The sequence below is a fragment of the Malaya genurostris genome, chromosome 3 (assembly GCF_030247185.1).
Source record: "Malaya genurostris strain Urasoe2022 chromosome 3, Malgen_1.1, whole genome shotgun sequence".
Classification (NCBI taxonomy): Eukaryota; Metazoa; Arthropoda; class Insecta; order Diptera; family Culicidae; genus Malaya; species Malaya genurostris.
In genome coordinates, this window is record NC_080572.1 from 48,614,539 (window position 1) to 48,837,149 (window position 222,611).

At 36.8% G+C, this 222,611-nt stretch overlaps 6 protein-coding genes across 19 annotated transcripts; 4 read left to right on the forward strand and 2 right to left on the reverse strand.

Annotated features, from left to right (window-relative positions):
* Positions 1 to 6,275: 6,275 nt before the first annotated feature.
* Positions 6,276 to 15,008, forward strand: LOC131438810 (parkin coregulated gene protein homolog). Its single transcript, XM_058609104.1, has 4 exons — positions 6,276 to 6,908; positions 7,135 to 7,416; positions 7,478 to 7,627; positions 14,319 to 15,008. The coding sequence occupies exons 1-4, from the start codon at positions 6,647 to 6,649 to the stop codon at positions 14,477 to 14,479; spliced, it is 855 nt and encodes a 284-aa protein (XP_058465087.1). The 5' UTR covers positions 6,276 to 6,646; the 3' UTR covers positions 14,480 to 15,008.
* Positions 15,009 to 23,587: 8,579 nt separating this feature from the next.
* LOC131438937 (cytochrome b5 reductase 4) lies at positions 23,588 to 190,469 on the reverse strand. Of its 8 annotated transcripts, none has more exons than XM_058609349.1 (6): positions 190,278 to 190,469; positions 152,639 to 152,784; positions 36,613 to 36,828; positions 35,482 to 36,553; positions 29,515 to 29,604; positions 23,588 to 24,286 (listed from the first exon to the last, which is right to left on the reverse strand). In XM_058609349.1, the coding sequence occupies exons 2-6, from the start codon at positions 152,766 to 152,768 to the stop codon at positions 23,950 to 23,952; spliced, it is 1,845 nt and encodes a 614-aa protein (XP_058465332.1). In that variant the 5' UTR covers positions 152,769 to 152,784; positions 190,278 to 190,469; the 3' UTR covers positions 23,588 to 23,949. The 8 variants fall into 8 exon arrangements, with proteins under 8 accessions (XP_058465332.1, XP_058465327.1, XP_058465326.1 ...); XM_058609344.1 differs by lacking the exons at positions 152,639 to 152,784; positions 190,278 to 190,469 and adding exons at positions 137,914 to 138,529; positions 147,332 to 147,548; XM_058609343.1 differs by lacking the exons at positions 152,639 to 152,784; positions 190,278 to 190,469 and adding exons at positions 137,914 to 138,529; positions 147,200 to 147,548.
* On the forward strand, positions 153,444 to 181,495 carry LOC131438939 (fatty-acid amide hydrolase 2-B-like). Of its 4 annotated transcripts, none has more exons than XM_058609352.1 (6): positions 153,444 to 153,587; positions 166,718 to 167,256; positions 173,573 to 173,792; positions 173,857 to 173,989; positions 180,203 to 180,462; positions 180,529 to 181,495. In XM_058609352.1, exons 2-6 carry the CDS (start codon positions 166,948 to 166,950, stop codon positions 181,314 to 181,316), a joined length of 1,710 nt encoding a protein of 569 aa, XP_058465335.1. In that variant the 5' UTR covers positions 153,444 to 153,587; positions 166,718 to 166,947; the 3' UTR covers positions 181,317 to 181,495. The 4 variants fall into 4 exon arrangements, with proteins under 4 accessions (XP_058465335.1, XP_058465334.1, XP_058465333.1 ...); XM_058609351.1 differs by having other exon boundaries at positions 153,468 to 153,689; XM_058609350.1 differs by having other exon boundaries at positions 153,468 to 153,624.
* LOC131438940 (fatty-acid amide hydrolase 2-like) lies at positions 181,754 to 189,357 on the forward strand. The gene is made up of 5 exons (XM_058609354.1): positions 181,754 to 182,075; positions 187,610 to 187,829; positions 187,881 to 188,013; positions 188,083 to 188,342; positions 188,404 to 189,357. The coding sequence occupies exons 1-5, from the start codon at positions 181,860 to 181,862 to the stop codon at positions 189,183 to 189,185; spliced, it is 1,611 nt and encodes a 536-aa protein (XP_058465337.1). The 5' UTR covers positions 181,754 to 181,859; the 3' UTR covers positions 189,186 to 189,357.
* LOC131433789 (sentrin-specific protease 8) lies at positions 189,449 to 190,096 on the reverse strand. The gene has a single exon (XM_058600386.1). It carries the CDS (start codon positions 190,094 to 190,096, stop codon positions 189,449 to 189,451), a length of 648 nt encoding a protein of 215 aa, XP_058456369.1.
* Positions 190,470 to 193,295: 2,826 nt separating the features above from the next.
* LOC131436224 (uncharacterized) lies at positions 193,296 to 220,501 on the forward strand. 4 transcript variants are annotated; one of them, XM_058604844.1, is made up of 4 exons: positions 193,296 to 193,694; positions 219,862 to 219,999; positions 220,098 to 220,230; positions 220,300 to 220,501. In XM_058604844.1, exons 2-4 carry the CDS (start codon positions 219,873 to 219,875, stop codon positions 220,367 to 220,369), a joined length of 330 nt encoding a protein of 109 aa, XP_058460827.1. In that variant the 5' UTR covers positions 193,296 to 193,694; positions 219,862 to 219,872; the 3' UTR covers positions 220,370 to 220,501. The 4 variants fall into 4 exon arrangements, with proteins under 4 accessions (XP_058460827.1, XP_058460824.1, XP_058460826.1 ...); XM_058604841.1 differs by lacking the exon at positions 193,296 to 193,694 and adding an exon at positions 208,718 to 209,276; XM_058604843.1 differs by lacking the exon at positions 193,296 to 193,694 and adding an exon at positions 209,476 to 209,794.
* Positions 220,502 to 222,611: the final 2,110 nt, after the last annotated feature.

Here is a 222,611-nt window from a genome sequence, read left to right on the forward strand (position 1 = left end):
GGTTGTATCGTGAAACATATATTCGTAGTCCTGTAATTTACAAGCGCCTTTGAATAAATATGTTTAAATGGTTGTACATTGTCTTTGAAATAGTAAGAATATATTCACCCCTATTCTATACGTCGAACGATTCGAAATATTCCGATCGAATGTGCAATTTCTATTCTGCATTCCGTTCGAGTTGGGTATGAACTCGAATATCATTCGTTCGAGTTGTTAATTTTCGAACATTACTCGATCGACTTGCGTACGTATTACTTCTGTTCGGTTTAAAATCGTTCTAATTTATTTATACAAGTGTGACGGTTTCGTTTACTAAGCAATGAATAATATAAATAATAAAGAACGTGTAAGTAGTGTTGACAGCTTTGATGGTTAAGGTTCGAAATTTCAAGTGTTTCCGAACGAGAGTCGATCGAATCATACAAGTCGAACGATATAAGGAATGCAAAATTCGAACTCGAACGAAAGTGTAGATTCGTTCGTATCACAAATCCGTCAGATTGCAGAATCGGGTTGATGTAAAAAACCGACATTCACTTATTATTATTATTACTTTGGAGACCTAACAGAGACGAGATCTTTAGTTACATATTGTGGCTAGAAAAGTTTTCGTGTATACTTCATAACACCGGCCGTAATGATAAATAGAATGTGACGGCTAAACCACGGGCTCGCAAGTTGTAACGCAAATATTTGACAAAGTTTTCTTGCGTGATAATGGATGATGAAACTTTTGTACAGGGAGACTATAAGCAGCTTCCCGGAATACCTTTTTATACTGCTATACCACGAAGCGGCGAAAAGTAGCATTTCAGGACGAAGAAAAATACCGAATTTTTAAAAAATATATTTAGTTTGGCAGGCATTATGCAGCTGTAGTCGAACAATCCAAAGCTTCATCACTAATGGAATATACCGCAGTTGGTGTTGAACATACGTTCGCACCGCACGCGAATAGCTCTTGGCTCCTGGAAAAAAAATCTGGTTACCTAGAGTTTCATTGATTCAAGGCTTCAGTCTTTTTCAAGGCTACCTGAATCATTAACATTATTTTTTATGACTAACATTCCTGCTTTTTTCGATAATTTCTTCAGCGCAGATTCAAATATGATAGCTTTATTTATTATTATCGGTAAATAATTGGAGTGAATGATTTCTAACAGTACCGTAATAATCGAAAGAGAAAGTAAACAAAGAGAATCTCATTGTTACATTCGTCATTTTAAACATTTCTTACAGATATGACCTCGTTTGAAAAGTCGGTTTTTACAGTGATTGCATAGCTTTTCTTAATGAGAAAGGCAACAAGCTAATAATAAACAGGAATAGATAATCGAAGAGAATCGAAGGAAAGAACAACATCGAAACCTGCAACCAATTTGCACTTTTTTTTCATTAAGTATATACATCTCATTATGAATTGGACCGTGACTGTGAATATTTTTCGTTCATTCCTGAACATAACATTTTGACTGCACTGAAAAACCAAGACGTTTCAAAAGGACCTGGACCTGATAGAATGCAACCTATATTCCTAAAATATCTTGCAGAAGAACTTTCACTACCACTTCTACAACTTTTCAATTTATCACTAAAAAATGTATTTTTCCTAAAACATAGAAATCATCTTTTCTTGTACCAATATTGAAATCAGGCTCGCAATCTGATATCCGAAACTACCGTAAAATAGCCATTATTTCAATCATTCCTAGGGGACGAGTATAGTGTGATGGGTAAGTCGATGCCTTTCGCGCAGTCCACCTGGGTTCGATTCCCAACCCCCGCACATAGGGTCAGAAAATTGTTCTGGCCCGAAGAGGTGAATGATATTAAGGTTGAAGCCTCTATAATAGAAACAAAAAATTACAGGGTTGTGTACGAGACACGACCAATCATAATGACAATAAAAATGCGGTTTTTGAAACTCTCATCAACAGTTTGAAATTTGATAAATAGACAAATAATTGTGAAATACTAACGTTACTAATATTTTATCGTCATCTGTGTTCAAGAAGTATTTATAATAGTATTCTTTGTTTTTTTTTGCGAACTTCGGTTTCCGTTCGTAAATAAAGATTTCTGCTCACGACCAGCGCAATCGCAAACTAATCTAATGTTCAGCGAGAAATAATATAATTCCATCTTCAAATTACCTAGTGAGAAGCGTTTAAAATTACGGTAATTCTTAGCTTACTCTATAAGTAAAGCGTTTTCTGCAATCCATAGGGTTACCACTTGCACGGGCCTAGAGCTACTTGCCGGGCTGCTATGCCGCACACATATTTTTAAAACCCATGCAACCATATGCATTATATCATTGCACATTTACAAATTTAGTATAACATAGTTAATGTTGAAGCACATTAATTCAACATGCTTTAAAGCAGCTTGCATTAAATTTGCATTCAAAATATAATGAAGCATCATCTTACAGCAGCTTTTTGTCATGCTATATATTGGCATTTAATGCTATGTTTTATTGCAATCAAACATTATCGAAAACTGTGCATAGCAATTGAATTGCTACATCAAATCAATACATTAGTGTTGAAAAAGTAGAAAAGTTCTTCAATTTAAAGCTGGTCTAAATTGAACTTTGTTTACGAATATAATAGTTGTCGGTAACACAGAAGTAAAATGGATTACCGACATTCACTTACATAGCGCAGATAGCAGAATGTGCACAGATTTATTTACAGAGCAGAGTGTTTAGGCTACCGGACTACAGGGTTCGCCATGAACACAAACGGTTATCCGATTTCAAAATTAATTTTTTCATATTAAAGTACAATCCTTCCGGTTAATTGTGGAATATAATTTCATTCAAATGGCTGCCTCGGCTGGCCTTGCAGTACGCCATAAGGTCGGTCCAGTTTTTTAGTACATTTCGATTGTATGCAGCTTTATTTCAGCTATGGCTGCACGAATGTTGTCCTTCAAGGCTTGAATTGTCTCTGGCTTGTCCACATAACACTTATCTTTGACAGCCCCCCAAAGATAATAGTCTAACAGCGTCAAATCACAGCTCCGAGGCGGCCAAACGACATCCGAATTTCGACTGATCATTCGATCTTCGAAGACTGTGCGCAGAAGATCGATCGTAGCGTTGGCTGTGTGGCACGGAGCGCCGTCTTGTTGGAACCAAATGGTATCCAAGTTTTCCTCTTCAAGTAACGGGAAGAACCAATCGCTAATCATGGCGCGGTAGCGCTCGCCATTCACCGTGGCGGCGGCTCCTGTCTCATTTTCGAAGAAAAATGGCCCAATGATGCCGCCAGACCAAAATCCGCACCAAACCGTCACTCTCTGAAGATGCATCGGCTTCTCCGTGATAACGTGCGGGTTTTCCATCCCCCAGATGCGACAATTTTGCTTATTTACATACCCGCCGAGATGAAAATGTGCCTCATCCGAGAAGATGATTTTTTGGCAAAAATCGGCGTCTTCTTTAAGCTGATTGCAAGCCCAGTTGGCACTATTTTCACGCGTTCCTGCTGTGCGAGAGAAGTTAACATGGTGGCAATCCAATCGCTCACCGATGAAACAAATGCAGTGAACACCCACAAAACGAACACATATTCGGCATACATGCCGCACCGCACGCATATCAAATGTGGCAAATCTATCAACAAATTACCGAGATACAAGCAAGTTCCAAAAATCTATCGCCGAAAGTTCTGAATTGGCCTATTAGTTCCTGTAGAATTAACAGATTCAATATACTTTAGAGAGCACGGTATGTAGCAGATGGAAGAAAATAACATACCACGAAAAGCATGCATCCATTGTTGTTGGCTGGCTGCCGATTAAAGTTAATATTGTATGATGACAAATATTTATTGATTCCGGTCATGCAATGCAGAAGAGAACGATACTTCTTCTTTCATGACGTAAATACTCCATATACCGAACGAAGCAGATCTGCTACTACATAAAATTCTAGGTGCTGGCCAACGATCAAAACCGTCGGCCATGCACGAGATATCAATATTATGACATCATTTTCCCTGCTGTGATTGGTTAGTGAAAACATAGGTCTATTCTAACCAATTTTGCAATAGTATGATGTTGAAATACTGAAACGTCGTTGCCATACACAGCAGCATTTCCTCTGTCATCGCCTGAAGCACGCTGCATGCTTATCAATATACAAACACTTAAAGAACGTCGTAATGTTTCAATGCTTTATTTTATGAACGACATTATTTCTCAACGGGTACAATCATCTTCACTGCCAGGGGAGAAATATGGCAATTAGCGCGCACCTAATCATCACCTTGAAGCATTACAAATAAAATATTATTTTTTTCAAGATCGCAAACACGTCAACGGTAACCTGAAACCTTGTTTTACAATATCCTCAAAAGAACGACTACAATTATTATGTTGCTTGCGAGCATGATAGCCACAAAATGGTCGTGTTTTGTTCCTAATAATGCACAAGGGTAAGATATTAGTGTGCAGTGGTACACAATACTCGAATTTTCGGTAATACTCAGGATGATAACTTCGTTTGGGTCGAAAAACTGTAAAGTATGGACGCAACCAAAAACCGCTGTCATTTTGCAATGGTTCAGAATCTGTCAATTTTTATGGCTGCGTTCTGTTGTCTACACTCTTCTCTAACCACTGGTGCAGTTGTTTATTCGTTTTCATTAGTTTGTTTCGAAATGCGTGGACTTTCAGCAGAACAACGTCGAAAAATTGTGTACAAATGACGCACAGAACGCGGACTGTCACTGAGAAAGATAACAAAAATGGAAGGAGTAAGTGAAAATGCCGTGCGATATGCAATCAGGAAGTTCGGTGAGGATAACACCTTTGAGGATAAACCGAAAACGGGTCGAAAAAAAGGTCCTGCGAACCCTCACTTGGATAAACGTATACTGAAGGCGTACGAGCAAAAGAAGGAGGTTTCAGTTCGGGATGTGGCCAAAAAAGTGGGCATAAGAAGCAGAAATAACCAAAACGTTGTCCGAAACAAGAAGCATCGATCAGGCCGAGGGTTCGAAGGCTGTACAATACGATTCTTGCTGGAAATTTGAACTGCATAATCATGGTCGACGAAACCTACGTGAAACTCGATTACAAATTCTTACCGGGACCACAATATTATACGGTGCGAGAAGGGCAAGTGTTAAACCAGTCCGAGACATCGATTGTAGTCGAAAAATTTGGCAAGAAAGCTATGGTCTGGCAAGCAATTTGTAGCTGCGGTAAGATTTCAAAACACTTCAGCGAAATATACATCAAGAAATGTTTACAAAAACGACTTCTACCCATGATTCGAAACCACAAGGATCCTGTTGTCTTCTGGCCAGATCTTGCTTCTTTCCACTACTCGAAATCAACGGTAGAATGGTATTCTACCAAAAATGTCACTTTCGTCCCAAAAGACATGAATCCACCAAATTGCCCACAACTTCGACCAATTGAGGAATTTTGGGCATTAACGAGGCACATCTTAGGAAACATGTCTCGGCAACCGAAACCATTCAACAGTTCGAAAAAGATTGGAAAAAAAGTGTTAAAACTTGTCGCCAAGATGTCTGTACGGAATTTAATGAGGAACGTTCGCAAGAAGGTGCGCCAGCTAGTCTACAATTGCTAAGTAGCAAATGTTTAGAATAATATTCTGTTGTTGTAGACTAATATTATCAGTATATCGAATAAAATTTGAATATCTAACACTTGTGAATTATTTACAGCGAAATCAAATTGCGTCTATACGTCCTGGGACAGTCTTTAAACCAAGTAGAACATGATTCTATTAGAAATAAATACAAAGCTCATTTTCTAATTATAGATTTTATATTGAATTCTGTCCTATCGGTATAATACTAACAGGGCAGGTGAAATGTAACCGAATGAAATTAATAGGGCCAAATCTCAATGTTTATTGCAAGTGGTAAACATAAACATGAGCTCACAATGAGATGCGGATAATATATACCGCGCACCACCACCCTATCGCAATTAAATCGCCGACAATTACAAGCACGGAAATTATTTTTAGAAAGAAACAATAGAACAAATTACTCAAAAAAAAAACGGCAGTCTATCTAGTCAATCGAATAATGCGTCTTTATGATCAATTTCGTAAACATCTTGACCTTACAATGCCAAAAAATCAAATTAAATCCCAATTTTCTGTAGAAATAGTGCGTAGTATAGGTAAACATTGTAAATTATTTATATGTAGTCTATATTTTCGTGACGTTCATCAGCACGGACGTTAATAAACATCACCCAAGGATCCCGGTCCAGAAACAGCTAAAGAACTTCCAGTGTAAAAAATTTATAACAATTCAATAATGCAAACCACTAACGCTTAATCAGGTGGCCACTTAAACATGTATGAAAAACTGCTGTTTTATGTGCGATTCGTCCCGTTTCCATGGTTCCATGGCCAAACAAAACTGAAGGTATTTTTCCGAAACACCCACTCCGCCCAAATGCTTTTGCTCTAGTGCTCTAGTCTCGGACTGTGATTCGATGTAACAGCATTTTCCTCTGCAAATTGTTTATTTGTTATCGTTACCGAGAACGGATTGAAGGCAGCTGAAAAAAAATTCGTTCATAAATTTTAATTTGATGTGATACAGAGTAAAATTAATTTATTATAAGCGAGAAAAAGAAGTTGATGAACATCAAATTAACAAACGAAGTTTTTTATTCTCGCCTGAGGTTTCCAAGTTTGTTCAATTACACTTTTACATCGATGAATCAAAGGGGAACAAGAATGGCGACCAAATCATCGTCGGCGACGTTCGGAGTTGGTGTTCGGTTCCTTTCGGGTATGAGAGCTGTAAAAAGTGCACCCTGCATTCGACCTGTTCCAGCATTTTCGATCGAGTCCCTCCAGAAGAACACTTTCGTGATGGGTCCTCCTAAAACACAGAAGTGTAAGTTGCCGATAATAATGAGATTCGTATAGTAATGTTCCGATTAGGCTGTACAAACTTTTAAATACAAATTTTACACATATGTCTTAAATTAGTTTTCATAATTGTGAACAATTACTTAAGTACTCTTTTAATTATCTGTTCCTAATCCTAGAAAGCGAAAAAAATCCGATAGAATCCAAAAAATAGTGTGAATTTAACGAGATTCTTGGGATTTATTTTTCAGATAAAGTCATAATCCAGCCGAAGGCAACCTCATTCCGAATGTACTACGACCGAGGAGATTTGCCAATCAAAATGGAGTATCTAACCGGTGGAGACAAAATTGCCTGGACCGTCGATATCGACAAGTTAGATTATAGTTTGTATCTGCCTCTGTTCTTTGATGGTTTATCGGAAACAAGGCATCCATATAAAACCTACGCCCGGCAAGGTGTGCAGGATTTGCTAACACATGGTGGAGATAAAATTTATTCTGTGATACCACAGCTTATTATACCGATCAAAAGTTGGTTACCTTCCTGGATAGCAAGCAAATGCATGTTTAATGTTGCGTCTTTGATTCACAGATGCCCTTAATACACGTAACATCGAGGTCATGTGCGTCACATTGAAAATTATCCAGCAGCTAGTAATGGCATCAGATCTCATCGGGCCGGCCCTGGTACCATTCTACCGACAACTGCTACCAATGTTCAATGCCTATAAGGTGAAAAATAGTGAGTATGAGTATTTGAATTTTCTTCCTTTTCATATCCACTTGGAATATTTGTGTTACACCTTCTGCCCTTTGAGAGTGACGTGGGTAACAGTTAGCGTGCAAACTGAGTATATATCAATCGACGTGCTTGCCTGGAGAAACCAAGGAATGTTTTTGCCATTCGTAAAGTTTGCTTTTAATGACCCTACTGGTTGTTGTTTCAAATGACAGCTTTCACTGAAAGCTCATGCTTTTCCGCCAACAGTTCAAGCTCGAAACATGTTAATTTACTAAATTGAAATCATACTCTAGTTCACACAACTGATAGATAGTATAATCAATGCTTTATTTAAAGATCTAATTACAATATTGATTTTATGTGTGAAATACACAATTTTTTTAACTCGGTCAATGTTGCAGCCCGTTTGTTTCGTCCTGGCATCGAATTGAAAAAACCCTTTGTACAATAATAAGTTTTGCAATCTGGCTGATAAAAAGTTTGGTGTTCTCGCATTTCTAGCATTGTATCTATGCAAGTCACTTCCTCTTTCAATCCGATCACTCAAATATCGAGGCAGCATTTCATTTAAGATTTTGAAAATGAACATCATTGTTAAATAATATACTCTCTGTTTCACTGAAAGCCATTGTAATGCATTCAATAGAAGATTAGAGGAAGTATATCCATTACATTTCAAAATCAATCGCATGAACTTATTTTGCAATCGCTGGAATCTCAACATTTGCGTGTTGTTAGCAAGGAACAAAATCGATGAGCAGAAGTCAATGTGAGGAGAGATTATTGATTTATACAGGAGAATTTTACTACTGGTTGTTAAATCATTTTTTAGGCGGCATAATATACCGTACTTTTTGGCAACCTTTTCGAGGATGTTGTTAACGTGAGATTTGAATGTTAGCTTTTCATCAATTATGACTTCAAGATACTTCAACTCTCTAACGCGATCAATAATCTCTCCATCAATTTCAATGTTGGCTTCATGTCCAGTGCTTAAAGAAGAAATAACCATATATTTAGTTGAATTTTAACCACTGAGCCAGATAATGTAAGTCTTCGTTCAAATGTGCAACCGCTTCATCCAACTCCTTAGCTGTAATGAACAGAACAGTATCGTCAGCAAACAAATTTATTTCACAAAACCGTAAAACTCGCTTCATGTCATTTATGTGTACATAATGAATAAAATCAGACCTAAAACACTACCCTGTGGCACACCAAGTGAATTACCCTGGAAACTAGACACAATATCGTTGAAAACAGTTCTCTGGGTTCTATCAAACAAATAGCTTTCAAACCACTTATATGCCACTCCTTCGATACTAAAGCGTTGTAGTGTTTGTAACAGTATACGTCTAGAAATGATTTCGAAAGCGCGTTTCAGATCCAAGAACACTGCAAAAATAGTCTCTTTAATCTCGATTTTCTCTTTCCATTTAGCTAAAACCAGGTTTAAAGCGGTTTCGCAGGAGTGACTTTTCCGATATCCCGATTGTTCCGATATTAGCAAACTGTTAGAGTTTAAATAGTTAATCAGCTGATCTTTAACAACAAGTTCCAAAATTTTTTCCAACGTGTGCAACATGTTAATGGGACGGTACTCCTCGGTTTTATCCGTTCCAGTAACCTTCACCAACCAAATCAATTCTTTGATTGATCTGCTGTACACTATTTATGAAATAACTGTTTAATTTTTTTGGTATCACTTGCTCTGAGTGCTCTTCTCTTCCATTAAATGTTAAAGTTTTTGCTGAGCTATGTGTAGGTTTTAGTAATTGTTTAGGAATTTTCCATAACTCCTTGCTGTTTTTCTGATGTTGATCGATCTTTCTCTGAACATATTCACATCGAGTCTTATTCAGGGCTCGTGAATAAATGTTTCGTGCATTGGTATAAGCACGCCAGTTACATTCATTATTAGTTCTACAGAACCTCTTGTACTGTTTATCCCTCTCTCGTTTTAATCGTAATAGATCCATTGAGTACCAGCTACTTGAGCTGGTAGATTTGGAAGAAATAGTACTGAACGATCAGCAGTTCATCAGTTTACAACGAATCGTTCGGTAAATATTACGAATCCAATTGTCAGCACGCCATATTAGTTTTTAGTTGAATTTGATCAACGTAAGTGCAATGGAGTGAATTAAAAACAAAATTCAATGTCTAGATGCTTCGAGTTCTTCGAGTTAAGTATGGATTGTAAGTATAAGTTGAGCCCAATAATGATTAAAGTGATTATAATTATGGTGCTTTTCCGCGGGCGCCCTTCTTCGTTCTATAAAAATATGGTAGCACAGGCTCTAGTTTCCAAATATCCGGGTCTTGCATCAGCGACAAGCACTTTGGTTCCATGCAAATGGTTATCTGAAATTTCAAACATTAAACTAAATTAAATTCAAAATTTATTTTGTATTGTACTGAACTGTAGAAATTACAGAACTAATCGGTTTAGAATCTTCCTGGCCTATATAATATTTACCGACGTTCAGCTGTGTAAAAGTCGGTAAAAATATTGCTGAGTTAGGTAAAGGAAATTGACTGTGTGGACTGCTTGAAGCGCTTGCGAATTGCTTGGTGATACTTTGTCAAACAACCGTTAAATTTCGTACTCACATTAAGATCTCCACTTGGATGTCTGTTCTCTGTGGTTTAAGTATCTTTCTGTAGATATTTCTCACTTCGTAGAAGGAAGCGCCATTGTTGGCTTTAAAATGATATCCATTTTCGAAACCTACTTGTAAAACTTGATCGAACAATTTTAAGAACATCTACAAATCGGAAGCTAACAAATTGAATTGAATTTAAAACCTCATTTTCAAAATTTAATCGTTAATCCCGATCCAAAAATTGTAATATTGAAAGAATATTGACAATTCGGGAATCGCCATGGGATTTTAAGAAAACGTAAAGCATCAGATTCGAAATCTTTTCGTCACACCGAAACAACAAAACGGATGCCGTCATCTCAAATTGTATGTAAACTAAATATACATTTTTGACGTTTACTCGTTTTTATTGTAAACTGAATCCATTTACGAATTTTGATTTTGTTTGTATATTGTCGCCACTACATGAATCAAAAATCATTTTGACAGTACAGGGTGCCATCGTAGAAATGTTAAGTGAGACCGGGGCTAAACTGGACAGCTTCAATGTCTTACACATCAGTAATTATTTCGTTCCATGGATCGCCTTTGTATATGCGCTTTCATGTAACTAGCGAACGTCAGTTATCTGGATAACGCTTAGTCAATTCAGTTCATGTCAAAAGTTTTACGTTTCTTACATTAATTTTGTTGTTGAAATCTAGAGATTTGACACTTTACTGTATTCGTTCTTTACTTTTGTGTGAAACCGTATAGTCCGGTTAAGTTCCATAGGGAGTCTGGTTTAGCTCCGCGGTTTTTGAAATACTGAGTTTATTTTTGAAAAATAAGCCACGGCATAGATAACAAGGTAAAAATACGGGTGGGTAATGCCAGAGGCATAACTTGATGAGGTGAATACGAATAAAACTGAACCAGTTTTCCACGCTTCGAAATTTTTTTTTTAGTTTGAGCGAATTCTACACCTATTAATTATAAAAACTACAAGAATCAGCCCCATGGGGTTGTTCGAGCCATTGATGTGGACCAAGGCAACCAACATTTCTAATGATCTACAATCAAACAGTTCAATCAATCGTCACACTTTTGAATCCGCAATTGCACTAGAGTCTGTCTAGATTGATCTTGATTAGGAACCAACACCGAACATTGTTTGTTTTATAGCCGACGAAATTACATCAATATTCCAAATGTATGCAATTACATCTTTGTACATACTTGCGATACGATTTTGATATTAAAGCTTCTCTTCACCAAGCTTGTGTTTTGTATGCAAGCAATTATTTTTATAGCGTTAAGTTTCTCTACCATTCTGCGATTTCGGTTGAAGCGATAAACTTTTTCTCATTATCAATCGAGTTCATCTTATATAAATTAGAAATTAATCTTAGACATTCAAAATTTACCCTGGGGTAGATGTCAATTTCACAGGCGAAACGACATTACATGGAATTTCATCCGAGCTTGCATGACACAAGATCAGAGCATACCAATTAAAGCTTCAAATCGTTTTATGGCACTTTTTGTCTTGCTGTCTAGCAACATCTAGCATGCTACGCGTAGGACTGAAACGTTAGCTATACTTTTGCTTTTATTTATAGATTCGCGTGCTTCCAACATCTTCGCTTTTGCATCGATTGACCAATCAGAGCGATGCTTTCCCTTTGATATATCGTTTACTCCTTCAAAACCGTCGTTTATGGCAGTGAAATCCGGTATGCCGTAGATTTTTAGCAGACAAAATAGGACACTGCTCGCTACTCATCAAAATGTCAATCATATATAATTGAAAATACGTGGCTTGATACATTCAAATCGAAACTTTGAAATATTTCCAATCAAATGATGAAATAATATTAATAATTGATACAAAATAAACTGAGCTGTGAGTGTTTAAAACCTGACCACATTTCTACGTGTATTTTTCCTTGAGTTTTGCACCCCTATATAGAAAATAAAGATGTGTTCCACATCAAAAAGGTAAACAAATACAATAGAAATACATTTATGTCGAATCTTACCAAAAATTTGGAATAATTGCATTTTTCATGATATTGTAAGTATAATGATGGCGACGACCTGTGGTAAATTGTTGTATTTGAAACATCTCAATGTGTGTGTCATATATTAAAAATAAGATGATACAATGGAACAAAATTTCTTATAATTTGCACGGTTTTGGCTGTGTGAATAGCCAAATTTTTGGTACTTGTATTGTCCATGAAACTATCATGTATCTGTGTATTGAAGCGTTTTTTAAGGAATGACATGGATGTATATGTGATCAACCGACCACAAAATTCACACTCAGCATTCACATCTCTCGCTTATGAACCGGATGAACAGTACATAGCTCATGCCAAAGATCTGTAACAAAGAATGGACAATTTCATTATAGGCGAGAAAATCAAAGCACCCAATCACTAAAACTATTCCGTATCTCTGTGTCGATTTTTTACGATACGCTTTGTGCGATGATTCGTTCAATCTTTGTGTCTGAAATTTTGTGCGCCTTATTTTGGCACTGAATTTCACCTTAATGCTTATTCATACCAAACATTTTATAAAACTGTAGCTTTGAGTTATTTTTGGAGATCTCATATTACTAAACATTTTATAACAAATTGCTGAGCATATTTTCGATGGTATGGAGAAGAAAGTATGTTGCTGCATTAAATACAACAAGAGGTATTCACGATTAAGTTCTATCCTTTCTTGTAGAGAGTAAATTAGGAAAAGGCGCCCCATAGTGAAGTAAGTCATATTCACGACAAAAACACGATAACGTCATTTATACTATTATATCTCCAGAAGTAGGAGTATCTGGAATTTGATCTTCGAACTCAATCAATGATTCAATAGCAGCTTTCAAACGAGCCTAGGCTTGTTGAAATCGATTCAACCATCTCCGAAAAAAATGAATGGAGAGAAAAATCAAGTTTTGTCGGTTACGTCACTTATACCATTAAATCTCGGAACCGAAAGTGACATCCAATTGATCTTAGAACTTGATTCACAACCCAAGAGTTACTTTCGAACAAGTCGAAGCTTTGGTCGGTCATGTCATTAGTCCATTATTGTTTTGCCTTTCTCATATAGAAAGGTTATACAATCACTTGACTAGTAAAAATTGGTGTGTGTGTGTGTGTGTGTGTGTGTGTGTGTATGTACGTGCGTGCGTGTGTGTGTATGTGTGTGTATGTGTCAAATAATCTCACTAGGTTTTCTCGGAGATGGCGGAGCCGATTTTGACAAACTTAGATTCAAATGAAAGGTCTTTCGGTCTCATACAGAATTCCTGAATTTCATCTGGATCCGACTTCCGGTTCCTGAGTCATAGTGTGAAGTGTGTTCAATATTGTACACAGTCACTTAAACCGGCGTAACAAAACACGTAAAAAATTTCTAAACTGGACTTAAAACCGTTATTCCCAATCTTAGGATCAAAATCGTCCAAATTGTATAAAAACTAGTAGAGTTTGTACCTCATGTTAGTTGATGGATACTGATGGACATCAATTATACCGGTTCTCGGGTTCCGGTGCTGGAAGTACATATAATAGAGAACCCACTTGGTTTTCAAATGGGTGGCCTAACCGATCAGAGAACTGTTTCATTCTCTATGCTATACTAGTTAATACACAAACAATCCCTTGGTTTCTTTCAAAAATCGAAGAGAAATATTTTGAATAGAATACCACAGTATTATATATGAGAAAGGCATCATTGCACTACTGGGTGGATTACAACAAGTTTTTTTTTATTTTTTTAATATTTTTTTTTGTCACACTGCTTAAACTCCAAGCCGCAGAGGGCATTTTCTAATTTTATTTAACGAATTACTTCAAACTAGGATGTTTCATAAGTATAACTGTAGTAATGATTCATACCATTATATCTCCGGAATTAAATGACACAGACGTACTTGATTCACATTGCGAGAGGAGCTTTCAAAATCAGCTATCTCCGAGAAAATTCGACGGAGAGAAAAATCTCTGAAACAAAATTGAACTAAATTGTTAACCAAAAAAACCGCAATTCCATTGCAAACAATTCACACACATGAAATTGTTTATTTCTTCTAGTAAACTCCGGTGACGCAATTGACTACGCACAAAAAAACAACATGAATGTGGGCGACTTGATCGACGAGACGCTCCAGGTGTTAGAACGTCATGGTGGCGAAGATGCTTTCATCAATATCAAATATATGGTGCCGACGTATGAGTCTTGTTATTTGAACTAAATGCGCTACGTTACTAGTGAGGATCGTTACTCCGGAAAGGAAGAGTTGAATATCCATTGATGTAGCATGAATATCGTAGTAACTTTTAACTGTAGGATTAACTTCATTAATGAGGATAAAGTAATGCTAGTTAGGAAAGTGCCAAAGTAGTTAAGTTTAAAGATGAATTCGAACAGGTAGGTTTTAAATTATAGTGCAATGAACAATTGCAATGTTCTGAATAGCAGAGCATATCCAAATATGCCACAATCATTAGTAATCTAATTATTAGCAGACAAACAGCGTTTAGTCATTCATTATATCGTTATAATGTTTTCATAATATGTTATTTAATTTAGTTACGGTCAGCTTCGATTAGGTAATACTGAAAGTAGTGCAATACAGATCGTATTCCAGTGGATACAATTGTATAACCGTTTTTAAATAGTAGTTACATTTTAGTATCTGGACTTTGTTTGGCGTACATGACTTCTATTTTGTTTTTGTATGTATTGGAATTACGGAATGTTTCTTGATATATGAAACTACGTGAGTGTATTTCTTCCTATTTTTTCAATACACAACATTTATTTATAAATCGTTAATGTACGCATAAATAACATTAAAGTACAATTGCTTATTTCAATGGTTATGATAAATCTTAAAGTAGGTAAATACATTTTGTTTGTGTAGAAATAAAGTTCTTTAAATTCACCAGCATAGTTTGATGAGCTTGATCCCGATGACTGATTCCTTTTTGGTTTCTAGAGATTTCAGAATTACAATAAAGTGTCCCTGACCCATACCCAGGATTTCGTTTTGGGATGATGATGATTGCTTATGTATCTAATTCTAGGTGCGTCTTCAACTCCCTTTTGTTTTTTAAAGCGATAGTGCAGATTTTATAGTACTTAAATAGTACTTAAGAGCAATTCCAGAAATGCTTAGCAGATCATCAGACTCGACCTTCTCCGATTTGGATGAAACTTTGGACATGGCTTCAGTATGGCAATCCATAAGTTTTGAACCGATGGAGAGGTCAATCCGACTCACGACTGATTTTTAGAAAGGGCGTATGAATTTTTGCATTTCACAAAAAATGCCTTTTTCAAATCGTTGTAGCTCGGAAATCGTTAATTGTACAAGCGTGGCGTTCAGGAAGAAGTTGTAGTGATTGGGCACTCTAAAAAAATATACAATACTACAATATGGTTTTCTCAAGGTTTAGTAAACCTTTTCCTGGTTTTGTGTGTTCTGGAAATTTTTTCCAATTAACAGAAATCATAATTAGAAAACTAGAAGCTCAAAAAATGCAGGGTTAAGTTGAATACCACGTTAAGCTTTTGTGATTGCTATCGTAGGCAGGCTTATAAGGAAAGTTATACGTCGGAAACAGAAGGGCAGTCAACAACGGAACCACAACCAGGCGGCGGAATATTCAAGAGCACACAACATTGAACTCTTCAACAAGATCATCGCAGGAATCAACGTGTTTCCGATATCAACGAAGAAAACTTCGAGAAAAATATTTGGATATTTCAAGAGGTATAAACAAGCAAATATTCGGGATTTAGTGATTACTAAAATGATAGACCAGTTTGTTAAGCCTGACTAGGAATGAAAAAGTGCGTTTGTTGTCAGTCTTGCCAAACTCGGGGTCAAAGGAGAAAAAAGCCACCCAATTCAAGGCGAACAAATACATTGTATCGGTGGCAAGAGAATCAACGGACGAAAAAATTATGATTGATGATTCCCAAGTAGCATGTTAAGTTGCTGTCTTGCATTTTTCTACTAATTGTGCAATTTATCAAGTAAGTTTATATTACTATTCTAGTAACTGTTGTGTTATGTAAAAAGCGCAATTTTCTGTTTTGTGCAACAAATCTTTAAGTTCTTCCGTTATTACGAACATTTATTCACAATGATTGTGCAACTGATGCAAAACTCATGCGAGAAATGGAATGACATTTACAAAAACATAACAAACCTAATTTCTAATAAATAAGTTTCACATTTGATTTTCAATACAACTGTACTTAACACAAACATGGATCTTGTAAAATAACCTGCACATGAAAAATGTTAATGCTACATGTTGTAGAATTGATCTTTCGTGTTTTTGTTAATGAAAAATCGACAACGAACGGCTTTTTTATGGTGAAACATGTATTCGTACGCATGAAATTTTCAAGCGCCTTTGAATTAACGCGTTTTGATGATTGTACACCAACTTCTGTGAAAATAACAATCTATTATTTTTAAAGAGAATCATCGGAATGGTGTTTAAAATATGTATATTCAAACATACTTAAAATTTCCAGACGGTTTTGATCAAACTAATGTTTCATTGAACCTGAAAAATCTCGAAATGAATTTTTTTTCAATCTCTTCCAATATGGCATCGGTGGTAACAGTGAGTTGAATAGAAAATGGTTCACGCAGCGTAATGATTTATATTATCTAAATAACGGGATACTTTAACATGTGAATATTTTAGAGAGAAATATTATTCGTTTTGTTTTTATTTTAAACAAACTAGTTGAATTACAATACAGTATAAAGATTCATCTTAACGGGCCCGACATTTGTGATACGCACTGTAGGTATTATTTTGGCAAGCCCATGTATTGGAGTTGTACAAACAAGTTGCACAAACAGTATCATGAGAGTAACTTTGATGAACTTTACTTTTCGTTCATAAGTGATGTCAGATCTGCTCATTTTTTTAGCAAGATGGAAACCAAACACAATTGTTCTAATTGAGTTTTGTTTTCATTGCGTTTGTATGTAATGTATTTCCGCAACATTTATGATAATATTCTCTTCCTTCGTTTTTATTACAAATAGATAAATCTTGCATAACGTTTTTGTAAGTTTTGGATTTCATATCATTGTTTTTCTAAAAATGAAGAAAACTACTCACACTGACCTACAATTTTATGAGGCAGCCAAAACTATGCAGACTTAACAGAAACTGTTATTTCACAGTAAGGTTCTAATTCGGCTTATCAATTTTTATCTTGAGGAGAGCATCATTTTGTTAGTTTTTCTTCCACAAGAGATTAATAATAATTTCGACATATTTTGTGTCCAATACAATTATGACAGCCATTTGGATTTTTTTTATAAGTTGCACAATTGGTGTAGTTACTTCCATTTTACATGACGATGCGAAAATTTTTGCAGAACTTCTACAACTGTTAGTGCAATATGGACAAGTTTGTGATCTGCTGAATAGTTGGTTTAGACGTACTGAAAGTAGTTCTACGGTGATTTTTTCGGCAGTATTGTGAAACTTTACAATGATAAATTGCACAATCAATTTTATTATGTTTAAAAATCTTTTTGAACATAGATAACATAAATAATAATTCTAAAACTATTGTAGAACATTTTTAAATTTCGATAAGTTACATTTGCTACTTGGGTTATGATGATCTGGAGAGAAGCGTTTTAGACAATTTCGAGGAACGTAATTTGACTGAGATAAGATTTGAACAATGGTTTTCTACTGACAGATGTGATCTAGAGAAATTTGTCAAACCAGTAGAAGAATTTGCAGCATATTTTTGCGAAAAATTAAAAAAACTTGTGACTCACGATTTTATTAAAAATCTGCAATCTGATTTTCTTAAAAAGGCAAAATCTAATTTAAAGACAGGAGAAATTGTAATTATTTGTGATTTTTCAGAAAATTTTTTATTTGTGCTTCAGGATGCTGTTCCAAGCCACTATTGGAGCAATGATCAAGCAAACATTCATTCGTTCAATTATTATAGAGAATCAGAAGAGCTTAAACACTTAAGTTTCATTGTGATTTCAGAAGTGCTTAAACACGATACCATCGCGGTTCAAGTGTTTATTTCACACTTAATATCATTTTTGACAAGTTGCAGTACAAACACAGAAATATTTTTGCAAGTCTCTGTAAATTTAAATCAATGTATAGCTTGATACTGAGTGGCATTTTTTTGCAACTTCTCATGGTAAAGGACCATGTGATACCCTGCATTAACGACCATGTCCTTTTGTTACGTGTCACAAGAAGAATATGAACGGGGTGTGACCGAGTGGAATAGTGTTTATAAGGATACCAAAATGATTCCAGGCACACAGAAATACCATTCTTTCGTTCCGATTTCAGAAACCACAATCGTCACAAGACTGTATTCGAATGACGATGCACGTAGTACTCATACAATTTTCAAAAACTTAAAACCTTAAATATAATTAAGAATTATTCGTGTACAAGTAATAATTGCAAGCAAATAAAAAATTCATGGAAATTCAAAAAATGGTGTTATAATTAAATATCCAAGTATCTCAAGAACAGCTACTTTTAGAAGAACGAATATCTTGAACTAATTTATTGCCTTTAACCTGTAGAACAATATTGTACTGTTTAAATGATTATCTTTTAACGAGAACTTGAAATTTCGAATACATCTGTAAATTGTTTTAGCTGTAACTTCTTCATTTTTGAAAAGGCACGGATGGGATAGCCATCAATCTGTAGGTTTTAATAAGAGCTTTAAAATAAAAATTATCAAAAAAAAAAAAATCGAAACCCTGATTTTTTAAATTTAGACATAGACATTTTAAAAATGACGAAAACAAACTTTGATTGCGAATATTTTTGATTAAATCACACATAGATCGATTTCACCTTATAAATATTCAATCCACTCACCTTTTCGATTGATGCTTTTCAATTTATGATACTATAAATAAAGTCATAAAAAACTTTTGTGTTGATTTTTACGAAATCCAAGTCGCAAGATATCTATCCAATTTGTCTCCCAGTCACAAGATATCTATCCAATTTGTAGAATTTGTCTTACCCATTCAATGACATATTAAATGACGCATCTTCACATTCAGTCATCCAGCACCATTATTTGTAGTTTTGAAATCGTTCAACGTAACCGCATCGTACGGTCTTCCACTGCGGGCTTCACCGGCAGTTGAGTTTGATCACTACGATACTCATGAAACCATTATATTTATCAAACCTTTTTTTGTTTTGCCTCCCACGAAAATTATTTTTCAGAGATCACCTTTTCAGAGACCATAATATGTATAATAAATGTATGAGTAAATAGCATGAAAAAAAAAACAATCCATAAAAGTATTTGATTTCGGAAGGGGTTGAAGTCTTTTTTGTTCAACTATTGAGCCGTAACGCCATTCCTATGGTAGAGACTTGGTCGAAAACCGTCGGAATAAGACGCTAACTCTGAAGTCAATTGGCCTGTGAAATTAGTGACAAATTTTTATTGATTTTCTGGACTAAAAAGATGCTTGGGGTTGACTTCTGTTAATCCGGAATGACATCGTATTCAGCGAAGAGTTGTGTGCTTACTATCAATTTCTACAGTAGTAGCGATAAATTAGACAGATATACGATTTCATTATGCTTACACAACAAACAGTGCCCGGCGGGCGGTTCGGAATAGCATCGCGTGCAACAAACATAAGACCAACGAACATTAGAAGGAAGTAAACAGTAATTTTATTTAGTTAATTTTCGCTAGCAGGATCATCTTTCGTATGACGATGTTTTCTGTCATGAAACACTGTGAAGAAGTTTCAATTCAAGTAGATTAATATTTTCTACATCAACATCAGAACGATTGGTACTGTAATCCATTAGAAGAGTTATTCAGCATTATTTGTTGTTCTACGGATATCGTGAACGGCGACATTTGGCTCGTATAATTTGTTGTGTCATCAATACTTCAACTTTAATTACACAGATCCCACGTATATTGCACGCAATTAGTTTTCTTTGTGTTTTTATGCTGCAATATACAATTACATTACAATATACAGCTGTTTTTGATAGAACGTTATAGTTTAAGAAGTTTTATTAGTTCTTGTAGTCTTAGTTCAATACAAGCAATGTCCTACAGCCATGATGAAGTCACATTTGAGTAATAATAAATCACGCATTTTTATGTGATAACGGCACAGGGGACAGGCATACAAGTAGAGTCAATTTTTGTAAGAAATTTAACGGTTGTTTGAAAAAGCAATCATCAAGTAGCAATTCTCCTGTAGAGGCACTTCGATCAGCTGAGTAATTTCTTAAAAAAGTTTAATTTCTTACTTTTTGTGAAATCTTTATAATTCTGTATCAAATTTAGATAATCTGTATAATACAGATAGATCTGTATAAATGGCATTTGTTTAGATTTCCAATAACACGTATTCAAATTATTATTTGAAAAGTAAACAAACCACCGATAGCTCAAAGTTGAATTCGATTCATCGACAGTTTTTTGTGTCGTCATCGAGGTGATGTTAGGTGGAGTTTATTCATCATGAGTTCATGAGTGATGCCATCTTGTAAAACCTAGTACAGGTTCATACGTCTGATCAAGCAAGATACTTTCAAGGATCACATGGAAGGAATACAAGTGTAATAAATATATTGAACGTTGATATCCTCTTATAAATAGAAAGTCTAGGCTCTGTCTTTAGGACAAATTATTAATTTATAAACAAGTTCTCAGACCAACCATGCTTCATGCAGTACCAATTGGGTCAAGTTGTTGTTTCACCAGGAAGAAAAGACTTCAAATGATTCAGAATAAAATCTAAAAAAGAACTGGAAACGCCCTCCCTGCTTTAGTACAAGAAAGTTACACAGACTCATAAATATAGAAGTATTAGATTTAATATCGAATTGCATAATAAGCGAATTCTGATGCAATATTTATTTGAATCGAGTCGCTCTTTGTATTAGTAATTTTATATTTTCCATTCTCCCATTACACATTACAAGTAGATTAACAATTTTCTCTTAAAAATTAAGGAAAAGCCAGTTGTGACTGAACACCCAACTTAAATTTTAAGTTTATTTCATATTACAATAAAAAATATTTAAAAACGTGTTTTAATTCACCTTGTGATGTAATAAAGCCTTTCTCATATTACTCATATTTTCATAAATATCACTAGACCATTCTTCCAAACAAAATTATTTGTAACTTCTATAAATTCTCGAAAGTTTATTTGAGAATGAACTAACTTGAACTTTTTAATTTATAAACAGTTCCAAGCTAAGTTCGTAGAAGGATTCGTAGTGTTAGTAGGATCGTAGCACCAGCCATGTAATGGTTCCGTACACTCTGAATCGGTTGCGAAGTATGTTGAAACAGAAGGTCAAATTCCTCAACAGGAATGTAATATCAAGGCTTTGCTTGGCTTCAGCTAAGTTTAGAAGAGGAGCTGGGGTCCACTAGGAGATTGATAGTATCTATCATTTTTTTCCGGACTGTACCAGCCTAGATGTCGAGTGGAATTCGGCGGAAAAAAATGAGCCAAGAATAGATCCACTGGGTTCCTGCTTCCATGTCGTAAAAGGTGACAATTACAGGAGTTTCTTTTTACTTTCAGTTATCAGATATTTTCAACGTTTGACTTCTGATTACCCTATTTTACTAAATTATCTCTTCATACAACTGATCAATTTGTGGTTAGCTTCGGAGAGATCAACCAATATAACCAATTAATAATTTTCATAAATAATTGAAATAAAGTGGAAATAATAAACAATCAAATCGCGCGTGAAACCTGTTGACCTTTGATTGGCGATTTTTTAAAAACTTGTAGAATATGTAACTACAATGAATCTATTTTGTCTAAATCCTATTCACTCGTTTATTTACTAGAGGCGGTCACAAAATTTTGGCACCCTTGTATATATAAAAGTGGTAAAAAACAACGTGTTTTGTCGGTTACGTCACTTATACCATTATATCTCCGGAACCAAAAGTCAAGGTCTTCAAACTTGATCAATGGTCCGACAGTAGCTTTCAAACGAGCATAAGTTTGTTAAAATCGGTTCAGCCATCTCTGAGAAAATTGAGCTCGTATAAATATCTTCGAAAAGTGCACACACACATACACACATCCTTCGAGGCTCCGTTCGAAAGTCGGGTTTTCCAGCAATTCTAATACCTTTCTATAGAGAAAGGCAAAAATAGGGAGGTTTTTATTCGTTACGCGATAGTATTTAAAATTTTCCTTCAGTTTTCACAAATAAGAGCTATGAATCGACTTCCTGAAACTTCAGTTGTAGTTGGATATTGTTGAAACGTTCACTCGGGAAGTCAGTGAGTTCAGTGGTGCATCCAAGCATCTTGAAACCGGAACATACTAAGTACTGAAATTTTTACTAACAAATATCCTTCTCCCGTGACACTTGTGGAGGGCGCAGTAGTATATACGGCCTCTGGTAACAAGGGTTGGACTAACATTCCTTAGACGATCTACGTTCGGACCTGACCGGCGCGAGTACATTAAAGGACGATTTTCCAGTTCTCTGTGCTTCAACAGAAATTCCCTGTTCAATTTCAGCTAATCCCGATCAGTAACGGAGCAGCAACCAGGGGTGGTCGCTCAAGCTCAAGCTCCAAGCTAAAATTAGAAGAATTTTTCCGTTTTTTTTTTGTTTGAATTTTTAAACCCAGTTCACCTCATACTTCCGGAACTGGAAGTCGTATCCGGATAAAATGCAATAGCAACCTATGGGACTATAAGACCTTTCTATTGAGCCTAAGTTTGTGAAAATCGGTGCAGCCATCGCTGCAAAAAAGTGACATTATTTAACACATACATACATACACTTTGTTCAACATTAACGAACTGAGTCAAATGGTATTACCGTGGCTGGTTTTTGTGCTCAATGTGCTTATCCGGTTTTTGCATTCAAGAATACTGCGTTTTCCAAATTAGGTTACACTTATCCGATTTTTGCATTCAGCTGTTCATATTATCATGTGATTTTGAAAATAATTAACCCACTAGGTTGGGTTTGGAAAATTGAAAACTTTTGCGCGATTGCTGAAACCTCAGTCTATTCCCTATTTATCTTTTTAAGTTTTATCGATTGTATATGAGACAAGAACCAACAATCTATCTGAAAGACAAATGAAATATTGGTAGCAAAAGAATTTATTGATAAAAATATAGAACTGACTCTGTGAGTATCACCAATAATTTCTATTGTTGTAATCAATCGAATCTTGTTACAACTGAAATTACAACAATTTTGAGCAATACAACAAAAAGACAATATATATTCTTTAAACAAATTTATTATCTAAAAATATTAGTATTCACTTCAATAACCACAGTATAAATCAGTTACTTTATTAACAAGTAGTTTTTTCTGCTTTACGAATCCAAAGATTCTTAAAATTTAAGTAGCGGAAACTCAAATCGTAAAACAATAACGAATTTTGGTTTAAAACTATGGCTAACATTTTTTTCAATAGAGTTTGAAATTATAGGAAAAATGCCTAAACATTGAAGATGTGTAAGTAATTTTTAGAACTAATTAATACAAAACAAAAAAATCGGGCATCAGATGCATTTTATTCGTCCCGAAATTTAGGACATTTAGGACGAAATTTACAAACTTTAACTTTTATTTCTCTTCATTCCTCGTGCAAAATCACATCAACGCCGTCCCGTCGGTCTAACTAGCCTTGAAAGCAGTGTAGATGTGTCATGTTGTGACCAGCCTGGTCCAGATAATGACAGCTAAGCTCGTTAAATGGCTTTGGCCCACATAGACAGACGTACGTTGCGTACAGTGGACAGTCCACGTTGGTTAGTTGTTGAGCGATTTCTAGGGATATTCGTCCCGATTCCGGTCTCACCGAGACGTTACTACTGGTAGGTTGGCTAGTGTCATTGGACGATGGTGCAGCAATTGCACCCGAGTGGTCGCTATCGGGGGCGAGGGTGGACGCTGGTGCATCGGGAGATCCATCAGGGCTCGTCAGTGGCGCCGAGAGAAGGTGACGCACCGTTAATCTGTTTTCCAGCAGCGATGGCGATGATTGCGGATCAGCATGATTGACGTCCGGTAGTTGGAGAGCGTGTAAAAGAAAGGAATAAACGTTAGAAATGGTTTTATGGGAAGATGAAAGTCGTGCTTTTGACGGCTGGAAATTGTTTTTCGCAATGAAAGTAGATTGCTTTAGGGTGCAATCTCGGTTTGCTTATATTTTTCGTTACTGGTACTATAATCGATCGATTACGTGTGTAGCAGGTGATACAACTTTGTTAAGGTGAAATTGTGGGATTAAAGGTTGTACTTTTTAACTGTAAATGTTGCGTGACTGCAGTACTTTAACATGTTCTAAAATCGTTTGGCTGAAAAAAGGTAAAAAGCCGATTTTTGGGGTGACCCCACGCAACTTTATTCGCGCATAATTTTTCTTATTTTAGGTCAATTTTTGAACATTATTTTAATTTTTATTGGGAATTTTATTTAGCAAACGTTAACTTTTGCTTTATACCAGCCTTCAGAACAATTTATTTCGTGGTTTTGGTCAAATACTGAACATACTGCCATATATTTTTATTCTAGAAAAAATTTTTTTGAAGAAATCGATATAAAAATAGTGAAAACAGTTTTCAGCCAAAATAAGGGGTGATTTTTTTGCTGGTTTCTTTTTGGCAATACTGTTTTTGACATGCCACGCGTGAACCGTGTCTTGTGTTACTGTCAAACTTGTTCAGTTTGGTCTATTATTATTATTATTATATCGTTTATTTACCCCCGGTTTTAACCTAATAATGGTCGTTCACCGGGTATGTATCAGATTGGGGTAGGGGTTTGGGGGTGGCTGGGAGATATAAGGTGGGGCATTTCGGGGAAAGGGGGGGAGTTTTTACATAAAGTCAGTAATAATACTTACAATTCATGGTATCGGTTCATATGTCTTAGATTGTGAGGGGATAGAGATAGAGAAAGAGAGAAGATAGGGATAAGCTTAAGACTACGTTAAAGACTATTTTTCTGTGCTGGACTGGTATTGATGTTACATCTTCGGGCCGCGGGTAACATCCCCGAGGGCAGCGCCCCCGGCGGATGGCCGCTTAGGTGCTGGGTCTGTGGCGGATTGCTTTCTGGAGGTCGGGACCAGGCTCCTGGTCTCGGTCCTGTATTCGGGTGATGGTTGCAGGTGGAGGTCCGATGGGAGTGGGGTCCAGTGATAGGTGTTCCGGGAGGCCGGCCTCTCGCGGTGGCAGAGTCGTGTCTCGGATAGTAGTGAAACAGTGCTCTGGTGGTCGGTGGTGGTAGAGGTTGGATCTAGGTGGGGTCCGTGTAGTGGTTGAAAGTTGAGGGGGCCTTGGTCGACATAGTGGTTGAAAGTTGAGGGGGCCTTGGTCGACATTCCGCCCCCCCCCCCCGCGGATGGCCCATGGAGCAGTGTAGTTTCTCGACTGGGTGTGCGGCAGCGGCCGGGTGGTCCGGGTGGTCCGGGCAGTGGATGCTGAGTCTTCGCCGAGATTCTGAAAGAGAAGGAGGAGGAGGAGGAGGAGGAGGAGGGATGGGGTAGTTGAGGGGGATTTAGTTGGGAGGGGAAGATACTAAATTTGGTTTAGGAGGCGGGCGTCTTTAAGGAAAAGGATTAGGGTAGTTTCGGAGACGGGATAGTTGGAGAGAGCGTTGCGGATAGAGGAGCTAATGTTGTATTGGGATCTAAGGTTTTGGAATTCGGGACAGTAGGTGAGGATGTGCTCTACCGAGAGCCTGACTCCACAGTGTTGGCAGGAGGGAGGGCTGCCACGAGCGATGCAATGGGCATGTGTAAGGCGGGTGTGGCCCACCCTAAGGCGGGACAAGGCTCTCTGTTCCGTCCGATCTGGTCGATCAGTCCATCGGATCACCTCCCCCTTGATTTTGGGGAGGTATCCTCCAGAAGATCTCCAGTGACTTACAAGATGTTCCTGGAGTCTCTCCCGGAAGTAGGTGATCAGATCTGCGGCTGGGACCTCCGATATATATCGTGGTGACTGTCTGCCCATGGCCGCTAGCTCATCAGCTCTTTCGTTCCCCGGGATCCCGCAATGCAGTTTGGTCTACTACCTCGATCAAAAAGTTCCCGGAATCATTGCCGTGTGGTGCTTTCAGTTACCCGATTAGATTTTTTCGGGTTGCCACATCTGTTTCAGCTTGATACCTGGATATTTGTAAATGTAACGCTGTATTGAGTACATCTGCGATTGTGCGTGTCCTCGATTTTGTATAATTTTCAAAATGGAATTGAATTGTATTTATATTTTTAATTTTCTGAATAAATTCCGGGAACTTTTTGATCAAGGTAGTATAATTGATTGATGAATCGTCGTTTGGTCTATAATTTAATCATGAATGGGCGTTGGTAAAGTTGGAGGAAGATCCACTTCTTTATCGAAAAATTGTGTTCGTTTCGTGGCTACGTGAACAAGTAAAATTGCCGCATCTGGAGTGAGGACCAATGCATCCCAAAAAAGGCACTGTTTGGTGTGGATTATGGACCGGTGGTATTATTCTTGAAATTCCGGCCGATATGTTGGAGAGAAAGTGCCAAAATTCGATCTTCAGAAATCAGAATTAATTGGCTCATGTGACACACAGAATGCAGAACGATTCGCAGTATGTACGGATATGAAATAAAATAAAATATATCGAAAGTATATTTTATAATATTAGAAATATGCATCACATTGGGCCGTATGAATAAAACGTAGCATGCTTGAATTTCGGTAGTAAATGCTACGTGTGGATCACGTTTCTGTCAAAACGTGCTACAAACTGTAGTAAAGGGTGATTTTTTAAGAGCTTGAGAACTTTTTTAAACAATAAAACGCATAAAATTTGCAAAATCTCATCGGTTCTTTATTTTAAACGTTAGATTGGTACATGACATTTACTTTTTGAAGATAATTTCATTTAAATGTTGACCGCGGCTGCGTCTTAGGTGGTCCATTCGGAAAATCCGCTTTTTTATCGACAAATTTTGTTCAGCGATGAGGCTCATTTCTGGTTGAATGGCTACGTAAATAAGCAAAATTGCCGCATTTGGAGTGAAGAGCAACCAGAAGCCGTTCAAGAACTGCCCATGCATCCCGAAAAATGCACTGTTTGGTGTGGTTTGTACGCTGGTGGAATCATTGGACCGTATTTTTTCAAAGATGCTGTTGGACGCAACGTTACAGTGAATGGCGATCGCTATCGTTCGATGCTAACAAACTTTTTGTTGCCAAAAAAGGAAGAACTGAACTTGGTTGACATGTGGTTTCAACAAGATGGCGCTACATGCCACACAGCTCGCGATTCTATGGCCATTTTGAGGGAAAACTTCGGAGAACAATTCATCTCAAGAAATGGACCGGTAAGTTGGCCACCAAGATCATGCGATTTGACGCCTTTAGACTATTTTTTGTGGGGCTACGTCAAGTCTAAAGTCTACAGAAATAAGCCAGTAACTATTCCAGCTTTGGAAGACAACATTTCCGAAGAAATTCGGGCTATTCCGGTCGAAATGCTCGAAAAAGTTGCCCAAAATTGGACTTTCCGAATGGACCACCTAAGACGCAGCCGCGGTCAACATTTAAATGAAATTATCTTCAAAAAGTAAATGTCATGTACCAATCTAACGTTTAAAATAAAGAACCGATGAGATTTTGCAAATTTTATGCGTTTTATTGTTTAAAAAAGTTCTCAAGCTCTTAAAAAATCACCCTTTATTTACTACAAGTTTTTGGTAGGTAGCTCTAGAGGTTGCTACTAGTGTGTTTGCTGATAAAGTGAAGTACAGAAATAAAAAAAGTGGCATTTTACAGATGTAAGTACGATTCTTGCTTTGTGCATGCTTATGCCAGCTTTTCCGGCTCTGTGTCGATACGGTATGCAGTAAACGCTTGAATTCGGAAGTAGCATTAACTATATGTTCGAACTTGTTTTCTATTCATACCAAACCGCGTTATACTCTGTGGACTTTGTTTTTGAGAAGATACTACAAACAACAGACTTTACTACATGTTATTCATACGGCCCAATGTGTTTATCAAAGTCTCAAAATTTTGAAAAAAAAATGGATAAAGATTTTTAGCTGCTATGAGTTCGCGTGATTTTGAAGATCGTGTTTCGAGAAAAAGTGTTTAAAGTTGTCTAAAGATGCATTAAACGTGGCGTGAGGCGCCTTCGCAAACTGTCGTAAACAACCAGATTCGTTTTGATCATAAGACTCTTTTTTCTCATTCTAGAGGGGTTTAGGAAAATTTAAGGCTCACAAAAAACTGAGATTTTTTGAAAATTTCATGGTGGCCTTAACCCTTAATTTGGGTGTTAAAATTAGTGTGTCGTGCATTCGGTGCACCATTGTCTAATCCACACAATATCTTAACTTAGGAGAACGATTTTAGTACTAATTTTATTTAAACTCACGTCATCCAGTTATGTCTCTAATATTACTCACCCACTTTTTCATTGGGAAATACATTCATTTCATTGAAGCAAAAAGCAAAACGTTCCAACACCATACATTTGGAAAGCAATTGTGAGATATAAGTAGCGTCTAAGGATGAAGCCAGAGTGGAAGCGACAAGCGACGCGAAGCGTAACGTAACGCAACTAGAAGCGATGTCCAAAAGCACCAGAGGAAAAAAAAATGACATTTTTATTCGTTGTTAAAGTTTTTTAAAGAATGGATTCGGACGAAGAGTTTTTTATGTCCGAGGGCGTACGCAACTATTTCTTCGGAAATCATAAAAGAGTTAGGAATTCATGACATAAATCGAAATAGTAGAAAATTCGGTGAATATCACCATCTGTATAAAGAATTGCTCGAAGATTCTTTAAAAATTTCATGACTATAGTAAGTATTGACTTAGGACACGTACACATCACAACGTAAAGCGGATTGTTCGCATTTTAAGCTACCATGAAGTTTTAACATAGGTTTATAACGTATTTCAGTATATTAATACTGTAATGGATTTACGGGTGAATGGTGTATTTTTTAATTTTTGTATCCGTTTAATCAGTCGTCTTCTCCCTGCGATTAATATCACTTTATTTACATCTATGATACCATATCTGCCAAACGAAAGAAGATAATTTACCTTCATAACAACTTATTTCACATTAAACTATTCCCCTAACGAAAAACTGTTTGAAGTGCCAACTCAACAAACAAACCCCATGGCCTGGGATTGGCACTTGCCACTCAGAGGGACTTCTACTCCGATGTCACACAACAAATTACCTTTTGTCCTTTGCGCATAAATTATCTAACATCTCTCGACACCAGATATCCGCCTCGGTTTTGTTGAAATACAGCAGGCTGATGGATTCCCTGTGAACGGACATAAGATAGAAAGCAAAACGGATAACCATTCATTAGTAAGATGATGCTACTATGGGACTGGAGCGTATATAGAAGGATGCAAAAAAAAACACTGTTGACCGCCCTAAGTCATAACAATTTCGGCTGATGATGTTTGAAGTTGACAGTGTCTGTTTAGCTGGGTGGAACAGGGAGCCTGGTTTGGATATGATGTGTGGTTGTGACTAAATGGAAAATAGGCCCTGGGGCGGAATGTGCTCTAGTGTGCGATAGGTGATTGTATTTAATTGCAATTGGAAGAGGGATATGACACGAAGTCATGGTGGGGATATCAACAGAACGTAATAAATAAACTGTTTGTTCGAAAACCTTTGCTCTAGTGTTTTGCTATATTATCTTATAAAGAAAAAAATCAAAGAAAATCTTTCTTTGTATTCTACTATTTTCCCTCTGGAAAAAATATGTATTTCGCCGAATACTTCTGTGTCTTCAGTGTTTGAATAATTATTAAACATAACTTTGCCACCCTTTTAAATATGAGTTAGACAGAGCAGATTGGTGTCAGTTTCCCAGTAGCAAGCTTTTTTTTTTGTTCTACACTGAAAAATATTCCTCACGTTCAATCCAAGGTGCGTATTACATTTCAAACTCTAATAGCACTTCATATTTAAGTGCTTTTCTTATGAATCATATGAATCCAATGTTTACGACTCAATTGTTTTGGCATGTAAGAGAATTGAGGGTAAATCAACCACTGTGGATTAACCAACAACCCTGAGTGTTTCACCTGAAAACCTTTTTCCAATTCAATTAATCACACAGATTATTTCTATATTTCGGACTTTCAACACTTCGAACCACATTCGACTCAAATGTTAAGTAAAATTGAGAACAAAAACCAAACAAGCATCGCCAAGGAGGAACGGATGTTATTTTGTCGTGAATACGGCTTACTTTACTATGGGGCGCCTTTTCAAAATTCACCCTGTACCTTTGGGATTAAATTCTAACCATAAATAATTAAAAAACAGTGTTTTCTAAAACTTTTGGAAATAATGAGGAAAATTCATCACGCTTGTTTGCCTTTTTTGCACCCGGACGACGGTTTTTAGGTAGTCAAGCACAAAACAGTTCCGATTATCTACTCGACAAGTATTAAAGATAAACTTTGATTGAATATTGTTCATTTCTTCTAGTGCTCCAGACAGAACTGGATGTCGAGGTGAGGTTCTCCCACCCACATCAGTAAGAACAAACCAAGTATAAAGCGTGAAACGCTCAGGTCGAGCCTGTTTCCCTTCAAAGAAGATCGATCGCAACATTTTGCTGCAATTTTCGTAGTGCAAAATTCGCAACAGTGTTTAATATCGTTTATATTCAAACAGTGTTTAATATCTTAGAGATTTACATAATTTGACCCTTCCGAATGCCAGAAATTAACCCCGTGCTGCCTTTTGATAGTTTCAGAAATATTCAAATCCTAAATTAAATAATCGACATCAAAATCTGTCTGTTGCTATTTAGAACCATAATTGTATACTCAAAGAATTATGCGAAAACTTTCCATCGCTATATTGTATACGGCTCATTTTTCAACCAGTTATAGTTTGCAGTAAAAATTTCTGCTGATTTGCTATATAAAATGCATAGCACCGACTCAGAATATATTCGAACTCAACTCGTCACTCTCGATCACGAACGCTTTTATAAAAGGTTCTTTTCGGAACCACCATTATTTTATCATAAAGAACTATATTGGTTATTTCGTAAAATTTAATTGTATGTCCGAATGTTTAATGTAACTAATCTGTACTTTAGTTTAGGTGTTCAAATTCAAGTAATGAAAAAGGGGAAAGCTTGAGTAAAAGCTAAAAGTAATAATTGGTTCATATTTCAAACTATCTGAAATATTTGCCTACTTTATTTTCCGAGTTAAATTTGAACAATTGTTTTTTGAAACACGTCGGTCGATGAAATAACAAACCATTTTCCCTGCCCTTCATATAAGTTGTTGAAATTTGCCTATTACAAGATTTGGCATGAATGGAATTGTGATTTCAGATTTTGATATTAAAAAATAACTCGAATGCTCAGGGTGACGGGCTTACCCCCGCTTCCCTTACATCACACATTATTCCAGTATCTCTGATTTTCAACACTTCGAAACACATTGAACTCACTATAACAGGGTGGCAAGTGAATTAGCGATTTCAATTTCCCGGTTTATTCCCGGTTTTCCCGGTGCGCGAGACTAAAAATTCCCAGTTTTTTTTCAACATGTCCAAAAAACATCGAGAGTTGAGAAACAAGTATTTTTCGGGTATCTCCTTGGAACTACTCTCATCCACAGTTTGTCCAAACGTTTATCTTCTGAACTAACCATCCAGCCCAATGTATTCCATCTTTATTTTGTCGTTTACTTCGCCAGTAACTTCGATGTAACAATAGGATTAAAACAAGAAACATATCTGGCCAACGGTGATGAAAGTGATCAGTCTTGCATTTCACGAAGGAATGAAGCATAAAAATTCTTGCAATTTTCTTGAAAAATCAACACAATTTATTTAAACTTCTTGCTTTTTCCAATAATGCTCTTAAGCGCAGCTTTTACAGCATATTTGACGATTTTTGGGGGTGTTTTTTATAGTTTTCCAGAAATATCATCAGTTATTTGAAAGCCTAATGATGAAAAATTAAATTTAATGTCTTACAAATAGAATTAAAATAATTATTTTTCGAACTATTCAATCTTTTTCAAGACTACCACTGAATCAGTCATTAAAGGCTATCTGGAAAATCAGTTCTTCTTAAAACTTATGCAAATTAGGAGTGTATTCTAGAAATGGGCAAAACCGTTCATTTCAAAGAACTGTTGAAAACCGGATAGTTGTACCGAAAGAATTAGTTCTATTGAACCGCTCTTTCGTTTTTGTGAAACTTTGTATGTTTTTTCGAAAATAATATGAGAGCTATAAAATATATTTTGTAGTAAACAGATTCAATAATAGTGAAGTCTTTTTGCATCTGTTCTACCAATAATCACGCTCTTTTGTATACATTTTCAAATTTCGCGAACTTTTACCAGATTCCTCAAACCTGCAAACGTTTCGAAAGACTATTCTATTGAGAAGAATAGAGAGCTATCATTCTCAATAAAGAACTCCAGTTCACTCAATCTTCGAGGAGAACTAGTTCTTTTGGACCGTATGCGGACTGACCATTTCTAGTATATTCCAATACTTTTTTAGCCTGGTATAGCATAAGGTCATGATCTAAATTTGATTCTCCTATCATCGACACTGAACAGCAGAGATACCGGATATTTTCATAGAAAATCTTTATTTCTTTGTATAAGAAATCTGTATTAATCTGTATTCATAATAAAATGAAATTCTTACAACAAAATGATGCAAGAATATGTTATTCCAATAGATTGTGGTTGTAGGATGGTAAATTGAATCAGTCATTGCCGCGCTCACAAGAATATTCAACGACGAAATTTCATAGTTTTTTCAATTTTTTAATCCACAACAATTAAATTGTAATTCCATATATTTATCTAGTTTAAAAGTGTTGACTTCATAATTCGACATGGAATTTCAACGCCCAATATGCAACGTCAAGTCGGGTCATACAACTCTCAGTTTGACAGTAATGTTTCATGATGCCATTACTTCCTTGAATTTCAGCTCAAAACAAAGAGAAACTGTCATTTGCATTTGGAATCTTTTCTAATATTGGTTAGATTCAATAGAAATCCAACAGAAGCATTCAAATTATCCTTATTTTTCATTATGAGCATTCATTGTGCTGTTATTGATGACAACTAAGAAAGCTCTTATTGATTTAAAATTTTTCCCGGTAAAACCAAATTCTCGACTTTTTCCCGGTTTTCCCGATTTTCCCGGTCACTTGCCACCCTGCTATAAGCTTTCTAATGTCAAGTTAATACAAAAAATCGCGCACCGCCACGAAAGAACGGAAGTTATTTTTCTGAGACAGATTGAATTAAGGTGTCACGGTCCCAGGGCTTGTTCTTATCCTTTCTCAATAGAGAAGGATGCACACCTATAATGCCATGGGTGTTGTCAGACAAAACGAGAAAACGAGGGAACAATATACATAAGGGGACCAATATATGTGGATATGTTCTTTATTTTGGATATGTCAAACTTGACAGACATTGTCCGTGCTAGAACAAATACTACGCTTTGATCTATAAATCGAATCTTATCTCTTGTGCAGTAATTTGACCTTATGATGATCGAATCATGTCCTCTGTGCGTTTTTGGAAGCGCAAACGGCGTGACTAACATCTTCAAAATCTGCACACCTAGTAATTTCGGTGCATGTTAAATGTAGCTCTCTCTCAGATTGCGTTGTAGAATGCCTGGTACTTTTTCAGGCATCCGAGGCATTCACTATGTTCCAGGTCATGGAGCATTAGGGCATCATGTCATGGAATTTTTACATGGTTTTACATGGAATTATTACATGGTTTTGCACGTAAACTCGCATGAACAGCGATGCTCCTTTTATGTGCATCTTATAAGATGTAAAATTACAAAGTGTGTATATCCGATTTCGAAAAACTGCTCACGCCCAAGTTTTACACAAAGAAGATCCAAATTTTTTTTTCGTCGGAAGAAATATCAACTTTGCGTCTACTTAGCGGTTCATGTTGTTAATTCATTTGCAATGTTTTGATACTTTCTAGACTTTACAAAAATGATGTTGATTTCATTAAAATATTCAAAATGTTCTGTTATAATTTGTTCTATTAGAAGATGATGGTTTTTGTGTCCGTTTGAGAATGACAACTAAGATGTTCAACTCCAAGGGGAATTTCTCCCATTCAAGTTCATATAGATTTCCGATCCAAAGGACATCACAATAATAAATAAATAAATGTTGAACTGCTAGGCATTACAGCTCAACACAAACTATTATGTACTGATGAGTCGACGGAGTTATGCACTGATGTAGAGAAAAATAAATTGAGTCATGTGTGCTTTATACAAAACGGGTTCAAGAAACCAAATCTCCCAAATGACATTTTCCGAATACTTTTCATTGGCTGATTGGGAAGAGAAAATAGGTCACTTAAATCGAAATATTGTTATTTAGTTCTTTTTTTTCATTCAAGAGACTTTCTGCTGCAGGTTGGTTTGTCTCTGAAAGAAATATTACTATCCACACTTGTGATAACAATATTTTACATCGGCACGCACAGATCTATCACAGTACTGACCAAAATTAAATTTTAGTCAATCAAAAAATATACTTATCAAACCAGAATTAAATATCAACATTACAAGTACACCCTGTCTCTGAAATTTGTTATCTTTGTTAAATGAGATCCTGATATTTCCGCAAAACAAAAAAATATATACGTGTTTCATGGCGAGTGCATATTTGCATATGAAAAGGGTTCATTAATTTTTTAAACTGAAAATTCGCATCGGATCCGAGCAGCTCTAATTTGTAATTCAGATTCGATGGGTTGTTAGCTGTTCACGATTTCATACTCCTCCATTTTCGTGTTTGATTTATTATGGGAATCATTTCCCATCAGATTAAATCGAACTGCTTTTGACCACTCTCCTATACTCAGTATTTATTTTATGCACTCACAGTCTGCATATATAGTTGTTCGTTTCTATAAAACTTTTACATTCATGATACGAATAATCGCAATCTTTGATGATGAATTTTTACAAGGCAACCGTATCAATAGTTATCTCAGTTCTTCTATTGATTTTATCTACTTGAAGAAATGGGTCAAAGTGAGATCTTATAGCTAAAATATCGATTGCATAAATGCATTAGTTACGTAGAAAGTTGGGATATTTGCTTCGTTTCGAATTTGTCTGAAATCATACTTACATTCGGTTGCTGCTTCTTTCCAGCAAATAGTTGAGTAAGGCGAGCATTGGTGTTATGCCACTTCCGGCGGCTAGTAAGGCAACGCGGTTGTGATGCTTCAGCTTTCCTAGAATAAAGTTCCCACTTGGTTGCGATAACTGAAGGGACGTAGCCAAGGGCACCGGTTGAGTCAGTAGCTGGGACAATCCTCCCGTTTGGTAGGTCTTCACAAGCAACGGGATACACGTTATCGGACATTCCATAGGGACTGCATTGGCAGGTACAGGTGTGTAATTGCGAGATATAAATTCTCCGTTTACGGTACCGGTAACGGATACATGGTGCCCGATCGGAACTACCTGAATAACCAAGCTGTTTATCGGTCGTAGTAACAAAGCACAGGAATCATGAGCGATTTCGATTCTTGTCGCAACATCGTACTCATACAGCTCTATCTCATAGTTTTCCTTCCGTTCGTACTCCATCTGGCCATAGGTTGTCCAGAGTTCAGGGTCCATCTTGTTGAACATAAGTTCAATCTTTCCTGCTTCTTGTGATTGTCGCACATTGCAAGGCCACTGCAAATTATTCGCCGCTTGAAATTTGTATCGATGCAGTACATTTCCTTCGATAAATATTCGTACGCTGAATTCTAGATTATTCATAAACTCAATCACGACAGCCGAATTGCATAGCGTCTTGGTGTAGAAGACGAACGACACTTCGGCCGTTTTCTGAATCCAGTCGAACCGAGGCACTACAGGAAGCAATTTGCTGTTGCTTTCATCACTTGAACCACTGACTATCGAGATGGTAGAGGTTGCTTTCGGGACATCAAGGGGAGTCACTGCGTTATCGCCGGTTGTTGGCGATACGGGACTTATTGGTGTCAATGGTTTCAGGAAAGATGCATTCGGTGGTGGAAGTGAATTATTCGCTTTAGACAAATCTGAACCTAAATGGACTGTTGCGGTACTGCGTAGCGGACCAACGAAGCATTTTGCCAGAAGTGATTCGTAGTTTACCCAAGCGTGGACTTCGTCAAATAGTTTGGTAGCATCCTTGCCGACACCTCGCATCAGTTCGTCGACTCCTTTGGAATGTAATGTTATATTGAATCAGAATGTACTATCATGTGCTGCTTTCACTTACCGCCGGGATGGAACTTAAGATAACGTGTCACATTGTAAACTTTCCCTCGAATCGCTAGCCAGGCATCGTCTTGGGTGGAATGTTGAGCCAGTTCGGCATGACTTACGGGTTTCACTTTGCCACCTGATCCTGCCAGGTCGACACCGGAATTTCCAAGTCGAATCCAGTCCATCAACGAGTGGCCCGGCAATAGGGCGGTTTTATTCCTTGGATTTCCTGTAAAGCAGAAAAACAAAAAAAAATCGTAGCATATTAAAACTGTTGTAGAAACGTGTGCATTTGTAATGTTTTTATCGACGAATGATAAAATAGAAATTAAATCCATCTTTTGGTATGGGTTGTCAGGCTTGTTCGCGACAAAGTCTGGACAGATTATTTTTGGAATAAAACAAATTTACTGTTAGTTCAATCCAAGAGGCATTTTTATTCATTTGACTGTGGATTTCTAGTCATCTTGAAACTAATTACAATTACTTAATTAGGTTGCATGAAGACACTACGTAATTTTGAGCTATTAGGATCTGTGAAGAAATCTCTGCAAACGATTTAGCAGCTTTCGAAATTTTTCTATAGTTGTAGCGTGTTGTTTATATTGTGAGGGTTCTCTCTTTGTGAGAGTTCAATACCGCTCGACAGGTCGCAATTCCAGGCATGCCTCTTTCGGTACATAATGGACTCCATTCGTTTTTTACCATTCCAAAACATCTTTAACGTAGTGACAAGATGCCAAATCCTCAACGCCGTTGTGTATTGAAAGATTTAAGAACGCTATGGACAGTGGTTGCAGGAAAACGAAGCTTTTTTGCAAATTTTCTTACTAGCAGTTTCAGGTTTTCATTGCGACTGCACACAATTTAAGGAAACACGTATTCACCGGGTGACGCCATTCGAGCCCACACATTTTCTTACTGAACAGGCTGTTTTGATGTTGGGTTTAGTGTTTATATGACCAACTAGGAATCTTTCCAAATGAAATGCAACTTTGAAAATGAAGAACGAATTAGCTAGTCTAAGCAGGATATGGATTCTCTGGTGTGTCGAGTAGGGAACTGAAATAAATCACATTTATTTTTCAATTATTAAATGATGATTTCGCTTGAGAGAACTTATAGAGAGATAGAGAAAAATGTAAGACATTTTCACGCAGTTTCATACTTCGTACTACCACAACTGCAGGAGTTTCTTTATTTCCAATTTCGGTTACCAGATTTTAACAAATATTTTTACAAATGTTCTTAATTTTTCAAGAACTTTTTTTTTGTTTCGATTATAGAGTTTTTAATCTCGTCTCTTCGGGCCAGAAAAATTTTCTTAACGCGGACTTTTTCCAATAAATCATCTTTTCTGTTAGTTTTTCATTCATTTGGCTTCTCCAATATATGTTTGCGCTCAGTCATTGCAAAACTGAGCTAAGAATAGTTCTATCTAAGTTCGATGAACTTATTTGAAAACATTGGTTTGAGAGCAGGTTTCGAAACAGTTTTTCATCGCGCTTTATATTCATTGTTTGTTCTATAATAGTTCAATCGGTCTATATATTGTGAATTAATTATTTATCGTAATGACAAAAGTGGAAAAATTGACAAACGAATGATGTGCCAGATCTCCTGATACCCGGTTGTCTGTAGTTTTACGAATTCTGAAAGTTTATCGCTCGCACGCCGTATTTTCTATTGAGACCGTATTGTTCACCAAGAGATATCCCAGATCTTCTCCCATCTCTACTGATACATCTCCTAGACGGTCCTCGGTCTCTACACGGATAAAAATCCATTACCGGCACCATGATTAAAAATCAAGAAATCATGATTTCATTAGCAAAACAATTTTTTTTTTTTTCTTCAGATCGTTTATTTGATATGGCACATAGCTTTAGCTCAGAGGTGCCAAAGTCTGTATTGTATTTTTTCGTACAATATAATTACAATTATTATTTAACATATATACATACACATACAAGGTTGGTGGGAGAGATAAAGAGTGGGGAATACATTTATGGTTAAACTATAGAAAATTTAAGGTTAGTGTTGAAAAAGGGAGCCGAATTACTGGCGGTTACTCCAGGTTAGTATGGAAAAAACAAATAGTTACATACACACTCAAACAATATACAACAACAAAAAACAGATAATAATAATGTAATAACTTCAAAGTCTTCGTGTAATCTTCGTTTCATTTTGGCTCAAAATTTCCGATGTGTGATTACCAAAAACCAATCAGTACGTCACCATATGGCATTTTGGGGAAAGGTGAACTGTAAAGGATGTAAATAAAGAAAAGCAGTAACTAGATTGATAAACCAATATTTTTCAGAAAGATGTAAATCGAGTACATATAAGTGCAATCGCGGCTTGCTAGTACATCTCGCACCGGCACATTTGGTGGCCTACCTCGGGCCCAAAGGGAGTCTCTTAACTGTAATCTTGCGAAACGATTCAGGGCACATGACCACACAATATGCTCGATGTCGTGGTAACCATTGCCACAAGCGCAGATACCATTTTCAGCGAGGCCAATTCGCCAGAGATGCGTACCCAACTCGGAGTGATTAGACATAAGTCGGGACATCACACGAATGAAATCGCGACCCACTTTCATCCCCTCAAACCAAGGCTTCGTCGATACCTTTGGAATTATAGAGTATAGCCAACGTCCTAGGTCTCCATTGCTCCATGAAGCTTGCCAACTTTCGAGTGTCTTCTGACGAGAAATGCTGAAAAATTCGTTGAAGCAGATTGGTCTTTCGTAAATATCACCTTCTAATGCGCCCACCTTAGCCAATGAGTCTGCCTTTTCATTGCCCGGAATAGAGCAATGCGAAGGGACCCAGACTAACGATATTAAATAAGACCGCTCAGATAAAGCTCTTAAATGTTCCCTTATTTTCCCCAGGAAATATGGGGGATACTTTCCTGGTTTCATCGCCCGGAGAGCTTCTATTGAGCTTAGACTGTCCGTGACGATGAAGTAATGGTCTTTGGGCAAGGTTTCAATGATCTCGAGGGTGTACTGAATAGCAGCTAATTCTGCGACGTAAACTGAAGCCGGATCACTGAGTTTGTAAGAAGCGGTGATGTTCTGATTGAAGATTCCAAAGCCAGTGGACCTGTTGATGTTTGATCCGTCAGTGTAAAACATCTTTTCACAGTTGACTGTTCTGAATTTGTTATTAAAAATATTTGGGGCCACTTGAGGGCGTACGTGATCCGGGATTCCACGAATTTCTTCTTTCATGGATGTATCGAAAAACACAGTAGAATTAGAAGTATCCAAGAAATGAGCACGGTTTGGAATATATGAAGAAGGATTGATATTTTGAGCCATGAAATTAAAGTACAAGGACATGAAACGGGTCTGAGAATTGAGCTCGATAAGCCTTTCGAAGTTTTCAATCACCATCGGATTCAAGATGTCGCATCGGATTAGCAATCGATATGAGAGATCCCAGAATCGATTTTTCAACGGTAAGACGCCCGCGAGCACTTCGAGACTCATCGTGTGAGTCGACTGCATGCAACCTAAGGCAATACGCAAACAACGATACTGAATTCTTTCCAGTTTAATGAAATGGGTGTTCGCGGCGGATCGGAAGCAGAAGCATCCATATTCCATTACAGACAGTACCGTTGTTTTGTACAGCCTTATTAAGTCTCCTGGGTGAGCTCCCCACCAAGTTCCAGTTATTGTACGAAGAAAATTTATTCTCTGCTGGCATTTTTGTTTCAGATACCTAATGTGACATCCCCAGGTTCCCTTGGAGTCGAACCAGACCCCGAGATATTTAAATGTGAAGACCTGAGCTATGGTTTCACCCCTTAGTTGAAGCTGTAATTGTGCTGGTTCTCGCTTCCTTGAAAATACAACCAACTCAGTTTTCTCCGTAGAGAACTCGATACCCATCTGAAGAGCCCATGATGACAAGTTGTCGAGAGTATCTTGTAATGGTCCTTGAAGATCGGCAGCTTTGGGTCCTATAATAGACACAACGCTGTCGTCGGCAAGTTGTCTTAGCGTGCAAGATGTATTGATACATTCATCAATGTTGTTCACGTAAAAATTGTATAAAAGGGGGCTTAAGCATGAGCCCTGAGGAAGACCCATGTAACTGAATCGTATTGTCGACAAATCACCATGCGCGAAATACATGTGTTTCTCGGACAATAGATTATACAAAAAGTTATTCAAAACTGGCGAAAGACCATGCTGATGCAACTTCTCAGACAGGATATTTATAGAAACTGAGTCGAAAGCCCCCTTGATATCTAGGAAAACTGATGCCATTTGTTCTTTACGAGTAAATGCCATTTGAATTTCTGTTGAGAGCAACGCAAGACAATCGTTCGTTCCTTTCCCCTTGCGGAAGCCAAATTGTGTATCTGAAAGCAAACCATTAGTCTCGGCCCAATTGTCTAGGCGAAATAGAATCATTTTTTCGAACAATTTTCGGATACAGGAAAGCATAGCAATCGGCCTATACGAATTGTGATCGGAGGCTGGTTTCCCTGGTTTTTGAATGGCGATCACTCTCACTTGTCTCCAGTCGTGTGGTACAATATTACCCTCTATGAACTCGTTGAATAAATTCAGCAAGCGTCTTTTGGCGGTGTCAGGCAGATTCTTCAACAAGTTGAATTTGATTCTGTCTAGCCCCGGAGCTTTATTGTTACATGATAGGAGCGCAAGTGAGAACTCTACCATTGAAAACGATGTGTCGTTCCTGTTTGATGACGTGACGTGGGTGATCTTCAGCTCCGGAACAGAGTCAGGACATACTTTTTTAGCGAAATCGAATATCCAGCGGTGAGAATATTCCTCATTTTCGTTCGTGGTATTATGGTTGCGCATTCGTCGGGCCGTATTCCAAAGAGTGCTCATTGATGTTTCTCTCGACAATCCCTCTACGAACCGACGCCAATAACCGCGTTTCTTAGCTTTAATTATGCTTTTCATTTTAAAATCTAACGACGCGTATTTTCGATAGTTATCTGGTGTTCCATTTTTTCTAAACGCGATGAAAGCTGAAGTTTTTTCTACTTTCAGCTCTGAGCACTCTTTGTCCCACCACGGGTTGGGAGGATGGATGTAAGTTTTCGCGCCGGGTACACGTTTGGTCTGAGATTGAATCGCGGTATCGAGAATCAAGTCAGCCAGAAATGTGTACTCTTCCTCCGGAGGAAGTTCTTGTGTTGTAGCTAGTTTCTCAGATATCGAATTTGCGTAGTATTTCCAATCAATATTTCGTGTGAGGTCATACGAAACATTGATTGTCTCCAATGATCTCAATCCGCTAGTGATTGAAATTACGATCGGCAAATGATCGCTACCGTGGGGATCAGGGATTACCTTTCACTTGCAATCCAACCTTAGCGATGTCGAACAAATGGAAAGATCCAGTGCACTTGGTCTCGCTGGTGGTGCAGGAATCCGTGTCATTTCTCCCGTATTCAAAATGGTCATATTGAAGTTATCGCAAAGATCATAGATCAAAGTTGATCTGTTATCATCATGAAGACAGCCCCATCCCGTACCATGAGAGTTAAAGTCTCCTAAAACTAACGTTGGTGCAGGAAGGAGAGTTATGAGATCGCAAAACCGTCGGTGCCCAATCGAGGCTCTTGGGGGAATGTAGACGGAAGCAATGCAAAGGTCTTTGCCTTTCATTGTGACTTGACATGCGACAACTTCAATATCTGGTATCGAGGGGAGGTTAATACGATGGAAGGAATAGCACTTTTTGATCCCTAAAAGTACTCCTCCGTACGGGGTTTCTCGATCCCAGCGAATAATGTTAAAATCGTGGAAGTTGAGGGGTATTTCAGAAGTTAACCATGATTCACATAAAGCAAATGCGTCACATTGTAAGTTGTTTATTAAGAATTTAAAAGAATCTATTTTAGGAATGATACTTCTGCAATTCCACTGTAGAACAGTGATCAAATCCTTAATCTCTTTCAATGATTTAGCCATTGAAGGATATGATCGCTGAAAGGAGGGGCCATTTTGCAGTCAACTGCTTCAAAAATGATTCAACTGTGGGTATAATAGCTATCACAAAGCTTTTAAATGGATCAGGCATGTTGAAAGTAGATAGGATCCACTCCACGATGTCGGAAAATTTTATAAACCCAGCACTGGTCTGATTCTCTGACTGATCTCGTGGAACACTGAGGGGTTTTGATGTTCCAGGAAGTGCTGGATACTCCTTGTCGGATCTAAGATTTCCTAGACCTGGAGCAATTTGCTTTGATTTTTTTGGAGCACTAAGTTTAGATGTTGTATTTGATGGTCCCTGAGAAGATATCTTCGGGCCTTTACAAGGAAGTTTGTTGGACGAAATATTTTTTCGCTTCCTAAAACTTCTAGGCACAGTAGAAGATGTACCTTCTTGGGGATCGTCAGACTCACATTCGTCAGGTGACAAGCAAGTAAAGAGATTAGTATTGGTCGGTGGTGTAGCTTTCTCTAGCATTTCAGCATATGAACGCTTGGAACGCTCTTTAAGAGACTTTTTCAGTTTATCTGCGCGTGATTTATATGTTGGACATGAAGAGATATCATGAGGAGTATTCCCACAGTAGACACATTTTTCAGAATTTCTACTGCACGATTCGTCCTCATGATTTTCTCCACATTTACCACACCTATCTTTATTACCACAGTGAGAAGCGGTGTGACCTAATTGTTTGCATTTTATGCAGTTCATAACACGTGGCACAAATAGACGAACAGGAAGACGAACCCTGTCCAAGAGGACGAAGTTAGGTAAAGCGGACCCGGCGAAAGTTACTCGAAACGACGCTGACGGGAGATAAGACTTGGTTCCGTCTTCAGTGATTGATACTGAGCTCAATTGCTTGCAATCGAGTATCTTCACTTTCTGAAGTAAAGAATCTCTGAAGCCACCAGTTCCATAATTCAACAAATCCTCGCATGTCAGCGTCGAATCCGTAACCACCCCGTCTATTTCCACTTCATGAGCGGGCACGTATACGCGGTACAGTGGAACAAACAGCTCGCATCTAACAATATCGTTTGCCTGTTGTACATTGGAAACAACGACTTTCAATTTATCTGGTCTGATTTTTTCAATTTTGGTCACGGCCGAAAATCGTTTCGTAAGATCTTGTGAAATTTTCAAAATGTTCAATGGTTTTCCTTTGGTCCGGAAATACACCACCCATGGTCCGGTTGATATAGAGGGATAAATTTTAAGTCTAGGTTTTTTGATAGTATCCATCGGTTCCATTGAATCTAAATCCATTATAATGATTTCAGCATGGATTTAGATGGATTCACGTAAAAAAAAAAAAAAAATGAAAGTAATTCACGTGAAATTAATAAAATGAAAGTAAAGAACAAATACTAAACTTAAAGATAACACAAAAATAAGGAAACAAAGAATACTTAATTAAAGATACACTAAATTGAATTTGATACGTCTTCCAGTCACGGTGAGTTAGCTTTGTTAACTCTCATCCAAATGATCAGGAACGATAACAGCAATGTTCCGAAGAGGTAACGATCCAATCGAATCCGGAAAAATCAACGCTAGACGTCTCTGCTCTGCTTGCTGCTTCAGCAACACGTTCAAGTTGATACTGTCCCGATATCCAAACACAGGCTGTTCCACGGTTCTTGATTTTTTTTTTCTGTCGTGAAATTTCACAGAAAAACTTGACAGAACAATTTTTATCGCGTCCAGTTTTGGCGAGGCCTACTGAGAATGATGAGCAAAACAATTGATATTATAAGGAAAATAATTCATCTCTCATGAAAATTTTCATGATAACAATCATTTTGCTCATGAAAATTCATAAGAAGGCATGTTTCATGATTTCATGATTTTAATCATCGTACCGGCAATGGATTTTCATCCGTGTAGAAATAACGAGTATCGGACTAACATTCCTTTATTATTTTATTTGAACTTATTAGAGTCCTCAATACAAGGATGGCTTTTATCGTATCAAAGAACGCTCACTGGCAACTTTTCACACGATTGAATCAGTGCCATCAAAGAGAGACGGATATCATCGCAACAACAAAAACCCGGCATGGCTCATTTAACATAGAATCGACACCAGTGCGAGAGCGAATTTCTCTCGATGACATTTCGACGTGAACATTTCAAAAGGGCCTTAAAACAATTGACAGATTCTCTTTGTTTACTTTCTCTTTCGATTATATCGGCGTTATTACGCAATTGTTCGTTACATGTATGATACTATTACAAAGCTGGAGATATTTTCTTTCATTCTATATGCAAATTTGGTAAGTGAACGTGAAAATTAAGGTGTTATTAACAGAAGACAAGGTAAACAAAGAGAATCTCTTATTGGTTTATGTGCCCTTATGAAATGTTCACGTCGATTTCTGAGAATCAAAGGTTAGCACGCTGCTGTGGGGATCCTCTCTGAAGCAACAAACGGTCGCTTATTCTCGTTTCGCAATCCGATTCTGCATGGGCAGTGGATAATTTCAATAGATTCATTTTACCATTGCCGCTTATTCTAACTATGTACATATAACCTTTGTATAAGTTGTGTCTATGAAAATGTCTGTGAATGCTCCACACAAGGGTTTTGAAATAGTATGAGAATCATCAAGTTCAATCACCGATTCGATTTTCTGCGATAATTGTCAACTTGCGATTCTCTCTTGGTAAATTCCACACAGCAACGATCATTATCAGACTGTAAAATTTTTTAAGGGCGTGAAATACTCAGAGCATGAAGTGGAGCGAAGAAATGTAGCCAAATTCTCTCACGGTTCATGCATTGAGAGGCTCGAGTTCTTGTAGCATCTTCTACCGGATTGAAAATGTTGTATACAATATAACAGATCGGCTGAAAAGTTCGTATCGTTTCTATGAGAGAGCGCCACTAGAATTAAATCCATACTATTTTCAGTTAGTACCAACCTTCAAAAGATACGTGTATAAATTTGACAGCTGTCTGATTATTAGTTTGTGAGATACTGCATTTTGAGTGAAGCTACTTTTGTTATTGCGAAAAAAATGAAAAAAAAAGGAATTTCGTGTGTTGATGAAACACTACTTTATGATGAAAAGAAGTGCCGCCGATACCAAAAAATGGTTTGATGAGTGTTATCCAGACTCTGCACCGGGCGACAATTCGTAAGTGGTTTGCAAAATTTCGTACTGGTCATATGAGCACCGAAGACGATGAACGCAGTGGACGTCCAAAAGAGGCTGTTACCGATGAAAACGTGAAAAAAATCCACAAAATGATTTCAATGACCGTAAAGTGAAGTTGATCGAGATAGCTGACACCCTAAAAATATCGAAAGAACGTGTTGGACATATTATTCACGAATATTTGGATATGAGAAAGCTTTGTGCAAAATGGGTGCCGCGTGAGCTCACAATCGATCAAAAACAACAACGAAAAACCATGCTGAAATTGAACGAATTGGGCTTCGAATTGCTCCCTCATCCACCGTATTCTCCAGATTTGGCCCCCAGTGACTTTTTCCTGTTCTCAGACCTCAAGAGAATGCTCGCTGGTAAAAAAATTAGAAGCAATGAAGAGGTAATCGCTGAAACTGAGGCCTATTTTGAGGCAAAGGACAAATCGTACTACAAAAATGGTATCGAAAAGTTGGAAGATCGCTATAATCGCTGTATCGCCTCTGATGGCAATTATGTTGAATAATAAAAACGAATTTTGGCAAAAAAATGTGTGTTACTATTAAACGATACGAACTTTTCAGCCGAACTGTTAGATAGCAATATAGCAGCTTCTGTCAAATTTTCGGCAATCATCAACACTGCCTCAATTCAATAAATATACAAAAATGGTTGATATGACAATTTTTTTTAAATTTTCATCAGTATCTAACAAGACAAACTGATGACTGACGAATCAAACAGTAGGAAAAGAATTTGCAAAAAAAATACTGCAGAGATGGGAAACTTTTCCTATCCGATGAAATTATTTTTCAAACTAAACTGCTCTGCATGTGTATTTTTAGAGGAAAAGAAAGACCAACAAAGATTCTTACAATCAGAATCGGACACAAACAGTGGGTGAATTTGACTGGTAATGCGATGTGTGGTGTGTTCTCTTGCAGGAAGGACGCAGTACGGGTGTGACTAATAATGTAACTTCTTGGGGCCTGAGCATGGTTTATGACGTTGGTTTCTTCTGTTCAGTTGAGCTGTTTGTGTGTGTGTGTGTTTCATACGTAAAATAGATTATTCGACAAAACGAAGTCCTCGAATAGAAAAAGTGACGGGTTCGCGTCCCGTCTTTGCGGTAACATTTTTTTTGCAAATGCAACCGAAATGAAAGGTTGTTTCTTTCGTCAATCATTACGTCTTAACAACTTTCTGTTTCAGTTTAATCTTTTGCAGGATATTGATAAATTATTGGCGGAACACAACAATAGCCGATCTGCGTACGAACTGCTCACAAGCCAGAAGGCGAATACAAAGGGCCGCGATGACGCCGAAAGAGAAGAACGAAAGTCAGCGCACTAAGCGGCAAGAGCTGCACTCAACAATGCAACCAGGCTGAGCAAAAAAGCCTTCCTGGATGAACTCTATCGAAACGCTAACGTGAACCCTTGGGGAGACGCCTACAGAGTTGCTATGTCAAAAATAAAAGGTCCTGCTACTCCACCCGAAAGGTTCCCGGAAAAGCTGAAAGTCATCATTGAAGGGCTGTTCCCGTAACATGAAAGTACGATATGGACACCAACACCGTACGACGAGTCAGTTGAGTACGAAGAAGAGACTCGAGTTGAGGAGTTGATCGCGGCGGCGAAATCCATGAACGCGAGAAAAGCTCTAGGACCAGACAGAATCCCAAACATCGTTCTTAAAACAGTGATTCAAGTGTATCCGGATATGTTCCGGTCCACGTTTGAAAAATGCCTCGATGACGGAAGTTTTCCCGACATCTGGAAAATGCAGAAACTGGTGCTGTTGCTGAAACCTAGCAAGCCTCCCGGAGATCCCTCAGCATACAGACCGATATGCTTGTTGGAAACTGTAGGCAAACTGCTAAAGAGGGTGATACTAAATAGATTGTTGAAATATACAGAGAGCGAGGATGGCCTGTCGAACACGCAGTTTGACTTCCGGAAAGGTAAGTCAACAGTAGATGCCACTCGGATTGTCATTCAAATCATGGAGGCAGCGCAGAAGCAACAAAGAAGAGGGAATGCGATGTATGATGAAGTACTGAAGCTGAGGCTTCCCAGGGGCGTGAAGATTGCTCGATTCGCGGATGAAGTTGTGCTCACAGTAACTGGAGAATCCCGGGAAGAAATCGAAGCTCTTGCCACGGAGGTGATAGACAGAGTGGGAAACTGGATGTCATAAGACTGAGGTGCTGGTAATTAGTAACTGCAAGGCGGTACAGCAGGTAGAAATCGCAGTTGGGGAGTGCATCATCTCCTCAAAACGCGAAGTGATCGAAGATCATCGATTATAACACTTGGCTGTGATAATCGATGATCGGCTCAACTTTAACAGCCACATCGATTATGCATGTGGAAAGGCAGCAAAGAAGGTCTCAGCTCTAACCAGGATCATGCCAAACAACTCGACGATAAGCAGCAGCAAAAAGAGACTGCTAGCAAGTGTTGCCACATCAGTTCTCAGATACGGGAGCCCTGTCTGGGTCTCCGGAATGAAAACGAAACGAAATCAGGCACTTCAGAACAGCACGCACAGGCTAATGAGCATGAGAGTCGCGAGTGCATATCGGGCCATATCGTTGGAAGCGGTGGGTGCAATCGCTGGAATCAGAATCCTATTGGAGGAGTATTAAGAGTGTTATATTCGTAGAGATACAAGAGGTATCCGCTAAACCTCGAGGAATGAGTCGCTAAGAAAGTGGCAAACAGAATAGGCTACAGCTGCGTCTGGGAGGTGGCCTTATCGGTTAAATCCGAACGTGATCACGTGGATTGAAAGAAAGCATGGAGAAGTCAACTTCCATCTGACCCAATTTCTATCAGGGCAGGGATGCTTCCGAAAGTACTTGAACAGGCTTGGTCACGCAAACTCCCCATTCTGCTCGGAGTGCATAGACACTGATGAAACACCGGAGCACGTACTTTTCGTCCGTCCTAGACTCACCGATATTCGAAACGGGATGCTTGCTATCAATGGGTACGACACAAACCCAGATAATGTTATCCAGAGGATGTGCTGCGACGAGGACATCTGGATCGCAGTCAACAGTGCTATAATTCAAATAGGGTCAACACTACAGCGCACATGGCGGGAGGACCAAAGAGCAGCCGGATAGATGCACTAGTAACGAGCGATTGAGAAGAGGTGCTTCAGCACAGCCCCCTGCCGAAGTAATACCTTATGGTAGTCTCGGCAGGGAAATGGGAACGAAGCTTAAGGGGTGTTTTAGTTCGGGTTCGACTCCCACATACCAAGTTCACTTCGACGGGGATTAGATGAGTAGATTACGACGCAGCTATGGTATGGATCGTCGGGGCACCAGTGAAACGGAAGTCATCCTCCAACCGGAATCACTGGACCGACCCAGGCACCCTACCGTTCGAACCGTTCACGGGTTTCGGGAACTTCGGTCCGAGGAAACTTTCATCGTCGGGGAACTTTTCCGTCGGTGTAGGCTAGATCCATCATCGGGGATTAGCCGAGTAGTTAGCGACGTAGACCAGTCCTGTATAGTCGAGGTGCCAGCGAACCGAGAGAGGTGGTGCTTCAGCACAGCTCCCCTGCCGAAGTTCACTTATGTGCAGGTAGCTTGATGAGCCAGCGATTTCACCTCCTATAAAAAAAAACGCACACACACTCACGCATACACACGCATTCATCTCCAGTATCTATTAAATCACAATTCTTTTATTATTCGATATACTGTGAAGTTAAAAAGCAGTCATAGATAAAAGTCATAATAAAAGGTGTTAAAAGTCATAAGTTTCCGGTGACCCAGTGAATCACCTTACGTGATTCCAATATCGTGGAAGTGATTAGTCACCCGATGACAATAACCTAACGTGATTCTCAAGAGATAGTAGTAGTGCTTGGCGCAGATTTAACACACATACTACAGAGCCTAGCTAGCCAGCACAAGGATTTGCAAGTTACATGAATCGTAAGTTTGCTCAGGCTTTTCCAAACTTATTTTTTTTTTTTTTTTTAAATAACTATTTATTGGAATATGAGTTAAAATTAAATTATTAAGATTTAAATTGGGTGTTCAGCCACAAGTGGTGACTTTTCAGCCCTGTTATATATATATATATATATGATTTGGTTATTACCATGAAGACATCATTTGCTTCCGCAATTCTGAGATTTTTGTGTAGGGAAAATTCTAAACCTACTTGTATTGTGTAATGGGGAAAAGGAACTTATATACTAACTTACTAACTAATACAGAGAGCGAATCGATTCAATTGAAGATTGCATCGATTTTTGTCGGAATTTGCTTATAATATTATGTGACATTACATCTAATGGTTCTATATTTGTGAGTCTGTGTAACTCATTTGTACTAAACCAGGGAGGACGCTTCAGAATCATTTTCAGAATTTTATTCTGAATCCTTTGAAGCGTTTTCTTCCTGGTGGAACAACAGCTTGACCAAATTGGTACCGCATAAAGCATGGCTGGTCTGAAAATTTGTTTATAAATTAACAATTTGTTTTTTAGACAGAGCTTAGAATTTCTGTTTATAAGAGGATATAAACATTTAATATATTTATTACACTTTGCCTGGATTCCTTCAATGTGATCCTTGAAAGTGAGCTTTTTGTCATACGTTAAACCTAAGTATTTAGCTTGATCAGACCATGTCAATTCCAAGCCATTCAATTTGAGAATGTGATTATTGTTTGGTTTAAGAAAAGAAGCTCTTGGCTTGTGAGGAAAGATAATTAATTGCGTTTTTGCTGCATTTGGTTTAATTTTCCATTTTGACAGATAATCACTGAAAATATTTAAACTTCTTTGTAGGCGACTGCAGATCACTCTTAGATTTCTACCTGTGGCTAACAGACTTGTGTCGTCACAGAATAGCGATTTCTGACAACCAACGGGTAGATTTGGAAGATCAGAAGTGAAAATATTATACAAGATTGGAGCTACACTCGAACCCTGCGGAACACCGGCTCGTACGGGTAGCAATTCAGATTTACAATTCTGATAGCTAACCTGAAGAGTACGATCAGTTAAATAATTTTGAATCATTTTGATCAAATAAATAGGAAACTGGAAATCAGACATTTTTGCTATTAAACCTTTGTGCCAAACACTGTCGAATGCTTTTTCTATGTCTAGAAGAGCAACTCCAGTGGATAACCCAGAAGATTTATTTGATTTTATCATGTTCGTTACTCTGACAAGTTGATGAGTAGTTGAATGTTCATGACGAAATCCAAACTGCTCTGGTAAAAAAATTGAATTCTCATTTATATGAGTCATCATTCTTAACAAGATAATTTTTTCAAAAAGTTTACTGATAGAAGAAAGTAAGCTAATTGGGCGATAACTTGATGTTTCTGCTGGGTTTTTATCAGGTTTTAGGATAGGAATTACTTTAGCGTTTTTCCATCTTTTTGGGAAGTAAGCTAATGAAAAACACTTGTTGAAAATTTTAACCAGGAGTCTCAAGGCAACATCGGGAAGATTTTTAATAAGAATATTAAAAATTCCATCATTACCAGGAGCCTTAATGTTTTTGAGTTTCCTAATAATTGATTTAATTTCATCAAAATTCGTCTCAATAATGTCATCGTGTGATAACACTTGGGTTGAAATATGATCATACTTCAGTGAGACTTCATTTTCAATAGGACTCACAACGTTTAAATTAAAATTGTGGACACTCTCGAACTGCTGAGCTAGCTTTTGAGCTTTTTCACCATTTGTAAGAAGTATTTGATTTCCTTCCTTGAGAGCAGGAATTGGTTTCTGAGGTTTCTTAAGAACCTTAGAAAGTTTCCAGAAAGGTTTAGAATATGGTTTAATTTGTTCAACTTCTTTAGCGAAATTTTCATTTCGCAAAAGAGTAAATCTATGTTTAATTTCTTTTTGTAAATCCTTAACTATGTTTTTCATAGCAGGATCACGAGAACGTTGATATTGTCGTCGACGAACATTCTTCAACCGAATGAGCAGTTGAAGATTGTCATCGATGATAGGAGAATTTAATTTAGTTTGAGCTTTGGGAACTGAAAGATTTCTAGCTTCGATAATATAATGATTCAAATTATCAATTGCTGTGTCGATGTCCGCAGAATTTTCTAAAATAGTTTCATGATCCACATGATTTTCAATGTGAGATCTGTAATCCAACCAATTAGCTCTATGATAGTTGAAAATAGAACTAATTGGATTAATTATAGCTTCGTTGGAAAGTCTGAATGTTACCGGAAGATGATCTGAGTCAAAATCAGCATGAGTAATCGGTTCACTACAAATGTGACTTTGATCTGTTAGAACCAGATCAATTGTAGACGGGTTTTTCACGGAAGAGAAACAAGTAGGATTACTGGGATGAAGAACTGTAAAGTAACCAGCTGAGAGTTGATTATGAAGTATTTTACCATTACTGTTATTTTGCCTACAATTCCACTGGACATGCTTAGCATTTAAGTCCCCTATTACGAAAAATTTCGATCGATATCTTGTAAGTTTTTGCAAATCGCCTTTAAAGAAATTTAATTGTTCGCCGGTGCATTGGAATGGCAAATATGCTCCAGCGATGAAATAAATTCCATGAATGGTTTCAACTTCGATTCCCAAGCTTTCAATAACTTTAGTATTGAAAGAAGGTAAAATTCGATGTTTAATTTGCCGTTGGACAAAAATGGCAACTCCACCACCAATTCCAGTAAACCTGTCAAATCGATGAACCACATAATGTGGATTACTTTTCAATTTTACATTTGGTTTAAGAAAAGTTTCTGTCACAATGGCAATATGAATTTTGTGAACTTTGAGAAAATTATAAAATTCATCTTCACTCGATTTCAAAGATCGAGCATTCCAATTTAAAATATTCAAATAATTATTTAACATCACTGTTAAATTTTAAATTCATTATAATATTATTTGCAAATTTCCATCCGATTTGAAATGCTTCAAAAAGTGATGAAGTCGAATTCATTTGGATGATCATTTGAAAAAGTTGATCTTGTAGGTAGATCATTTTATTTTCAGTTATATCGCCTAAATCGACTTCATTTAAAGAAGCGAATGGCATTGAAGTAATATTTGTAGGTAGACTGCCATTAGAAGAAGATGATTTGGCCGGTCTACCTATTAATAAATTGTTTTCGTTAGAAGAAGAACTGCAAGGCGGTCCTGTGTTTTGATTATTTACATTAGAAGAAATAGGAGATAGATTTCTACCTAATATACCAGCATAACTGACATTAGAAGAAGATGATGACGAGGTCGATCTACCTGTCAATAAATTGTTTTCGTTAGAAGACGAATTGGCAGGTGCCTTAGAAGAATTTTCAGGTATGTTCTGTAAATTTAAGGTCGTTGATTTGACTTGTTGTCTAAGCGAACGAGCGTTTAAAATTTTTTCCCTGACAGGACATTTCAAATAATTGGATTTATGATTTCCATTGCAATTTGAACATGAAAATTTATCAGTGGTTTCATTCATTGGACAAACGTCTTTCGAATGCGATTTACCACAATTCAAACACCGTATATCCATATGACAATTTTTGGTTCCATGGCCGAAGCCTTGGCAACGACGACATTGCGTTAAGTTTGCAATACGATTATGCCGTTTATAATGTTCCCAATGAATTTTAATGTGGGAAATGAAACGTACTTTTTCTAAAGTTTTCAAATTGTTTACATCACTTCGATTGAAGTGTATTAGGTAAAGTTCATGGGAAATTCCAGAGCGTGGTTTAGAAGTACCATTCGCTCTTTTTTTCATAAGTATTACTTGGGAAGGGGCAAAACCAAGCAATTCTTTTATTTCATTTTTAATTTCATCAATACTTTGATCATTTGATAATCCTTTCAAGACAGCCTTGAAGGGTCTGTCTGATTTTATATCATATGAATAAAATTTATGAAGTTTTTCGGACAAATATCGAATAAGACGTTCGTAATCTTCCAATCCATCCACCAAGACTCGACATTCTCCTCTTCGTCCGATTTGAAATGAGACTTTTACTTCCGGGAGAAAAGTAGAAAGCTCAGTACGGAATGCTTTGAAGTCGGAAATCATCACCGTCACTGGTGGCATAGATTGATGTTTCTTCCCAGAACGACAAGCGTCCATTTTGGGAATTTTTGAAGAATTTTCTTCTATGTCGCTACAATCGGATTCAGGAAGAATCTCGTAAATATTGTTAGACGGCATAGGATCAACGGAAGGGAAATCCGTCCGTTGTCTTTTATTTTTACATTCAGATTCTATAAGATCGTGAATGTTATTAGAAAAATGTTGAATAACGGATTGTGATTTATTCCGTATTGAATTATTTTTAGCCTTAGGCTTGTTGCCTTTCCGGTTGGACGCAGGCATTTTTGAAATTAATGAAATTTTAAATTAAATTAACTAGGCTAAATTAGTCTTCGATTAGACTCCTAGCTAGCCTTAAAAAAGGCTGATTAATTTCTTAGTCACTCTAATATCACTCTTTGTATCACTTAGTCACTCTAATATCACTCTTTGTATCACTTAGTCACTTAGTTAGTGATTCAGGTAGCCTTGAAAAAGACTGAAGCCTTGAATCAATGAAACTCTAGGTAGCCAGAAAAAAATTCCAGGAGCCAAGAGCTATACGCGTGCGGTGCGAACGACTGTTCAACACCGACTGATTTTCCAAACTTATCATATTCTACAATACATTGTCTTTAATCCAATAGCACCTTTGTAACATTGAAAACCGCCGATGGAAAAAAAACATTAAAAGGCACAATAAAATCTAAATTGAATTCTTTCAGTTGACCATAAATACGTTATGATGATAATTTGAATTAATTTTATTGTTCCCAGCGATGAATTCGAAAAATTATAATTTAATTTTCATAAAAATTTCATCTGTCACCATCCAGGGCTGTCCTGTTTGGTTGTAATTTAAATAACACCTCCTCCCCGGGAGCTATTCGAACCAGTGCTGGTAGTCAGAAAATTGTTGCAGTAAATTTAATTAATTTGTGTGCGAATGCCGGGTAAGTCTATGGTACGCTAGAATTTAGTGGCTTTCCATCGTTAGATATTACCATGGTAAAATAAAGCTACGGAACGTTGCATTCAAACTTTTTCTATTGTGCTGTTGGCTGACAGACTGACCTGTTGTCGTGTAGCGATATTTTCGTGTGGTGAACTGAAAATTGATTTTTCTGGTTGAACGAAATTTTGTAATTGAGTCTAATAGGTAATTTTGTTACAGATGGTATGATGTCCGCAGTGTCGGTTTTCGTCATAGACATATAGAGCACCGCCGTGTTCAGGTTTCAGATTATCGTCAACCAACAGAGGTTTACGGAGTTCTACAAGTGGAAGGGTTTATTACGGTGGGACCAACTGGGTGCTGCAACCGAGTTAAAGGATCACGAGGGAGGTTCACCGGTGACAATTAATGCTGTTGAGCTGAGCATTGCAAGAAAAACAGCCACAATATAGCGATGAACACGACAAAAAAATTTTGCCACATGACAATGCTCACCCACATGTTGCACAGCCTGTAAATCATGCTTAGAAATGATCAAACGGGAAGTCGTATAGCACAGTCTTTGCTCCTTCCGATTGCTATTCGTTCCGGTCGATGCAGTCATGATGAAGTCAAAAAATGAATCGATTCGTGGAATCCGGTAGGGTAATTGCCAGAAATATGGAATAAAGTAGTGGCTAGCGATTGAAAATGCTTTGAATATTGAATTTGTAACCATGTTTTGTCTATACATTTATTTTTATTGACAACTTTTTTAGAGGCTCAGAAACACCAAGCCCATGATGAGAAAACGTGAGATTGCCGGAATGCAGGGGTTATCGAAATCATTTGTGTACAATGCTATTCATGTCTATAGCCAAGGAAGATATTCACATAAAACGGATTTCATCCGTTCAAATCGAAAACGAAGATCTTGCATGATTTGAGGTACCCCTTTGTCAGTTCAGAGACGCCTTGCCAAAGAATGATTCTGGTGCTCACCCAGAAGCTATTCCGGCTTGGTGAAGCACATTTGCAAAGAATCTTCTGAGCTGGGCTAGCCCTCTGAGCCCCGAAAATGAAAAGAATTGGCTAGACATTCTGTGGTCAAACGAAACAAAAGTAAATTTAATCGGATCTGAAATCAGGAATCAAAACAAATTTGTTCAAGTGGCACAAAAGTAAATTTAATCGGATCTGACACAAAACATTGCTTTCGAACTGTGCATTCCAACCTCATTATATGACGAAAACATCCTAGCACGGTAGAGGAAATTTTATGATTAAATGTGCCAATATGCTCTACGTGGAGATTATGAGATCTGTTATGCTGCCTCTATGCGGGAAATAAAATGACGTTTAAATGGCAGTTCATGCTAAATAATTCCCGTGCTGTTAAAAATGATTTGCGACCAACAACTCAGATCGAAAAGTTTTGGTCAATCGTCAACAAGTCGGCCAAATTCCGGAGATCCGAAAACAAGAAGAAAAAAACAGAATGGGTTTTATTGTCGCATTTTTTTAGACAAAATGATCTTAGAAGGGTAGAATTGTTTTGAAAACGTTTCTACAATTGTCGAAGTGTTTTGTTTTTATTGAGTACGATTATAAACTATGTTGAGATTGTGAACATTGATTAGTTTTGATGATTATTACAACTAAATCAATTTTCGATAGACTCACACCGCGGAGAAAATCTATTTCACCGTACGATACATGATCTCTACTGAACAGAGTTTTTAACGAGTGCGTTGGACTCATTTATCGTCCCGTACTACCCATCCATTGCCTTAGCACCAGTAATAGAACTTTAATTAAAGCTACGAAGCACCGGTTGGGTTGTAACAAACGGTGTCTATTCGTTTCCGTTCGATGTTTATCGTCCTTCCGGACTCGCAGCGGTTACCAGAACACGGGGGGAAGGCTAACCATATTTCATTTTCAATTTCCTAATTGCGTACTCGCTTTTCTTGCTGGTTTATGTACAGGAGTTCCAAAGAGGGCACCAAGCTTAGGAGACGGTAAACTTGTTGAGCACTGATGCATATTGCATGAAACGAAAATAAAAGTGCGAGCTATAGTGACGTAATTAAGCCCACGGTCTTTCCTGCACAAACTTTCGTGCGTTACCATGCCAAACCAAAAGCATCGAGTTGGTGTCCTAAACGTTATACTTATACTTTTCCTGAGTTCAGGAAAATGAGCCCCGTTCACTGTCCCACGACGCAATGATTTCATTTTGCCATAGGTAATACAAAACTTCAGTGCTAGAATGATTCAGCTGAGCAGCTTCACCGGCAATGACGGGCATTCTTTTGACGTGAGACTACGTTTCCATTTTTTGTAAAGGGGATGCGAATCTAAAATACGGACACCAAAACTGTACAAACAGTGATCAGGCTTCGAACATCTACAGACCGGTAGATATTCTTGTTTTGTGAAAGGGCTTTTCTTAAATTCAAACACACGTATAGAAGCAAAACAGAAATAGTTTGCCTAGATACAAACAAGTTTATATGAAACACATAAAAACTGCTGCCAAAATATCCAAACAAATTTTAGCAGTAATTTTAACAATAGTTGTGTACGTCAACCGTTCTAACAACTCCAAAGTTTTTAAATTTATTTTTGTATATATTTGTTTGGTTAAAACTTTGCATAAAACCTTTTCTTTTTTGTCTCATTTTTCTAAAAAAATACTTTTGATGGATTACAAACGATGAGATTTTAAAATAAAGTTTTCTGACAATCTCGAACCATCGGTCGTTTTTGAATGTTTTTTGAGTAATGTTAACCTAGCAGCAAATTTCCATGAAAGAGAAACATTTTACTTTAACACTAATCATACCAACACTCACTATATACCGATTTGTACCTTGCCCGGTCGAAGGACTTCGTGTTTCCTTATTAAATGTATGAATAATGTATGTTAGAAGCAAAATAATAATAAAAATTTAAGTTATTATTTAAAAAAACAGCATATTTTAAGTTTGAATCCACCTAGTAGTGTGATAATGTCTTTGTCATGTCATTCAAATAATACCATATTTTTTTATCGAGCTAATATTTGACACAAAGGGTGTAGCAGGGTTTGCATATAAAAGCCACACAAACAGGAAATAGTTGATATACGCTGTTTGAAAGACTTTGTATTGGAGATGATTTTCCAAAAATGTTGACCCTTGTACTACCATATTGTTGGAGTTAAGGTGGTTCTTCTGATTTTCATTTTATTTGAATTTTTCAAAAACCTCTTGAGCAAAGAAATTGAAAAAAAATTATATTTTAGGAATAGTGAAAAACCTATCTGATTTTTTCAGAATTTGTCAAAATGTATTTCATGTAAAAAAAAAATGTCCAAAATTTTCGAATTTTTTTTAATCGCACTTACAATTTTGGTTCCACTCTAGATTTTACATTACAAATAAATCATTTATGAGTATATTACGCTGTATTTTTTCAGATTTTAAAAAAATGTGGACGGTTATAATATCAGACTTAAAAAATAAATCTTTCGGAAAACCATGCGTCTCCATCAAATTGTCATCATCCGATGAAGACGCATGGTATTTAGTTCTAAAATCATATAGCGCAAAATCATGGAAAAAAAATAAAATATAACACCTTCCTACTCAAATAATTGCGCGTGGTGACGATATCGTGGTGGTTGATGAAGTCGTGTATTTATTCATTTATGACCGCGGATAGGGAAACAAGAAAACTAATAGGTCACCACAAGTAATTAACCAAAGGCGTATAAACCACGGCGTACGATCGGCTGGGCATGTCATCAGGATAACGGACGGCAAACATTTGAATATGGTTCTTGAATGTAATTCGGAAGGCTCAAGAAAAAAAAGAAGCATAGCGAGAAAGGTGGATCGATAAAATGGAGGCAACCCAAGTAGCAATCCGCAACTAGTTCTAATGCGACTAAGTCCAAACTATGTTGCAACAAGAGCACGAATATGTTTTTTATGTTATACTGGTTAAAACAAGGTGACAACAATGTTTCTTCATACCATAACCAGTTACGAAATAGTTATTTAGGTTTCAAATCACCACATCTTTTTGTCATATTGAATAAATTATAAATTATAAGCTATCGTAACTTAATCCAAACATATCTTCAATCACAACTTTATTTCTAGCTACTAGTTGAAAATAAGTTTATTTGACTCCAATATTGGCAACCCGTAACTAGTTCTGATACCACTTAGCCCAACTATGTTGCAACAAGAACACGAACATGTTTTTTATGTTATGCTGGTTAAAACAAGGTGACGGCAGTGTTTCTTTATAGCATAAACATTGAACTAGCTATCATTTGTAAGTTATCGTTACTTGATTCTAACATATCTTTAATCACAGTTTTGGTTTTAGCTACTAGTTGAAAAAAGGTTGCGAAACCATTATAAATACGTAAGCGTATATGTAAATCGTTACTATGTGAATTGATGTAGTAATAACTTAGATATTACGAGATTAAAACATATAATTTCTTCATTGATTCAGATAGTTATCGGTAGGTTTTCCCAACGTTATGATAACGAAAATGCAAACAAAACAACCTTTGTTGGCTTGAATATGGCGAACACAATATGGAGTCTCAAGAAGTGTATGAAACATAAATAAAACCAGGATATTACTTTTTTCAAAACTACTTTTTGCCAAAAATAGTAAAAGGCAGAAAAGTCATTTTTGTTCTATGCACTGTCATAAACACGAAGAAAATAATATAGGGATTGAACATCGATTGTGATAATATTATAGTTCTCATGATATATGAATTTAAAATGATGAGAAATCACTCTACTTGGAATAATTTTGAGCATTCTGAACATAGGGTTATTTTGTTGTTTATTTTTTATATCATTACAAACAGATTTCGATTGAAGGCGCATAAAAAACAGTTAAGTACAATTGAATTCCGCTCGACAGTTTTAAAATCGTTGTGAAATTTGTACCTTGTATTAAGTTTGTGATTTAAAGTACTGTTCTGCTTTTTTATTGTTGATAGAAAAGTATTCTGGATTCATTCAATGTTTATAATGTCGATGGTGACTAAGTTTCAACTAGTTTACTTGGAAACAAGTTATTTTCATGTTATGAAAAGATAAGTTATTTCAGTATGGCATTACAACGTAACGACAACTTATTTTTAGCTGACTTAACAACTAGTAGAAACTGCGCTTTTTGAGTCATGCAAGTGGTTAGATGTTAGTAACAATCACTCAAATATCTGGTTGCAAACTAGTCATAAACAAGCTAGCGTAACAAAAATTGTTACTTGGGAAGGAGTGGTCATAGTCTGAGCTGTATGGAGACGACTTCTAGAAACATAATAAACGGGCTTGAGCTGATACATGAGAAAAGTACTCCACGAAACACCAGAAAAAGACCACTAAGTGCAAGTAAATTTGATTAACTATATTTGCGAAAGCGTTTGAAATTCAATTTTTATACATAGCTCAGTTTCTATTTCATTCTTAGTTAACACATATTTCGATTAAAGCAAACAAACAATACAATTTTCGGAAACTGTTTAATGAAGGGGTCCCCTTCAGGAAATAGTAAAACTGAAAACATTAAGTTTAATAGAACATGTTGTTTGTATAGAAAATCGACGATGCGAATTAATACATTATTTTTGGGTCTTCAGGACTTGATGCAAGCGATTCGACATGATTTCTATTTGGTTTACAGTATTTTTTAAGATTGCTAATAGCTAACCTCGAAGCCTCCAGACTATCCCGCAAGATGTTGAAGTTAAAAACGAATTACAATCGTCCGCTGGCACACATGTTCACTAATGCATTCCCTACATCATTGCTTGGTAAGTCGACGCAGGCGTGCGGGCGTGTATAAATAACATAAGGAGTAAAATTATTTTATCATTTTTAATTAAGTCAATACTCAAGTCCTGAGCTCAAATTGTAGATGGAAATGCATGGTATTCAGTTCTAAGGGCATGTGATATTTTAGAAGATTTTAGAACTAAACACCATGCGTATCCATCGGATGATGACAATTTGATGGAGACGCATGGTTTTCCGAATGGTTTATTTTTTTAAAGTCTGATATTATACCCGTCCACATTTTTTAAAAATCTAAAAGAAATACATCGTAATGTACTCATAAACGTTTTATTTTTAATGTAAAATCTAGAGTAGTACCAAAATTGTAAGTGCGATTAAGACAAAATCGAAAATTTTGAACATTTTTTTTCATATGGAATATATTCTGAAAAATTTTGAAAAAAATCAGAAAGTTTTCCATAATTTCTAAAATATTCTTCATTTTTTCCAATTTTTTTGCGTAAGAGGTTTTTGAAAAATTCAAATAAAAAGAAAATCAGAAGAACCACCCTAACTCCACCAATATGGCAGTTAAAGGGTTAAAATCATCTCCAGTATAAACCCTTTCAAACAGCGTTTATAAATTATTTTTCTGTTTGGGGCAGCTTTTATATGCAAATCCGGCTACAACCTTTGCTAAGGAACAATAAATGCTATGTTGGTTTGGGTAATCCACAAAATTGTGCTTTAACACTAAATATACAAACATTTAAGAGAGTACTCTAGTGTGACGGCCATTTTTAAATGCTTTTGAGGAATTTTTTGTTGAAAAAACTGTGAGAACGTGGTTTTTAATAAATGACAACAGTCTACAAAACTTTAATGTATAGATTAAAGTATTTTATAGACCTGATTTTTCAATCAGAAAATCAATCAAATCTGCCCGCATTTTGTCTGTCTCATATAGAAAGGTTATGCAATCACTGTGAAAATCAAGTTTAAACCTAGGCCGAGTTTCATAGTCGAGTTCGACTTCATTGAGATCGAAGAATGTCTGCGAACGTGTGTGTGTGTGAAAAAAAAATGCATATTCTCCGAGATGCTTGAACCGCTGATCCCATAGAAAATTCTTAATATTAATATTAACTATTGTTAATCCACCTAGTGGTGTGAAAAAGCCTTTCTCTTGTCAATCAAGCAGTACCATAATTATCCAATAATTTCCATTCTGATTCGGGAAGATCCAATAATTTCCATTTTGATTCGGGTAATTCACAGAACTACGCTTTAACGCGAGTGCAGTTTGTCGGTGGCGTCAATTATTTGGTTATATCTCAGGAACCTGAAGTGTCGGCCATTTGCTCACCGATTTTGATCAACAACCCAATAGTAGCTTTCAAACGAGTCTAAGATGGAGAAAATCGGCTCAGCCATCTTCGAGAAAATTGAGCGAATCGAAAAAAAAAATTTTCATATATCTTGAAAAATCACCATAGGGGGGAGTACATGAAATTTTCGAAATCGAAAAAAAATTTTTGATGCAAAAAGGCTTAGAATTGCATGAAACGTCGAGATTTAGTGTCATCTCGAAAAAAATTTTTTTTGAAAAAATCGACTTTTTGGGACTTAGAAAAAATATGAAAATTTTTCTAAGTCCCAGAAAGTTGATTTTTTCAAAAAAATTTTTTTTTGAGATGACACTAAATTTCGATGTTTTATGCAGTTTTAAGAGTTTTGGCATCAAAAAAATTTTCGATTTTGGAAATTTCATGTACTCCCCCCTATGGTGCTTTTTCAAGATCGAAAATTGCCAAACCTTTACCACCGGGCAGCACCTCTTAAGCATGTCCGATTTAGGTCAAATTTTGCATGAAGGCTTTTTTCGAGGTGCTTAAACTTTTGAGCACTAGAACTTTACGAAAATAGAGTTGATCCCAAAATTTTGGCACCCTTATATATATAAGAGCGGTAAAAATCAACGTGTTTTGTCGGTTACGTCACTTATACCATCATATATCTGGAACCAAAAGTCACAACCATTTGATCTTCGAACTTGATCAACGGCCCGACAGTAGCTTTCAAACGAGCCCAAGTTTGTTGAAATCGGATCAGCTATCTCTGAGAAAATTGAGCGCGTTCAAATACAACGCTTTTTGTCGGTTACGTCACTTATACAATCATATCTCCGGAACCAAAACTCACAGCCATTTGATCTTCGAACTTGATCAATGGTCCGACAGTAGCTTTCAAACGAGCCCAAGTTTGTTAAAATCGGTTCAGCCATCTCTGAGAAAATTGAGCGCGTTCAAATAGCACGATTTTTGTCGGTTACGTCACTTATACAATCATATCTCCGGAACCAAAAGTCACAGCCATTTGATCTTCGAACTTGATCAATGGCCCGACAGTAGCTTTCAAACGAGCCCAAGTTTGTTAAAATCGGTTGAGCCATCTCTGAGAAAATTGAGCGCGTTCAAATATCTTCGAAAAGTGCACACACATACACACACACATACATACACACACACACAGACATTTTCCGATCTCGTCGAGCTGAGTCGAATGGTATATAACACTATGGGTCTCCGAGGCTCCGTTCGAAAGTCGGTTTTTCCAGCAATTCTAATACCTTTCTATAGAGAAAGGCAAAACAGTGCATATGTCACTTTTGCGATTATATCTCCGGAAGCGTCCTCCATTTGTCAATCAAACTTGTTCAATATATGGAGAAAATCGGTTCAGCCATCATCGAGAAAATTGAGCGGATCGAAAAAAAACAGTGCATAAGTCACTTTTGCGATTATATCTCCGGAACCGTATTAATCAAAATATACAAATCACAAAAACATATAATATAGAACATTCTCTATATATCAATTAGTTAGGAAAAGTCATGAAATAAAATTCGCGAAAACAGGAAGTTGATACGTGCATTTTCAATGCTAAACTTCAAAACCGGTCATGGTATGTTAAGTGTTAATGCTTGTATTAATTATGTGACAAGGAAATTTTTCAAAATCTGTTTTAGAAACCACCTACAGGACACCTATACAGGACCTTTCTCAATAACATTTCACCAGAAATCGATGCAAGTTTCATATTGGACATTTTGAATAACTGTTTCCGGAACTGAAATCGGGAGACTGTTTAAATTATAGTAAGTTTTTAGGGTAATTAAATAGCCATACATATATAGGCTACAAGCTCGATTAGTTTTACAATCTGTTTCGAAAATTTCAAAATGAAATGCAGGAATTTTAAAAGGAATCATAAGACCTTCCATTTGAATCTAATTTTGTGAAATTCAGTCCTGCCATCTCCGAGAAAAGTTAGTACACATATTTTCATTTTTTTCGAGCATAGAGTAATAATTTCGGAACCAGATCCAAACAATATTCAGGAATTTTGTATGGAACCACAAGCCCTTTCATTTGAATTTAGTCGAATAGTATATGCAATTCGCCCCTGCGCGCCTCGATTCAAAAGTCGGTTTTTGCAGTGATTCTATATGAGAAAAGCAAAAATCACAAGCAGGAAAAAATTGTAGGTATCAGCGATTTTTTAGAAAATTACGATTATGATACGTTGATTCTGTTTCTATAACTTTTTTTTTTTTTTGTTTCGCTTATAGAGGTTTTAACCTTAAGGTCATTCGCCTCTTCGGATCAGAAAAACTTTCTGACCCTATGTGCGGGGTAGGGAATCAAACCCAGGTGGGTTGCGTGAAAGGCATGGACTTACCCATCACACTATACCCGTCCCCTGTTTCTATAACTTTTGTATCTCAATAATTATTGATTTATTGATTGATGTTTCATTCTTAGTGAAATGTGTTTATTTTAAACTTGTTATTAAAACTTGACGGTTTTAGAATTTGTTCGAAATAAAACTATTACGGAAAAAATTAAGGGGGCTTCAACCTTGTAGGGTCGAAATTATACTAACATGTTTCTTGTAACCAGCAGCGGTTACACTAAACCTTCTTTAATGCCCTAATGACCATCTGAATTGGCCAGTATTAGTCGAAAATTGTTTTCGTTCGGCACGTCAGGAAATACTTAGCACTTCGGTGCATATTACAAGTGTGTTGCAAATAGCAATAGCTTTACGTCTGCTTAGCGGTTCAAATTGAACTGTTTAAGTTTGCAGTAAGCAGTTCAATTTGAACTGCTCTGCACTGACGAGTCTAAGACGAAATGTAAAGATAGTGAAATTGGTTATGTGCCTTAGCACAAAACAAGGTTAACCCCTAAATGACTTTTTTAATGACTGTGCTGTGCGTACCTTTCATAAAATCACAATATAAAATCTGCAAGAAATGTCATGATTTGAAGCCCACAAGCTAGAAGTATCTACAAAATATGCTTTTTTTTACTTAAACTATTTCGTTTAGTTTTCTTTTTTTAAAAACCGAAGATAAAGTAAGCAGAGGTTTTTTGTTCTGCGTTTTGCTGTTTTCGTTCTCCGCCAAGTGACAGCATTTGAATACAACAATTTCGGTTACCTGAATGGTTATGACAAAATCAACAGATATGTTAGTTAAATCAACAACATTTTAGTTGAAACAACCAGGGCGTGAAACAACATTTGCAATATTGTAATGTTGTGATCTGCGGGTTCTCCGTGTAGAAGTTACGTACCGACAAAAAATCGACCCGTTGGGCCGAAGTGTTTTACACTTAATTTAGCCGCATATGACTCGATACTTAAATTGCTAGTGTAAATCACTTTAAATCGTACTTAAGTGGAATCATATTAAAACCAATAGATATTACATTTAAAATCCGTCAATCTAACAATTTCAATTGAATTACACCTATGATTTAATTGACTTGACACTTGAAATTTAATTCTTAAGAACAATTCATTATTTTGCCAGAAATAACCCGTGTTCGATAATTTCAGGCTTCGTTCCATTTACAAAGGGTTGTGAGGAAGCTGGGAGCAATGTTTAGTAATTAATAGAAAAGAAAGTTAACGAAACGTAACAGTCACTTGCTAATACGGGTAGTTCAAAAATCCAACAATAATTTATATGAATATACTTACTGCCCACAATCTCTAAAATATGTAGTTAAAAGTCAGATAAAATCAGTTGCATGAAGGCTCTTGAAATCATTTTGTTTAATACTTCTTACTCATATGTTTGGCAGTTAATATTGCCGCAATTTTTCAGAGAATATAAACATTATTGAGCAAACATATAAACATCAATACGGCGACACTTCAAACTGACATGTTAGAACATTGACCTAAGTCATCAAGTTACACACTTAAGATTTAAAAGCGATGAAACTTGCACATGTCATATGTTTTTTAGGTGGATTAAAAATAGTTTTTATAAAAAATGGTCACTAGAGTATGGTTCCACAGATCAAAAGTAATAACCTTTTCCATAGAAGTAACCGTTCTCGAGATATTTAGATACGGAATTCAAAGTACTCTTGAATTGCGTAATGAAAAAAAAATCAAAGATGCGTTTTTTCTTTTTCATTATAAATAAATCCGACTATACCGGCACCCAGACTATACCGGAACCGGTTCCACTATTTGGTCAAAAACTCGAAAACTGAACTTACTTCATTCTCTCACAGACGGCTCAACCTATTTTCACAAATTCAAACTGAACTGAACGGTTCGGAAACTACAAGTTCAAACCGTTACTTAGAGCGACGATGCAGAAACGAGAATTTTTTTCCAAATGTTCACAAAATGAAAATGTTATGCTAACTAATGAACATACAAACTTTCTTGTTCTTATTCAAAATTCGATTTTTTTTAACAATCCCACAAACTCCACAAAAGGCATGTAATACCAAAGATTTGCTTTGCCTTCGATTCGAAGATGCAAAATTACAGACATTCTTTTTAAAAATCAGTCTTGAATCGAATTAGACTGCACATCCGTGCAAAATAAATGATTTTTCATACTGGAAACGTGTACAAATTTTCATCAAGTTCGGAATATGTGAAGTCTGATGACTTGTTACTCATACTTGGAAATGCTCAGTTATTATAACCAAATCAATTAAACTAATTATCATATTTTAAGAATTTTTGACGCATATAGAAAGGTTATGCAATCACTGTGAAAACCGATTTTTCAACCAAGGCCCGGAGGGCCGAATGTCATATACCATTCGATTCAGTTCGACGAACTTAGCTAATGTCTGTGTGTGACAAATATTGTCACTAAATTTTCTCCAAGATGACTGAACCGATTTTCACAAACTCAAATTCAAATTGAAGGTCTTATTTTTAAGTTCCGGAATTGCAGGGTGATTTGCACTAAAAAGTGAAAATAATATCACTCAAATTTCTCAAAGATGGCTAAACTGATTTTCACAAATGCAAATGAATGATCTTATTATCCTATATAGGTTTCCTGAATTTCATTTGAATCCGACGTCCGCTACCGGATAATAGGCACTAAACATTGAAAATAATGACGCACGATTTTCTGTAAAGTGGTTGAACCGATTTGCACAAACTATTCAAATAAAAGTTCGTATGGTCTTATACGAAGTTTTTCCATTTCATTTGGATCCAAAATTCGGTTCCGGAACTGCATGGTGATATGCACCAAAAGGGAGTAAATAATATCACTCAATTTTCTCGGATACGGCTGAGCTTGAGCTTGAGCGGCCACCCCTGGTTGCTACTCCGTTACTGATCGGGATTAGCTGAAATTGTACAGGGAGTTTCTAGATGATCCGACCTGGGACTGGTAAATCATCCTTCAATGTACATCTTCTGGTAATCCCAGAATTCATTGATCAGTACCGGCGCCGGCCAGGCCCGAACGTAGATCGTCTAAGGAATGGGAAGGGATGTTAGTCCAACACTTGTTGTTACTAGAGGCCGTATATACTACTGCGCACTCCACAAGTGTCACGGGAGAAGGATATTTGTTAGTAAAAATTTCAGTATTGGTATTATTCGCGCGCGACTCAGTATGTTCCGGTTTCAAGATGCTCGGATGCACCACTAAACTCACTGACTTCCCGAGTGAACGTTTCAACAATATCCTATATTAAAGTCCCGGAAAGTCTTGATTCACAGCTCTTATTCGAGGAAACTGAAGAAAAATTTGCAATACTATCGCGTAAAGAATAAAAACTTCCCTATTTTTTATAAATGAAATTACGTGATACAAAATATATGAGTGAATAAAATTTAGACAAAATAGTTGATTTATTGCATTGTTTATTTGGAGCAGGGAAAAGCCCGGTGGAGTTAGTTTCTGTCAAACTTGCTCTCCAACAGGCAAAAAACCTCCTCATCTTTAGCATCAACAGATTACAATCATCCAAATGATACATTCTAAACAGTTCTTATAAAATCATTTTAAATCACCAAATAAAGGTCAACAGATTTCACGCGCGTCTTGATTCTGTATTATTTCCGCTTTATTATTTTAATTATTTACTAAAATTATTAATTGGTTACATTGGTTGATCTGGGCAGCCGGCTGCCGAGAAAAATATTAATTTATTGTTTGAAATGTTAATATCAAGTGTTTTTTACTATGTATTCAATATACCGATATATGTTATCTCTGTTATTAACTTTGTAATATCAACGGATTTGTGCAATAGTTGATTTTTATCATTCAATTTATAATCCTGAAAGACAATCAATGACATGGAAGAAGAAAACATTCCAAATAAAACTTTTCTTCAAAGCTAGACGGAAATTGATAGGTTGAATGAAGGGATAATTTAGTAAAATAGAGTAATAGAAGTGAAACATTGAAAATATCTGATAACTGAAAAGAAAAAGAAACTCCTGCAATTGTCGCCTTTTACGACATGGAAGCAGGAACCCAGTGGATCTATTCTTGGTTCATTTTTTTCCGCCGAATTCCACACGGCATCTAGGCTGGTACTGTCCGGAGAGAGCTAATAGGTACTATCAATCTCCTAGTGGACCCCAGCCCCTTCAATTTTCTCGGATACGGCTGAACCGATTTTCACAAATTTAGATTCAAATGAAAATATTTGAAATTTCATACAAAGTTCCCAAATTTCATATAGATTCAAAAAATGAAAATAATGTCAGAAGCCTTTTTCGAACACAACCGAGTTTCCACTGAGAGGTCTTCAGATACCATAAGAACATCCCGATTTTTATTAAGATACACCTTCCGGTTCCGGAGATAGGGTGCTCAGATTGAAAATGTCTATTCTAAGAGTGTATATTTTTTTCTTAAGTTAAGCGAATTATTCATATTGACTTATAAATTGATCTAGTTAACAGATCAAGATAGTTTGTGGCCGAATAAACTCATATCAGATTTTCATAAAATAAAACTCAAATTAACAGGTCTGATAGTGCCTTAAAAACATACAAGTCCGACTTCCCGTTCTAACATTACAAGGCGATAAGTTTTCATAATTTCAAACCGTCGTAGAAAGTTGTAGAATATATTCTAAGTTGGGCTCGAAACTGTTCCAATTTGTTAGTTTATGACCATACGAGCAGTAGTATTAAAATGTAGTAGTATTATGCAAAAAATTGTAGTATTTTGATTAATCTTGCTGTGTATATATATTCATACCGGTCTCTGGTTCTTCACCTTTTATCAATACACGGTTCGGTAGAAGAAGTGCTAATCTCCAGTTCTATATTCATGCCATTCTATGGCATTTGAAAGCAACCTACCCGAAATCTCAGAAAAGAAAACCAAACATACAATTTCAAGGCAAAAATTTTCCTAGGGTAACGGTACCCCCATTCATCTTAGCTCCAGTAATCATCTTATATACGAGAACCATTAGTTAGAGCAAGATCTGCTGTTTCTGTTCGATAGATTGACTTTAAGGGTAAGACGAAAATAGGTACATTCGCTTGGAGTTTTCGTGTCGCTATAGCTGCAGTAATGCACTTTTTTCAAACTATTTTTTCTACGTATCTGATTATATTACAACCCGTTGATAGAAGTCGAGTTATCGGCGAAATAACATACTGACTCAACTAATGAGATGACTATTGGTACAATAGCCTTAGTTGAGTTGACGTTTCAGATCACGGGACGGAAAATCTTTCCTCGGGTTACGATATGCTGACTTGTCGAGAAGGTATATCGATCATTGACGCAGAATGTGTTGGGAAAGAGTTCCCACACGAAATTCAACACATTCTTTCTCGGTGGATTGGGTCATTTTTTTTTCTTCCGGTACCGTAGCATGGACCATTTTTTCCATTCGATTCTATGAAATGAATAACGTACTAAAACGTTGATCAGTAAACTCTCATGCTGGCCAATGCTATTTTTTGATTCAATAATATAATATAATATAATTTTAAGGCACTAACATTATACTTTACATGAAATTGGAAGAATTACTTTATGTTTACTTTTTCAACAAATATATTAAGTAATCCCCTTATCACGGTACATCCACTCCTCGAAGCACCAAGAAATCGAATCTATGCGAAATCTCCTTCCATCTACCATCGTCAGTATTTGACGGAATAAAACGAGGGTGTTTGGCTTCTTTTCCTATGCCAAGCTGGAAATATGTGTCATCGTTTTCCGGATGGATGAAAGATCTCGAGCCGTCGGGAAGACATGGAACGTATATTCTCGTTCTGGGTCACTCTTTGTAAATATGAATGTCATGAGTGATCCCTTTTGTGTAAATCAGTACGAAACAGAGGACGGTGCAAGAGATAGAGTTGTGAAAGGTGGGTTAAAATGAGAAATTATTCGAGTGCTATTCAACCCAGTATGGACTTTCAACCCGAGGGAAAATATTTTTTTAGATAACAAAGATTCCATAGTCCATAGTACTTTTTCACGTTTTGTCTTCAGCTTATCAGTTTATATGCAGTTTTAATTGAACGGCAAGTGCTCCTCAGTTGTTTAATAAAATCAGCTAAGCAGACGTAGAAATAACGCTTCTTGACAAATACTTTCCCATTTGGTGCGAAGTGCAATGGTCAAAACAGTTGATCTAAACGTAAACATAAAGCCAGTTTTTGGTCATCATCACATAGTTCATGAGATTCAACATTTCAATATAAACCACCAATACACTGATAAGTCCAAGGCGAAAAGAAAAATAAGCACAAATCAGTTAGCTACACAAAACACCAGGCTATTTTGATTGACTAGCAACACAGATCCGAGATAACAATCAAAATGATCTATCTATCTTTATTTTTATCTTAATTGAGACCTACTATCGTACATTAATAATAAATGAGCATTTATGTGAGGGCGATGATTTCTGTGGTTTTGCGACAACGTGAGGCGATGGTGGAAGCGAGGTAGCGAAGATATGCATGAAGAGACGAATGTGGATTGTAAATGATATGAAATTCACGAGGCGTAAGCCATTACTCAGAAAGATGTTATGTGTATCGATGTCAGGATCCATCAGGTTGTGGTATTTTGCATATTTTTATCCCAACCGTGTGTACGAAAGAGTGTAATCTAATTATTTGCTGAGCATTCAAAATTCAAACGATATACATGAACGATCTTCGTTCCAATTGTGCTAGTGTTGTAATACCACAAGTGATAAAAGAATATTGTTTACTTCGTAGCAATACAATAAGCAAAAAAATTGAACGAATAGGTCATATTCCGGTTGATCAGAAACGTAAGCTTTTTTCCACTACATTGAACAATCAGTCAAGCGTGTTTCTGGCAGTTAACACATTTATCCTTGAGAGGACTTAAAAAAGTTTATGTATTGATAAATAGAAGAACACATAACGATAATTGCGATAAGGCGCTCATTTCTATATACAACCGAAAATTGTATGATTTATTGAAAATCTCTCCGATCACACGCGTTTCGAATTCGCGAAATGATCATAGTTTAATTTTTCATCTTTTATTCATACTGTTTTATTTGCCGAAACACGGCGATAGAAAGATAATTTTTAAGCCCATTCGTTTTCTACCGTACACCCAAACCTCCGTTTACGTATACTTTTTTTTATCGACAATACGGAACAAAGAATAGTAGGAGTGAAACTGCATTTATGAAATCAATTTACAATCATACTTTAACTTTAAAGCTTTAAACATTTCATTCTCCTCCAGATCCAATTTATCCCTGATAGCATTACCGTTATGCAGTGAGTGTTATGTGTAACCATAAAATCTTCCATCGTAAATAATACGTTATTGAACGTTGTGCAGCTTCCATTATACATGTTTTGATGGTTTTCCACCTCGTTTCCAGTATTTTCCACCAAGTCACGTGACTATCGTAACGATGCGAAAGAAGGCTAGAATCTGGATCTGGAATAGATGCTACTTTTTTTACGTGAACAGATACCTCACGAAAGCCAGAGACGTCAACGACTTGTTGAAAGATTAAATTTAATTGCGTAATGAAAATAGAGTGGCTTTGTTACAGTAGTATTGTGATAGTCATTTCTGAGAACCGATGCAATTCATCAAAACGGAAACTTTAGTTCTAGTATTCTATTATAGATACCTCTTGACAAGGCTAAGGTAGTATTCTTCCGAGTGAAAAAACTTGTTCGATTGAATCGTGTTTGAATGGTAAAAGCCAAATTGAAAGTAATTACAGTGGATTATTTTTCCACTTCATTACCCCTTCAACAAATTATTGATTAGTTTCCAGTCTGTTTGATTTTCGCCTTCGTGCTTCGGCTATCTGCCAACGATTTCCCCGTCCTTCGGCGCAGCGCTAATGAAAATTGAAAACCTAATTATATCCAATGTTCTGGGGAGCAGGAAAACTGGTTGATAGATATTACTCAGGTTCGCCAGGTCCTGCATTAGGATTACTTGAAAAATCAGGGAAAGCCTTATCATGTAAGGGTGTTTCATTGATAAGGTGCATTGCATGACTTTACTATTCCGTATTCGTCGAACATTTTAAATTAATTAGGCATCGAAATTTTTTTCTATCACTTGGAACACGCTGTGCTTTATAATGTATAATGGTAATGTGTAATGATTACTAACGAAGCAATACAATTTTTCCGCTTTTACTGATAGTGCTTGGAGAGAGGAACATCATTAAAATAACAGATCGTTCGAAAATAATTTCTCCGTAACAGCATTAGCAATAGAGACCGCCCGTGTGTTACTACTCCGTTATTGATCAGAACCAAATAAGCTTGCAAAATGTTTTTCTGAAACAACTTGCTTGGGAATAGCACGTAGTTTCACATTGTGTAAACTGCATTGATTCCTGCATGTTGGTCAAAACCGACGCCTGCCTAGTCCGAATGCAGATCTACTTGGGAAGGAAGGATTGTTAGTTTAATGCATGTTGATACTAGAAACCGAAGAATCCTCTGCATTTCCACATGCATCACAGGAAGGGTTTTTTTTTCATAAATACGTTTATTTCATAGGCAATATACATAAGTTTTTCTTCGCCGAGGCATCCACAATACATAGTACATTAAACCTAATACATTTCAAATATCATATTATTATTTTGGTATTCATTAGTTAATCTAAACACTGTTTTTATTGGTTGAACTCATGGAAGAGAAAAAAGTCTAACATAAAATAAAATTTAAATTGGAACTCCAATGGACTTAATGAAATGATAAAGAAGTTTCATGTAAGGAAGGCCACGACAAGCAAGAATGGATAGTCTACCTTTGGTACGTAAGGAATTTATTAGTTGAGATCTGACATCACGATACTCCACGCATGTCCAAACGACATGATCAATGACGCGATAACCTTCGCCACAGGCACAATGATTAGTCTCGGAAAATCCAATTCGAAGGAGATGTGCATCTAACGTGTAGTGATTGGACATGATTTTGGACAACACACGAATGAAATCCCTACTCACATCCAGTCCCCTAAATCATGCCTTTGTCGATATTTTAGGAATAATTGAGTGCATCCACCGACCCAGATCATTTCTATCCCAAGAAGCTTGCCAGCTGGCAAGTGTTCTTTGGCGAGATGCGCTACAGAATTCGTTAAAAGCAATCGGTCTCTCATACATTTCACCCTCAATAGCACCACGTTTGGCTAAAATATCGGCTCTTTTATTGGCTGGAATGAAGCAATGAGCCGGGACCCAGACTATTGTGATTTGATAATTATTATTCAATATATCGTTCAGGCACTGTTTTACGTTAAAAAAAAGGTTCATTTTCGCCAGCAGCGTTTTGTGAATGGCTTCAATTGCACTCAGACTATCTGTGAAGAGAAAAAAATGGTTTGGAGATAATGTGACGATTACATTCAAACTATAATGAACTGCTGCTTACCCTGTTATATAAACAGATGCAGGTTATTGAAGCCTGAATGAAGCCGAAACAGTATTGTTGAATATACCAAACCCAGCCTCTTCAATTCTTGATCCGTCCGTGTAAAATATTTCCTCAGAGTCAATATGTCTGAACTTACTTGTAAATATTTTTGGGATTTCCATCGAGCGTAGGTGCTCCGGGATTCCACGCACGTCGCGCTGCATGGATGTGTCGAAAAATAAAGTTGAGTCAGGAACATTTAGAAGGCTGACACGGATAGGAATATATCTTGAAGGTTTGATTTCCTCTAACATATGGTTGAAATATACTGTCATGAATCTTGTTTGAGATTGAAGCTCTACTAGCCTTTCAATGGAAGAACTTCCGCCAGAACTTCAAGACTCATCGTATGTGTCGAATGCATGCAGTCTAAAGCAATTCGCAAACAACGAAACTGAATTCGCTCAAGTTTGATAATATGAGAGTTTACAGCGGAACGAAAGCAAACGCATCCAAATTCCATCATTGAAAGTATCGTTGTCTGATACAATTTTATTAGATCTTTCGGATGAGCACCCTATCAAGATCCTGTTATTGTTCGAAGAAAATTTACTCTTTGTTGGCATTTTGTTATCAGATACCTAATCTGTCCTACCCACGTGCATTTGGAATCAAACCACATCCCGTCAAAATCTGTTGGATCATTCTTCCCATCATATGAAGCTGAATCTGCGCGGGATCATGCTTTCTTGAAAAGACGACCAGCTCTGTTTTCTTCGTAGAGAATTCAATACTCAGATGAACAGCCCAAACAGACAAGTTATCTAAGGTATCTAACAATGGTTTTTGCAGATCAATAGGTTTGGGCCCAGTAACTGAAACTACGCCATCATCTGCCAATTGTCTTAGTGTACATGGGGTTACTAGACAGCTGTCAATGTCATTCATGTAAAAGTTTTAGAGGAGCGGACTGAAGCATGAGCCTTGCGGGAGACTGATGTAGCTAATTCTGAATGTTGCCAAATCGCCATGTGAAAAATACACACTTTTCTCTGACAAAAGGTTGTGCAAATAATTATTGATAATCGCTGGAAGTCCATGTTAATGTCTAAAAATACAGATGCTGTTTGTTGTTTTTGAGCGAAGGCAATTTGGATGTCAGACGAAAGTAATGCAAGGCAATCATTCGTCCCTTTATTTCTACGGAAGCCAAACTGAGTATCTGACAACACACCGTTCGTCTCGACCCAAGTGTCGAGACGTCGAAGAATAATTTTTTCGAACAATTTTTTGATGCAGGACAACATTGTAATGGGTTTATATGAGTTGTGATTGGAAGCTGGTTTACCCGGCTTTTGAATGACGATAACTTTCACTTGCCTCCAGTCAGGTGGAACAATATTTTGCTCAAGAAACTTGTTGAACAATTCCAACAAACGTCTTTTTGCAAGGTCGGGCAGATTTTTCACTAAAATGAGTTTAATTATGTCCAACCCAGGAGCGTTATTGTTACAAGACATGAGTGCTATGGAAAATTCCATCATTGAAAAGGGGATATCAATGGAACCATTATTCGGAGAAGACTCCTACATAATGCTCTGCGTAGGAACAGAATCTGGACAAACTCTTCTATTGAGTTCAAGATACTTGAGATACTACTTTGGTATTTAAACCAGTCAACATTTTTTATCAAATCATATGGAATATTAACTGAACTAGCACTGCCTTTGTTACTGCCAATTGAGATGATGATTGGTAAATGACCACTACCGTGTAAATCAGGAAATACTTTCCAGGTGCAATATAGTCGAATTGAAGTCGAACAAAGAGATAATTCTAATGCACTTGGACGTGCAGGAAGTCTTGGGATACGTGTCATGCTACCCATATTCAATACCGCTAAACTTGTCGCAAATATTATATATTAAATATGATCATTGTAAACGGAACCCCGCATAATTCCGTGCGAATTGAAATCTCCCAGAATCAATCGTGGAGCATGGAGGGCTTCGACCATTTCATTAAGTTGGCGTTGACCAATTTGAGCTCTTGGATGAATATATACCGAAGCAATGCAAATGTCCTTTCCTTTAATGTTTATTTGACAAGCAACAACTTCTGTAGTCGAAGGAATGTTTAATGTATAAAAGGAATAACATTTCTTAAATTCTAAAAGCACTCAACCATACGGAGAGTCTCTATCGAGACGTATAATATTAAAGTCATTAAAACTTAAGGCTATGTTTGATGTAAGCAATGTTTCAAGCAAATACATCACATTTTTGACTATGCAACAAAACTTTAAATGAATCAAGTTTTGGTATGATGCTTCGACAATTCCACTGCAGGACAGAGATTGAATCATTTGCGGCGGATGATAAATTATCCATCAAATGATACTAAACCTGAGAGAACTGGCCATTGAGCTGGTAACTGTTTCAAAAAAGTTCTAGCTATTCGAAGGAATATCGTTATGATGTTCTTTAGAGGTCCAGAAATATTGAATGCTGCGAAAATTCATTCTAGAATTTCCGAAAATTTCAGTTATCCTGATGGTGGCTGTGTTTTAAGCATTTCTGCATATGTGCGCTTAGGCCGTGCTTTTAAAGAAAGCTTCATTTTGTCTTTACGCAACTTAAATGCAGTGCATACTGAAAGATCATGAGGATTCTCCCCACAATAAACACATTTTTCAATATCTATCGCAAAGATTATCCTTATGGGGCCCTTGACATATTATATATTTAGATTTATTATTACAATAAGTAGCTGTATGTCCGATTTTTTTACAGTTCGTGCAATTCATAACATGTGGTACGAAAAGCCGAATTTTATCGATATAGACATGGCTAGGCAACGCAGATCCGGCAAATGTTATTCGAAAGCGTTTCGGTTCATTTGAAGATTGCATCGATTTTTGTCGGATCGGTTCATTTGAAGATTGCATAGATTTTTGTCGGAATTTGCTTATAATATTATGTGACATCACATCTAATGGTTCTATATTTGTTGTGTAACTCATTTGTACTAAACCTGGGAGGACGCTTCAAAATCATTTTCAGAATTTTATTCTGAATCCTTTGAAGCGTTTTCTTCCTGGTGGATCAACAACTTGACCAAATTGGGACTGCATAAAGTATGGCTGCTTTGAAAATTTGTTTATAAATTAATAATTTGTTTGCTTAGAATTTATGTTTATAAGAGAATATAAACATTTAATATATTTATTACACTTTGCCTGTATTCCTTCAATGTGATCCTTGAAAGTGAAAGTTTTTTTGTCATACGTTAAACCTAAGTATTTTGCTTGATCAGACCATGTCAATTCTAAGCCATTCAATTTGAGAATGTAAGGAATGTATCGAAAAGTAGTTAGCAACATTGATTATTGAAAAAAAAGGGAAAAAAAACATATTTTGACATCTGTTTTCGATATATTGTAGAAAAACTACATTGTTATGCATTTCACTGATTATATTGAAGAAAATTCTAGTTTCTGTGAAACGCTCGCACTTCGGACTTGACATTCTTCATTAAATTCTGCACAGTTACTTTTGTGACTTTCCTGGTGGCAGTTGTCCAGTTTTTTTTTAATTCCTGCATGTTTTGGGACACTGTACCTTCATTCCAAAAGTGCCGTTCGACAATTGCCCAATACCTTTCAATTGGCCGAAGATCCGGGCAGTTCGGTGGGTTGATGTCCTTTTCCACGAATTGTACATTATTTTTTGACAACCACTGTAGAACGGAGTTGGCGTAGTGGGCTGAAGCCAAATCCGGCCAGAAAAGAGGAGGAGCCTTATGCTTTCTGTACAGTGGCAGCATTCTCTTCTTCAAACATTCTTCCTCGTACACCTTGGCGTTAATTGTGCCCTTCGTGAAGAACCGCAAACCACAGGTACTAATTGCTTGCCAGACCAACACCTTCTGCCCAAACTTTTCCATCGTCACCGTGGTGTCAGCGTCGTCCAGGTCCTGGTTCACCGATTTCGTATAATATTGCTGTCCGGGCAGCGCTCGAGAGTCTTCCTTGGCGTAGGTTTCGTCGTCGATCAGGATGCATCCGTCTTTATTCTGTAGAATCCGGTTATACAGTTTTCGCGCTTTTGGTTTGGCCTGAACTTGCTGTACCAGGGACTTTTTCGGCACCTTCTGTTTCTTGTACGTTTTCAGGGAGTTCCGAACTTTGATCCGTTGAATCATCCCGATGCTGGTGTTGAACTGCTTGGCCAAATCCCGCGTCGACGCCGATGGTTTTTTCCTGATGTACTCAATCACTTTTAAGTCCCGGCCGGGCTGGATGGGACCCGTTTTCCTACCGGATCGGGGCAAATCCTTCATGGAAAGAGTCTTACCGAGCTTCTCGATAATATTTTTGACACTGGTGTGGTGCACTTTCACCCGTTTTGCAATTTCGTTATACGTGACAAAACTTTCTGAACACTGCAGAATTTTCTTTCGCGTTTCCGGATCAATTCGACTCATCATTGAAACGATAAACCGTACCGAAACCAATCGATTGCGCAGCTGTTTTTGACATGTAAACATGACTTGTGTCGTCACAGAATAGCAATTTCTGACAACCAACGGGTAGATTTGGAAGATCAGATGTGAAAATATTATACGAGATTGTATTTTCACTTCTGATCTTCCAAATCTACCCGTTGGTTGTCAGAAATCGCTATTCTCCGATATGCTTATGAAATGCCAGTAGCATTTCTATTCTCTTTTCTTTTCCAACTACTCCTATCTTAATGCGAGTATATGTTTCGTAGTTTACTGCATATTCCTCTAAAACAGGGTTTCCCAAACTATTTTGGGTCATGGACCACTTTACTAAAATTAACTTGGGCCTTAGACCCCATCAACAAATTCCTTTGAAAATTCAATTTGTTGCTTTTTTAATATTGATGTAAAATACTTACGAAGTTCAGCGGATGGTGAAATAAACACAACTTTTTTAGTGTAAATATTTCAAATGACAACTCATATCAAACAATAGGGGGCCGATTTCTAGACCTCGTCGACCCCCATAGTCAGTTTTCGTTTACGTCGACCCCCGCAAAAAAGATATCGACCCCAAGGGGTCTATATCGACCACTTTGGGAATCCCTGCTCTAAAAGGACTTTTAGACATACTTATGTGATACAAAATAAATGTACCAGTTCGACGCTACGCTACATTTATTTAGTGAGGAATTCACTTCGACACAATATAAATAGTTCCAGCGCAAAACTATAATGCGATTACTTATTTGTGTTTTACTGTCCTGGAATCTCAGTTAGCTTTCCACAACTCTGCAATGCATAATCAGAATGTGCTGAAATGTCTAGAATTATATCACGTCACCTCTGCCTATGGGATGCATTGACGAAATTTAATTAGGCCGACTGAATCTGTCGAAACTTCCTCAACTTGGTCACACTTAAAAAGAAAACATTATTGTAAAACAGCAAGTTAAATTCAAATTATGTTTTTCCTTGCCTTCATCAAAAACGCAGAGAAAAAGGGAGCTAGTAAAACAATGTTTCATCAATAGTTGACATCGTTCCTATTTTCATCAGATCGATAAACAGCAAACATCCAACAATTTGGTTGCAGTAAACCGTAAAATTCTATTAGATTGACAGCATCATCCCCGTTAAATTGGATTATAACAAATCTCCTGATTTGATCCAATCGAATAGCGTTTCATTCCATTCGATTGATCTGCAAATCGTTTGTGAATGGCGACAAAGCTACGAAAAAAAACTTTATCTATTTTATGCGGGTTTTCTGCGCACAGAATTGAATCGATATCAGTCTTAGTATGGTATCATCATTGCTCCCGACTCACAATTTGTCAAAGTTTTCTGAGCTTGTCAATTGGTGAAGTACGAATACGAAAGTAAAATGATTACGTGTTGGTATATAAATGGATGAATGATCAAAACAATGTTGATTGAAACGATTGGTTTAGTGGCAGTGAGTGAAGGAACCTTTCACTTGAAAGATCCAAATGGTTGATGCTAGCACTGAAATTAATAGATTGATATTATAATTATTCTGTCGTTGAATACTTTCCAAATCAGAGATGGAATAGTTGGTATTGTATTTCTGATCACTTAAAATTAATACCAACTCAACTTCGGATGATGGAGAGGAACTATCGAGTAGACAATCCATATCTAGTAAAAAATCAACTCGAATTCCCGAAATGAAAAGTCATGTAAATGTTTTCACACGTGTTCGAAGTTTATTAGTATAACATCGTTAGAGCCGCAAATATCTATTATATGAATGGTACTATTGATAACATGATGCATTCACCTCGGCGGTCCTGCTATGGTTTACGAACACAGCAATGAACTTGAATCCCCTTTTCGGTGGAATTTTTCTCGATTGTCCCAATCAAAAAACCTTTGTTTTTATTCTGGGAAACATCGCTGATAGAGGAAAGGAGGAAACCGTGAGCACATTTTCCTCTACACGATTAGTTGATTGATTGATTGATGACATTTTGTGGGGTTTCACCTAGTTTGGAACCGTCTGCTCAACAAGTCCAATAATATGGGCATGGGATTTTCTATCGGAGTATTCTGTAGCTCGTCGTTCAACAGTGTATCTTGATTCAGCTTTTCCGATGCCAGGAATTATTGATGTAATCAAATGTATACACATCTTCATCGAAAGGCTCTTTCGAGACAGAAATTGGGCTTTGAATCGAGCAAGAATATCATATGACTACACTTCAAGTTCCGCAGATATAATCGTATAAGTGACGTAGTCGATAAATCTTTTTTTTTCTATCCGCATAATTATTTCAGACAGTGAGCTACGACCACGTTCAGATGCATTATTACTGATACACTCAGTTTGAGAAAAGTTAACGAGTAAGTGACGTAACCACTGAAGTATGCCTTTGTGAACTACCCAGATCAATCTGAATGAATATGTATCAAACATGAGTCGAGATTTGCGTTCGAAATTATATTACAATATTTTAATGAGACTGTGTAGATGACAAGAGAAAGACATAATCACACTACGAGGTGGATTAGGAAGAGATCTTTTATAAATATCTTTGTGTATGAAAACCAGAAACAAATGATCAAAAGTTGAAAAATATACAGTTCAATGCTTCAAACACAGAATTCACTTCAATTTGATCAGTTTTTGAAGCTACATAACAACTCATGGGATCATTTTTTCATTTTCCGTAGAGTTTTATCTTCGATGGTACGAAGTTCCTGATACTCATCCTGTCACACTATTACATTGATTGACATTTATCTTTCAGCACTTTGTCTTTGAAATTTTCATCCCTGTGTGCCATGTTTATAAGTGTGACTTTGAATCTTGTTCAAAGGGGTACAAGAAACGAATTTAAAACAGGAATTTCATGTAAGTAAAATTGGAATGGTATAAAAACGGTATCTTTACTATCATGGAGACGGATTCACTGATTCTAGTATTTTATGCTAAATTATCCGACAACGCTCGGAACCAAGCTCAGCCAAGACCATGACGGCAGAGCAACGCAGATAGAAGAAAGCGATTCCCGAAGACGGCAAAGTGGAAATCTTTGGGATGAACTTCACGCCGAGTACCGGTGGAAAGCAAAAGTGACTAACAGGTAGATCAGTGATTTTCTTTATGTTAACTCTAAGTTTATTGTCGTTTTATATAATTCAGTTGAGACCAATTTAAGTATATTTATGTAAGTGGTGATCTCATGGATGAGAAATCAGGAGATCTATCTTTGCCATCAGGCGAAAATTCAATGGTTCATAATTCACATAGAACGAAGTTGTACAATGAACCTTCATTGTCCATTTTTGGCTGTTGCTTGAGTATGGAGTTGGTCGTTTTAAAAACTCTATGCTTGAGGGAGTAAGGGCACTCGAGTGCAAGCAATTGTACTCAGTATTTTTTGAAGGAGAAAATTAGACTTATCGGCCTTCAGATTCGTTGTGGGTGATATTTGCGGGATCTGCGTTGCCATCGATAGAGTAGGCTCCCTGTTCGGCTTTTAAAACCAAATGTTATGAATTGCCTAAACTGCAAAAAAATCGGCCATACAGCTACTTGCTGTAGTAATAAGCTGAAATGTGTTAAGTGTGAAGGGCCTCATTCAGATAATGATTGCAGTGAAGAAGTTAAAAAATGTATTTATTGTGGAGAGAATTTTCATGATCTTTCAGTATGCGCTACATAAAAGATGCGCAAAGACAAAATGAAGCTTTCTATAAAGGCACGGTCTAAGCGCACATATGAAGATATGCTTACAACTGTCATTGTTGTCCCCCTCTCCAAAACAAAAAAACTCTGTTTCAAATCTAAAGACTGTCCCAGAAAGTATGGACGCAACCAAAAATCGCTGCCATTTCGCAATGGTTCAAAATCAGTCAATTTCTATGGCTGCGTCCTGTTGTTTACACGCTTGTCTAACCACTTGTGCAGTTATTTATTCGTTTTCATTAGTTTGTTTCGAAATGCGTGGACTTTCAGCAGAACAACGTCGAAAAATTGTGTACAAGTGATGCACAGAACGCGGAATGTCACTGAGAAAGATAGCAAAAATGGAAGGAGTAAGTGGAAAAGCCGTGCGAAATGCAATCAGGAAGTTCGGCGAGGATAACATCTTTGAGAATAAACCGAAAACGGGTCGAAAAAAAAAGGTCCTGCTAACCCTCAGTTGGATAAACGTATACTGAAGGCGTTCGAGCAAAAGTAGGAGGTTTCGAACTTCGAACCTATAAGAAGCAGAAACAACCAAAACGTAGTCCGAAACAAGAAGCATCGATCAGGCCGAGGGTTCGAAAGCTGTACAATACGATTCTTGCTGGAAATTTGAACTGCATAATCATGGACGACGAAACCTACGTGAAACTCGATTACAAATCCTTGCCGGGACCACAATATTATACGCTGCGAGAAGGGCATGTGTTAAACCAGTCCGAGACATCGATTGAAGTCGAAAAATTTGGTAAGAAAGCTATGGTCTGGCAAGCAAATTGTAGCTGCGGTAAGATTTCGAAACCCTTCATCACCACTACTGCAATGAACAGCGAAATATACATCAACGAATGTTTACAAAAACGACTTCTACCCATGGTTCCAAGCCACAAGGATCCTGTTGTCTTCTGGCCCGATCTTGCTTCTTGCCACTACTCGAAATCAACGGTAGAGTGGTATACTACCAAAAATGTCACTTTCGTCCCAAAAGACACGAATCCACCAAATTGCCCACAACTTCGACCAATTGAGGAATTTTGGGCATTAAGGAAGGCATATCTTAGAAAACATGTCTCGGCAGCCGAAACCATTCAACAGTTCGAAAAAGATTGGAAAGAAGTGTCAAAACTTGTCGCCAAGAAGTCTGTACGGAATTTAATGAGAAACGTTCGCAAGAAGCTGCGCCAGCTAGTCTACAATTGCTAAGTAACAAATGTTGAGAATTATATTCTGTTATTGTAGTCTAATATTATCAGTATATCGAATAAAATTTGAATATCTAACACTTGTGAATTATTTACAGCGAAATCAAAGTGCGTCCATACTTTCATAGACAGACATTAGAGCCAGAGGAATCTTACTTTATACTTCGTCCGAGACGTCAGATAGGATATGGCACCTAGTGTCACATAAATAGTGTGGACTTTGCGTCTGCTTAGCGGTTCAAATTGAACTGTTAGGCGGAGATGGCGGTTCAATTTGAACTGCTTTAAGCACTGATGAGCCGAAGGCGAAACGCGAAGAAATCGTTACTTTATATCCTTTATTTATACCCGCCGTTAACCTAGTTACGTTCGGTTGCCGGGTCCAGAGGAATCTGACTCTGATGAAAATAGTAAAGGTACTTCATTTGTCACTACTCAAGGATCAGTGAAGAGAAAGAAATCCTTCCCTAAATCACCCAAAAAGGAACCATCAAAAAAGTCTCATGTGTACAACCAAAAACGTAAAATTCAAAACCAAAGACTGTGCCTCTTGGTTTGTCAGATTCACAAATCAATCCAGGAACTAGCACAATTTTACAGTCACCCACAGAATTTTTCGGAAATTGTTGACTGGATTTTAACAGTATTCAATATTTCTGAACCCCTAAAGACTCTTATAACGGCATTTCTCCCAATAGCTAGAACTTTTTTGAAGCAGTTATCAGCTCAACAGCCAATTCTCTCAGGGTTTGTATCATTTGATGGATAATTTATCATCCTCTGCAAATGATTCAATCACTGTGCAAACTTGATTCATTTAAAATTTTATTGCATAGTCGAACTTATGATGTATTTGCTTTGTGCGAAATATGGCTTATATCAAACATGGATTTAAATTTTAGTGATATTTTTAGTTTAACATAATACGTCTCGATAGAGACTCTCCGTACGGTGGAGTGCTTTTAGGAATCGAGAAATGCTATTGCTCTTATAGATTAAGCATTCCTTTGACTTCTAGTATGAAAGTTGTTGCTTGTCAAATAAACACCAAGTGAAAAGACGTTTGTATATGTTCGGCATACATTCCTTCAAGAGCTCAATTTGGACAACGACAACTTTATGTAATGATAGAAGCCCTTGCTGCTCCATGGTTGATTCTGGGAGTTTTTAACTCGCACGGGATCACTAGGGGTTCCCTCTACAATGCTAATAGATCATCTTTAATATACAATATTGGTGACAAATTCAACATGACAGTTTGAATTATGGGTAGCATGACACGGATCCCAAGATCTCCTGTTCGTCAAAGTGCATTAGATTTATCGCTTTGCTCGACTTCAATTCGACTAGATTGCACCTGGAAAATATTGCCTGATTTACATGGTAGCGATCATTTACCAATCATCATTTCAATTAGCAGTAGCAATTGAATTACTTCTTCATATTCTTTATGATTTGACAAAAAATATTGACTGGATTAAATACTAAAGTAATATCTCAAGTATCTTAAACGCAATGGAAGAGCGTCCCACACATGAAGAAAATGACTTTCTCGTTGGCCCAATTCTGGAGTCCGCAGAATAAGCACAAACCAAATGATTTCTTGGTCCTTCAACCAACAGAAGGCCTCCAAACCCTTGGTGGGACAAAGAGTGCTCCGATGCTAAACATGCTAAACAAAATGCTTGCAAAACGTTTCTTAATCAGGGAGGAGAAACTTCAATGAGCACTCTTTGGAATACGGTCGAAAGAATGAGGAATCGTAATGTGGTAAATGAAAGTGAGGAATACTCAAACCGACAGATATTTGACTTTGCTAGGAAAGTTGACTCAGATTTGGTTTCTACGCAGAACATTATTTGGGAGTCTCCTCCAAATAACGGTTCCATTGATTGTCCCTTTTCAATGATGGAATTTTCTATAGCACTCTTGTCTTGTAACAATAATGGTTGGACAGAATTAAATAAAACTTGATGAAGAATCTGACTGACCTCGAAAAAAGACGCATGTTGGAATTGTTCAACAAATTTCTTGAGCAAAGCATGATTTTACCTGACTGGAGGCAAGTGAAAGTTATCGTCACTCAAAAGTCGGGGAAACCAGCTTGCTAATAAGATGTAAGGTACTGAATTCCTTGGTTATTAATAACTTCAAAAGACTAATCGAGCTTCAATTTCAAACCAGATTTTTGACAGTATATTTTAATTTCAACCCGTCCAATTTGTGACAGAGCCTTAAAGGTTCCGGACAGCGCGAAGTGTGAATCCCGGATCATTTACGTCCGATAGAAATCCCAAAAATATTTTCTAGTTTAGGCATATTGACCATGAGAATTATAAAATATTTTAAACGGACGACTTACGAATTGAATAGGCAACTGGGATTGGTATGTTTAATAGTAATGTTTCGGCCTCATTTAGACTTCAAGAACCTGTATCTGTTTATATAGCAGAGTTAGTAGTAGTTCATTTTAGCTTGAGTGTAATCGTCACATTTTCTCTAAACCATTATTTCCTCTTCACAGATAGCCTGAGGGCAATTGAAGCCATTCGCTCGAACATGACTGGCAAGAATGAACCGTTTTTCTTGGGCAAAATTGGACAGTGCCTGAACGACGTTTAAAAATAATTATCAAATCACTATGGTCTGGGTACCAGCCCATTGCTTCATTCCAGGCACTGCAATAGCCGACAATTTAGCCATATGTGGCCATATATTTTGAGGGTGAAACTTATGAGCGACCGATTGCTTTCAACAAATCTACAACGCGTCTCACCAAAGAATACTTGCCAGCTATTGCTATTCAATGAAAAAAAAAATATCGATATGTCAAATTTTAACAAAAAGTTGAAATCATTCGCGAGAGGATTCATAGTCTAAGTCATTGTTATTCCGTGTTATTATTTCAACTTTTTTTCTGATTTAAGAAGTCCAACAAAGCATATGTTAACATCTAAATCCCAGAGAATCAAGTCGGATAGTTTCACCACAAAGAATCGCAAAGGCTGAACAAGTTATATACCATAAAAATGTGTTCGTTCTGCATTTACAAGCTTTTGTACGGTGGAATGTTACATTACATTGTCACAGATTGTGTTATTGCCGGGGTGAAACATGAAATAATAAGCGAATCAACGGCAGAACGCAGCTTTCAGTTGATTCAATGCGAAAAATTGCAGTAGTAACTTTCAAACCTCCAAATGCATTCACCATAGTTTGGACAAATTGTTATAGCAGCAGCACGTAGTGCATTAGCAACTAGTGCAGTGCTATGCCAAACCAGAGAGAGAGAAAATCGATATTTGGAATAGGTCGTTCGTGTGATGGAGAATGGATCTCAATTTCAACTTCGAGCTTTTTTGCACAGTTTCATCTGCCGGCACACCGAATCAAACTCGTATTGGAAGTGGAATGATGTGTTTTGATTTACGGTATGAATAGTTTTATGAGAGTTGATTTTCAGTACAACTAGCTTTCGGGAACAAATGACACTCACCAAAATCAGTAAATCATCGTGTCGGTGATTTTTGAATTATTGATTTCTAAGAAAAAGTTGTGAAAATGGTCATTTGTTGTTAGTAAAATAATTACCTACTGATAATTTATATCAATAAATAAATATAACCAAATAACTAATTCAATTTTACACCTAAACGTACTCGATTCAACATAAGAACGTTCCCTAGATTAGGTTTTGAAAACATTCGAATGTTGCGAAGCGCAATAGCAGTTTTTTCCGCTGTTAGTTCAATTAGTACATTTATTTGAACAAGTATGCTTTTTTCGAATGAGGAATCGTTTGTGCAACGTTAGAAATTAATTCTCTCGCTGCAAGGTTTGATTGTGTTTTCAACTACAATTACGTATGTGAGAAAACGAGCTGTCTGTAGTCTCCCGCTGCGCTTTGCGATAGTTTGAGTTGCTAATATATGGAAAGAGAAACACATGATTTTTCGAGAAACCAAAAGGGTTGACCGATCTGGTCAAATCTTAAAAGTTCATACCATTACGCAAATAGTTTGCACTTTTAAAACTAACTTTTCGGTGAACTATTCCACAACGAAAGAGCAGTACTGGCCAGTGCATTCAAACAAGCATTTCAAGTGGTGTTGAAAAAAAAACCACTGAAGTTTGCATTCAGTGTTACGCTAGGTTTATATGCATGCACGAGAACGTCGAGCAGTAAAGTGACTTGATAAACTTTTGAGCCATTTCCGAGCGCCTGGCACTTCCATTGCTATTTGCGTTGGTAATTGCAGGGTTGCAGTTTGCTGGCACAGCGTTGTGCTTGTTGAGGGCATAGGGCGCAAAGTTTGCATGCAAATTGCTTCATCTGAATTGTGAATTTTTCCAAGCAGCTTTCCACGGATTTGATTCGGGTGAATATGTTTGGGAGAGCGATTAAAATGGGATTCAACGTGTTGGTACATGCTATAACCCGATGCAAACAGGGATGACTTTCTAAAAAGTGGTTGGAAAACATTTCTAAGGCTGTGGACCATCTCGCGAATTGTTTTATTTTTTAGTTGAAATTTAACACTCGAGCAGTTATTTTGTCGTTGTCAAAAATTACCCTGCTTTAGAGCACGGTTATGTTTGACAGTTCGATAGTTGTTTTCTGATCCTGTAGAAAATTCTAGCAACAAAATTCTAATTTCAGATCTTTAGTAAATTTTTTTCTGTATAATTTCTTTTTATACTTTCAGTCAAAGAAAATACCGCAATAGAAAGTATAAATAATCAATTCTCCTTACGTTCTCTGTATTGCAATTAATATGCCATTTTTTTCATAAATATGTTTATTTATGAAGGCAGTTTACATAGGTTTTTCTTCGTGCCACCGCCATTACTTTTACATACTTATCCTAATATAATAGTCACAAAGATTTGAATTCCATAAACCATTTCGAAATTCCTACTCACATCCAGTCCCCTGAGCCATGCTTTTGTCGATATTTTAGGAATAACTGAGTGCATCCACCGACCCAGATTATCTCTATCCCAAGAAGCTTGCCAGCTGGCAAGTGTTCTTTGGTGAGACGTGCTATAGAATTTGTTGAAAGCAATCGGTCGCTCATAAAGGGTGTAGCCGGGTTTTCATATAAAAACGGCCCCCAAACAGAACAAAAATTGATATACGCTATTTGAAAGGGTTTATATTGGAGATGATTTTCCCAAAATTTTAACACTTTAACTACCATATTGGTGGAGTTGCGGTGGTTCTTTTCATTTTATTTAAGTTTTTCAAAAACCTCTTTAGCAAAAAAATTAAAAAAATCAGGAATATTTTAGAAATTATGGGGAACTTTTCTCATTTTTTTTCAGAATTTTTCAAAATGTATTACATGTGAAAAAAAATGTTCAAAATTTTCGATTTTTTTTTAATTGCACTTACAATTTTGGTACCACTCTAGAATTTACATCAAAATTAAATCATTTATGAGTACATTACGCTGTATTTTTTTTAGATTTTTAAAAAATGTGGACGGGTATAATATCAGACTTTCAAAAAATAAATCATTCGGAAAGCCATGCGTCTCCATCAAATTGTCATCATCCGATGGAGACGCATGGTATTTAGTTCTAAGATCATATATCACATGCCCTTAGAACTAAATACCATGCGTTTCCATCTACAACTTGAGTTCAGGGCTTAAGAAAGAATTTTCATAAGGAAGGACCGGTGAGAGAAACGTGAATCAGAACTAATGAATTGACAAATATTTAGGTTTTAATATACGGTTTAAAGTTTTTATTCATGAACTGATAAGTCAATTTACATTTATTTTACATTTATTGTATTCAAATCAAATAATAACTATATTTAGTAAAAATTCTAAAGGACAATTAAATTATAGTTATTTTTCAGAAAAAAGTATTCCTATATAACAAGCGCAAAATCAAGGAAAATTAGAAACCAAGCGAAATCTAAAAAACTATCAGTTTTAAGGTAAAATGTTCGTCGACGTTCTGTATCATACGGTATGAATAGCCAAGTTGCCTCAACAAGACAGCTGAAATCAAACGGCTTAAGCTCATAAAGACGGATTAATCAAACTGAGATCGGACAGTAAATCCGTCGAAACAAAATGTATAAGAGGGAAAGTCTTTAAAATTTAACACCTTCCTACACGAATAATAGTGCGTGGCGACGATATCGTGGTGGTTCATGAATTCGTGTATTCATTCATTCCTATCATACGTTCAGTTGAAATTGGACAGCTACGATCGGCAGTGCATGTCATCAGGATAACAGACGGCAACCATTTAAAAATGGTTCTTGGATGTGATTCGGAAGGCTCAAGAAAAAGATAAGCATGGCGAGCAAGGTGGATCGATCACATGGAGGCAAAAAGTGGTCATAGTCTGAGCTGTATGGAGAAGACTTCTAGGTACATAATAAACGGGCTTGAGCTAATACGTGAGAAAAGTACTCCACGAAACACCAGAAAAAGACCACTAAGTGCAAGTAAATTCGAAGAACTATATTTGTGAAAGCGTTTGAAGTTCGATTTTTATACATAGCTTAGTTTTTCGTTCATTCATATTTCGATTATAGCAATAAAACAATAATTACGTCTATACTCAAGCCCTGAGCTCAAGTTGTAGATGGAAACGCATGGTATTTAGTTCTAAGGGCATGTGATATATGATTTTAGAACTAACTACCATGCGTCTCCATCGGATGATGACAATTTGATGGAGACGCATGGCTTTCCGAATGATTTATTTTTTCAAAGTCTGATATTATACCCGTCCACATTTTTTAAAAATCTGACAAAATACAGCGTAATGTACTCATAAATGATTTATGGTACCAAAATTGAAAGTGCGATTGAAAAAAATTCGGAAATTTTTAACATTTTTTTTCACATGAAATACATTTTGAAAAATTCTGAAAGAAATCAGAAAGGTTCCCCATAATTCCTAAAACATTCCTGATTTTTTTCAATTTTTTTGCTTGAGAGGTTTTTAAAAAAAATAAATAAAATGAAAATCAGAAGAATCACCCTAACTCCACCAATATGGCAATTAAAGAGTTAAAATTTTGGGAAAATCATCTCCAACACGAACCCTTTCAAACAGCGTGTATCAAATTTTGTTCTTTTTGGGGGCAGTTTTTATATGGCAACCCGACTACACCCTTTCACCCTCAATAGCACCGCGTGATTATACCATTTCATATAATTTTATTTTCAGTGCAAAATAAACCAAAATAACTTTCCATCCGTTAAACTTTTAAATGGGGCAAAATTTTAGTTAAATTTAACTACGCGATAAAAAAAATATTCCAGAGATGCCAGATTTACAGATTAATCTGTGTTTCGCAGATTTTCAATATGTTTGACAGATTTGCAATACGTTGCACAGATTTTAAAAATGACAGATTTACACAGATTTCTTAAATCGATCACAGATTGTCAATGAGCCTCTAAAAGACCTCAATAGGAAAAACTTAGAGCGCGCCGGAGTAATAGAAGGTGTGAAGCGATACCTTTTTTTTGCTCGCAGAAATGAATGGGAGATCTTTTTTATTTTGCTCATCAAAATGATTCCGGTCAGCAATAAAGTGTGTACAGATTTGGCACAGGCTGATTTTTGGTTCGACAACGGATTTTTGGAAAAAATGACCTGGCATCTTTGCTGTCTTTTGGTTGCTCTAATAAAATGTGTATTTAAAGTACTGTTTTGCCATAGTTTTGATGGAATTGATGAGTAATAGACATGTTTAAGTAATGGTGCCGTTGTATCAAGTGAAAGTGGAGGGTACAGGCACAATTACTGCTAATTAAAAAGTTTTAACTAAGGGAGTATCATTCCAACACATAAGACATCTTGGGGTAGATTTCAACGCAAGTGCTACTTCAAACCTCTGTTGTTTGATTACATTTTACTATAATCATAATCAATTTTACGATAATTCAATATGATGTTTGGACTTTCATTTATACTAGTGTATTATTTTGATTTCACTTAACCGGCTGAGCTATGACCTTTTCAAAGTTGGCCTGGTGTGGAAATGTACCCCACGAGATCGTCTACGTTAGCGTTTTGTGTTTTTTTTAGAAATATCTAAACACAGTAAGCGAAAAAAATGTAATGGATACTGTTCGCAACAACATTGCTGAACAATAACTATGTCTATCTTGTTATATTAAATTACAGACGAGTTAGATATTCTCACACATTGATATTATATTCATTAAGACCTTTTATTGTCGGATGAATTAGAGAAAAATAAATAAATAAATAACTGCATTCGCTTAGTAGCTACACATTATATGCTACACAAAATATATAGCATCCTTCCTAATCGACAATTCACATTATTATTTTAAGTTTTGGTTAATATAACTTAATGATTAAATCAGAGATGGAAATAAGACAATTTTGCGCACGAGAATGTGAATCAAGATTTCTGATTGTGAATCAAAAAGCCGAACCGAACCGAAACTTGTTTCTAAAATTGCGATTATTTGTTTTTAAATTGTGGGAATTGTATATTACACAAAGTAGCAGCAGACCTTATGCATACGTGCTCTCTTTATTGCGCTGAGACAAATTTGTTCTCATTCTCAGAAGACAACCATGCGCAGGCGAATAGCTTTAGCTGCTCTCACAAAAACGGCAGAAATGAATGTACAACGCTTTTTACGTTCTCAGCGCACTTTGCCAAAAACTATATTCGAGTGCTCCAGTCACATGAGAGTAGGTATCGCAACCTGTGCTAATTTGTGCTCTTTGATAAGTCCCTGATCACAATATAACATTTATACAATTTTGTAAGAATATTAAACCCTACATTTTTTGGCAGTTGTGTTTTCTGAGACTTGTTTAATGGAACAATTGTTAATAATTAGGCATTCAAAATGCGGGGAAAAGTCTCAGTAACTATTCAATCATTCTAAAGCTTTTTTTTATCTACTTCTTGAACATTCTTCTGCGATCTTTCTCAACACCATCTTAAAATTTCTTTAAAATTGTTTGCGTGGTCATACATAAAAACCATTCAGATATGATCCAGAATTAAATATAGTATTCCCGTTAGTTATTTTTATTATATTAAACTACACACTTAAATTGGATTACCGACCTCAGCTGTTCAAGTCTCGGTAGGTGATTTTATCGGTAAAATGCACGTTTTATCACTGCGGTACCTTGAGGTACTGCTGTCAACAAATGTTCATTTGTGCTGATATATCAGTAGAATGGAAATATTTGGTGTGTACTTCTCAAACCTGATAATATCGATAATTGGTGTAAAATTTTACACTTTAATGAATTTTGATTCCGAATAATAATCACAGACATATATTATCGAACTTAATTCGTCAAGATAGAAATATTTAATTTTTATTCAAATAGATTCAAATGAAAGGTTCGCAATGATTCTGTACACTCTGAATCGGCTGCGAAGTCTGTTGAAACAGAAGGTCAAATTCCACTACAGGAATGTAATACCAAGGCTTTGCTTTGAAAGGTTCGCCATCAATATCCAGTGTTCAAAAATATTTTTGATCTCAAAAAACTTGTAGGTTAAATAGTGGGTTTGCAAGCGCATACGTTTAATTTATTTAGCAAACGGTTTTGAATCTGTTAGATAAAATACATAACATTCAGTATGTAGAATGAATCCCGCAGCCAAGGGAAACACGTAGAAAGTTTCCATGCAAAAATCAACACATTTGCTCTGAAAGTACCGGCTAAGATCTTATCCGGTTATCCCATTGAAAGTTTTTTCTCGGTTGTTGCACTAAAAATGACATTAAACGTGTTCTACTCTGAAAAGTTCAAGTCCGATTTTAACACACAAAATATCAATTCGGTTTTTGTATTCAAAACTACTTAAAGGGGTTTCAACGATAAGTTGCACTTATTAGCTATTCATATAACGCTCAATCACTTTTTGAAATCTGATATGCTTCAAACAGTATCACATACAGGGTTTTCTTGATAAAAAGCTTTGAAAATAAATATTTCATTCATGTCTATTCATGTTAACTTAAATATGTGTATTAGGCCGCAAAAAACTCCAAAATGGAATCGATCGATTTTCACGATTCAAAACAACGTTATTATAAGCGCAGCATTTGACGCAGCCTTTGAATTGGTGTAGCAAAATCCTGCACTCCTGTTACTTCATAGCATAGCTTTGTGATTGGACATGTTTTTCTTATCATTATAATTATTATTAATCGCACATGTTAATACACTAAGGTCTTTTTTTATGCGAGAGTTATGCGGTTTTTTTATGCGAAGTTTCAGAGTTATGCGGGTTTTTTATGCGAATTTTTAGAGTTATGAGGTTTTTTTTTATGCGGTTTTTTTTATGCGAAGTTTCAGAGTTATGCGGTTTTCATGCGAATTTTCAGAGTTATGCGGTACGTAAATTCGCATAAAAAAGAAAACAGTGTATTATTAGGTGTTTTGCCTTTCTCATATAGAAAGGCTATGCAATCACTGAGAAAACCGAAAAATTTCTAGAACATTTCATCCGGATCCGGATCGGAAAATAATCAAATTCATTCGTAATTTCTCACAAACGATGGTCAAAAACAGGTACCAATCCCATAAAACTGTCTGATCAATTATTCTAGTTTACAGAGATTGTTAGATTGTTGGTATAAAAACTTAATTTAGCACTACTAGTCCCCCCCCCTTTTCTTGTTCCGGAAGCACCGAAAGTGGTGAAGGGAAACTCCCAAAATAGAACTCACTTCGATTTCTCTGCGATGCTTGAACCGATTTCCACAAATCATGATTTGAATTGAAGCTCATATTATCTTTAAAAATACTGTGAAATTTTATCCGGATCCGACTTCCGGTTCCGCAGTTACAGGGCGATGAGTGTCAAAGTTTTCAAATCGCCATATAGATTGACAATATGTAAAACACCGGAAGAAGAAGAAAACACAAAAAGAACGATGCGTGCTTTGTTCTATTTCGTACATTGATAAGTGCGATTGAAAGAAAAAACGAATGTCATTGAATTCAAATTTATTTGAAAAACTATGCAATTTTCACAGCCAATAAATAGTGCAGTAATACCGTGCCGGTGGTGCAATGATGTCAATAATTATAATAAAAGTAATAATCCTACCACATGTTTTATGCTGCTGATTCATGCTGTTTAGCTTGACTTACATATGCAGAAGTTACAGAAACGCAGGTTCGCTTCGTTTGTGAGATTTCGTTTAATTAGTATAATCGAAATAGAGCTCTAGTCTAGGTTTAACTAGGTTAAAAACTGTTCCAATTTGTAGGTCATATTTGTTGCTGGAAAACAAGCTAACTTCGGCTATTCCGGTCATCAGAATCAGGTTCAAGATGGCCACATCGATTTTCACAAACTTCTAGGTTCAAAGGAAAAGTCTTACAATTTCATACAGAGTTCCTAAATTTGTTGTAGATACTACTTCCGGTTCCGGAACTAGAGGGTAGACAGGATTTATAGAGTTTGTTAGATTTGGTCCGAATAAACTTTCCTATTTCTATTCAATGAACAGTTGTTTTAGCGAATTCCACAGTAATATTTATGATGTTAAGCAGAGATGTCTATCTCCTCTGTGTGACGAAGAGCAAGCAAAATTTCTTCCCTCGCACTGACAACTTCAACGAGAGCTCTTCTCTTTCACATTTATACACCACTGTTGTGTAAGTGTGCACGCATCATGAGTGCGTTTGTTTATTTCCTTTTACCTCTTCCACTGAATCGCACCAAAGTGCTAGAGCATTAGCTAATAAATTCTCTGAGGTGGATGCAGATACTTTCACAGAGGTGTACACGCCGGTGAGCACTCTGCTGTATGGTTTTCGTAGATGAAGCGTGGATACGCAAAATCAGCAAAATAAAACAATTTATCGTAAAATTTTCGGTTTTCCTTGCAAATTTTTCATAGCAAGGCCAGATCTACTCTCTATTAATTAAAGTTCACAGAAGTGCACAAGCACACACTCAAATGCTGTCTATTCGACACTGAGAAGAAGTGCGCTTTCCTCTTTGTGCGGTGATTCGTTTTTTGCATGCTCGGTGTGGCAAAAATCTGACTCTAGCGTGTATAACTCTGGTGAAATGCCATTTCTGATGTTAAGAGTAATATTAATATGAGCACGATTTTCAAAAAACTCCCACCAAAATAAAAGGGTCAATGTCTATGAAAATAAACTGCTTTAGACTTTTGCTCGGATCTCACTTCCGGTACCAGAACAACACTGTGAGATGTGTTTAAAATTTTAAGCCATCATTTAGAGCGAAAATGCTTAATTCGAAGAATTTCTATTAAATTGTATCAAAACTATTTAAAATTGAATGGGTTATGTTAATTTATGCCCAAAAAAACTGTTTGGTTTTTATTCAACATTCAAAGAATTTTGAATATATATATATATATATATATATATATATATATATATATATATATATATATATATATATATATATATATATATATATATATATATATATAAATTTTTTGAGTTGTCAGGTGGACAGCGTAATTACCATATTATGAATAAATCGATGACAGAAATAGATTTTAAGATTTACTTTTCTTTGCGTTTCGACTTAGATTCGTCAGTGCTGAGCAAAGCGCAAACTTAGGATAACCCCTAAATGAGATTTTTGGATGTCAAACGATAGAAAAAAATCGAACACTGGGTATGGTATGTGAACGCTTACCTGGGATAAGAAAACTCGAGCAAGATTAAAAATAGAACTTCATCGCCCAAACAAAGTGTAAATTTTTCCGGCTCAATAAGTCTGCTCAATTATTCAGATAGAAACTTATTTTAGGAAAGAAAACAGCAAAAAGGTAAATCTGTATAAATTCTTTCTGTTCATCTCGCAGGTAAATCCTTTCTAACAAAGAAAATCGAATCGTAAAATACCACCTCCAACAGATAGAAAGGCCTACTACACGTTCGGCAGACAAATGCTGAAGTGGCCATCAATTCATTCTCATAGCTGCTCTCACCTTCGAGGAAATCTATTCATCTGCGGTCATCCACAATCGCTTTGTCGAGACCTCAAATCACAATGAAGTGAATACATGCGATGGTCCGGGAGCACCTCCATTTCTCTTCCCACATAACTAGGAAGCAGGCTCCAGTGCGTCTACAATAATTCCATTACCGTCGGGTGGTGTTTGTCTGCTTGACTTTCAGAAGAAAAATTATCACCCACAATGAGAATATTTTCTAATTCACTTTCTAGTTTTCTTAAAAATTTGAGGATAGCAATTGTATGCTTAATTTAAGATCTTGGGGAAAAAATATCAGAAAGCTCACATGTTACTAAGAGCCGTTGAACAAAAAACAATAACGTATAGAAAAATAACTTTTCCTATCGACCTTCCATCCTCGGTCAGTTGGGTCAGAGTTGTACTAGCTTCCAAGAAAGGGCCCTTCATTTGGTTCGTTAAATATCCTCTTCTAGCTGTTTAATCGGGCGGAGGATTATCGCTTTATGGCGGTAAAAGCAACATCGCTCTTCAGAAGTGAAAATGTTTTCCGTTGTCACATCGGTAGGCAGCAAGGCGTGAACGCGTTGTTTCCTTTCCTGAGAATTGTTTTGGCACTTGAGAGGTTGAATCAGCTCTGCGGAAGTTTCTGGCCAAGAATTGCTCTAAGGGGCATTACTTATGACATGTGGGATTTACGAACCGATGTCGGTACCGATTTGACCAGTTGGTAGTGAGAAAGAAGTTAGTGAAGTAGATCGTTCAACAGATTCGGGGTTGTAAGTTAAACTTCGTAATTTGGACATTTCAGAAGGATTCAACTTGCGAACACAGAATTTGAAGAACAATCGGAAATCCACTTTAGTAGCTTAATTCGAAACAAAAGTAAAGCTGCTTTCAGTCCCTAAAAATAGTTTACTATCCAAAGCACGAACGGCTTTTCTAATTCAAATCAACAAACTGAACTGAATGACAAAGTTTTTCTCAAGCAGAAACAAATAAACAACAGCGCCGGTTCGAAGCTTTCGTTACTGGCGCACAGTGGGACGAACTCAAAAAAGTGGGACATTTCTACAGTCTGGCATTGATCGGTGCTGTGTGGAATTTACCAAGAGAGAATCGCTTTTGACAATTATCGCAGAAATTCGAATCGATGATTCGACTTGATGATTCTCATACTAGGTTACAATATTCGAAAACCCTTGTGTGGAGCATTCACAGACATTTTCATAGACACAACTTATACAAAGGTTATATGCACATAATTAAAATAAGCGGTAATAGTATAATGATTCTATCGCAATTATCCACTGCCCGCAAATCGAATCGGATCGCAAAACGAGAATGAGCGACCGTTTATTGCTTCAGAACGAATCCCCACAGCAGCGTGCTAACCAGTGATGCTCAGACGGGTCATCGAGAGAAATTCGCTCTCGCACTCTATGTTAAATGAATCATGCCGGTTTTTTGTTGCTGAGATGATATCCGGCTCTCTTTGATGGCACTGATTGAATCGTGTGAAAAGTTGCTAGGGAGCGTTCTTTGATACGATAAAAGCTATCCTTGCCTGTAGACATACAACTTTTAGCTCTTCAATTGAAAGACTCACTTTAATAAATTTTTTAAACTATATTTAAGGGGGTACATCTTGAAGAGGAGCAAATATGAGTAGCTAAATTTTGCACAACTTTTCTCGGCAATCTTTTCCCCACAGATTCATATACAATTTATAGCGGCGTCGGATAGGGATCTTAACAAAACACAACAAAATGTAGTTCAATGTTTCACTGTTTGCATGACCATAAATATATATCACCTAATCAACTGGACCAGATCAGGTTCGTCAGATATCTAGACTCGTGAATTTTTTGCATGTATTGATATTCCGTTCATATTCTAAACATAGAACTGATTTGATTATTTAGCAGAAAAAAAACATTCTTAGTGTGACTAAAAACACATATAAATACAGTCATTTTCGAACATCAGCAACTGTAGAAAATTTGTGTGTACTACTGACATCTGGCTACCCTAATCAAATCTTTATTCAGATATGCCAGATATGCACAAATGTTTTCAACTTGGAATATTTTTACATTATGGTGCAAATCTTTGTTGATCAAAGATATTTTTCATATGTTTATTTATTTATTATATTTATTATTAAATTTATTCATCTGACAATAAAATGGTCTTAATGAGCATGTATTAGTCAAGTCATAAAATTGTAGATCGCTGTACTTTCTGTGCGAATTTGTGTGATGGTTCATCAAATTCAAAAAGATTTTCAACAGCGCCAAATGTCCTCAAGCATGATGTTATCGGTTCGTAATACCCGAACGTCGTTCGATGAAATCTCGGCTGAAGTGAACTGGTAGAGCGCAGTGATCGTTGTGAAGCACGAAAATCGAGTTGAGACAAGATATTCGGTGAGTCGATATCCCCGTTGATCAGTTTTGCCACGAAAGTAGCTTGCTGAATTTTTCTGCGTCGTTCCAATGAATCGAGTCCGATTAGTCGACAGCGATCGTGGTATGGTGGAAGCTCAAGGGGGTCTACCAGGGAAGGTTTCTTAGAGCAAGACGAACAAATCGTTTTTAAACGCGCCCAGTCCGTAAGTTCCATGTAAGTTGATAAGGACTCCAAATTACGCTAGCATTTTCCAGTATTGGACGAACCAAAGAGCAATATAATGCCTTCAAACAATACGAATCTTTGAAATCCCGCCCGATCTTTGCAATAAAACCTAGTTGCCGTGTCGCCTTTGAAAATATAGATGAACGATGCAGATTGAAGGTAAGTTTGGCATCTAACAAAACACCAAGGTCATTAACATGATCAACTCTTTGTCCATCAATTGCATGCATGCAATTGGGTTCAGTATTCGGTGAAACGTTATGACTTGGCATTTTGAAATGCTGACAATCAACCAGTTTCTATGACACCAGGTGACAAATGTATCTAGAAGTTTTTGAAGCCGGATGCAGTTGTCAATAGATCATCGGCATATACTAATCTGCAGCCAACTCCGAGCAATGAAACAGCATCGTTGAAGAACAGCAAAAACAAAAGTGGACCCATATTGCTGCCTTGAGGAACTCCTGATAAATTTGAGAACGGAGATGATACACAAGAGCCGAGCTTAATTCGTAGGTTTCTACCACATAATTAACAGCGTAGCCAGTCAGTAAACTTTTGTATGGCGCCCAGCCGCAACATCTTGCACAAGAGTATTCGGTGGTCAATTCGGTCGAAAGCTGCTTTCAGATCAGTGTATACTGCATCAATTTGTACTTTATTCTCCAAACTCGAAAAACAACTGGAAGTGAAATCTAAGAGATTCGTGCTGACTGAACGACCTGGCATAAATCCATGCTGATCAATAGAGATGTAATTTTTAGTACGAAAAAGTACCTCAGTGCTCACAATTATTTCAAATAGCTTAGATGCAGCAGTTTCAATAATGCTCATTTTATTTTTAAGAAAGAACATCTTGCAGGCATATTTTCTTTTTTTGCAAATCTTTTCCTTTTTTCGCAGACATTCAATGAACATCACCTGGCATCACTGGTGTTGTGTTTCTTCAGTTTGACAGGTGTTTAATAGCGTCGAAAGTTTTAAACTACTTAGATCTGAATTATGTGATGTTTGGTGTCAATCACAACCAGATAAGAGAAGCAAAAGTGTGTTGGAGTCGGTTAGAAAGCAATCTGGTGGTAATGAGATTGATTCGAAACATGAAAATGGTTTTCAGAACAAGTATTTCAATTATTTGAAAAACAGGATTTTTAAATCAAAAAAAAATTCCGATGAACTGACGGGTTGCTGACATAAGACAAAGAAGAGCTGTCGTTCGCTGTACAAATGTATGCTCGTAGCGAAGGAAATGAAGATGCTGCTAAACTTCTCGCAGAGGTCATGCAATCCACACCTATACGGTCAACACGCATACGAAATGCATGGAAAGCCCAGAAAATGGATCAATCAAAACCTGTTCGAAAGCTAACTGAAGAATTTTTTTCCAAATCTTTGTGGATAAGCATGAAAACAATAAAACATGCAACGTCCTTTAAATCTATCCATCATACTCAGTTCTTATGAAATCTCGTGAAAAATGCATCCCATCGAAGGAGTTTATATCTGTTTCTGAATCAACATCCGCAGTTCATCTTCAAGCTCTGCTCGACCACACAGCCAGAAAACTCGTTGTACTTTAAGAAGAAGTATTACCAAAACTCTCGGACGCTGAGCTGATGGATCTTGAGCTTATCTCGAACTGAGGTTTCGAGTGATCCTCTGGCCAATCTAATTATAAACAAGGCTGTGCGGGCAAGAATCTGGACGATAGCTCAATTTTTGTTACCTCTCTAGTTCCGGTGCAAATGCGTGTGAAGTCTTGCCCATCGAAAATAGTCTGGAAAAAAATCTGATCATCCTCAACAAGGTTTTACCTCCCAATAAGAATCCAGTTTGCCAAAGAAACTAAAGAGCCTCACACTAAGAGAAAAACAAAATATGGATCATCAAATAGCATACCTTAGATCGACAACTCAGAATTCCATGAAATCACAGGTCAAAATTAGTCACACCATGATTTGTAGTATGATAGATGGTAATATAAATACATGGGAAAGAAAATTCCCAACAACGAGATGCTGCAGTTCGGAATTGCACCGCTGCACTGTCATATACGGTTAAATTGCTTTAAAATCAAAGATGTGTATTTTCATTAATATTATTTGTTCTTTGAATATTTAGATTATGTTCATGGAGTGTCTGCTGCATATTGCATACCGGTTGGATGTATCGTGTTGGCAGGCAAGGAAGCCACTGGAGAAAGAAAGTGTTGCGACTCGAAAGCAAAAAATACAACCAAACCGGACTTATAATATATGTCCCAAAACAAGGTTCGGGTTCATTAAACGATGAGGACACGGCTGGGAGATTTTTTCTGGATCCAAAACTCTCTGCCTTCACAACAGGACTGAATGAAAAGGTTATTGAAAAATTCGCGAATATCCTATCAGTAATTTCTTCAAAACTGGATATTAATCCAGAAAGGTTCCACTCTTACTGCATTGAAACTGCGGAGAAGTATGTTGAGCATTACGGATGGTACAAAATGCCATCCAGTGTGCATCGTATGCTTATTCACGGGGCAGATATTGTGAGAGCGTCTGTCATTGCTGTTGGTACCCTCTCAGAGGAACCACAGGAATATTGCAACAAGAAAATTTTCACGGTATTCACGTTTGCATTTCTGTGATTTCTTTAATTCATCGCTATTTTTATTGTACTCAACAGGGTAGCCACCAACCAAGATGTTTTCACTTAAATTTATGATATCTTCGGATCCATTGATTTCGTCTTTGCAGAAAATAAAAAAGGGCAAAAGTATTCCATTTAGAAGCGATGCTTTGAAATTATTGAAAGAACCAAACACCGTATACAATAATACGCCATGTTCATCCAGCGATGAAGATTATGAAGAGGAGAGCGATGCACCATGATTTGAATTTTTGCGATACATGACTATCGAAAAAAAACCTTACTCCATGTTGTATTATTGCCTGGCAAATTTTTGATCTAACTGATTGATAGCTGTTTAGTCTGATAGTACAGTGAAACATTGAACTACATTTTGATGTGTTTTGTGAAGAGCCCTATCCGACCCCGCTATGAATTGTATATGAAACGGTATAATTGCCATGAAAAGTTGTGCAAAATTTAGCTGCTCATATCTGCTCCTCTTCGAGATGTATCCCCTGAAAGATAGTATAAAAAGTTTACTAAAGTGGTCATAGGTCTTTTTTATTGAAGAGCTAAAAATTGTATGTCCACAGGAAAAGTATTTATTTTTGAAGCACTTACAACTTTGTTGAACATTATGATAAAGTAAAAATTCGAACAAAAAAGTTATGATAGAAAAACGCTTTTCACCCTTAAAAAGCTCTCAAACTCAATCTTATAACTCCATTCACACGAGTGATATAAATTTCTTATATTCAGCAAAGTTTCTTTGAATGATCTAATCTATAATGTTTACATAGATAGTAATGAGTTTTAATAAGAAATAAAAAAGTTATTTTTTCGTTTTGAGCGTACTTTCCCCTTGAAAAAAAAAATTATTTCCGGTTTAAGCCAATTTCAAAATTATGCAATTTTCTAGAAGAAATCAAAAGGCTACATCCAATAGTTTCGTCTTGAATAGAAATGTCCCACTTTTTTTTTGTTTCGTCCCACTGTGTGGCGGTCGCAAAGGCGACGATTTGTATTACCATCAACTGGTGGCACGTGGCTGGAGGCTTTGCTAGGCACAACACGGAGTCGTGTCATGATTGCAAAGTCACTGGCGCCCATGGTAGACCACCCACAGTATGCTTCTTCGTTCACCAGTTCAAATCCAATGACGTCCAGAATACTAGAATACGGCTATTCTTAGGCAGTAACGAAGAAGGGGAGAACAAAAATTACCACTTGGAAGTCATTCTGTTATTTTCATTGAGAAAACCATTTTAAAGCTGGTGAAAGCAAAAAATCGGATTGGGACTTTGAGATTTCCGAAATCGAAATTTTATTTGATACCAAATGTATTAGAAATGCATGAAACGTGCAGATCTGGTGCTATCCAGGAAAAAAAAACATGTTTTGAAAGAAAAAATCGAAAGTCCCAGGGTATCGCATGGAAACATTTTTTTCGGTATAGCGCCAACTCGCTATGTTTCGTCAAATTTTAAGACAAAACAAGAAAACTGTATTACTTTGAAAATCGCAATAAAAGCCGTCTAAAAACCACACAAAAAGAAACTTCCGGTAGTTAATTAACATGGAACCAGTTTTAATTCATCTAGTGGTGTAATAATGCCTTTCTCATATTACTTATAACATCATAAATATTACTTCGAAAAACGAAAAATAACTGTTCATTGAATAGAAACAGGAAAATTTGTTCGAACGTAATCTAATAAAATCAACAAATCCTGTTTACCAAGTAGTTCCGAAACCGGAAGTATTATCCACAACGAATTCAGGAATTCCATATGAAACTGTAAAACTTTTCCTTCGAATCTATCTTTGAATTTCTAATGCTTCTGAAACCGAATTTCAAGGACCGGCAGAACCCGAAGTTGGTTCGTATGACAAGCCACAAATATGACTTACAAATTGAAAAAGTTTTGTACCTAATTAAAAAGAATTTTTCCCTCTTTTGTTTTGTCGCTTTATGTAGCGGTAGAATCTTTTTACCACTCGTCAAAATTTTAAAGCTTTACATGGGACTATAAGACCTTAAATTTGAACCTAAGTTTGTGAAAATCGGTCACGCTATATCTGGTAATCCGAAATTGAAACTCAAAAATCAAAGTCACTAATCACCTTATAATTCCGAAACCTGAAGTCGGATGAATTTGAAAATTCTGAAATTTCCCATGGCATCTTAAGACCTTTTATATGAATCCAAGGTTGTGAAAATCGTTTTAGCTATCTCCGAGAAAAACGAGTGCATCAAAAAAGTTACATACGTCTGTAACATTCATGACATTTTGCGTACTCAACGAACTAATTCGAATGGTAGGTATATGACACTCGGGCCTTGTAACTGTATAACCTTTTGATATGAGAAGATTAAAAAACTCGTGAAACGATATTTGATTCTGAATATTGTTCATAGAGACAAAGACTTTGTTTAAATTCCAATTGGTACTATATCTTACCATCTCATGTAAGTCAAGCTAAACAACATGAAACAGCAGCATAAAACATGTAGTAGGATTATTATTATTATTGTTACAATTATTATCATTCATAATAATTTTTATAACAGTATTTGTGTTATTATTATTTTCTGTTTTTAATGACATGTAATGATGAATTTAAACAAAGTCTTTGTCTCTATGATCAATATTCAGAATGAAATATCGTTTCACGGGATTTTTAATCTTCTCATATGAAAAGGTTATACAGTTACAAGACCCGAGTGTCATATACCTACCATTCGAATCAGTTCGTTGAGTACGCAAAATATCATGAATGTTACAGACGTATGTAACTTTTTGGGTGCACTCGCTTTTCTCGGAGATGGCTAAAACGATTTTCACAACCTTGGATTCAAATAAAAGATCTTAAGATGCCACCGGCATGGTAGTATCACAAACGAATTTCCAGACATGACAGTCACGATTATTTTTGGCGCACATCTACGGTCCTCCGTGAAACTGGCAGCAATGCACTATAGTCCGAAACATGAAATTAACGTGACAAAAATATTTTCACTATTCAATATTCGTTTTTTGTAGTTGGTGTCTTTACAAAAATAGTTTGTAATCAAATGGCGCTCCTTTTTATGAATAAAATTACTTCTGTAAAAGGTTTCACAAAAAAAGTTAGAACAAAATAAGTAATTTTTCAGGAGCCACTCTACTTTTACTCGGGAAAATTTATGTAACTCGATCAAATGAAAAGCTAGAGGGGTGCTTTTTCAGCTAAGTTGCTTAAAATAAAATTTTCTACAACTTCATTGTACAACAAAATCATTTTTGAGTTCAATTAAGAAAGTTAGATTTAGGATTTCAATCTAAATGAGGACCACCCTAGTAGCTTTATTCATCAAAAGGAGCACCATTTGATTACAAACTACTTTTGTGAAGACACCAACTACAAAAAACTAATATTTAATAGTGAAAATATTTTTGTCACGCTAATTTCCCATTTCGGACCACTGTGTAATGGTGATAAATTGGTTGCACTGCAGAGTTCCCATCATCACATTCATAATGCAAATGTCAAACCGTGAGAATCTTTTCGATTCGTTAGCTCATTTGTATATATTGAGATTTTATGGCACACTTTTGTCGAAATGATAACAATGCAATTAATCTCGCGCTCCACCAAGCCGTGAGTACGATCATTTTAAAAAGTACCGGGAACGAACCAGTTTTTTTTATATTTGAAAGCACATACATGTCTTTTTTATTTATCTTTGGTAGTACTACACTGACGGCTATGTAAATTGCATATCCATAGCTAAGCATGATGTATGTTTATTTTTTCAAATATATTTCAATGCATTGGCATTTTTTTAAATTCTTTCGGTCGCACTTATCAGAAAATAACTGAAGTTTTCATCAATCGCAGCATCGTTTTTCACCAAAATCACACATCAATAGTAGACATTTGTAACTGTTTCGTTTTCTTTATAGCACGTACGAAATAAAACAAAGTAAGCATCGTTCGTGTTGTGTTTTCTTCTTCCACGTTGCACGTACCGGTGTTGTACATATTGTCATTTTATATGGTGGTTTGAAAGCTTTGACACTCATCGCTCTGTATCTACGGAACCGGAAGTCGGATCTGAATGAAATTTCACAGTAGCTTTTGAGACAATGTGAGCTTCAATTTAAAAGAAGATTTGTGAATATTAGGTGTCGTTGAGAAATCGAAGTGAGTTCTACTTTTGGAGTTTTTCTTTACTACTCTCGGTGCTTCCGGAACAGGAAAAGGAAGGGGACCAGTAGTGCCGAATTAAGTTTACATGCCAACAAACTAACAAGTTCTGTAAACAAGAAGAACTTCTCAGTCAATTTTATAGGATTTGCACCTGTTTTTGATCATAGTTTGTGAAAAAATACTAATGAAATTGAAAATTTTCACTTATAAGTTCCGGAACCGGAGGTCGGATCCACCTAAAATGTTCCAGAAATTTTCAGAAAACTATAGGACCCTTAATTTAAATCTTAGTTTGTGAAAATCGATTAAGCCATTTCCGGGAAAATTGAGTGAACATTTTATCCTTAATTTTCACATATAACCCTGTAACTCCGGTACCGGAAGTCCAAGTGGAGGAATTATTAGATAACAATGAAATTTATGGCCGTTGACTGTCAGCGTATCCCTTCTCCTTCATTGTAATTTTGTTGCCAAAGCTCCCAGAATTCGTCGTCAATTGAACAACCGTACCTAGTCACTTGAAGTTTTGCTTGCTCAGTACCCGTTTCATTGTCTTCCTTGTTTTCACTGTGGGAAGTGAGCAAGTGCGAATGAATAGGCATAAACATCAACTCGATAATCAAAACTCTCTCCGACCATAATGGTGACAATTCTTATTTGAGTTTTCAATTATCACCAGCAAGTTGAAATCAATAATTTCGACTTTTTGAAATGTAATAATGAAAATGAAAACTGAAAGAGGGAACAATTAATTTATGTTTATTTTGTAATTGATATTTCAGTTATCATGACTGGTTTACTTTTCATTCGTTATCTTGAACCAATTCGAATGTTTACATGAATCTGAAGGCCGCTTTCTCTTCATTTGTAAGCTATTTTGTTACTTCAAGAGATAATCAGACGGTGATTAAACTGAGCTTCGATAGAAAGAGAAACGAATGAAGGGTGGGATGATGCCCATTCGCTGCGACATCGCAGGTTGTGTGTTAGAATGTGAAATTTACTGCAGTAGAGTGATCGTCAGTGTGTGCACCAGAGATGCCAGGTCTGCAGATTTGTCTGTAAATCTGCAGATTTGAGGTATAGTGCTGCAGACATTTTTTGTTGTGCAGACTTTTGAAATTCTCGCAGACTTTTACAGACTTTTGAAATTCTCGCAGACTTTCGTCTATATTTACAGACGTTTAAAATTTCCGCGACCTTTTTTTTTTTTTGCTCGCCAAGACAGTTTTGCGTGTCATACTTTATAGAGAAATTGCTGTCAGCAAAACATACTTGCTGACTGCAGATTTTTTTTCAGATTTACAGACCCTGTCTGCAGATATTTGAAATTTTTACCTGGCATCTCTGGTGTGCACACATTTGATTTCAATTGAATTGAATGAAGTTTTACAGTACTGGAAATGGCATCTATATTGTGGAGCATCGAATTGACTTGATCGGTCGATTCTTTTCAGAACCTCAACTATTTTCCTTATGAATTGCTACGATATTATCTTCCTTTGGTATTAGCAAATAGGCATTTTGCATATTGGCTTTGTATGGCGGGATTTACTTTGTGCACAGTTGGCAGTGTGAGTTGCGTGTGAGCAATTACAGTGTGAGTTGCAGTGTGAGCAATTACTACAGCATTCAGCTGCTGATCGTTTGTATTGTAGCAAAATACACTGAAAAGTGAACAACGACGGAGAAAATTCTACAATTCAACCTTGAATATTTCCAAAGAGCTATAAGAATTATTCAATTGTTGAAATATGCAAATTGGAGGAGAAAATAATTAATTAATTGAGTCGTTAACTTCGCACCAAACGAGTGCAAATAAAACCAACAATCAGCTGCTTTGCGTTGGAGAAAAATGTATTTTGTGCACGGAAAAGCCAACGATCGCAAAACAACTAAAATATTAGTTGTTTTTCTGATTTTGATTGGTTAAAATTTGGTACAACTAATCGACTGTTGTTTTAATTAATCTGTCATTATTTATTTATCGTGCTGGCAGCTTAGCAACGACACTCAACAAAGACACGCAACACAAACAAGTAATGAAACGTTTCAGTTGAGCAATGCTAAACACCCTGAGCGAGCATTTTTCCTTCACTTGCAGAATGGCTCGCTGGTAAACCTAATGCTACAGATACACTTTCAAGAAAATACAAATAGTACCACTTCACTTTAGCAGGAAATTTTTAAGCGTTAAGCGTTTTTAATAACATTGACATGAACTATCCTAGAATACATTACTCTCCGAAGAAATTAAAACATTTATACTGTAGGAATATCTATTTAATACATGGAAAACTTGTTTTACAATTAACTGTTATATTCTTCTGCATACTTTCACTTACATAAATCGACCACTACGTAATTAACATGAATTACGTTCATTTACCATTGACAATTTTTAATATGAAACGTTTCTGGTGAAATGAAGAGGTTTTTTGTTCTGCGTTTTGCTGTCTTCGTTCTCCGCCAAGTGACAGCATTTGAATACAACAATTTCGGTTACCTGAATGGTTATAACAAAATCAACAGATATGTTAGTTAAATCAACAACATTTTAGTTGAAACAACCAGGGCGTGAAACAACAATTGCAATATTGTAATTTTGTGACCTGTGGGTTCTCCGTGTGTATTGGTTTGAATGCGTTTTGGTGACTTCAGGATATGCAAGTGGTTATATTTAATGCTGTTATATTTTTTATTATATAGGCAACAAATTAGAGGATACTATTCGTATTCACATCAATCCGGTTGTGTGCTCGTTTGAGTAGATTAACTAATGAATACCGAAACACTAACATGATCCTTTTAAATGAAAACAATATTCGTGTTAATATACTTTCTCGTTTCTACTTTTCGGTGGCCTTAGCGAGTTCCGTGATAGTCATTTAATAGATTGTTGGTAATAACATACTAGTGATTTAACATAGTGAAGATTCTTCATTACTACATAAAAGTTTTAAGACTCTATACATACAAGAGAGTACATAAAAGTTTTAAGACTCTATACATACAATACCATACCATATTAAAGGAACACAAAAGCAACATTTTGAGCCGCCATGAAACCACAGCGCGATTCGTCCATTATTTACTTGAGTTTTATTGGCACACAAAAGTTCATCTTTCAGGCTATTAGATCACACAAGTATGGGTAAAGGCAGTATGAATGGTGCTATCGTTGTTGATGTACTTGTTTGGGGTTTCGTTAGCCGGTTATGTGGAGACTGTTTGCGGTATACTCAACAAACAACGAGGCATTCCAACACTGGTGCCTCCTGTCGGAGTTGTTAGATAGAAATTTGCGTATGCGTAATTGATGGAAATGAATTATGATGCTCGTAGTAATAGAACATGACGTAAATTTTAATACGTTCGGGAAGGACGCCTCAATGGATTGGCTGTAGTTAGTATGGAACTTCAACTTTTTCTTCTATTGAGACGATGTTGTGTTAATGTGATCTTAAGCCCTATCACGAGTGAAGTTTACCAAATAACTAAGAGCAATGCACGTTCGGTATTCATGCCAGATATAATACTCAAACGAACCGATCGGGTATGTTTCCGGTGAAAGCCAGCATCCAATACAAACATAGCATCCAACAGAAAATAGCATTCGCATTGTTAAAGAGAAATTCACTGGGGGGAAAAGCCAACGACAAAAATTACACGACTGCTCTGCTCCCGAACAAATTCCAGGAATTATGAGAGGTTGCTAAAAAACGAGCACGAGCTTGTTAACAAAAAGCAAAGAAGGGGATGTATTCAAACTTTCCCATGTTTACAGCATGTATCAGCTTGTGGGAGAAAGGGCAACATTACTTTACTCGTATGATGTTCATGGTTTAAATAACCCCTACTGATAAGAAATTATATTTTCAAAACAGATGATGATTTGCGAAAGCAGAGGAGTTGAATTTCTGATAAAACGTGTGCGGAACTGATGTTGGTTAGAACCTTTTCAGAGGAAAAACAAGTTAACTTAGTATTTTGTAGATTTTGACCTTTCATCCTATGAAAACTAATTAGTAACCAATTGTTTTACATTGACGTATATGACTTACAATCGAGTAAGAACCGTCGAAAAATGCTCTTACAGATGGTTTTGTAGTTGCTCGAACAAAAAAAAAGTAGTATCAAATTAATATTTTAGCTTATGTTTATTTTGTTTCATCGTGAACAGTAAAATTTTATATGACCCGAAGAAATACTATTGGACAGTATTTTACAGTCATTCAGTAATAGCCGTTCAACCGAGAAGGTTGTGTATAGAAGCGTACAGTTTAATAACGCTGGTTAGTTTACACGTGTTAAATACGACAACGGTTGAACTACAGGTAGAGACCTGTTGGCAGCAGCCGTTAAAACGTAAAATCGTGCTGCATAAGAGAGCCCTAGTGCTGGGCTAAGCTGGTGAAGGAAACAACAAAGGGCGTTTCCCAAGCTCTACCCAGGCCACAATATACAGCCACAAGTGCTGAGCAGGAAAGTGCAAACCCGGAATTTGGTATTGGTTTGCAAATCACTTCTACCCGGGAAGGCACATTGAAGAAGAAGAGTGCAAAGGCACACAGAAGCAGGAGAGTGCAAAAGCACACCGGTGCGAAGGCACTTCGGTGCAGAAGCATATCGGTGCGGAGCACAAGGAAGAAGGAGACAAGACAACTCGGTCTTTCCACTGCCATACAACACGCAGGTATACACCGGTGACCTGCGCTGGTTACAGCTGGCGAAGACAAAAGTAAATCGGAAATCGAGTGGTGCTGGATGTCAGGTAGCAGTAGCATCACATTCAACAATCAGCAACCAACAAGAACATCTAGAGCAACGAGGATCTACACGGCAGTGCAACGGAGATAGACAACAATTTCAAGGTAGAAGTTTTTTCTTTTCCTTTTAATTGAGTACTGTGAAGTGTTGGTTTCATTTTTTATTTTAAAGTTTGATTAAAAATTTTAATGTGATGGATGAATCCATGGACGTAAATCCTAGCATGAATCCTATACCCCCACGAACGAAAAAATATCAGGAGAGCTCTTCTGGGCCTTGGATAGTCTTTTTTAGACGTATATCAAAGCCATTAAACATTTACCAAATTTCTAAAGGTTTGACATCACGATACTCTTCAATCAAAGAGATCATAAAAGTAAATAACGATAAAATTCGTGTTGTGGTAAATAATTTGAAACACGCGAATGATATTGTCTCTTCGGAACATTTCATTAAAGAGTATAAAGTTTACATACCCTCCAAAGATGTCGAAATTGACGGTGTTGTTACCGAAGCGAGTCTTTCGGTAGATGATTTACTCAAGCATGGTGTTGGTCGTTTCAAGAACTCTATGCTTGAGGGTGTGAAAATACTGGAGTGCAAACAACTGTACTCAGTAGTTTATGAAGAGGGAAAAAAAGTTTATCGCCCATCAGACTCGTTTCGAGTGACATTTGCCGGATCTGCGTTGCCGTCCCATGTCTATGTCGATAAAATTCGCCTCCCTGTTCGGCTTTTTGTTCCAAATGTAATGAATTGTACGAACTGCAAAAAATTCGGACACACAGCTACTTACTGTAGCAATAAACCAAAATGTATTAAGTGTGAAGGACCTCATAAAGATAATGATTGCAACAAGGAAATTGAAAAATGTATTTATTGTGGGGAAAGTCCTCATGAGGATATTTCAGTATGCACTGCATATAAAGTGCACAAAGACAAAATTAAGCTTTCTTTAAAAGCACGGTCTAAGCGCACATATGCAGAAATGCTTAAAACGGTCATTGATGCCCCCCCTTTGGAAACCGAAAACGGGTTTTCAAATCTAGAGGAAACAGAGGACTCTGACTCTGACGAAAATAGTGAAGGTAATTCGTTTATCACTACCCAAGGGTCAGTTAAGAGAAAGAAGTCTTCTTCCAAATTACCAAAAAAGACACCTAAAGTTTCATCTTCAAAAAAAGATCCCCGTGTTAAACAAAAAAAGTCAAAGCCAAAGACTGTGCCTCCTGGTTTGTCAAATTCACAAACCAATCCAGGATCTAGCACAGAAAAAGGTAATAATCCTGTGGGCTCCATTTCACAGCCACCAACAGGATTACTGAAGTTTTCGGAAATTGTTGAATGGATTTTCTCAGCATTCAATATATCTGAACCCTTAAAGACCCTCATAATGGCATTCCTTCCAATAGCTAGAAATTTTTTGAAGCAGTTATCAGCTCAATGGCCAATTGTCTCAGGTTTTGTATCTTTTGATGGATAATTTATCACCCGCCGCAAATGATACAATCACTGTCCTGCAGTGGAATTGTCGAAGCATCATGCCAAAACTTGATTCATTTAAAATTTTATTGCATAGTCAAAAATGTGATGTATTTGCTTTATGCGAAACATGGCTTACTTCAAACATAGCTTTAAATTTTAATGATTTTAACATTATACGTCTCGATAGAGACTCTCCGTATGGTGGAGTGCTTTTGGGAATTAAGAAATGTTGTTCCTTTCACAGATTAAACATCCCTTCAACTTCTAGTATAGAAGTTGTTGCTTGCCAAATAAACATTAAAGGCAAAGATATTTGCATAGCTTCGGTTTATATTCCTCCAAAAGCACAAGTTGGACAGCAACAGCTTAATGAAATGGTTGAAGCCCTTCCTGCACCACGATTGATTCTGGGGGATTTAAATTCGCACGGTATTATGTGGGGTTCCGTTTACAATGATAGCAGATCATCTTTAATACAAAACATTTGTGACAATTTTAGCATGACGGTATTAAATATGGGTAGCATGACACGGATCCCAAGACCTCCTGCACGCCCAAGTGCATTAGATCTATCTCTTTGCTCAACATCAATTCGACTAGATTGCACCTGGAAAATATTGCCTGATTTACACGGTAGCGATCATTTACCAATCATCATCTCAATTAGCTGTAACAAATGTATTGCTAATTCAGCTAGTATTCCATATGATTTGACAAAAAATATCGACTGGATTAAATACCAAAGTAGAATCTCTAGTATTTTGAATTCAATGGAAGAGCTCCCTCCACTTGAAGAATATGACTTCCTCATTTGTTCGATTCTGGAGGCAGCAGAACAATCCCAAACTAAACGCTTTCCTGGGCCAACGACTAACAGAAGGCCTCCCAACCCCTGGTGGGACAAAGAGTGCTCAGAGGCTAAACTCGCAAAACAAAATGCTTGCAAGACGTTTCTAAAACGGGGAGGAGGAACTCCTCAGAATTTTGAAAAACTTATGGTTTTAGAAACCAAGTACAAGAGCATACTTCGAGCCAAAAAATGTAGCTATTGGAGACATTTTGTCGAAGGTTTGTCAAGAGAAACCTCAATGAGCACTCTTTGGAATACGGCCAGACGAATGAGGAATCGTAACGTGGGCAATGAGAGTGATGAATACTCGAACCGATGGATATTTGACTTTGCTAGGAAAGTTTGCCCAGATTCTGTTCCTACGCAAAGCATTATACGGGAATCTCCTCCAAATAATGGTTTTATTAATAACCCATTTTCAATGATGGAATTTTCTATAGCACTCTTGTCTTGTAACAATAACGCCCCTGGGTTGGACAGAATTAAATTCAACTTGGTGAAGAATCTGCCCGACATCGCAAAAAGACGTTTGTTGGAATTGTTCAACAAGTTTCTTGAGCAAAATATTGTTCCGCCCGACTGGAGACAAGTGAAAGTTATCGCCATTCAAAAGCCGGGGAAACCAGCTTCCAATCACAACTCATATAGACCCATTGCGATGTTGTCCTGCATCAGAAAATTGTTCGAAAAAATTATTCTACGACGTCTCGACACTTGGGTCGAGACGAACGGTTTGTTGTCAGATACTCAGTTTGGCTTCCGTAGAAATAAAGGGACGAATGATTGCCTTGCATTACTTTCGTCTGACATCCAAATTGCCTTCGCTCAAAAGCAACAAATGGCATCTGTATTTTTAGACATTAAAGGAGCATTTGATTCAGTTTCCATTGATGTTCTTTCAGACAAGCTTCACCAAAATGGACTCCCAGCGGTTATAAATAATTATTTGCACAACCTTTTGTCAGAGAAACACATGCATTTTTCACATGGCGATTTGGCAACATTCAGAATTAGCTACATGGGTCTCCCGCAAGGCTCATGCCTCAGTCCGCTCCTCTATAATTTTTACGTGAATGACATTGACAGCTGTCTAGTAACCCCATGTACACTAAGGCAATTGGCAGATGATGGCGTGGTTTCAGTTACTGGGCCCAAAGCTATTGATCTGCATAAACCATTGCAAGATACCTTAGATAACTTGTCCGTTTGGGCTGTTCATCTTGGTATCGAATTCTCTGCGGAGAAAACAGAGTTAGTCGTCTTTTCAAGAAAGCATGATCCCGCGCAGCTTCAGCTCCATATGATGGGAAGAATGATCCAACAGGTTTTAACTTTTAAATACCTCGGGGTGTGGTTCGATTCCAAATGCACGTGGGGAGGACACATTAGGTATCTGATAACGAAATGCCAACAAAGAGTAAATTTTCTTCGAACAATAACAGGATCATGGTGGGGTTCTCATCCGCAAGATCTAATAAAATTGTATCAAACAACGATACTTTCAGTGATGGAATATGGATGCGTTTGTTTTCGTTCCGCTGCAAACTCTCATTTTATCAAACTTGAGCGAATTCAGTACCGTTGTTTGCGAATTGCCTTAGGCTGCATGCACTCGACACATACAATGAGTCTTGAAGTTCTGGCGGGAGTTCTTCCATTAAAAGATCGATTTTGGGAGCTTTCATCACGCCTGCTAATAAGATGTGAGGTGCTGAATCCCATGGTAATTAATAATTTCGAACGACTAGTCGAGCTTCGATCTCAAACAAAATTTATGACAGTATATTTTAACCATATGTCACAGGAAATCAGCCCTTCAAGATATATTCCTATCCGTGTCAGCATCCTAAGTGCCCCTGACTCAACTTTATTTTTCGATACATCCATGCAGCGTGAAGTGCGTGGAATCCCGGATCATCTACGCTCGACGGAAATCCCAAAAATATTTTCAAGTAAGTTCAGGCATATTGACTCTGAGAAAATGTTTTACACGGACGGATCGCGAATTGAAGAAGCGACAGGGTTTGGTATGTTCAACAATAATGTTTCGGCCTCATTTAGGCTTCAAGAACCTGCATCTGTTTATATAGCAGAGCTAGCAGCAGTTCATTATAGTTTGAGTGTAATCGTCACATTATCTCCAAACCATTATTTCCTCTTCACAGATAGTCTGAGTGCAATTGAAGCCATTCGCTCAATCGCTGCTGGCAAAAATGAACCGTTTTTCTTGGGTAAAATAAAACAGTGTCTGAACGACATATTGAATAATAATTATCTAATCACTATAGTCTGGGTCCCGGCTCATTGCTCCATTCCAGGCAATGAAAGAGCCGATAATTTAGCCAAACGTGGTGCTATTGAGGGTGAAATTTATGAGCGACCGATTGCTTTCAACGAATTCTATAGTTCGTCTCGCCAAAGAACACTTGCCAGCTGGCAAGCATCTTGGGATAGAGATGATCTGGGTCGGTGGATGCACTCAATTATTCCGAAAATATCGACTAAGGCATGGTTCAGGGGACTGGATGTGAGTAGGGATTTCATTCGTGTGATGTCCAGACTCATGTCCAATCACTACACGTTAGATGCACATCTCCTTCGAATTGGGCTCTCCGAGACTAATCATTGTGCTTGCGGAGAAGGTTATCGTGATATTGATCATGTCGTTTGGACATGCGTGGAGTATCGTGATGTCAGATCTCAACTAATAAATTCTTTGCGTACCCAAGGTAAACTATCCAATATCCCAGTTCGAGACATTCTTGCTTGTCGTGACCTTTCATACATGAAACTTATTTATCATTTCATAAAGAAAATTGGAGTTTCAATTTAATAAAGGCCCCTTTTAAGACTTAGTTCTGATCCCAGCTGCGTCCATGAGTTCAACCAATAGCTAAATTAGAATAAAAATTATGTAATGATACAAACAAACTCGAAACAGTTTATGAAATTATCAACAAAATGTCTGAAAATAACAGCTTATTTTATAATTTATAGAAGTTAATCGTTTGGTTCAAATAATATTTCCGAGTAGATTTCATAATTAATGACGAGTTACCTAAGATGATATTTAAGCTATAAGAGAATATGTTTAAATAAATTCAAAACGTTGTGACTATGTTAGAATTAAATTAGGATAAGAATATTATGTAAAAGTGATGCTACGGCGAAGAAAAACTTATGTAAACTGCCTTAAGAAATAAACGTATTTATGGGAAAAAAAAAGTATTTTACAGTAAACTTGTGATCGGGATAACAACGACGAAACCAATTTCCTCGCACGTCACTGGCGTTGGTTGTTCGCTAAAAATTTAAACTGGATGCTGAAGACTGATGGAGTGAACGAAACATAACCGTTCCGTTTGCACCAAGCCACAAGAATCAGTGCTGTCGTTGCTAGCTGCACTTGTCACTGAAATGCGTAGAAAATAAAAAAAAATCATCCTTTCCTCCGATATACACTCTGAACTTGCGGCAAATGATGGGAGGGTGGAAACGGAAATCAATCCTATTGTCGGATGACTGGTCTAAGTATGTCAACTTTACGTTACCAAATAAACGGTTTTCCATCAATTCCGCCCACATCTACATTTCCAGTGATTTGAAAAATTGATTACATCTTTCCTGTTTCATTCCATCGTCTGTCAACGATGTGCGCCAGCTGATGTTTTCAATTGGTTCAACTTTCTGCCTAATGTTCTGATTTGCCGTTCCAATTTGCAATCAAGTGGTGATAGCTGATTGTGAGCGGCAAACTTCCGTCCTTTTTCCTCCATTGACCTACTAATCTAATCAATCTGCTATTTGATCTTTTATATATATCGGCAGTAGCTATCACTGGTAATACGGGAAACGACAGAAGATTGTATTCCAGTCTGTGTGTTTATGTCAATGATATTTATAAGTTATATTGATTGGAAACCACCAGGCACAGTGGGCTGGACTTTGTAACACATACGAAATTGAAGTGAAGAGAGAAGCATTTCAATTAAAACTCAATTTGTCTTCAAATCATGATCGAAACACACTAATGAAATAACGATAGTTTTAACTTTCGTACCCGGGATTGACCCACCGTGCGTTTAGACTCTAGACATACGATGGATTCGATTTCTTGCTCAATCATCCGAAACGAGAAGCTCTTGTCGTTTTCTGTTCGAGTATTTTCACAACATGCTTGCTGGTGTAACTGAAGACGAGGAAAACTGTTTTTTGTACTCGCAGGTGTAAATCTCCGTTTTGACTAAATTTCCGTTGTCGGTTTGCGGTGAAAACATTCTTCGAAGGAATGATACCAAATATAATCTTTCTAAATTTAAACACATGAAAATTATGTCGATTTGCCTTTTTTAAGACTGTCCCAGAAAGTATGGACACAGTCGAAAAGCGCTGCTATTTCGCAATGATTGAGAATTTTTTATGAAATCAATAATCCTCAAGATGTCTGTAGTGTTTATTTCGAGGAGACATACAATTTTATCTAACGGGTGGCAACTAAAATTTTGGAATTTTTTTCTCAAGCTGTCAAAAAAAGACAAACATACTTGGAGAAGATCTGATTTATTGAAACTAAAGATACATTGTTCATTGTTGAAAAAAAATTAGTGAACATTTGAAAACGGTCCGTAATCGGATGTTCAGCGAAGCTTCCGTTTGATGTCGGAACAGGAGCGTTGAACGGCCTTCATGTCAACTTTGCGAATGCATCTCTTGATTCTACCAATCAACTGTTAGCAATTCGTGGCTCTCCAGTTATTCTTGTACACCCCTCAAAACCCCGAAGAAATCTTCGATTAGGCGACACTGAGGTAGATTTATCGAGTTGTGGATTTTGGGTACAAATGAGATCGAATGGGTATTCAGGAACGATTGTGTTTTTTGGCGCAATGCGATGACGCTTTATCCGGCCAAAATACGTATTGTCCATCAGCATGATGTTTTTGAAAAAAAAAACGGGATCAAAACTTTCTACAAACATTCGTTCTGGTACACATCTTGATTGATTGCCAACCTAGATGGCTTGAACCATGGCTTAGAAATGCCTTTCTCGGAAATGACAATGCACAGCATCACTTTCTGTTCAAACTAATATTTTATGTTCGAATGTACAGTATAACTATCCGTTGAATTGTATCGATCGTTTGCGGAAATCTGTGTCTTCGAAAGAGGGAAGTAACTTTCGTCGTCCAAAACAAAACTTTTTCCGGAAAAATTTTTAATCAACCAGCGGCATTGGGAATTCAGCGTTGAAATCTGTACGTCAGTATATCTCGGGGCTCGTGTCTTCTTTCGGTACTTTATTCCGAGTCTTTTCAATGTTTTGCAGATGTACTGGTGAGAACAGTTGAACTTTTTTGCGGCATCCCTTTGACTCAGTGAATCCTTGTTGTTGAAGGCACGAGAAAGAGAACGAAGTCCTTTTGCGTCCATAATTTTGGCTGGTCTTCCACTACCTTCCTTACGAGCAGTTGTTGGGCATCTTAGGATATTGTAAACTGTCGAAGCCGCAACATTTTTGCTTTTAAAATGTTGTACCATATACTATTTGCCGAGATTTCTGTGCAGTTCGTAAAACTGTACAATGCGCTAGCGAAATACCTCTTGTTTCGACGGCATTTTGAGCAAAACTGAGCAAGCATGAACAGAAGAGAAAATACTAGCAGAAAGAGGAGAAAGAGTGCTAACACATACACACTCTTAGTTCTTTTTGAGCCTTTTTGTTGTTGAGCATACAGGCCTCGAAAAAATTCCAAAATTTTAGTTGCCGTTAAAGATAGAATAGTTTATAAATGAATGGAAATCTTGATCAGAAAAGGTTCATTTTATTATCACTCGTGAAGGGAGTTTCTAAAATAAACTCAGTGATTGAAAATATCACTTCCGAGAATTTCATTCGTGAAACAAAACTCTAAACCTCGAAATTCACAAGTGCACAAAACTCTAAACCTCGAAATTCACAAGTGATCTTCGGTGTTAGCGAAGCTTGATAACGAACCTTCATCCACCGACATATCGCTTAAGAGATAATCGAAAGAAAAAAAAAACAATTTCCTCTACGCTTCAGTTCGACCCTGAAGTGATTCGTGCAAGATTGTATTATTATACTTTCAACAATAAAAACAAAAATCATAATCAATAAAATTTTCATATTATTATTAATATTCATTTGCACTTGAACATTTACTAATAATATCATTATCGGCATTGAAGTTTGCTACGAAACAAGTCACTATAGACATTCACTCTGCATTTCACAGCACTTTGCATGTGTATATTGGGCGTCACCATACAGATATGTATATCGAATTGTTGTTTACATCCATCGTCAGTGCATCAGTTTTATGAGATTGTATGATTTAAAGTGCTACGTATATCTCTGGAAATACTTCAACAACTGTTCATTGTGTAAACTTTTGGTGATTCTAGCAGCTTTAGATTGAATATGGCAACGAAAGAAGAGCAAGTAAGAAAAGCAATTGTGTGCGGTCGCAATGAAAAGCCGGACCTGTCAGTAAGAAAATTTGCGAAATAAACTTGGTTTCACTGTCCATGACATGCTCAAATCTTTCGATTCACATTTGACAACAGTCAGGAAGGCTGGGAGCGGAACAAAAACGGATCTCAGGAACCACCAGAAGGACACAAGAATCTTCTGATGCGTGCTGTTCCTATAAAAATAAAAAAAAATAAAAAAAAAATAAATATATATATATATATATATATATATATATATATATATATATATATATATATATATATATATATATATATATATATATATATATATATATATATATATATATATATATATATATATATATATATATATATATATATATATATATATATATATAATGACTTTCGTGCAGACCTCCAAGCACCGCAAAGGTATGCAGTCTTTCAAGGTGAAAACTACACCGAACGGTAATGACAAACAGAATTTGATGGGTGAAAGCCGGCCTCGCAAGTTATATCGTGAATATTTGACGAATATTCCTGCGTGACAAAGGACGATGAAACTTATGTGCTGGAAAACTTAAGCAGCTTCTTGGAAGGTATTTTTTATACTGCCATGCAACGGACCGGCATAGAGGAGCATTCCAGGACAACATGCAGCTGTGGGTGAACAAACTTCATCACTAACGGAACGGTAAACAAGGTAATATACCGTGAAGAACGCCTAAAGAAGCGATTGTTACCATTTCTATGTAGCCATGATGCTCCCTTGCTATTCTGGTCTGAGTTGGCATCTTGTCACTGCGCTATGTTGCACCGAAAAAGAACTCTACAAAAACACAATCAAATGAATAAAAATACATGCTTTTCCACACTTCCGAATATCGATAATCGCACGTACTAATTGTTTGATTGTGTGAATTTTGCAAACTTAAACGCTTCACTTGAAGAATTATAACGGTGTAAATAGAAGCCAAAACACACGAGAGCAAAAAATTATATAGCTGCACGGAAAACCCTCCAATCCAAAATTTACGATCTCGCAATTTTTGATTTTTGCAGTTGTTGTTTTAAATAATAATTAGTTACTTCAACCAATTTGCTATTTGATTTACACATATTGGAGTAGTTGAAAAATATGTTGTTTTTAATGCTGTCTTATGTCAAAAACAGCACAAAGCAGAAGAAAAATCGCAATGGAAAATCAACCATTACTTTAGTTGAAATTCAAACGCGTTTCTTAAAAATTTTCATGCAAACGAAATGTGCTTATTATGCGTTTGTAAAACTCGTGAAGAGTAACTTTTGAATGATAATAAATTAATGTTTACCATAACACTAGTTGTCAGAATATTGATGTGATGATAAATTATCTACATATTTACTGCTCTGGTGTTACAAAAAGAAACGATTGATATAAAAGTGCTATGCACAGAACTGATAGCCGTTAGAGATATTTCAATTAACAAAACGTGTTTAACCAAAACTAGAACCAAGTGAATTGTATGCGTTTGAATGTTGGTCTTACAATCAACTTGATTCTCCATCGTGAAATGCACGTTAATCATCATGTTATCTTCAAGTCATGTACAAAAATTGTATGAACAAAGTGATTAAATTGAAAATGTTTAATATTCATTCATATCATCTGTTGAAACTGTAAGTTGCAATGGCTCAAAAAATAAAAATCAGTGCATTCGGTTCGACTTTTTGTTCGTAAGTAATATAGTGGTCACAATTAGAAAGTTTCGTTGATACCAGCACTACTAAAAGCCAGTATATTAAAAACAAAAATAAAAATGGTTTCAGTGAGTAATTCATTTAATATAAAGTAAGGGCTGAGAAAGGTTTTATCATACCGATAGATGGAAGGTAATATCATTTTTCAGCTTCATTAAAAATAATACTTGGCTTGATGGGATATGAGTGTGATTCTTTACCGAAAACTAAAAATTGAAAATAAATTTTAGGAACAGAGGATCTCATTAGTCTTTGAATTGATATAAAAGGTTTTTCGCAAATCAGTTACCAATCATAGAAATCAATTAATTTGATGCTTTACTTCTGTACATGACCGTCGGTTTCAGTGCGTAGAAGCACAATGCGCAGAACTACAACAACATTAACTTTTATTTATACCGTCATCATATAATATATTATTTATATTAAATATTACATATTTTTTATATATCTTAACATACCAAATTTTCATTAAAAAGAATCAGAACGTATATCAATAAGGAATATTGTATTGTTATTCAAAATCAATAATTTTGCTTAAGTTGAAATAACTAAGCGTAGTATCTAAAACAACTAAAACCGATTTGTTTTTCAACTCACATAACCGTTAAATCAAAAACAAAGTCGGTTGTTGTAACTAAAATCTTTATTGAAATTGAAAGGTGTGTGTCTTGACTAACTGACAGCATGTTTTTCAACCAAAAATTTTGTTATATCAACCATCGTTTCTTCATTCAGTAATAGCCGTTCAACCGAGAAGGTTGTGTATAGAAGCGTACAGTTTAATAACGCTGGTTGGTTTACACGCGTTAAATACGACAACGGTTGAACTACAGGTAGAGACCTGTTGGCAGCAGCCGTTAAAACGTATAGTCGTGCTGCATAAGAGAGCCCTAGTGCTGGGCCAAGCTGGTGAAGGAAACAACAAAGGGCGTTTCCCAAACTCTACCCAGGCCGCAATATACAGCCACAAGTGCTGAGCAGGAGAGTGCAAAGGCACATCGAAGAGGAAGAGTGCAAAGGCACATAGAAGCAGGAGAGTGCAATGGCACACCGGTGCGAAGGCACTTCGGTGCAGAAGCATATCGGTGCGGAGCACTAGGAAGAAGGAGACAAGACAACTCGGTCTTTCCACTGCCATACAACACGCAGGTATACACCGGTGACCTGCGCTGGTTACAGCTGGCGAAGACGAAAGCAAATCGGAATTCGAGTGGTGCTGGATGTCAGGTAGCAGTAGCATCACATCATATTCTATCGCTACAGTGAGCTTCAGCATTGTATCAACGTCCAGATACATCCAACAAGAACATCTAGAGCAACGAGGATCTACACGGCAGTGCAACGGAGATAGACAACAATTTCAAGGTAGAAGTTTTTTCTTTTCCTTTTGATTGAGTACTGTGTAGTGTTGGTTTCAAATTTCATTTAAAGTTTAGTTAAAAATTTTAATGTAATGGATGAATCCATGGACGTAAATCCTAGCATGAATCCTATACCCCCACGAACGAAAAAATATCAGGAGAGCTCTTCTGGGCCTTGGATAGTCTTTTTTAGACGTATATCAAAGCCATTAAACATTTTTCAAATTAATAAAGGTTTGACATCACGATACTCTTCAATCAAAGAGATCATAAAAGTAAATAACGATAAAATTCGTGTTGTGGTAAATAATTTGAAACACGCGAATGATATTGTCTCTTCGGAACATTTCAATAAAGAGTATAAAGTTTACATACCCTCCAAAGATGTCGAAATTGACGGTGTTGTTACCGAAGCGAGTCTTTCGGTAGATGATTTACTCAAGCATGGTGTTGGTCGTTTCAAGAACTCTATGCTTGAGGGTGTGAAAATACTGGAGTGCAAACAACTGTACTCAGTAGTTCATGAAGAGGAAAAAAAAGTTTATCGCCCATCAGACTCGTTTCGAGTGACATTTGCCGGGTCTGCGTTGCCGTCCCATGTCTATGTCGATAAAATTCGCCTCCCTGTTCGGCTTTTTGTTCCAAATGTAATGAATTGTACGAACTGCAAAAAATTCGGCCACACAGCTACTTACTGTAGTAATAAACCAAAATGTATTAAGTGTGAAGGGCCTCATAAAGATAATGATTGCAACAAGGAAATTGAAAAATGTATTTATTGTGGGAATAGTCCTCATGATGATATTTCAGTATGCACTGCATTTAAAGTGCACAAAGACAAAATTAAGCTTTCTTTAAAAGCACGGTCTAAGCGCACATATGCAGAAATGCTTAAAACGGTCATTGATGCCCCCCCTTTGGAAACCGAAAACGGGTTTTCAAATCTAGAGGAACCAGAGGACTCTGACTCTGACGAAAATAGTGAAGGTAATTCGTTTATCACTACCCAAGGGTCAGTTAAGAGAAAGAAGTCTTCCTCCAAATTACCAAAAAAGACACCTAAAATTTCATCTTCAAAAAAAGATCCCCGTGTTAAACAAAAAAAGTCAAAACCAAAGACTGTGCCTCCTGGTTTGTCAAATTCACAAACCAATCCAGGATCTAGTACAGAAAAAGATAATAATCCAGTGGGCTCCATTTCACAGCCACCAACAGGATTACTGAAGTTTTCGGAAATTGTTGAATGGATTTTCTCAGCATTCAATATATCTGAACCCTTAAAGACCCTCATAATGGCATTCCTTCCAATAGCTAGAACCTTTTTGAAGCAGTTATCAGCTCAATGGCCAATTGTCTCAGGTTTTGTATCTTTTGATGGATAATTTATCACCCGTCGCAAATGATACAATCACTGTCCTGCAGTGGAATTGTCGAAGCATCATGCCAAAACTTGATTCATTTAAAATATTATTGCATAGTCAAAAATGTGATGTATTTGCTTTATGCGAAACATGGCTTACTTCAAACATAGCTTTAAATTTTAATGATTTTAACATTATACGTCTCGATAGAGACTCTCCGTATGGTGGAGTGCTTTTGGGAATTAAGAAATGTTGTTCCTTTCACAGATTAAACATCCCTTCAACTTCTAGTATAGAAGTTGTTGCTTGCCAAATAAACATTAAAGGCAAAGATATTTGCATAGCTTCGGTTTATATTCCTCCAAAAGCACAAGTTGGACAGCAACAGCTTAATGAAATGGTTGAAGCCCTTCCTGCACCACGATTGATTCTGGGGGATTTAAATTCGCACGGTATTATGTGGGGTTCCGTTTACAATGATAGCAGATCATCTTTAATACAAAACATTTGTGACAATTTTAGCATGACGGTATTAAATATGGGTAGCATGACACGGATCCCAAGACCTCCAGCACGCCCAAGTGCATTAGATCTATCTCTTTGCTCAACATCAATTCGACTAGATTGCACCTGGAAAATACTGCCTGATTTACACGGTAGCGATCATTTACCAATCATCATCTCAATTAGCAGTAGCAATTGCATTGCTACTTCCGCTAGTATTCCATATGATTTGACAAAAAATATCGACTGGATTAAATACCAAAGTAGTATCTCTAGTATTTTGAATTCAATGGAAGAGCTCCCTCCACTTGAAGAATATGACTTCCTCATTTGTTCGATTCTGGAGGCAGCAGAACAATCCCAAACTAAACGCTTTCCTGGGCCAACGACTAACAGAAGGCCTCCCAACCCCTGGTGGGACAAAGAGTGCTCAGAGGCTAAACTCGCAAAACAAAATGCTTGCAAGACGTTTCTAAAACGGGGAGGAGGAACTCCTCAGAATTTTGAAAAACTTATGGTTTTAGAAACCAAGTACAAGAGCATACTTCGAGCCAAAAAATGTAGCTATTGGAGACATTTTGTCGAAGGTTTGTCAAGAGATACCTCAATGAGCACTCTTTGGAACACGGCCAGACGAATGAGGAATCGTAACGTGGGCAATGAGAGTGATGAATACTCGAACCGATGGATATTTGACTTTGCTAGGAAAGTTTGCCCAGATTCTGTTCCTACGCAGAGCATTATACGGGAATCTCCTCCAAATAATGGTTTTATTAATAACCCATTTTCAATGATGGAATTTTCTATAGCACTCTTGTCTTGTAACAATAACGCTCCAGGGTTGGACAGAATTAAATTCAACTTGGTGAAGAATCTGCCCAACCTCGCAAAAAGACGTTTGTTGGAATTGTTCAACAAGTTTCTTGAGCAAAATATTGTTCCACCTGACTGGAGACAAGTGAAAGTTATCGCCATTCAAAAACCGGGGAAACCAGCTTCCAATCACAACTCATATAGACCCATTGCGATGTTGTCCTGCATCAGAAAATTGTTCGAAAAAATTATTCTACGACGTCTCGACACTTGGGTCGAGACGAACGGTTTGTTGTCAGATACTCAGTTTGGCTTCCGTAGAAATAAAGGGACGAATGATTGCCTTGCATTACTTTCGTCTGACATCCAAATTGCCTTCGCTCAAAAGCAACAAATGGCATCTGTATTTTTAGACATTAAAGGAGCATTTGATTCAGTTTCCATTGATGTTCTTCCAGACAAGCTTCACCAAAATGGACTCCCAGCGGTTATAAATAATTATTTGCACAACCTTTTGTCAGAGAAACACATGCATTTTTCACATGGCGATTTGGCAACACTCAGAAATAGTTACATGGGTCTCCCGCAAGGCTCATGCCTCAGTCCGCTCCTCTATAATTTTTACGTGAATGACATTGACAGCTGTCTAGTAACCCCATGTACACTAAGACAATTGGCAGATGATGGCGTGGTTTCAGTTACTGGACCCAAAGCTATTGATCTGCATAAACCATTGCAAGATACCTTAGATAACTTGTCCGATTGGGCTGTTCATCTTGGTATCGAATTCTCTGCGGAGAAAACAGAGTTAGTCGTCTTTTCAAGAAAGCATGATCCCGCGCAGCTTCAGCTCCATATGATGGGAAGAATGATCCAACAGGTTTTAACTTTTAAATACCTCGGGGTGTGGTTCGATTCCAAATGCACGTGGGGAGGACACATTAGGTTTCTGATAACAAAATGCCAACAAAGAGTAAATTTTCTTCGAACAATAACAGGATCTTGGTGGGGTGCTCATCCGGAAGATCTAATAAAATTGTATCAGACAACGATACTTTCAGTGATGGAATATGGATGCGTTTGCTTTCGTTCCGCTGCAAACTCTCATATTATCAAACTGGAGCGAATTCAGTATCGTTGTTTGCGAATTGCTTTAGGGTGCATGCATTCGACACATACAATGAGTCTTGAAGTTCTGGCGGGAGTTCTTCCATTAAAAGATCGATTTTGGGAGCTTTCATCACGCCTGCTAATAAGATGTGAGGTGCTGAATCCCATGGTAATTAATAATTTCGAACGACTAGTCGAGCTTCGATCTCAAACAAAATTCATGACAGTATATTTTAACCATATGTCACAGGAAATCAACCCTTCAAGATATATTCCTATCCGTGTCAGCCTCCTAAATGTCCCTGACTCAACTTTATTTTTCGATACATCCATGCAGCGTGAAGTGCGTGGAATCCCGGATCATCTACGTTCGACGGAAATCCCAAAAATATTTTCAAGTAAGTTCAGGCATATTGACTCTGAGAAAATGTTTTACACGGACGGATCGCGAATTGAAGAAGCGACAGGGTTTGGTATGTTCAACAATAATGTTTCGGCCTCATTTAGGCTTCAAGAACCTGCATCTGTTTATATAGCAGAGATAGCAGCAGTTCATTATAGTTTGAGTGTAATCGTCACATTAATTCCAAACCATTATTTTCTCTTCACAGATAGTCTGAGTGCAATTGAAGCCATTCGCTCAAACATGACTGGCAAGACTGAACCGTTTTTCCTGGGCAAAATAAAACAGTGCCTGAACGACATATTGAATAATAATTATCTAATCACTATAGTCTGGGTCCCGGCTCATTGCTCCATTCCTGGCAATGAAAGAGCCGATATTTTAGCCAAACGTGGTGCTATTGAGGGTGAAATTTATGAGAGACCAATTGCTTTCAACGAATTCTATAGCTCGTCTCGCCAAAGAACACTTGCCAGCTGGCAAGCTTCTTGGGATAAAGATGATCTGGGTCGGTGGATGCACTCAATTATTCCGAAAATATCGACAAAGGCATGGTTCAGGGGACTGGATGTGAGTAGAGATTTCATTCGTGTGATGTCCAGACTCATGTCCAATCACTACACGTTAGATGCACATCTCCTTCGAATTGGGCTCTCCGAGACTAATCATTGTGCTTGTGGCGAAGGTTATCGAGATATTGATCATGTCGTTTGGACATGCGTGGAGTATCGTGATGTCAGATCTCAACTAATAAATTCTTTGCGTACCCAAGGTAAACTATCCAATATCCCAGTTCGAGACATTCTTGCTTGTCGTGACCTTTCATACATGAAACTTATTTACCATTTCATAAAGAAAACTGGAGTTTCAATTTAATAAAGGCCCCTTTCAAGACTTAGTTCTGATCCCAGCTGCGTCCATGAGTTCAACCAATAGCTAAATTAGAATAAAAATAATGTAATGATACAAACAAACTCGAAACAGTTTATGAAATTATTAACAAAATGTCTGAAAATAACAGCTTATTTTATAATTTATAGAAGTTAATCGTTTGGTTCAAATAATATTTCCGAGTAGATTTCATAATTAATGACGAGTTACCTAAGATGATATTTAAGTAATAAGAGAATATGTTTTAATAAATGCAAAACGTTGTGACTATGTTAGAATTAAATTAGGATAAGAATATTATGTAAAAGTGATGCTACGGCGAAGAAAAACTTATGTAAACTGCCTTAAGAAATAAACGTATTTATGAAAAAAAAAAAACCATCGTTTCTGTGGATTGAAAAACAAAAATGACAGTTTAGAAAAAACAACAATCGATTAGTTGTACCAAATTATACACAATCAAATTCAGGAAAACAACTAATATATGATTATTATGAGAATTAATATGACATCAATTTCAATAACCTACTTGTTGAATCCGTCTCGAAAACACATATTCTGTAGCGATTTCACAGAATATCTACAAACCGAAATAATTTTACAAGTATAAATTATTGATATCCACTTGCCAAGCGTGGACAAAAAATATCCATAATTGCTGAGAAATTATAAAACATTATTCATTTATAACCAAGGGTTTTTATGCATAATTAAAACGAAATGAAAACCGGTTGAAACCAAGTAGTACAAACAGAAAATAATATTGTAATCATCATTGAATTCTGGGTATCTCAAAAGATTTTAGTTGGTTGATGTGGTAACAGTAACAAAGAAAATGCCTTAACAAAGAAATGCCTTACAATAACACAAAATGCCTTACAATGTGCTCGGTTTCAGTGATTTGAATTTGGTAACTCGAGATTTATAAGAATATTGAAAAAAGTATTTTATGAGATTCGTGACAAATGATCGGGTTCGGCAACTCATGAAGTTGTGGTGTTTTGTTATGAATAACCCCATTTTTACTATTCTTATTGTTCATGGGAACTACTATGTATCTGAGTAAATTTTTCTAAAGAATTGCATATATGTATAGGTGATCAGTGTCACACTATTTCGCTCCAGTGTCACACTATTTCGCTGTTAACAAGAAAGAACAGTTACAGAACAGGAAATAAATCTTAGGAGCATTTTGGTTATAAATTGAATGACTAAATTGACGTGTTAAACAATATGCCGAAACCTGTCTCCCTCATATTATTCAATTAAAACTACTCACGGTTTATAACCATACTTAGATAGTGTATATTTTATTAACGAACAAAACGTGTAGTTCCATGCATCTGTTTATCACAACACTTTTTCTGTAGTGATTCTTTCAGTTCATGCGGTTGAAATTTCGAGTGCCTTGAGTTGGTACTGAATTTCACCTTAATGTTCGTTCCTACCAACCGTTTTTAAAAATTTCAATTTTGAGTTCTTTATGGTTATCTCATACTACTACAAATTATTCATTAATTGCTGAACATATTTCGGATGGTATGAAGAAAAACTTATGTTGATACCTTATATACAACAAGAGATATTTACGATTAATTTCTACACCTTCTTGTGCAGGGTAAATTTTGAATAGGTAAATAGTAAAGTGAAGTAAGTCGTATTCACGTCAAAAATGCATCTTGTATTGTACTAATAGCAAATTTGTTTTGTTCCAAATTTAACCTATCTAGTTTATGTCGCGAACAAGCTTTATTACTAATCAACAGAGAATCATTCTGGTCATAGTCAAAATTCTTACAATATTTTTATTAAGGCCACTCAAAATATCCAAAATTATCAAAACCCAAGTGCTATTGATTCACTAAAGAACAAAGCAGAGGTGGAAATAAGCCCATTTTGCGCACGAGAATGTGAATCAAGATTTCTGATTGTGAATCAACAATCCGAACACCGTGAATTAAAAAATTGGGTAAGAAAACTAAAATTGAGATAATGTTTTTTAAATTGTGGGAATTGTATATTACACAGAGTAGCAGCAGACCTTATGCGCTCTTTTTAATGCGCTGAGACAAATTTGTTCTCATTCTCAGAAGACAACCACGCGCAGGCGAAGAACTTTAGCTGCTCTCACAAAAACTCGTTCGCGCATTTATGTACCGCGGTAGAAATGAATGTACAACGCTTCGTTCGCTCTCGGCGCATTAAGCCAAGAACGAGGTACGAGTGCTCCAGTTTAATAACAGTGTTGGCGCTAGCCGGGACCCTACGTTGTGTTTAATTAAATCCTCACCAGGATATTTCCGCGAAGCGACGGCAGTAATTTGTCGGTCGATCTTACTTGCATTCGCACTGCAGTAAACCGATAGCGAACAGCAATGCAACTAACGGGTTGTTGTGTTTAAATTGTACGGAAATATGAAGTCTGGGACGGCTTCCAACTTAAGCCTGGGACGGCTTCCAACTTAAGCCTGGGACGGCTTTCGTGCAGATTGGGACACTGCGGACACTTCGAATACATTAAGCCATGGTACGGCTTTCGCACGGGTGGGGACACCGCGGAACACTTCGGATGTGATGTAATAAACTGGTACGCGTTTATTCCTGATTAACTGACTAGTATATTAAAATGACTATGACAAACAATTACTATGACTACGACAATCACGACAAATATAAAAACTTAATATACTATCGAAGTACCGTAGTACTGTAGTACCGTAATACCGTAATAGGTATCGTGCCTGATCTGATCTGCACTGCCCTTATATAGTTTGCGTACATTATTATATGAACAAAGTTTGTCTCTACCGGAAAGCATATTACGTGGAATATGCCGGAAAGCCTATAACGCAGACGAATGTAATCGCAAACTCTCTCAACTACTAATAAAACTGATCGAATAATAACGTTGATCGATTTCTACTTCATGTACAGTGAAGCTCACTTAAACTTGTCTTCTGACATATGCAATTGTGCATCAACATACCGCCCGCCTTGAAAGACTGCGCTTTCAACAAACTTTATCTGATGTCAATGAACTGACCTATCTTAGCTTAATACAATTGAGATTCATTACTGCTGTGTAATACTGTATGCGATTTCTGAAATGCCTACTGTTATCACATATCCAAAATTACTGTACGCGTTCTATTTCCCTGACTAGCCTATTTATTACAAATTCTCTGTATTTGCTATTCACAATAATTTTAGTATGCTGCTTGCTGGTACTCTATGATCCTTTGGCGAACCATGGGCGTCGAGGACGGGAGACTTGAATTCGACTCCGTCAACTGCTATGCAGCCGGCGTCGATAAGACAAGACCCGAGCGACTCCGCTGGTTCCACCACTGCGATGAGCCGCAATGATTGCTAAGACCGTAGCAATGTTATTGACTGGGATAAACTTCCTCGAACAGCGTGTTGTTGCATGGAAACGGAATGTTGCTGCAGGACAAGTGAGCTGATGATCTAGTAGACTACAACTGATACATGGATCCACTTTCTTTGATGAAAATCTGGTAGTTGAATTCCTTCTGTTAACCGTCTCCGTAGTTCTGCTTCACCCTTGGTGGTGATGAATTATGATCTGCGGTAATGTTGACTATTACAACGTTGCCTGTATGGGAGGACGGATCAGTTTCTGCTGCTTTCAATTTAGATTGTATACTTAACTTGGAATAGTGTTGGGATGGTAGTTCTGATCACCTCGATCAGAAACTGAACCATCCCTGCTTGCTTCGTTGCTGGAACCTCGAAACCACTTCTGACATGTGGTTGTCAACCGCTGATTTTGTTGACATTGTACAGCATACTGGTGAGAGAGTGTATCGGAGACATCGATGACGAAGATTAAGGTTAAACTGCTTCTCTGACGTGATGGTGATTATATGCAGCTGTAATGATCCTCTAACTGGCGAAACTGTTTGGTACATGAAGTTGATGCTGACGATCGGGAAAGTTGACTATGGATTTCCAATAAAACATTGCTGATGCTCTGACGAGAATAGTGCTTCGACTTTTGCTGAACTGTTTCCTAACATACGATAATTTTTGTGTACTTTTGTTCCGATGATACGAAAGAAGATGAATTGCTGGTAATGGTTGAGGCCTGGGACAGCTTTCACCCTTAACCCTGGAACGGCTTGCAAACTAACAGTGAGGAACGTCGGTGACGGTGAATTAAAACCTGGGACGGCTTGTTAGCTAACAGTGAGGTACGTCCTTTTAACCTACGCCTGGGACGGCTTGCGAACTAAAAGCTGGGACGGCTTGTTAGCGGATAGGAACACCGCCGGAAACTGTTTCTCCGAATTATAAAGAATGCTTCAACACAATGATAAACTTTGTTGACTGGCGACGCATCTCCTACGCGAGCCTTTGGAGTTCGTACTTGATCGGATGAGTACGCTGATGGTTCAATATAGAACTTGATTGAATTGTGCTGAATTCAACCCGAAGTGAATGAATGCCGCTGCTTGTTGTAGAAACAAGCCCGAATGACTTACTGGCACGCACCGCTGTTGAGTCATTTACATTTCGCAAAATGGATTATAAAACCATCCAGATGATTGGAACACCTCAGCAGGCCTGAACGAAACAAAGCACGAACGATCCGATACTGCAAAACTTAACAACCGACATTTTGCAAAATTATCAGCTTGACAGTTTGCTTTTGCTCTTTACGTGAGGTCATGACGTATGACAATAGATGGCGGAGATGGATTCTGCTCGTATTTCATGATGGGTGAGTGAAGGTGTGCACATTTTAATATTCGATAGGTACCACAGTTAGAGTGACATTACTCAACGGATATCTGTGGCGATTTAACTTTACACGTGCATGCAATTTTATTATTCGATGATTAATTTCAAGACAAAATGGGAATGTTTTAATTGCGGGCATTTTGGGCACATGTCGCACACATTTTCTAAACAGCATTTTCGTTTTGCGGAATAGTTTTACACTGAATTGAGTACTTTCTGGTTATCGTTTCTATCGATAGTTGGTTTTCGCCGCACATCAAACAGTGAGCAAAATTGAAACACAGACAGCTGCGTGCTGTCACGAATACTTCCAGTTCATTGTGAACAGAACGTAAACGACAATGAAGGTCGTTCTGAAACTTTAACAATGGCGATTTCGGGCAGGCAATCGCCCTTCCACGTGGTGATCATAGATTATCGTTTTCTTCTTAGGAATTGCACTTATTTCTTCTTATTATGAACGGTAATGAAAAACCGCATGGCAAATTGAACTGCATTTTCACATTTCCACCGTCGCGTCCGATACATTACATTACACTGGTAACTGATTGTTCGTCTCGCAAGGAGAATCATTATAACTGAATGTTCGTCTTGGAATGAGAATTCTGGTAACTCTACGTTCGTCTCGCAAGGAGAATCCTGGTCACGGCACCAAATTTATGATGGCGCTCACCACACGATTATGATGAGGCTCATCTGAACCCTACGTTGTGTTTAAATTAAATCCTCACCAGGATATTTCCGCGAAGCGACGGCAGTATTTTGTCGGTCGATCTTACTTGCATTCGCACTGCAGTAAACCGATAGCGAACAGCAATGCAACTAACGGGTTGTTGTGTTTAAATTGTACGGAAATATGAAGTCTGGGACGGCTTCCAACTTAAGCCTGGGACGGCTTCCAACTTAAGCCTGGGACGGCTTTCGTGCAGATTGGGACACTGCGGACACTTCGAATACATTAAGCCATGGTACGGCTTTCGCACGGGTGGGGACACCGCGGAACACTTCGGATGTGATGTAATAAACTGGTACGCGTTTATTCCTGATTAACTGACTAGTATATTAAAATGACTATGACAAACAATTACTATGACTACGACAATCACGACAAATATAAAAACTTAATATACTATCGAAGTACCGTAGTACTGTAGTACCGTAATACCGTAATAGGTATCGTGCCTGATCTGATCTGCACTGCCCTTATATAGTTTGCGTACATTATTATATGAACAAAGTTTGTCTCTACCGGAAAGCATATTACGTGGAATATGCCGGAAAGCCTATAACGCAGACGAATGTAATCGCAAACTCTCTCAACTACTAATAAAACTGATCGAATAATAACGTTGATCGATTTCTACTTCATGTACAGTGAAGCTCACTTAAACTTGTCTTCTGACATATGCAATTGTGCATCAACAAACAGTTATTCAATTTTGTAAGAATATTAAACCCTACATTTTTTGGCCTACGGCACAATTGTTAATAATTAGGTTTTCAAAAGCGGGAAAAGTATCTGTAACTATTCAATCATTCTAAAGTTTTTACCTTTTTTTATATATATAAAAAATAGGTATAGAATTCGCTCAAACTTTCGAAAAATTTTCCGAGGCCCGGAGGGCCGAATGTCATATACCAATCGATTCAGCTCGACGAACTGAGCAAATGTCTGTGTGTGTGTGTGTGTGTGTGTGTATGTGTGTGTGTCTGTATGTGTGTTGTCAACTAAGAGGTCGAGATCTCAGAGATGGCTGGACCGATTTTGATCAAACTAGTCGCAAATGAAAGGTCTCCCCGTCACCCAGAACGCTATTGAATGGTTTTGAGATCGGATGTTTACTTTTTGAGTTATACGAAGTTTTATGTCAAAATTTTCAGTTTTTTGACAGTATCTATCACATTTGACCTTGAAAACAGAATATGTTTCCAGACTTAGATTTCGCTCGGTAATACCTATCCAACAAGCCATAGATTGTTAAAATCCGTCCATTTTTAACGGAGATATCGATATTTTTGTGTAAGCCTTATTCCAGTAGAAGGAATTTTGAGCGCTGTATGAAAAAGCAATGCTTGGGAGCAACATGAAACACGATTTTTTGTACTATTACATATAATTGTTTCTAAGTACCAAAAAGACTGTGTACAGCATCCTTTTTTATGACAATTTGCCTCGGACCAATTTTAGCACGGTTCATTTTTGGCAACATAATCTTTCGAATATGGCATATGTAAACCAGATGATACCAGCATTATCGAGTTTGAAGTAATTCCATAATTATATTGATTTAAACTATTTACAGCAATAAATGCTGGAAGAACATACCATATACCATACGACTCAGTTCGTCGAGATCAGCAAATGCGTGTGTGACAAATAATTTCACTCGATTTTCACGGAGATGGTTAAACCGTTTTCTACAAACTCAGGTTCATATGAAAAGTCGTATACCCCCAAACAAGGTTCCTGAATTACGTTTGGATCCGACTTCTGATTGCGGAACCACAGGATGATATGTGAAACGAAATTAAAATAATGCAATTAATTTTTCTCGTAGATGGCTGAACCGATCTAAGATTCAAATGAAATCTAAGAATCATCTATGATTCAAATGAGAGGTCTTAAAATCCTATACAACCTCTTACTTTTTAGTCAGATCCGACTTCTGGTTTAGAAAATGCAGGGTGATTAGTATAAAAATGTCCATTTCACATAAATTAATCAGGTTTATCGGGTTTGCAGATTTGGATAGTCGATTACCAAATAAATTTATTTCAGTTTGAGTGGTATTCGTTTCTGGATTCGGAATGTACCCCCAAATTTTAATTCGCACTACAATTTCTCAAAGATGTCTACACACTGCTCAGGTGAATTTAACTGATTTCGGCTACACCGATTTTAGAATTCCGGTTCCAGTATCGAATCGATTCTCAAAGCTCAATCATTTTCTCAAAAAAGACCAAATCGAACTTCAAAAACAAATATTACAGGACTTAAGGTCCCATACAAAATTGGTGAATTTTATCCGATTCTGGAATTACAGATGATGAGTTTATAAATTTCATGTAAATTGTTTGGCGTAATAATTTATGGCCATTCGAATCATTTTGGGCTATGCTAATTCCTGAATACCGGCTCTGGAAATACCATAAATAATGGCGAAAAACTCTAAAGTGGAACTTACTTCGACATCTCATGGAATGTTCAATCGATTGTCGCACGCTAAAATTGAAATTCGATATGTTTTGCAGTTTCGGCATTACAGGGTAATGAGTGATTAAAATCTCAATTTGCCGTTTAAAACGACGATAATTAAAATAATATCATGAGAACTAAAACACCTAAGAATATCCATGCAAAAACACATGCGTATTGATAAAAAAAGGTATCATCTCACTGCTAGGTGGATTAATCACGTTTTTTTATCTACTTCTTGAAAAGCCTTGTGCGATCTTGCCTAACACCACCTTAGGATTTATAAAAAAATGTTTGTGTGGTCATACATAAAAATCATTTAAATACGATCTAGAATTAATTATAGTAATCTCGTTAATAATTTCAATCATATTAAACCTTTTTTCGAACCTGATAATATCGATAATTAGTGAATTTTTTTACACCAATCGAACTTAATTCGTCAAGATAAAATTATTCAATTTCTATACAATTAGATTAAAATTAAAGGCTCGTCATCAAAATCCAGTGTTAAAAAATCTTTTAGGTTTAATAATAGGTTGCAAGCGCATACGTTTAATTAATACAGCAAATGATTTTGAATCTGTTAGATAAAATACATAACATTCAAAATGTGGAATAAATCCCGCAGCCGAGGGAAACACGTTGAAAGTTTCCATGCAAAAATCAACACAGTTGCTCTGAGAGTACCGGCTAAGATTTTATCCGGTTATCCCATTGAAAGTTAAATAAAATAAATATACGATATAAAAAAACTTGAAGGGTTTCGACGGTAAGTTTGGCTTATTAGCTATTCATATAATAGAAATCCTGCTCTCCTGTTACTTCTGTGTATGATATTCAAGTCTAATAGGGTAATATTAATCAGCTGCATAGCACGCACAAAGATTGGATATATTTTTCTTATTATTATAATTATTATTCATCGCAGCATGCATGTTAACGCTCAAGGGAAATATGTTTCCCTTCTATAAAAATCGTTGTAGATTTCCCAATTACTATTAAATCGATGTTTTTTACTGGATGTTAAAGAAAACTTATTTCCAAGGCGACAAATGTGTTTCTGAACAAATAAGTAAAAAGAACTATCAATCTTTATTGCACTAAAAAAATGGTGTATAGACAATAGAACACATAATAAATGTGTTATGTGCAACGTCCACAAGAACTTGAAATCGTTTCGTAGAATGCTATAACAAACTATTTATATTACTATTCTGATAATTAAAGCAATTAAAGCAATAAATTAATTTACGATATAATAAACCCAACTCTTCTTATGAAATTAGAGGAAACTTATGCACTCTGCTATGTTTTTCTGGTAATATTCTCTTAATTTACACCCCCAATAGCTAAAATATTGTCTTGCTCTGACACATGTCGTCGTGCATATCTTATGGTCGGAGAAGGGTTAATATTATTAGCTGTTTTGATTGATGATATTACTCCACCACGACGGTATTGCTGAATAAATTTCAAATACATCACGACGCATGAAATTTCGATGCGACCGACGAAATAAACTCACCCAACGAGGCCAAAATTGTTAATATCGGATAATCCATATTAACATTATTAAAACAGCATTAAAACGAGCCTAACTTTGTTGTAATGTTGATTCCGAATCAGACAGTGATACTGGTAGCGATGAAGACATTTTTAAATTCTAAGTAAAACCAAAATTTTACTCCTCAAAAATAATTTGTTTTAAAATTCTGCAACAAAGCATCAAATCGCAAGAACTAAATATTAGTATTTTTTCATTTCAACCATCCTTTTTGCTAGTGAACTTTTCACAACTGATTTTTTGCCATGTGGGATCAGTTTCAGTGGGAATAGCATTTGAAAAAAATCAGTAGTGAACTTTTTTTCAGCGAGTTCTCTGCACGATGTTTTTTTTGTCTTAAAATCCGCGATTTTAAAATTTTGATTTTGACCCAACATTGATCGTGAGCTTAGGTTAGATTATCAGTGAGCATTCAAAACTTTTAACATTTCATTAAACTTGAAAATAATAATAATACTGAAGTACAGAACTTGTGAAGATACAACCTGCAGCTAGATTGCTAATTTACGCCCACCATTTTTGCACCATTTACAGAATGCTCTGATCTAACAGTTGCTCCTGAGGCGATTGCCTCCCGTGACTTCTACTCGAGCATCCTTTGATATCATCAGCAGCATTATTAGGAGCGCCACACCAAGAGGGAAATAATAAAGCGTAGTAATACGAACGAAATCACAGACTCTAGTGGCTCATACCGTAATTTATAGGACTTCGTGGTGCTTGGGAATTATTTTCATTATAGTGCGCCTAAGCTTTAGCACCAAAGCAGAATATGCGGAAAAAAGTTGCAGTTTCACCGGAATCGCCTACTTTCATGAAGTATAAAAACGCTTACTCCTCGGTCGCATTGCCTTGAATTGTTACAATGTCGAGAGAAGGAAGGGTAAGAATTAATGAGCCATTAAAACGTAAGAATCAGTTTGCTATTCCGCTGCTTAGTTTGAACATGATGTTATGTGAAGTGATTGAAATCAGTATAAATGTCATAATATACGCGATTCATCTGTGTAACTTAGAGAAACAAAGCAATAAATCACTTACCATCGTTGGCATCTGTTTCCATTTCCAAATTGGATTTGCTTTCACTGGTATTTTCCTCACTTTTCACATTCGATTGGCTTTTGGTATCAGCATTTCCTAGATTTTTTACTTCAATTCTTGACTTGCCAGCACTATATTTATCATACTTCTTACTTCCACTTCCCGTGTCCTGCTGTTCGAGTTTATTCCGGTTGTACTGATCCGAGTCACGGTCGTCTGCCTCCGCATTGTTAACGGCATTCTTCCGTTTGAAAATTTTCATCCAACCACAAAAGCTCATACCGAAGCTTCCGTCGATCGTCTTCGGTAGTTTGCCTCACACTCAACATAGGACAGATGGATGGAATCGGCAGGAACCGGTCAAACAGCTTACACCATCCGTATCGGAGTGACAAGAGTACATCTCGATATAGCTTATTCTACTGCCCCACAGGGAAATCGGAAATTATCGATTTTCTGCTATGCTCAACAGATTACGGGATCACAGATAGGACATACTGCTTCGGGAATTTGTCACTCGTTCCGTTCAGGAAATTATTTACTTTGCTAACTCATCGAACACTAGGCAGTAACAAAATGGTTTTACATTTCAACGTTGATCCTGGTATCGAGCTATCTAAATTGTTTGATTAAACGTATTACATCTATTACATCTTACATCTATATTTCAGTATTCTGACAGAGATAGACTTCGTAAACTATTTTCTCAGGCATCAATTTAAGCATACCATTCGGGTCTGGTCCGGTTAACACTGCTTGAATAGCAAATGCAGATATGCAAACTAGGCTTCAGATAAGTCCCACCGAACATTCTAGGAAGTGGCAGAATATTCCAATTAGATGTGGTTAAATTATATTTGAATTAACTATCCAGAAATGTTGATACGTGATTAAATTGTGAAAGTTATTCACTTATCAATTATGCTTCCTACATTATCAAAAAATTGTTTATCATATAACGAGGCGTGTTCGAAAAGTAAAAGCTGTTTTGTCATATTAAATTATCGCTGCCTATAGTTTTTATAGGCACATTTAGTTTCCTACCAATCTACTTCAATTTTCCAAACAATCGTCGTTCACTTCCGTACATACCTTACGATAAAAAAAGAACCGGAATTTTCATTTTAAAATTCCCGCGCTTGTCCAATCGGTAAACTTTTATTCTTTCAACGTTGGCAACACTTTTATACACATTCTGTCAAATTTTGACACATATCGTACGATTAATTTTGGTTTGGCGTCTATACAAAGAGTTGAAAAATTTTCGTGTGACGATTTTTATAATGGATGAAAATTAAGGTACTGCACAGTTGGGAAAGAAACCAGTAAAATTCTATTGTATCAGCTGTAACAAAAGACATCCATCCATCCATCAGGAACAATAGCATCCCATGTGTGATTTGAAAATTATGAAACTAGAAAATCAATTAAACAAAAAACAAAAATGACTGGAAACGAATGGGACCAAGCATCATTAGATCACAACGAGCGTCCGTGTATCCCTTGAACCACTGAAGCACATATCTGCTGATCAGATAAATGGGACATAGAAAGTTCATACAGTCGTCCTAGTTATCCGTGAGGAAGTTGCAAGTGAAAATTACGTGGCAAGCATGTAACTCTCAATCAGTTATGGCGTCACATACAGTTGATAGACTGCAAAATGAGTTTTGTTGTGAACTTTACTATGGGGCCTATCTAACGTATCAACATAATTTTTGATACATGTCATCGGCAATATAATCATCCATTTATGATAACATTTTCAGTTGTATGTTATAATCACGACGGGTATAGCGTGATGTTGTTGACTGTTGACTGACTGAGTTGACTGAGCAGGAAGAAAAGCAAGTGCATCATTCCGGTTGGTTCAGGTCCAGAGCTCAGTTCCAGTATCAATTTGCATTAAATTAGAGGAAATTTTACGGATGATACTGAATAAAGAAGTTTTTTAAAATCGGGGATAAATAAACGATAGAATCAAAGTTTTTCAAAGTGTATGTCTTTCTTTTGACGTGAATACGTCTTACTTTACTATGAGGTGCCATTTCAAAATTTACCCTTTGAGAGAGTGATACATTTTTGATCGTGAATATCTATTATTGTATTTAACGTATTAACATTATTTTTGCCTTTCTCATATAGAAAGGTTATGCAATCACTGTGAAAACCGACTTTTGAACCGAGGCCCGGAGGGCCTAGTGTCATATACCATTCGACTCAGTTCGTCGAGTACGCAAAATGTCTGTGTGTGTGTATGTGTGTGTGTGTATGTGTGTGTGTGTATGTGCGTATGTGTGTATGTAACGTTTTTTTGCACTAACTTTTCTCGGAGATGGCTGAACCGATTTTCACAAACTTAGATTCAAATGAAAGGTCTTGTGGTCCCATACAAAATTCCTGAATATTATTAGAACCCGACTTCCGGTTCGGGAATTATGGGGTAAAATGAGCAAAAAATTGTGAAAATAAGTGCACTAACTTTTCTCAGAGATGGATGAACCGATTTTCAGAAACTTGGGTTCAAACGAAAGGTCTTGTAGTCCCATACGAAATTCCTGAATATTATTTGAATCCGAGTTCCGGTTCCGGAGTTATGGGGTAAAATGCACAAAAAAAATGAAATTATGTTTTCTAGCTTTTCTCATAGATGGCGCGACCGATTTCCATAAACTTAGGTTCAAATGAAAGGTCCTGTGGTCCCATACGTAATTCCTGAATTTCATCTGGATCCGACTTCCGGATCCGGAAATATAGGGTAAAGTGTGTTAAAAATTGTATACCATCACTGAAAAGGACGAAAACCGTAAAAAGTTTTCTAAATCGACCTCAAATCTTCTCCAATTCATAGTTTTTTATCAGCAGACGGTCAAACAAACCGATTTCGGTTATTGTTTTAAGGAATCGAAGAAAATTATTTTGAAGAATACCACAGTATTATATATGATAGTATGATTGATATGAGAAAGGCATCATTACACCACTAGGTGCACAGCAAAAAATTATGAAATTTACAGCAGACACAAATCCACATATGACACAATTCATAACAACGTAATCCGTAAAACGAATGAATTTTACAAGAATGATATAAATATACGTCAAACATGATCGGCCTTTCAAACAAACATGTAAATTTACATGTTTTAGAATTTAAAAATATGTCAGAATGCATTAAATTTAAGTTAGATTTACTGTAAAATTGAGTCTTTTTTGACGCTCATATATGTCGGTCTCAGAAGACGTAAATTTACACGATTATTTCTAGGTGTGTGGATTAAAACAGGTTTTTCTACATGCTATCAGAACTATGATTAGCAATTTTTGATAAAATTCTCGACTGTGTGACATAACCACAAATAATTCAGAATTAAACTTTTCCTAAATGTATGATATCAGTAGTAAGCGACATTTCATTTCTGCGTTACCTACTCGGTAGGAATAGAAGGTTAGTCCTTGATATATTTCGTTCGTTCTAGTCTGCGCAGTTGACTTGAGCAACATTAATACTGTCTCAGGAGCGACTAAATTGTCATTTAGCGATTTTATGCTGTCACGATCAGGCATTTGTCCCTACTTCATGGTTACCGGGGATGTGAGACTGAATCATTAAAAAGAACTGCGCTTATATTTCAAGGATAGTAAAAACTTACCACAAACTTTAATTATTGTCTCAACGGCGATAAACATTTTCCATCTAGTATTTCAAATCGTATCCCAAAATTTATAATATAACAAGTTTGCGAGTTTACGATTGAATTGAAATCAATGCTTAAGGGATGGAAAACTTGGAATTGACTCCAGAATTGAGTTCAGTTTAATAATTTAATTTCATAATTTTCTTCAATTAGGTTCGAATTTAAGTTCAGAACTAAGCTCTAGAACATCTGGATTCTAAAAATGACAATAGTTCAAGGGGAGAGTCGCTTAACACGAACTATATTGTGCCTCTAAAAAAACACGTGATATACTGTGAGTCTAAGTGTGCCACGCTGTTCCCCATGAAACAGTTACTTGTCAAAACTGAGCCCTTTGTGTGCCGCAACTGTGCAACTGTATGAAAACGAAAGTGCCAATATTGATAAATGCGCCAACGCATTGTGTTAATGTGTGATTGGCACATTGTTCTAAGCGTCCTCCCCTTGCAATAGTTCCATAATTCTAGAAGTAAATTCATGGACTAAATTCTGGATTCCGAACCAAAGTTTCACAACTGTATGCTGAGTCTGTTCCATAGTTAAATTCAGTTTCTGTTCTTGAATCCTGGTCCAGATGAATAAATGATGATAAAAAGCACTTAAAAGTTGTAAACATCGGATAAATTCCGCAAATCGGTTCTGTTTAGAACCATTGAAACATTCCCAAAGAATTATTCAGAGTAAATCTACAAAAAAACGTGCTTAATCCACCTAGCAGTGAGATGAATCTTTTTATCAATGAATTGCAAAAGTTTTGAGTCCAACTTTGAAGCTTTTTTGGGATGGTAATCTTCTGTATTGGTTTGAATTTTAAAAACTTATCACTCTGTAATTCCAGAATCGGAAGTCAGAATTGGATAAAATTCATGGGACCATAAATTCTTTAATTTGAATTTTTGCTTTTGAAATTAGATTTGGCCTTTTTTGAGAAAACGATTGAACTACCACTAAAACTGAAATTAGGTTATCGACTATCTAAATCTGCAAACCCGATAAACCTGATTAATTTATGTGAAATAGACATTTTTATACTAATCACCCTGTATCCCCCAACCGGAAGTTGGATCTGACTAAAAAGCAAGATGTTTTATAGGATCTTAAGAGTTTTCATTTGAATCTTAGATGGTTCATAGATTTCATTTGAATCTTAGATCGGTTCAGCCACCTACGAGAAAAATGAGATGCATTATTTTAATTTTGTTTCACATATAATCCTGTGGTTCCGCAATCAGAAGTCGGATACAAACATAATTCAGGAACCTTGTTTGGGAGTGTACGACTTTTCATATTAATCTGAGTTTGTAGAAAACGGTTCAACCATCTCCGAGAAAATTGACTGAAATTTTTTGTTACACACGTATTTTCTGATCTCGACGAACTGATTCGAATGGTATATGGATATTATGTTCTTCTAGCATTTATTGCTTTAAGTAGTTCAAATAAATATAATTGTGGAATTACTTTTAACTTGGAAATGCTGCCATCATCTGTTTTACATGTCAACGATTATGTTGCCAAAAACGAACCATGCTAAATCGGTCCGATTCAAAAAGTCATGAAGAAAGATGCTGTACACAGTCTGCTAGGTACTTAGAAACAATTGTATGTTACAGTATAAAAAAATCGTGTTTCACGTTGCTTCCAAGCATTGCATTGTCATACAGCGCTCAAAACTCTTACTGCTGGAATAGAGGCTTACACAAAAATATCGATATTTCTGTTAAAAATGGATGGATTTTAACAATCTATGGCTTGTTGGATAGCTATTACCGTGCGGAATATAAGTCTAAAAACATAGTCTGTTTTCAAGGACAATTGTGACAGATATTGTGAAAAACTGAAAGTTTTGACATAAAACATGTAACATATGGATCAATAAGTCCCGAGACTAACAATGGAAACAACATTTTTTTTGCAAAATTTTTTTTTATTCATAAACATAATCACCTTTTAGGGTGATACAATGGTTCCTACGTTTTTCCATATTTTCAATACCATGTTTATAAAAGAATTTATCTTTCGCTTCAAAATAAGCTTCAGTTTCAGCGATAACCGATAACACACATACAGAGACACACAGACGGACATTTGCTCAGTTCGTCGAGCAGAATCGATTGGTATATGACACTCGGCCCTCCGGGCCTCGGAGAATTTTTCTAAAGTTTGAGCGAATGCTATACCTATTTTTTATATTTATAAAAAAGGTAAAAACTACTACGATATTGTTTGTTGTATATTTTACTCTCATTTTTTCAGTGTTATTAAATTGTAGTTGTAGAATATGTTGGTTGTCAATTTGCATTGATTTCGAAATGAAATGCAGAGGCGCTGCTCGCGCGGTAAATTAGTTCATGCTTTGAACCATTTCTGATGAAAAGGGGCAAAGTCTTTTGGAAATCATAGCAGAAGTTAAAGAAAAAGTTTTTACATTGGGGTGGTAATTTCAATCGTAATTCATTGTGCGAAAACTATTCAGAATGGAGCATTATACTTGGTTCAAAACCATTTTTTGAAGTAGCCAAATGGTACTCGATCGCTAAACATTATAGTACTTTGGATACAAATGTGACACTGGTTTCTGTTTAAAAAAAATTCGTTTGTAAAGAACTAACCTAACCATATATTCCACATTTCGGAAGAAGCTCAATGCTTAATCGTAGTTAACACTAGAAAATGTAGTAGCAATCACTTTCAAATCGATTTGCTTCTCCTCCGAGTTTACTTTTATTGCTGATATCTATTTGTATTATTGAACAAACGGAAACATCGTGACAAATTACTGTCATAAAAATTTTCGGAAGAATCCTCCTTTTTTTTGGTTTTGGATCACACAATCAACAATTATCTATATTAGGAAGTGTGAAAGAATCATGTCAGATTTATTTGTATTCACCCAACCGCCTTTTTCATTAGGATAGTTTCTGACGCAAACTGGGACTGACTTTCAACACACATTCATTCCGAGTGATTTGGTTAGTTCAATAAAGCCGAGCTACACCGCTCATGCTTCCGTAGCCGACAACATCCTTGAAACCGAAAGTATCAGTATTCAGAAAAAAAGTGAAATGAATAGAAATTTTTGGGTTGCGTCTGTTATACGATTATCACCCTTCTCTCTGAATAGCGACGTTTTGATTTTTCGATTCGATCTTCCTAGTTACCTTTGAAGTGATAGCTAATTGATCTTTGACCTTGATTCCCTAAGCAATGGTAGCCTTCAAACGAGCCTAAGCTCGTTACAATTAGGTCAGCCTTATCCGAAGAAATTGAGCGGAGAGGAAAATCTTTGAAAGGTACACACGGCCTTTCGATCACTTGGTGGAGTGCGTAGTATAGCCGCTCGCTTTCAACTTTAAGAAGTTCGACCGGGAGCCCGCCCTTTCCAGCGTTCTTTCCATTTTTAAGCTGTCTAACCGCTTTCCGTGTTTCGTCTAGCGTGGGTCAACAGATTTCCGTCTTGGCCGTTGATCATAACTGGTACGGATGTACCCATTCTACTCATGCTGTTGACCGTCTTATAAAACCTCCGAGCGTCGTTCCTAGAAAAAGAGTTCTCCGCCTCTGCAAGCTTCTCTCATTGTGCTAAGGTTTCTTACGCCGGTGCATTTTTTCAGTTGCACATCGATGACATTGAAAAAATGTCGTCATCAAATATCAAAACATTGTCGATTTGGGAGCATGTTCCACTATTTGGGTGTTTCCAGGTGTGTTCACGGATATCCATACGCGCAAAATAGATGCTACAGATCGCCATTCCTCTGGCTGCGGTGAGATTTATAAACCAAAAGTTGTTGTCGTTGGCAGATGAGTGGAGACTCTTCCTACCAATAGCTGGGCGAAAGAATTCTTTCCTTCCGACCTGGGGGCACTCATCGTAGGTCTGCTCTAGACGCTCATAGAATTCGACTTTCACATAATCGGGTTTGTTGTTGGTTGGTGACAAGTAATAGAACAGTTCTTAAATTGTTTTAATACGATTTGTTAAAACCTTTTGACCAGACTACCAACTTAGCAAGATTTTGGCCTTATTATTGGTTTTGAATTGCATTGCAACTCACTAAAAACCAAATAATTAATGCTAGAATGAAACATTGTATACACTCTCAATATGACTTTAACATTGTTGTCAATTCAATTATTTCACGAACCTAGTATTGTGTCTGCCAGCGATGTCAGAATTTTTGTTATGTTTATCTCATTGCCAGATCTACGACTTTTCTTCCCGCTGATATCTGGTTGTAAGATCACCAGGATTTCCTACTTTTTTGGCTAAGGCTGTTTACAAATTTCATGGCTGCCATTTTGATGTTATACCGTAGTATTTATTGACATCAAACAAACTTCGAAATACGAAAAGGTAGAAATATGAATGACTTCTATTTACCATTTTCAAAACGCCTCTACAATCTTTGACGCAACGAAGCTGATTTATACCAAAATGACGATTATTCACAAACATTATTTTTCCACAAATTTTCACGAAACCCGAAATTTATAATTCTTATTTTTTCTACATACCAAGAAGAATTAAATTTTACCGACGAGAATACAAAAAGTATTTATTTATATTGAAAATGTTACTTAGAATCCCATAATGTTTTCTGTAAAATGTTGCAAATTTGTACTTCATCCGTCTTGAAAATACCAAAAAAAATCAAGAACCGGTTTACTTTGAATCACAGACGCATTGCAGGAAAAAAATCAGAAGTAGCATGTAGACAAACGGAGGAAATGGTTAAGGATAATTTCTACAGAAACTCTCGACGCGTGAGGTTGGCGAGAAGCTCGGTATTTTGTGATGAAGCAATAACTCAGCAAGAGCAAGGAGAAAGTAATAGATGCGAATTAAATGCATAGGAAGTGGGTTAAAAAATAGCAAAAAATTCCAGACACCACTGTACAAGTTCTTATGGATGGCGTGAAGCGAAAGAGTGGAACCTTTCCCTAAGCATTTTGAATCAACAATTGTTTCAATGTATGTAAACTGAATCTGATACATGCTTTAAATTTCCCGGCAAATTAGGTTGTATTTTGAAAGATACATGAAATTTTATAGTAAAGAAAGTGTGTTGCAAGAATTTTGTGTTCGCCCTTCATGGTAATTATTCAAGATCGGTATAGGCGAAAACGAAAACATCCATTGGAATTGCCAACAAACTTCAAAGGCTTGATTATTTATCAAGCCGAAATTTCGTATGTTACTGAAGCACCCAACCCTCAACACGCAACAAGGCCGATTCATGTGAAATTATTCAAGCACCGATAAGCTTTCCACTGTATGTCAATCATGTTCAAGAAATAATGCGTCATATGAGCGCATGCCATCATAACGAGTGAAACATAATGCAAAAAATATGAAGAAATCTAATATTAGCAATAATATTGAGTTGAGTGCTTCTGTTTGTGGAATTACGGAATTAATTATCTTTACCACAACGTTAATTAACATAATATTCAACAAATTGATCTCAATCTGGCCGTTTAAGGGTTATAAATTGCTCTCACGTCGTTGTGGCGCTGAAGAAAAATCCGAACATGCTAGGGCCACAACAGCTCCAAATAAAATAAAAACAAAAACTACATCGCACATGTCTCTCGGGAAAATCCTCTCAGTCGCTGCAGCTGCAAACTTCGGCTGCATCCGAGAGACCGTAGCAACGCATCTCCGGATAGTGCATTGCGAAGTAATCAAACTAATAACTATGTTTGTAAGCACACACTTCGCGTGAAAATTCTAATGAGTTCTGAGCGAGTTGGACATCCAGCAGCACTAATCACTCAACCGTTCGCGTTTCACTTGTCGTCACGTCGACAGGTTCAGCATTGATAGAAATCAGACAGACGAAACCGAAATGCGAAAAACACGCGTCGATCCATCGCTACATCTGATAGCTTAGAGGATACCGTCTATGGGATAGGTCCGAACTCCAGCTAGCACGAACTTGAACTGAGCGGTGAAAATTCGTATCCTGCTGTATTTTATAGGTTGATTCACAGAAAATCTTGCTCTCGTTTCGTTTCTTTCTCTCAACGAAAAAGGCCAACGGTTATCACGGAAAAGCGTCTCCGGGAGTTCAACAGAAAGTGATGGGAAAACCAAGAATATTTATCAATGAAAAGCTTCAAACAAGGCCTTGACGTTCGTTCTTCGAATCGGCGAAACCGTGCAGTTGCATAATCGTACGGCATTGATTGATTCCCGATTAGTGATGAATAACGGTTTCATACTATGATACTAAAAGAGTCATGTTTCAATGACTCCAAATTATAAAAAAAAACTATATCAAATGTTTTGATTAAGGACAAAGCGAGGGTGACTCGAAAAGTTTTGAGATATGGTAACACTTATTTCAATACGTCGAAGTAAAAGATTATTAATGATACTTTTGAGTAGATCTTCGTCATTTTTGAAAAGAGAAGTAGTGAAATGTAAAATTTGTTTTTGACTAGGCTACTCTCGAAGTGTATTGGTCATTTTACCGCTTTTTCCATCAGATAAAATTTTAATGATGTATGTGAACTACATTGATCCCTGCATGCTGATTAATTCCGACGCCGACCACGTCCGAAAGCAGTTCAACTTGAGAAGGAAGGAAGGATTGTTAGTTCAATGCACGTTACTACTAGAAACCGAGAAATCTTCTACATATCCTCATGCATCACATGAAGGAGCTGTTTGTTAGTAAATGTTCGAATAAACTATCATGAGTTTATTGCTCTGGGTAGCCGGTTACCAAGAATACCTTGCAATTTTATCGTGTTTTAATTGCATTAATATGTGCTTCCAACTAAAATACGAAATTCCCTCCGAAATTCTGACGGTTCGCTATCAATTCATACATGTGTGTCGATATCTACTCCCTAACCAGAATAATATACTAAATAGATGCTCCTCGCAGTCTAAACTGTATTTACATACGTCCTAGTTAAGCACGGTCGCAAAAAATATCTGCACGGTTATAAACTTCACGAGCGCGTCTTATGTATAGCGTTTAACCCGAAGAAAAATAGATGTATTGATCAAACGTTCCCCGAATCAGAGTTGCGAACGGTACTGGAGAATGACACGAAACAGCAGACAGTCGAACCGCACAAATGGTAGCTGTCGCCGAATGAACTTTGCCGTGACTGCAGCGGATAAAAATGTCATAGATCTCATGACATTTTCTCTCGTGGATGTACCTGTATGCTCTCATCGGTAGCTGTTTTACTCTCTTCAATCAGAGAACGGCTTACCACAAAGAACAGTTTCTCCAACCCTGGGCCCGAATAATCGACGGAGTTTAGTCTAGCTCGATTTTTAGTACGGAGAAATATAATAAGACATTAAAAATAAAAGAAAGTGAAATATCCCAAAGGAACGATATCTAACCAATATCCTGTTTCTCCTATTCGCATTGCTGTAAACAACGCGAGATGACACATCACTGCTGGAAAAATAAAATAACACTCACGGATGGGTTTGCTGCAAATCAGCTTTAGATTTTCAGCTTGGATCACACAATTGACTCGTAAATTTTCACAAAAGCGAAGTCTTGGCATTACATTCCTTTTGTGGAATTTGGCCTTTTTGTTTCAACAGAGTTCGCAGCCGATTTTTAGTGTACAGAATCATTGCATGGCTAGTGCTATGGATCCTACTGACACTAAGAATCCTTCCAGGTCGGGGCTCGAACATACGACAACTGGCTTGTAAGACCAGTGCCTTATACATTGAACCGCCAACCCGGAAATTTTCACACATTTCACATAAATCTGATAACACCAACAATAATATGCAGATAGCGCTTCGATCGGTTGACATAATTAAATTTTGGGTGGTCAATTTGCAACACCGTCACTTGAACATTTTTTAGCTTCGCGAGTCAGCATTATTCTATGAATAACAATTTTAATACTTTTCACTAATCAACACACACTTGCCACACCTGCACTATCACTCAAAACAACATTCTGCAACATCAGAAATAATGAAACTTAAAAAAATTAATATATCATAACTCAAACTGTTAACTAGCTTCTAGAAAAAGATGACTCCGTAGGTAAACAATTGGAGTAAGTGCAAAAAATAAGTGTTGAGGGTGTATAAAAAAGAAGTGTGCTCTTTTCTAGTACTATCAATGCCAAAAGAAGATATGCGAGTATAATAAGGATAAGCCTGAATGTAATAAAGAAAATAGAGGTTCAAGAAAACAATTCTGAATAAAATGAACAAGAAATAAATTTAAATGAAATGAATAATGAATTTTGGATGAATCTTAATAAAGCAGTTCCAGAAAATCCTGACAAAGGTTAGAAAGTTCGAGTCCTTTCTCAGAGAAAAACTTTTTCTATCTTTCCTATTCTAACTCATCATCCTACGTTTTCTGTTGGGCACTGATCAATAATTAAGTGTCTCACGTTTAAATGATATGAATCTTTAAAAGTTGTGGAAGGGCTGCGGGTTTTTTAAGTCCACAACCCTTTCAGTAAACTTTACGCCAAAACAATCTTCTGGAATTCTGGTCAATGTTTTTTGACGTCTGAAGACCTTTGAAGATACCTTCTCCGGAGTGGGAAAGGCTAGTGATCCTACAACCAGAGATCGGTGGAAAGAAAAATTGTAGATCTGGCAACAAGATAAACATAACTGCGAGTAACTTTTTGAATGTTCGGGTCAAACGATATGAAAAATGATCGGGTTTGCTTGAAATGTGTCACACTTGTAGCAAAAATGCTAAAATTCAGTAGAAAACAGTATAAAGCATTTTTAAATTATTTCATGCTTCATTCCAATATCATACACTTCAATAAATCGTTGCGTGAAACCCAAGTTTAGTTAAATATATAATCCTTCTGCAAAAACCAAAACAATGAAAAAGAATGGCAAAACAAAAAATTGATATTACTAAAAAATTGATATTATTACTTGTTTACTCAGTTCACACTAAGATTTAATTCCTTTGTTCGGTAATATTTTTGACGAGAAATTTCGGTAATCTATAGAAATGACCGATATTTCGGTACATGAGTTTTCTTTTACAATAATTATGCAAATTTTTACTGGACGATCAGTCTTACGTAAATTTTCATTACAAAATTTTGTAAATAGATATACAATACATACGGTAAATCTGAATAGTCGCCGAGTACGGTAAAAACCATACTGTCCGTATGGTAAAATTATCTTGAAATAACCGAACTTCTGTGAAAACTGATTGTCATGAAACAAACTGTCAAACAGTTTTAGTAAGTGTCTTTTTATTAACCAAACGAAAAAAAATCTTGAAGAGTTCATCGAATGGATTGAGGTACAGGTGCAAAAGTTTTTAAAACAATAGAACCACTAAAAGCTTTTTGTTTACTTATAGGCAGAAAATAATTTTGTATCACTTGTCCACTTGCTGCCTACACAAATCGTTCCGTCAGCCGGAACATTTGATTTGATTTTTTGTGGAATAAAACCATAGCCACAACAGGTTGGAATTTCCTTCATTCGTTTTTGTGAATTTGTGTTGTTTTTTTAAAATCCGAAAATCCAGAATTTTAACCAAAGGAAAACAAACAAATAAAAAATTACCGAACAATCAGTTGGATCCAATTGGTTTACGGTAGTTGTTTGACAGTTCAGCAATTACCGAACGATCGGTAATCAATTTAATTACCGAACTGATTAGCGAAGGTTCAGCTGTTGAAAATTCGGTAAAAAATTACCGAATTCTGCGAAATTTTCGAAGTGTGTACCCTTTACCGCACTTTCCCACAAATTATCGATCAGAATATCATCACTACGATAAGGAAATTAAGATTTTACTCGATTTGAAATGCTCGCAAGTTTGTTTACCATACTCTGAGCGCACTGATTGCCCACCAAATGACCCAGATGTTGGCTAGCGCCTTATCCTTGTCACCGGGTTGAGAAAACATGTAAACATCGGCCAGAGAATGTTGCCAGATTACCGGTTCTGTCTACCGGATTGTTGCCATACAAAACTGGGAAACTCGTTTGGAAACATGCCCACAATCTATTTTTCTTGGCACTCGAACCAATTAGTTCTGATACCCACTGCCTGTGTTCATAGAAAAACTACTTAAAAATAGGTAGAAAATTGAAAATTCGATTACCCAAAATTTGGAGTCGTCGCTTTGAAGTTGTTTTTGGGTAAGAGATATACAGTAAAGTTATTTTACATGTTTATCGCAACATTAATGTTGGGCAACTTTATTTTGAGAAATGCGATTTTTGTTGTATTTCTCTACAATTTTTTTACAATACGACCTACAATTTTAGGTTTACCCAGGCTGTATTTGCAATTGAGATAAGATCAGTTCAAATATTTTTTTGTAAGCACCAAATTTAATTTTTGATGTTTAGTAATTATTTTTGCGATTTTTAATTGTAAAACATTATTTTCACTGAACGATCTGTTAAATTTTTCCTTGTTCACAATCATCTGTCAATAAGTAACCGGAGCTTTGCAAAATCTAAAAAAATATTACCGAACATTGCTTTCTTTTCACTGACATGATCGATCAACTTTGAAATGTACCTTTTGCTAATTCAGTAAAAGTTTTGACAATTTTTAATGATTTTCAGTGAATCGATTGATAATAATAAAGAATTACAATGAACATTACTGACTGCATCGTATCTGCCAAATTGATTTATTTTTCAGAAGCGAAAAATCGAAGCAGAACTTTTTGGCCTGTTCGTTGAGCTCTTCCCTCTTTGTTTTTCTATGAGAAAATACATAGAACAAATCAAATGATTTTTCATAAGTCCGCCTCTTAAGCTGTACGTTTTAACCCAGTGTCCGGACTAGGCCCGGCTCTCCTACTCGACAAACTGATTCGAAAGGTGTATGACACTTGGCCGTCCGGGCCTAGTTCCAAAAATTTCACAATGATTACAGAACCTTTGTATATGAGAAAGGCAAAACACGAAAATAAATTAAATTTGATTGTATATTAATGGTAATGAATCATTTCAAGGTAATAATAATGATATTCATTGAACAATATGAAAATATGTATAAGTTTTCACTAACCTGTCGCTGATCCACTCAACTGTTTCGCGGATGGTTTTAGGTTGGAAACGGGGGTTTTGATGGGTGCTGTGGACATATTTTTCACGTCTTTGGTAGCCTTCGGTTCTTGCAGTTTACTCTCATGATTCATTTTGTCTAATTATAATCTAAGAGAAGGTAAAAAATTAAAGTTTAATTTATTTCAACGATAAATATTTTGTTCAAACTTATGTTAATTGAAATGGAAAAATTTAAAGTAGACATCAAGTGCCCAAACTCCACTATGGCACTCAAATCACTAAGTACGATTCAGACTGTCCGTCATTTTCCGTCACAGTCAAGCTCCGTCACCGTCACCGTCAAAATAAGTTGCATGCATTCTTATGGAGACATTCACACATAACGTCACCGTCATGGGGCGTCTTGACGGACGAAACATGTGAACGTTCTGGTAAAGAAAGTATGAAACTAATTTTGACGGATGCTGACGTTCCGGTGACGGTGACGGAAGGAGACGGATCGTCTGAATCGTACATTAGGCTCGCACTAAACTCAGCGAGAGAAATGCTGGTGGATTGCCCTCTCTCTCCCTCTATTATCTATTTCTCTGTTATGTTTCTGCTACTCGAATGCAACAGAGCAACGATTTGTGATGTAGCATCGCGTGATTACGTTTTCCATTTGACAACTCTGTCAGTGGATACCACAGTAGGGTTAGTGAGCACAAACACATTCATTTATTCATTCATTCTCAATCAGGTTTGTTTTTGTTGTATTATCGCTTGTGCCTTATATTTCACACAAAAAAAAACAGAAACGAATGCGCTGAAGATACACTTCGGCAAATTGTGAAGAAATGCTAATCATCGTTTCGTCGTCATTCGTTAGATTCGGACGTGTTTTTCGAGTGACTACTGACTAGTACGGTATTGTTTAAGTTCGCCGGGATATATTTCACAACAGCCGGTTTGTAAGCATCAGGTTGTAGTATTAAGTGCAGTTAAAAGGTGTGTAAATGATTTGTTAATACATTGGGAACCGATACGAGAGATACTACTGGTCTTGTTCACTGGTAAAAGTGCTAAAAATAATAATTTTATTGAACAAAACATGTAGGTCAAATTAGGCCAAATGGTGATAGAGAATGTTGATCTTTGTCGGATTTGTGAAGAATCGCTCATAAATTATACATTCAGTAAACACATTTTTCATACGTAAGATAGGAAAAATATGTTCATGGCACTGGTTTTTGCTAGTCTGTGCTTCTAGAAAAAGAAAAATGCGAATGTCGACATCATAAAAATGTAGTGCAGCTGCTCTGCTATCAACCAATACTCAGTTCTGAGTGAGCCACGGTAGTTGTGGAATACACAAAGAATTGAAAAATTACGGTGACAATTTACAACTTGTTACTTAGTCAGATTTGGAGTAATTTTACGTGGATAAAGTAAACAGACACAAGTTTCAAGGGTCAAGAAAAGACCTTGAATGAATGGGTCATCTGCCATTCTATCACGACTATAGGCGTGTAGTTCGGTGCAGTAAGGTAGTGTGATCGTGTTATATGCTTTGTTTTAAACTCTTGATGACAACGCTAATCATGTGAGTCATTCTCTTATTAGCGACGCTTATCATGATTTTTGAATAGCTTTCAATAGAAGTGATTTGAGTAGACAATTTTTAGTTTTCACTATAGCTAATATTCAAATTTAAATAATCTCACAAATTTAGTAACTGACAAACTTTAGATTTTAAAATTCTTCAACAAGCAAATTATTCAGTTTTGTTTTGTCGTGACAGTAAAGACAGTTGAATGAAGCATCGATTGTTCAGCTAAACACTTATTTCGCAATACCGAGTCGGTAAAGTGACTATCCTGTTTTTTTTTTTTTTTTTTTTTTTTTTTTAAATAACTATTTATTGGAATATGAGTTAAAATTAAATTATTAAGATTTAAATTGGGTGTTCAGCCACAAGTGGTGACTTTTCAGCCCTGTTATATATATATATATATATATATATATATATATATATATATATATATATATATATATATATATATATATATATATATGATTTGGTTATTACCATGAAGACATCATTTGCTTCCGCAATTCTGAGATTTTTGTGTAGGGAAAATTCTAAACCTACTTGTATTGTGTAATGGGGAAAAGGAACTTATATACTAACTTACTAACTAATACAGAGAGCGAATCGATTCAATTGAAGATTGCATCGATTTTTGTCGGAATTTGCTTATAATATTATGTGACATTACATCTAATGGTTCTATATTTGTGAGTCTGTGTAACTCATTTGTACTAAACCAGGGAGGACGCTTCAGAATCATTTTCAGAATTTTATTCTGAATCCTTTGAAGCGTTTTCTTCCTGGTGGAACAACAGCTTGACCAAATTGGTACCGCATAAAGCATGGCTGGTCTGAAAATTTGTTTATAAATTAACAATTTGTTTTTTAGACAGAGCTTAGAATTTCTGTTTATAAGAGGATATAAACATTTAATATATTTATTACACTTTGCCTGGATTCCTTCAATGTGATCCTTGAAAGTGAGTTTTTTGTCATACGTTAAACCTAAGTATTTAGCTTGATCAGACCATGTCAATTCCAAGCCATTCAATTTGAGAATGTGATTATTGTTTGGTTTAAGAAAAGAAGCTCTTGGCTTGTGAGGAAAGATAATTAATTGCGTTTTTGCTGCATTTGGTTTAATTTTCCATTTTGACAGATAATCACTGAAAATATTTAAACTTCTTTGTAGGCGACTGCAGATCACTCTTAGATTTCTACCTGTGGCTAACAGACTTGTGTCGTCACAGAATAGCGATTTCTGACAACCAACGGGTAGATTTGGAAGATCAGAAGTGAAAATATTATACAAGATTGGAGCTACACTCGAACCCTGTGGAACACCGGCTCGTACGGGTAGCAATTCAGATTTACAATTCTGATAGCTAACCTGAAGAGTACGATCAGTTAAATAATTTTGAACCATTTTGATCAAATAAATAGGAAACTGGAAATCAGACATTTTTGCTATTAAACCTTTGTGCCAAACACTGTCGAATGCTTTTTCTATGTCTAGAAGAGCAACTCCAGTGGATAACCCAGAAGATTTATTTGATTTTATCATGTTCGTTACTCTGACAAGTTGATGAGTAGTTGAATGTTCATGACGAAATCCAAACTGCTCTGGTAAAAAAATTGAATTCTCATTTATATGAGTCATCATTCTTAACAAGATAATTTTTTCAAAAAGTTTACTGATAGAAGAAAGTAAGCTAATTGGGCGATAACTTGATGTTTCTGCTGGGTTTTTATCAGGTTTTAGGATAGGAATTACTTTAGCGTTTTTCCATCTTTTTGGGAAGTAAGCTAATGAAAAACACTTGTTGAAAATTTTAACCAGGAGTCTCAAGGCAACATCGGGAAGATTTTTAATAAGAATATTAAAAATTCCATCATTACCAGGAGCCTTCATGTTTTTAAGTTTTCTAATAATTGATTTAATTTCATCAAAATTCGTCTCAATAATGTCATCGTGTGATAACACTTGGGTTGAAATATGATCATATTTCAGTGAGACTTCATTTTCAATAGGACTCACAACGTTCAAATTAAAATTGTGGACACTCTCGAACTGCTGAGCAAGTTTTTGAGCTTTTTCGCCATTTGTAAGAAGTATTTGATTTCCTTCCTTGAGAGCAGGAATAGGTTTCTGAGGTTTCTTAAGAACCTTAGAAAGTTTCCAGAAAGGTTTAGAATATGGTTTAATTTGTTCAACTTCTTTAGCGAAATTTTCATTTCGCAAAAGAGTAAATCTATGTTTAATTTCTTTTTGTAAATCCTTAACTATGTTTTTCATAGCAGGATCACGAGAACGTTGATATTGTCGTCGACGAACATTCTTCAACCGAATGAGCAGTTGAAGATTGTCATCGATGATAGGAGAATTTAATTTAGTTTGAGCTTTGGGAACTGAAAGATTTCTAGCTTCGATAATATAATGATTCAAATTATCAATTGCTGTGTCGATATCCGCAGAATTTTCTAAAATAGTTTCATGATCCACATGATTTTCAATGTGAGATCTGTAATCCAACCAATTTGCTCTATGATAGTTGAAAATAGAACTAATTGGATTAATTATAGCTTCGTTGGAAAGTCTGAATGTTACAGGAAGATGATCTGAGTCAAAATCAGCATGAGTAATCGGTTCACTACAAATGTGACTTTGATCTGTTAGAACCAGATCAATTGTAGACGGGTTTTTCACGGAAGAGAAACAAGTAGGATTACTGGGATGAAGAACTGTAAAGTAACCAGCTGAGAGTTGATTATGAAGTATTTTACCATTACTGTTATTTTGCCTACAATTCCACTGGACATGCTTAGCATTTAAGTCCCCTATTACGAAAAATTTCGATCGATATCTTGTAAGTTTTTGCAAATCGCCTTTAAAGAAATTTAATTGTTCGCCGGTGCATTGGAATGGCAAATATGCTCCAGCGATGAAATAAATTCCATGAATGGTTTCAACTTCGATTCCCAAGCTTTCAATAACTTTAGTATTGAAAGAAGGTAAAATTCGATGTTTAATTTGCCGTTGGACAAAAATGGCAACTCCACCACCAATTCCAGTAAACCTGTCAAATCGATGAACCACATAATGTGGATTACTTATCAATTTTACATTTGGTTTAAGAAAAGTTTCTGTCACAATGGCAATATGAATTTTGTGAACTTTGAGAAAATTATAAAATTCATCTTCACTCGATTTCAAAGATCGAGCATTCCAATTTAAAATATTCAAATAATTATTTAACATCACTGTTAAATTTTAAATTCATTATAATATTATTTGCAAATTTCCATCCGATTTGAAATGCTTCAAAAAGTGATGAAGTCGAATTCATTTGGATGATCATTTGAAAAAGTTGATCTTGTAGGTAGATCATTTTATTTTCAGTTATATCGCCTAAATCGACTTCATTTAAAGAAGCGAATGGCATTGAAGGAATATTTATAGGTAGACTGCCATTAGAGGAAGATGATTTGGCCGGTCTACCTATTAATAAATTGTTTTCGTTAGAAGAAGAACTGCAAGGCGGTCCTGTGTTTTGATTATTTACATTAGAAGAAATAGGAGATAGATTTCTACCTAATATACCAGCATAACTGACATTAGAAGAAGATGATGACGAGGTCGATCTACCTGTCAATAAATTGTTTTCGTTAGAAGACGAATTGGCAGGTGCCTTAGAAGAATTTTCAGGTATGTTCTGTAAATTTAAGGTCGTTGATTTGACTTGTTGTCTAAGCGAACGAGCGTTTAAAATTTTTTCCCTGACAGGACATTTCAAATAATTGGATTTATGATTTCCATTGCAATTTGAACATGAAAATTTATCAGTGGTTTCATTCATTGGACAAGCGTCTTTCGAATGCGATTTACCACAATTCAAACACCGTATATCCATATGACAATTTTTGGTTCCATGACCGAAGCCTTGGCAACGACGACATTGCGTTAAGTTTGCAATACGATTATGCCGTTTATAATGTTCCCAATGAATTTTAATGTGGGAAATGAAACGTACTTTTTCTAAAGTTTTCAAATTGTTTACATCACTTCGATTGAAGTGTATTAGGTAAAGTTCATGGGAAATTCCAGAGCGTGGTTTAGAAGTACCATTCGCTCTTTTTTTCATAAGTATTACTTGGGAAGGGGCAAAACCAAGCAATTCTTTTAGTTCATTTTTAATTTCATCAATACTTTGATCATTTGATAATCCTTTCAAGACAGCCTTGAAGGGTCTGTCTGATTTTATATCATATGAATAAAATTTATGAAGTTTTTCGGACAAATATCGAATAAGACTTTCGTAATCTTCCAATCCATCCACCAAGACTCGACATTCTCCTCTTCGTCCGATTTGAAATGAGACTTTTACTTCCGGGAGAAAAGTAGAAAGCTCAGTACGGAATGCTTTGAAGTCGGAAATCATCACCGTCACTGGTGGCATAGATTGATGTTTCTTCCCAGAACGACAAGCGTCCATTTTGGGAATTTTTGAAGAATTTTCTTCTATGTCGCTACAATCGGATTCAGGAAGAATCTCGTAAATATTGTTAGACGGCATAGGATCAACGGAAGGGAAATCCGTCCGTTGTCTTTTATTTTTACATTCAGATTCTATAAGATCGTGAATGTTATTAGAAAAATGTTGAATAACGGATTGTGATTTATTCCGTATTGAATTATTTTTAGCCTTAGGCTTGTTGCCTTTCCGGTTGGACGCAGGCATTTTTGAAATTAATGAAATTTTAAATTAAATTAACTAGGCTAAATTAGTCTTCGATTAGACTCCTAGCTAGCCTTAAAAAAGGCTGATTAATTTCTTAGTCACTCTAATATCACTCTTTGTATCACTTAGTCACTCTAATATCACTCTTTGTATCACTTAGTTAGTGATTCAGGTAGCCTTGAAAAAGACTGAAGCCTTGAATCAATGAAACTCTAGGTAGCCAGAAAAAAAATTCCAGGAGCCAAGAGCTATACGCGTGCGGTGCGAACGACTGTTCAACACCGACTGAAGTGACTATCCTGTGTTTTATGGTAATCTAAAGCTAATGCACTCGATAATGTAACCTAGAAGAAGTATCATGATGTATTCTAAGCAGGATACACAGAAAAGTTGAAAACATAGTTCAAATGAAGCACCAAGCTGACACATTTTACATCCACCCACTAGAGTCAACGTCGAGGAGAATCATTCGTTGGTACGAATGTATGTAAAAATACACACATGTATAATGCAAGCAAAGGAAACTATTGAATAGTGAATTAATATTGACGACGTTCCCGCTCATACGAAAGACGACAAAAGCGTGATAATTCGCAAATGAAGACTCAGAGATGAACATGCCTTGGTTTGATTAGAGAAGAGGAGAAACTATCTAGAAGTGAAGAATTGAGCTGAATCATCACTCAAGTTTCTTGAAAAAGTCATCACTTGCGTGATAGCAAAATTATCATAGTTTAGTGCCAAAACTCATGTGCATGAAATTATTATAAATTTTCGCTATAGATTGGAAAGCAGAGTGCATACTTTCCAGCAATTAAACCTACATTATTGAGCTACATATCGGGGCATTTTTGAAAAAAATTAAGTAATGATTTTTCTATATTATAGAATTCTTATTATGTGGTGTCAGTTATTCAGGATAGTTGTGCATTCACATAATATATTTAAATCATCAGTTTACTTGATCTGACGTCTTCGTTAAATGCACTCAAGGTTAGACGAAAAAAGACATGACAGAAAAAGGTGAGTGGCTAATGTAAGAGACATAAACAGATTGACATGAATTCGAACTTCAACGAACGAAAAATACAGATTAAATTTGGAACTAAACAAAAGATTTATAATAATAAAAAGTCCAATATCAAACGTTTCAACTATTGTTTTTTTACAAATCAATGAAAATATTCTGTGAACAATTTTTTTCTTTGGAACTAGAACCTAGAATCTAATGTAATCATATAGGATCTGGGAAATCGAACTGCTACCGGAAGGAAGTGATAATTTGCCCCATTAGCAACAAAGTGACCATTTGGAATGTGAGAACTTCCAAGTGATCACCATTCTGAACGCCGCCAATTCACCTTCCGTCGTCTATCACCTGAAACGAATGAGTTTGTGGGAAGTTATCAAGGCGGCTTCATCGAGAGTCGATCGACAACGGGCCAGATCTTGACCGTGCAGCAAATTTTCCAGAAATGCCGTCAATTCCTGGTCCCAACGTATCACCTGTTCATCGACTTCAAGGTGGCACACGACAGTATCGACCGCTTAGAGCTATGGAAAGTTATGGAGGAAGATGATAGACGGTGTACAAAAATGTGTAATCATTCGGATCACGCGGGGTACTGCAACAAGGTTACGTACTCTCATGCCTAATATTCAACATCGCTTTGGAAGATGTAATGCGAAGTGTCGTACTCAACAGCTGGGGTACAATTTTCGCGAAATTCAGTCAATTTGTGTGCTTTGCGGACGACATGGACATTATCGCCAGAATCTTTGGAATGGTGGCAGAACTGTACAACTGCGAAGCAAAAAAGGTCGGACTACTGCCGAAGGCGTCTAAAAACATGGACAGGCAAAACCGAGCACGACAGGATTCGCATAGGAAATATTATCACGATAGATGGGGATACCTTCGAACTAGTGGAGGAATTTGTCTACTTCGGATCCTTACTAACGACTGACAACAATATGAGTTGTGAAATACGAAGACAGTGGAAGTAGTGCCTACGGAGCTCCAAAAGAAACTGCGATCAAAAAGATTCACCCCGCACAAAATGTACCATGTTCAAAACGCTCATAAGACTGGTGATCCTCTACGAATACGAAAAGTGGATCATAGTCGAGAAGAATCTTCAAGAACGAGTCGAAGTATGAACCACGAGCGTGCTACACTCTACGGTGAACCCAACATCCAGAGAGTAGCCGAAGCCTTAAGACTACGTTGCAAGAATGCCGAACAACAACCCTACAAAATTGGTGTTCGTCACAGATTCGATAGGAACAAGAAGGCTAGGAGCGATTTGGCGATTTAGTGAGCATCGGGCGTGATCGAGGATGGAGAACAGCAGCCACAAACTGAGTATTGTGGCGTACTATTGTTGATTATGTGTTATCTTGAATGTGACGCCGTGCCGATAAATGTATGTAACCCATCACTCAATAAGTCGTGCGATTAACTCTTTTTCTACCGAAATTCGATTTTATTCGTCTATGTCATTTCCATAAAGAAGAATGCAATCATTCCAACGTTTCTTTAACTATTCGATGCCGTGCTTGTAGAAGGATTAGTCTTTCACCTCAAAATAGGCATCACTTTCAGCAATTGCTTCTTCATTTGAGTTGATTTTCTTACCGGCGAGCATTTTTGTTTCAGATTTGCCAATAGCCAGTCACTGGGGACCAAAGCTGGACTATACTGGGTGGGTGAGGTAGCAATTCGAAGTGTTATTCGTTCAATTTAACCATCTTGATAAAATAGTGTTTTTTTCTTCGACATATGAGGTTTTACATGTCGTAAAAAGCGATTGCAGGAGTTTTTTTTTAGCTTTTCTCTATAGAAAGGTAATAGAATTGCTTGAGAAACCGACTTACTAGTGTTTTATACCATTCGACTTAGCTGGCTAGACGGATTTCAACAAGCTTAGGCTCGTTTGAAAGCAACTATTGGACCATTGATTTGGAAAACGGTTTTTCAAATCTTGCGGAGCCAGAGGAATCTGACTCTGATGGAAATAGTGAAGATACCTCGTTTGTCACTCCTCAAGGGTCTGTTAAGAGGAGATTACCATACCACAAACTATCAAATAAGGTGCTTAAAATTACACCTTTAAAAAAAGATCCCCGTGTTAAATCTAAAAAGCCAAATTTAAAACCAAAAACTGTGTCTCCTGATTTGTCAAATTTACAAACCAATCCAGGAACTAGCACAAGAAAAGACAATAATCCAGTGGGCTCCGTTTCACAGCCACCATCAGGATTACTGAAGTTTTCGGAAATTGTAGAATGGATTTTCGCAGCATTCAATATTTCTGAACCTGAACCATCATAACGGCATTCCTTCCAATAGTTAGAACTTTTTTGAAACAGTTATCAGCTCAATGGCCAGTTCTCTCACGTTTTGTATCATTGAATGGATAATTTTTCACCCGCCGCAAATGATTTAATCACTGTCCTGCAGTGGAATTGTCGAAGCGTCATGCCAAAACTTGATTCATTTAAAGTTTTGTTGCATAGTCAAAAATGTGATGTATTTGCTTTGTGTGCCTTAAATTCTAATGACTTTAACATTATACGTCTCGATAGAGACTCTCCGTATGGCGGAGTGCTTTTAGGAATTAAGAAATGTTATTCCTTTTATAGATTAAACATTCCTTCGACTTCTAGTACAGAAGTTGTTGCTTGTCAAATAAACATTAAAGGAAAGGACATTTACATCGCTTCGGTATATAATCCTCCAAGAGCTCAAGTTGGTCAACGACAGCTTAATGAAATGGTCGAAGCCCTCCCTGCTCCACGATTGATTATGGGAGATTTCAATTCGCACGGAATTATGCGGGGTTCCGTTTATAATGATAGCAGATCATGTTTAATATATAATATTTGCGACAATTTTAGCATGACGGTATTAAATATGGGTAGCATGACACGGATCCCAAGACCTCCTGCACGTCCAAGTGCATTAGATTTATCTCTTTGTTCGACTTCAATTCGACTAGATTGCACCTGGAAAGTATTTCCTGATTTACACGGTAGCATCATTTATCGATCATCATCTCAATTAGCAGACGATTTCGTGGTCCATCGTCTAACAGAAGGCCTCCAAACCCTTGGTGGAACAAAGAGTGCTATTTGATTTTGCGAGGAAAGTTTGTCCAGATTCTGTTCCTACGCATAGCATTATTAGGGAGTCTTCTCCAAATAATGGTTCCATTGATAACCCCTTTTAAATGATGGAATTTTCCGTAGTACTCATCTTTTGGAACAATAACGCTCCTGGGTTGGACAGAATTAAATTCAACTTCAACAGCTGTCTAGTATCTCCATGTACACTAAGACAATTGGCAGATGATGCCGTTGTTTCAGTTACTGGACCCAAAGCTATTGATCTGCAAAAACCATTGCAAGATACCTTAGATAACTTGTCCGTTTGGGCTGTTCATCTGGGTATCGAATTCTCAGCAGAGAAAACAGAGCTGGTCGTCTTTTCAAGAAAGCATGATCCCGCGCAGCTTCAGCTTCATATGATGGGAAGAATGATCCAACAGGTTTTGACCTTCAAATAACTCGGGGTTTGATTCCAAATGCACGTGGGGAGGACACATTAGGTATCTGATAACAAAATGCCAACAAAGAGTAAATTTTCTTCGAGCAATAACAGGATCTTGGTGGGGTGCTCATCCGGAATATCTAATAAAATTGTATCAGACAACGATACTTTCAGTGATTGGAGAATATGGATGCGTTTGCTTTCGTTCCACTGCAAACTCTCATATTATCAAACTGGAGCGAATTCAGTATCGTTGTTTGCGAATTGCTTTAGGCTGCATGCATTCGACACAAACAATTAGTCTTGAAGTTCTGACGGGAGTTCTTCCATTGAAAGATCGTTTTTGGGAGCTTTCATCACGACTGCTAATAAGATGTGAGGTAGTGAATCTCCTGGTTATTAATAACTTCGGAAGGCTAGTTGAGCTTTAATCTCAAACAAGATTCATGACAGTATATTCATGCTCCGTTCCAGGCAATGAAAGAGCCGATAGTTTAGCCAAACGTGGTGCTATTGAGGGTCAGTCACGTACCCAGAGGGGGCTCTGGCCCCTACCGAAATCAAAAACATATAATTATTTAGAATGTCTCAGACATATGTTACAGAAATAACAAAACAGTAAACGTAATGAAATGTAATAAAATATCAGTTCCAGTGGAAAAGTTTAAAGTGTATGTTAAAAACAGACGTAAAAGGCACAGCGAGAATTAGGTACATAAGCAATCTTCAGTAACATTATTTTTTAATCTTTGGCCCCTCCCGAAATGAAATCCTGAGTACGGGCCTGTTGAGGGTGAAATTTATGAGAGACCGATTGTTTTAAACGAATTCTATATCGCGTCTCGCCAAAGAACACTTGCCAACTGGCAAGCTTCTTGGGATAAAGATGATCTTGGCACTCAATTACTCCTAAAATATCGACAAAGGCATGGTTCAGTGATGTGAGTAGGGACTGCATTCGTGTGATGTCCAGACTCATGTCCAATCACTACACGTTAGATGCATATCTCCTTCGAATTGGACTTTCCGAGACTGATCATTGTGCTTGTGGCGAAGGTTATCGTGATATTGATTATGTCGTTTGGATAAATTCCTTGCGTACCCAAGGTAGACTATCCAATGTCCCAGTTTGCGACATTCTTGCTTGTCGTGACCTTCATTACATGAAACTTCTTTATCATTTCATTAAGTCCACAGGAGTTCCAATTTAAATTTTCTTTTATGTTAGACTGTTTCCTCTTCCATGAGTTCAACCAATAGCCAGCTATCTTATATTAAATAAAAGTGATGAACTGATACAAACAAACCTAAATAGTTATAAGATCATGTACAAAATAAATGTATTTTATTTAATGTAATTTATAGTAGCAAATCGCTTGATAAGAACAGTGTTTAGATTAACTAATGAATACCAAAATAATAACATGATACTCGAAATGTATTAGGTTTAAAGTACTATGTATTGTGGATGCCACGGCGAAGAAAAACTATGAAATAAACGTATTTATGGAAAAAACTGTTTTTCGTGGTAAATAGTAATAATATAGTGGAAATAATAAACAATTCGGACGCGCGTGTAGTATATTGACCTTTGTTTGATAATTTTAAATGGTTTAATATAATCTATAGAATACTTAACAAACGTACTTTATCTGTTAAAGAGAGCTTTCGGATGATTTCAATATGTCACTAGAATGAATCAATTATATTGTCTAAATCTCTAAATCACTCGCTTGTACTGTAGCTATCAATTTCATTTAGAAAAATGTAGGCAAGGTTTTATTCGTTTGGCGATAGTGTTTAAAAATTTTCTTCAATTTCTACGAACAAGAACTGTGAATAAAGGGCATTCCGGGACTTCAGTATCGGATATTGTTGACACGTTCCCTTGGGTAGTCCATGAGTTTTGTGGTGTATACGAGCATCTTGAAACCGGAACATACTAAATCGCGCGCGAATACTACCATTGCTAAATTACCCTTCTCTCGAGACACTTGTGGAGAGCGCAGTAGTATATATAGCCCCTATTAACATCGTTTCTCATTCCTTATACGATCTACTTTCGGGCATGTCCGACAAATCCTGTCAGGAACTCTAAATGCTAAATATTTTGATGGAATTCCATTCATAAAATAATTTATAATTATTACTTATTTCTCATGTATATTTTTCCTTATAATCATCAATTTCATCATAGCATCCAATTCCGTTTAAAAAACATTAACGAATATCCAAGGGCACAATGCTCCAAGCTAAATTTGCAACTCGCCCAACCTACTCCAATGAATGCTTCCGCGAACAACCACGATCTACAGAAAACAAAACTAAGGTTACAGTAGAAACATTTTGGAGGGTTTTGTATACCCTTTCCAATGGTACAACGTTGTTGGAAAAACGGATGTAAATTGATCCGCGTTACACGTATTACTTTACAAAAACAGAAATGTAAGCACACTCGGCCAACCAGGCCCGGTCTCCCCTACATATATTACATAGATTATGCACTTCAAAAAACAACGCTATTTACGCAGAGACTTCTTGGGCGCAATTCAAACGATATCATAATAAACGATAGCCAGCATCTGTATTATGAACTGCAATGATTGTTCTAATTTGAACAGTAAATTGGGTGCATCTCCGAGGTTTCACCATTAAACACTGAAATGTTAGGTAAATAATTAGAAAGCTGTTATTTTCTTACGATAACGCAAATCAATATGAACTAAATTCTAGTACCATTATTAATCAAAGTGCGATAGTATGCACTCATTTCACCATTAGTTCTACCGATTGAAGTGTGCATACTGACACGTTTCCGTGCTAATTGTCCCTGCTTTACACCCCAACGAAAGTAAACAAAAATCAAACGTACTTCGTACCACAGAACGATGACGATTGTTTGCTCCCAGCAATATGAAATTGCTTATTGGTTAAGTCATGGTCTGTGGCCGTTGAAGAAATGAACTAAGTTTACTCATTGTGTCAATAGAGTAGAACTTTTTTTGAACTTTATTCGTAATGCTGTCAGATTGACAAAATATCACTACCAGTTCATTAGGTCAGTTCAGTTTCTCACAAATAATGCAATTGCCATCGTTCCATTTTTGTCATGTAATTTGTACATGTGAACAACCCTTTCAAGTGCAATGAAAGCACACTTGCACTAAAATATAGTCATTCATTATTTACTCATATTTTTCGTTTTGGTTATACTTCCAGCTTTTCGCATGCGGCCAGTCAATGTCCAGTGTACGTGAAAAGAGAAGGTGAGAGAACTCGTACTCGCGTCTGTGCCGAACGCACGAACGGGAAGTAACGTGCAAGTACGGCCCATGTATTAACCGACAAGCAGCAGAGCTAGTTGTATAGTATTTAGTAGTAGTCGCCTGCCAACCACCGGCGTGAGTGGAGTCTTGTCTGAAGGTACTCCTTCCCCTCGAACAGGGCCAATGAAATTGCGGGAAAGGATAAAGTACAAAACAAAATCGGTGCTGAAAACGTTGAATGAGTGCGCTAATCGGTGTAAAATGGACCCCACTACCGTCGATCAGAGCAAGTCCCAGAGCTTCGTCGAAAAGCGGAAGCCACAATCGTTGATGAAGACGATCGTCAATGTTGGTCACAAGTTTCTGGTTTTGTTGATGCGATGGTTCTTCCGAACAATCTACGGAGAGCACGGCCACAAGATGCAGCCAATTCGGAATCTGATCCTGATGGAATCAGCGTCGTCACTGGCGTTGAAAATTCGAACCAGAAAGGTGAGTTTTGAAGGCCACGAACTGCCCGTGATTTACCTTATTTTTTATCAATGGTTTGTTACATATGGGTGTTAATCATTATTATTCGGTTCGATATCGCCTAACTAAATGTTGATAGATAAGCAGGATCTGCGATTGTAAACTGAGTTCGTTTAGGTGATTGCAAATTTGTGGTAGGGCAAAAATTTCGAAGTTATAGATAACAGTATGAACATAAATACACCGAAACCTCTATTTACGAACTAAACAGAGATTCGTAAATCGAGGTAGTTCGTAAAAAAGGTTTACGTTATTTGGGATTTGGTTCGTAAAAAAAGTTTTGTGTAATGAACGTGGTAACCCCCAATCATATGACTACTTTCGGAACGGATGTGAAGGATAGATGCAAAAAATGAAATCTTTTCATTCACTTTTCAACGAACATTTACCACTTTTTGAAACTTTTAGCAGCAGCATAATACGAAACAGTTTCGGAGCACTTTGCTCACGCCGAATCTCATTTTGATAAACGGCGTAATATATTCCACTTCTAGTTCCTTTTTCTTGACGAAGATTAAAACCAGTGGTCGAAACGTCGGACAACATGAAACAGCCTTTCGTATTTAATAGACCGCTATATCCGAATATTCTGTTGTAGTATGTTACATATATGACACTTTTATCAATATAAGATTTGATTTTCAAAAAAAAATTATGTAATATTTATTAAAACCGATAGAACGATCAATATAATTTAATTATATTATTATATGATTTCATGCAAATGTTAGCCTCAACTCCGCTTTAGATACGCAAGGTCCAATTTTGACATACTCTCTCCAACATATCGGTCGGTATTTCACGAATAAATGCTTCAATATTGGTTTCCAGTGCGTAAATTGTTGCTGGTTTATTCTTGTAGACATGAGCAGCTTAACATGGCCCCACAAGAAATATTCCAAAGGTGTTAAATCACCTGATCTAGGCGACCAATTGGAGGGCCCAAATCGTGAGATGAACTGTTCATTGAAAGCGGCTCTCAATTTTTGGTCATTGTTTTTTGTCAGTTGGTATGTCCAATTCTTCTATTTTGGGCGTCAATCATCACACGGTAGCGTTCGCCATTCACAAAAACCGATCCGCCTTCATAACCTTTGAAGAATACAAACGGCTCATAATCTACACCAAACAAAGATTTTTTTGGGATATATTGGTAGCTCTTGCAATGCTTCTGGCTGATCATTCCTCCAGATGCGCCAATTTTGCTAACTGACGCGTTGCAAGTGTTGTTCGTTCGTAAGTCGATTCATGATTAAATTACAGACCAAAGTGAACCCGTTTTACAATGACACGTTTGTTTGTCGTCCTTGATAGATCGAACGTCTCTCGGTAACGTTGGAATCCATTGGGTGCAAACAATACATTGAGGCGGGGCTAGTTTTGGAACTGGAATTGCTCCGGTTTGGCTACGAATCGACTTTTGCTTCATCATAATTGGAAAAATGCTGATCTCCGAAACTATTAGTAATCCGAAGGAGCAATTTCTGGACTATATAGCAGGTGGGGTAGGACTTCCCATTTAAGCGGTTCTAAGTATGTTTTAGCGGCTGAGCAACACGTGGGCGAGAATTGTAATGTTGCAAATTTACTTTATTGTGTCTATCAACATATTTTACCCGTGTTTGAACGCATCGATTGTCATTGGTAGACTTTTCCTCGTGATCTTCTGACTCGGTTGCAAGAAAATGAAAAAAATAATAAAAAAGAAAATGACGTTTGAGATCGATTTAAAATCAAGGATTGCTACTTCCGTTTTATGGAAGTTCTCTGAAAACCTTTACAATTTCGGCATTTTTGGTATATTTGGTAGCTCAAATATTGTTTATTGGTAACCAATCGTTTTCGAAAATGCCATTATTTCAAGGGTTTTCAACTAATATCGATAAACCGAAGGTCGCTATTTTGGAATTTGAATCGACAACCAAAAATCGTTTTCCGGCATCTGTTCATTTAACCCCTTCCGAAAATACCCATATTGTAAGGGGTTTCAAGAAATATCGATTGACCGGAAGTCACAAGCTTGAATTTCGGAACAACATTGTTTTCTTGCATCTAATAATCAAATCCGTTCCAAAAGTATCACAATTATAAAAGTTTTCAAAGAAAATCTGTAAACCGGAAATTGGCATCTTGGATAACGAAACGACCCCAACCATAATTTTCCGGTTCCTAATTCGTTCGGAGAATATTGTAACAGTTTTCAAGGACTTTCGATCAGTTCGTGCTCGCATCTCATCAGACACAGTCGCAAATCGTTTACGGTCGAGACTACAGAAACAAAGACAATACAGTGTAGTGAACAATAGAGTGTACGAAATGGGCAAATACGATTTAACAAATCCTGAAACTTGGCCTACAAGACCAAATACAATTTGTATTGATTTCAAATGCTGCAAAGTTAGACCAGCAGCAAATGAAATTGAAATCTTACTTAAAGAACGAATGCATCTAGACGCTAATAATGTAAGTGAAATTCAATGTCTAACTGTGTGTACATTATGTTCAAACGTGAAAGAGATGCAATTGCATTCGCTTCGGTTAACAACGAGGTGCATAGTGTTGATCATGACAATTTTAAATATAAAATCCCTGTGTACATGGTGGACAATGCAATAGAAGTACGCGTGCATGACCTTCCCCCGCAGACCAGCGATGAGTATGTTCGGGAAAACAAGTCGCAGTACGGTGAAGTTCTTTCCATCGAAAGGGAAGTATGGCGGAATTTTTCCCCGGTATCCGGAATGGCGTGCGAGTGGTACGTATGCAACTACGTAAAGCAATTCCATCTTACATCGTTTGTGGTCAAGATGGAATACATCTGTGTAAAACGCTGATTACGTATGAAAATCAACTGGTTACATGTCAGTTTTGTGAACAACCTGCACACTACGGCAAACCTTGCACTGAAACTGCGAAAACAAATAAAAACAAGTACAACCGCTCAACAACGGAAACTAGTGAATGCAGTTCTCCTGTTTCAAAAACACCTTCACCATCTAACCAAACAGCAACTGCACCCAATGTACAACAAGGCGCTTCTACAGTAACTAGCAACGAGATCAAGACTGCGAACAACAAGGAAAACGAAAAGAAGACGGAAATCAACAATGCCACCGATGCGTCAATGGACGACGAGAGTGCGAACGAATAAATAACTGCACAAGTGGTTAGAGAAGAGTGTAAACAACAGGTTCTGAACCATTGCGAAATGGCAGCGGTTTTTGATTGCGTCCATACTTTCTGGGACAGTCTTTAATAAATCTGTTTTGAAAATATCCATATTGTAAGGGTTTTCAAAGAACATTATTAAACCGAAGGTCGCCATCTTGGGTTCGGAACGATCTCAAACTTCGTTTATTGATACCTACACAGTTCGAAAAATTCTTGTGATTTTACATCTTATCAGATGCACATAAATGGAGCGCAAATTTACACACAAATTTATATTTAAGAACATGTAAAATTGTGTGATTTGAAAATTACATGGCTTTAAAACGAAAGAAATAAAAATCAAAAGATCGACATCAACAACGCGACTTGAACCGAAAAACATTAGATCACAAAGCACACCAGTTAGGCCACTGAGCCACAGAGGCACATATCTGCTTGGCTGGTAAATCATGCATATAAATTCATACAGTCTCACTTGCTAGCCAAGTGCAAATTACTCTCGGAGCCAGTAAATTTCTACACGAATGGAATATTGTGGCATTTGAGAAGTTAAGTAGTTATGAATTGTATCGTTTGAAGAATTATGTCACCTGTAAAATTCATAATTTCTTTCTGTGTACTCATTAAATCTGTTCTAAAAATACTCATATTGTAAGTTTTTTTAAAGGAACGTTTTGGTTTTTCATGAAAAAACATTCTTCAAGTTTCGACAAAAGTGAAACGAACGTTAATGTTGCGTTTAATATCCCGTTTTGTCTTACATAAGAAAAATATTTTATGTAACCAGATGTATGATTTTTGTCGAAAACCCAGCTTGGACGATACGTCCTTCTGTCAATTTTGTGAATAAGTTTTCAAACCTTAAAGATTACTTTGTTAAAGCTTTGTTCCGTGTTTTTTTTTGCCAAGCGAAGAATACAAACTAGACAAATTGTTCCTAAAAGAATTTTTAACAGTACAAACTAGAAAAAGAAGCTTCGGTGAATTTTAGAACAAGTTACCTGATTACATTCGTGGGTGCATTTCTTAAATTATACCCACCTGCTCAGCAGGGATAATTTTGATGAACCTGATCAGGGTTCCGGACGGTACTGGAGAGTGGAGAATGACACGAAACAGCAGACAGTCAAACTGCACAGAACTTCGCCGTGACTGTATAGGACGAAAAATGTCATAGATCTCACAACATTTTCGCTCGTGAATGTGCTCGTATGCTCTCATCGGTAACTGTTGTACGATTGTATATAACAATTCCACGTAGAATGCGAAGGTTTTGGATCGATAATAATTTTCAGAGTCAAGTTAGTTTGTCCAAATAGTATACAATGTTCAAATTGACCAAACCGTTTTCCAAAGTGTAACCCAAAACGTAATCCAAAAATTTATCCTAAATTCCCAAATGTAACGTAAGTAAAACAAACGAAAATTCAACGCGTAGTTCGGAAATAAACGTAGTCCAAAACGTTGTCCAAACTGTGGTTTAAAATATAGGCCAACATTTTTCTTCAATAAAGTCAAAACCGCTTCCAAAATGTAATACAAAGCGTTATCCGAATTGTAGTTACACGACTGCAGTTCAACTTCGACCCAAAATTTCCACCAAAATATAATCAAAAATTTGATCTAAACCGTTGCTCAAAAATAAATTTGAAATCTAGTCAAACATGAAATCCAAAATGTAGTCTAAAAAGTTGCCCAAAATATATCCCAAAATGTTGTCAAGCTGCACGTGTTTGACACGTAGTCCAAAATGTTTTTCAAAATGTTGTTCTGGAATTCGATTCTTTAAGTATTCTCAAATGAAAATATAGTCCAAAATGAAATCGAAAGCTCAATACAAAATGTTATTCAAAATGCAGTTCAAAACGTAATCCAAGGTGTAGTCCAAATAGAAGTCAAAGAAATAGCATAAAATGTATTCCAAAATTTTATCTAAAATGTACTTCAAAATGTAGTCCAAACTGTTGTCCTAAATGCATTCTCAAATGTAGACTAAAAGGTAATCCAAAACGTAGGCAAAAATATATTACAAATTGTAGTCATCCCGTAGTCCAAAACGATCATCAAAGTACAATCTAAAATTTAGTCTCAAACATTATCCAAAATGTAATCCAAAATTTAATTTGAAATGCAATAGTCATACATTAAAAATAAAATCCAATCATCCAATCATGAAAATGTTAAATCCAAATAGACGTCAAACATGCATCACACATAACATAAACAAAGTCCAAAATTGAGTCTCAAATGTAGTTTTCTATGCAGTTCTAAATGTAGTCCTAAATGTACTTTTCAATGTCGTCTAAAATATATTTCAAAATGTGATCCAATACGTAGTCCAAAAAGTTATCCAAAATGTTCAAAATATATTGCAAAATGTTGTCAAACTGCAATTCAACACACATGTAATCACAACTATGGTGCAGAATGTATTCTAAAATGTAGTCCGACATATAGTTCTAAATAAAGTCCTCTTATTTTACTTCAAAACACAATCCAAAACACAGTTTAAAATGTCTTAAGCCAAAATGTTATTCGAGATGCAGTTCAAAACGTAATCCAAAATGTAGTTCAAATGGAATTCCAAGCAATAGCCTAAAATGTATTCCAAAATTTTATCCAAAATGGTCCACAAAGCAGTCTAAGACGTGGTCCTCAATGAAATCCTAAATGTAGTCCATAGAAATGCTAACCTTACCCTGGAGAAAAATGCTGCGTTAAAAAAGTGACACTTGGGTTGAGCAAAAATAAAAGAGCAATTCCAGATATTGATCACAAGTCATCAGATTGCACATACTTCGATTTAGATGAAAATTTGTCCACGTTTTCAATAAGACTGACAATTTATTTTGTAATAAAAGGTATCTCTTTCTGGTCTGGTATCAAAATTTATACTCTGTTTGCAATGGTTCACCTGCATTTCCTATTCAAAGTGGATGTTGACAGGAGGCTTATTGACCGCGGCAATTATGTCTAATCCCGTTTCCATTATTTAAGTCAGCGTAGCAATTCTGTTATAATTAATCGATATTTAATTACTGATACTAATTTATTTTACTGCGTAGGCTTCTCAGACAAAATATTTATCATTTTTCTCTCGTTGTAGCTTACCAGCGTGGAGGTGATGGAAGCATTTATCGATCGTTGTAAGGAAATAAACCCGCTATTGAATATAGTCGTTGACGAGCGTTTCGAGCAAGCTTTGAAAGACGCTGAGAAGGCAGACCAGTTGATCGCCTCCGGGACTCTCACCGTCGAGCAGCTGGCTAGCGAAAAACCATTCCTGGGTGTTCCCATTTCTACCAAAGATTGCATCAAAGTTAAAGGTGTGTTTTTAGATATTTCTTCGCTGAAAGGTGAAAACTGAAATCTCTTCCATCCATCCGATAGATCTTCTCCATACGGCAGGAATTTGGAAGCGAAGAACGATCCGTGGTGACAAAGATGCACGCGCGATGGAACTCATGAGACGATCCGGTGCGATTCCGTTTGCTCTGACAAATGTTTCTGAATGCTGCATGTGGTAAGTGTGACAATATTTCATGTGGCACAGGAATTCACGCATACAGCCAGAAATGTTTGGTGCACCTGCTCATTGCCTCATTATTGAATTGGTTGCACATTCTATCAAAATTTATTGGTCGAGATGCAGCTAGAATCATTAAAAGAAATGAGCCGGTTCTTGGAGAAGTGAAAAAATACAAATAAACAAAAAAAAATTCACAACTTTCCTGAACGTGGGAAACCGAGAGTGACGTGCCGAAAACACATCAACGTTATAGTGCATATGTTTAGAAATGAAACTAGCCATCAAGACAACTAACATCGACCTCGGCATGATCAGCCAATATCATTCCTCAAACTGCTTAGCTCTACCCATATGGAACCCAGTATTCGAAAAAAAATTTCTCGGTTCAAGGGAAGCGTGCCTGGTTGGGAAACTGTACCGATTTCGTTCAGTGCATTGTCAAACATCCGGTAAAAGTGAAAAATTACAGGTGTCTTTCTCGTGGCGGTCACTTGGTTACTTCGAGATTTTCACGCAGTATTTGAATACACCGAAAATGAAGCCTAAAGAAATTTTCCTAAAAGCAACGATGCCGGCTCTGTCGCGCCTTTAAGGCGGGAAATGGTATCACTAACTTAGAGTTACCTTGAAAGCGCCAGGTCAATCTCAGTTGCGAAGTTGTTCTTTGCTTTGAAAATACCCACGCTGCCTCTCTCGTAGACAGACCACAATTCTTAGGAAACAAATAAATCATTACGAACGATGAGGGTTTGATTTGCTTGTCGTATTGTGTCGGTGACATAAGCGTGGAAGTCGCCACTTCCACCCAAATAACAAACAAAAAAAAAATGCAATAAAAACTTCGCAATCAAACTGCAAAAAAATTGTAGTTCGTAAAATGACTCCTGTGTCAAGCAGGTGTATAATTTCACATGTTTCAGTACGTGAAAATATGTCAGAATGCATTGAACATCGCATATCAGTCCCATATAGATTTTCGCCATTTTTGGGTTAGTTCGATGGATGAAGTCTACCCGTAATTCCAAAATTGTAATAAAATCAATTCAATCATATCAACTATATCTGTCCCGTATGAATATTTGAATAATTTAATTTTGCATGGCTAATGCTACAGGTCCTACTGACATTAAGGTTTGAGGATAGAGGGTCTCGTGTTGAGTTTTAAATCGACCACGTGGCTCGCTTAATTCCCTTTGCGCCTCGTATTTCTTTTGTGCTCTCTCGTATATGAGCCAACTGTACCGGGTTGCCAGCATACATTTGATGAGAAGTTTTATATCATTAATCTAACGTATGGTTGGACATTACATGGATACTAATGAACAATGAAAAAATATTCAACTTTCACAAAGATAGAATGTCTGTGTGTTTAGCTGCCTTGTCGAGCCAATTTTATTTCTCTCTCCTTTTTCCGAATGCTATCAGGAAACCAAAGCGAAGAAAATGACGGAGCGTTCCAATTTTCAGCAGTTCTTCAGTCATAAAAAAATACAACTCGACTGCTAAACTCCATGAATCATTCAGAAAATTTCACAGAATATTCTCAACTAAATTTCGAAGACATTGTCAGGTGGGTTTATCTACATTCTGCACCGTTTTCAAGAAAATTTAATTTGAAACGGGAAAATAGCAAAAAACCTACCACTTTACGGTACTGTCCTCAGCCCTTAAGAATACTTTTAGGTCGAGGCTCGAACATACAACAACTGGCTTGTAAGACCAATGCCCTACGCATTGAACCGGGGCGTAGTGTGTCGAGGTGAAATGTAACGGAGTGCGTTGATCGATTATTCAAAAACTAGACAGAATTTCGAAAAACCAAAAACACTTAATTGAATTTATCACAACTAAGTATTCGTAGAATTTTGAATTTTTGCTTTTCCGAGCCGTAATTGGTTTTTGAAACGTATAAACGGTTACGGTTCACGGGGATTATTTTAAAACTGAAAAATAGTGTTAAAGCAACATTTCACAAAGAATCTGAAAAGGCAAATCAAAATCATAAAACTTGCCGAAATAGCCGAATTTAAAAAAAAAAGTTTCAAGTGAATTTCATAAATTAATTAGGATTTATTCTTATTGTGAAATGTACATAAATCCATTACGAATCATTGAGAGCATCTTTTATAAGCCAACAAAACGTGTGGTAAGGCCACTGCGCTCAACCACTGAGTATATTGCTAGTTTCTATTATTCGGTTTTACCTATTACGCTTTGTGTGACGATTCGTTCAACTCAAACGGTTAAAATTTTGCCCGAATTTTTTGGGACTGCATTTCAGTTTAAGAATTGAGCACGAAAATATTTTTGATGTTTTAAACTCTCAGGGAATAAATAAACACATATTAGCCATGTTTCCGCGAAGTTGATTTATTCAACCTCCTCTCTAAGGGAAAATGCCGTACCTTGGACTTAACACTAACCATCATATTCTGTGCAACACTTGCGCTATCTTTCTTACACACTGTCATTCACTCTTTCTTCAAATCGTTGTCGTTTTTGAAGACCTTTCCTGTTTTGCCATGCTTTGCCTTGATAATCTGCCAGAATTTTTTCCATAGCAGGAATTTCTGGCGAGTTCGCCGGATTTGTCTCATTCAGTACAGAAGCATTAATGTTGGATTCGTGTCTCTACATCAACGTGTAACGGCACAATACCAGTTCTTGCCAAAACATAGTGTCACCTTCGTGACATTACTTTCTCCAGTCGTGAGTACAATCGGGAGTATAGCTTTTGAATGTATGAAGTAGACATCGAGTTTCATGCTATTGTAATGGAGGCGTCAACACTACGGTGAGGTTTTTCACAGGCTTTTGTCCATACGGGGTACTCGAGGGTGTTCAAGTTTTGTCTGCTAGGAGGCCAAACATATTTTGGCTAAAAAGCCATGCTATCCTTCAGTCACTCTTGAGTCCTTTAAGAGGTATCACACGGCGTTGTTGGCATATTTAGCCCATTAGAATCAACTGCTCCCAAAACCATGAACCAAAACCATTTAGTGGTGAACTTAAACTTTACTTTCTCTGGAACATCCTCCAGCTTTAGCGGCGAATTAAACCTGTCGGTGCGCGAATTTGATGCAGAATCGATGATAACAAGTTTCTTACCAGAGAACACGACGATCGGAGGCATTTTCTTGAACACGTTCAACAAAATCTTCGATCGTTTCAGCCGTAGTGCTTTGATCCGGTCCGTTATTATGTTATCATGACACTAAAGTTGATGAATCATTTTATTGATTTTCATTTTTAAACCTTCGTGAGTTTTGTTATCGTGTCAAAATTATCGAATGAAGTGACGACAACGCAGAGAAATGTAGCTATCACGCCAGGAAGATTAGCAATGGTAATTGATAAACAGTATTCACACTTAGCAAATAATGCATTTCTTTGATAAAATCCGTGTCCGGTTGGAAGTTTATTCTGAATGGATTTTAATCAGTTTGGTGAAACATCGTAGTACCACTACTTACACTAAGTAAAGGTAGAAGATATGCGAATCTGGAAATGCATGGATTTGGTAACAAATCAGTTTTCTCGTATCAAGAAAGGGTAAAAGTCACTAATGTGAATGGTATTGACGTAATCGACAAAACGTACTCTTTTCCTTTCCGCTCAATATGCTAAAGTGTCATATACCCATCAATTCAGTTCGTTTATCTGAGCAAATGTATGTGTGTGTATGTATGTGTGATCAAAATTAAGAGGTGTGTCTCAGAGATGGCTGGATCGATTTGGCCAAACGGGTTGCAAATGAAAGGTCTTCCAAAAAGTATTTACCCTATCGTTTTTGTTTTGATTACTTTCCGAGTTATATAAACTTTTAAGCAAAAAATGCAGTTTTGTCGTGAATACGACTTACTTTATTATGGGGCGCCTTTTCAAAATTTATCCTATACAAGAATGGGTAGAACTTTATCGCGAATATCTTTTGATATACTCAACCCAACAACATATTTTTTTCTACGAGCTATCGGAAATATGATCAGGAATTTGTGATTAAATTGATATAAATAATTGAAAAACAACGTTTTCTAAAACTTTTGGAAATAATGAGGAAAATTCATTACGCTTTTTTGCCTTTTTCGCACCCGGACGATGGTTTTGAGGTAGTCAAGCACATATCAGTTCCGATTATCTACTGGAAGAGTATAAAAGGTTGATTGATTGAAAATCGTCCATTTCTTCTAGTGCTTCAGACGGAACTGGATGTCGAGGTGAAGTTCTCCCACTATCAATAAGAACAAATCAAGCATAATGCCTCAAATACTTAGGTCGTGCTTTGCTTTGGACTTCGATCGTCGGGAGCAGCAGTCGCCAGTAATGAGAGCAGACCTTTCGCGTGATATAAAGCCTCAAACGCTCAGGTAGGGCTCCCATTTGGACTTCGGTCGTCAGGAGGAGCACACGGCAATGAAAGCGCAGACCTTTTGTGTGGTATAAAACCACAAACGCCCAGGTGGCAGGCAGAGCCAGTTTCCCTTCAAAGACGATCGATTACATCATCCTGCTGCTGGTCGTTTGCATTGGTGCAAAATGCTAAATGCTCGAAATTTTCTCTAAAGAACTATAAAGATTGCTTCTTTGCAAATCGTTAATTAAAACCATCAATGTAGTGCAAATCTGGGAGAATTTGATTAGCTTTGTACAATTTTTGTAGTGCAAAATTCACAATAGTGTCTAATATCGTTTGTATCCAAATAGTGTTTAATATCTTAGAGGGTTACATAATTTTACCCTTCGGAATGCCAAAAATTAATCCGGTACTGCCCTTTAATAGTTTCTTTCACTGTATTATACAAATCCAAATCGCCTTCATAAAAGGTTTTTTTTAGAACCACCATTATTTTGTCATAAAGAACATTTAATTGTATGTCAGAATGTTCAATGTAATTAATCCGTACTTCAATTTAGATCTATTGTTTCAAATTCTAGCAGTGAAAAAGGGGAAAGCCTGCATAATTAACACAATCGATCGACTAATGGATATTCGGAAGTATACAGAAAGAGTGTCAGTTTTATTCGTATTCACGACATCCAGTTATGTCTCTGACATTACACACCCGTACTTTTTCTGAAAATATCTGTCACAATTGATCTTGTAAACAAAATAGGTTTCCAAACTGAAATTCTACACGGTAATAACTATCCAACAAGTCATAGATTGTGAAAATCTATCCATTTTTAACGAAGATATCGATATTAATAGCATTAATAAAAAATAATCACAAAGCATGTTATGCAACTGATTAAAAAATATTACCCAATTTTACTCGAATATCAAGTTACAAGAGCGCAGGCTTTCATATCCACACCAATTCATACGCGCCTGCTGTGTGTTTGAGACATGCACAACGCCGCACTCCCGTTACTTCTGTAATTCAAATTCAAGTTAAATAGCGTTTTGTTGGGTTTAATCTACAAAATAGTGCAGTGTAATCAACCAGCTGAAATGAACACAGCATTTCGTCGCTATAGTCACTATTTGGAATGTGGAATGACCACCCTACATGTATCGAAAATTTCACGCGGTCATTATTTGTCAGTTGCGAATTTATTCAGTGGAGTTTTCTTTTATTGATGAAAATATAATAATTCTTTTATGAATCACTACGGGGTCGAACTCGGTCATCGGAGACTCTTTTTTTCTAAGCGATATTTCTGTGGGTGAAAATTCGTCATTAACTTTCGCTGACACAAAAATTCACTTGTGAACTTCGAAGTTCAGAGTTTTGTGGATGCATGTTTCATGATTGAATGAGAATTGTGGAAGGAAGTGATTTTTCCAGTCAGTCAAGGAAGTGATTTTTCCAGTCACTGAGTTTTTTAGAAAATCTCTTGAACTGTTTTTTCACTAGTGATGATGAAATAAACTTTTTCTGAACATGATTTTGCCAACAATACTTGTAATACACTTTTTTTAATTTTGCATCGAAATGCAATGTTCTTATACTGATGTGCCGATCGTAAACTGATCGATTCTGATAGTGTTACATCGGAACATTCAGAACCGATAGCTGGAACAACCCAATGGTATTCCCGCATTAGGAAAATTCAGTAATATACGACTCGTATGAGTTTCAAGCAGTTTCAAATCTTCTCTAATAAATCGGTCAATAATATAGATTATTATCAAATGAAACATTCTATGTCATAAGCTTAGCATTACATAACGGCACAATTTATCCTTCTATTGCTTATTTGCAGGTGGGAAAGTGTCAACACCATTCACGGTCGTTCACGTAACCCGTATGACAACAATCGGATCGTGGGAGGTTCTAGCGGTGGTGAAGGCGCTCTTCAAGCTGCTGCCGGTTCACCGTTTGGACTCGGTTCCGACATTGGCGGATCCATTCGTATGCCGGCATTTTTCAATGGAATTTTCGGGCACAAGCCATCAAGGCACGTGGTCTCGAATGATGGTCAATATCCTCGACCGATCAACGAAGAACAGGACATGTTTTTGGGTATGACATGGCTGGCAGAGTTCGCATAAGCTTTCTTCGTTTTTAATGAACTCTTTTTTCTTGCAGCCATCGGTCCCATGTGCCGTTATGCTACGGATCTGAAACCAATGCTACGAATCATAGCCGACGGGAACGCTAAAAAACTTCGTCTGGACGAACCAGTTGACCTGAAACAGGTTAAATTCTTCTACCAACTGAACGACGGGGGTGGCAGCTTAGTATCACCGGTAGACATGGATATCCGAGATGCGATGGAAAAAGTGATGGCTCACTTCCGATCAACCGTTAAGGCCGATGTCCGCAAAGTTTATTTCGACAAACTACGTAAATCAGCTGCAATGTGGTTTGCCAACATGAAGCACGCAGAAGAAACATCATTCGATGCACAGTTGGTCAATTTGGAAGGAAAAATCAACCCTTACGTGGAGTTGTTCAAATGGCTCATAGGGAAATCGAACCACACATTCGTGGGAATAATGACTGCCATTACGGAGCATGGCGGAGTTCAATATGGCACCCCGCAGTATCATCACATGGTGAAACAGCGCGACGAACTGCTGGAAGAGTTCCAAGCAATGCTGGGTGACAATGGAGTACTTATCTATCCGACCCATCCAACTGTTGCTCCGTACCACAATGAAGCGCTGATTCGTGCACTCAACTTTAGCTACACTGGAGTGATCAATGTTCTGGGGCTACCATCAACGTCAGTGCCGTTAGGATTAGGTCGGGAAGGACTTCCGATTGGACTACAGGTGATAGGCAATGTGAATCAGGATCGCCTCTGTTTGGCCGTGGCCTGTGAGCTGGAGCGTGCTTTCGGTGGATGGGTCGCACCGGACGTATTGGCCTGATCAAACGGAGCGAGAGGGAGTGGCAAGGATTCCAATCCAGTGATGCAATCACAAACAGTGAAACGGATGAGTGTTAGTTGTTGCTGTTGAATATGCATGCGAGAGACAGCAAATAAATATTATATATATTTTTGTAAGATGTATCGACACATTTGAATAAAAATACAATGGTGTTAGAATCTGTTAGATTTTAATTTCCGAAATATTCGGTTTATCACCAAAATCGTAGCGATGATGATGATGATAATGATATTTCCGAAAAAAAATAACAACATTGCTGTTCTAAAAATAGATCCAAATAGTCGACAGCTAAGCTTGTGCATTTTCTCTAAGATTGTATCTTTTGCCACGGCACGGATACAATGTCCATAACACCAAAAATAATCCCATCCACCAACCAGACTGCGAGTTTTATCTCGCCAGTCGTGTTTAGACCACCAACCTCAATGGAGTGTTGTCATATCTAGTGACGGTAAAAAAAGATTAAGTCGCGAAGAACGCTAAAGTTGCCGAAGAAAACTGATTATTTACATTCGCTTGAAAATGGATTCATCAGCCGAACAAAGCTTTGTCGGAAAGGGAAAATCGCGACCACTGAAGGACCGAGTGCTCAGTGCCGGGCATAGGTTCCTGCTCTGGTTGACCCGATGGATTCTTAGACTCATTTATGGAGAACGTGGACAGATAGTGTCACCGATACGGAACGAGATTCTGCTGCAATCTGCCACGTCACTGGCGTCGAAAATTCGTACCAAAAAGGTAACTTTGTGAACAAGTTTTCATTGAGTGTATTTTCAAAATGATTGATTTGATTTTTTTGAGTGAGAACTAAAAACATAATAATAATAGGGGAGACTAGGGCTGGTTCAAGGCCGAGTGTCTTTTATGAGAAGGGTATTATGCGCAGTGGTGACATCTGTAGTGATGTTGGAAAGGTATTAGGTCGCCCATGTATCGATGACAACACAAAAACACCGTTTGTTTTTCGGCGCTGATGAGTAAATTTCTGTATTTGTAAAGTAATGAGTCTATAGATAAGTTCGTGCCGTTTTCTAACGTAGCTTGACTTTTATTTCAATGATTTACATTTCCAAATATACGTTGGATAGCTACTGTCATACAGCTTCAGAATCAGTGTGTATCATCTAGCTGAAGGGTAAACAATAATACCTTTTTTACTATACAAATGTCGGGTTTTGTGACGTATAAAGTGTTCTGCGGGGAGTTCTTCTTCATAATTTCAACACTACGAAAACAGCCACTATCTGAGCGAACGTCTCGGAAGTGGTTTAGAAGCTATGGGAACTATCAGAAAAGGTAGGCAATTGGGAGTCGTTTGAATTGAAGCCAAGGACGTCGAACACCGTTTTTTATAGTGCGAACAACTGCTCCAGCTCAACAACAAAAAATCGAATTGTTACTGACGATGAAAAGTGAATTCATTACAGTAACCAAAACATGAAACAGAATACTCATGGTCTGAAGGTTATGCTAAGTTAGTTTAAGCTGAAGATGCTAAGTCTTTTTTTCTAAGAAAAACTCAGTGACTGAAAAAATCTCTTCCGATATTTCCATTAATGAAACAAGCATCTACAAAATTCCGAACATCGAAGCGAAACTTGATAACGAGTTTTTATCTGTGAATCAAAAACAGTTTGAATTTGTTAATTTTTGATAATTCAATTTCAAAGAGCACAATTAAAATTTTTTTCCGGAGAAGGCTGAATTAATTTCAACAAATTTAGGCTCGTTTGAAAGCTACTATAGGCTCATTGATCAAGATCGAAGATCAAATGGCTATCACCTCTGGTTCCGGATTTTTCCGAATTTGATTGTTAATAACTTTATCAAAAAGTCTAACCCGAATGAGTACAGAAATTCTGAAAGCAAAAATCGCCAGCCAGCTCGGTCTCTTCTGGGCAAAAACGAATTTCACAAACAGTGACTAACGAATTGGGGTTTATACTAAATAATTTTTTTTCGGTGGAACTTTAATTCGTTCGGAAAAATTTGATACATGTTAAAGCCCAAAGTATACAAAAGTCCTGTAGGACAATGTTTCTAACCAGTCGAACATGAAATTTTATTTTTTGTAACCGTTAGAACCTCAGAAAATATGATGTCACACACTTCAAAGTGAGTACGATTGGCAATGGCGAAACTTTATGCTAATATATTCGCATTTTCATGCATTGAACGGATCATGACGTTTATGTTACTCATACGGAAGATCGAAATTCAGAGCGATTTCATAACCTTCGTATCGAAAAGTTTGTTCATTATCTAATTTTCTACTTTTAGCCAGTCTTCGGAACGGTATTCGTTCATGAATGCAACCGCAATCTTAGTATTATCTTATCTTCGATGCTATAATAAAAATCATTCAAACTTATCCGAAATGTATATGAGGTTCCGTACTTTCGCACAGACTGGTACTTTTACAAATTTATTTGCTTTTAAAAAGATTATTTGAACTCTTGGCGGAAAACTTTTCTAAGAAATTATGATTTAATAATGAGGAAACAACTTGTGTTGAGTCACAGGATCCGACTGTTGAAGTGCAACATTGAAACTTTATGATAAATCGATCAAACCTAAAAAATTTCAAATTCAGTCAATTTCACTTCAAAAATACTGTTTTAATCCACCTAGCAGTGAGATGATACTTTTTTTTCATCAACCTGCATGAATACTCTCGGTGGTGGTGAAATTGTTATTATGATTTTTAAAAATACTATTAATTATCACACATTTATGTTTCCTTTTACATTTTCAAAAATTTTTCTACATATCAAGGAAGAAGGGTGCCAATACTTTAATGTGATCTCTAATTTCGTTAAGCGCAAACCTCACAAAAAGTCCCAACGCAAACTTTGAGCTAAATCGGATATGGGTAAGGGGTCCTACGGCAAAAGTTTGAAAATTTTCGATTTTGAAAAATCACTATAAAATTTCCGAAATCGAAAAATTTTGTTTGATGTCAAACGTCTTGTCCAAAACTCCGAGATTTAGTGTCAACTCGAAAAAATTTTCTTGAATAAATTCGACTGGGAATTTGAGACATCCGAAATTGAAATTGTCTCAGAATCCCATGCAACGAAGATTTTGTGTTATATTAAAGAAAAAATCTATTGAAAAATTTCGACTGGAACTTAGAAAAAATTTTGAGCTTTCCGAAATCGAAATTTTGTTGTTGTTGTTGAATGAATTTTTCGAAATAACACCAGATTTTCCACGTTTCATGCAATTCTAAGACATTTGGCATACAAAAAAATTCGAATTCATAAATCTGTATCAGAGTCGGGATTTTTGATTAAAATTTTTTTTTAGACTGTAACATAATCCTAAGACTTTTGTCATAAAAATAATTTCGAATCCCAGAAAGTCGATTTTTTTAAAAACAAAATTTTTCAAAAAAAATCGAAAGGGAAGTATGGTGGAATTTTTTTTCCCGATATCCAGAATGGCGTTCGAATAGTACGTATACAAATACGTAAGGCAATTCCATCTTACATTATTTGTGGTCAAGGTGGGATACACCCAATCCTTCATTTACGAACGTTATATAAGTATGTATGTATGCTTACACACTCACCCGTCTACATATATGTGTATATATTTATACATATAAATGATCGTTTCTACTTCACCAATATTTATATGTATTAATAAATACAGATACTTGCACACATGTGTACTTATATTAATACATATATACATATATAAGGTACGTAAATGGAGGTTTGGCTGTACATCCGTGTAAAACGCTGATTAACTAACTAACTAGTGAGCGCAGTATTCCTGTTTTACCATCAAACCAACCAACCACTGGAACCAATGTACAACAAGGCGCATCTACAGTAACTAGCAACGAGCTCAAGACTGCGAATTACAAGAAAAACGAAGAGAAAACTAAAACCAACAACAATACCACCGATGCGGCAATGGATGAGGAGACGAGCCACGAACAAAGTGCCCTTCAATCCTCGCAGGATAGAAATGGAAGCTCCTGTCCCCCTAGAAAAGGGAGACAACGAGATCCAATAATAAAAAAAAAATTTATCTAATTAAAACATGGCTCGATCGGCTACGTGAAGCTTGTACGCGTATTGGCATGAAAAAAAAATTATAAAAAGGGCTCTAATGTCAGTTTCAACATCAATTTTTTGGAGGGCGTGAAGTTTCGAGGCAGTACACGGAGGTTTTTTTACGCGGGTTTTTACGTTTTTTTACGCGGATTTAAATACTGAAACGACGTTGCCATACATTTTTAAGTTAAAAATTTCCGAATCGATTGGTTGTTAAATTATATCAAATGACTGAGTTATTAACGTTCAAAATTATGACAGAAAGAGTTTACACGGCTATTTTTGAAACTTTTAATTGAAACCCGACCCTGTATATTGAAGAGTAAGGAATTTTTAATGATAAAATAAATATAATAAGTCATGAGTCGGATTGACCTCTCAATCGGTTCAAAACTTATAGTTTCCCATACTGAAGCCATGTGCAAAGTTTCATCCAAATCGGAGAAGGTCGATTCTGATTTTGTCACTTTTTCGTCTACTCATTCCTGGAATTGCTCAAAAGTGAGTGCATTTTTTTGCTACATACATACATACTCAGACAGACAGACACACACAGACATTTTCTTAGTTCATCGAGCTGAATCGAATGGTATATGACATTCGACCCTCGGATAAAAAGTCGGTTTTCACAGTGATTGTGATGTGACATATGAGAAAGCCAAAAAGAGATAAATAATTCTAATAGTTTTTTAGATAACATTTAGAGCTCTTAGAAAGGCTGATTTTTAGAATGTTCCCAATCGTTGTTCTCTTTTCATTGTATTTAGCCCCGATGCAAAGTACCAGCAGCTGGATGACGCAATCGCTCTTGTTTGAAGCGAAACTCGCATTCATTGATTTAAAGTTGAACTGAATTCTTTATACTGGAACTGAGCTTTGCATCTGAACCAACTGGGATGATGCATTCGCTTTATTTCCTGCTCAGTCAACTGCGCAGGCTAGAATGAACGAAATATAAAAAAAATGAACGAAATATAACAAATAGGTAACGCATAAATGTAACGTCACTTACTACATCAAAACCGTTGGCTCGGGCACGAGAAAGGCGTCATAATTTTTCTTCTTTGATACTCGTTGATACCAAACATTAAAAAAAAAATTTGAATTATTTTTCATTATGTCAGAACCTGAATAAATTGCTGATTATATTTCCGATGGCATGTAGCAAAACATATGTTGATACGATAGAAACAACAAAAGATATTCACGATCAAGAATTTATCACTTTCTCAGAGGGTGAGTTTTGAAAAGACGCCCCATAGTAAAGTAAGTCGTGATCGTGTGGATTTTTTTTTTTCGATTTCCAAAACGTGTACGGTTTAGTCCCGATCTCCCCTCTATAATCGAATAATTATGCTGCCAAAAACGTTCCATGCCTTGGCATCAAACTAGGCTTCAGTTGCTGCGATAACTGTCTCATTCGAGACAAAACTTTTTGAAATCAGTAAAGAGCCAGTAGTCGCTAGGGTCTAGAGCTGGAGAATCATCACCATCTGCGAAATCGTCCAGTTCAACATCACTACAGTGATGTTCCGAAAACTCACCCATGATAATGAAATAACAATAATTCACAATCATTCTCACGATTATCATCCATGCAGCGATTTTCACTGAAACTTGGTGATAGAGGTTTTAAAAATCAATTTCAACAAAATTTCTCATACACTATATGAGTATATTTTGAACGCGTGTTGAATACCGATGTCAGAAGTCATTTTGAAATGGCGGCTTTGTATGCGTCTAAATTATTCGAAATCCATGGAAAAATCATATTCATATTCAATGATTTTACGAAGCTTGAAAGGCACCATCTTGGATTCACAATTACTTCAAATATCGATATTCGATACCAATTCGAATATCGATATCTGATCCCATTCAAAAACTACTCATTTTGTATGGTTTATGAAGAATATCGATGAACCGAAAGCCGAAAGGATGAAAATCAAACCCAGATGGGCAGCGTGAAAGGCATCGATTTACACATCACGTTATACCCGTCCCCTAAAGAACCTGAAAGTGTAGTAATCGGTTCGGTCAACTGCGAGAAAATTAAGCACATAGATCAAAGGTAAAAAGGAATACATTCATACACACAGCCATTTGCCGAGCTCGTTGATTTCAACTAATTGGGTGCTCAAATTTCGGACCAGAGAACCGAACTTACGGATCTTATGAATTTAATGTTCTTATGATACTTTCTAGCTAACCAGTGTCAGCGTCGTGCAGGCATTCATTGATCGTAGCAAAGAAATCAATCCATTGTTGAACATCATCGTTGACGAACGTTATGAGGCTGCTTTGAAGGATGCCGAAGTAGCCGACGAATCAATTGCCTCTGGCATCCTCACCGAGCAACAGCTAGCGGAACAAAAACCGTTCCTAGGGGTGCCGATTTCGACGAAAGATTGTATCAAAGTTAAAGGTATTATACATCCATTTTTTCAATGTTCACCAGTATGACTGCGATTCGTAGATCTTTTACATACGACGGGTCTCTGGGCACGTAGATCAACACGAGCGGACAAGGACGCCCGTGCAATGGAGCTTATGAGAAATGCTGGAGCAATTCCATTCGCGCTAACGAACGTCTCGGAAATCTGTATGTGGTAGGTCTACACTAACAAGACGCTTATGAAAAGAGACAGATGATGATAAATATAGTTCCTTCGTTGTAGGTGGGAAAGCGTCAACACGATTTTCGGCCGTTCACGGAATCCTTACGACACAAACCGAATTGTGGGTGGCTCAAGTGGTGGTGAAGGTGCTATCCAAGCAGCTGCAGGCTCCCCGTTTGGATTGGGCTCGGATATTGGGGGGTCCATTAGAATGCCAGCGTTTTTCAATGGAATTTTCGGCCATAAGCCGTCGAGAAATATTGTTTCGAATGACGGGCAGTACCCCGATATAGTAACTGAGGAGGCCGACAGGTTTTTGAGTAAGTGAGAGCTATGAATAAACTTGTATGGTGTCTGATTATGCATGTGTTGTTTTTCCAGCTATTGGTCCAATGTGTCGCTATGCGGAGGATTTGAAACCCATGTTGAGGATCATCGCAGATAAAAATGCCGCAAAACTACGGCTGGACGACCCGGTAGATATGAAGCAGGTTAAATTCTTCTACCAACTAGACGATGGCGGCGGTAGTCTGGTATCTCCAGTGGACCAAGACATAAAAGATGGGATTGAAAAAGTGATGACTTATTTCCGTTCAACAATCAAGGCGACTGTTAAGAAAGTACAGTTGGATAAACTTCAGATGTCAGCTCCGATTTGGTTCGGTAACCTAAAAGAAAAAGATGAAATCACGCTCGACGTCCAGATGGCCAACATGGAGGGAAAAATAAATCCACACGCTGAGCTATTCAAATGGTTCTTCGGGAAATCAAAGCATACCTTCGCAGTGATTATGGCTACCGTGACCGATAAAAGCGGTGTTCAATATGGAACACCGGAGTATAATGAGCTAGTCAAGCTACGCAATGAGCTTCTAGTGGAATTTACCGAGCTACTCGGTGACAACGGAGTATTCATCTATCCAACCCATCCAACGGTTGCTCCATACCACAACGAACCACTGGTTCGTACGTTAAACTTTAGTTATACCGCCGTAATAAATGCACTGGGATTGCCTTCAACTTCAGTTCCATTAGGACTAGGTCCAGAAGAACTCCCGATTGGATTGCAAGTCATTGGAAATTTAAATCAAGATCGACTTTGCTTAGCGGTGGCATCTGAATTGGAGCGTGCCTTCGGTGGATGGGTTTCACCTAATGCATGAGGCAAGTCAGCTCTATATGATCATTGCTCTAAGTGAATAACATTACTAGTAAGGCGAGTTCCAAATCTAAAATAATCTAAATGCAACACATAAAAACAAAACTTTGGTTGGAACAACATCGGTGTATTTGTTAAATAAATATTACGCTCTAAAATATAAATAATTTTGTGTAGATTTCAGGTGTGTCAATCTGATTACTCTATAGTGAAACCAACGGGAGAGCACTTCTACCGTCAACTAAACGTTTGAAACGTATGTTCGTCCTAGTTAATCCTTCCACCGAGATCAATTATAATGTGCAGTATTTCCTCTCGTTTGCCGCAGATGACATCATACCGGGCACTCTTCACTCCTTCGATCTTTCCGGTTTTCCGGATCTGCTGGGTAACTTTGTCCACCGTACACAGCACATGCACACCGCAATCGTATCCGTTGCTTTGCTGTAGGCAATCGCCCTTGCGTAGTTGGGCTTCCGAACAGTTGAGTGCTCGTTTCAGTACGGCAACAAATTGACGGCAGATATCAGTATTACTACTGTGTGATGAATCAAAATGATAGAAGCACTTCTCCGGACGCGAAAAAACTAGCAAACTCCAGTGGGAACCTCCCGCTCGATCTGCAATTTGGTTATCATTCAAGGCAAAGAAAATGAACGATCGTTGTTTCGCTTTCAGCGGTTCTAGGAAAATCCCGATTTCCGCTTCGGATACCATTCGGATGCACTGCGTTACTTCCGGACTGACAAACAACACGTCCTCTTCATCTTTGTAGATTAGCTTCTCCAGGTACTCGAAGTAGAACGAAATAATCTGGTCATTCAACCAATAGGGACCTTTCAGCAAATCCACGTCGGATAATCGCAGACAGGATTCATGGAAGCTCAAAGCTACTTGGTCCCCTTTTAACGACATCCTGGAACCGACGTCGGTATCGGACTTTCACTGACACTTATTCGCGAAACAGTTATTTTGACAGTAGAGAAAAACATACTATGCAATATCACAAACAGAAAAGCAGATGTTTCATTATATGACATATGTTGCGTAGCAACTGGTAAAGAATGAAAAAAAAAACTTCGTGTTTGTTACTCACCGTCACTCCAAGTCGCTAGAAATTTTAAAACATGCAACCAAACACACTTATTTATCACTATTATACACAAAATTCACTTTTTAGCAACAGTTCTCAATTCTTCGTATGGATTTAACTAGTAATCACATAATTTATTGCTTGTAGGTAGATCCCTAAAAATAATAACACTTTTTTGCGATTGGTACGAGAGGCGCAACACCGGAAAAATTTTGTTGCGCGGGCACTCACTGTTTAGAAGAGACAGAGAGAAGCTTGCTCACAAACGAAGCAGCTGTGCGACAATGTGGCACTCACGAGTTCCCACAAAGCTACTGTAGTGAAGAAAATTGGTAAAAATATTGAAAAATTAATGTTAAATAATAACTATTCGCGAGATCATAACTGAATAGTTATAAGGTCTGAATACCAAGCTGCAAATCACAGTTCCTCTTTGTATAATAGAGAAAAAAAAACATATTTTAGGTTGCTGCAATCGAATTCCAACGCTGAAATTTGTACGAACATAATTTGGTTTAGACTTGACTGGCCATGCTCATTGCTGTAAACTGAAATATTAGATCCGGTTTCAAGGTATTTTAAGCGAATATATGTTTGAAACAACTATAATGCTAATTGTGGGAATATATTGAGCACTCTTATGTGAATTTCGCTGGAGGGAACTGAAACTGACCCAGCTTATCCTCATAAAACACTTTTCACCGAACTGAGCAGGGATGCCAGGTCATTTTTTCAAAAATCTGTGATCAAGCCAAAAAACCTGTCTGTGAAAATCTGTGCCCGTTTCCCGTACCATAATAGCAGATCGAAATCAATTTGGTGAGCAAAACAAAAAACCTGTTTTAATCCACCTAGTGGTGTAATGATGCCTTTCTCATATCAATCATAATATCATATATAATACTGTGATATTCTTTAAAATAATTTTCTTCGATTCTTAAAAGAATAACCGAAATCGGTTTGTTTGACCGTCTACTGATAAAAACTATCAATTGGAAAAGATTGAGAATTTTTTTAAGGTTTTTCCCCATTTTAAGTGATGGTATACAATTTTTAACACACTTTACCCCATATTTCCGGATCCGGAAGTCGGATCCGCATGAAATTTAGGAATTATATATGAGATCACAGGACCTTTCATTTGAATCTAAGTTGGTGAAAATCGGTTCATCCATCTCTGAGAAAAGTTAGTGCACTTATTTTCACAATTTTTTGCACATTTTACCCCATAATTCCGGAACCGGAAGTCGGATCCAAATAATATTTAGGAATTTTGTATGGGACCATAAGACCTTTCATTTGAATCTAAGTTTGTGAAAATCGGTTCAGCCATCCCCGAGAAAAGTTAGTGCAAAAAAAAGTTTCATACACACATGCGCACATACACACACATACATTCACACATACATACACACACAGACATTTTGCGTACTCGACGAACTGAGTCGAATGGTATATAACACTCGGCCCTCCGGGCCTCGGTTCAAAAGTCGGTTTTCACAGTGACTGCATAATCTTTCTATATGAGAAAGGTAAAAAGGTTTCACTACCAACACGCTATGTACCTTATTCCTCAACCGCTCTGTACTTTTTGGTGTTAAACTGTGCTCGATTTAAAAAATCTGTGAAAATCTGTGATTTTTTCCAGAATCTGTGATCATTTTCAAAAATCTGTGAAAATCTGTGTCATGTTTAAAATCTGTGCAGAAAATTGAAAATCTGTGAAACACAGATTAATCTGTGAACCTGGCTTCCCTGGAACTGAGTTGAGCTCACACTAACGATGCCAGATAGTAGTAGTGTCATTTCCGTAGATTGGCATTTTTCTCGGAAGCTCTCGTAGTGGAAAATTTATTTTTTTTGCTCACCAGATAAGACCAGTTCCCGTAGTTCTCTGTTAATACATTCAAATTTCTGTAGATTTCCGTGGCAAACACCAATTTCCGTAGATTTAGTCGTTGATCCGTAGGAAATCTTTGAATCCGTAGATCTACGAAGATTTCCGTAGATCTGACATCGCTGGTCCACACTTAGCAACGGTAGAGTGCCTATAACCAGAGTGACGACATCTCATCCGTAATGCTGGCAACAATTAAAAACATTCCATTAGCTTTACATTGAATTGACAGGTCGTTTGCTCGTTTGGAACTGGTAGCTGTCATTCCAAACGAACAGCTGTCGCCACTCAGATTATAGTCACTCTACACGGAAAATAAAAACTACCTATTATTTGACTTCTTTTTACTTAATTTTGAGTACTTCCTTTCATTCACTCCTTCAATTGTTGTCAAAACACAAAGAGCAAAACCACCCAACAGCGAGAGTTTCGTTCAATAAGCTAAAATTAAGTAAACCGTATTAACTCGAAATTGAGTCAATATGACTCAACTATAGAGTAAATATAACTCATCTTTGAGTATTTTTTTGCACGTGTCTTACGAAAACTACCTAGAGCCACTTTACCTAAAATTAGGTTATTGAACGAAACCCCCAAATTGGGTGGAATGTACTTAAAATTAGGTTGATTTGCGGTTCCGTGTAAGCAACGGGGGTGTGAGCAGAATTGCCATGTTATTTTTTCAAAAATCTGTCGCAAAAATTTATCTGGATTTGTTTGTGTCTCACTATGTACATAGAAATTTTTACCCTGGGCTTCATTTTTAGAAAAAAGTCTCACCACTGTGGTAAATTCCACCCATTTTTTTTACTTTCGCTTTTTCGGAAAAAAAAATCGACGGAAGAAGTCGTGTTTTAAGCGAAAGTAAAAAAAAAATAGGTGGAATTTACAACAACCACCTATCGAATTTGTAAAATCTGGCAAAAGACCTGGTTAGTTAGAGTGTCTGGCGAAGCGAGAAAAATCTGCCAAACTGGTAACGCTGAGCAAATCCGATATAAAATTCAGGTTCGAAACTGACCCAGTTTTCAGTTCAATGACGTTGACACTGCACGCAGTGAAATGAAGCATGTTTATTTAATATATTATAGTTTAAATTTAAGGGCCGAGTGATCGCCCGATGAAAATTTTGGGAGGTTCGATTTTGATTTTGTGAGGACTTTGCAAACGTTTTGCAAATAAAGTAAAATTGTTGATTGTATACGAGGCATTCCGGAAATTTTCGGAGTTAGCACAACGATTTCCACGCGAAACAGCGCGAGGTACTCTTTGGTTTTATCGAGTGAGATTGTATTGCGGCCATCTTTTGTCGCGCGTTTTTTCGGATGCGACTGCGGAAGAGGAAAACATAACTAAGATTGAATCAGACTATTTGTAAAGTACAATAGAGCAAAAATCACATTGGAAAACAAAAAATGAAATCTATCCAACCTACACAAAGAAAACAAGCACCGATGGTCACAAAATTACAAAACTAGACAGCTAAAAACAAAACGGCTACTTCAAGTAAGCAGCAGCAGCAGGTAACAATGTGAAAATTTTTGTAGAACTTCCATAAACTGCTAGTGATACCTTTCTCATATCAATCATACTATCATATATAATACTGTATTCTTCAAAATATTTTTCTTCGATTCTTAAAAGAATAACCGAAATCGGTTTGTTTGACTGTATATGGGAGAGGAAAAATCTTTCTTAACATATCTTACATAAGTAACAATTCTAAAACAATTGTATAACACCTTGAAATTTCGATAAGTTACATTTGCTACTTGGATCTGGTCTTAGAATTTTTTTTCGCGGGAAAAGCTTTGTTTTATCTGGGAACCCCTCGCGATCGTGAAACAATTAAAATATTAGTTGTTTTTCTGAATTTGATTGGTTAAAATTTGGTACAACTAATCGATTGTACTTTTTTCTAAACTGTCATTTTTGTTTTTCGATCAACAGAAACGATGGTTGAAATAACAATTTTTGGTTGAAAAAAATATGCTGTCAGTTAGTCAAGACACACACTTTTCAATTTCAATAAAGATTTTAGTTACAACAACCGACCTTGTTTTTGATTTAACAGTTATGTGAGTTGAAAAACGAATCGGTTTTAGTTGTTTTAGATATTACGATTAGTTTTTTTCAAGTTAAGTAAAATGATTGATTTTGAATGACAATAAAATATTCCTTATTGATATACGTTCTGAGTTTTCAAGTGGAAATTCGGTATGTTAAGATATATAGAAAATATGTAATATTTAATATAAATAATATACTGTCTTTTAGTACACGGAACCACCCGCGATCCCATTTCAACCAGAATATTAGTTGATTTTCTGAATTCGATTGGTTAAAATTTGGTACAACTAATCGATTGTTGTTTCAACTAAACTGTCATTTTTGTTTTTCGATTAGCAGAAACGATGGTTGAAACAACTAATTCAACTGTTTAAAAAAAAAATGCTGTCAATTAATGAGGACACATATCTTTCAATTTCAACAAATATTTTAGTTGAAATAACTGGTGTTGTTATTGAAACAAAATTCTGTTAGTTGAAAAATAAATCGGTTTTATTTGTTTGTTTATTTTGAGATCAGTAATCTAAGTTCTAAAAAAATACTTCTGATTCGATCGGAAATGATTGATGTAGAAAAACGTTTTTAATCAGCAAAAGTGCCCGGAGGGGCGAGTAAATTAGCGAAATTATTAAATTTACCAAAATGATGCCTTCAAACGGTTGAACTAAAGTTATGCACTGATAATTTTAGTCAATTTATATGAGCTTAAGTGCATCAACCGCTGGGAATTGGAATTTTGCGACAGCAATTCAAACGCGCCATTCAATCGCAGCGCGTTTTTTGCGTTTGAAACCCTTCGCTCCTGTTACTTTTATAAATTAAATTCATGTCAAAAAGCGTTTTATTGCTAATGCATGAACATCATCATCGGTAACAAACAGCTGGTAGTAAAACAGTCTGCTGGAAGTAAATAATGATCGAATTTGAAGCATAAAATTTTTTCGCATACCTGAAAGATTACGAGATGATCCATTATTAACATTTTCTAATTTGTCACCAAATCTTTTTCATTTTAAACGAGGTTAACTTTATCACAACACCGCTGTTAGATAAACACTTTTTATGGAATCAATAATTTCTCAAATCGAATGGACACCAATTTCACAAAACGCTTTAACCATCAATGTTGTTTTCATTGACATTCTGAAGTGACGCGAACAGATTTCAACTAAAAAAGTTGTTGATTTTGCATTGCGATTATTGTTTTGCTTTCAACTGTCTCCGGCATTTGACAGCATTCAAAACAACATATTTTTCAACTACTTGAATATATGCAAATCAAAAACCATTTTGGTTGAATCAAAAATAAATTAGTTAAATCAACTATCGCAAAAATCAAAAACTGCGATATCGCAATTTTATGATCGAAGGGTTCTCCGTGTAGTGCTGGTGTCAACGAGTCTTTCTAATTGTGACCACTATATTACTTATGAACAAAAAGTCGAACCGAATGCACTGATTTTTATTTTTTGAGCCTTTGCAACTTACAGTTTCAACAGATTATAGGAATGAATATTAAACATTTTCAATTTAATCACTTTGTTCATACAATTTTTGTACATGACTTGAAGATAACATGATGCTCATTCAATAACACGCATTTCACGATGGAGAATCAAGTTGATTTTAAGACCAAAATTCAAACGCATACAATTCACTGGGTTCTAGTTTTGGTTAAACACGTTTTGTTAATTGTAATATCTCTAACGGCATCAATTCTGTGCATAGCACTTTTATACCAAACGTTTCTTCTTGTAACACCAGAGCAGCAAAGATGTAGATAATTTATCATCACATTAATATTCTGACAACTAGTGTTATGATAAACATCAATTTACTATCATTCAAAAGTTACTCTTCACGAGTTTTACAAACGTATAATAAGCGAATTTCGTTTGCATGAAAATGTTTAAGAAACGCGTTTGAATTTCAACTAAAGTAATAGTTGATCTTTTTATGCGATATTCGTTTTGCTTTGTGCTGTTTTTGACATTAGACAGCATTAAAAACAACATATTTTTAAACAGCTTCAATATGTACAAATCGAATAGCAAATTGGTTGAATCAACTAATTATTAGTTAAAACAACAACTGCAAAAATAAAAAATTGCGAGATTGTAATTTTTTGATTGGAGGGTTTTCCGTGAACAAAGAAGGACGTGTTTGCTTTTAAACCGAAACAAGCATGAAACTATATTACTGATAACTATCAAACGATGTTCATCCTGCCTTTTCGTGAGGTTATGACACGTTCGTGTAGAACATAATTAGGTTTTGCACGATGACGACACAAATGAATTGACGATTGATAAAATTCATCTTCGACAGCTGCCGGTGGTTTATTTTCACTGGAATGACAAGGAATACAATGGCATGATACAAGAAAATATGGAACAGAATGGAATGATACTGAATGAAAATGTAAACAACCCACTGATAGCTGTCAAACGATGTTCATTTTTGTGAGGTTATGCCATTTTCGTACAAAAGCTAATAGACGAGCAAAACAATTTAATCGAACTGTTATGCATTTTAGAATTATATCAAACACTAATATCAACTTACGTTCAGCCAAACCTTCAGATCGGTTGCATCATACTAAACTTGTAAGCCAGTATTGAAATGTGAATGTTACTGAACCAAAACCGAAGCTAACTTTTTCTGATAGCTGTTATCATACTGAAATTTAGCGTAGGTTATCAAAATATGGTAGCCTTGATTTCACTCCGTTTGAAAAAATAAAATAAAATAGAAAGTTCTGAACCGAATCCCGAAACGGCAGAATGTTTTGCTTACGTGTGTAAGTGAAAGTTTTTCGATTGTTTCAAGCTGAAGTTTTTGTCTGAGTTTTGTTTTCTTGGCAAAATTTACGCTTAAAAGTTACAGTATAGATTTCGTTAGCGCGGTTTGCAGTATGGAGTAAACACCATCAATATTAATAAGTATGCGGAAATTAAATTAATGTATTAGTGATTCCGATTGTTGATATAAAATTACAATTAGTAAATTTCGTCATTGAATTCTCTCGTAGACGTTGCAATGAGATATAAAGAAACTCATTTAATTGTTCATCCCAAATTCGTAATGTGTCGGAATAATATTACAACACTCTTAACGTCGTTTCATAGTGGAAATTTCTTTTCATTAAACGATGGCTCCGGTGGGCAAACATAATTTGGCAACCATCATCGTAACAAAATTAAAGAAATTCTGATTTTACTCGGCCTAAACCTCACGATTGTTTGTTTAACATATTTTGAGCACTTTGATTGCCCACATATTGCCCGAGATGTTGTTGGCTACACATCGCTTGCTGGAGCACAATATTCTCGCCACCGTGTTAGTGAATAGCATAAGCTCATTGAATTTCTCATCACTCGGAACCATGAACTCTTCGAACATCTCAAAATTGTTATTGATGTTTTACTTTACTTGCCAATTTACTAGGTGACGTATTCAAACGTTTGTATATCTCTTCTTCGTTGAAATCATAGTAAATGTAAGGAGATTGACGACAGCTGTTCTGTCTGAGTCATTCTAAAATATCCGAAGTTTTTTTTACAGCAAAGCAAAGCAAAGTCATGGCGTTACATTCAATTTGTGAAATTTGTCCTTTCTGTTTCAACACACTTCGCAGCCGATTCATAGCGTACAGAAAATGATTCATGGCCAATACTACGATTCATGGCCAATACTACGATTCTACTGACACTCCTTCCTGGTCGGGACTCGAGCATACGACAACTGCCTGCCGTATGCATTGAACTGCAAACCCGGGCTACGCGATTTTTTTTACAGACAGTTAACAAGTGCTGCCGACTTTTGAAACTGATGTCGTTTACAATAATTGACACTTTTAAGATTTAGTTCTGACTCCAACTGCGTCCATTTGTTCAACCAATAGCTAAATTTGAACAGAAATGATGTACTGATACAAACAAACTCGAAATATTTTTTTAAATAATCAACAGAATGTATAAAAATAACAGCTTATTTTATAATCTATAGCAGATAATCGTTTGGTTTAAATAATATTCTTGAGCAGGTTTAATAATAAATGACGAAATACCAAACATGATATTTAAAAAAATAAGATGAATATGTTTTATTAAATTCAAATTGTTGTGACTATATTAGATTGTATGTAAACTGCCTTAATCGTAATTATAGGTTTCTGGAAAAGTCTTAAGAAATTCTTAAGAATATTCTATACTCTGTCCTTTCTGAGCAGGCTTCAAATTTATTACTGGATTCATGTTAAAACGCAACATATAGATTTGGAGTTTGGTACGTTAATAAACAATAATAAGATTTCTAACTTTTCAATGCATTCCACATCTCACTTTTCTCACTGAGATGTGCATCGTGTCAGTACTAGAGTGGTTTTTATTGTAGTGTCTTTTCACTTTTAATGTTGATAAGACTTATTTTTCAGGTTTCTTGCCCCAACCGGGTTATCAGTGGAAGGCAACACGCGGATCCTAGATGATTGTTTGGTAATCATTCCACGGTAGTGAAGAGGCCATCTTTATTGGGTCCACCAATTAGTTGTCCTGCGTTCGATTCTGAACTAAGGTTTGCTGTTATGGACTGAATCAGCAATATTCCTTTTTCAAACTATTGTGATATTCAAATATCGTATGTTATCAGTGTGTCTTATTTCTACGTATCGTCTTCGACTAATCAGTGCATTAGCAGTCAACTGCGCATGCTACCCAAGTAACAATTCGAATGCCTTATGGTTTTGATTATAATTTATTGGAGTTTTGTAATTGATTTTTCAATCACTACCTGTTTTATGACAACTATAATAAGTGTCTCTTTTAACCAGTAATATCATAGTTTTCAAAGCTTCTATAAAACCCTTTACCTACACTAAAAATAAAATAAAAATAAAACAATTTGCACTAGAATAAAACCATGCAAACACTCTTAATATTGCTTAGGTTAAGTTTAATTAGCATTAAAAGAAATTTCATGGCCGCCATTATGATGTTCTATACCGTAGCATTTATTGACATCAAATAAACTTCGAAATGCAAAAACGAGGAAATATGTTGGACTTTCATGTTTCATTTTCAGATCGTATGCACAAGTTTTATCGCCACAGAATAGTTTTATACAAAAATGACGATGAATCACAAAAAATAATTTTCATAAATCATGGAGACTTTCGCAAAAACCGCATTTATTTCAAGGCGATTAGTTATAATTCTTTATTTTTATATTCACGATAAAAATAAAAGCGCATGAAGTTTTTACGTTCGGAAAAGGTCTCAAACTCGTAATTAAAATATATATTCTTACTGATTGCATTCAAAGTAGACATGACACACATAGTCAAGAAAAATATCATCAAAACGACAGTTTATTCATAGCGGAATTCATTCCATCCAAAGAAATTTAATGTTGATCGTAAAGCTGGTTTCAAAATTTTCTTGAATTTGGAGTTTTAAAGCAGGTTTATGCTGATTCTTCATTTTGATTTATAAACCTTATGAAGAATGGTCCACTTTGCAGGAACATGCTCTTATAGAGGTTTTCAGTAGGACAGCTACAAGTATTTAATAATATTAAAAATGTTACTTGGGATAGGATATTTGAACCGTGTTCAATTTTAACATTTCATACCTTCCCAGTAAGTAACGCGAGAACGAAATATCGCTCACTACATCAAAATTAAGCTCCGAGCTCGAGAAGAGACAAACGCGCGTCATGAGTTTTTCTCGTTGATACTCTATGATATCGAACATTTTAGAATATTTGATTTTTGATGTATTTGTGGTTATCTCACTGTACTAAAAAAAATTATCATGAATAACTAAACGAATTTCTATCCATTCCTGTATAAGGTTAATTTGTAAAACACATAGTCAATGGTTCTTTTGACTTATATTTTTTGATGATTCTGTCAAGCATGGCGAATGAGAATCCCATTCAAATGTCAACAACATTGGCCAACATCCAAGTGCTGATTATAATGTAGTAGTGATAGTTCCTCGCGTGCTAGACTCGCAGCTGGGAAAATACTATAATAGTACTTAGTGCACTGTTAGGGTCATAGTGTTATCAGCCGTTGGGGATTAGAAAATAGTATTAACCTATTTGCATCGGCATCCGATGTGAAATACGCACAGAGCATGGTAAAGGTGTGAGGGATTGCAAATGTTTATTTCTTTTGTTACGAGAAGTTTTCTTTTGAAGCCAAAATAATTTTATATTTTGTTCTCTTATTCTATCTTCGTATACTAATAAAAATATTTTCTCAATTTGTTCGGAGAAGAATAAACGGATCTCGACAAACTAAGTTTTTTTTCTAAAAGCTACTATGAGTTCATTTATCAAGTATGAAAAGGTCATGGTGAACAGTTTTCATGCCGGGAGTTGAAATTCTATAATTGTTTACTTTCTCTTTCAATTAATACTAAATATTTCTGCACTTTTCGATAATTTCTTCATTGCAGATTCATATACGATAACGAGAATCTACCATTTGCACTTAGAAGCTAATCTAATGTTCATCGAGAAATAAAATAAGTTAATCTTCAAAACACCGCGTGAACTTTCTCGTTGCTGTTCTCTTAGTTTTATAAACTTGAAGGTTCCGTATAAACTTTCTCGCTACATAGAAGCTGAATAATGTATTCTAGAAGTAGCTTAGAAGTTCGTTCGACTGCGTTGGGTGAACTTTGACATGTGGATAATTACTTCAAAAACGGGATGCTTAGCATTCCATTCAAGAACTTCGTAAGCTGCTTACTACATTGAATGAAAAGTCCAAACCCGCTCACAGAAAAGACACAGTTGTATATTTTTGTTCAGAATAGGCCTCTATCCACTAATATTTAAATAGCAGCTAATCGTGACAGACGAGTTCAAATTTTCATCAAGCTTTGGGAAAAGACGAGTTTTGTGCCCTGTTGAATGATTCGCGGTACGGATTGATCCACCATCTCCCGTATTCTTCAGACCAGGCCCCCAGCGACTATTATCTATTTCCAAACCTGAAAAGGTTTCTCCAGGGAAAGAAATCGAATGCTGAGGTCATTGCAGAAACGGGAGCCTTTTTTGAAGGCCTTGACTAATCTTTTCTTTCAAAGGGCATCAAAATGTTGAACCGATGAATCCAGTGTATCGCTCTAGATAGAGATTAGTTTTCACGGAATCGACTTTTTCTTTGTTAATCCCGGGACTAACATGACACAAAGCCTATCTATACCGACCGAAGCAGATCTGATACTGAATGGAATGCGAGGTGTGCAGTAGGGATGGTCGGGTAAGCATTTTTTCAAACCCGAACCCGACCCGCACCCGATCTAAAATTTAAAACTTTCACTCTTACCTGACCCGAACCAGAGAAAAATTATTCTTCGAAACCCGAGTACCCGATAAAAACTCGACCCGACCCCGAAAAAAGTTCCGGAACCCGAAACCCGACCAAAGTTTTTAAGTCGAACCTGACCCGTACCAGTTGAAAATGAAAAATTCGGCAGTTGAAAATGAAAAAACCGACACCTTTCTGTACCCGAACCCGACCAATACCCTTCGGGTTCGGGTTCGTGTCGAGTTTCGGGCACAAGTCGGCCACGTTAGAGAAATCAAGAGGATGACATCATAATGGCATGTTGTGGTTGTCTCTTAAAACATAGGTCAATTCAAATAGATTTTTCAATAGTGTAGATCAATTCAAACCGATTTTTAAATAACTATTGACATACTAAAACAACGTTTCAATACGTGTTTAAGTTAAATGTTTCCAAATCGATCGGTTGTTAAATTATATTAATCCATCAACAAATGACTGAGTTATAAGCATTCAAAATTATGACAGAAAAGGCCGGTTGGTGAAGTCAGAGTCATCACTGGAGGACGGAAATACGAGTAAATCTGTCATGTTTTTTCACTCTACCGAATATCAATAATCGTTCGTATTAGTTGATTGATTGTGTGCATTTTACAACTTATACTCTTTCCCTTCCAGAAAGGTAACGGTGAATGTATGCTAAATGGTAAACATATTCTACTACACAAATAACTCAGACCAAATGAGAGTAAAACAATATAACAAACAACGCTGTAGTTGTTTTGCTTTGTAGATTTACAAACTCAGTGAAGGAACACTTCGCACGTTGGGAATATTTTTTCAAAAAGAACCGATTTGTGAAATCTCGTTCGGAATCCAGATAAAGAAATCAGTTCATGAATTTAGTTCTAGAATTCTGGAACTGAACTCATCATACTTACCTTACCTAACAGCTATAGGCCAGGGGTGTCCTTTGCTGTATCAAGCATACGTCTCTACATAGCTCGGTCCATGGCTGCTCGTCGCCAGCCACTCAAGGCACGGATGCTTCTGAGATCACCCTCCACTAGATCGATCCACCTTGCTCGCTGCGCTCCTCTTCTTCTTGTACCAGTCGGATTAGATTCAAAAACCATTTTCACTGGGCTGTCGTCCGACATTCTTATGACATGCCCAGCCCATCGTAGACGTCCGATTTTAGCAGTCCGTACGATAGGTGGTTCTCCTAGCAGCTGTTGCAATTCGTGATTCATACGCCGTCTCCACGTTCCGTCTTCCATCTGCACTCCGCCATAGATGGTCCTCAGTACCTTTCTTTCGAAAACACTGAGGGCGCGTTGGTCCTCTGCCAACATAGTCCAGGTCTCGTGGCCATAGAGAACAACCGGTCTAATTAGCGTTTTGTAGATGGTCAATTTCGTGCGGTGGCGTACTTTTCTCGATCGGAGGGTTTTTCTGAGTCCAAAGTACGCACGATTCCCTGCCAAAATACGTCTATGAATTTCTCTGCTGGTGTCATTATCGGCGGTCACCAGTAAGCCCAAATACACGAACTCGTCAACCACCTCGATATCGTCACCGTCTATCAATATTCGTGGTGGGAGGCGTAGTGTTTCTTCTCTAGAGCCTCTTCCTCTCATATATTTTGTTTTCGACGCATTTATGGCCAGTCCGATACGCCTAGCTTCAGCTTTCAGTCCGATGTAGGTTTCCGTCATCTTCTCAAGGTTACGTGTCACAATATCAATATCGTCAGCGAAGCCAAAAAGTTGTACGGACTTTCGGAAGATCGTGCCACTCGTGTCGATCCTCGCTCTTCGAATCACACCTTCCAGGGCAATATTGAACAATATACAAGAAAGTTCATCACCTTGACGTAGCCCTTTCCGAGATTCGAAGGGACTCGAGAGCGTCCCAGATACTCGGACGTAGCACATCACTCTATTTATCGTTGCTTTGACCAATCGCCTCAGTTTATCCGGGAAACCGTATTCGTGCATGATCTGCCATAGCTGTTCTCGATCGATTGTGTCGTATGCCGCTTTGAAGTCAATGAATAGGTGATGAGTGGGTACGTTGTATTCACGACTATTGGTGATAGACGACGGCAAAGGATTTGGGAGAGTACCTTGTAGGCGGCGTTCAGCAATGTGATTGCGCGGTAATTGCAACAGTCTAGCTTATCGCCCTTTTTGTAGACGGGACATAACACTCCATCCATCCATTCCTGCGGTAGAATCTCCTCCTCCCAAATCCTAGAAATCATCCAGTGCTGCACTCTAGCCAGTGCCTCTCCTCCATGTTTGAGCAGCTCGCCTGGCAACTTCTCATTGCCCGCGGCTTTGTTGTTCCTCAGCTTGCCGATCTCCTCAATTATCTCCGACAGAGGGGGCTGGGGCTGGGAATCTGTCGTCGGCTGAGCGTGCACCCAGATTGATTCCTGTACCGTTCTCTGTATCTTGTGCTTCGCCATTCAGATGCTCGTCATAGTACTGCTTCCACCTGTCGATCACCTCACGTTCGTTCGTGAGAAGGTTACCACGGTTTCGGCCTGTGGCGTGTAGCCTTTACGTGAGCGGTTCACCTTTTCATAGAACTTCCGTGTGTCATTTGCGCGGTATAGCTGTTCCATCGCTTCGCGATCTTGGTCTTCCTGGTGGCGCTTTTTCCTCCGGAAAACAGTGTTCTGTCTGTTCCGTGCCTGTCTGTATCGTTCCTCGTTCGCCCTCGTGCGGTGTTGCAGCATCCTCGCCCTTGCTGCATTCTTCTCTTCGACCAACTGCTGACATTCGCCGTCAAACCAGTCATTTCCTCGATTCGATAACCTCGTACCTAGAACGGTTGTAGCAGTGCTACTCACGGCTCACCTTATGTTCCTCCAGCCGTCTTCAAGAGTCGCCGCGCCAAGCTGCTCTTCCGTTGGTAGCACTAACTCCAGTTGTTGCGCGTATTCCTCTGCAGTACGAATGCTACGTAGCTGCTTGAGATTGAGTCCCGGCGTTCCTGTGCGACGAGTATTGTGTACCGTCGATAGTTTTGAGCGCATACAAACCGCGACAAGGTAGTGGTCAGAATCAATGTTGGCACTGCGGTAAGTGCGGACATTGATGACGTCGGAGAAGAATCGCCCGTCGATGAGAACGTGGTCGATTTGATTGTCCGTATGTTGATCAGGTGATCTCCAGGTGACTTTGTGGATATCTTTGCGGGGGAGGAAGGTGCTTCGAACTACCATTCTTTGGGAGGCTGCAAAGTTTACGCATCGTTGACCGTTATCGTTTGTTACCGCGTGCAGGCTCTCCAGCCCGATCACGGGCCTGTACATTGCCTCCCGGCCTACCTGAGCATTCATGTCGCCGATGACGAGTTTTACATCCCGCCGTGGACAGCTGTCGTAGGTTCGTTCCAGCTGCGCGTAGAATGCTTCATTCTCGTCATCGGGTCTCGTCTCATGTGGGCAGTGCACGTTGATGATGCTGTAATTGAAGAAACGGCCCTTGATCTTCAATACGCACATTCTATCACTGATTGGCTGCCACCCAATCACGCGCTGGCGCATCTTGCCCAACACTACACGGAACCACCCGCGATCCCATTTCAACCAGAATATTAGTTGATTTTCTGAATTCGATTGGTTAAAATTTGGTACAACTAATCGATTGTTGTTTTAACTAAACTGTCATTTTTGTTTTTCGATTAGCAGAAACGATGGTTGAAACAACTAATTCAACTGTTTGAAAAAAAAATGCTGTCAATTAGTGAGGACACATACCTTTCAATTTTAACAAATATTTTAGTTGAAAGAACTGGTGTTGTTATTGAAACAAAATTCTGTTAGTTGAAAAATAAATCGGTTTTATTTATTTTAGACATTGCAAATAGTTGAATCAACTCGAACAATGTTATTCATTAGCGAAAATAATCAAAATATACTTACTGATATACGTCATGATCTATTTGAAATAAGTTCGGTATGTTGGGATTCATGAAATAAATATCGTTGTTAAAATATAAACAGTATTTTATATTGACATGTAATAATTGGGTAAACCACCGATCACTGCTGATTTCAAGTGATCTTAACCAAGGAATAAATTATCATTACGAAATCAGAACTGATCTGATCTCTAAGTGATTTTGTTTGATCATGATCATGTCAAGTCGAGATCAATAAAGATCTAAATTCTAAAAAAAATACTTCTGATTCGATCGGAAATGATTCATGTAGAAAAACGTTTTTAATCAGCAAAAGTGCCCAGAGGGGCGAGTAAATTAGCGAAATTATTAAATTTACCTATGCACTGATTTTGGTCAATTTATATGGGCTTGGGTGCATCAACCGCTGGGAATTGGAATTGTGCGACGGCAATTCAAACGCGCCATTCAATCGCAGCGCGTTCTTTGTGTTTGAAACCCTTCGCTCCTGTTACTTTTATAAATTAAATTCATGTCGAAAAGCGTTTTATTGCTAATCATCATCGGTATCAAACAGCTGGGAGTAAAACAGTCTGCTGGAAGTAAATAATGATCGAATTTGAAGTATAAAATTTTTGCGCATACCTGAAAGATTACGAGATGATCATTCATTAACATTTTCTAATTTGTCACCAAATCTTTTTCATCTTAAACAAGGTTAACTTTATCACAACACCGCTGTTAGATAAACACTTGTTATGGAACCATAAATTTCTCAAATTGAATGGACACAATTTTACCAAACGCTTTAATCATCGATGTTGTTTTCATTGACATTTTGAAGCGACACGAACAGATTTCAACTAAAAAAGTTGTTGATTTTGCATTGCGATTATTGTTTTGCTTTCAACTGTCTCCGGCATTTGACAGCATTCAAAACAACATATTTTTCAAGTACTTGAATATATGCAAATCAAAAACCATTTTGGTTGAATCAAAAAGAAATTAGTTAAATCAACTATCGCAAAAATCAAAAACTGCGATATCGTAATTTTATGATCGAAGGGTTCTCCGTGTACGAATCCCGTTCCTAGAACGTTGGTTGTGCCACAGCTCTGGTAGAAGGTAGCCGCTCGATGCCCACTTTTCCACACCTTCTGTCCCGTCCAACAAAGTTCCTGCAGTGCTACGACATCGAAGCCGCGGGTTTGAAGCTCATCATGCAGCATTCGGTCGTATCCTGGGAAGCCAAGCGATTTGCAGTTCCATGTGCCAAGCTTCCAAACGTAATCCTTTGTTCGTTGCGTAGGTCTTTGCCGTATCCGAGTCGTATTTCCTTCTTGATCGTTCGTAACATATGTTTTCCGGGCGGCTTGTTAGGCCTGCACCAACCTCTTGTCTCGCCGGAGGGCCATCGTGTCAGCACTGTTTAGAGTCCCACACTGACACAAGGACGGTAATCAGCCGCTCCTAACATGGAGAACAGACGCTGTTTCGAGCCGCCCCAACATGGGGAACAGACGCTCGGGTAGGCTCGCTCTCTGTAAAGAGAAGGAAAGCTCCCCCTTCCTTGTCAGCATACGACCAAGGTCCCACCGGGGTTGGTTACCCGATCTTTCCTATGGTTGCTCGTACCCCAGCCGGCACCGCGGGGAGGTAGGGATAGGAGTTACTGGACAAGAGGCTAAGAACCACATTGGGGCCTGAATTGCGCATTGTCCAGTCGATTACCAACCTCATCATTCTGGTTCCGAATTTAATTCTTCTTGTTCCTTGAATTCTGAAGTTGAATCCCTGAATCAGTTATCTGGATTCGAATTCCGATCCTCAATTAAGGAACAAAATTCAGTTTCAACATCTAGTCTAGAAACCAGTTCCAAAAATCTAGTTCCACAATTTTTGGATTCAGTTCCAGAGTCTTCGTTTTAACTTTAGAGCCTGTTTTGTGGAACTAATTTCTGAAACTAGATTCAAAACTTTAAATTGAGTTAGGAACTCAGGTGGACCTGAATCTAGGTTCTGAATTCAGTTACAGAATTAAGTTCCAGAATCCAATCCAAATAACGCTTTACAGCACGCAGGTCGGCTTTTGCTGCTGTTGGTGGAAGGTTCTCGCCACGACGACCAGCACAAGAAAAAAATTTCGTGGATGGTTTTCTTTTTGTACTCATTTTCCAGTTGAATATCGGGACTGAGACCTCTTCAAAACCGCATCTTAGTGCGAAAAAAATTTTTTTTGAGATATTTAGGCTATCTCACACTGTTCAAAATTTTAATCAAAAATTCTGATGGCATGAAGAAAGAATTATGTTGTCGCGAGATATTCACTATTAAGCTCTACCCATTTTCCCACAGGGCGAATTTTTAAAAGGCGCTCCATAGTCAAGTAAGACGTATTCAAAAGGGCTACGCGGCTAGTAAAGAGTAAGGCATTTTTCATGCAAATACTAGTTTGACAAATTTACGATACTTCAGTTATAGCGATATAACAATTCGAAGCAATTGCACCAATTTTCATTTTACTCTTTGAGCCATTTCATCGAACAGAGATAACCGATCTCACTCTAAGGTATGGTGTAAATATAATATAAGAAAATTAAGATCACTGGTGGAACTGAGATGAATGTGGGTACCGTTATTTTGTTATATACACAAATAAAAGGCTTCGACGAAAAACATTGGCACATTACCTTGACGAATAAAAGTTGATTGGAAAAAAAGAAACAAGATCTCTAGTCGTGCGTCTGACCTAATGTAAATATCATCGCAAAAAAAATTTAAACAACTAGTTGTTGCAACTGTGAGAAAACAGCTAATAATTCCATGGGCAAACAAACTGATATAGAAAGTCATGTATGGTACTTTCTCTTAACCTAACGGACACTTGAACTGATAATATAGCATCCAATACAAGTACATAACTGAAGTACCATTTGAAAAACATTCACAACTTACGTAGCGTTCAATCCGTAGCGTTAATTCATAAATGTTATTTTGATTTTGGTAATTAGATATAATTCAATAAAAAGAATTGCAATTAAACACTAACAATATATTCCTGTTGCATCATTCATGGAGACCCTCTTAGAGTATTTGATAAGCCTTCGTCAATGGGGAACATTCAGCTTGTATGATGCAATTCCAAGTCTGTCTTAGTGTCCGCCATTTCCCGCGAACGAAGATCACCGTTCGCATGGAAAACTATCGCCGCGATCGGTCTGATTCGCACATGAGTCGAAACGAACAACAGAACACTAGTCACGTAGACCCCGGTAAAATTGAATGGTCGTGTTCTGGTGCTTCTGAATCCTCACATTTGATAAGGATGGACTCATAAAAGCTGATCACGACTCGCTATAGCCTTTCAGTTTGTACTGAAACAGACAACAGCAGAGCACGGCTGTAGTCAGTGTGTAGTTTTTTGTTTTATTTCATGTGAAAACGACATTGAATTGTGATTAAAATTCTGTGATCAGACATCGCTTTAAATAGTGGAACTTGTCCCCGTTATCTGTGTGAACTTTCTGATCTAGATTGTGATACCGTAAGCAGAACTGTAGTACGGAAGAAGGCTTCTTTGTAGCTAACCGTTTGAAAAAGGAAATATTTGTGACGTTGATTTTGCACATTGAATTGTTCGAGCGCAGGACCAGATTGATAATTTGTACACCTCTGCATTGAATGGTGAAGATTGAATATAGAAGTGAGATTTGTTTTGACGTGCCACGACGACGACAACAACACGTGAAGCAGTCGGAGCAGACGCGAAAAAATACATTTGATTTGCTCATTAGCTCTGTGTTACTACAACGTGGAAGTGAGTTAACGAATTGAATGCTTTTTACTATTCTACGATATGGGACAAGAGACAAGGATCCCTTGAAATCGTGAAAATGTGACTGTCTGATTCCTACTCAATTATAGTAAAATCTCAACTGTCAACTAGTCGTCGAATCGGAACAATATGATGTAATAATCATGTACTCGTAAAACATTAAAAGGAAATGTTTAAAATGTGAAATGTAGAGACAATGGCAAACTAAAAGCAACGATACTAATAAACCAACAATGTTATGAAATGGATAAATATAATGAATGGTTAATTAGAAGTGGGACTGATTCTCAACCAACTTACGCTGTGTTGAAGCAGAAGAATTTTCTAACTCTATACGTTATGGGACTCATATCTGAAATGTCTGTAATCGATCGAAGCCAAATTTAGCCGTGAAAAAATTGTTACAGATGACGTTCATTCAGATGTCATGAATGCTTATAAATTTGTTAGTGTAACAAAACGAATAGTCTTAAACGTCATTAGTGGTAGAAGGAAAAACGGTTGGTGAAGTAAAACATTTTAAATAGTCTTGAACGTGTCTTTTAAAATGGTGTTTGGAAGGATTGCTTTGTAGTACAGTATTTTTGTTTTCAAACATGATTTGCGGAGTTGAAATTAAGTTTTACCAAATCAGAAGTAACGAAGTATTAGGTATCAACCTAGTAAACTGTGCTTGGAATACGTTCCACATGTTATGTGCGCCTAACAATAAAATACAACGTTATGGAATAAAACATGAATTATTATGTTTGCCGACGGAACAAGGAAGATACTGAAAATTTATTCACAGAATAAAATGGTATTAGAGACTGGCTGTGCAACCCCGTTATCGATCAGGATAAATTGAGGTTTTGAAATTTGTATAGTGCAAGTTATTGTCTTATATTTTTCGATTATTTTTTCAGTGCATTCCAAAAGTTGATAGTTTTAGTTATTACTCTCTGTCAGGCGCGTACCCAGAAACCCAGTGGCGTACCCAAGGGGACCGTGTTTTTGCATTTTATCAGATATTATCATAACTTTAATTACGAAGAAAATTTCTTTTATCTGGAACGTCGATCCACGTGTCAAATAATTTCTCATAATAGAAACTTAAAATAATTCTTGAGCCGATTCTAAAATGTGAGCTTGAATATAATAATAAATAATAAATTGAAATAAATTGAAAAAAAATCATTTGAATAAATTGAAAAAAATCATTTAGTTCGTTCTGAAAACTTTCCAGATTGTAGAAAATTTGGATTATCAAAATTTTGAGATTGTTCTCTGTTCATTAATTTATAAAATTATTCAGTTGGCAGAATGAGAAAATAATTGATGTCGGTAATCTCATCGGGTGTTTTTCTCGTCGCTTGGACTTCAAAAGTTGATTTCATTGTCGAACGGTACCTTCAATCTTGAACGACCTAAAGACTGTCCCAGAAAGTATGGACGCAGCCAAAAACCGCTGCCAACGGTTCAGAATCTGTCAATTTTTATGGCTGCGTACTGTTGTTTACACTCTTCTCTGACCACTTGTGCAGTTGTTTATTCGTTTTCATTAGTTTGTTTCGAAATTCTTGGACTTTCAGTAGAACAACGTCGAAAAATTGTGTACAAATGGTGCACAGAACGCGGACTGTCCATGAGAAAGATAGCAAAAATGGAAGGAGTAAGTGAAAAAAGCCGTGCGAAATGCAATCAGGAAGTTCGGTGAGGATGACATCTTTGAGGATAAACAGAAAACGGGTCGAAAAAAAGGTCCTGCTAACCCTCAGTTGGATAAACGTATACTGAAGGCGTTCGAGCAAAAGAAGGAGTTTCAGTACGGGTTGTGACCAAAAAAGTGGGCACTTCGAAGTCAAATGTTTTTCGTGCTAAAGAACGTTTGAATCTTCGTAACTATAAGAAGCAGAAACAACCAAAACGTAGTCCGAAACAAGAAGCATCGATCAGGCCGAGGGTTCGAAAGCTGTACAATACGATTCTTGCTGGAAATTTGAACGGCATAATCATGGACGACGAAACCTACGTGAAACTCGATTACAAATCCTTGCCGGGACCACAATATTATACGGTGCGATAAGGGCAAGTGTTAAACCAGTCCGGGACATCGATTGAAGTTGAAAAATTTGGTAAGAAAGCTATGGTCTGGCAAGCAATTTGTAGCTGCGGTAAGATTTCGAAACCCTTCATCACCACTGCTTCAATGAACAGCGAAATATATCCTATGATAAAAAAAGAACCGGAATTTTCATTTTAAAATTCCCGCGCTTCCCAAATAGCAATTCGCAACTAGTTCTGATACGACAAAGTCCAAACTATGTTGAAACAAGAGCACGAATATGTTTTTTATGTTAAACTGGTTAAAACATGGTGACAGCAATGTTTCATCATAACATAACTAGTTACGAAATAGTTATTTAGGTTTCCAATCATAACATCTTCGTGTCATATTGAATTAAATATAATTTATAAGCTATCGTTACTTAATCCAAACATATCTTTAATCACAACTATGTTTCTAGCTACTAGTTGAAAATAAGTTTATTTGACTTCAATAGTAGCAATCCGTAACTAGTTTTGATACCACTTAACCCAACTGTGTTGCAACAAGAGCACGAACATGTTTTTATGTTATACTGGTTAAAACAAGGTGACAGCAGTGTTTCTTTATAACGTAAACATTGAACTAACTATCGTTTGTAAGTTATCGTTACTTGATTCTAACATATCTTTAATCACAGCTATACTTTTAGCTACTAGTTGAAAAAAGGTTTATTTTCCGTTGCGAAACCATTATAAATACGTAAGCGTATATGTAAATCGTTACTGTGAATTGATGTAGTAATAACTTAGATATTATAAGATTAAAACATATAATTTCTTCATTGATTCAGATAGTTATCGGTAGGTTTTCCCAACGTTATGATAACGAAAATGCAAACAAAACAACCTTTGTTGGCTTGAATATGGCGAACACAATATGGAGTCTCAAGAAGTGTATGAAACATAAATAAAACCAGGATATTACTTGTTTCAAAACTACTTTTTGCCGAAAATAGTGAAAGGCAGAATAGTCATTTTTGTTCTATGCACTGTCATAAACACGAAAAAATAATATAGGGATTGAACATCGATTGTGATAATATTATAATTCTCATGATATATGAATTTAAAATGATGAGAAATCACTCTACTTGGAATAATTTTGAGCATTCTGACCATAGGGTTATTTTGTTGTTTATTTTGTATATCTTTATAAACAGATTTTGATTGAAGGCGCATAAAAAACAGTTAAGTAAAATTGAATTCCGCTCGACAGTTTTTGGATCGTTGTGAAATTTGTACCTTGTATCAAGTTTGTGATTTAAAGTACTCTTCTGCTTTTTTATTGATGATAGAAAAGTATTCTGGATTTATTCAATGTTTATAATGTCGATGGTGACTAAGTTTCAACTAGTTTACTTGAGAACAAGTTATTTTCAAGTTATGAAAAGATAAGTTATTTCAGTATGGCATTACAACGTAACGACAACTTATTTTTAGCCGACTTAATAACTAGTAGAAACTGCGCTTTTTGAGTCATGCAAGTGGTTAGATGTTAGTAACAATCACTCAAATATCTGGTTGCAAACTAGTGACAAACACGCTAGCGTAACAAAAATTGTTACTTGGGTTGTCCAATCGGTAAACTTTTATTCTCTCAACGATGGCAACACTTTTATACACATTCTGTCAAATTTTGACGCATATCGTACGATTAGATTTTGTTTGGCGTTTATACAAAGAAGTTGAAAAATTTTCGTGTGGTGATTTTTGTCTTTGTATAGACGCCAAACAAAAACTAATCGTACGATATGCGTCAAAATTTGACAGAATGTGTGTAAAAGTGTTGCCAACGTTGAGAGAATAAAAGTTTACCGATTGGACAAGCGCGGGAATTTTAAAATGAAAATTCCGGTTCTTTTTTGATCATAAGGTACATCAAGGAATGTTTACAAAAACGACTTCTACCCATGATTCGAAGCCACAAGGATTCTGTTGTCTTCTGGCCACTACTCGAAATCAACGGTAGAATGGTATACTACCAAAAATGTCACTTTCGTCCCAAAAGACATAAATCCATCAAATTGCCCACAACTTCGACCAATTTAGGAATTTTGGGCATTAACGAAGGCACATCTTAGTAAACATGTCTCGGCAGCCGAAACCATTCAACAGTTCGAAAAAGATTGGAAAAAAGTGTCAAAACTTGTCGCCAAGAAGTCTGTATGGAATTCATTGAGGAACGTTCGCAAGAAGGTGCGCCAGCTAGTCTACAATGGCTAAGTAGCAAATGTTGAGAATGATATTCTGTTGTTGTAGTCTAATATTATCAGTATATCGAATCAAATTTGAATATATAACTTGAATCTGGATTGAATCTGTATTCGGTATTTGGGTTTAGAAATCTATATAATAAAGATAAATCTGTATAAATAGCGTATGGGTTATCCCAGAGAATTTTGAATGCGAAAAACGGGTAAAAATGCTAAGTTTTTGTCGGATATTTGCATTCAAAGTTTTTTTTTGTTAGATGCTGATTTAAACGATTATTGCACTGAAAAATCCATGTCCGGTTTTTGATCTCAATGTTCTTATCCTGTTTTTGCATTCAAAAATACTTAAACGGGATTTTCAAACTAAGTTGCATTTGTTTTCTAAAGAGAATCATCGGAATGTTGTTTGAAACAGAGTTAATGAAAGTCATTTTCATTGATTCAAAATAGACGAAAATGACAAGAAATTACTGTCACTCTCAGCATCGCTTGCAAACTATGAGAACGAAATCCGTGTCCAGTTAATGACATAACCGGGACAGTAGTTTCAAAATTGTATTTTTTCTTTCATTTGCCCTTTCAGTCATTTGCAGTTTTCAGTGAAAATCCCATAGTATACACTGTCGATATTCAACCGAAGCGGTGAGAATCGAAAATGACAGAAAAACGTTTCACAAAAACTTTTGCCTTATGGTGCTCGAATTTGTAGTAGTTTTGGTTTCCAAAGAGATTCTGGGATGTAATTACTCCGATTTGTCATATTTTAGTTACTTTTTATAGCCAAGCGTCACAGATTTTCAATACATCGATGAAATGAATGAAAAATTCTGCTGATGCTCCCTAAATACGTTAGTTTGGTTTCGTCTTGTCATAAAGGAAAGAGTTACGTTGGCAATTATACTCTCTCCTTGTTTCAATGAGAAAAGAGAATCTCTCTTCGTTTGTTTTGCTGTCGGTAATTTACGAATAAGACAGTAAAATAGTGAAAATGAGGCTGTTGGATTGCATTATTTCATTAAGAATGCGTGACAATTCTAAGCTCTGGTTTGAAATATGTATAAGGTAATATTCAAACATTATTACAAATTTTCAAATTATTTTGATTAAATCCACATTTAAATGAACATGAAAAATCTAGAAAATGTTTTTTAATGTGGAACACATTTTTATTTTCTATATAGGGGTGCAAATTAGAAACTCAAGAAAAATACACGTAGAAATGTGGTCAGGTTTTGAACAATTACAGCTCAGTCAATTTTGTATAAATTATTAATATCATGTCACCATTTGATTGGAAATATTTCTACGTATTGATTTGAATGTTCATAGTCATGTATTTTTAATTGTATATCATTGAAATGTTTATTAATAGCTAGCAGTGTCCTATTTGTCTGCAAAAAAATCTCCGGCATACCGGATTTCCCTGCCATAGTCGACGGTTTTGAAGTAGTAAGCGATGTATCAAAGGGACAGCATCGCTCTGATTGGTCAATCGATGCAAAAGCGAAGCTGTTGGAAGCACGCGAATCTATAAATAGAAGCGAAATTATAGCTAACGTTTCAGTCCTACATGTAGCATGCCCGATGTAGGTTGTTGCTAGACAGCAAGACAAAAAGTGCCATAAAACGATTTGAAGCTTTAATTGGTATGCTCTGATCTTGTGTCATGCAAGCTCGGATGAAATTCCATGTTATGTCGTTTCGCCTGAAAAATGGAAAACTACCCCAAGGTAAATGTTGAGTGCGTAAGATTAATTTCTAATTTATATAAGATGAACTCGATTGATAATGAGAAAATGTTTATCGCTTCAACTTGGTATAGAAACGCTATAAAAATAACTGCTTGCATACAAAACTTGAACACAAGCTTGGCGAAGAGAAGCTTAAATATCCGTTCGCAAGCATGTACATACATATAATTGCATACATTTGGGCTATTGATGTAATTTCGTCGGTTACAAAACAAAGACAAATCAAATGTGTTGAATGAAAAAGGGATTATACAATGTAATGATCTAAATAAAAGGAAACATGAATACGTGAATATTTCAGGAAAATGACATTGCAATAACGTTTTTCTAATATTAAACTAGTTAAAATACAATGCAGTATATGAGCAAACTGTACCGGGTTGCCAGCATACATTTTATTATTTTGATGAGAAGTTTTATCACATTAATCTATCGCATGGGTTGGACATTACATGGATTCCAATGAACAATGAAAAAATATTCAACTTTCACAAAGATAGAATGTCTGTGTGTTTGGCTGCCTTGTCGAGCCAATTTTAGTTCTCTCTCCTTTTTCAGAATGCTATCAGGAAACCAAAGCGAAAAAAATGGCGGATGCATTGAAACTGACTTAGTTTCACAGAAAAATACAAGACTTTATTTTTATCGCGATAACATATATGGTTTTATGTACTAATCGCATCTAAACTAAATTATCTAGACTTTGTCACGGTAGATTTATGATGCAAGCCTTCAAAGCCGAGATATTCGATGAACAAGTAGAGGTATGCATCTCCGAGCGTTCCAATTTTCAGCAGTTCTTCAGTCAGAAAAAATACAACACGACCGCTAAACTCAATGAATCATCCTGAAAATTTCACAGGATATTCTCAACTAAATTTCGAAGACATTGTGGGTTTTTATATATTCTGCACCGTTTCCAAGAAAATTTAATTTGAAATGGGAAAATAGCTAAAAACCTACCACTTTACGATACTGTCTTCGGCCCTTAATGTTGGTCAGCTCATGAGCTGAAATTGCTCAAACAAGTTTCTCAAGCGGTAACATCATGCCTACGAAAGCATCTAAACTTTTCATTCAATATTTTCCTAAAGTGATGTCAGATCTGCTTATTTCAGCAAGATGCAAACTATATACAAGTACTATATCTATATCTGATTGAGTATTGTTTCTATTGCCTATCTATGCCTATGCAACTTTTTATTTCTGCAACTTATAACTGAGTTCAAACTGCACAATAGCGCTCAACTCAAATAGATAAATCTTGCCCAACCGTTTTTAATTGCAAGTTTCGAATTTCATGTAGTTTTGACGTGAATACGTCTTACTATGGAGCGCCTTTTCAAAATTTTTTTCTGTGGAAAAATGGGTAGAACTTGAGTTGTACTAAACGTAAAAATGCAATTCTTTCTGCATGTCATTGGAAATATGATCAGCAATTTATGATTAATTTTATAACAGTTTGAGATAACCATAAACAACTCATAAATTAGGTTTATTTTTAAATTTTCGGAAACAACGGGGAAAAGTCATCATGCTTGATTGCCCTTTTCGTACCAGCGACGACGATTTTGAGGTAGTCAGGCACATATTAGTTCCGATGTTCCGAAGGATTATGCGAAGTTTTCCTCTATTGAGTAAGTAAATACACAACAAAACTACTGAGAAAATTCCAGAAATGCTTAGCAAATCATCAGACTCGACCTTCTCCGATTTGGATGAAACTTTACACATGGCTTCAGTATGGGAAACCATAAGTTTTGAACCAATGGAGAGGTCAATCCGACTCACGACTGATTTTTAAAAAGGGCGTATGTATTTTTGCATATCACGAAAATTGCCTTTTTCAAATCGTTGTAACTCGGAAACCGTTTATCGTACAAAAATGGCGTCCAGGAAGAAGTTTTAGGGAATCAATAGGGTACTCTAAAAAAATATACACTGAAAAAAAATTTGATTTTTTTTCTCAATAATTTAAAATTGAAAAAAAAATTAATTTCAAAAAAATCAGGCTTTTGATTTTTTTTGATAATTTTTATTTTAAAGCTCTTAATAAAATCTACAGATTGATGGCTATCATATCCGTGCCTTTTGAAAAATTAAAAAGTTACAGCTAAAACAATTTACAGATATATTCGAAATTTTAAGTTCTCGTTGAAAGATAATCATTTAAACAGTAGAATATTATTCTACATGTTAAAGGCAATAGATTTGTTCATGATATCCTTTCTTCTAAAAGTAGCTGTTCTTGAGATACTTGGATATTTAAATATAAACCCATTTTTTTTATTTCCATGAATTGTTTATTTGCTTGCTATATCTACAATTATTACGATTTACCACGATTTTAATCATAATGATGTTTTATTTAACCTGAAAAATGTTGAAATGAGTTTACTTCAATATTTTTAATATGGTATCGAGGGTATCAATGTGTTAAAAAGAAAATGGTTCACGCAACGTAATGATTTATATGATCTATATAAAAGGAAACATAAACATGTAAATTTTGGATAAAGAAAGTCTATAATTTTTCTTTCATTTTCATCAAACTAGTTGACTTAAACAACAATACAGAAAGCAGATAGCGTCATTCCGACAAATGTCATGTGTGTGTAATAGCAGCACGTTCTTTTTGTGCCGAATACCAAAGTAAACAGACGCTTGTACTTTTTACTGCGTTCAAAACAATTTTTAATTGCGTGAAAATCAACACAAAAGTTTTTTATGACTTTTTTTACACTATCATATATTGAAAAGCATCCATCGAAAGGGTGATTGGATTAAATATTTATGAGGTGAAATCGATCTATTTCGATTTAATACCGGATGCGATTTAATACCAGATGCTATCAAAATTTTAATTTAATACCGGGTGCTATCAAAATTTTTGCAACCAAAGTTTTTTTTCGTCATTTTCAAAATGTCTACCGATTTCGGTTAACGGTACCCAATTTTTTTCGATAAATCGCGAAAAATTGTCAATGATATGCAGAGATGTCAAGTCTGTAAATTTGTCTGTAAATTATCAATTTCTTAGTTAACGTGTAAACCTTTTTTCGTCTAAAAACTTTTTACAGACTTTGGAAACATCGATTGTTTGGAGGTTTGCAGACTTTTAAGATTCAGCGCGATTTTTTGGTTTTTGCTAGCTAAATTAATTGTATTAATTGGCATCTCGGGTGATATACAACACGTGGACAACTTGACGGCTTCAGTACATCCGTCATATAAGTAAAAACTTTGGTTTTCTGGTTTTGTTAGCCATGGCGACTTCAAACAAATCGTCTAAGTCAAGGAAAATGAACTTTAATGCACTGATTAATGCCATTAAACGTTTCTTAGTGGATGAGAAACCAATAAATTCGATTGCAGCAACGTATTCACTCCTGCGAAGCCGGTGGAAGACCGGTCTAATCAATACCAAAGGCGCCACCATCGAAATAATTTCCCAAGAGAGCCAAGGCGAAGTCACCATCAGACAATGAATACTTTTATCCAAAATGCCTCCGAAAAGAATAAATTTCGTTTTTTCTTCGAATAATTGCAGTTTTTACTTATATTTTTCTATTTTTAACGAAAGTAAACGAACACCTTTTTTGAAATGGCCAAAATTTATTATTTACTAAATTGATGAAAATGTTTTTTCAATCGATTGAATCAACTTATTTTCTTAATCAGTTGTTAGCTAGGGACTTTAGCTTTCCATTGATGAATATATGTCCACATAATGTGTACTTAGTCAAAAGTTATAAGTTTAAAAGAAAAGGGTGCCGGTAACCGAACACTCTCCCTTACCTATGAGAGTGACAATGATGAACTTAAGTTTTCATTCAATATCGTTAAAGTGATGCAGGTCTGCTGATTATTTCAGCACGATGAAAACCGAATACAAGTTTTCTGATAGAACTTTTTTGCAAGTTTTGAATTGTATATCATTGTTTTTCTAAAAATGAAGAAAACTGCATACACTGACCTAAAATTTTATGAGGCAACAAAGACTATGCGGACTCGGCAGCAAAATATTGTTTACTGTAAGGTTTTCAATTCGGCTTATCATTTTTTGCCTTGCGGAGAGCATCATTTCACTTTTTTTCTCTACAAAAGATATATAACCATTTCGGCATATATTGTGTCCGATACAATTATGACTTTCAATGCTTCTGGCTGGTTTTCACTTTAGATGCAGCAATTTTGCTTGTTGACGTATCCATTCTACCTTCGTCACTTAACACAAGTTTTCAATAAAAAGTTGAGCTTTCTCCAACTTTACCAACGCCCATTCATGATTAAATTATAGACCAAACGAGGATTCATAAATAAATTATATAGAAAACTGAATAAAATTGACAATGACACAAGACACGATTCACGCGTGATCTGTCAAAAGCAGTGTTGCCAAAAAGATACCTGCGAAAAAATAACCTTTATAAATAGTGAGTGGTAGTAGAGATAACTATCTGAAATTATACCTGTTCCAAGCAACATCAATAATAACATATTTCTGTTTTGCAGAATTCGACAAAATGCCCTGTCTCCCACAAGCTGCGTTTGCCGTTCACAAATTGCGTAAACCAAAGCCGGAATCCGGACTCACGGTGGCTCGGTGCTCAATGGAGAAACAAGACATGCCACGGTTCTTCAATAACCAAAGTAAGTACGAGGTGGCCAAGAATGTCCTAGAACATTACACTTGTATATTTTATTGACAATTAATTGGTTCGATTTACAATGTTGTGTCATCTTTTCAGTGATGGACCTTTCACCGGTCAAGTACAGCGATAAGTTTATGAACAGCATCTGGGGACTGTACAATCGTTATTCGCCACATAACTTCAAGAAAAACAACGGTGCTGACGAGCAGTACTTCAGCATGCAACAGCCGTAAGTTCGCGCAATCCCAGCATCAAACATGGCCAGGATATTGAACTGCTTTTTTTTAATTTCTTCCAGATTCGCTGTTGCATGCGCCGCTTCGGAGAAAAACAGCTCTGAAGCATCGGTCGGTTCCAAGAAACATTAAAATTGTCAATTATTGGAAATATTTAAATGGTAGTGAATAACTATTGAATGTAGATAAATAAGAAGAATACATATCTGTGTTTTTTATTAGATATTAAAAATCCTTCTAAAATATATGTATGAATTTCTGGGACTGAGTATATTGGTAAAATTACATTGTTATTAATGCAATAAAACGTGCCTTTTATTTCAATTTCCTTTAAACCGAATTTATTTTGTGAACATGTTTTTCAAACAAATTTTTAAATTGAACTTTGCAAATGTAAAAAAAATCAAATGAAACAAAATGGTCTAAACTGGCCTTAAAACTACACAAATCGATAGTCATTATCAGTAGGCAACTAAACAAACCGATTTCGGCTATCCTGGTTCCCGGTCTCCGGTTCCGGAAGCATCGGAAATAGTGGTCATATATATCAAAATGGATCTCACTCACTTTTCTCAGCGATGGTTTGACCGATTTCCACAAACTTAGATTCAAGTGAAAGGTCTTCCGGTCCCATACGGAATTTCTGAATTTCACCTGGATCCGACTTCCGGTTCAGAGGTTATAGGGTAAAGTGTGTTGAATATTGTACACCGTCACTTAAACTGGCGGAACAAAAACCGTCAAAAATGTTGTAAACTGGACTCAAAACCTGGGAATAACGGTATTAGGCTCAAAGGCCTTGTGGTCCTACCAAAAATTACTGCATATTTTCGTATACAACAAACATTTGAATCGTCGTTTAGAGTACGATGGCAAAATTGTATAAAATCTTCAAAATTTGAATAAAAACTAGTAGAGTTTGTACGTCATGTTAATTGGTGGCCGTACGAATCGACTTCGATTATACCGGCTCTCGGGTTCCGGTGCTGGAAGTGCTTATAATAGTGAACCCACTTCGTTTTCTTAAGGATGACCTACGCGAACAAAGCACTGTTTCATTATGTATGTTATACTAGTAAATGCACAAGCAATTCCTTGATTTCTTTCGAAAATTGAAGAGAAAAATTTTGAATAGAATACCACAATATTATACATGAGATAGGCATCTTGAAGAACGAATGAATAATTTTGGAAAAATTATAAATCACAACTGCTTGTCCTTCAGTTAATCAAGATTTTGTGTCTTTCAAAAATTGAGATTGTTTTTTTACCTTTTTGTATATATATAAAAAATAGGTATAGAATTCGCTCAAACTTTCGAAAAATTTTCCGAGGCCGAATGTCATATACCAATCGATTCAGCTCGACGAACTGAGCAAATGTCTGTCTGTGTGTGTATGTGTGTGTGTGTCTGTATGTGTGTTGTCAACTAAGAGGTCGAGATCTCAGAGATGGCTGGACCGATTTTGATCAAACTAGTCGCAAATGAAAGGTCTCCCCGTCACCCAAAACGCTATTGAATGGTTTTGAGATCGGATGTTTACTTTTTGAGTTATACGAAGTTTTATGTCAAAATTTTAAGTTTTTTGACAGCATCTGTCACAATTGACCTTGAAAACAGAATATGTTTTTAGACTTAGATTCCGCACGGTAATAGCTATCCAACAAGCCATAGATTGTTAAAATCCGTCCAATTTTAACGGAGATATCGAAATTTTTGTGTAAACGACTTTTCCCCCCTATTCCAGTAGTAGGAGTTTTGAGCGCTGTATGACAAAGAAATGCTTGGGAGCAACGGAAAACACGATTTTTTATACTGTTACATACAATTGTTCCTAAGTACCAAAAAGACTGTGTACATCATCCTTTTTCATGACATTTAGCCTCGGACCGATTTTAGCACGGCTCGTTTTTAGCAACATAATCGTTCGAATATGACAAATATAAACCAGATGATGGCAGAATTGTTTTTAATTATATTGTTTTAAACTACTTACAGCAATAAATACTGGAAGAACATAACACCCATATACCATTCGAATCAGTTCGTCGAGATCAGCAAATGCGTGTGTGACAAATAATTTCACTCAATTTTCTCGGAAAATTTCTTTTCTTCAAATTCAGATTCATACGAAAAGTCGTATGCTCCCAAACAAAATTCCTGAATTATGTTTGGTTCCGACCTCTGGTTCCGGAACTACAGGATGATATGTGAAACGAAATCAAAATTGTGTAACTCATTCTTCTCGTAGATGGCTGACCCTATCTAAGATTTAAATGAAATCTAAGAATCATCTAAGATTCAAATGAAAAGTTTCAAGATTTTATAAAACGTCTTGCTCTTTAGTCAGATCCAACTTCCGGTTTCGGGGAT

Coding starts and splice junctions, on each gene's coding strand:
- LOC131438810 (XM_058609104.1), top strand. CDS start 6,647: ATGAACATCAAATTAACAAACGAAGTTTTTTATTCTCGCCTGAGGTTT. Junction 6,909..7,134: donor TCCTCCTAAAACACAGAAGT/GTAAGTTGCCGA, acceptor TTTATTTTTCAG/ATAAAGTCATAATCCAGCCG. Junction 7,417..7,477: donor GCTTATTATACCGATCAAAA/GTTGGTTACCTT, acceptor TTTGATTCACAG/ATGCCCTTAATACACGTAAC.
- LOC131438937 (XM_058609344.1), bottom strand. CDS start 138,193: ATGAGCTTTTGTGGTTGGATGAAAATTTTCAAACGGAAGAATGCCGTT. Junction 36,829..137,913: donor GGAAACAGATGCCAACGATG/GTAAGTGATTTA, acceptor TCTGCTTTACAG/GAAATCCAAGGAATAAAACC. Junction 29,605..35,481: donor GAAAGAAGCAGCAACCGAAT/GTAAGTATGATT, acceptor GTCCGTTCACAG/GGAATCCATCAGCCTGCTGT.
- LOC131438939 (XM_058609352.1), top strand. CDS start 166,948: ATGAAATTGCGGGAAAGGATAAAGTACAAAACAAAATCGGTGCTGAAA. Junction 167,257..173,572: donor TGAAAATTCGAACCAGAAAG/GTGAGTTTTGAA, acceptor CTCTCGTTGTAG/CTTACCAGCGTGGAGGTGAT. Junction 173,990..180,202: donor GTTTCTGAATGCTGCATGTG/GTAAGTGTGACA, acceptor GCTTATTTGCAG/GTGGGAAAGTGTCAACACCA.
- LOC131438940 (XM_058609354.1), top strand. CDS start 181,860: ATGGATTCATCAGCCGAACAAAGCTTTGTCGGAAAGGGAAAATCGCGA. Junction 187,830..187,880: donor AGATTGTATCAAAGTTAAAG/GTATTATACATC, acceptor TGCGATTCGTAG/ATCTTTTACATACGACGGGT. Junction 188,343..188,403: donor GGAGGCCGACAGGTTTTTGA/GTAAGTGAGAGC, acceptor TTGTTTTTCCAG/CTATTGGTCCAATGTGTCGC.
- LOC131433789 (XM_058600386.1), bottom strand. CDS start 190,096: ATGTCGTTAAAAGGGGACCAAGTAGCTTTGAGCTTCCATGAATCCTGT.
- LOC131436224 (XM_058604841.1), top strand. CDS start 209,141: ATGGTGAAGATTGAATATAGAAGTGAGATTTGTTTTGACGTGCCACGA. Junction 209,277..219,861: donor TGTGTTACTACAACGTGGAA/GTGAGTTAACGA, acceptor TCTGTTTTGCAG/AATTCGACAAAATGCCCTGT. Junction 220,231..220,299: donor TACTTCAGCATGCAACAGCC/GTAAGTTCGCGC, acceptor AATTTCTTCCAG/ATTCGCTGTTGCATGCGCCG.